Source organism: Athene noctua, chromosome 15 (assembly GCF_965140245.1).
Source record: "Athene noctua chromosome 15, bAthNoc1.hap1.1, whole genome shotgun sequence".
NCBI lineage: Eukaryota > Metazoa > Chordata > Aves > Strigiformes > Strigidae > Athene > Athene noctua.
In genome coordinates, this window is record NC_134051.1 from 16,296,272 (window position 1) to 16,584,629 (window position 288,358).

The 288,358-nt window shown below is 42.8% G+C and overlaps 6 protein-coding genes across 14 annotated transcripts; 3 read left to right on the top strand and 3 right to left on the bottom strand.

Annotated features, from left to right (window-relative positions):
- The first annotated feature begins 31,090 nt into the window (after positions 1–31,090).
- On the top strand, positions 31,091–64,339 carry CARHSP1 (calcium regulated heat stable protein 1). 4 transcript variants are annotated; one of them, XM_074919060.1, is made up of 4 exons: positions 31,091–31,194; positions 49,194–49,386; positions 52,350–52,472; positions 62,902–64,339. In XM_074919060.1, exons 2-4 carry the CDS (start codon positions 49,214–49,216, stop codon positions 63,062–63,064), a joined length of 459 nt encoding a protein of 152 aa, XP_074775161.1. In that variant the 5' UTR covers positions 31,091–31,194; positions 49,194–49,213; the 3' UTR covers positions 63,065–64,339. The 4 variants fall into 4 exon arrangements, with proteins under 4 accessions (XP_074775161.1, XP_074775162.1, XP_074775164.1 ...); XM_074919061.1 differs by lacking the exon at positions 31,091–31,194 and adding an exon at positions 39,367–39,652; XM_074919063.1 differs by lacking the exon at positions 31,091–31,194 and adding an exon at positions 42,276–42,460.
- Positions 64,340–65,729: 1,390 nt separating this feature from the next.
- Positions 65,730–74,489, bottom strand: PMM2 (phosphomannomutase 2). Its single transcript, XM_074919059.1, has 8 exons — positions 74,370–74,489; positions 73,880–73,991; positions 72,871–72,947; positions 71,834–71,925; positions 71,012–71,111; positions 69,949–70,024; positions 68,684–68,799; positions 65,730–66,837 (listed from the first exon to the last, which is right to left on the bottom strand). Exons 1-8 carry the CDS (start codon positions 74,436–74,438, stop codon positions 66,733–66,735), a joined length of 747 nt encoding a protein of 248 aa, XP_074775160.1. The 5' UTR covers positions 74,439–74,489; the 3' UTR covers positions 65,730–66,732.
- Positions 74,490–74,505: 16 nt separating this feature from the next.
- On the top strand, positions 74,506–78,073 carry TMEM186 (transmembrane protein 186). The gene is made up of 2 exons (XM_074919069.1): positions 74,506–74,584; positions 75,358–78,073. The coding sequence occupies exons 1-2, from the start codon at positions 74,576–74,578 to the stop codon at positions 76,093–76,095; spliced, it is 747 nt and encodes a 248-aa protein (XP_074775170.1). The 5' UTR covers positions 74,506–74,575; the 3' UTR covers positions 76,096–78,073.
- Positions 78,074–78,220: 147 nt separating this feature from the next.
- ABAT (4-aminobutyrate aminotransferase) lies at positions 78,221–137,249 on the bottom strand. 5 transcript variants are annotated; one of them, XM_074919064.1, is made up of 16 exons: positions 137,113–137,237; positions 113,032–113,160; positions 101,903–102,000; positions 101,099–101,128; positions 100,415–100,532; positions 94,414–94,463; positions 89,979–90,059; positions 89,374–89,466; positions 88,917–88,979; positions 87,156–87,219; positions 86,306–86,454; positions 84,679–84,816; positions 83,209–83,376; positions 82,343–82,489; positions 81,179–81,290; positions 78,221–79,954 (listed from the first exon to the last, which is right to left on the bottom strand). In XM_074919064.1, the coding sequence occupies exons 2-16, from the start codon at positions 113,099–113,101 to the stop codon at positions 79,833–79,835; spliced, it is 1,503 nt and encodes a 500-aa protein (XP_074775165.1). In that variant the 5' UTR covers positions 113,102–113,160; positions 137,113–137,237; the 3' UTR covers positions 78,221–79,832. The 5 variants fall into 5 exon arrangements, with proteins under 5 accessions (XP_074775165.1, XP_074775168.1, XP_074775167.1 ...); XM_074919067.1 differs by lacking the exon at positions 137,113–137,237 and adding an exon at positions 129,557–129,617; XM_074919066.1 differs by lacking the exon at positions 137,113–137,237 and adding an exon at positions 122,505–122,634.
- A 7,037-nt stretch (positions 137,250–144,286) lies between these two features.
- Positions 144,287–158,024, bottom strand: METTL22 (methyltransferase 22, Kin17 lysine). Its single transcript, XM_074919680.1, has 11 exons — positions 157,970–158,024; positions 156,165–156,514; positions 153,305–153,655; positions 152,858–152,898; positions 152,628–152,772; positions 152,074–152,145; positions 151,431–151,484; positions 150,145–150,225; positions 149,047–149,149; positions 148,075–148,243; positions 144,287–146,551 (listed from the first exon to the last, which is right to left on the bottom strand). Exons 2-11 carry the CDS (start codon positions 156,292–156,294, stop codon positions 146,516–146,518), a joined length of 1,182 nt encoding a protein of 393 aa, XP_074775781.1. The 5' UTR covers positions 156,295–156,514; positions 157,970–158,024; the 3' UTR covers positions 144,287–146,515.
- A 12,373-nt stretch (positions 158,025–170,397) lies between these two features.
- Positions 170,398–187,595, top strand: TMEM114 (transmembrane protein 114). Of its 2 annotated transcripts, XR_012634595.1 has the most exons (6): positions 170,398–170,618; positions 171,846–171,926; positions 181,127–181,264; positions 183,799–184,038; positions 186,529–186,577; positions 187,489–187,595. XR_012634595.1 is itself a non-coding variant. In XM_074919242.1 (4 exons), the coding sequence occupies exons 1-4, from the start codon at positions 170,435–170,437 to the stop codon at positions 184,029–184,031; spliced, it is 636 nt and encodes a 211-aa protein (XP_074775343.1). In that variant the 5' UTR covers positions 170,398–170,434; the 3' UTR covers positions 184,032–186,750. The 2 variants fall into 2 exon arrangements, 1 of the variants encoding a protein (XP_074775343.1); XM_074919242.1 differs by lacking the exon at positions 187,489–187,595 and having other exon boundaries at positions 183,799–186,750.
- Positions 187,596–288,358: the final 100,763 nt, after the last annotated feature.

The window sequence follows — 288,358 nt, forward strand, 5'->3', positions numbered from 1 at the left end:
AAGGCAAGCTGCTCAACAGGTCTGTTTTTAAGGTATATTAGAGGACAATATGTGTGGGGGAGACCAAAAGAGGAGGGATTAATAGTGCTGAGCTAAAGCATGAGTCCTTTTAGGGAGGAAGAAAAGGAGGAATTTTAAAATATTACTCGGGAAGAAGTGATGGAATTTTCACAAATCTGAATGAATGGGATATAGGAAATGGTAGCAGAATGAATAATAAAGGGACTAGGTAGGATGGTGTGGGAAAAAATGACAAATACAGCACTGGCCATGTTAAGGCCAAAGATGCTGGAGAAAATTTCTAATGTATGGATTGGAGAGGAGGGATGGAGAAAGGTGTATCTTGGTATCATTGTTGTAAAGAAGCTAAAACAGGTGATTGGGGGTGTCAGGCCATTATTAAAGCTTCACGAAGATCCCATTGAGAAGAAAAAAGATGAGAATCGAGATGAAGCTGAGAGCCAAAGGGGAGTAATGATCTACAGAGAAGAAAGACAGTGTGACAGTGGTTAACTGGGGGTTCAGGAGTGTGATGGCAGACAGTATTGCATTAGCCAGTGGTGATCAAGGACTGTTTCCTTGGGACAAGGATCAGCGGGCAAAATTATAGGGAGTCTCTTCAAGTTTTTGGCCTATTGCTGTCTTGGTACTTAAACACCATGTACTAAATACTGGGTGTTGTCAGTTTGGGTGACGTTTCTGATTAATTCATTTCACTCACCGTGAAACAGGAAAAAGAAGAAACAGCTTTTGCATTTCCTCCAGTGACTGTAGGCCCAGGCAAAAGGCCTGTCATGAGGCACAGAGTAGGAGGGAATAATAATGGTTAACACAGCGAGAGCGTTGCAAGTTAACAGCTGAATGCAGGCAAACACCGACTAATCCTTGCTCCACCCAGTGAGGTATTAGTGTAATATCACCAGTTAAACGTATTATAGGACAAGAGATGCAGAAGTGAATCAGCAGCAGAGCTGGGAGTAGTGTGGGAGTCTCACTGGACTGGGTTGTGTTTGATGTACTAGAGCCCTGAAGCACAGAGGCTGTGGGCCATAGGCTGTTGATAAAGTTGGTACCCGGGGTTTTCTCACTTTCAGTGTCTTGTTATGTGCTTCTGATAGTGCTGCCAGTAGCTCTGTGTGTTGTGATGGAGGACCTGCCCCAGAGCAGATGAGCTGGGAGAACTGGATAGGCAGCTGGGCCTCAGCTTCTGCAGGAGTTTCTTCAGCCTACCTGGGAGAAAGTACCAGGGGTTTAGATACCCTCTGGGCTGGAATGCTGCAAGTCCAGAGGTCCAGGAAAGGCATTTTCTAGGGTATTTTATGCAATTTAGTAGATCCTTTCATTTGGCCTATAAGTGATTACTCTTTGTTCTTGGTTGCAACCATGCCTGTGATGCTCGAGAGCTCTTAGGGCTGTGACCCCCGACCTTTAGTGTTATTGCTATAGATTAGAGCTAGAGACTGTCAGATGTGATTAGCTGCTGGATAGGAAGGTGCGGGAGAGAACCGACAGTGTTAGTAACCCTGTAGGAAAAAATCTTAAGGAGAAATATCAGGCAGCAGTTCCTGAAGCATAGGAAAATGTCCTTATAAACTCCCCTCCAGAAACCAGTAACATCTAGGAGGCCCCTGCTTTTAATAGCTAGGGATGTGAGGTAAGTTGTCTTCTCTGCAGTCACACTGAGCAAATGGAGTTCTCTGTGAGGGCAGAGCAGACCCTTGTGCACTCATGAAGTGAGAGCTTGGTTTAGCTGGATAGTCCCAGAAAGCAAGTCTGTGCCTTCTCCTCTGAAGTCTCAGTCTTTTCTATGTATCGGTATAATCAGTTTGCACTGGAAAATAAAGCTCACTGAGTCCTGGGGAAATTAGTATTAAAAAAAAAAAAAAAGCAAATCACACCCTGAGGCATATACGCAAAGAGCCAGTTCAGGGAAAGGAAGGTGGAAATGACAAAGCCTTTATGCCTTCATGTTCCAGGAAGGACATATCCTAGGGGAGAATGGGCAACTGCAGTTTCCATCATCTTCCTCTGGATTTGCTCCAGGCACTTGTGTTCTGGTGTGAAGAGCAGTTGTCATGCGGCCAAGCAAAGCTGCTGAACTGCAGAATTCCACGGCAGGGCCCCACTCTGCAGCTCGCACCCGCACCTCTGCACATTCCCTCCCAAATGTCCCTGCTAGCTAAATAATCCCACAGATGAGAAGAGCTCGACCCGTGCCTGCAGAGAGGCACGGGCACTGCCTTTTGTGCTTTGTAAAGGGGAAACCGAGACACATGGTGGACAGTGTTTTCAGGAGTCCTAACAGAGTTCTTATTTGGCCTTCCATGTATGGTTCAACTACTTGCAAAGAGAATGATGACTTTCCTCCTCTCTTTGTGGTATTTTTCAGAAAGGTTTTTCAGGTGCTGCATGTTTGCAGTGGTGGGCAGAGAGACAGCCCTGTCTATGTAAATAATTTTTCTCCTTTCAGAAATACTTTTTCCAGTTTGATTTGAAATTCGTTGGAAATATGCTTTTCCAACAAACACTTCTTCAAAGATGACATTGTAGTATTTGAAGTAGAAGCGTTCATGAGCCTAGAGAGTCCCGTGGGATTCATGTCAGTTTTGACCTAGGTATAGCTCAGCAGACCACAAACTGGCAGCTACTCGACAGTTATTTCAGAAATCTCATTACTTGAGTGCTGATGAATCTTTGTTTTAGTCTTATGAGCCTGTGCCAATGAAGTATTTACGATTTCATTTGAAAATTGAAGTTCACTGCAGTACTTCTCAATTCAGATTCAGAAATTATACTGTGAAAAGGAGAGGAGGCAGATGCAATTTGGCAGATGTATGTGTGTCGGAGTCCAGGTAACATTTCCCTTACCTTGGTATTCTGTTCTGTTGCAGTTCTTCCTCAGAAGTAGATTGACCTAGTTAAAAAAATGATGTGGTACATCTGTGAAAGCTGATCAGGATTTACAGATATTTTTTTTTTTAATTTAACTGAGGCTTGTTTTAGCAAGGTTAATTTTTGGTCTCGTACTGCAGACTCCAAATGAAGTTTCTAAAAAGTTTTCAGAAGTGCTTGGCACTGACCTATCTTCTATTCCAGTTGAAGCAGTGGAGCTGCTCCCAGGACCTGGATATGGATGTAACAGCACAAAATACCTAGCTCTCTGGGAGCAGAGGAGAAAATGGAGGGACAACTTTGATATGTGAGAGGGGAACTAAAGTTGCAAAGGGCTGTCTCTGTGCCCTGTCTGTACTACAGCTGGCAATAAGGGCTGGATCATGTCGTCTGGCAGGAGGTTATCATATTTAGCTATCGCATCATGTATCAGGATGGCATCCAGAATCTTAGGCAGGACAGGAGGCAGTGACTTTATAGGAAAAGTGTTTAATCTCCATTCCAGCTCCAGCTGATGCCAGTGTGGGATTTGCCATTGACTTCAGTAAGAGCGGGTTCAGAGACGGAAAAAGGGAAGATGGATTTTAGGAGGAAACATTAAGTGATTCAGGTGTTTGAAGAGGATAGGGTAATATCTTCAAAAGTTTTGTATTTTGGAAGATTAACATTGAAACTTTATAGTAACTGATCTTCAGATGTCATGGACATTTGGAGATAGAGCAGTTTTCACCAGTGATCTGTTGGCTTGTAGGATACTAGTCCAAAGGCTTTCGGTTTGCTGTAATGTGTTCTTGTTCTCCTGTCATCACTAGTTGAATGTTTTCTTGGGCATTTAGCCCTTCCAGCTGTGTTTATAAGACAAGTTCAATTTCTTCTGTTTTAAAGAGTGACCATAAAATGCCATTGCTGGCATGCAATTACATCTGTGGCTTGAACAATATGGAGTGCCTCTGTTTTACTTTATTGAAGCAATTAATGCTAGTTTTTTGGCTAACAATGAAACACTGAATTCCTCAGTGGAGAGATTTTTTTTCCCTTTAGCCCTGACTTGGTCATTATGACAACATTCACAATGTGCTGAGGCTTTTCAGATGTTCAGGAAGGAATAGCTCCAGCTCTAATACAGATAAACAAAGAGTTGGGGAGCAGGATTCAGGTATTTGTTTATTCTTATCCTTAAAACAGAGGATAAAGAAGGTGACTGCTGGCAGCAAATTAGAAGTTGGACATTAAAACTTATTCAGGACATCTGAAGTAGACAACCTTTTCAATGAGATGAAGGACGCTCTGCCAATTCCCTGTTCTTTACTCCTGAATTTAATTTTAAATCCTACAGTTATTCTGACTTTTAAGCCTGTATCAGGCTACCATCTTCCTTTCTCAAATGGAGAGGATGTAGCTATGGGGGATTCAACTGAACATGAACCATACTTCTTGCAAACTCTTCACCTGGTTCCCTTGGCTTGTCTGTTGACTGCACTGACTCACTAGCCCATATGTAAGGTCACTGCTTGAAGTGGTCAGTGGAAGAAGTTGGTGGTTCATCTGTTGAAGTCATCAGGATGTTTTTGTCATTGAGCCAGGAAGCTGGGCAGAACCCTGAAAGTCAGTGTGTGGATATTGCTTCTCCTCCTCTCATGTGGGAAGTTACTTATGTGTAATCCAGGTTCCCCTGGTTTACGTGGAAGTTGAGTAAAACAAGCATAACTATTGTTCACAAAATCAGGAGGGAGCATATACTAAAGAGTGGAATGTTGGTGAACTGAGCTCCACTGAGGAAGAAAGAGCTCTTTGCTTTTTCCATTCTGGAGAGAACCCCTTCTCCTTCATGGTTTTGTAAATGGTGACACAGACACATAGAGATTTGGAAGGTTCAGGGGGGTGTTTTTGTTTTGTTTTCAAGAGTACAACCCAGTGTTCATTTGCTGTGATGTGTGCCCAGAGGGCTGGCCACCTGGTTACTGGGCTTGCGCAGGCACCCGCAGTACTTGTGCATGCAGATGGAGCCTGGCCCTGCCTACATGGACTGCTGGACAAGCAGGGACTCCCTGGATCTTCCAGTCCTGTCCCAGGTCAGACATTTGTCGGGTTATTCCTTCATGAAGGCAGCTCCCGTCTATAATCTAGGACATTTACTGCTCCTGTTGCTCTCCCCTCTAAAGCAGTTCAAAATACCGTAAACTTTCACAAACCTTCGAGCCTAAAATTATTCGTGGTAGTTTATTCCGGTTTGTTACTGTACCAGCATCATGCTTTTATAGAAGAACCTTCTCCTCCCAAGCCAGCCCAAAGAACATTTCTGTCTCCGCAGCCTTTCCTTCACAGGGCTAAGCAATCTTGCTGAGTCCATTTCTGTACAGTGAATTCATCCTTCTTGGCCATGACTGACCAGTGAGCTCTGTCCTCAGCCCATATAATGGTATGAATGTCATATTTAATGGAAATGCTGTCTTTAGAATAATCCAGTAGCACTTTTTCCTTTTCCACAGCCGTATCGTGCTGATGGTTTGTATTTATGCTGTCGTTAACCAGCAGTAGGTCTTTCTCCTCCAATGTCATTTTGTACTAATGAACTCCCAGCTTGTAGCTGAAATTCCTGATATAATTTTCTAAATGGACTGCTTTGTAGCATTATGATACGTATGAATTCTGTCACAGCAGTTCTCTAGCCTTTCTCATTCTGTGTAATAGATTTTCTGCTTCCATAATTTGTTTCTTCATTCATATATTTTATTAGCCACTCCTATATTTCTGTCAAGGTTATTAATTAAAATACTGTATAAGCTCCATCACTGATTTCTGCCTTAACCTTTGACGCAAACCAGATCTATCTCCTGAATCTTGTTCCTTAATTTACTGTTTGCGGTAGAATTCCTTGCTTCCTTCAGATGACCAACTTTACTCACATTTAAAGGGCCCTTATTCTGAAGGATGAGCACAACTGGACCTTGGGATTGCATAAGAACTTGTCCCTCCCTAATTATAATTCAAAAAATAGAGCACTAACCACTAAAAGGAAGTATTGTCCAGTGGTTTGTGCATTAACCTGGACTAAGGGGGAAAAAAGTTGGGCTCAGTTCCTGTTCTGCAACAGTGAGGACGAGCAAATTAGTCTTGATTTTGCTCAGCTCCTTGTATACAGAGACACTGTATCAGGGAGACACTGCGACCTTTCTGCAGTGACATGGTCCACATTTGGTTATGCCTCATCTTAAAACTTGAGCAAACAACAGAAGACAGGAAATTATGAGTTTAGATTCAGCCTTTGCCTCTTTCGTGTTCCCGTCAGCTGTCAGAATTGAGGGCAGTCTTATGCAATTGCTTCCAGCACTTCATCATTACCTTAAAATTTGTTGTTTGCCATCTTTTCATTTAATTCTTTTATGGATTAACATTCCCTTACTGACAGCACTGAAACATGGGTAGCCAGCATTTCATTTATACCCATGTAAAAATAATGTCCATAACTTGTCCTTCAATTGAAAAACGATAGAACAGCTCAAGTAATGTGTCATGTAGCATCTGGACCTGGTTTAGCAACTCTTAACAAAGTTATTATGTTAGTCAAACATTCATTTGAAGGAAGCAGGTGTGTGTGCCCTGCTTTTATGCTTTCCTATGGTGCATTCGTTTGACTTTCCATTCTTATTAGTGTTCTCATCTTCACCCTATCAGAAAGCTCATTTTCCTATGTTCCATCTCTGATCTGTTCTAGGAGAAGGTTAAAATATCCTGAGAAGAGTCTTAGCCTCCAGATTTTAGGGACATCAGAGAGAGCTTGCAGATTTTGAAATCTTGACAATTTAATCATAGCAAGTTAACATTTACAACCAAGAGCCACAGCTGTCAAACTCCTTGAGCTGCCTGTTTTAGTCCTTTGCCACCTCCTTTTCCTTATTTCCTAAGGAGTAAACACAGTATTGATCCCGAGTAATTTGAAAGCTCTTACCTTTAGGTAGCTCTGGTAAATCGGGGGAGCAAAAGAGCTTCAAAAGTTGATCACTTCATCCATGTCTTTGCAATACAGCTGTGTCAAGGAAAGAAAGCAGCACCCATGCCAGTGACATGTCCTGCCGTCATGCCTCAGTAGCTTATCCAGTTGAAGACGCGAGCGAGTCAGGTTGGGAGAGTATATAATTACCCCAGTTCGCCAGCAGTCCCAGCCTACTGCTCACACCTGCTCTGCAGGAAAAGGAATGTTGTGTGACAGGCTTGCATCAGAGTTTTTTCACGGATAGTTTTCCAATATCCCAGAAATTTTACTTCATGAAAGCTACATGAAGACAATTAGAAGAAGCACGGAAACAGCGGGAGGACAACCTCACCCATGGTGCTTCTATACAAACCATCACAGAGAATGATGAAAAGTACAGTTGTATATGGGGTTCTGATATTTTGTTATCAAAGCTGATGATTCTTTGATTTTGTTATCAAAGTCAAAGTTAATGATTCCTGACCAATTAAGCTTTTGTGCTTAGACTAACAAATATATCTGTGCAAGGTGGTAACCATGGATGTTATAGCTAGGATATTCTTGGTAACTAGGTTTGTAGCTAAACTGGACTTCTTGTTAAATAGATGCTCTGTCTCTGTGGTGGGTTGAGCTTGGCCAGCTGCTGGATGCTCACCCAAACACTGTCAGTCTCCTCCTCAACAGTACAGGGGATGAAAATAAGATGGAAGTGTTCTTCAGTTGAGATAAAGACAAGGAAGTCACTTACCAATTACCATACTGGGCAAAATAGACTCGACTTGGGGAAAATTAATTTAATTTATTGCCCATTAAAATATATTTGGATTGTGAGAAACAAAAGCAAAAACTAAAACACCTTCCCCAGATGCACAGATTTGGCATCTCCAAGTGTAACAGTGGCCACATGAACTTCTTAGTAAGGACCATTCTTTCTTCATCCAAACCCACTGTGAAACTGTCCCGTGCAGGCTGTTCTCCACAACAGGAACCCATCTGCAGTGCTCCTGACAAGGAGAGAGCGTGATGCATCGGGTTTGCCTGGGGGCCTCACATCGCCAGTCCAAAACCTGGTCACTCAGCTCCTGGGCAAACAAAGGCTTACTCAAGAAAGGGCTGCAGCAGTGCAGGAAGCCCCTGACCTTGAGAGGTCAGGATTGCACAATAATTAGCAAAATAGTAAGGTACAGCTGAGAAACTGCCCGTGGATAAAGGAAGAAGAATGTGAACAGTTGAGCACTCCAAGTTTTTATGCTTCTTTTGTCACCATAACTTGCAAAACTCTTTGAAACGGAGATTTTTGTTGTTAATGGATGGTTTCATGTTAACGGTGAGAGCACATCACCTGCAAGCACATCGAATCATCTGGACTTGGAGGACCAGATACAGAGCACTTGCTCAGATTCACCTCACTGGCAAGAATGGAGACTCAGCACTTTGTGCACTGCACGTGTGCTGTGACTTACATTTGACCATCATCAAAGTAGTTGTGGACTCCCCTGACAAGAGATACATCTCTAGGCTAAACTAAAAATATGAAAAGATGGCTGACAGTAACTGTGGCTGATCCTATTTTTTCATTTCAAATCGATGCTCTTTCACAGGTTTTCTGTTATTGGGCAAGTTTTCCACTCCTCTGTGTTCTCTCTGTGTAAAGAGGATAATAGACTTATTGGATTATTATTACACAACTTAATTTTAATAGAGATGTTAAAACGCTGCTTTGCTGAAACCAAAATTCTTTGGGGAGATGTATTATTTTGACAACGTTTTCCCAGGAAAGGGTTTATTTTTGAGGGTTCACTGGTCATTTCTGATGAGGGGAAAAGAAGATCACTCCCATGTACATGGCTAAATATGGTAGGACACTGAGGATATTTGATGATGTTAAAAGTCAAGAGGTATAGCTATAGTGTTTAAAAACAGGTAGTAAGAGAGTGTTGAAGAGGCTGAAATATGGGATAAGTCAGAGGAATGGGACTATATTGGGGAGTGTGAGGAGGAAGGAGCTGCTATGGACTGACCACAGGCCCCCATTCCCCCTGCACCGCTCGGCATAGGTAGAGGAGTCAGGAGTGAAGCAGAGTCTGGGAGAGGGGAGGTGTTGTGTTAATGTTTGCCTTTTTGTTTCCCACTATCTGAAATTATTTATTTTAACTGGCAGTAAATTAATTTTCCCCATGTTGAGTCTGTTTTGCCAATGATGGTAATCAGTAAGTGATCCTCCTGTCTTTATCTTGACCCATGATCTTTCTCATTCCTGTTACTCCTCTCTTCTCTCCTTTTAGGGTAGTAGAACTTACCTGTCAGTATAGACAGAAGCTGGATCAAGTTTAGTCACTGCATGATCATACTGCAACATAGCATTCCTTGAAGAGGTGTTTTAAGGTCTGGTGAAAACACTGTGTGTTGAGGAAGGAAAAGAGAAGTGTCAAAACGGTAGCATCTGTAGAATAAAATGGAGTCAAGGATAGTCCCTTTATATTATTATTTATTATATATATGGTAGCTAAATATCTGTTAAATGATGCTTGTGAGAGTCCCCTGTGACCTGCACCTCAGCAATAAGTTTGTGAGCATGTATGTGCCTATTGGGAAAAAAAGCCACGGATACCAAAAAGTTCATATATTTCTCTCTGTTTTCAAGTTAAGTGTCCATAGCATGTGAGACTGGGAAGAGGAATGGCTACCAAGATGTGTGCCACAGGGGCCGTCTGTGCAGGATTGCCTCCCTCCCCTTCCTGCTCCTGCCCGGCAGCGTGGGGAACTGCATGGATACTTGGCACAGACTGGATTTTCTTGTCTTCATGGAATCATTTGATAAGGTAGGTTAAAGATAGATTTTAGGATGGCTGTGGTTGCCTATCAGATTAATATTTCTTTGTGGCAGGATATTGTAAGACGATGTATTTTTTTTCTGAAGGTATACTGGGTGTTCTGGAGGGCACAGTTTAGACTCAGCCACAGTTTCCCTCTTCCATGATGATATATAAAAGTAATTATGTATATTGTTTATGTTGTGAAGATGATAATCACTAGCCCTGAAATCTTTCACTCCTTGCTTTTCAGTGACTGTAACATTGCAATCAGAGACACTGCCATTAAGCAGGAAACAAATCCGTGGAAGAAAGGGCCCATTTCTTTGGGGAGGGGTGTCTTTTTTTTCTTTTTTCCCCCTGAAGAGTAGAGGAAAACCAATGATGAAACCATGAATGCATCCAAAAGTGTTCATGCACAAGAAATTCTTACTGTGGTGTAGGGCGGCTTAAGTGCTTAAATATTTACAACAGCTTTAATATGCTTAACATACAGCCAAGTTGACACTCATAAAAGAACCAGGAGTTGTTTAAGCTCCTAGGGCTGTTTACAGGTGTACAGGAGGCGGGCACTCACTTGAGAGGCAGCTCTGTTTCACCTGTTCCAAGTGGCACCGGGCATGCACATGTTCTCACATCTTCAGCCTTTATTATAGGTGAGATGAGAGGATGCAAAAATCTTCTTGTCTCCTGCCATACATGCTTTTCTCCCTCCTGTGGTCACCCACTAATCTCACCGTGATTCTTCAGCCTGCGGGGGAACTGAGAGATTTTATACTTGTGCTTACATGTGTATCACTGGCTTTCTTTTGCAATCTTAATTACACTATTTGCTCTAAGAGGAACAGTGTGATACTTTGCTAAGAGAAAGATTATATCCATCCCCTTGAATCATTATATCAGCCCTCTGAATATCATATATGCTATCAAAGAAAAACAAGGTGTAATAATCATAAATGAGTCCATCAAGACCTACTTGCTTTTACTATCATCACAAAAGATAGCCGCCTCTTGTGTGTAGGAGCTACACTGACAATTATTTTGGGGCTTCTTTCCTATTTTTGCTTACAATCTCTCATACATGGAACAACTGGATTAAAGATTTTTTTTTTTTCCTGTGTATAATTGATAGCCCTAGTTCCCATTGTGGATGCTGTAACCATGGTGTTAAGATCAGAAGGATCACTGTGATGATGAAGGCTGTAAAACCTCACCTGGGGATTCTTCCATAGCTGCTGGTGGAGCCCAAGCACTTCTGGATATTGAGCCCTACACAGGCCCGTAGGTAAGGCCGTATCACAGGGAAGCTGTCCCAGTGAAAGCTCTGGGAGCTTTGGAGCCTGGCCCAGGACCTGAGGATGCACCAGCAGGGCAGCGCAGATGACAGGGCAGCTCTTCTCCCTGTCCAGGCCTTGTTCACACCATGTATGAGGGTGGAATGGAAGACAGTGGAGTTTTCTGTATCTCCCCATTGACTTTAGGGGGGACTCAGCCAGCTGGCTCACGCTGTGCTTCTAACTTGTAGGTGGATGAAACTGTGAGATGTGTTCCTCCCTTTGCTGCCTTTTAAATAGCTCCTGTGTTCTTTGAAGCATGCTTGTCTCTTTCTTGCTGTTTCGTGTTCAAGGTCTAGCCCAGTTGACTGAAACTTTTGTTAAAGTATGACAAAAAAAAAAAGTTGAATGAAGATTTTATTACATATAACCTGTATTTTGATATAGCTTCTCTGCTACTGGAAAACAAACAATGAATAAAGGTCCTTTCCTTGGAGGAAAATCTGAACCATCCTTCCAGTTATAAAAAGCAGAGACCTTGTGCATACAATTCCACTCCTGTTTACACCAGCAGGTATTTGCAGTCAGTGGTACCTGGAGCTGGAATTGTTTTGTAATTCAAGAAACCTCAATGTCTGTGAATACGCTATTGTCTGCCATAAATATAGTGCAGGCAGAAAAACTTCCTCTCCCAGTTAAAACGCCAGTTTACAATAGCTGAGCGTACATCCCACTGACTGGGAACTTGCCTGTCCTGTTTGGTATCTGAACGCAACATATTTCTTAGAGCACTAATTACACAAGAAGGATAAGAGTGACTCAAATATGAAACATCATTCTTCTCAGATAAGATCGAAAGATGAGTTGTTTTAATATGCAAAGTAAATATTTGAGTGACACATGGCACATAGCTCAAACCAAAGCAGAAGCCACTTATTTGCAGTGGTTTCCAAATGAAATCTGATCTCCAACATGAAAAATTTTCCATAGGCTTTTTCTAGTAATTTGCCTGTTGAAAAAAGATGTAGAAAAAAGAACCAGGCACATGCCATGCAGGAATTGAAAAATCACTGTATGCTCTGCAACTAATCTGAAACCCCAACCTGCTATGGCTGGATTCTGTGCCTACCCACAGCGGGGAACATTACTTAGTTTTGTTAGGAGCACAAAAGTAATTATTTTAATTTTATTTTTTGTCCTTTTAATATAACAGTTCTAAAAACTCTGAGCCCAGTGTCAGAAAGATGGCTGTAGCATTCACATACTCTTACTCATTGATGATGTGAGGCAGAAAGAGCTTAACAGTTTAATTCAAAGTTAATCACTGAATCAAAGAAAAATTAGTGAATATTTGTTTTGGTTTGCAAGGGACACCTTTATGAAAAATGCTTTATGTTTTCCTTTTTTATATGTTGAAAAATATCGACAATCCTAACTTGGTATTTGAAAATCATACTTTTGAAACAGTACGTGGAAAAAGTCAGTGAGAACATATCAGAATTAATGGAGAATTTATATAAAGTATGTTGTTAATTTTTGCTCTTTTTGACCAGCTTGGTTGTTAACGGTTTTCAAGGTTTTCTGTCCTGTTAGCTCAGAAGTCAAGTCCTCATATTCACAACATGTGAATATTCTACTTTCATGCTAATACATCCTTACTACCAACAGTAATATTTGTGCTTCCAACCTGGCACCATGCAGTTTGGCTTGGACAAGGCCGGCAAGGCTCCAGGAAGCCAGCTGGGAGCTGGGAGATTACTGCTGGGCTCTTCGTGCCTTGGAGTAATGGACCACAGCATGAAACAATACAACAGAGAAATTCTGCTATAAGAATGAAATTGCATCTACTGGTTGTTATCACACCTTAACAACTACTAGAGCCAGAACCATGGAGGAGTAGACTCACAGACTGGAAAAAATACAGAATTAAAAAATTTCGTGCAGAGAGGACAAAGCCCATTCTGCTGGCATGAATGCGGTGCTGACACCGGTGATTATACAGTTGGGCTGTGTTTGACATGTCCAAGAGTTGTAAAATTTTCTGCTTGAATTAATGGGCTTTCTGACTTCTCTAGACAATGGCATTCAACAGGATTTCCATCTACGTGATGTGTATGACAAAACCACCTTATAGATCATCATACTGATCTCAGAAGGAAGAGGGCTGGACCATTAGCCCTCAGGGTCATTTTGAAAATGTTGTTATCCACAACCAAGTAATTAACTTCAGTGGTAAGGGCTGAGGTGCTGGAAAGAGCTGATTGCTAGAGCTGGCTTGCAAGCCTGAGCTGTTCCTGATGTAAGAAAGAGTATGTGGTCAGATGACTGAATTATTGTCTAATTACAAACTTTGGTGCAGTCAGAAGAATAAGTATCTCAGTATTCCAGTTGTCCCTAGAACTCCACTTTGGTTTAGTTATAAAAGTGGGCAACATGGAAAAGAGATTGAACATAGTTTAAATAGGCCAAAAATATCAGTTCCCTTGCAGAGAGTGTGACTTTGCACAGGCTTTGCAAGCAGTAGTTCTGAGCGCAGTCAAAATATTTTGGAGGTTGCTCCCCCCTCAGGGGGGGGACACAAAAAGGTCAATGTGCACCCATCTGGTACTACAAGGGAAAAGGAGATGAAAGGCACAAGTCCACAGCATCCCACTGCCTGCTCTCTGATGAAGAGGGGCTTCAGGCCCCTGCAGCCAGGAGTCTGAGGGTAAGGGAGGTGCTGCAGGGTCCAGTCTCTGCCTGGGGGAGGCTCCCGGAGGCTCTTGAGTCTCCTAATGAACTGGGACAATAATTAGCCTTAGTCCCAGTGCAGGGCGCTGCACTACCCTGGTGTCAGTTTTGAGCATGCATAATTTAGGACCACTTGTAGATTTTTTTTTTGTTGTTTTAGACCTGTGTTTAGTTTTAGGTAGTCCTGTGAGGAGCAGGGAATTGGATCAGATCCTTATGGGTCTCTTCCAACTTGAGATATTCTATGATTGTGTGATACTTATAGTTTCAGCTTCTTGGAAGCAAATAAAATGATCCGAATCTGATTTTTTTTTTTTCTTCCCCAAGAGAAGAATATAACTTTAAACATTTAATTCCTGTATCTTCTTTCAATTTCTTCACTTGAAAAAAATGGTATGTTAGAGCATCATATCTAGAAGAAAAACCATGGAGAGAACCCAGCACAGCTGCTATTAGTTGTGGTTGGTTTATGGCTGAACTACTGACATAATCAAAGATACAAATGCTGATCAGTTAACTTGGGGAAATTCTAAGCATTCTTGCAATTCCTATGCTGAGATTTTCTTGGAAGATGACTGTGATTGCTTGGTAAGTAGCGAATGACATTGTATAGGAGAACATATATTCCCTTTTTACAGTAGATGATCACATCTCTTTTACACCTTTCCCATGATTGAACTTCCAAAGCACTTAACAAAAATCTGCCGGAAAATAGGTTCCACTTAGGGAGAACAGCATTCCCTGTACCTCTGTGCTTGGCAGGAAGGATAAAACAGCTTTTCTGTGTGGCTGGTGTGTTGATAAAGATGGCCTTGGGCAAAGAGGAATTTATACAAGTTACCTGTGAAGTATGCAACTACAGTTGTACGGGAATGTGACAATAATATGTAGAAAGCAAAGTCATAAAGGTCAAAAACTAAAGTACAGAGTAATGATACCTTAATTAGTAGAATCAATACTGTATTAACATGGAAAATTCAGCCTGAAATTGTACAGATACCAAATCACTCGCAATAGAGGACATGGATTCAAAACCAACAAACCCCATACTGGCTTTCATCTGGGCTCAGCTCACCCTGCAGCTGGGTTACTGGATGCTGCCACCTGCAGTCTGCGTTGGTCCGGATCTCTCTGATTGTCGCTGACAAAACAAATACAAATCGGTCAGGTCTCTCTCTCACTTCTAAAAGCCTCATGTTTAAATGTATTCGGATTTGCTATCCTGAAATATCTGCTTCTAAGTGATTTTACACTATAATTAACAAAGTTACAGAATTACAAAACCAAACAAAACTTCAAAAAGCCCACAGAACCCCAGAGCCATCTACTTAGATCTTTTTACCACTCATTCCATTAAAAATATAAGAAGAAAGAGTATTGCTTATTAATGGTCACTCACAAATATTCTTTAATCCGGTATCTTGTTTCACTATGTGTTACATGAAGACTTTCCACTGCTGAGTTCAAAACAGGCCATTCAAATGTCTGTACTGGGACAGAATGAAGGGGGGGTTTTTTTCCCTCTGGCTGAAATTGGGGCCAGGGCCTACAGTCCTCCATAATCCTGTTCCTTATAATTTAGGTACCTTTAAAGTTATTTTTGGACTTGCTCCCACAGCCCTCTCACATCTCAATGAGCCTGTCCTTGAGCCTTGAGCAGTGGCTGAGGTATCGAGTCCTTACTAATTAAAATGATCCCATCTACTTTATATGCAGTGCTTTTCTTGATGGAAACAAAAGACATGCAAGGTCACTGTAGAGGAAGTTAGAGTCCTCTGCCTCAAATGATTTCCTGAAACCGTTGTCCAGCAATGTTCAAATGTTTATCAATCTGTATCTGGAACTATGCCAGGAGGAACTTAGAGAGTTAAAGGTGTGCAAAAGTAGTACAGGAGATCAGAGAGGGAATTATCCTGAAATCAGCTGTAAGTAGGATGGTTGTTAAGGTACTTACTGTACTGTAGAACTTGCTTAACGCTCTCCTGTCAGGCTGTGAAAACACATCCTTACCTTGGTGTATGTCCCTCCTGAATTTACAAGTCATTTGTACTCAGTGGAGTAATTTAAAGCAATTTTCTGCTATTTTGGGTTTCAATCCTATTTAACTGCTAAGATTCTACTCTTTTTAATGCAGTCCTTATTCTGCAGGCAAGGTGACATGAAAAAGAAGTCATGTACCCTGGAGAGGTTGCTAGTTGTGATCACTATGGTAAAGTGAAAACCATACTGATACACTTTCTTTTTTGGCATGTGAAGACAAGTATTCTGCCTGTGCAGAGTGTACCATCCTTGGTACCTAGCTGGCTGGGCTACCATGTCATTCACTTGGACAGTAAACTGATCTGGCTTATTGAGAGCACCATTAAAACATCCCTTTGTTTGGTGATAGTAAAAGAATTGAAAACTACCACCTAACGACCAGAAATGAAGTTAGTCCAGTAAGTGCAGGAACTGGGAATCATCCTGGTTGTCTCTGTGTGTGCATTTGCATAGAAAGAAAAAGAGAAGATGAAAAATAAGCCAAGGAAAATGTCATGGTGCTCTAAACTCCTTGGGTTTTTTTCCTGGTGTTTCATCAGATGGAGGTAACACCAACACAGCACAACAGGAACTAGTTGTTTAGCATGAGTGTTGTTAGGAGGCAGTATCAGAGAGATTAAGATGTCTTTTTACCAGTGTAGGGTATCTTGAACACAAGCTGAGTATTCCAGTCATGCACTTTAGCTTAGTTTTGAAGTCTCTGAAGCTCTGTAATGTCATTTTTATTTTGTAAGTGGTTTTGAGTTGTTAGGCTGAAAAAAAAAAAGAAGACACAGGGAACTGCTTCAGCATGAAATGCTGATATGAGTCAGCTGCAGCAAGTTGTGCTATGCTGGAGTTTGAAGCTGTTGTTCAGGAGTGATTTGAGTTGAAGCAGAATCCTGAGAAGAGCTCCCTGGCTTTGAGTCACAGCTAAGCAGCCCAGTCCCACTCCCAACACCTGTCTTCAGTCCTCTTCTGATCCCTCTTCAGCTAAAAACGAAATGCTTAGGTGATGGTCCCGGTATGCGCACACCTGCCTCCTACTTTAACTGGGAAGTAGGCACTAATTAATGATCATTCCAGAGAGTAGTATTTTCTATGCAGAAAATCAATCAAGAATGTCTCTGCTGCCTGCCTTACATCTGTGGGCAAATAAGGATTGTGAGCAGAGGGAAATGGCAAAATCTGTCCCTGGTAAAAGAGATTGATCATTTGTTTGCCTTTCATCAAAGACAACATGCTATGGACACGAGCAGTGCTTCCTTCAAGGGCTGAAATCATGAGCACTCAGTCACAGTGCTATTACTGTGACAGTGAGGCACCCAGCACACCTTCATTACCAGAGCAGTCAGCCTCATCCACTCCCAGATCTTTCCTAGGCATTGGCTTTGAGAGGATTTCACCACTGTGCATGAGGTGATCTATTTGCTTCTCATATTTCTGACAGACAAGATGCCCAGCGATTATGTACTGAAGGATCAAAAGACACACTGGTGCTCCTAACCAAATGTTTCACTTCTGGAGCATAAGGAATTCATACAAGTGACAGATCGGAGAGCAGGTTAATTTGAACACAGCATGCTTCTCTCAAGCAGCCCTGGTTGGAGTGGGAGTGTTTTTAAAAGAATAATAATTAAGCAAGTTAGATTATGTACCTGTGGAAATACATTGCATTGTTCTGTCTCTCATTAACTCTTGCAAATTAATTTTATTTCTCAAGAAATGGTCAAATGAGTGATTAATAGATCAGCCAGTGTCAATGTTGTGAAATACAGTTTTTTTCTGCAGAGCAAATAAAAGTATTTCTCTTGCTATGCCGCTCTCAGTGGCTTATAGTAAAACGGCTAATAATATTCTGTAGCAGTCAGACAGGCCAGTGCAATGAGAAGCTCAGAAATACTACTTTTTTTTTTTCTTTTTTTCTTTTTTTTTTTCTCCATCTGTCAGCTGTGACACTTTCCCATCTGCCCTTGCAACCTGTCTCTGGTTTGTTGTAACAGCATTAATCAGCAGAATCGACAAAAACCAAATTACATGACTGACAGCAGAGAAAGACCCAGATGTTACCTCATCAGGGCTTTCGCATGGGCCGATCAGCCACATTCAGTCTGATCTCGTCAGCTCGCTGCTCTGCTCTTAGTGATCTTGCATTGGGCCACGGCACGGGGCTTTGCCAGGGTGAAGCAGAGTGTGGAGGGCAGGAAGAGAGAAAGAGAGACTGAGAAAATGAAGAACAGCTTTACAGATCCAGAGAACCTACCATCAGATCTTCCTGTTTAGAGTTTAAGAAAGTACTTCTGGATATTTCAATAGTTCTGTGAGGGAGGAGACACCGGAGTGATCCAGAATTGGAGAGTTCAGAGCTGGATCCTCCCTCTGATTGTCTAATAAGGAAAGACTGTAATGAGATCTGATGGAAGGAGGTGTGTTCGTAGCTTATGTCGGTCTATGCAACACACTTTTTGCAGGGGAAGTAGTGAAACTAAACCAGCATGTACTCAAACACACAAGTGTGAAAAATTACGTCCTTCTCAGTTAATCTGGAAGGATGGTTCATCAGTACCCTGTCCTGCTGGCATCCTTGGAGAGCAAAACTCGCTTTTAAGATAAAGCCAGGAAGTGCTGACTTAGGTTTTTAACACATACTCCTAACAAAGTCACTCACTGTGACCGTAAAAACAAGGCTGATGCAGAAGGAAAATGCAAAGATGGGTTTCTACATTGCTGGGAACCCTGTACCACCATCTAGTCTCCCTTCTGAGCCAGCTAGTAGCAATGCAGCCTTTCCGGCTTAATTTTGGAACAGGATTTAAAATCTTTTGGACCATTCCTTGAGTAATGTCATTGTACTGTGTTTTAGAGACTGCAGCATCTACTCCTGTCCACCACTTAAATTCAAAAAGGGTTTTAAGTGTAGAGCTGTAACATTCTAATCACTGAGGGATGGCTTGTGTCTAGAACAGACTACACACAAAGACAACACTAAAAGCAAAAGGCAGTTTCTAATGATGATATACAATAGATAATGTGTTTAGCCTTAATTGTGTTTACTGTAAGTGGAGCCCCTAAGGGAAAACCAACAACGGAAGCAGTTTCTCAGTCCAAAATGGAGCCACAAGATAGGCATGTTGTTTAAACAAAAGTCACCGTCTGCTCGTGAGCTTTTAAATCTTTTAGAAGGTGGGAACATGGGGTGTGATAGTCGCAGAATAAATGTTTACCTGTTCGGGTGATGCTGACTACAAAAAGCCTGACAGTAGTACAGAGCATCAGCAGAAATGGAGACGTCCTGGCCTGGCGGCTTCCCAGTTCTTGTGACTGGAGATCACTGAGCTCTTGGCCATGGGACAGTGAATTTGCACTAACTGACAATATCTTACTTTTCTCTGTTACTTTAAGAAATAGTCCATAGTATCTCAATTATTCCATATTCCAATATCCCAAATGAAGAAATGGTCCAGTATCTCAGCAGGCCACAGACTGAAGAACACTGGTATAGTCTAGACTTACCCAGCAACGTGAGAAGCCCCAAAATAATACTAAGGCTGCTCTAGTGCAAGAGCGTTTTTCAGGCTCTGTGGAAATAGTAGCCACGTAGTTAATTAAAAAGAGAAAAGGAGAGAGAGGAAATATCAAAGCTGTGAAGCTGCCTTGTCAAAGGGACATTACCCCTGTGCTCTCTCTCACTCTCCTTTTCTCCACAGAAAACACACTGATTCTTTTACTCTCTGTGCCAAACAACTGGCTGCACCCAGATCTGCTCCCGCAGGAGCACAGTACTTAAAGAGCAGAGAAATGTGTGTAGTTTAAGAAGATGGAAAAAACACATCAGTCTGTGGCCTGGGATGCAAAGAGAAGGAGTCTTGAATGTTCCACATGGCTCTTGTTCACATAATGAGCTATGAGCTGCCCGATGCAAACCCTTCTGCTAGTTAAGCTGAAAGATCTTCCTTCTGAGTTCTCCCACGTGGTGATCTGAAAAGCTGGAATACACACTGAATATCTTTACCAAATTAAGGAAAATTAGGAGAGTGAATGCTGCAACCCATGACCAATGTTTCTGTCGATTCCTAGATTTAAAGAACAGGTAGTGATAGGGTATCTAAACACTGTCAAGTTTAAATTTCTTTATTTGTAAGTCAGTTTTTTGTCAGCACATTTTGCTTTGTTATGATCACATGAGTAAATAATTGTGAACTTGAAAATGTAATTAATATCTGTTGTTGTTGGATTTTTTTCTTTTTGTCATGAATAGATTGTGAATAACCTCAAACAACAGCGAAATCTGAGACTGGCCAATTTCTTCAAAAGAATAACTGAGTCTGTAAGTCATCAGTGAACAATTTGGTACCTGGCAACAGAGTAAGGCTGAAGGGCTGTTTTTTCAATAGCATGGACAAAGTGAAAAATTGAAAACAATTTTACTTTGAATCAGCTCAAAACAAAACATGAACTGAGTTGAAAAATATAGATTGCACCAAATGGAACATTCTATTTGGCACAAAGCATCTTTGTCATGATGCAGAATTTAAGATACTCTCAAGCTATTAACAATAATTAAACTAAGCTGTCTAAACCTATAACTGAGGTGGTATTGTGGTATTGCCAGAGGCTGTTGAATGACAGCATCGGTGCAATTGCAGCAGATTTAACATCGGAGTGGGAAATCACCTCATTGCTCACTGTAATGACTTCAGTGAGCACTTCCTTCTGTGTCAACCTTAAGAGTTTGTCTGTCATGCCCACTGAAACATTGATGTGGCTGGGCTAAATATTGCACCACATACAAAGATTTATAGGATTAATAAAAGCATCCTTCATACAGCAAATTCTAGTCTGTCAGTCTGGAATTTGGGGCTGCAGGTGGAGGATTAATGGAAAAACTACTGTCTTTAGCAGGAGAATATTTTAAAAAGAAGCAAAGAGGAGTACTGCATTACTGTTGTCACCTGGAATACACCTCTGATACGTAGCAGAACACTAGAGAAGAACAGGAGCCCTGCTCGTTCTTTGATGCTTTTTATGTGTGACGTTGGTTCTTCTGGTGAGAACACGCCTGTTTACTTCAGCTGAAACTGAAGTAAGACCTGGGATCATCTTAATCCATAATTGAACTGAATACAGTGTCATTCTGAAAAAATCATAGCTGGTAAGTGTTTCTGCTTCATGTGTATTTTGTCTGTTTTCTTGAGGTTTAAGGTTGTAAAACATCTCTCTTGAAGCTGTCTTCATCATTAATGCATATAAAACTGAGTATGTATGCCTATGGGGTTATTGTTCTTGAACGGTTTTGTACATGAGTGGCTATCTCTAGACTTACTCTGAAATATTTTCCAGAGTCAAAAGATATTTAGAGATTAACAGAACGGAATTAAACACCTGAAAACAGCTATATGGCTGTAAAATGAGATGGATGAGGTGGAAACTGACCTGATGAACTAGTGGGAAGTGTTCAGTTGATTTGCTTTAAAAAAATATAATTTAATTCAAACAACGTAGCTGGGAATTTCTTATACTTTCTCACTGATTTTTTTTCCCCCCCCTGAGGAAATATGAGTGGTGGAAGGAGAGTAAATATAGAAAATTCCCTGATCAGAGTACCCTTATCTAGGCCTTTTCCTTGTCAGCTGCCATGATGTTGGCATAAAAAAAAAAAAAAAAAAAATCCCTAAGAAAAGAACAAAGATGTGACATTTCTGCACCACAGCTTCCACCTACTTGAAGCTCATCATAAGCAGAAACCACAACCATTTTTAGGCTCCCAGCTTTGTGCAAAGATCTTTCTTATGTTCCTATTTTTTTTTTCCCATTTCATACACTAGTGTGATACAAACACAAAATCCTCCTATCCTGATATTTATCATACAAGCAGGAATTAATCTTTTTTTTTTTTTTTTAATGTTGCCTTGATGCCTCCAAATTTTCTGAAAACAACAGGAAATTTTTGGCCTGCGTGAAATTATTTGGTTTTTTTTCAAAAATACAGAGCCAGGGGTTAACTCTCCTCAAATAACTAATGCAATCGGGCACCTGGAATTGTCAGTTTAAAGAACAAAAAAACTACTACTGTGATGCCAGCACCTGCATGCCCAGTTCCCGCTGTCAAAGGACCCCAGACTGTCACTACAGAGAGAATTCTCATGAACTATTTCTCTGTGCTATGAAAAATAGCCCTTAGTTAAAAGGAAGGAAAGGCAGTAACTAAAAGAAGCAGATGTGATCGCTCTTGTTTGAATTCTCCTTTTGCTCCTGCCCTTTCCCCCACCATGGGGGTAGGAGGAGGGAGGAGCCAGTGAGATACAGAAGGCTCAAGCTGCCTGCGTAAGCGAAACCTGAACTTTTGAAGAAGCAATTTTCTTAAAACAGTTCTCTCCCAAAATAGACATAGGCAGGAAATAGCGAAGTGGATGGCAAAAGACTGGAGCAAGGTAGCTGAGTACTTCTTGTTTGCTGTATCTGTTCGAAACAAAAGGGTTGGAAAGTATTTCCTCTTGATGATGAGATCATGGTCATTGTTGGGAAATGTGGTGTGTTTAACATCATCACAAGGGCCTATCTGGCTAATCAGAGCCGAGAATAACTGTAATCAGTCCACTCTTCTGAAAAATACTCTAGTAGCTCATTGGTGCTGTAATAGCTTCTGCATAAACAAGGTCACACTAACACAGTGAAACTTAGTAAGTACTGACCTTAGCAGGCACCAGTTCAAGTAACTGATTAGTTTTCTGGACAAGCCACAGCACCCTCACAGTTGTTCTAGATCCTTCCCCCAGTGATGACTATGGGGCAGTCGCTACTCCCTTTATTCTTCAGATTTGTACAGGAGATGTTGATTTGTCCTTGGCCCCTCCACCCCAACATTTTTGAGCAGTATTTCCAGTATTTGATCTCAGGATGAAGATTCAAATTTAGATGGAAGTTTTTTATTCAGTTTTCTAATTGTCAAGTTCTCTGTCAGCATTTGGTCTTATCCAGTACCCAGACTCGCAGAAAGTTCACTGAATTCTTTGCATTGGGGATTGCTTACATTTTCCTGTACCTTATGTGAATGTTTCTGCTGAGATGAAATTCAAAAAGTGAGCACATCTGTACTCAGTGCAGTACTCCCATGCATTCAACTAACCTTGACTTACAAGCTTAGATGGTTTGTTATAATGGGACCCTCTTTATACAGTGATTGAAAAGATTTCCTCCACGGGGGATGCAGCAGCACTTTAAATGGTGAAGTATGCAGTTATACAGGAACATGACTGCTAATGTCCCCATGCACTTTCCATCCCAATAAACTAATACCTACTTTCTTATCAGGTATCTGATCTCTAAAAGCACTCTCTGAGGACTGTACATTCATATTTAAGCACGTTCACCTTTATCAACTCATCCTATTCATCTCCTTGCAAAAAGAGGACATCAGTTGTCACTGTCCTGGACTTAACCCAAAGGACTGTATAATAGTCTTTATTGTACAGCGCTCTGAAATAAAGCACAGCTACGTTTTTTCCTAGTCTTTATTCTGTTGTGCAGCAGAGAAATATGAAGTGCCATAAAAAGAACATGTGAACATTGTGGAAAGCATAAACAAGCTTCTTTCATAAGGACAAGTGCAGTTAAAAAAACCAACAGCACCACTATTTATTGGGTGGGTATAATAAGCCAGATCAATCCTGTTGCTCTGTAAAGAGAGGTTTTTATCCTTGTATACATCATTCCCCTCTTCCTGCAAAACAGAATTCTTTCAAACCAATTTTTGATGCCTTTTGAGTCATCACAGAACAAACCCCTTCTTTTGTTTAGACATGAATATTTGCATCATGATCTAAGTGTCAAATACAGAATATAAAACTCTGGGCCCAAAGGAAAGCTGTGCTAATGAGCTATCATGGTTAAACTCACATCCATGGGGCCCAGAAAAGAAATCCAAGGATAGAGAGCAGCATTATCTCTTAACATTGCCATCCTCACAATTTTTTTCTCTAGCTGTTGAATGCATTATTAGCCTCGATTGAATCTCATTGAGAGACAATAAAAATTTTATTATTGGCTTCAGTCAGAGCAAAATAATTTCCTAGGAACTATTCTCTGCAATAAAAGATGTCAACACTCCACCGAAGATATGGGAGAAGTAGGGGTTAGTCCGTTCCCTCTGTCTGAGCTGATTTGAGCCTACATCTGGCATGTGTATCACTTATGGATCTATGTGGTCTTCAGTCTTGGAGCTCTTTGTCGATGCAATCCCTTTTGCTAAGAATAATACAATTTTTATGAATCCAGTTGTGAAGGAATTACAGTATTGGTCAATGATAAGGGGAATTTTCTGGATGAGGGGAGTCCAGTCCTCAAGATGACTTGTACAGTCTATTTGGGCCAACAGAGACAAGTTGAGAGACTGGTCTTGTCTCCCTTGGGATTCACCTTGGAGGTTCTCACGTTCAGCTTGAGTGTCCTGTCCCTTCAGCTACTAAATAAGGGAGAAGCACCAACCCTCCTTTGGCTGTTGTTTTGCAGAAAGGAATGGGATAAATATTGGGCTCCTGAACGGAGGGAGGGTTAGGAACCCCAGTCAGGGAAGGAGAAGCATTTGGCTGAGAATACTCAAGTTCTTCAGGTGACTTCAGACACACTTTTCTGACTTTCTGTCACTGATAGTACATCAGCCCACACATACTCCATGTGGTTCTAAAACAAATGGTGTAGCCTACTGCCTGGCCAACCCCAAACCCCATGCATACTTCTACATGCATCCACTGCCTGGTTTCTATGTGCCGGGTCTGTAAGCAGACATCTCTGTAATGTTCTTCTGCACGTGTGGAACTTAGACCTGTTCACTGTCTTCCAAGAAAAAAATTTTGCCTATTTCAACTTTGTAAAAGTTTCCATTTCATTTAATTCTAAGTAAAAAATGCCACCAACATGAAAGATATAAAGAAAAGGCTTTATAAAAGCCAATTTCTTTCAAGGCAATCTACCCCCTTTTATGGCTTCATTGTGCCTCTGATGGAACAGGGCAGAGAATTCTGCCTCTCCTATTCATTTCCTTCCAAGTGTAGCTATTTAGTGTTTGGTGTGAGAAGCCTCTGCAGGTCTCCAGCACTGCCTGATTGCACTTTCTGAGACTCTTCAGACTTGTATCTAAAAAAAGTATTGATTAGGAGGATGAATGCCATGTCTAATCATTAAATATTTAAACCTGGCAGACTTTCAAGAGTGGCAGGCTTGCTAACCTGTAAAAACACCCTTGTTTCACCAGATCTAACTTGCCATTGTTAGTTTTCAGAAAACTTGAGATAATGTATGCATGAGATTTTATATCCATTGTTTTTTAAGAGAAAATGAGGACAGAGATGCAGACAAAGGAGTGTGCCTTTAGTTGTGTCTTGTAGATTGGAACAAGTAATCATACATTAAGAAATGTAGCTGGGAGAATGCATTTTTCTCTCCCTGGTGTGGGAGTGAAAATGCTAATGGGATCAATGCCCAAAATGAAACAAACACAAATATTCTAACCCATATATCACCCTGATCACAAACACAGGAAATAGTATCTCGTTACACAGACTGTGAATGCAGTTTCCACTGCAGATTTCTGTATACAGAAGTACAGAGAATTCTCTAGATGCTAGAACTTTGGAGTCTTGTACTGATCTCTCTCCATCATATTCTTTTCCATCTCTGTTTTCTTTCACTTAATAGTTCTAGCACCACGGGGATTTTTATCTAAACATTTTTTCACCAAAAAAAAAAAAATCCAGTTGTTGACAGTTTGTTCTTGTAGCGCAGGATGTTGCATTTACAAGCATTTTGGAAGAATCTAGATGTCCAGACAATTCATGCAGCTAGTAAGAGCCAGTCTTTTTCCAAAAGAGATAGTAATCTCAGCCCTAGGGATGTGAAGATATTTATACCAGTTTAATCACAGCTATCACACTGGTATAAAGATATTTATACTGGTTTAATCACAGCTATCACAGAGAATCAACTGATCATGAACAGAGCTCTTTGCAGGATTTAAAGTTTAAACGCAGACATGACCTCTGTGTGCAGTTTGAGATCTAAACAGAGTAAACGAACTGGGAAAAGAGGAGAATGGTCTGTATTCTGAAGATGGCCAGGTAGTGAGGGAATAAGAAACACATTACCATAAACTGCCCACAAAAATCACCAGCCTTTGTATTTCAGCTCCTAACAGCTACAGCTGTCATGCGTTCAGGTTGCTGCTGTCCACACACTCGATGTTTGTGGTTTTCTTCCAGGCAGTTGCCATCAGTTGAGGCAGGTCACGAAAACAACTTGTGTGGTAGAATTGTTTTGTAGGCTTTTTTTTCACAATAAATATTTTGCTCTGTGTTCATTTGGACAGAGCATAGCTTCCATTTTGTTGTTTTGTTTTTTGTTTTTTTTTCTATAATTATTTATCAGCGTGTCATAATTATGAATTATGTGATCATTATCATCATTATTCATCATTGTGAATGATGAATATTATCATCCAGTGTGTGGTAAAACAAATGTATTTAAATAACAGCAGATAACACAACATGATATATATGCTACATTTGTCAAGGACTGGCTTAGTAGTCTGACTGGTTAACTAGCAGCCATCTTTTGATCATATTTTTGTCAGAAATAGTAAAATATGAGTCAGTTTGATCTCTGTTCCCGTTTAAAATTGGAAATCTGTATAAATGCCATAGTTATATGTTTGTTGAGCAGCTGTTTTTACATTTTGTATTCCAAAAAGTAGTTTCCTAGTTCAACGCTATATGCTAGTGAGGTGTAGTGTGTTAGTGTCTCTGGTGGCATGCTGGAGTTTGTATCCTCACAAGGGTAACCACTGTTCAATGCTTAACGATTGCTTTGTGCCCTGCATCATTCTTGTGGATTAACTTCTCCGTAACACACCGTACCTTAGAAAGGAAACTTCAGCTGTGATGCTGCATCTTGTCTTCAAATGTTAATGCTCTTTGCATATCAGTTCCTGGCCTGACCCTCCAGCATGCATAATGCAGAACTTGGCACAAGCTCACATGTGGATCCCTGTAAAGGACAGAAATGAAGCTGGCTTCTTGACTTCTTATGGCAAACAGGCCTGAGGGTGACTGCAGCGCTGAGTCTGCTAGGGCATCAACTGAAAATATCGGTGAAACTTTCAGGGAGGACAGAGGCTGAGGCAGCTTGAGGATGTGAGTCTTCACGGAGCAGCTGGGCAAATAGAGTGGTCAGTGAGGCAACATGTGATAATGATTGAGAGTACATAATAGAATTTGGAGTAAGTGATAAAATGATAGGAGTAAGTGATAGAATTTGCTAACTGAAGAGGGAGCAGAAGAGAATATATTATTTCTCATAGGTAGTCAGTATTTACAAAATAAAAAGCAAATGGCAGAGTAAACAGTTCTTCTTTAAGGCCTTATTTTCCTACTAGAATGGGGTTTGGGTTATTTTAAGGATGCCTGTTGCATGTGAAGTAGAAACACACAGAAGACAAGACATGCTGGTCTTAAAGCACCACAATTTCAGTGGAGCTTACCTTGCTGAAAAGCTCAGCTTTTCTGTGTTTCCACTTCAGAACAATCCATACACGTTATTTTTCCTGAAGTAAAAAACTATGCTTTTGGCTGGGAAAACAAGTGATCTGAAAGAACAGGTTTGAGAGCTCAGGATTAGGTGACTGGCTCAGGACCAATGGACAGACAACCTGACTGACCCTAAAATATTTGGTAGCTGATTTCATGCATTAAAAGATTCCTCTGCTCATGATAAGGATAATCTTCCTTTAGAAGGAGTGGAACCTGAAGACATCATAGTCAAGAGAAAAAATTATCTTCGGTGACTAGATGGATTATACCTTCTGCCAAACTGTTCACGGGTGATTCCTGCACTGGTACGAAGTCCCTTGCTTCCTAATAAAGACAACTAAATGTCACCTAGATCATGGGAGGAGGAACCTGGGACTGTTTTAGTAGAAGGAAGAATGAACATAAGAAGATAAGCCTGCTAAAGGCCAGCTCATGACAGCTCTGAGTATATCACTAGCCAAGTGAAATAGCCAGCTGGCCAAATTAAGAGTTAAACAATACCTGTTTGGTAGGGGTTTGGTACACCTTCCAGGAGTACAAAATGGGAGGAGATTACAACCTGGAGCTGACTTACTCCTTGTCCACGACATAGTGTCCCAAGTTTGGCTGTGAGGCTCTGGAACTCATTTCTCACCCTACCGTTAAGAATGCTCTGTTTGATAACTGAGTCTGGGGGCTAAATCCTCCCCCTGAGGGGAAGATGGAAAGATATTTGATGAAGTTGTTGTTGAGAAGGTTGTGTTAGTGCTACTTTTATTACACTGTGTTACTGATGACTATATGGCGTTTTGAGACTTTGTTTTTATTATTTCAAATCTCTGTAAAGCATTTGCAAGGCTATTTGTATCTGTAATTAGCATTAACTGAATTCTAAACCCTAACCACAGAGGGAGATTTGTTTATTTATGACCACTTGTTTTTCCCCTGGTCTTGCTGCTATGATTTATCTGAGAATGGCAAAGATGTCCTCAATTCCTACTCCTTGCAAACTGAACAGAACTCATCTGAAGCATGATTCAAAATTACAGATGATTAAGATAGCGAGGGCACACAATAACTTGTCAGATACGTGGTGTGAAAAAATTGATCTTATAAAATAGAATGACTGTACCTTGTATAGTAAACAGCTTTAAGTGAAAGGCAGATCACAGGCTTTTGGTTTGGCACATTGGTGTTGCATTGCTTGATCTCCAGTCAGCATTGCAACTGGATATGAGAACATAAAGTGCAGTGGAGCACTCTGGACTGAAGCATACTTAATATGCCACATATTCCAGGAGTTAAGGATATTTTTCCTCCTATTATTCTCTGCTACAATCTGATTTCTCTAATCACTAAGTGCCTGTTTCTAATTTCCAGGCACAGTTCATTCATGTCCAGCCTACGCTCTTTGTGCTTGTGCCAACCATATCTTTTAGATTAAATAGTTCCAAAAGCCAGTCCAGAAGCCAAAATTGGTAATCAGTATTGCCTTTGTGATGTGTGGAGCTGTCCTAGACTAATTCGTGCCTTTCTAATAGACATGGGCAGTATTTGCCCTATGTCGAGTACCAGCACCCATCTAATTATTTAAGTGGTGTTGAAGCCACCTCATCCTTGCTGCTGCGCAGGATTGTGTATCACCCACCGTTACTAATGAATCACATTAGCTGATACATTTCCCCCCTACACGCTCATTTCCTTGACTCAAATTGTGTAAGTAATTGCACTTTCAATACTTTAAATGAATGAAAAGTTGTATGATGATGCTATGCTATCAAGAAATCCTTCTGTTTTTTCCCTGCCAGGACTGCTGAGGGGAGTGCTTACTCCCTGCAACAGCCCAGAGCTGTGTCTGAGTAAGCAGGGGACTAGCCAGCCCCACACTCTGGACCACCGCCCGCCCTTCTCCCACCTGTGAGGTGCCCCTTGCTGGCCCAACCCAACAGCAGTGGCCTTGAGGAGGGTTCCCAGGCTGGCCCGCATCCTGGGCAGGAGCCGATGCCACCCTGCTGCCGGCCGCCCCGCACCAGGGACAGAGAGGGCAAGGTAGGCACCCGTGCTGAAGATGATTAACTGGTCGTGAGTAATTGTACTGAGGGAAAGGAGGGGAGGTAGGCAACTTGGAATTTAGACAGAGGCTGGAACCTCTCTTGTCTCCAGCAGCTGGTGAAAAAAGCATCAGGCAAAATCACATTTCCTACCTGTGATACCAGGGGACACACATGCCCACTCCCAAGGACAGTTCCCCAAGCCCATGGTCTAGTGTTGAAAACCAGCCTCATGACTGTGGACATGCCTTGTCACGTATCTCCCATAGGCTGTGCATTTCTGTTTGGGAAGAGAGAGAGAGGGGAAGGGAAGAGGGATGATGACTCATGAGTGCTGAAGTTTTGAGGAAAGCACAGCTGTAATCCCAGACCATGTGAACAGGGAGATTGCTCTGAACACTGATTACTTGTGTAGTGCTTTCCCTTCATCCTCCTCCACCTCGAAAAAATCAGTCAGTTTGGCCACACAAAGTGAAAGAGAAAAGATTTCCAGGAATAAAATTGATGTTTGAAGCAGAAATCATCAATCCTATTGCTATGTACCTTACAAAGTGGTAGGATCTTGTGTGGAACAGAATGACCATGGAGTTGACGTAGAAAACTGCTTACTTCAAATTGTGTGACCTCTTCTAGATCCCCTCTGTCTCAGATCAAACACTCTGTTGTAGGGCTTCTGTTTCTTTTTCCTCATGAAAAAAAGCCCTGCTGAAATCTGTCTCTGGCAGTTTTACCAGAAGTTGCGCAATGCTGTTTCTTACATGATTATGGTTGGCTAGAAGAGTGTATACAGAAGTATACACTCTTTGTATGGATTTATATTTATATTATATATTTTACATTTATATTGAATACATGTATATTTGCCTTTGTAATGGTGTGAGGACATGCTTGTCTGGTACCTGTGGCTGGAAAAGAACCGGAAAGAGTTCAGTGCCTAAGCTGTTTTCAAAACTATGATCTAAAATACTGTGGTTTATTACCAGATAGGAAAATTGCGCCCAGATGAAAGCATTGCTAAAACTCCTCTGACTGGATACTGGATGGAGACAGCTCTCTCTGCCCTAACATCTCTCGGTGATTCGCACGTTCCCGGTAAGGTCCGTACCAATTCACTGGGAGTTTGTCCTCATCACTGTCCTGGACTGTCTCATCACTTGTCCTGCTGCAGCTTCCACTTCAGGCCCTGTTGTGGCAGCTCTGGCTCACCCAGGAGATGCCAAACACATGCCGGTGATGCTACTGTGGAGCACATGCCTGGGCTTTCTCATCACCTCGCACTGCAGCTCAGTTCCTCGTCCTTCCTCATTGCAAAATTCGGGAAAATTTACCAGGAGCTTTCTTCTGGAACTTCAACTGGTTTTACCGAACATTCTGGCCACACCACCCCTTCTTCAACACCGTTGTCACTTGGCCGGGTGGTTTGGGTTTTTGACAGAGGGGCTCTGGGCCGACCCTGGTGGTCTCTGCCGCCGTTACTAGGAGACGAGCCCGCCTGTGCGCCGCGCCCGTGCCCTCCGCCGGGGGAACTGCAATAAAATTCAACACACAAAAGCCAAGCTTTGCAGTTAGTCGCCACTAATCCCTCCCGCGGCTCCGCGCCCCCAGCCCCGCGCTGCCCGCCGCCGGGCACCGCTCCCGGACCGGGGCCGCCCGGGGAGGCGGCGGCTGGGGCGGAGCGGGGCTGCCGGGGCGGAGCGGGGCTACCGGGGCTGCCGGGGCGGAGCGGGGCTGCCGGGGCTGCCGGCCCGGCCCACCCGCCTTATATCGCTGGGCGCGCCGCGGCAGCGCCAGCGCCGCCCGCCAGCCCGGCCCGCCGCGGCCGCCGCGCTGTCCTGCCCGGCCCTGCCCGCTCTGCCCGGCCCTGCCCGGCCCTGCCCGCCCGAGGTGAGCGGGACCGGGCCCTGCGGTCCCTGGTTGCGGCTCTTCCCGGGGGGGCGGCGGTCGGGCGGGGCGGTGGGGCAGCGCGGCTCGGGCTGAGAGCCGGGCACCGAGCCGGGGGCGCCCGCTCTCGCCTCCTCCCTCTCGCTGGGTTTATCTCGGATACCAGGGCTAGTTTGGTTGCTTTTTTTTTAACACTTACCTGTGCTTTGGGCTTTGTTTTGTTGTTTTTTGTTGTTGTTGTTGGTTGGTTGGCTGGTTAGTTGTTTTGGGGTTTTTTTGGGTTTTTTTGTTTTGTTTTTTTTTTTTACTTAGGAAGTGGGTATGGGCCGTTTGCTAAGCTCAGAATTGCTTCTTTTATAAATCACGAGAAAGACAAAACATGTTAAACAAGAGCTTTCTCCCACTAGGAATAAAAAGGTCTAACAGCACTGGTTGCTTAGAGGGATCCTTCAAAACTTCGTAGAGAGTCTTGCTAGAGAGTCTGTTGTGGCGTGCACAGCTTGCTTTTATAGCTGGCACCTCTAATCATTAAAACTGGGGAAAATAACTTATTTTGTGTTCTTTCTGCCTGTTGGATGTGTGTGCATGTCACTTCTTGCTTTTGTAGAGAAGCCTCTGAGCTAAATTTTTGGCTGTGTGCCTCTGAATTTGGCTCTTTTTTTTTTTTTTGGGGGGGGGGGGAGATTTGAAGTTCTTTTCTGACTGTTTTGGCTAGAACTGAGAGCTACTTCTGAGAAATGTTCACAAAACCTTTTGTGGTGCCAGATTTGATTTCTTGGAGAGTCTGAGGAAATTTTAAGACTGCTCTGACATCACCCTCCAGATCATTACTTTTTGTGAGGTTGAGAAGGGGTTTTTTTGAACTGCTGTTCTTAACCTTTACCTTCTGATTATTGTTTTGCAGATGCATAATATGTTTGGGAAACATTTTGTTTCCTTCTGTTGATCATTAATAATAAAACGTAGTAAGTGCCGTGAATGTAGCTGAGAGGGCTTGCACTTTCACAAATGCAGCTTAGAATCTTGTTAAATCTGAAGAGCCTTAACTAACATGTAGTAAGGATTTTTTTGAAGTATGCATATATGAAGACTTTGTGTGTTTACAGAAGAAAATTGTGTGCGCCAGAGGAAATGCAGGGAAGATGTGACTGTTCTCTGGCAATGGGTGTATTTTCACATGCTATGTGGGGGTGTAAAAGAAGAGAAAACACATTTCTTGTGAGTGGCCCTTTGCAGGGGCAGAGCTGAGGCTGGAGCTCATCCCACAGGCCTGTGTGTGTTGTGACACCCACATGTGACGTGACCAACCTCGTGGTTGTGCTGCCTCGCTGTCCCCCATGTCCTGCACACCTGTGTCTGGCTGCAGCCACCCTCTCCGCTGCCCTGAGCTTCTGTCACCAGCATCATCCCCTCCTTTACACGCATGCATGTAAGCACAGAAATATTTGCATACAAGTGATTTGAAAGTAGCCAGATAAGGCCAGGTAGTGCTGACTTCTGTCTTCTCTTATGATTGTTATTTTTTGGGTAGAATGGTGTATTTTTGGTGAATTCAGTCTTTATATACACTTGAAGAGCTAAACACACCATGAGTATGAGTATCTACTGCTAGTACAGCCCCCTTACAGCAAACTGCCAGACCGTGCTGGTATTACACTATGTGAAATGTGGTTCTTTGGATGAAATATGGTCTGGGGGGTTATTTCTGGGTGATGGGACCAACAGGCAATGGCCAGGGTTGTTCTTGGTGCTAAGCCTGGCAGTGGCAGAAGTACAGAAATCCTTCCCCTGCTTCCATTTTGTGGGGTGCAGAAGCAGTATCTAGGGTGGCTTCAGGTTGAAAGCTGTTGCTGACTTCACCTTTTTATCTATTTTTGACTCCTGTTTCTATCAAGAACTGGTTTTGGATCACTGCCCATGGGGTAGAGTTGGCATGGATGGGAACTGCTTGAAACTTGGAAGAAGGCTGTGTAGGATCATCCTTAACAATATGTAATGAGATTGTAACTGTTCAAGTCTATGCTGATAAATATTCTAGATGTTGGTGGCGAGAGCTGATGGCTAATCTGCCCCTCATCTGAAAGGTTTCTAACAGAGACTAAGGAGAGAAATTGAGTTTGAAAAGTGCAAAACCCATCAACTTCCACCTTGGAGCAGGGGAGGGGAGCGTGTCCCTGGCAGTGGGGATGACATCCCTTCCCTGAGGTGGGGAGCTGCCTTCTCCTGGGGGCTGGCAGGCAGTGGGGCTGGGAACAGCACTTGCACAGCAATCCTTGAGGAGGAAAAGGAGTGAAATGGCATATTTGGGTTTTTTTCTGCACAACAGTTTTTAAAAAAACAAACCTCAAATCCTGCTTTTTGCAACAGGTTGATGTGGAGAACCAAATAAAAAGAAACAGCTGCAATGTTGTATAGAGAAATGAGTGATGCAGAGCGGTGATCTGGGTTTGCGTGATGTAGTTCAGATAAAATGAGAAGGAGAAAGCTTTCATCTGACTGACTGCTTTCTCTTTTCTCTCAGGGCAGGGTAAAGACGGTTGTTTTGATTCCTTCTGTCTCAGTCTGATACTGCCTTTTCCTCACGTCTGAGGCAGCCCCTGGACACATCACTAATCTTCATCTCCTCTGCCTCCCGCACCCATCTCCCACCGTGCCCGTCCCACGGTCTCAGGGGGCTGGGGGGGCTGCTCGCTCAGCGCCCGGGTGAGGCAGCCACTGCTCTCTGCCCTTTCAGTTCCGTAATTTTGTTCCTCTGAGCCAACCTCTGTTAGCTAGGTAGCAGTTTCAGGTTTTTTTCTTTGTGCCTGTTCTTTTTCGTGACATGGGTGTGGATGTAGCTTTGTGTGGTACAGCTGATGCTCTCGGGAAGAGCACGGGAAGGGGCAGGGAGTGGTGTCTGTGCAGCTCCCGCACACAGTGCTGCACGCAGGGCGTGGAACTCTCCCTGCTGCTGCATTGCTTCTTGCACAGTCTCCCCTTTCTGCAAATAAACAGCTGCCTCTTGGTTTTTGTAAACAGGCACGGCGGAGATCACTGTGGAGGAAGGCTTTGCTTTTTTTTTTTTCCCCTCAGCTTGGTTACTAAGAAAAAAACCCAAACCATTAAGCAACAGAAGATGCAGAGATGGGAAGCACTCTGTCATGAGGTGGCACCTCAGAGCACCATCCCCGCCTCGGTGGCAGCTGTGAGGCACGTCTGGGAGAGGAACCAAACCAACACTTTCTTTGTCTCTGCGTGGTGCAGAAAAGACACTGACTTAGCTTTCATTTCTGTCATTTTGGGGGCACGTGGAGTACACTAAAGTGGTGCTTCTGTTGTTTGCTCTCCCCCAGGGAAGCTGTAAAGTACCATGCGGGTCCTATCTTCTCAGGCTTGGCTGTAGGGCTTACGGGTAAATGGGGTGTGGGTTCTGCCCTCGGAGCCTGACCTCGTGCTAATGGACAGGGCTTCAGCTGCCTGCAAACCCCCCTCCCACTTCCCTTAAGTCAGGTTTCATTTGTGTGGTTCCTCTGATGCTACAGTCTTACTGATTTCAGAGGTTTACCGGTTCTTTGTTTGCCATTGGTTTGAGGCTGTTGCACAGCTGGTTTTTTCATTGGGTCGATTTAAAATATAGATAAATGAAGTAACCTAAGAAATCCTTTTTAGATAACGATTATCTTGGGGGTAATGACACTCACATTAAGAGGTTGCTGCATTATTAATGTAATTTGGAAACTGAATAGAAATCTAAAGGAAATGAACATTAAATTTTTGACCTGTTATCTGTGGTGTGTGTTAGGCTCTGCAGGTTAATCTAGCACTTGCCTTGAATTCTGCGTTTTTCCAGGGAGGAGCTGGAGATAGGGTGAAGGTCTCCACAGATGTTTAAATACCAGGGTGTTTCAAGGACAGCAAATGTGAATTTAGCCTTTGGGTTTTTGCTGAGCTGGTTGGGCAGTAATTCTGTTTAGTGCCTTGTGACCACACATTTCACCTAGCAACAGGGTCTGGGAAGTTAAAGTTGGGGTTGAGCTGCAGCTTCCCTTTGAAAGGTGATCAGATAGTGGGGGGATAAAGGCACAGAGAAAACAAACTAACCTGCAGTTAAATCCCTGGGTGGTTTTCCACTGCGAACAGCACTGCTGGGAAAGGCTCTGTTACAGTTTTCTGGAAAAAGCAAGTAAGCCTGTGTGCACCATGTTGCACGACCGTGTTCCTTACCCTGATGGCTCCGTGCCTGATCTGATCACAGACCGCTTTGTGCGGAACGAAGGAAAACAGAGAACCTTGACCTGGTAGTTTCTCTTGAATATTAAACCACGCTGGTCCTTTGCCATGCCTCATGAGCAGCATATGACTTTGGAAGTGGCAGAGCATTAAGAGCTAAGGCTGATCCCAAGAAGGAAAGCAAAGTACGTGTTGGTGCTACTTTGAGTGGGAGCTTGTGAGCTAATGCGCTGGGGCCTGCTGTGAAGGCAGGGTGGGCAGCCAAGCTGCATTGAGTGTTGATGGTGCTGCAGCCGTGAGACACCGCTGAGCTGCAGGAGCCTGTAGCAGTGGGTCTCTGTCTTGCTCAGCTGTGTGTAACGTGCTGCGTGTCACATCAGCAGTGGTGTATTTGTCCCGTGGTGGAGGACAGGCTGCCAGTTGGCGTGGAGACACAGCTGCCTGCTGCAATTGCAGTGTTTTGATGACTAACTGTAAGAAAAAAAATAAAATTCTGAGAATCAGAGTGTGAGCCTCTGCTTCCAAAAGGCTGTTTATGCAGTTGACTGTTGGGATAAGGTGTAAGGAGGTTTGTAGTCAACCCATCATCTGATGTTCCCCTTGCCTTCCCAGGGCTGGTTCTGGGCAGGGTGGGAAGGACGGTGTATTCTGTGGTGTATTCTGTGGTGGCAGCTCGAGAGATAGACACGAGGAGTCACACTGCTTTCCTTCAGGCACAACTCTGCATCTTAAAACTTTTCCAGGAGCAATGCTTTTCTCCAGCTTTCCCATTCTTTGCCGTTTGCTGTTTAAGAGACTGTCCAGACAAAGAGTTGTCTCTGTCCAGGAAATAAACATTTGATCTTGCCTGTCCAGTTGGGGAGGAATTTTCTTTTTATATTAGTACTCATTTAATGCTTGGTTTGTTTGCACTGTGCAGCCAGTCAGGTTGGCCAAGGCACTCTAGTGATTTGAACTATACTGTTTTATGAGCTCCTTCCTTCTCAGTGATTATTGTTTGGTGGCTTTCTCTCCATGATATGGTTTCAAGAAGGCTGGTCAAAGGCATTTGCTTGTTTTCAGTTATGTCAGTTACTTGATTAAATCATGGGCACTATTGCAACTTCTTGACAATTACTTAAAAGCGTAAATGAAACTGCCAACCTAAAAGAATTTACTGTTTACAAAACTTAAACCTTTTACTGCATTGTAAACAAATGATTCAGATCTTTTCACCCAGCTCAGCAAGGCAGTGCCTGTCTGTGCGGTGGCATGTCCAGACCAGGAGCTCTCCTGACAGCAGCCAGAAAGGCAGAATTTACTTGGCTGTGTAGATTGTGACTCTTATTTCCTCCGATATTTAGAGAAAATCTAGCAATGGGGGATTATGAAATGTGATGATGGCCTTTTCATAGTGCCTCTGTGTCGGAGACTGGTGGAAGGAGTTCATGTAGTGTGTTTTTCATTTTGCAGGTAGGGGAGAGAGTAAACAGAGTGAGTGTTTGTGCTCACTTTCTGCTTTATGGTGGTATGGAAAGTGCGTCTGAAAAGTGATCTTACACAAGTCTCAGTTTCTGAATAAACATGTGCTTTGTTTCCATGCAGGGAGGCTGCTTTTCCCTTTCCCAGGAACTCTGTCAGAGTCTTAAAAACTATTCTCACTGATGTTTAGAACACAGGTTCCAGAGGAGAAAATGTATTTTTATATGTATATATATCTGTGCAACTCCACTGCCTTCTGATGCATTACTTTTTAAAATTTTATTTTTACTTTTCCTTAGTACCAGGTTTAGGCAAGAAAGGTCTCTCTCCCTGAGAGGTACTGCAGTGTCTTTTACCCACAGTAGCAGCGACTTCAGGAAGGAAATTCACTGCTGGAACTGGGCCAGGCTGAATCTGGCAGAGCTGCTGCTCAGGCACTGCCGGCAGCATCCCAGGGTCACGATGTCAACATACTGCTGCCTGCACTGTCAGTTTTTCACACGCTGACCTTTCCCACCCTTCCATCCCTCAGGCTTTTCATGTAGACAAACCTCTCCTGAAAATCCTCCCAGAATGATAAAATAAGAAACAAAGGTAGTGTGGAGCTGTCTTGGTGTTTATCACAGCCCCATGGGGAGGAATGTGTTTTTGCTAGGCGGCTATAATTGGGGCCTGGGATCCTAACTGAATTTGGTTTTAAACATTTTAGTGTGGCTGGGTTGCAGTGCTGCCTCTTGTGTGGCACAGATCCTGAGGATGGCTCGCTCGCTCTCTCTGGAGCCCCGCGGATGTGGAGCCATGCAGCCTGGGATCTCCTGGCCACCAACACCAGGGTGAACCCACCAGACGTGCACGTACCTGGCTTCCCAGTGCCATGACATGACTTGTTCCAGACTTATGGCTTGCTCCTGAGGCAGGGAGACGTGCAAGCTTACCTGAGGCTTCTTAGGCGTGTGACACCAGGTTTCATACAAAACTTTGGTCTAGATAAAAGTAACAAAGGCACTGTTACACATTTCCCTGTCTTTTTCTTGCTGATCTCGAATCTCTCTTGGATGTGGGTCAGTCCCAGCTTTGTGTCACTCCTGCACAGGCCCTTTGTGTATTGTGTTAAATCCTCTTGGGAAGGACTGCACCCCAGTGCTTGGGGCTGCTGTAGGAAAGAGGACCCCAGTAGCCCTTTCCTCCTGGCTGCAAGTGTGACTCCTGCCTGCTTTTGGCAGGAGAAGCTCTGGGTCCCAGCTCGCAGGGCAGGGTGTTGGGCTGCGAATCTTGCATATGAAAACGCTTCCCTGGAGAACCCTGATGTATGTCCATCCTTGGAGTGTCCCATGGTGTGTGTGCAGGGCTTGTTCCCAGCTGGGCTCCTTGCCCTGCGCTCTGGGTGTGTGTGGCAGGCAGAAGCCCAGCTTGCTTTTGGGTTTCATCCATCCCTGCCAAGACTGCCAGCTGGCTGTTGGTGCCCCCCACTCCCCCTCCCTGCTTGCCAGCTCCCAGCCCTCAGTACATATGGTTTTCTAGGTTTGGCTGTTTTCTTAGCTCCTTCCACCAGGCTTGGTACAGGAGCCCTGGCACTAGCAGGGAGGTCTGGTTACCCCATTGTGCTGCTGGTGTGTGGCTACTTGCAGTGGGAGGCTGCTCTCAGCTCCCCATGAGCAAATCTGGAAAATGTTAACTCCTTAAGGTCATGTAGCCGTTAGGACGTGACCTAACAGGTAAATTGAATCAAAATAGTCTTTCATCAGGTACTCGCCACCATTGCTGTGTGCGGTGTTTGCTCTGCTTGTGTGTCCCATTCCCTCTGGGCTTGCAATTGAAGTAGATACAGCTCTTTGGGGTAGCGACTGCTGTAATAAAGTTCTTAGTACAAGTTTCTATTAAACAAGTGCTTCTATATTGATTTTTAGTTTATACCTGAAGAACATACATGCCTCAAGATTCATCTGCTGTTTTTCAACTGTGTTGATTTTTACTTTCCCTGAAAAGCTTGCGTTGCCTCTTCCTTTGCTTTGGCCCGTGTTTGCTTTTGAACATTAACACATAGACATAAATAACAGCAACAGCATCTGGGATTCTGGACAGCTCTGTCCTGTTCTGTACACTTCCAGCACATCACTGGAGCCATGGCTCTCGAAATCACAGCGTGGTAAATAGTTTTGTTGATGTGTAAGTGGGCACGAAATCCAGGCTCGCACATGTGCCCGTGCTGGCACTGCAGTTTTGCAGGCAGTAAAACACAATATGACTCCTTTTGCCATTTAACTGGCTCTGAACGCAGAGAGTGGATGTGCTGAGCAAGAAAGACTAGTTTGTGCACACATGGTAATCGGGGAAAAGCAATTAAACTCCCTGTAGGTCCATTTTCTCATTAGTCGGCTAAGAACAATGCATTGCCCACAGTAGACTTGCTGGACTATTGTGCTGTAAGCCATTTTTGGAGACTAAAAAGAACTTTTTTCCTAAAAGTCTAAAGCTTATTATCAGTGATGTTTTCCAGACTGTCACACAAGAGGACGTGATGGAGGATTTGTATAATGTGTAGTTTCCAAAGGGCTCAGAGTGTTCACTGGAGTGGCTGCTGTCCCTGGAGCAGTTCTGGAGGCTGTGAGCCGTGGGAGTGTGCTTTGGCTCTGTTACTACTATTCACGCAGTCACGAATTTGATTACACCATATAGGGACGACCTGTTTGTCAGTGCAGTAGACCACACAGATCCATCTAAAGCTGCAGCTCGCAGTGGGGATAGTTGTGCTGCCAGGACTGCGCTGAGGAGAGCTCTAACCAGACGTAAGGTAAAATGGCAGCATTTTCTGTTTTGCAAGTAGTTTGGTTGTGTGTGCTTGCTTATGTATTCTCTGTTTTGCAAGTAGTTCGGTTGTGCAAGGAAAAATCGATTTGTGCAATATGTGTATTTATGTGGTGCTTGTCCTATAGACTTTAGTTAAACAGATTAAGAGGATTTCAGTTTAAGAGTCAAGGACTAACCATTAATTTTATAGTGTTGATGAAGCACTTGCCTCCCAGTGGAGCGTGAGTATGACTTTTGCTTGTGAGCAGCATTCACAGATGCTGAGCGTGAAGAACCTTTGCCTCAATCTCCTTTTCACCAAAACCAGAATGGGATTTCTTGCCGAGAGGTTTTTTTGGTCTCAGGACAGGCACCCTGGCAGGGGGTGTGCTGCACTCTGCTCGCTGAGACATCAGCCCGGGGAAGGGCAGGTGCTGGGACGGGCTCAGCAGTAACAATCCAGACGCAGGCTGAGGAGGCACAGCACGCTTCCCACTGGCAGAGGAAGGTGAGGCAGCATTACCTCCCTCTCTTAAGCTGGTTTGCAAGAAGTCTTTTCAGGTCTGGTTCCTCTCCAGTGGTGTGATCCAGACTGGAGTGAGGCTGACCCTGGCTTTGAGCAGAGAACCAAGGCTGGCTATCGTCAGCCTGATGAACCTCTGCGGCTCAGTCAGGGTTTTGTATACAAAGTACAGACACAGCTGGTCCTCACTGTGCTGCTACAAAGGAGGTTGTTATCTTTGCTTTAGAGCTGAGGAAATGAGGACACTGAAGGGAAGGTCTCAGGGTCACAAGCACAAGCCTGTGTACAGCATGGTGAGATGTACTGTGAATTGGGTTGAGAAATATGGTGGAGAGAAGGAAACTAGAAATGCAGCTGTTAAATGGGCCAGTGATCTATAAGCACATATATATATATATATATATATGAACCTTCTCCATTAAAATTTAGGCCTGTCAACCCATCTCCTGTCTTTAAGAGTGTGTGTGTGTGTGTAAAACTATTCTCTTTTGTTTGATTTTAATGGAATGTGCATTTCTGTACCTCTTGAGTGCCCTGTCAGCACAGGCTGAATATGTTTCATCAAGCTGCCTTTGGAGTGATGAAGCCCGTTGTTAACCTTTTCATGCAGGTGGAATGTAGTTTTAAAACTTTGCTGTGGTAGAAAAACCTATTTGTGGGTGCAGCTCCTTGTGTAGGGAAGAAGTTGTGCCGCTGAAGCCTGAGAAGTCTGTGGGACAGGATAGAACAGGAGGAGGCTTTAATAGAAATCAAAAGCATTTCTTTGTTCCTCAACAGAAAGTGAGCATTTTCTTCACTCTTGTGTCAGATACAGAGGATTTTCTGTTGACTAAAGTATTTCAGTAAATTGTATATCTGTCGGTCGTTGATATTGATGCAGGTTCCTAATGACATCGCAATCACAAACCTTTTGTTTAATTGATTTCTGAGAGATCTAATTGAAATATACTTGGGTTATCAGACTAGGATGCTTAAAAATATGCATAGGTGTCAGAGAGCAAGACTGGGAGATGGCCTGTGCTTTGGGATAGCCAGAAAATAGAGCTGAGCCTGGCGAAAAGGAGTCTGGGGTCTGTGGGTGCCTCATGATGCTGGCATAAGGATTAAGTTATTTGTGAGTGGTTTCTGTAATGCTGGCAGATGAAACATCCTCAGAGGATTATTTTTTTCTTTGCCAATACTTGTATGCCTCATAAATTTCCATGGTTATAGATCTCTGTAATGTGAACTGTTTTTCTTTATTGAAAATGTTGATTAGGGAGAAAACACAGGGAACTAATTGTTCTGAGTAACACTTGAGCCACATAAATATTTCAGGGGATTTCAGTAGCCTTAAAAGGCTCAAAGTTGCACATGAACAAACTTACCCATAATTGTGGCTGAAGTTTTGTGATGTGAGAGGAGACTGAAAAAGGGAGAACTTCTTAAAAGTGCCTAGGGATTTACATATGTATAACTGCTCTTTATAATAGTATGACCCTGTATAAGCCCATTTGCCTTGTAGATGAGCCCTAAGATGCTTAGACACAAGACACATGAAATATTTCTCATGTTTTGGTATAAATATTTTCTGCCAAAATGAAATAAATCCTGGAATAAATTCACATGGGATGTGCCAGCATGGAAATAATGGCAGAGGGAGAGCTTCAGGCTTGCAAAAGCACTGAAGGAAGAGCTGAGTTGCAGAGCTTGAGAGCAAGTGCTGGAAGGGACAGTTTGTTCCCTGTTCAGTACTTGATCTGGGAAATACGTAAGTTTACTGTGATTGAGTGTGTTTAGCAAGAATAGGATGTGATGTATTAAATGTTGCCTCTGCTATCCAAGAAGAGAGTTCCCAGCCTTGGCTAATGGAGGCGTGATGAAGGAACAGGGAGTGATCAGAAACAACAGGGTTTGTGGGCTGGTAGCTCGTGCAGAAAGCAGTTTGGAGACTGAAAGCAAGGCAAGATGCTGGGCGTCACACCCCAGGCCTGTGCTGGCTCAGCGCAGTGACCTTGCTGGTCCTGGAGTGATGATTCATGATCTGCCTGGAGCCGTGCCTGGGGCTGGCTCAGCTCTGGGCCATTGCTGCCCAGCGGCCCGGGGATGGCTGTAACAGCCCGTCCCCACCGTGTCTGGTTGGTGAGAGGCTGCCGTGTCCTGCCCGGGTACAGGCAGTGCAGGGGCTGGTGTGAGCTCTGTCCCCCAGACTTACATCAGGCACGGTGCTCTGTAACCTGTGGATTTGCACGCGCAAGGAATTGAAGCTGCATGGACAATCTTTAGACTTAGTGTGGGCTTACATTTCAGGTAAGGTTACATCTCTATTATAGAGTGTGTCTTGGTGTTGGAGGGGCCGTGGTTGCCCCCGGGGAGTGGGGCACAGGCCAGGCCAACGCTGCAGAGCACAGCTCCATCCCTTCCAGCCTTTAGCCTTGGCAGTGCTGTGGGCCCGCTCCTCACAGCACCACGGACCTTTCCCCCACTGCTAAGGCAGGGTTTCCCAGGGCCACTGCAACAGCACTTCGCCCTCACTGTTTCCATGCCCTTCTCATGCTGTTCTCAGGGCCCTGTGCCTGCAGCCGTGATAGTGTGGGCATGGTGGGTGCTCGTGAGAATCCCCCCTCGTCCTGCTGCCCCTGTCATGTGGATGTTTTGGGTTGTACCAGGGAGAACCAAAGCAGAGTGAACAGCACTGTGGGTGATGGTCATTTAAATAATTGATGTCATTAGCCAATAATACATCTGCACTTAAGTCACTGGGTAACAGTTGGACCTGATTAGATGTGCTAATTATCACCATCATCTTCAACCATCATCTTCATCTTTGCTTGGGAAGAGCTCCCAGAGGATACTTGCCTGGGACCTGTCATTGCTTGTCCAGGCTCACTGTGAGCTGGGGAGAGTTTTCCATCTCTTTTATTCTGTTCTTTAAACAAAAAGAGTTAGATAAGCGAGATACTGTAAGCAGGTGGAAGTCTTGGACTTTTGCTGCGAGAGGGTGTGAGGGGAGGTGTGCTGGTCTCGGGATAGCTCTGTGCTGTTCCCAGCTCAGCAGCTGCTGCCCACCAGCATCCCAAGGAATTTACCTTACCTCTGGCTGCTCTTGGGTTCTGCTCCCACTGAAATACTTTTTGACGAGATGGAGGATGAAATACAGTTGTCCTCATATTATTGTGCTCACTCTTTCTTCAGGCAAATCCTAGTGAGTGCTATCACTTGTGCAGCCAACACACTACAGCTGGTTACAGCCACCTGTGGGTGCGTACAAGCGAAGGACCCTGGTTAACTGTCCTGGGCAATTGGGAGCTAGAAGTTTATGCAGCATCAATCACGGCAAATACTGAATCTAATGAGACAGGATCTTGATATCCTGTGGTTCATTGAAAATACAAAGGAATCACCTTAAGTATAACCATAAACCAGTTGAAATGTACCTAATCTGACTGTCCACTCTGTTCTTCCTTAACCTAAATGCATTTTTTTTAGTGCATCTGGCAGCTTACATGAACAGTGGAAAATACAGGACTGTAAGAAATCCTCACCTTTATCAATATACTGTATAGGCTGCTGATGACCGAGTTCCCACCCCTCTCTGTGGTCTCTGCTGTGCAGGGCTGTTTGTGCTGCTCGAGCAGCTTTGCTTTCAGACACAGCAGGCTGCTCACTGGAGGAGCAGAGGAGCAGCCACAGCGTTTGGGGAAAACGTCTTCACTGCTCAGACTGTGTGGAAAGAGCTGTTGCTGTTTAAACTCAAGCCTATTTTAATCCAAATTAATTTGTATGCACAGACAAGCAATAGGAATTTTCCTTGGTGTATTTTCCTTCCCTTATAATTAGGCTTTTAGTGGGCATGGGAATGGTTGGGCAATGTCCCGGTCTCCATTAGATGCCAAATGGCTACAGTGTGTGGGCACTCCTCTGCAGCCTCCAGGAGCATAATGTTTATACCGTAATCCTTGTTTTGACACGTCACATGCATGTTGCAACTCCTCTGAGTTTCAGTGTTAATTGAAATACCAGTATTAATTGTGGAAAGTTAGTCATGCAAACTAAGCTGGAAGGGGAAGCTTTTTGAATCAGCTGTGTGGTGGTTGTGTGCGTTTTGCAAGTGTTTGACGCAGGAGGAGTGCTGGGATGCTCTCTGGCACTGAGATCTTTGTGTACACAGGGGTCTGAGTGCCAAAAAGTGCTTTGGAAAGAAACTGCAGGTGCGGCAGTGCTGTGGCCTGGTGCTCAGGTGTTTCAGAGAGCTGCCAGGGAGCTGCTCTAGAAGAACTGGGGGGCACCCTGGGGCGCCAGGCACCCCAGTTCCTCTCCTTCAGGGCAAAGTAAGTGTGGAGCAGAGGGTCCTGTCTTTGCTTTCTCAGTAGATGAGAGAAGAGGACATACTGTTGGGAGAGGGCACTTCGGAGCAGTATCAGTGTCTAGTGCTCAGCGTGTGCCATTGAGCTGTGGTTTTTCTCTCGCTGAGAAGAGCTTGTAGCTGTCAGCAGAAGAGCAGGCAAAGCTCAGGGGTTTATCTGCATGGCTTCCTTAGGGAAGGAAAGAAATGCTGCTGTGTAGAATAAATTTGGAAACCAGGAGATTTAAAAGTGCATCACTTAAAAAGAGTTTTTGATGTTGTTTCTAAATTCAAGGGAAGCCCAGAAAATAAACATTTTTCAGATGTCCACATTCCTCTTAGAGGTTGAATTGGAAGAGCTAACTTCCAGAAAAACCCAGCTGAAAGCAGCTGCTCTCGGAGTACAGAAACCTCTCTCTCCCTTTGAGGAAAGGTCTGGATTTCCAGGCATGTGTGGCCAGTGCTGTCCTGTTCACAGACCATCGTGGTACCTTCTGAAAGCAGCTCCTCCAGACAGCGTCATTTCCAGGCTAAGGAGGCTAGAAAGCTTTTTCTCTGTGCTGGAGCACTGGAGCATGCAGAGCATTTCCTGGGAATGAGCTCTGTGCCTGCTGGAGATGTTGCACTGTCTGTTGTGTGAAAAAGAAACTGTTCATAGACGGAGAGATTTCGTGGAATCTGTCACCCTGCCCTGTCCATTTGGACTTTTTTTCCAGGCATTTTCTTTATTTAAAAGTGAGGCTAGATTTTTGTGGTAGTGTTGTGCTGGTCAGAATGGATAACTTCCACAAAACTGCTATTTTTTAGGGTACTTTTAGAGGTATGGGGTAGACTTAAAGAAGAACAGAAAAAGAGTGTATAGATGTATAGAGAAATGATGGTACCACTTACATAACCCCAACCTTAATTACTTCAGTAGATTTTTTTTTTTTGCATAGTATTTTATGGAGAATTTCAGAAATTTCTTCTGCATATATCGCACTCTGTGCTTTGTAGGTCACCTGTTACAGATGACATTTTGGGATCTCTTTGTGTACACATTAGCCAATTGTTCTGAAAAAAGTATGGTAAAAGAAGGTTTGGGGTTTTTTTTGATTTGAAATGTTGAATTAGTCTGTTGTTTCCACGATGCTTCTGTGATTATTTTATTTATATTTCAGTTTGGTGCATACCTACAGTTGAAAAACAACAACAAAAAAAATCAAGTTGGTTAAAGATAGATGATGCATGTTAAAATATGGGCAGATTTAAGGGTAATGTAATAGTATGTGGTTGGAGTTTCCTAAAAAACCTGAAAATATCACCACCTTGCATCTTGTTACATTCAGTCTGTAAATACCAGACATCAAATATTTTGCTGGCTCAAGCAGAAGAGGGACTGTTTTGTCCCTCATCTCTGTTGTAGCTGGTATCTCATGCTGCTGGGGTTTTGTAGCTCTGATTTGCTGCTGTGAAGTCCTGGCTGCCTTCACACGAGGCACAGCAAGAGGAATGCTGGTGGGGAGCTCGGGGTGGGATGCTCTGTTCGTGCTGTCTGGGGTTCGTGTGATGCCTTCCTTGCTGTGGGGAGGTGGAGAGTGGTGGCTGGACTGGAGACACGGGAAAACTAATGGAAACAGGCTGGGAGGTAGTGGGCTCGTGTAAGAAAGTAGGTTTGTCCAGCTAATCACGAAGAGTATTTGTGGCTGCTGAGGAAGGGCTGGTAGGCAGCTGTCTGAGTCCCAAGGGTGATTTTTGATTTGCAGAAGGTCAGTTCAGAACGCAGGATAACGTCTGAAAAGCATCTTTGGAGACTGCTGGTAACTGCGTTTGGAAAGCAAAACCAGTGTGAAGGGGAAGGCTGGGAGGGCTGGGGGTGTGGGGTTTCGGTCTGAGTGTTTGCTGTAGGCTGCCTGCAGAAGCACTGCCCAGGCTCCGGCTGTGCGTACAGGCGGGGACAGCGGTTCTGCTCCTGCAGGCGCGCTGCCAGTGGAAATGAGTTAATCCCTGTACGAACAACGTCAAGACAGTGACCACACCAGAACAAACTGAAATTGCGCAACTCCGCCTTTGCCTTCAGAAAGGTTCAGATGAAGGGATCTGCGCTGAGAAAGCTGAGCGGAGGTTAGGCAGGAGCTGCTCTCATCCCGCTGTGTGCAGTGCCCACGGTAAAACTTGGTAATTCAGTGGCCAATCCTTTTCATTGCCTCTGATTTTTATGATTGTTGGAGAAGCCCAAGAGGCAAACGGATGTGCCGGTGCACTTGCCCATGCCGTGGTACAACATCCATGCCCATATGGGCTGTTGCTGAGCTGGAGCGTAGCCTCTCACTGCTCCTTTACATCCCCTTCTCTCCTGAGCTGTGCTCCTTTGCTGCGGCGGGTGTGAAGTCGAGCGTAGCTGCTCCTGGCTGCCTCCAGCTGTGTGCGTTCGTGTGTGAGCTCTCGCCGAGCTCTGATCACGATTTAGGACTTGTGTAATAGAAATTATGAGAGTCAAGGCCATTCATCCACTTTGCCCGTGGGCAGAGAACAAAAAGGGTATTTGTACAGTGAAATGGCACTGAATGTTCTACATCACTGTTTTATTTTATGTTTACGGAGCAGAGGGCACAAAAATAGCATAAATGGGAACAATAACGTACGTTAGCACACTTCTAGCTCCATTTAGCCTTCCTTATTTGTAGCTATTTTTGTGGTTCATCTGTGGTTTAAAGAAAGGAGAGAAAATTCTCCTGCCTCTCCACCCTTGTTCGAGGAAGGGGATGGGCAGTACTCTGTGGTTGGCTCCACTGCATTGCTGTGGATGGGTGAATAGCTCTGCGTTTTGCTTGTCACCTGACAAGCTGGTTTGTGTTTAGATTACACGAGAAAGCGTGTGATTCTGAAAGCTGCATTTTCACTTGTGCAAAGGCCAGACCATGTGTGCTGAGTTACTGGGAAAAGATTTTGTTCGCTCTTATTTTTCCTGTATTAGAGTCCTGCTATGTCAAACATGCGTCCCTTGAAAGCGAGGCACCCAAAGGAGAGGTCTTTCAAAATCCGAGGAGACTTCCTCAGTACCAGCTGAGTCTCTTTGGAGGAAGTTTGGAAAATCCTGTCCCTTTGGTGTAACCATCTCAGTCTCAGCTGAGCTGTGCCATGGTGCTGATCTGGGCATTAGCTCATGCATGGCAAACACCACCCGTGTTTGAAACACCAGCCGTAAAGCTGTGGTTTTGTTTTCAGTGGAGTTGTTGCTCTTCAGAACACTGTGGAAAGCTCAAGCTGGTACGTGAGGGAACATAACTATCCACTTCTACCTTCTCAGCACCCTGAGCAATTAAACACAAAAGCTTTTGTTCCCTGGTGACTTCATTCTTAAGAGGCCTTTTTTAATTTTAGTCCTTAGTTTCGGGAAGAAATAATGGGAATTTGTCATTGACAAGAAGGCTGCATCTCTCAAATGTCATGTGAAGGATCCACTCCATAATTCATGGGCTGGGGAGTGTGGGTGTCAAAAGGAGGGTGCATAATGGATATGAGAGATTTCAGTTCAATTAAACTATTGATCTTAAAGGCAGCTTTTCTTGCCTTCTTGCTATTTTCTTGACCCAGATCACCTCACTTTTTGCTAACTCCAGATACCCAGATAACTGGGTATTTGTATGAGGTAAGAGTGTGGTGGGTTATTGGTTGATTTTTGTACAGCTTGTTCCCTTTCCGATGTGGATGGGGACTTTCACAGTAGTACCACAGCAGTGCTGATTGATTTATCTTCTTTTTGTCACTGTTGCACCTGTAGGCCATGCATCCGTGTGTGTAGAAGTGCTGCTGGTTTTAATCAGTCCTTCTCTATCTGTGGATTCTGTGAGTTTTGCTTGTTGTGTGCTGAGAAAGGGACCTTCTGTTTCCTCTGCCGTAGGGGGTGAATAACAGCAAATCTGACTTGGGCTGCAAGGGGTCTGAACACAAATGTGGACTATTTTGCTTCCCAGTTGCTGGAAGATTGTAGCAGACTCAGATCTACCAAAGGGGACTGCTGGGTCTGCCAGATGTCTACAGGCTGGAGGGGTCACCTCCTTGCAGTCAGCCACGGCCTCCCAGCTTTGTCCGTGTTTCTGTACGTGGCAGAGTAAATTAACTGTCTGACTCTGAAGTGAGTTAAGGAGGACTTATATGGTTTTCTTCTTGCAGTCAAGCAGAAGGTGCTACAAACACTGACAGAGCTGTGCTAGTAGCTGAGCAGCAGCAACGAAGTTAGCATTGGTGACTGCGCCACGAAACTAACCTCCAGCAGTGGAGGTGCAGCCTTTATTTCAGCATTTCTTCTTTTAGTGTTTCTTTCCTGTAACGTGTGTTTGTGTGCAGATGCAGGAGGCTCCTCTGTGCTGTCAGTGGTCAAACCCCATCTGCCTGGGAGCTGCATGGGGCAGCTGGTATTGGGGCTGAGCTCTGCTTCAGGAGCCATTGCCTGTGAGTGAGGCAGGAGTAAGCAAGTAAGTGTTAGTTGTGGGGTAATCTGTTTTCAGTGGAGCTTCTAGAACAGTTTACAAAATCTGTGAGATTTAAAAATAAACTTAAAAATTAACTCGGTGACACAGAAATTTTGGTGCAACTGTGTCCGCGTGTACGTCTGCAGGAAGTGAGTTGTATTCTTACAAAATCATCAGCTGAAGAATTTGTGCCTTCTACGACAGTTCCCATTTTGGGCTAAATCAGATGTCTTCCTCTCTCTAGGCTTTTCTTAGGCATCAGGAATGTCTTCTGAGCCCACTTCATCCGCCTCGCAGCAGACCCCCACCTCTCCATCCTCACCCAGTTCTCTCCATTTGCCTGAAAACCGCAGGGCGAGGGATCGCTCCCCCTCGCCCATGAGAGGGTACCTCATCCCCAGCCCGCTGCCCACCCGACGGACCAGGACATTCTCCGCGTGAGTACTAGGAAACCTCCATTTCATAGTCACAACCAAATGTTTGCCTTTGGGCAGAATGATCAGCCCCTGCTGAGGTGAAGGGAGTTGGGGCAGGGAGGTGGTTGTATCTGAAAGTTGCTTTGGTATTTTACTGTTATCTCTTCTCCAATAAATTCTGATGACACTAGACTTTTAGTCCAGATTGCCTGTAGGTTTTCAATGCTCTGTTTGCATAAAGGCTGTTCAAAGTCCTTTCCATTCTTTAAGTCCAGAGTTTTACACGGAAGGGAAAACACACTGAGGTTTTTCAAAACGGAGTTTCTTGTCTGAAGCTTTGCTTCACTTCAGACGCTGGGTTGTGGCTTTCAGGACCGGTTCCTGTTGGTGTTTCTTCATCAGCTCCACCTCCTCTTTTGGCATGACTTCTCACTGCCCCTGAAGCACTGGACCAGACCTCACTGGAGTTTTTAGTTCTTTCAGTCCTGACACCTATGCTACCATCAGCTAGGTTACAGTTTAGGGATGGTCCATGACCCTGTCACTTCTCAGAGGACTTGTTTCCTTTTCCTATTCAAGCTTTCTTATCTCCATCTTAAGATTGCTCAAATATACCTGTAAAAGAGTATGTTGATTTTCAAGGTACAAACCCTAATCTATGATTCTCCAAGGTTGTATGAGTTTTTCCATAAAACTGCTGTTTGTATTTGAGGTAGTGATCCTACAGCAGAGCTGTCTTTCCCTGAGCTTTGCTGTGGTGCTGTGCAGGCTCCTGGAAGCCCCCCACTCCCCAAAGGGGACTCCTCCGCAGCCAAGGATGGTGTTGCAAGGTTTGGCCATTGCAAGAAATTCCCAGTGCCTGCGATGGGCCTCCCAGTGAGGTGCTGACCTGCAGAAGGCAATGCAGGCTTCTTTGTTAATCTCAGTGGCCTTTGAATAAGGGTCTGACGTGTAACTTGTTACTGTGGTCAATCCATTGCATTTCTGCCACAATCTTGCAATTATTTCTGTGTAATTGAGGTCTGGCAGTGCTGAGTGAAACATTGTGGAAATAAAATCTCAAGCCTGCAGCTAGCCTATTTTGTGCCACTTAATCTAGTTGGCATGCTTTTTCCTTTTTGCTTCTTACAGTGTTACCCAGAGCTCTTTTCTTCAAGAGTTACCCATGCAGATTTAAATAGCATCAATCTCAGTGATGCTTCATATTATTACTTCTGTATTCGAAACGAGGCAAAAAAGAACAGCAGCAGAAGAAAAATTTATACGTTGTCAGTTCCAAAAGCCTTCAAATGCCCTAAAGTTTGTAATGGAAGTAGATTGCTAAAAGGATCATAATTGACTTGATAATTGGGATTGCCCTTGAAAAGCTATTCCAAGATAGCTTGCCTCAGTGCTGTGCTAATAACAAACTCTTTGTAATTCTTCTCAACTGTTAATCCTAGACTGGGTCTTACAAAACCAAAGGATTTATTATTTGTCTTCCAGAGGTCTTTAATTGTTAATTAGTGTAGGGATCTTGCTGTATTTGCTGTATTTGTTTGCCCTGAAAATCAAAATTGCTCTTTTTTTTTTTTTTTTTTCCTCCTGTGTCCTCTTTAATCACGAGGAGCTCTAGGTGAGCTCTGGCCCCTCAGTTGTGTACAAAAGATGGATGTGACAGGCAGGGGCTTGTTCAGTGGGATTATTTAACTTTAATTTGTTGCAAGTATGGGGCCTTATCCCCTACAGTGCTTTATCTCTTTGAAAGACACAATTGAACTTTAATGGTTTATTTAGGGCAGTGAGAGCTTTTCTGTGTAACAAGCACTTGTGGGGTCAGGTGTGTCAACAGCTTTTCAGAGCTGGAAATGAAATTATTTAATGGAGATTTCTTCCTTCTTTAGCACTTTCAACTGTACTTCTTTTAGTGTTAGTTTGACTGAAGGAACAGAGCTAAGGATCAGAGCTATTACCACATATTTTAATTATTTTTATTTAGACTTCAGTAAACTTTTAAACATTTGGGAAAGCAGTGTCCAAGTTGCCATGATGCATGTAACCAAATGGCAACACAATCACTGAGTTTGAAGAATTGCACCAAAAATCCTCTTCTAACGTGGAAGCAACCTACTGGGTAGTCATCAGCATGAGAAGGTCCTGATCTAGGAACTCCTCTGCGTAAACCCCATAAGGTGTCTAAAGCAGTTGGCTTCATTAATGAAAGTATTTGAGTGAGTTTGGATCCCTGGAGATTCAACTCAGCATATTTGATGGGGAGAATAATTTAATCACACAGTTTTCAGGGAGGGTCATAGTTCATGCAGGTTGTTTTTCTTGATGGCAGTAAGTAAGTCATCCCAAATGTTTGTCTTCACATCCGTCTCATTTTAAAACACAGCAGAGGAGGAGACTGATGTTGAGGGTTGGTGTTGTGCATACCAGTTAGGCTTCATACCCAGCTGCAGTCATTTGGAGGTGAAATACTGACTTCATGGATCCTAGTCTGGCAGGCTAATGCTAGACATGCATGCAGAAGAGGTGTGTGTATATGTATGAACCTGCATGTGTATGCATTTATTCATCTGTTCATGCACTGCATTCTCTCGATACCTCATGCACACACTGTTAAATTTGTGCAAGCACGTACACCACCTAGCTGTACGCTGCTACTCCTGAACTCATGAAAAGTGTAAGATGCTTACATTTAATATAGTGTCTAAAAGAAAATTTGGCAGGGTGATACAGCATTTGGATTAAAGATGGCAACTGATGGTTTATAATGCCAGCAAACATCTTCATCATCTCTATCTCCCTTAAAAAGCCTACAGGCAAAACATGTGCAAATGAAACTGGGTATTAAGCAGTTACTACAGAGGAGTATAGTCACTAGGAGTGAGTATTTGGACGGTTGTGCCCATTTGCTGGGTGTGCTCTGGCTGACACAACTGGAAGCAGTCGCATCTGTGCTCAGCAATGAACCCCTCGTCTTGTGCTTTCTTTTGCAGAACCGTGAGAGCATCGGAGGGTCCCATCTACAAAGGTGTCTGTAAATGCTTCTGTCGCTCCAAAGGCCATGGCTTCATTACCCCTGCGGACGGAGGGCCTGACATCTTCGTACACATCTCTGAGTAAGTTGTCTGGGTGGCCAAGGAAGGCTGGAGGTTTGGTTTGCCTTAATTCCTGAATGCTTCTGACATTTCAGATGCAAGAATGATTTATAATCTGTCACCCTTATCTCAGCAGAGAGTTATGCAGATGTTACTGGCAGCGATAGATGCTGTTCTTTTCCTGTAATACTATAAATCTGTTGAGTTAAAAACTAGACAGTCCTGTCAAATCTGAGTATAAACTGTGCAGTTTCACCCACATCCAGAAACTTGCATTTACCTGAAACAAATCATCTATGCAGTATCTAGTTTTAATTTAAAGATTTGTAACACTGAAAATTTGCTACTTTTACTTTGCATTGCTTGTATCAAAGGTTAATTACTTTTACTGTTAGGAAAACTTGTACTTTGTTACTTCCTTGAATTCCTCTAGCTTCAGTTTTGAGCAATTTATAGCTAAAGCTTTCTCTGTTACAGGGTTCATTAGTACCTCCACTTTTTTGCCTTGAACACACTGAGAAGCATCGCCTCTGAATCTACCCTTTGATAAACTAAACAGATTGACCTCTTCAGGTCCCTCACTGAGAATTTTTTCTCTAGTCTAAAAGAGTCTTTCTCATCTCTTTTCTAAGTGTGCTGTAGAACTTAAATATAATTTTAAAACAATAAACCGCACATATACTTTCAGTATATAGAGATAAAATCTCCTCTGGATTCCCACTCTATTTATCTTTCTGTACATCCCATAATTGCATTAGCCCTCTCGTCCCTAGTCCTTTGAGTTGTTTATCTGCTCTGACCTCGGCACCCTTTGCAGGGTCAGAGATGCAGTGCAGTCCCAGATGCAGTCTGGCATCCCCGACAGCAGCGCTTGCATTCCTACATGTATGACTTCATATTTGGATGCGCTGCAGCACGTCTTCCCTGGATAGGCCCTGCCTGCCAGGGGAGCCAGATCACGCTCCGTGACTGCACTGTCTTTGTCATTTATTGCTTGGCTAATCTGCAAGGTTTAAGCGACAATTTTGTGCTTTTTTCTAGATTGAGATGTCGACCAGCATTGAGGCTGAAACTGGTCTCTGAGGGCATGTATTAAGATTGCTCGATGTTTATTCTCCAATAACCTCTTTTAGATCTGTCACCAGATTTTAGTCTATAGTGTTGAAGCTGTATAATCCTTATTTGTTGTTTGGAGTGGTTATCCAGTGATAAGTCAACAAAAGTCTTACCCAAGTTACTCACATTGCCCCAGTTGTGTGTGTAGCATGTGTCCTTGGAGGAGTACCTTGGCTTTCTGTCCAGTTTTATGAAATGTTACTGTGTGATGGACATTGGCAAGCCAAAGCTTTTTAGGTCTCATGGGTGCAAATGGGCTGAGAGCTCTGACTTATGTGTTCAACCCGAGGGAATGTTATTTAATATCTTCTTTTTTCTTCATCTAATACAAATGCACAATTTCTTCTTAACTCCTGCATAAATTAAAAATAATGTTTCTTATATCACAATTTAAAAATTCTACTGTGAACATCTAGTCTGACCTGACCTGTACGGTTACTGATTAGCAAGGGTTTAGTTAAAACAGCCCTCTCACAGAAACATGAATTCTCTAATGAATTCTTTTTAAAGAACTGTCTATTTTCTGTCTTGTTTTTTTCCTCTACATTTTCTCTTCCAATTAGTTTGGTAAAATTTTCTTCAGTTATGTGAAATTAACCCTTTTAAAACCCTAGAGATAACTTTTTGATTGGGGCTGCCCTTTGTTTGTCTGTACAAAAAGTGAACTAATCTTTCAGGTGTTCCCCAACTCCTGTGGCCCAACGCATCTTTCTGGGCCCAAACCACAGTACTCAATACTGGATGAACTAACTTCTCCAACCCCCTCCAATCAGCTAGAATTCTTAGAAACTCCAGTGGTGGTTTTATGTTTGGCTGTTTAAGACTCCCACTTGTCTCCTATACTGAAATCCTTTATCACAGTATGAAGAACACTTTTTTTGTCTGCTGTGATTTTGGCTGTGGTGCCAGAGGCAATCTCTTCCTGTCATTAACACACCTGGCTTTTTCTGATACTTAACTGACATCTCCCTTACTTTTAGCATGGCCCTTTGCTCCTTCTTCCATCTCTGCAGCAGGTAAATGAACTTGGAGCCAGAGAAGCTTCAAGAAGCTTCTCACAAGAGGCCACCACTCTAACTCCCTCCCCTGCTACCCAAAACCCCCACAGCACAAACGCATCTGCAGCTGAAACCCCGTACCACATCTGCAATGCCACCAGTGCTCAAGGTGGGTGAGTTAGAGGCAGCTCACGGGCCTGAGCTGCCGATCCTGCCTGCCAAGACGGGGCCTGGGGCAGCCCGGGGGCTCTCACACCCCGGCCACCCCGCGGAGGCACCCGCCACAGGCTCACCGCTGCTCTCCGCGTTGGGTGCACAGCGAGTCCTGCTTCCTTGTGTGGACTGGAAACACTTCTCAAGTTGGTATAAACAATAGTACTAGGAAAACGTTATGGCTCGTTGAATGTGGTGTGATTTTGTTTTTCTCAGTTTAATACTTCGCCCTTCTCCAGAACAGAAAACAAAATGTGCTTGCTAGTAGCGAGTGTAAAACCCTAGTTGGCAAGCATGGGGATGGGGGAGTTGCTGAGATGGTAATTCCACATAATGTCTATGGAAAGCTGGAAGCAAATGCAAATTTATTTGCCTGGAGTGATTTTTTTTTTTTTTTTTAAAAGCCCTTGATTACCTTTTTAATAGTGATGTGTACTGTTAATGCTTTCATTTCCACCAGCCTGTATCGTGATCCACTGTCACCAAATTGATGGTGTTAGTGTAGCATCAGTTCTGAGGACTGTGTCCTTGTCGTTATCTTACCTCCTCCGGTGTTTCACAGCGGGAGTAAGTCAACCCTCACAAATACGAGCTGGTTTGGTTGTTACTGAAATGAACAGCTCTGGTGGCTTCAGTTTTGCTCTTGCCACACTTCCTGTAGACGTGACACGTTCCCAGAGAGTGGATGGGGAATCCCTGCCCTTCTGGGTGCTGAGCCCCCTGCCTTGTGCTGCTGTCTGTACAGCCACGTTCATATCAGCCTTCCAGGGGGGTCCTGAGGCCACGGACCAAGGAGGGGGGGTGTGCCTGTAGCAGCAGATTAATGATGTGCTTTAGAGCCCTGCCTAAGAATCCCACTCTTCTGCTTTCCCCAGTGTGTCTGGGACTAGGAAACTGGGATTTTTGCATCTGGTTGGGATTTGGCCTGAAGCCTGTGTAGCTGCAAGGGCAAGGCAAGGAGGCAGTTCACCAGAGAGCAGTGACGAATGACTGACCGCACTTTTTTTTTTTTTTCTCTTTAAAAAGATTTTACTTTGCAAAAGCAGCTGATTTAATGGAACAGAAAAAACATGTGCAGTGCTTGTGGGTTTTCTGCAGTTTGGTAGTACTCTGCTCTGAAGGGGAAAACGCTGCATTGCAGAGGCCTTGAGGCTGTTGTTCAGGCTGGATTCCTGACCCCGTGCTTAAAGATGGCTTTGGAGAATTGCTGCTATACTGCCTGCGGGAGGTTGGCACACAGCACCCTTGGGTCCCTGGAGTTTGCTTTGCTTTGCTCGTGCGTTGTGTTGTGATCTCGGGAGGTTATAGTGCCTGTAACTCGGGAGTACTGAACAGAAGTGGGCTCCCGGGGGGGGATATGGTCCCATTCTGCTGTTGCATCTCAGTTTCTGGCTATGCTGGAGGTGCACCATCAGCTGCATCCCCCTGCAGGGAGGAACCCAGCTGTGCCCCTGCTGCTGTCCTGCTGCACTGAGGAGCTGGCTTTGAGCTTTTCGTGTCTGTTGAGAGATCATCTTGTCACACTTCTTTCTTTCCTCTGATTTTTCTGCCACGTTACTATGTTTAATGCAAAGCATTAATGCCACATCTCTTCTTCTGGTTCTTATGTGATGCTGTTCTTCTGGTGGACTGTAAAAATATGGGTTGGAAATGAACTGTTAATTATAAACAGAGAGCTGAATCTGAGGTGAGAGAATGAACCTTGTGGCCTTTCAGCCTTTTCTGTGAACTAGCAGCAAAACAGAGGCTGCAACTGACTGCTGCTGGGAGCCAAATCTGAGCTTTCTGATTTCCTTCAAAATGCTTAAATCTCTTGATGACATACCTGCTTTGGGCTGCACACTTCCTTCCTGACGTGCTCTTTCTGATGCCTTTCCGCATCTGTTGAAGCGTCTGAAATAAGTAGATTATCTGGGGTGAGGGGGAGGAGAGGCAGCAGAATAACAGATCTTACTTGAGAGGGGTTTGGAAATGAATAGGACATGGATAGCCTTTCCTAAGGGTTCCTCAACCCCCCAAGTTGGCTCAGAAAACTCACGTTGCACTGGTGCATGTGGGAGACCCCGCTTGCTGTGGTTGTGACTGTAGCAAAACCTTCCCAGAATCTCCACCTAAATGATATAAACAGATCAAAACCAAGACCTACACTCTACCTGCAAGCCAGACAGTGGGCATTGGAGAAGACTGTGGCCACCTGAGGATGGATGTTCTTTGTGGTTAGTGAACACAGAACATAACTGGCCTGGGCTTTGGTTTCCAGATGCAAACAGTAGGTATTATCATGACAGGATTCAAGTTAGATGCTTGCAGGAACAAGCATTTTCTGTACCTCTGACTGAGTCCACACAGGCATCGTTGGCAAGTTCTGCCTCTTGTGATGGCCAGTTTCTTCCTCATGGTGTGTGTGGTGTGCTGCCTGGTGTTGAACTAGCTGTTGAAAGTGGATATAGAGCCATAACTATCCCTGGACGTGGACTAAAGACCCAAGACTAGAGATCTCAGTAGAGAACTGGGCAAGAGGATGATGCATCCCCTGTACTGGGAGGGAAGCGGAGCGTCTGCCCTAGACAAGGCAGCTTCTGGGAAGATCTCTCTGCAGTGGCACAGAGACTGGGGCAGTCCCGTAGCAGAGAGCCTGGATATTAACAGCTGGCATTCTTCCATGTTCAGACCTCTTTCACACTTTTCTGTCCCAGTTATGAGTGTGACTAGTGGGTGAAAGGCAGCCCTGCTTCTGCTTTCCCTTACCAGCTGGCTTGGTAAGGTCATTGCTGGCTTTGCTGATGAACGCTGGAGCTGTCAGATTACCTTGGGATTGCATGGGAGGGCATTCAGGATTAATAACTCGCAATAGTTCATTCTGTCCTGTCCTGCCGTTTAATAAAAATACAGGTTTCCTGGGAGGTGTGTTGAGGTGTTAAATGAGCTTTAAGCAGCCCACAAGATAATACGGCCCGTTGATCCGTGGGAAGCAGCTACGTGGTGTGATCGTGGCAGGCTTGTTGACCAGCAAGGCTGTGAATTCTCTGAAAACTCTTGTTCAGAAATGTTTCCATGTGACTTAGTTTTTGTCTCAAGAGATTTAACTAGAGCCCTAGAATATGAATAGCAGCTGTGAGAAGGAAGAACTAGAACATTCCTTATTTAGGTAATTTCCTAATAACCTCCCAGTGCCCTAAAAATAGTGCAGGATAAATGCTCCACTGTACCCAACTGGCGCTGAGCTGGGAAATGGGAGTTGCTGGATAATCTAAAACTCACTCTGTTGTGTCTCGCTCCCAACACTAACATCAGGAAAGCATTTATTTTTAGCTGAATTTGTTGAAGTGTCTTAAAGTTCCTGGATACATAGATACCCGTTATTTTGAATAGAATGTGCATACAAGTCTCTTAAATAGCAGTGAAAATCTTTGCTTTTCTCCAGATCAACGTTTAATATATAGTTAGGGTAAAAGTAAAAAAATTACAGATCTAAAAATATTTAATCAATGTATAACATTATAAATAAATAAATAAATCCTTATTTAACTTCCTCTACCAAATTATCAAGGTAATTTGTATTGTTTTGTATATGGAGTGGCTGTTGTAGGCTGAATCTGTTCCAAGATCTCTGTTTACTGTCTCAGATCTTTTCCAGTTCATTTCCCTCCCAGCGCTTAAGGCAATTGCTTCCTGATGGAGGATCTTCCCACAGCTTTGTACAGGGCTCTGCCTCCAGTGCCACACCATCTCATCATCTTTCAAGTACCATTATATTGTGCTTTCTTGACACCACCAGAAGTACTGCACGGTCTGGATGTTGTTTGTTCCTGCTTCCAAGCATCGTGTAGTGATAACAGGGCAGGAGGAAGGCTGCGTCTATGCCAGAAGTAGCATTTGGTGGGCAAACACTGTGCTGGGAACACTGTTGGCAAACAGGTTTTGCTCAGGCTGCAAACTAAGACCTTTGTCCCCTTGCTTTTCATGTGTGCTGGGGGCAATGAGTTAATAGTCTCCTATCCAGTAAGCACCGAGAATAACTGGTCATCAGAAAGCTGCAGGGAAGAAAAGAATATCTGATCTGTGGGAGAAAAGTTTGAAGGACAAAAGCAGAAAATGAAATTCAAGCTGTTTGTGGCCACAACCTTTTTTACACAGCAATGCAAAGGACAGGCCTGGTCTTGATGGGTAAGGTCACCTCAACAAGCAGGGAAAGAAGTAGGACGTACTAGGGGATGAGAAGAAGCCATTATTGGGGTTGAATGAGGTTTTATCACAAGCTTCAGTCTCTCGTAGTTAGATTGGTTAAGGAAAGAAACCAAGAAAGGATCTGATGCTGTCAGTGTAATGCTCAGCCCTGTAAGAAGTGCTTTCTGGTGGAGAAAAGTGTAATTTTATGGGTAATGTTTAGGGCCTAGCAGATTTTTAGGGCTAATGTCATCTGGTTAGTAGAAAGGACAGGAGTAATTAACCTCATGATTCAAGTGTAAGAAATTTGGGTCAGCAAATGTTTTGGGTTTGTTTTTTTCCCCCCTCCGTGCAGACCCTAGAGAGTACCCTGAAGAGTCCTCTAACAAGTGCTGAGGGATGCAGTGCCTTTCAGTGGTAGCTGAGACTCCTCCAGCGTGAGCTAGTCCCTTGGCTTCTCCTCTCTCTGACTGCAGCCCGTCATACGTTAGGCACTCCATTTCTCTGTGTGTATTGATGCAGTTGTTCTTCATTTCTTGGAAAAAAACAGGACCACTTTGGTTATCAGTACATCTACAACCCCTTCCTTACCAGAACCCATCCTGGTATATATTCATATTTCAATTTTAAATCAAACTCACCCCAACAAAACACTCATCTTTTTTTTTTTTTTTTTTTTAGCACTTAAGGTGTACTTCTCACTTGAATGTGAAGGTTCAAGTGATATCTAATTTATCTCTGTTTTTCAGGGCATTAAAACCCTGCCTTTGTGTATTGGCACGTCTTTGGTGCTTCAGGAGTCAGTGTGAATCCACTTTCCTTCTACACTGACCATACCCACTGATACCTTTTGCAGATTTCAAATGTTTATTTCGCTAACTGCATCTCATCCTGCTCTACAAGAGAGTTTAAAGAACATGTAAGGTTCCTGTTTGTTAGAAAAAAACCTCTCAGCCAAACACGAGATCCCTTCCTGGGCAGGGCATCCGTTTCATTTGATGCCGGCGAAGTGGTGACTCTGAGCTTACCCCTCGCTGTGCGTGTTCATCCTCCGTGCAGGGATCAAAGGCAATACCCGGGGCTGTGAAGTGGGCGGCTGTAATGTCAAGAGGAGCTGCTGCCTCAGTTCCAGCCCCACGTAACTGCTCTGCTCCCTGAAACACTGTCTGCAGCTGGTCCCAGTGCTTGAGGCCACACGAAGAAACATGTTTCATTACGGCTTGTTTCGGTGGCTCAGCTGTACTTGAGTCAGTGTAGACTTTCCGCTTCAGCTCGTATTGTCTGCCTTCATTACATCTGAGCTGGGAAATGTTTCTGCTCGCTGTGTTTTGCTAGTCCTGTGTTCCTTCCACAGGATAAAATGCCTGTGCTGTATTGCCTTCCACTGAAAGAGGCTGTCTTGCTCAGGTGGCCTGACATCCTGCGGGGCTTGTGAGTTAGTGCCCACGGCAATGTGGTTTTAGCTCAATAGCAACATTTTTTTTGGCAACAAGGGATCATTCAAGTTGGAAAAATGTCTTTTTTTATGTTCATGGCATTCCTATTTTCACTCGTGGTTTGACCCTTTCCTGTGTCCCTTCTTGGGCCTTCATGTTCACTTGTCAGGCTCTGTGACAGTACAAGTAGCATCTTCTCATCCTTGCTTGAAATCTTCTGCTTCAAAGTTAAGATAAACTGCAGAGAATTTGGTGGCAATACTGTAAGTATTAAATTTGTTAAAAATGGGGGAAGCGGAATATAAATGAAGGCAATGACTGAAGAGGGACAGCCACAGCAAGAGTACAGATGTGGGCGCTCGAACATAGTCTGTCCAGTGTGATGCAGGGCTGGGCTGACAGGTTGGCCTGGAGACGTTGAAAGTAAATAAGGGTCAGTGGGATCAGCCTGTGTGGGGAGGAAAGGGCTGTCAGATCTGATAAAGGAGGCTTTACCTTGACTTCTCTGTAAATATTTTTTCTGCCTTCTACTTACTGCTGTTTTCCCAGGCACTGCTCTGAAGAGTTCAGCTTGGGACATGCCCTCTTGGGTCTGATTCCTGCAGTCACAGGCAGCTCTGCAGTAGGGGTTTAGCCCAGGGAAATAAAGCCTGAAGGACATGTTTCAAGCCCCAGGCCTTGGGAATGCCTTTAACTCTGCTTAGCAGGTTCTAGATCCATATTTAGATACAGGAGCATTTTCAATATCATGTTGATACAATCAGTTAGCAAACAATGACTTTTCTTCTGAATTTCCCATGGGAGAAGTTATAATTTATGGGTCAGTTTTAGCTTCCCTTGTGTGCTTACCCTGTCTCACCCCTGAGCACAGGCTGCTTCTGCTCAGCCACAGCCCGGGGCAGCAGCTCCCTGAGCAGCAGTCTCCATGCACAAGTCCGAGGGGAGCAGAAGCTGGGGCAGCCCAGCTGGGGGAGAGGCAGTGCAGGAGATGAACCTGAAGAAGTTCTGCATAACTGTGGGAGAAAAGCAAAACATGGTGTGAAGTTACAGCTGGCAGTAAGGGCCAGTATATTTACCTGCTGTCAGTCCTACCAGTCTGTCCTGCAGTAGAGAAGCTGTAGCAATAACAGATCAAAACATAAGAGTGGATATGAAGGGCACTGCTAAGATCTTGCAATCAACAGGAACATGTGTATGGTAAAATTCCTGGGTCGTGTATGTTCCCAGTACGCTCTGAACAAAGGCAAATAACAAACCCAACAGTGTGAGCCAGATTTCTGACCTAGAAAGCTTCTCCCCCTGCCACCTGAACCCAAGTCTTAACGCCCGGTGTAGCCTGAGTACACAAGTCATGCCAATTAGGCATCCGGTAGAATTTATAATTAGCATTTATCAGTTCACAAATACAAAGGCTGATGAAAAACACTGAAAAAAAGCCCTCCTCAAACAACAAGAAATCTAGATAGAGCCTAGGTTGTCAGAGCAGGGGACCCTGAGCGTGGGATTTTGTAGGTATATTTAAAGAAAGGTGCAGTAGCATCCTTTGAACTGCCAGAGAATCTTGGTAATGCAGGTTGGAAGGCATCTCCGCCTGTCTTCATTGCTGCCTGCTGGGATTTTTATTAAAAAGCTTTGATCTCGAACAGAGTGGTAGAGGTGAGGAAGGCTGTTACCCTTTGCAGTTCTGTTTCATCAGTACATCATTCTGCACAGAAGGTGACAGCCCTTTTGCCGTTTCCCAGGGTTTCCAGAGAAGGACTCGCATCCCACGTCATCACGCTGATAGAGGCTAGGCAGGAGTGAGTGTCTCTTGGAAATATTCCTGACTGCAGGATGAGTTTCTGCAGTGTAACGCATCAGGGTCACAGAACTCCGTGGGGTTTTTTTTCACAGCAAGTCATTTTGAAATACTTGACACTGTCTTACTGGGGCTCTTTTTTTTTTCATGCCACAGACAAACTGTGTTATGGTGGAGTAACACAAAGGTAAAATCAATGACTGGCATGATATAACCTTTCTTTAAAAAAAAACAAGAAAAAAACCCCACTCAGATTTCAAAAGCTTAAGTGAGAGGAGATTTAAAAACCCCGCAAACTTCCTATAGTTTAAAAACCCAGATCCCCAAACGAAGTGCTGAACAGTGTCAGCCCTGCCCTCTAGTGCTGCCAGTGAGGAAGAGGCTGTGGCACGGTTCACAGAAATGTCCAAGGCTGGGCTCACCTGATTATTTTTTAAGGCATGTTAGAGTGAGTTTTCTGTATTTGGTTTGGGGCTTTGGGTGTTTTGTTTTTTTTTTTTTTTTGTTGGTTGGTATTTTAGCGTGGTGGTGGTGTTTATAGTGTTTTCATAAGATTTTTCTGCAAGACAACCAAAATCAGCCTCGTGCTTTGGTGGGCTCCATAAACAAACTGGGAGTATCTTAAGCACCTAAGATAATCATTACAATAAGAATTTTTAAAAGCTGCAAAAGTGTAAGAGTGTTTACGTGACTTAGGAGTAACTGAAGCTTCCCATCCACAGTATCGAAGGCGAATACGTTCCTGTGGCAGGCGACGAGGTCACCTACAAGATGTGCACCATCCCTCCGAAGAACGAGAAGCTGCAGGCGGTGGAGGTGGTGATCACCCATCTGGCTCCTGGAACCAAGCACGAGACCTGGTCCGGGCACGTCGTCAGCTCCTGAGGCCTCGCGGAGGGAGCGCGGCTGCTGCCGGCTGGTCGCTGCTTAACACCTGGCTGCGGGGGACCTGTCCTAAGAATATTCTACGTATTGTGCAGGAGGAAATACTGCATTGTCAATAAAGCAGAAGCAGGCCAAAATTACCGTTTTTACAGCTGGCCTGGGGAAAAAAAAAAAAAAGGCAATTCAAATGCTAATGAAAAAAAAAACCTAGCGTAATGTGTTTACAAAAAATGTATTTTAAAGAGACCTAGTTTGTGTGCTTGGTGGAGGAGGGGAGGTTTGGTTTTTCTTTTATCTTGTGAACTGATTCCAGGGGAATTGGGGAAAGGTGTGCAGGAGAGCGCTTCTAGCACAGGTGGCCATGGCAGAGGCACAACTCCAAGGCCCTGGCGGTGTGTGAACACTTGAGCTGCTCTTCTGGAGGGGTTGGAGTACACTTTCTGCCGATAACAGTGCCTGAATGCCTTGGCTTGAGAGAGAGAAAGAATGTTCGTTGCTGCCGTTGGTTTTCCTCGCAGAAGGAAGCTCAAAAACAGAGCAGGGTGTAAAATCTCCATCTGGTGGTTACGCTCTGATGGCCACAGCTGGGTGCCCTTCAGGTAGACCCTTTGCAAACAGCATGTCTGCCTAGGTGTGGGATATTGTGGTTTTAAAGCCTGGATTGTTTGTGAATTTACTTAGGTGCCTTGAGGGTTGATTAGCAACAGATTTTATAGGCCAGTATTAAAATTAAAAAAAAAAAAAAAGGCAAAAAGCAAACCAAAATTTAAAAAATGTGCTTCAAGGTAAGTGGTAGAAAGCTGTAGAGTAGTGGATACTTCATAGTCTCTGACTGTGTCTGAATTTAGACAAAGCTGAAGATGATCTTCTTGACTGCATATAGCTGAATGTCTGCCATGGTATTCCGCTGGGCAGGCAGAGTAACTGTGCTGCTGAAAAAGCAAGTTGTATGCTGTTCTGATGACTGTATAAAATACCGTGTGTTACTTAGTAGGCTCAGCTGTCTTGGTGAAGTAGCTTCTCCAGCTGTTTCCCTGGAAAACTTGCTTGGTAGGATGTGATATGGTCACCCTTGCTCTGACTCTTCTCTGCCTGCAAGATTTCGTGTAGTTGTAGTGCAACTAACTTAGTTCTGTTCCTATTTGCCTTCCACATCTTTTTTTTTTTTTTTTTTTTTTTCAAATGAAGCATTTTTCTCTATGTTCCTAACTGGATTTTTATTGACTTTGCAAATAAAAAAAAAAAAAAAACCCAATAAAAAAAGATGGCATGATACTTTTCTGTTAGTTGTGTGAAACGGTGTAACTTCAGTTGCCTGTTTGCAGAGGTCCCTGCCACGAAATGTGCTTAATGCTCTTCTTTCATGGCAGATGATCTGTTCCAGGCTCTAACCTGTTGTAAGGAGGCTGGTAACTGCTGCGATGGCTTGTTTTACCTTAGCTGTACCTGTGTTACACCCTAGTGTACTATAACGACCAGCCTGTCGTGGGGTTTTGTTTGTTTTTTATTAACCGTAAGACTTAGTAGTGGTGGATTTAACACTATCCAGCTTGTTGAAATATCACACACCGCTTCCTTTAAAATAAATGCGACCGTTATAATGCTTTAACACACGTCTTCAGTCTGCTCTCTGCACGGTTGGCACTGAAGATGGTTAGCACTGAAGACGGGAGAATGCAGGTTCCTGCATATGCACATGTGTATGATGATACTGAGTGTTTTAAAAAGCATTGTAGTATCAACTGACTGGTATTTCCACAACTATTATGGAGTAATTCAGCAAGTTTTCTAGCTGCTTAATAGGTTAGTGTGTAATATATACTACTACTTCTGTACATTTACTTTCATTATATAATATTTCTATATATTTTATATATAGTATTTAATATTGGCTATTATTTGTATTAGCATGTAGCAGGGGGGGACAGAGAGGTGTAGCACAGCTTGGTCATTTCAGCTGAAACTCTGGGGAGTTTCAGAAAGGGCTCCCCGGAGAGATCAGCCTGGTCAAAACCTGCAGCAGAGCTTTAGCTGGGCCTCAGGGGAGGGGCTGCCCCAGGCAGGAAGGGCTGTGCCTGCCCCTGGTTTAAACTCTGCTAGAGATGGTAAGAGGGGAGCCAGGGACTAGGCACGGTGGGTTGCTTTGTTTTGTTGTCTCTTTTTTTCTCACCTCAGAGACTCAAAGTTTGTTTCTCCTCTGCTGGCATGAGATGCAGGAGATAACCCTTAGCTCTTGGCAGCGGCTGCGCAGGGCTGACCAGCAGTGGCTGCAGGTATGCGCACGCAGGGGATTGTGTTTGAGGCTGAAAACAACCTGGGTTGGGTCTGGCACAGCATGTTCTGCACAGGGAGCTTTCTGCTGATAACAGGCAACAGCCACGCAGGACAGGAACCAACCGCTGGGTACCTCCGGGGCCAGCAGCCAGAGCCCCAGCTCTGACAGCCTGGCACCGCCGGCCCCCTTCCCCTGTGGAGGCAGGCACGGCAGGACTGCTGGAAAACCAGAGTTCTGATGCATCACAGCTCCCCCTCCTTCAGCAGCCCTTCTGGGGATTTCCGTTTGTACACAAAAAGGGATTCTCCCCTTTTTACCGTCTAAGTTCCACATAAACTTGGAAAGATTCGAGTCAGTCACTTCCTTGTACAGACAGGCAGCACAAACAGCTCTGCTTCACGTATTTTTATTTGCCAAAATGACAAATTGAAGTAATTTTTCCATGACGAGATTTGTTTCCTTTACTGTATTAAACTGTTCATACACAAGATTACTTTCCTAATGCCAGATGAAAAAAGTAATATCAAGTTACACTGATTGTCATGCTTCAACTTGAATTTTAATAGAAACATAGTTTAGGTCATTCTTCTTAGTACTTCGAATCTCATCTACCCTTCATGTCTTACCAGGAAAATCAGAAATGTAATTAGTGACAAATACATTTTGCTACTGTGCTCAAGTTGTTTTAATTTTTATAAATTTATTTTTTAGAATTAAAAAGTCTGCAAAAAGTGCAGGCACTATGAACTGTACTGTGTACTGGCACCTCATCTCTACCGAGGAGGTAACTTTGGCACCAGCTGCTCCAGCCTCGCCCGTGGTGGGAGACTCTGAGCATGCACTGCAATAGGGGTGAGGTCAGGGACTTGTGGCTCAGATCCATCTTCCCACCCCCAGAAGGAAATAAAACCTGCCTCTTTTACTCATCTTCCAGTTTTAAACAAGTAAATCCCAACTGTCTTATAATTAACTGATGTCTTCATAGCACAAGGTACTATTTTGAAAACAGCTCTTAAAACATTCATCTTTTGAATAGCAGCTTCAAAATAAAAAACTAGGGATAGAGCCTTGCAGGCTAATTTTGAGACCGTAAGTCATGTAATTAATTAGCTAAAGAATGTTACTGATGACTTAAAAACTAATCCAAAAAACACAACCAAAAAGAAAACAAAAGTACTTGTGTGAATGGAAACAGTGAAGGACAGTGCTCAGTGAGTTCTGCTGTATTCCATGGTCAGCAAGGTTCTCTTCAATTAAAACATTTCCCTTCAGTGAAGACTGACCTGCAAAGCACTTGCTATTCATGAGCAATTACAAAAACCGATACAGAACGAAGATGTTTTGAGTTATAAAGCTGTCTTAACCGTTTGTAAGTGTGAATTCTAAAAGTCTTTTATTTAAAAAATAGCTCTTCACAGATTCTTCTTGTATCCTGTGGGGATGTGACGCTGTGGCCTTCTGTTCTGGAGTCTGTGAAAATTTCATAGTCGTTCCCTCCCTGGAAACAGAAAAGGAAAAAAACAGAAGAGAATTTTATTTTAACTTAATGTATAGTCACAGTCTTGGAGAGGGACACACAAAGGAAATTACAGAAAGAAGGGATTTTTTCACAAGGGCATGTAGTGGTAGGATGAGGGGTAATGGATTTAAACTGAAAGAAGGGAGATTTAGATTAGATAGAAGGCAGAAATTCTCCCCTGTGAGGGGGGTGAGGCCCTGGCACAGGTTGCCCAGAGCAGCTGTGGCTGCCCCCTCCCTGGAAGGGTTCCAGGCCAGGTTGGACGGGGCTTTGGGCAACCTGGGCTAGTGGAAGGTGGCCCTGCCCGTGGCAGGGGGGTGGAACTGCATCATCTCTAAGGTCCTTCCAACCCAAACCAGTCTGTGGTAACACAGTCATGTCTCAGATGTCTTCCAAAAAGCTAAAAAAACCCAGGAACCGCCGTTTTGAGATTTTGCGTAATGTTTTGTTTATATTCTAGCACACCTGTGCTGAAACTTCTGCTCAACACCACAACCGTGTGCATGAGACCTCCCTGACCCCCACGTTAGCAGTGGTACGGAAGGAGCAGAGCTCTCAGTGTAAGTTTAGCCACATTCCTAGTTTTGTATAGCAACCCAGTACTGACTTTTAAAAATTGTTTACTTGTTAATATTAGGGAGTAAAGCTTGTCACAGAACACTACACCAGCACGCGGTATGTGTAACTCACTTGCATCATCCTCTTCCTTCCAACTTGGTTTTCTTTCCTTTTAGTTAAATCATTAAGACTGTTGCTCCTTCACTACTGCAGTAGTGTTTTGGCCTTGCTAGCTACTGGTCTGGTGTGACAATTGTAACTGGTTTCTGATCACAGGAGGGCAATGAAAGATCCCTTCACAGCTGGCTCAGGGAACAAAGGCACGTGAGCAGAGATCCCCAAAAGCTTTGTGCATACAGGAAGCAGTTACCTACTTTTTGTAGGCTGCTTGCCACGCTGCCTTCCAGTGAGTCAGCAGCAACTCCTGCTACTTCAAAACCCTGAGAATGCCACACTGCTAATTACAGGGTTTAAAATTAACTGTCCATAAACTCTATGCCAGAGGGACTGGTGATTACAACAGGTGATTATTTCTGCAGCTGTTGTCAAGGGGGAAAAAAACTTTAATTTAAAGCCTGTCTTTTTCTTATAAAACTTGGCCTTTTAAAATTTACTAAGCTGTAGTTTCTTGTAACTTACAGTTATAAAACTATAAGTTCTTATAAAACTAAGCCTATTCATGTAAAACTTAGCCTGATACCATCCCTTGGCCATGTTCAGACAGCTTTGATTTCCCTCATGTCCGTGTGCTTGCTGTTGCCCTCACTAGCTCTGGTCAGGTCTCTGCTCAGTGTGTTCAAAAGCCTCTGAATCACCCACCCTGCAGAGCTGTTTAGCTGTGACAAGGGACGGGGATTATGTATAATTCCAGCTCCTCCACGTGGAGACAGAGTGGTTAGCGAAGGAACAGTATTAAATCTAATGGAAAACAAATACGTTTAATAAACACCAGCCACCGAGAAGCATCAATCTACAGTAACCAAACAGGATAATCAGTTTTACGTAGTCATGTCACCTAGGTTTTTAATGTAATTACAGAAGTTCAGGTTAAAAACATACTCTATCAAGTCTGTCAGGAACGCTGTGTTCACTTCAGGCAGCAGAATAAAAATCTGTGCTCACAGGTATGTCCCAGCTGACCAGTAACACACAGACACGCAGCTATAGCCTGGCTTCAATTCTCATCAGGCAGAAGGTGACTGGTTAGAACCTAGAGTGCTTGTGGTTTAAAACACTCTGAAATGCATATACAAAACAATGTACTCACTGGCATAGTCTTATCTCCAAAGAAATAAATAGTCTTGTATCCATCGTTGGCAATGACTCCTAAGCAGTACCTCTTATCCCAGCCATCTGGGAACACATCGAAGCTTATCTGGCCTCCTAGGACAGACATGAGCCAAGCAAACTTTGTTTTAGTACAAGAACACATTTCTGAGGGGAGAATAAGTGAGAAAACCTAAACTGGGTAAGATTTTTTGGTAGAGGGAGCTTTGCAGGAGTAACAAATGTTACGAGACCCTGGAGTTAAGCCTTGCAAGTACAGAAAATGTTTTATGGGGTATCAGTTATTACAGTTGTGATTTACAGATTATTATTTACCTATTAAAGAAATGTGAAGGTCTTAGCATGCTCCCAAACACTCACTGCTCTCAAACAGAACCTATTTTTAAAAATTACACTTAATCTTTTTACTTCTAGAAAGAAACTACATGAATGAATACAGGCATCGGTGTATGTACAGCCACAAAGTCTTATGCAAAGGCTTTCTAAAGTTTTCAGGACAGAAAAAGGCGGAAACCAGCCTTTTTAACACAGCCTAACAGCAGTTGTCCTGTTCCAGTTCTGATCCTTGGGCTTCACTGACACATGAAAGCGTGATTCCCAGTTGAAGCGGGTGTCAAAAAGGTATTTACAAGAAGCTTTAGGAGAGCAATAGTGCAGTTCATTCCTGCTTTGTGCCTCAATACCACAGCACTAATGGCAACCACACTTGTTTATAATTCTGAAAAATAATAAAAGGCAAGAATGTGGTAATATATTGAGAGGGGAAAAAAAAAATGCATGGAAAATTAATTCGCCCTTATTATCCCTTTTCTCTTTAAGCTTGCACTTGCTTTTGGATTTTCTTTCCTTCCTCCCACACAATGCAGCTAGAGAGCTGAAGAACCAAGGGAACAGAACTGATGTAGTATTCCTGATCAAAATTGATTCGCAGGAACAACTCTTGACTAATCAGAAGCACGTAATATGTTTCAAAATGAGCAGAATCAGTCACACAACTGACATTAAAGGACAATTGAACTGATGACAAGCAATGAAGTTCTCTTTGTTGATGGATTTCAATTAAAATGTACCAAATGAAAGCCTAAGAGGGAAGAAGAGGCTTAGTCCTACATGCAATGTCTGCAACCACCCCCAGAGATAACTGTCACACAAATGAGATAGGACATGTCACAGCCATAAGAGGATATGACTTAAGTAAAATTTACATTAAATGATGTTTAAAATTAAATTCTTTTAACGTGATACCTATAGAAAATGTGAGTCCTTTTCCTGCAAATTCTCTTCGTAAATCAGCTACAAATTTCTCTCTTATATGTTCCTTCTGTTAAAAAAAACCCCAACAACAAAAGAAAACACCAGTTACATGCTGTGTTAATTCATCAATAAAAAGATAACCTAAAAAAAATATCTAAGTACCAGGACTAGGGTGACACAGATATATTTTATTATTACTGAAAGCATGCTGAAAATATTTCCACTTTAATGTGTTACCAACTTGTAAAAATGAAAGCATGACTTCACATACATGCTGTGATATCTGCTTTTCTACCTGAAAATCTTAGAATACTAAGGAAGTATGTTTCACCTCCTGGTAAAATTCAGTTTGACAAATTGGGAGACTGAGGCACAGAAGAATCTCAAAACTGATACTCATCTTCTGATGCCATATACTCCAGAAAGGGTATTTTCAGAATACCTTGGACCTAGATATCTTTCAGCATCCATTAACCAAGTCACAGAAAAAGGCTGCTTTTGAGGAATTGAGATTTCAGTTTTTGTATGAGGTCAGAAACACTTGTTATGGTGGAGCAGGGAACAGAACTCTGATACCATGGCTCAGATTCTGACAGTCTTGCACATTTAGCTGTGTACAAATTAAAATAAATGGTGAATAGTTTGACCTCAGTTTTAAAATTCGGCTTTAAAAGAGCTGACAAGAATATTTTTTTGTTGATTTGAACGGATAGAGGCTGGTATACTGAAAGGCACCCGAGTACAGTTTTATCTACGACAGGGTTTTTCAGGAACCCCGTGTATAGAGGGTAGGGTGGTCAGTACTCTGGATACAGGGTTAAAAGAAACCTGAGCCAACCCCACCCCTTCTGCAAGTAATCATCATTAACTGCTGCAACAAAAAAAAACCCTATTATATATTTCCTGAAGTCTGAAGGAAGAAGTTAGTTAAACCACATGGAAATGATTAAAATGAAAAAAACTGCATAATGTATAGAAGCTTTTTAAAATCCATAACCTGGCCATAACTGCCTCTTCCAGAAGAGTTGGATAGTTTTCAAGAGTTGTAACTCACTTTATCAAGTTCATAGAACTCAACTCGTTCTTCCTGGCTGCAGCTTCTTCCAATGGGAGACACATTTAACATCCCGTTTCGGAACTCAATAAAAGTGCCCCTGAAAAAAGAATCGATTAATGAAACAGAAAACAATGAAAAACTGCTCAAAATACTGACTATCACAATGAACTTTCATTTAATTCTGAGGACAATGGGCATCAGCTGTCTCCTTCAGCCTCTCACTGTATGCAAAAAACCCCAAACAGCGGTAGGGACCTCTGGCATCAAGGAGTCTTTTGGACTTTTATTTGAATCTGGCAACCTCAGCGTCATCCTTACTGCCTTTTAAAAGTATGATTTGGTTTTAAAAGTGCGACTGGCGCACCCTGTCAACCCGATTCTCAGGCCCTGAGAAGCCAGGCTGTCAGCTTTGGGGTGAAGCAGCGAAATGGAGAGCGTCCCTGGGGGTGTTTCTGGGCGGGCTGGCAGAGCCTCCCCGTTAACTGCACTAATGCTTTGAGCAGCTGCACCCTCTCGTGTCTCACAGGGCTGACCTGACTGCACGCTCCTCGTCTCTGGAAACGTTATGCTGCTGAATTCCAAACACGCCAAGGAAATACTCCCACTTCAAAACTGAACTTCCTTCCCTCTTAAGTAAAAATGCTGAATCAGTATTTCAAATCCTGTGCTTCAGCTGGGAGCTTGTCTTTGTGTGCCTGGACCGAGCTGTTCCACATATACAGTGTTCCTAAACCACAAATTACTGGGTTTCTGCTGAGCCGACGCTCAACACTACAACACGGAGGATATGGTGACACCGAGATGTGTGTATGCACAGACCTTTTCTTGGGCAGTTTAATCTTCGCAATGTAACTCAGGCAGTAGTTGATTACATCTTGAAGTATGTCCTCGCCCAGGTAACCCTGAATGTTCTAACAAAACAAACAGCATTTAACCAAAGGTCCAGAATTTGAGATTCTAAAAACAAGTCACATGGAAAACACCGACAGTGGATGATCAGGCATGGTTAGGACCGCAAAGGAACGTGCCTTCAGGAAGGAAATCGCAGCTGATGCACACACAGTACTAACTAAAGGTTCTCATTCTTCATTTTGTTTACTTTGTGTTTTTTAAACCGTAACTCCAAACTCTCATTTAGTAAGCTCCCTACTAGTACTCGCTTTAGAAGAAAACAGCATGGCCCAAAGACAGCAGACCTAGACAAAAAATTGCAGTTAATGTCTACTGTAGCCAAGTGTGAAGAAATGGAGACCATTACTGCAGTAAGCTGGAAACCACTGCTCAAGTCAGCAATTCCAGCCAGGTTCTCTTATATTTTTAATCATCCCCATTACTTATGTTGAACCAATGAAGATGATTAGAGTATCCAGAATCAGAAGTATATTAATTTAGAGTATTTACCTTCTAGCTTATACAACACATCACAGTGTGCACTCTGAATTAATACTAAAAAGCAGCTGCAAGAGATCTACAAGAAACTTCTGAACGCTAAGGCCCAAGAGACAGCAGCTATGAAATGCCTTATTCCACAGGGCCTCCAGGAGCAGAGGGCTTGGCCACATTTCCTAGGGCTAAGCTGAGGGAAAGGCCGTTCCAGGATTTTCACTGTTCTTTTTTGGTCAGACACTCCAATAGCTTTTGGTTTGGAGAATACCCCGAAGAATAAAGGCCAAGGTGCAGGTTGTCATTACATGAATCATCCCCTAATGAATGATCTGCTACAGAAGTAACCCATGAAAACAGGAGCAGTTTTGCCCTTAGTTTGAAGGGTGATCACAGAGGACTGCAGCGTAGTGACAAAGCAAAATCTTGTTTAGAAAACTTCTCTTTCACAGTACTGGAATTTTCACACTTACCTGCTTGCTCAAGAATTTCCCATCTTTGTAAGCTACAAGACCGTTTTCTGCAAAAACGTAGTCAAATTTTTCAACCACTGCAACCAAACAAAAAGACAGTAACTTGTACTTCTTCTGTATGTTTAATGCAGAATGAGGTTAAGAGACAACAAACATTACATCATAAAGCATCAAAGATTCAGCAGCATAACACTGAGCACAAGATCAAAGCCACTCTCCTTTCTCTCCAAGATTAACACACACCTCAAACCACATGAAGTCTTTCCATTAAGTTATCTGTCTTTTTGCTCAAAGGCTCCTCCTCTCCTGCAAGTACGTCTCTACATTAAATGTAAGGAAGTGACTGGACACCTCAAACAGACAAAAACCTGGCACGGAGCCTGGTTAGAGAGCAAATCAAATACCACCGCTGTAGGTTGGTTTTCTCGATGTTCCTAATCTACAGCAGATGTACGAGAGTTGTGAGAATCTTAGTACAATGCAAGACGATATGGCTTACTGGAGACCACCTGTAAGCCAAGCAAATTGTGAGTTGTTTGGGCATAACAGAAGGCTATCAATGGCACCAATTAAATAAAGACCATTAAAGACAGTTTTTTATGCAGAAAAGGAAATGCCTCTCAAAGGACTAAAGCAAGAGTCCATCTCTCCGCATTGTAACCCCAGTTAATAAAATCAGATCCTTCAGGGATGCGCTTGAGACAGCTGAGCAACCTGCACACCTGTGGTACATACAGAATTCCATTTTAAAAAAACTATGTTAAAACAAAGCCAGGATTTCACTTTAATAACGTTAATAAGACACTGAGATATCTGCAAAACGCAGACACAGGTTGCCGTTTCTAAACGCTTGTAAAAAGCTTTGCATAGATTGAGCGCAACGACAAAACCAAGGAAAAAGTTAAAAGCAAGGAAGGAGGAGAACAAACAGGGCTTAACCTGGGTTTAACCGTCACAACTTCCTGGTAAGCAATTCAGCGCAAGGGATTGCATCAGCTGCTGTCCTTACCGTCATCGCCAAGCTGCTCCTTAATCTTCTCGAAATCTGAACCACCCACGACTCCAACTTTCACCTTCTGACGCAACATCTGCAGAAACGCGGCCATCTCTGCCGTGATTTTCTGGATTCCAAAATAAAAGAATTAGCCTTGCCAACATTCTAACCAGGAGACCAGCCGCCCTATTTCGCAGCCGCTATTAATGACCAGCGGTACTGTGCAGCTCTTCAGGAGACAGGGGGGATTTTTGGGGCCGAGTTTGCACATCAAGCATCGCGGAAACGGCAGCGGAATCCGCGTTACGCTCCCTGCGGGCTGACAGCCCTTAACCGCGGGCCGGGGCCGGTCCGTGCCGAGGCCCGGGCCGCCCGCACCGGCATCCCCAGGGCTGGGCGGGCGCCCGCCGAGAGCCGCCCCTCAGCACCCCACGGCCCCGCCACGGGGCACGGCGCCCACGGCGGGCGAAACCGGCCCCGACCCCGGCCGCGCCCCCGGACCGGCCTGTCGCGGCGCGGTGACGGTCCCGTCCACGTCGAAGAGGCAGAGCGCGGGGCGCGGCGGCGGCGCCATGGCGCCCGCCCGGGGCAGCGGAACCGGGGCCGCGCGCTCCCGCCGCGGGGGACGCCGGGAAGCGGGAGGTGCCGCCCCCCCCCCCGCCGGGCCGCGCGGGGGCGCTCGCGGGAGGCGGCGGGGCCGTGGCGGCGGCGATGGCGGCGGTGAGCGGCGCGGGGGGGCCCTGCCTCGGGGGTCTGCCCCTCCTTCCCTCCCTTCCCCTTCCCTTCCCCTTCGGGCACGTCTGGGCCGCGAGCGGCTGCGGCCGCCTCGGTGTGGAGCGGCGGGCCCCGCGCCTAACGGCCGAGAGGAGGCCCCGGGGAGGGCGGGCGGCGGGGCCGGGAGCTGCTGCCGCCGCGCCGGGCGCTGGCGGGCTGCCGGGTGCGGGGCCGTCCCGGGTGCGGGGCCGCCAGCGCCGCCGCCCGCGGCAGGACTCGGCCTCGCAGCGCCCGGCGTGTGCTGTGCGGCGGCAGCGCGCGGCTCCGCGGCCTCCTGCGCGTTCCGAGCGCCCAGGCCCTCCCCCTCCTCCCCTTCATCGGGCTTAGCCCCTTTCTTTGTTTCTCTGAAATCGTTATCGCAGTGGTTATTTAACGCTTCACTGCCTGGCAGCCCCGGGTTCCCCCCCCCAACCCGTAGCGCTGGTGCTTTCGCCTCGCTGTTGCCCCGGGCGGGGCGGGGGATGCCGTAGGGCCGCGCTCAGAGCCCGGCGGTGCTGTCACCGGCGGTGTTACCGGTTGTGTTTTCCCTCTTCCTCTGCAGGGAGGGACGCGAGCACAGATAACACTTTCCTAACGTAACACTAGTTTTAAGTGTAAGGTTACAGTGAGCTGGGGCCTAACGCTTCCAGTCTTTAGGTGCCAAAGGAACAGACCGAGTTTAATGTGATTCGGTTACAAAGAACACTCAAGTGATGACCTGTGGGAATATTTCCTTATAGGCTTGGCTCTGCAGGATCAGCACTAAAGTCTGCTTGGCACCACCTTTTGGGAGAGGTCTGCAAAAGGAGCTCTGGACAAGGCCATGGATAAAGGAAGACGCTCGCCCACCCTGTTCTTTTGGTACACGGGAGGGTCTGCAGTCGCAAACCCAGCGAGTTAATGGTGTTCATCATCACCTTGGGAGACAGCGAGAGCCACCTGTGCGTCTGTGCCATCCAGCCCCTGCTGCTGTGCTCCCACAGAAGGCCGCGGATGAGAAAACAGAAGAGTTCAAGCTGGTCTACAGGTTTCCGGGGATTAGGTACTGCCGGGTCCTGTCCAGGCTGAAGCTGTTACAGACTGCCACCACCATGGCCATCCTGCCGCCCATCTCCTACCTCTATCTGCAACAACAGGTTTCTCTGAGTATCTTCTTATACACAACTGGCATTGCTGTCTTTGCTGGTGCAATGCTGTATGGTATGAGCTACTTTTTCAGACGAATTATTGGATTAATCTACTTAAATAAAACTGGCCGTACTGTCAAAGTGGCCCACTTGACATTTTGGGGAAGACGGAATGACATTTACTGCCCCACTGAGTCAGTGATGACTTTGGATGAAGTTGGAGATAGCAAGAGGGAGATACTTCTTCAGTTCAAACGCCATGATAGTACAGATATTTTGTATTTTACGATTAAGTTTGGCCAGATTGTAGACAAACAGAAGTTTAGTCAAATATTTGGAGAACTTGAGTGATACAACAGCCAATTTCAAGTGATTTCCCATGTTGCATGTTCATTGTGCTTACTTTGTGATGTTTAATTAATCTACCAAACTGACATGCTTCTGTCGTTTTTCTATGCAAAGCCTGCTGGTAAGTGCATTTAGTGTAAAGAACAATTCACCAGGCTAAATGTCTCTGTATCTTGTTCAAGGTGTGAGCAGTGGCTGTTCTGTGGTGTGTAGAGTGATGTGCATGGTGCAGAGTCACCAGCAGCTCTGAGTCTGAACTGTCCCACTGGGAAGGTGCAGCAGGAGGCAGAGTTACCAATGCTGACCCCGACTGTTTCAGCTGGCCTCTGAGATTGTTTTGAAACAAGAAAAACTCTTGGAGTGAAATGCAGTAACTCTACCAGAGCATGCTCACTTTAAATTAATTGTTTCCTTTAGTGAATTTTAGGTTGACTGGGAAGCCTTCTGAAATTACAACTTGTCTTATACCTACATATGATAAATAATGCTGGATGTGCGAGACATGCATTGATGAAATCAGGATAATTGGCAAGAAGGTAGAAGAGGTGTAAGGTGCGTGGGGTCTCTTGGCAAGGTCTTCCAGGATGTGAACATAAGTGAGAAAAGCAAGGGTACATGTTGACAGTTCAGCTGTAAGGGTAAGTTAGAGACTGGGACAGCATTTCAGGAGCCTCTCATAGAAATTGCTTTCCCATTGGAATCAAGGAAAACCACACTTAAACTATGGTGATGTGAGTTACAGGGACAGTCTGTCATCCTTGGTCAGTTTGGATCCTAATGACCATCTGAAAATTTGGAACTACTTGTCCTTCTGGGCATATATTCATGTTTGTTTTGTATGTGCAAATGATGTTTAATCAATGCTGTAACACTTGAGTTGCAAAAGCTTCAGTAAATGTTACCAAAATTACCTCAGACTATGTGAATTAAACCATCTTCTGTGAAGATTACCATACAGCCTGGGAAACAAGTCATCAAGTCCCGTGATGCGTTTACTGATTTGGGCATATTTTAACCTCAAAAGCTCTGTTGTCAAATACACTTTCCATCCCTACTCCTCCAATCTGGGTTTACCTAAAATGAAAAAAGGTAAGACATCTGAAAGCTGTGTTGAATAAAGGCTCAGAATACGTGTACTTTGTATTCTGTTGAACTTGGCAGGGTTGGCCGCCTCAGCATCCATGTCTGTGAAGGCCAGTGGTCTCACTCTGTGGCGTTAGCATGACTCATTCTTTTCTAAAACCAAAACTTCAGTAGAAAGGAAGAGCAGGATTTAAACCCAGGAAAGAAACCTGATCACTTGTAACATGTGAAACTTTTTTTGAATTGTCAGAAGCAAGTTAACTCTTAACACCAATAGAGAAGTTTGCAGAGCAGCAGATGCAGGTAAGTAAAGTCACTGTTTAAGTGCACAGGCTAACCCTGATTTACTATTTATTTGTTTTGAACTTCTCCTAATGGGGGCTCCATTATTTTAAATTTTGGCCAGTAGTGTATGGTAGAGTAATATCTAAAGGAAGAGAGAAATGGTCCATGGCTTAAACCCTGTGGCAGCAAAATACAGTGGACCGTATGAAACACTGTGGTTTTTGAGGCTTATTTTCATAAGAATGTATTTAATATGCGCTAATGATTCAGTTTAGTCATGTACCAAGTGTAAAGTAAAAAGCCCTGGAGAAGTTCAATTATAAATATTTTATTTAATAATATTGATTACACATGAGATGTCATTCGTTATGAATCTGTGTACAGTTACTAGTTACACCATGACGTGTAGTTAAGTATTTGTTTAAACATTTATTTGGCACTGTCCACAGTATGCTGTAAACAACATTAACTTTATATGCTTCAGCTGCAGTGCTTTCTATGTATTCTCTAACATGATTTCATCAACATGTACACAATTATACAGTTACTGAGTGTCAGTAAAAATTATAAAAACACCTAGAGTATTCATAATAAAAGTGAAGATGTGGTAAGACTTCAACTTACTGGACCTTTGCTTCTGTAAAAGTACAAGACTTGCTAGAGACATTTACTAAAACTACTGCACTGATATGTTGAACAGAGTAATTCTCAAAATGCTGTCGGATACAGTTCTTGGTTTGACTCTCCTCTTGCTGATAATACGCTTACGAGGACAGTGATGACAGTGAGGTTTTGTTGAACACCAGTTTACTAGTCCTTCCCCCCAATTTCTACCACCTCTGTTCAAAAACCTGCTCAGGTTCTGACCAGCTGGCACCAGAATTCTGGTTTCTGTAGAGAGGTTTACAGAGGTATTTTTAAGCTAGCAGAAGTGAGGGTACTTGAGTTTCCCAATACCAGCACTCAAGTTGGGAAAAAAACATGATTAACACTTCTCAAAGCAGGTAAAGAAACCTTTCACATTTTGGTAGCTGTGCTCTGTCTCTTACTATGTACTTAAAAATTGTGGCCAGATCCTAACAGGGTGACTGTAAAGTCCACTGTGGTCCCCAGTTTTTGGTGCACGACATAAAGTTAAACTTAGTAAGCAAAATTCAGATGCTTGCTAGCCAAGGAAAAAAAAAAAAACAAAAAACAGAAAAAGGCACCAGACCTAGTTCAAGTCAGCCTTGAGCAAACAGCAAAGAGCACATCGTAAAGAGATGTCCCAAACAAATCTCGGAAGAGAAACAAATTAATGAACTGTTGACACTTTTTGATCCTGTGGCTTTCTAGAAGATCTCTGAAATATCTGTGATTTAGAATAAACTATTAGAACAAAAATAGAATGCCTCTGCATTATAAATGTGCCATTTGAACTAGGCCTTCCCTGTAGTGGCTCTGATGTCAGGTAATGGCTAAGGCCAAGCAGTTCTGCTGTAGTTTTACAAAATACCTCAGTATCCATGTAGAACTCGTAGCAGATAAAGTCATGGCTATTGTGTGTTATGGGCAGATGGGAAAACATCAACTCATCCTGGATGGCTGACAGGTGGAAATAACGTGCTTCACGTGATTCTCTAAGCTCTGTCAAGTTACATACTTCAGGGCATAGTTTTCTCTGTACAAGTCTGATTGTAAGAGAAGTCAAAAGTTTTAAAATCCAGGATGAGGAAAAAAGTACTTCAGTTCCACTTAGAGCGCTGCACCTGTGGCTGGGTGCACTGGTGCCTCTGAAGCAGGGTGGGAGGCTGGGCACAGAGAGCTGATGGCATCCTGATCCAGTTGGTGGGTCTGTATTCAAGGGAATACAGCTGGAAGTTATCCGGTAAAATACCACACGTGGCAGTGGTGGAAAGCAGAGCTTTCCTGGAAACACCAGTTTTATTCCAGCTACCATTAGAGATTGGCACGTTCTGTATGGCAGGGGTGTGGCTTTAAGTGTTAGGCTGTACTTGCTGCTTCTGGACACCAGAGTAAATCCGCTGGGATTACCTGTGAAAACAGACTGTACCAGCTCATATTTAGACAATCAGATAGTCAGGGCCATGAATGTAGAGAGGACTCTGCAATTAACATGGCCCAAGGCAGAAGCTGGAGGGCCAGAGGTCCTAGCAATGCAGAGTGTGGGACAGCTGTGGGTGCCTGGTGGTGACCAGTACCACCGCTCTGCCTGGGCCGAGTTTGCATGGAGCAGCTTGCCTTGGGCAGGATTACAGACAGAACACAAACCTTAGTCTATGACTTTTACAGTTATCTTTTAAGTAGAGAAGACATGAATTAATGCAAACTAATTTCATAATCAGCTGTTCACAGTGCGAGGGAACTGCTTTTTACTTGAAGTTTGCTAAGATGTCACTGAAAATGTTCAGAAAGAGGTGTGCGTGATGATCCTTGAAGATCAGCGTTGGACGAAAACGAATCGATCTGTCGCCGCAGCCTCCCAGCACAACACCTAAAACCAGAACAGAATTCGTGCTCCAGTCACTGCCATCTCTGACAAACACCCAGTAAGGCGGGTCTCCACCGGAGGGTGACCTCACTGCGGAGGGGCAGCAGAAGCTCCCCAAAGCAGTGCCATCCACAGCGGTGCCAAGGGGCCTCGAGCTTCACAGCAGCTCAGAGGAACTGCCGGTGCCTGCAGCTGTCCTCTGACACCCGGGGAACGCTGGCACTAACCCCCAGCGGTGCAAAGACTCCACCCAGAGCTCCAACAGCATCCGAGGCTTCAAAGCTGCAGCACTCTACTGGTTAAGTACCTCAGGGCCAGAACAAGACACAGTCGTTTCTTTGCAATTTTGTTTGTAAACCACTTCGGTTTGAATTACAAAAAATATCTCGGTGCTGGCGGACTTCTTCCTGCAGTACTTTAAATGAGTGGTATTTTTTTAATGCCCTAATCAATTATTTCTTTGAAATGTCTGTGGGCAACAAAGATCTGTACTATTAAGCTGAGCTTACTTTGCCACTAAGCATAGCCTCAGTTGGCCATGAAACAGCTTGCCTTCTCTCCCTGCTGGCTTAGTTTCCAAGAACAAAAAATATCAATGTCTTTTACACTCAAAAATTTTGGTTTCACTATGGTTTAGATGCATCATGCCTGCTTCTTTCAAGAGATACGAGTAACAGCAAAAACTGACAGCAGCAAACCCAGGGCCCACACTGTTAAATTCCCCTCCCGATACCTGAACTTGTCACAGCAAGAGTTCTGCAGTACAAGAGGGATGATGTAGATCTGTGCCAATTTTAGGCAACTCATTATAGTTCACTATTAGTTATTCCATAAAACTCATAGTTTTTCTCCCTGTGTTTTCCTGACTGACAGTTACATTAACTTTCCTCAAATTTTCCTGATCTGTTCCCAAAGTAAACCATCCCTAGGTGCTCCTGAAGGTCAGCGCAGGGCAGCATGAAAGTGATGTCACAAAAACTCATGCCCTACGTAAATCTCTCCCAGTAATGTTACACCCACTGAGAAAGGTCGATGAACACAACAGAATGGCCTGCTGTCCCTGAAAACACAAGTATTTCCAGAGAAGTCTAAATCCAGCTTTCATAATTTTGTTTCTGTCCTCTGGTACCGTAGTACACATACACCATGCGAAAAATGAAAAGTTAAAGCATCCCATGTGCTACTGTTTGTCATTTGAAGCTAATCCACACACGCAGACTTTCTTACCTTTGTTTCTGGCTATTGTAATTAACTTGTTTCTAGTGGCATCATTTGGAGTGTCAAATGAACAGAATGTTCCTCTTCCTCTCACTCTGCTGATAAGATGGGGGTAACGAGCCTGCAAAGAGAGGAGGAAGTGTGCAGGGGGGCTGCTGCACCACAGGGCCCCTGGATTTCCCACATAACCTGGTGTCCTGCTCAGCCCTTTCTGACCAAGGACTGCAGAGCCCAACAGCAGGCTGGGTCTCTCCCTCACAAAGCAGATAAACATCTGAGCAGGAAGTGAGAATGGATTTGCACCCCTGAGCTGGGTCAGGCAGAGTCCTGGCACTTCCTGAAGCGAGCGGTAAGGACCTTACATCTACAATTCACTCCAGGAAAACCTGAGCCTAAACAGTCTGGAATAGAGCTAGATACCAGCTCATTCTTATGCTGTACTGAGACCCTTGCTAGTAGTACCTGCTTCACTTACCACCAAATAGAATCCTCATCGTATGTAAGAGTAACCTTTGGATGGTACTAGTTGTATTCTGGCCCTCCACAAAGTATGAATAATACAATTTTTTTGTGTTCTCCTGCCTGCTATGCCTTGAAATTGTGGAGAGAGCAGAGATGGTGTGTGGGTTTATCCCGCACAAAATGCCTTTTGGGAGGTGAGCATCTGCAAGCCTACCCTTAACCGCCTGTCTGATTTTCCTTCTCATGTGCAGCTCCATAGTTGAAGCTGTGAGGAATTTCCCTTAGTCAAGGGAAAGCTACAGTTTTCTTGTTTCAACAGCCCAGTGGAACTGGAACAAAATATGAAGGCACTTTCCTTTAAAAAGAACTTTTGGGCAAATGAAATGCAAATGCTAGCTACTTGTGATAACAGAGACTTCTAGCAAAATTTAACTAGCTGCAGTTCATACCTTCAAATATTTTGGGGGTCACCTTTACACTGCATTAAAGTATATTAAACCAGCATTCTTAAGCCAGTAAAAGAAAGTGTATTTCAGTTCCAGTGGGACAAAGTTATGCAGGCTTGAATAGAGGTACCTAAACCAGCAAGTTATGATTATGGTCTAGTCCCCAGCTGGAGTTCCTCAGTCCACGTATTTCAACTGGATGAGGCCAGACCCTACCTGAAGAGCAAATTTCCCCTTCTTATCTGCAATCCTTCCAGATGTTTACCTGTAAATCCAGCAGCCCAGTCAGTAGTGCTTTCCCAGCGTGGGTTGCATTGTTTAGAAGGTCTTCTCTTTTAATAACCTTAATGACTTCAGCAAGCATAAGGTTCTTGGATGGATCTCCAAGCCAGGTATTAAAAATCCGATAGGGCTTGGGAAAGCATGGGAAGAGAGTTGTGGAACATGTTAGCAGACAAACCACCATAATAAAGAAAAGCAAGCCATCAAACCAGTAATGCAAACTGGCGTAGGAAAAAGCGTGCCCTGATCTCACCAACCCCCTTTTTTTTTGTTGTAAGAGCAAAATAGAGCTGCCCTGCTGAGCAGAAACAAAGGGCAACTACTTTATGCTACAAATTTAGTGCTTCTGTCTTGCTGCTCTGACATGTTATTGAAACACGGCAACAGATGACATGGAAACCAGCATCATCTATGCAGGTTTTACATTCAAGCTTTATGTTCTCTCCTCCCCCCCCCCTTTTTTTTTTTCCATTTATTACATCTAAAATGTCATTAATGTGAAGAAGAAATCTTGCTGGCAGAATCCGTAATTCTGACATACAAGCTCTGAAGACACCAAGCTGTCCTACAGAAAAAGGTGTCAGTCAGTGGTAGGATTTTGTACCGAGGGTTAGTTCATTAGGTGAAACCCAGTTCTCCACTCTCTCCCACCAGCTTTATGACCTTTGTGACTGACAGCAACTGGGATAACAGTGAAGAAGTGACAACTCTTGTGTAAGCTCGAATCGAGTATCTATGAACCAGCGGCTCCATCTGGCTGAACCTGCATTACCAAAGGAAAGCTCTTCCATGGGCATGACAGTTCCTCATGGGTCTAACACAGAGTTCAAGTTTCACTGAAAATCTTACAGCATTTGGCCTGAACTCCTCCTTGTGGAAAAATCCTCCTGTCATCATCTTCTTACTGAATGTTACCACATCAGCTGGGTCATCCAGGCCCCAGTGTTCATGTGCCCAGAATTTTCCTGTGCAGCCACCTCCTGTCTGCACCTCGTCCACCAAGAACGCGCAGCCATGCTGCAGAGACAGACGTAAAGAGTGGGGAATGTGAGCCCTCATTTCCAACACAAACACACCTCCCCGAGTGAACAGATAAATACAAGCCAATCACATGCACCTTCCCTCCTTCCTCTCCCTTCACTGCTCCAAATCTCCCCTCCTCAACCTCCGTACCAATGCCACTGACTGCATGTTAGACTTCACAGTGAAAAAATCAGCTATTTTTTCAGAAATGTATTTTCTACCTAAATTCACAAACGTGGTTTTTTATATAGTCTTCAGCATTTTTACAGGATACCTAAAAACATCTGGGAGGAGTCTAGGTGGCATTTTCAAAGCCCCTGAGGAAAGCAGAACATCATTTGTAGGAGTTTTGTTAGTTTTAAATAAGCAGTGTCTGTCTTCAATCCGAGTCAGGCATTTGTGGCATGATCTGTTCAGTCTAGGGGCCTAAAATGATCCTGGAAGAGCCACCTTTTTAGATGAGTCTGCTGAAAGAGTTACTCATTTTAGCTAGCAACATTTTTTTTTTTAATGTGAAGGACTATTTTGTTGAAACTTTTGGACAGGGAGAACAAGCTATACCATGATACTGTAATTAAAAACAATTGGTAAGTACTTTTGGCAGCAAAAGGCAAACCTTTTCATTTCACTTTTACTGTATCACCCCTGCACGAGCAGCTGTTAACAACGGGAAAAGCTGCTTTTTCTCATGGCAGAACAGAGTTTTCCAAATCTCACCTGTGTGCTTCTCTGCAAGCACACAAATGTTTTGAGGGTGAAAAAAGCATGGAGCAGGTCTTATTGAGGGTCATCACTTCTAAATGGGTAACTTCACATCCCAAGTATCAAGATATCTGTCCTTTTCATTGTTTCACTGGAACATCAGCACTACAGTTGGACTCAATTTGTGTTTCAGCTTTTTTTTTTACAATTAAAAACAAGTATTTCAGCAAAAAAATCACCCTTTCCCAAACCTGCCTCTTCTGAAATTGTTTGAACTGCCTCAACAAATTGGTATTATCATTTAAAGAACACTACTGCAAAATCCATCGTTAATGAATCAGAGTAATTTCTCTCTCAGGCATCAGAAGAAGATTTATTGGACTGAGGAGACAATGAGGTGTGCATCGAATGGAAAGTGCTGTGCTGACAAGGGGTTGCTTGTATCTGAATACATGTACATGACTACCCCAGCTGCTACTAAGGAGGACTGTGAAGCTCTCAAAGTGCCTGGGGCAGGGAGGAAGATCTCTGGAGACACCAGGAAGTATTTGCATGTTTAGCTACCACTGAGCGAACAGTGAAATATTTTATTACCTTTCTGGCAATGTCCCGTAGCTTTCTGAAGAAGTCATCTGAAGCATGGTTGTCCCCACCCTCTGACTGTATTGGTTCTATAATGATTCCAGCCACAATCTTCTTCTTTTTCCTGTACTTTACAATCAGATCTTCCACCTATAAATCAAACATTTAAGGTACATTCTCCCTTCAGGACATTCACACATTTCCTCTGCAAAAGATTAAATCTCAGCTACAAAACTTAAACTTTTCACAGACATTCCTGGCTACAAAGGTGTCAGGAAGCACAAGGAATTAAGAAGTAGTTTCTCCAGCATTTAACACTGCCCTCTTGTTCCTGAATAATGCTTAAGTCATACCCTAAACACATTATCACTACTTGCACGTTCACCTACAACGGTGTGAAAGCTCTAGCAAATTTCAGCTGAAAGTATAATGGAAACCACTGTAGCTTGCTACGCCTTTGCTGTCATTCCACCTAAGCAGTACAGAAGAAAACAGATTTTGTGTCAGAAAACAAAAAACTCAGCTAATGTATTAAGGTAATGCCGTAAATTTGCTTTTTCTAGTCACCCACTTCAGATACTTTAAAATTAATCATGTGAAATAGTGCAGAAATCCTGTTGCTGCTAAGGGGCTCACAAGAGAAGTTTTAACTAACCTTGTAGTGCCAGTTGCGGTGGTTAGTAGTGTCGTTTGTACCTGAAATACCCCTGAGAGCTTTCAGGGCCCACAACCCGTGCAGGCTGTATAAAGCACTGGTTTCCAAAGGGTGTCAGTAAGTCAGTCCACAGACTTTGACAGAACCTTCGGCTTTTTATTTGATTTTTTTAAATAACAGCTTCAAGTCTGTGGATTGATTTTTCTGCATCACAATTCCCTCACCCCAGGCTATTGCGGAGCAAACCCAGGGAAGCGATCTGCTATGCTTTTTGTTTTCTCTGAGGTGAGGCAGGTTTGAGTAGGAAGTCTCCTGGGTCCAGCTCTGCTCAGCACACCACGGCCCCCTCCTCTGCAGTTGGTTATGATGCTCTGAACCCCGCACTGCTTTGGCTCCAGTCACAGCACACACCAGGCCTTGCTCCGCACCGCCTCAGGAGTCAGCCCTTGCGAGTGACAGATCCTGGAGTCTCATGGTTTGGGTACCTGGAGACAGTTTTCCTCCCTTAAACTCTGTTCTGCCCCTTTCCTTTCTCCTGGGCCAGGGAAGGCACAGAGTCCCTGCCCACCCACTCCCCGCAGCCAGAGGCAGGATCAGAGCTTTATGGCAGAAGGCTACCACAGAAAAACTGCAAAACCTGAAACAGAGTTACAGGTTCTCTCTGCAGAGGATTATACACACTGTGCTCTCTTAGTCCATGTCCCTTTGCAAGATCTGGCAGACAAGTTCACTGTGATGTAACAAACTTCTCTTGAACGTGAAATTTCACTTTGGTACGATTCACGTAGACCTGTAATTCCCAGTAAACTGGCTATTCTGAAAAACAGGGACAAACTTCTGACTGTAAACAACAGTGAATGCTGTTTTAATCACATGCTATTCCAATCCCTGAAAACACTGTTTTAGTGAAAAGCAGCTAATCCTACAAACACTATTCATTATTTCAAACCAAAGCCAACAGAAAGCTGCCAGCAAATTTTTTACCTCCTCTAAACAGCGGGCTTCTTCCTGTTGATTCTCTTTCACAAAGTCTTCCAGAGGATACTTTAGCCTTGGAAATGGAGCAATAGGCCAGTCCAGTGATGGAATGTCCAATTTGTGAACTGCTTTAGAGTGAGTTGTAGCTAAGCAACCTAAACCCAGAAAAGCAAAAATTGAAATAATACTTGTCTAGTAACAATAGAGGAAAAAAGCTATGAAGTGGTGAAAAATTGCCTGACACCAGGACTGTAGAATTCTCTTAACTGCTCTGTGTTCTTACTTTATTTTCTGAAATACTGGGTAATTGGATTTCATCAGGCTTAAGTGGATTGCTCTAGCTTTTAAGCATCAGTTTCCACATGCACTGTTCCAAGAGAACAGGGGAACCTCTTGTCTATTGAAAGAGGTTGCTCAGACAAAGATGGGTTTCACCTTTCCAAAGGCAGCTGCTCACAAAGCTCAGCACTCTTGGGTAACATGTTTAGAAGAGGATTGAGCCGACATGAAATGGTAAAAATGAGTTACATCTTGTTGGTATATTGTGGTGATTTTACCCCAGGAGTTAGATTTTTACTAGCGTAAACAGGAAACCTTGGATTCAGAATGAAAGTTAGAAACCTTCTGAGAATAAATTTTTTTAAAATGTAGAATTAATTCCCACTGTCACTCAAATACTGTTTCAGTACTGGTGGGGCTTCCAAGGCAAACCTTCAATAAACCTACAGCCGCTCCACTGGTACCACTGGTCTAAGGAAAAAAACCCACTTTTCAGAAATTCCAGTGAGAAGACAGTTACTGCTGCAGCCGAGAGGAGGGAGAGGAAGGGATGTGTTGCTGGCAGTGCTTTTCTTACCCAGGGTCCTTCCGTGGAAGCCGCCCATGAAGGAGAGCATGGCGTAGTCGGGGCAGCCGGGGGGCTGGAAGCAGAGCAGAGAGCGGGCGGTCAGCGGGTGCCAGGGCCCTGCCACCACCCCGCCACCAGCCCACCAGCGGGGGGGCTGGGCCAAGCTCCTGCCTCCCACAGCATGCCGGTCGCCTTCTTCCCCAACCATCAGGCACCACAAGTTGTTACACTTACCCGTTTGAACAAAGACATTTGCCATCCCCTAAGAACTGCCCGACGTCCTAAAATACATCATTAATGCTAACGAATACTTGGCAATTTATACTGTATCATAATATCACTTCACACAGGAGCTCGCACAAAGGCTGATCGCCGAGTACGATCAGTCCCTTTTTGTACAAATTCAGAGCACGTGTGTAGGGGGTGGCCGTGCCCAGGTGTGGCACCAGGGGCTGGGGGGGGTGAGGTGCAGCACTGGGGGCTCTGAGGAGAGGCCAGGGCTGCCCGTGACAGACACCCCGTGTGTTTCTGATGGGTCACTGTACCAAGGATGAGCAGGAACCATGACAAAAGTCATGCAAACTGTAAACTATCTGGAATTTAATAAAAGGATATACTTGGGGTAAGACCCCACCCTGTCTAAAAATACAAATAATCTTTCTTTATGTCTCTCTCTTATCCTGCAAGTGAGAGAGGACTGTCACCACTTACTCCATTTACACCTTTAGTCTTGTACCCCACACTCAGCTACAGGGTCAAGGCTCCAATATTTGTGACTGAATTCTGGAGGATTGCCCCCAAAAAGGTGGATGGAGTTGCCCTCTCAAATCTGTCCCCTCCCCCAACTGTAAAGAGAACTCAGACAATTAGCTCAAAGAGGAATCCTACTGTTAATTGCTGAACTCGGACAAAAAAATGATCATTAGTTTTACAAGTCTTTGGTCATCATATAAATTTCCTGCTCCTTCAGCTCACGATGTGCCATCCTCTTATTTGTACTGTCACAGCCATCTGTCTGACTGTGCTGTAAGCATCACTACAGAACTTAAAAAATAATTTTGAAGACAAACAAAACAAAACAACCCTGTAAGAACCCTCCTCATTTTTAAAGCCAAATGAGTTCCCTAATCCCATGTGAATGAATTGAATGTTCATCACTACAGAAGTACTAAAGATCAGGCTGGGACCAGCGGGTTATTAATTTCTAACATGTTTATCTCAAAGAAGAGATAAAATACTCTGTTCTCTGCGATTGTTGCATGTTAAGATTTGTGTCTGGCAAGAGGAAAACCACCTCAATTGAAGGTGAATAGGATTTCAGAGGTTTATCAGCTGCATCTCAATTTCCTCATCCTGCCTGTTGTTAACATTTAGTTGGACAAATTTTACCCAACCCCTTGATCAGTTCTAAGCCATAAAATCACAACTTCTAAAAAAAAAAATAATTTAGAAGGTCTGTTGTTATTTGTAAACTTTTCCATGTATTAATGATCTCCATGGACCCATCCATCATGTGGACCCCTCTCTAGCAAATGATTTGTCAAGAAAAAAATGGAGATCTTCCCAAGATTCACGATCTGGGAAGGATGCAAAAGAATACAAGCAGCAGGTCTTGATGTATGCTGGGAGCAGTTTGTATTTCACCGTTTCCTAAATTTACAAAACCAAGATTCCACTGCAAGGACAGTAAAGCCAATTTTTCCTCCCAATGTTCCCCTACAAACCCAAGCCTATGGTACATCTGTAGGTGTGGTAAAGAACAAATGTTACCTGGTTAATCATGCAAGATTCCAGTTCCTCTTTTGTGACATTATTATGGCCCCTCTCCTTGTTCTGGGAAAAAAAAACCAAAACAAAACAAACACAACCCAACAGATCATTTTCCTGTAGTTGTAACCAATGCATTTATGGCTGAACCACAAATTAGTAATGCTGGTATTCCAAATTAGAGCCTGACCGTGGCTCTTACATGCTGACTGCAATCTCAATTGTATTTACTTCCTTTTCTTTATAATTTCTAGTGTTGTGTCAATGTAAAATGAAAGCTTAGACGAAGACTTTTTAATAAATATTTTATACTAGGTTGAATATAAATAACATCATACAAGACTTCCTCCAATCCTTATTTTGTTTTACAGTAACACTTCTGATGATGAACAAATACTCATTTCTACATCTAAACCTTAAAAAAAAAATTACATTTAAAAAATTTTAGTATTTTACTCACTCTGTACCACATAAATATTGCTTTAAAGGCATTTTCATTAGAGCAGGATCCGCAAGACATAGTGATCACTTGTGACAGGCCCTTTGGAGCCACCTGTCAATGAAGACAGAAAATTACTCCAAAATATTATGCAGAAGCATAATGCAAAGTGATAATAATACTGATCGGTCCTCAACATCATCAGCTTCAGTATAAGGGAGACTGGCCGTGCCTAGGATGAAGAAAGCCAATTTCAATTGCAGATGAGAGGGCTCAACTCAGTTTCAGCCCAAGGATCTTCAAATTTACATCAAAACAAACAGAAGCCACTCATTCCAGTATCTCTTATGAAAGCACAGTGAACAGAAGTCAGTGAAAATGGGTTTTCTCATCAGTTCCTGAATCCAGAATGAAAGAGGCAGTATCTGTGCAGAGCAGGCATGTCACCCTCGCACATTCAGCTGTCAAGTTGGGGAAAAAGGTTCAATCTCATTACTTGAAGCAGGGAAGCAGGAGGACAAACACCTAATCTGTAATGTTCCCTATTAAAATCCCTAACATCCTTTGATGTCCCCATGTCCCTGAACACAGAACATGGTAACTTGTCACTCCTGTCTCAAACTTACTGATAACAGAGATTCCTTCAGTCTTTCTGCAAAGTTCTCTGGAGGTAAAATCCCTAGGGCAGGTCTGTTGATAAAAGTGCTCTACAAAGACAAAGGAAGAAAAAATTGTTAGGTTTTACCATCACATGAAAAATATCATTTTGATATCAAGGCAGTTACATTTTATTCTAATTACAAATACCAGCCAGAAATTTGTAATCATGGCACAAGGTGCTTTAAAACCAGGGAATAATATTCATGTCTTAGAATATGTTTTTCTGTCTAATCCTTAATACTTTATTCTTGCAGAACACCTTAGAAAAAGTGCATGCTAGCTGGCACTGACACTTCAATATTGCCATTTTAGTTGCTCAGTCTCAATTTTCCTTATACACAGGAAATACACTTTAAAATCTTAATTACTTACCTTCAGTTTGAGTAGCTAAATCTAAATTCAATTAAGATAGCAGCACTTTCTTCCTTACTGAGCTTCAAGACAGACTATTTCAGAACGCTGTGGTTGTAAACATCCTCCAGATACTATTACAGTGGGGTTTGGGGGAACAAGGCAAAAGTAAACTTAAAGGATAAGGGCTACATCTGAGAAAGATAATAGACACGCAAGGATTGGCAACAGAATGCTACAATAAAATAGATTTCTGACAAAACCCTCGTGCACACAGGCATGCTGACTCCCTTCTAGACTCCCCTGGCACGTACAGTAATGGGCAGTGCAGTAAGGAAATTGGTGAGAAGCTAGAACCTGCATGTTACTACCTCCCTACTCAGCAACATGCATTTAATCGAGCTCAAGAACACTGACTATGATATATCCAGAGATGCTGGTGAAATTCCTTGTCAACCACGAACTGTTTTCATGAAGCTTGCTGATTTGCAGGTAACTATTTCCTGCCTTAGGGCCCTCAGTTTGTGCTGTCACCCTTACTAGTGACTCCTGAATTATACATTCTTCAGTGTGCATTACAACAGCAGATTCCTAGCTTCCCAGTTTTCTCCTTTCCATTTCCTGACAGAGGTCTGACATGAAGCAGGAGCCACTCATGCTGAAACAGTCTTCATGGATGCAATGCGACCTCCTGACTTGGATTCCACAGCCTTCTGGGAAGCTACCTGGCTGAATCATGTCTTCTTTCCAGATTCCTTTCTCCAACCACTCCCCTTCCCTGGCTGTCAGCAGAGCTGAGCCTGTGCTACTGCAAGAGCCTTGGTAATCCCAGAAGGGACAACAGGAATGCAGCCTTCCCATACCCGTGCGGAGGTTGCTGAGAAGATGGAGCCATGCCCCAGGCTCTTCAGTGGGAAGATGAGAAGCAATGGGCATAAAGCAAAATGCAAGAGGTACTGATTGGGGTATAAGGAAAAGCTTTTTCCCCAAGGGAACAGCAAAGCAGTGGAACAGGTTGCCCAAAGAGGTTGTGCAGCCTCCCTCCCTGGAGGTTTTCAATACCCCAGGGAAAGCCCTGAGCAAGCCGGTCTGATCTCACAGCCCACCCTCTGCGAGCAGGAGGCTTGGGCAAGAGACCTCCTGAGCTCCCTTCCAACTTCAGCTGTCCCATCGGTCCTGTGAACTGGCCACACCAGGATTCCCACCTTTAAGAAAGGTGATTTTGGTGTCAGTGAACAGCAGCTGGTGGGAAAGTTGAGTCTGCTGCCCACCCAGGTGTTTCTGAAGAGCAGCTCTGGAAAAAAACCCCCTCAGTCTCCCCAGTCCACTAATGGACATGAATTTGTCATGTTTATGCAATTAATTTAAATTAAGCGTTGGATTAAAATTGATTCATCATTGCTCTTAGTCTTTGTAGGTAATCTTATTGGATTCACAGTGTGCTACTTCTAATCTTAAATTAAATTTGCTCAGAAAATGACAAGCTCAATAAATTTAACAACTGCGAGGCAGCATTATTTGCCTTTGTTTGTTTGTTTGTTGTTTTTATTGTTGTTGTAACAAAACATCACTGAAATCAAAGGCTGAGCTTTGATGACTTAAGTCTTTATGGGTTTCCAGAGGGGACAGACTGCCTCCCCCAAAACATTCGTATTTTCAGTGCAACTCAAGCTTTCGCGTTTATCAGCATCCTCCCATCTTTTTCCTCAATACAAGTACTCATCGATTCAGATGTGCGCACCACAGCAAGAGGTGTGAGTGGTCACACTGTACCTGTAAAAAGACTTGATCAGAATTCTTAGGGAAAACCAAATATCACACAGGATATAACAGAGTGTAAGATGTTGTAACTTGTACAAGTGTGTTATTTCCAAAACAATGTTTGCTTCAACAGAAACAAGCTTAAAAAAACCCACTAAGTAAGGATGCTACTGACAGATTAACACAGTTTTTGTTTAGTATATATGAGAAATCTTACTTATATCAGTTTAGAAGTAAATTTTCAGATGAAGTTAAAGATACAAGACCATAAATTTGTTGTGAATTTGATTATGCACTGTCACAGTCAATTGACATTTGCCATTAAGCAGAGAAGTGTATTTTACTTTTGTTGTTAATGAGATACTCAGTACTGAGAAAAACAGAACATTGACATCAAGCTGCTATGGTCTCAAATGAACAGATGCATATTCTGTTCTTTATAGCTGGCTATAAAGAGGGTACATGGAGCATTACAAACAAACCAAACAAAAGAATCCCTACAAGAAAACACTGATCTCATCGTTAACATTAAACAAGGGCCTTACTTCAGTGTGTATTACTCAAAAAAAGTACTTTCACAATAAAGCTGGCACTTTATCTGCAGTCATACCCCAGCACACACTCCTGCCTGCTGCGAGGTTTGCACAAGTTCTGGCTCTTCACAGCTCTCTGCCCTTTGCACAGCAAAGCTGACATCGTACCTACACCGTGCCCAGGCCAAAGCCTGACAGAAATCCCAAGTGCACGGTCAGGTGCAGACTAAGGGTTAGTGCCACCCTCTCCACAGAATGAGGGCAGGTTTCAGAAATCAGAACAGGGTACCAGAAACATCTGCGATGCTCCTATCTGGGACAGATGGGGCCTGGTTGCACCATTCATTTTGGACTCTGGAGGCAGGTCCTTTTACTGCAGGCTTCTAGCTGCCAGCCTGTTAACTTCCCTTTTCCAGTAGACAAATTAGCAACTGCCACCAAAAAAAAAAAAAAAAGTTTTTTTGTTTTGGTTTTTTTTGTTGGTTTGGGGGGAGTGTTTGTTTTTTAAATCTGACTTTGCCTACTGCTGCATTATAATGAAGGTATTGTTACCTCCTCAGAAATAATTTTTATGAGTTCATGTAAGTATTTAGAAATATCAGTGCTTCTGTAATATCTGGATCTGCCTTGGATAACTCCAGCATTTCTAGCCCTGGTGGGTTTTTTTTTTAAAAAACTTTAAGTATTTTAGCCCTGGGGAAGGCAGAATTTCTCATCCTGAAGAAATGAAGACTCCATAACGCAAATCAGCTCATGGAACGCAAAACTTCTTTGACATGCTGGCTCAGGATTTACACTGCTGGAACGAGCCAGCAGGCTCGTTTGGAAGGGAAACGCAGGTGTGAGAGGGAACTGGCCCACACCTGAGCGATGCCCTTACAGGCAGCATGGACACCCATTACTAGTTTGCAGAAGCAGTGGCTCAAGTCACTGAAGACAGTACAACCAACAGGGGATCTACTGAGGTGCAGTCAAAAGCCAGCGAGCACAGTTTATTCATGTACTATACGCATAAACTATTGTGCCAAAAGAAAAGGTAACAGTTTTAGAAATTGCACAAAATCATTACGGAATCCAAACCAACTGCCCAAGCAGTGAAAAAAATGAAGCTTTGAAATAGAATGCAACTTCATTTCAACAATTTCCATCATTTGGTCCAGTTTATTTCCAGTCACTATCAGTATACTGCTGGGGAAAAGAGGAAGATACTTAATTTACTCTGTTTTGAAATAATCCTGTTGCTCTAGTCTAATGATTTTAATTTTTCAAGGACATTGTCAGCGGTTTAGTCAACTTCAAACTTAAGAGATGGGAACCAGCCACTACCTACCCCCTGCCAAAAATCCCAAACAAACGCACCCACAGCATTCCAGATTTAGAGCACCATTTTCATATTCAAAAGATTATATTCTCTCTCAAGGACTGTGCTTGCTTTCAGGCTAAAAAATCTTCACTCAAGAACACTGCTACAATGGTTAATTGGAAACACTGTGCTTGAACTATGATTTAAAACAGGATGCAAACATACCAAGTGTTTGCATCACCTGAATGTTTACTTCTTGTAAAGCTTCACAGAGGTTTTGGTGTTGTTTTAAATACTACCAAGCTCTTTTCATCTAGTGAGAAATAAAGAAAGCAGATCTTATCATACTTTAAATTGAGTCATTAAGCATCCATTATCAGTTCGAGAAAAAATAAGACAGACTGCCACAAGGAGGGGGAGGACTTCAAGTACTTAATGTTTTAATTCACTTACCAAGTTTTGTGGCTGCTGTAGAAGCTTTATCAGAGAAGGATGGCTGTAACCTAATTAAAAAGAACAAAAGAGAACAGTTACTTCTGTCTGGTTTCAATAAACTACCAGAAAATAACTTAATGCTTGACTGTTTCTGTGTAACTTGTGTATGTTTTAACTAGTAATAACAGAACTTATTGCAAAGTAGGAAGAACTTCTCTTTTACAAAACATTATCTGGAACTTTGGTAGAAATTTTGTGTCAGGCAACAGCAAAACTTATTTTAGTAGTATATTTTAAAGCTCACTTTAGTAGTGAACAGCAAAACATTTTAGTAGTACTTAGTAGTGAAGTAGAAAGTTAAAAACTGAACACAAAAATTAATGAACATGGCATGGAACTTTTGCCTGGTAGGGCCTGATTAAAGCACCGTAGTTTCTACCAGGTACTGCAGGATTGACATTATTAAATGCTTGCTCACTCTCCTTTCTGGGTTTCCCACGTGTATTTGGTTTCTCTAGAGCACCACACGTGAACCTCTCTTCTTCCTCAGTTAAGAGCAGAAACCACGTTCTGCCAATGCAGCCCACGAGCTGTTGTTTCTGTAATCACCATTTAGCTGCGGTGTAGAAGCATCTCCAGTTTTTCCTGCCTGAAGCAGGCTGCTTCCCGTTCTTGCTCACCATAACCCTGATCTGCTCGACTTAGGTGGCTCTTGCTGAGCACTGACCGCCCCGCACACCTTTCAGAAACGGCTTCTGACACCCTGAACACAGAGGGAAGCTCTGTCCATTCACAGTAGCTAGTGCTACACTTCTAGTCTCACAGCAATTTTTACCCTCCTTGAATATCAGACTGGTTATTCCTAGCACAGTAACGGAGCTTTCCTCCCCATCCCCCTGCGCTTTTTAACCTACTGGATTTTTCCTCACTGTAAAATCAACTTAGAAACATATTCCCCCCTTTATGCTTTTCTTCCATGAAGTCCCCCAGTCTTTGGCCGCTGACCATATAAACAGACAAGCAAAAATCCACATATTTATCCATTTCCCAAAGAAAGCTCATTTAGCAATTGTAATTTCAGTGCATTATAACGTACTAACAAAAAACACCAGCAAGGGCTTTTTGTCCCTCAGCAGACACAGCCGGATGGTGACCTTACCAGCACAGCAGCGCTGCTCTCCGAGATGGTTTTTCATTGCTGATGCGTGCAATGAGCACATGTTATGGCAGACCCAGCAGGGATAAGCCCTGGGATTCCAGCAGAATTTTGCCAATGGCTTGACAGCGCTCCTTGACATCTGTCGCAGTTGGATGGTGTTCATCAGCACCATCCCCTGCAACGCTGTTTGAACGCTCTCTCTGTGCAAGATGCTGCCAAACTCGGGTTTGAGATGTGCATGTACTGGCCTCCACATTATCTAGGCTTTCACATACACATTATTTGTGCACATGAAGACGCATATTCCACCCCTGCATACTGCAGATATTCACGTATGATCATTAACAATCCTACCAGAAGGAAGAGACTGTTGACAGACAGCCATACACTTAAAAGTCATGGACTAAAAAGCACCCAAATCTCTAACCTAGCACAAGGTTATTCCAAAACACGAGTGGAAATCTTTCTCATTTGTAGATTTACATACCTCAGCTGTGCATCCCATAAAAAAAAAATCTGTTTGATAAATTCATGTTTCATATTAAAGGAGTTTCTGCACTTTTTCTCTCATGACCAGCTTTTTTTTCCTTCCTGCTTTCCTTACTTTGACAAAATTTATTTGGAAAAAAATGCAACAATTTGTCCTTTTTACTGAGAAACATCAAGATACCAAGGATGCTTTGGGTTTAACACAATAAAAGTGCTTAATTTATACCCATCGTCATTCTATGGGATAGCTTACTTGCTTACAGGTAAACCAATGTATCTGATGTAAAAAAACCAAAACAAAACCAAACCAAACTTCATCAAAGGAGCCCAGAAAATTTCATTTCAAGCCTTATTTCTAATGTATGAAATGCCAAAGCCAGAGATTAACATCATCTTTTATATTCCCTTGTAGAAGCAGTTGGAAACCTCATCTTCCCTGCTGCTCAAGAAGGCAGACCACTCTGATTTTATTACAAAAGCTTATCATGCTTCTGAACTCTGCAGTCTAGTTGAATGACAATAGCCTTGATTATTCTGTCTGAGTAATGGAGCATTAGGCTACTGTGTTAAGAAATCAATTATAAATTCTGTTTTGAGTATTTTAGTTCAAAACAAGGAAATATCCAGATTGTTTTAACTGCATGTCATGCTGCAAAGAATCTGCTAAAATTATTATGGAGATAATACGAGTGGTTATTTGGGACACAGACAACTAAACCTGCATTGCATCTGCTGTCATGGCAAGAATTCTTGTTAGGCTAGAGGGAATGACACAGTTGAAAGCTGTGTCACTGAGAGCTGTAGCTGTGGCTACTGCTGAGAGCACCTTTGAGAGTGTATCTAATGTTTTAGAAATCTCTGAACTAAACCTTAAAGTTTGTTATAAACAGCTCTCATTGCTTAGGAAGCTTAACTATTAACTCTGGTATTGCTTGTAAAAACATTTTGTTGGTGGTGGTGTTAAAATGTTAAAATGTGTTGGTGGTGGTGTTAAAATGCATGAAGAATCATGGAATGGTTTGGGTTGGAAGGGACCTTAAAGACCATCCAGTTCCACCCCCCTGCCATGGGCAGGGACACCTTCCACTAGCCCTAGAGACTATCCTCTTCCATCCCCCTCTCTCCCTGTCTATGTGTTTGAACATGCACGTTTGTCTTCACGAGTGCGCGTGTCTAAATGCTTCACTGGATATCCCAACCACACTGCCTGTGTATGCTTTGTGTTTATACATATATACACACTTCAGTTTAGAATACCTTGTAGTAGGTTAGCATGAATCTTGTCATTCTCAAATCTGCAATTAAGTCACTATTTTAATCTCAACATATCCTGCCAAATCACCAAATTGATCAATCATTAAGTGCAGCTAAAATTCAACTGTTTGGATCTACTTCACACCATAAATAAATCTTAAATTGCTACTAAATCACTTTCATCCGTGACAGCACCCCTTCCCTCCAGCATGAGGGATACAGAGCATGCACAGACCTTTGCATCTTCTCTTATGTAACACAAATTCAAGGCTTCTATTACCCGTAACTTACCCTTTCCCACCCACCCACGATGTTTCTCCCATTCTCTTCAGGCTGAGTGGCCTCACGTTCCTCCCAACACTCCCTAATCTGCTGGTGCATCCTCAAACAGGCCCCAGTAGAAGAAGAGAATCCTTGAAGCCTGACCATTTCTGAGAGAGCAGGTCAGCATGTAGGAAGATGTTGAACTGGTATCAGTTATGGTACTGATAATAATGTAATGTGGGTTCATAGTCATAAAAACTAACACCAGGAAGAACTAAATGGTTAAATATCTGTTATATAACGATGGTAGACAAAGTCAAAAAGCTCTAGCCTTGAAATGGCAAACAGAATGACTTGTTTCATTGCCACAACACAAGGGTTTGTAGCTTTATGAATCTAGTCTCAAATACATTCCTAAAAGAGCTGGCTCTTAAGAGAAGGGCACCTGCTTCATCACTCTTGCTGTGTGTCTAGATCAATATGACGGGAAAGTACATGTCCTCCAGGCTCATGAACGTGCCTGTTTGCACAAGGAAAAAAAATGGAGGTTGCTAAATAATGAGATGGAGAAAGCCCAAAGAATCCATTTGAACTGAACAGCGGGCTGCTGCCAGTAATATCAAACTACACCTCTCCGCATTTCCCCAAAGAAAAACAGACCTTCCCAGCACTGAAAAACAGATTGTTTCATTTGCTATTCCAGGATGTTTGCCAGTAAACATGTCAATAGAATCCCCTCCTGCATTTGGCTCTGTGGGGTTTCTAACTCTATTAGATACGATACAGGTTTAAAGGAGTATGTTGTGCTACAACTTTCCAAAAACCATGTGGTAAAAAACTGTTTTAATTTTTATTTTTCAGTAATAAACAGCTCAGAACATCTTTGCTTGGAGGTTTTTTATACTTTAATTCTTATCTCTCCACACAGGCACTTATTACCTCTCAACCTCTGCTGATAAATATGTTCTAGTGTAGCAGATCATTATTAAATCTTGGGGAGTCCTGACAGATTCATGAAAGGTTTTATTGGATTTACTCACAGACAGATAAGCACAGATGACTAGCAAGCACCTTATGATCTTGTTTTGTTGTTCCAGTCTAGAAGCTAACTCTGTCACCAAGAGGGACATTATTAGCAACCTCTGCAGCTTCAGAGAGTCAGTCCTGTTATTCAGTACAACTTAAAAAAATATATTCATGCTGTGCGTTCAGTTAGATTTAGGTCAGCCTATAAGTATTAAATTTCCATTTTCTTTTTGTTGCTCCACATCATAGACCAATTATCTGAGAAGGTGTATGAAGCACTGTAGTTCCTTTGCGACTGAGGGACACGTCCTCTAGGACAAAAAGATGCAGCTTATCTTCGAGAAGACATTGCCACACGTGAAGGAGGAACTGGATTGCTTAGCTGAGGATCAGTTATGGGTACTGGAGTCTTACATCTATGTCACCAGTTTCAATCAACCAGAAAAAATAAACTGCAGAAGCCACTGCCCATTTCTGCCCCTTAAGAAAATATTTCTCCCTTCAATATTTTATACACAAAAACTGTATTAAAAGAGGTATGCTTGCACCCTCAAGCACTAGAAGGTCAGAAAGCTTCAGTGCACTGTCTGTACAACCTTAATTCCATTCCTTCGGAGTATGCACCGACTTTCCTTCAACTACATGACCATGAACTATGAATCGTTTCTCCAAATCAGCAGTTCTTGTGTGAAGAATGTGAGGTCTTGAACACTAAATGCAATTCTTTTCCTAGAAACCTAAAAGCCAATCCCATTTAAGTTAGATAAGCATTGTGGTCCTTTGTCACACCCCTATTTGCACGTTAGCAATGACAAAGTTATTTCAGTGCAGCCTCTAAAGGATAAAAATATCTAGAACTTGTGTTGATGAAAATAAGCTACAAACACTGAAGAGTTCTGGAACCATTACACATTTATTGAGGAGCTACACGAGAGCAAAAATATTAACTATCTGCAAAGAAGATTGGGAAAAATGAAAACCCATTCAAGTCACAAGGGCTTATATGCCAAAAATTTGGTAACAACCTGAACACCACTAAATTCAGTTTCCCAATAAAGGAGGCCTGCAGGGATGATCTTGAGTCATCATGGTTTCTATACATAGCACAACATCTACCTTTTAAATCACCCCAGCACTTCTCCTCTTTTTGCTTCTGTGAAAATGTATTTTTAAGCAACCAAGAGGAACCATGGACAAGGAGCAAACAAACTGAACACCTACTGAAACCTATATGCCTTGCAGTTGGGGCCTGCATCTCTGCCCCCATGACATGTTTCACAAAAAAATCAAGTGACTTTCCCAAGTTTGTGGTTTGGTTCCTCAGCCCAACCAACCTGCCAACTTCACTTTCACTCAGCACCACAGTTCAGTGTTTGGTCTGCAGTCCACACGGTCAACGCCTTTTTTCAGTTCTTTTGAGACAGAAACGTTAACCAAAGCATGTAATTTAATGTTAAAATGTTTAAATTATGTTTGTTAAGGTTTAAAACAGTAACATCATGTTAAAGAATCGCAAAATACACAAATCCAAGTAAAGACAACTTAAATTGTGGAACCTGCATATTCAAATTAACACTAGACCTTCATCCAGGTACCACTATGTACTTCAAGAGAGCTTTAAGTGTTGAATTTGTAGTTTCTTCAGCTATTCAAACACACCACTACTTAATAAACAGCAGTGAGGTGCACCCTGATTGCAACAAGGCATACATTACATCAGCTTTGGGGTTTTTTTTAGTTAATTAACGAATTTCTTTGGTAGTGGCTGAGATAAGAAAACGACAGCTTGAGGACAAAAGAAAAAGCTTTGGTACAACTGTCTCCTACCTATTGGGATGGATGAAATCTGGGAGTAGAGATCCAGCATGCGATTGCCATCTACATCTACTAGGTAGTTCCCTCGGCTCTCTTCATAATTGCAAAAAAAGTGTACAGCTTCTGCATTCTTAAAGGAAAAAACATACAATAAACACTTTAAAAAGCAGCAATGTGTATGAAAGTGCAACTAATGGTTATACAGCAAAATCTGATAAATATTATAAGATAAAAAGACATTATGTTCATTGCATGGAGATTAACTCTAGAGCTATTTCTATTAAGAGGGGCTGTTAAAAGGGCAAGCACGCACTTTTTCTACAGAAATGAAGCACAGGCTGAGGAATTGATCACCTTGGGAAGGCAATATGCACTGAGGTTGACATACTTTTAAGCTCAAGCTCAACTTTACCTATGTTTTCACTGGCCACTTTGTAACACCTCAGAAGGGACACAGAATGTTTGAAAGAAAACCACTGTTCCTAACAAAATAATTCTGCAGTATTCAAATTATACTAAAAGCCATTTTATCCATATGCACCTACATACCATATATAATTTAGTCAGCGTGAAAACCCAGAGTCCGTATTTCACCTTTTTTTTGGTATGGAATTAAACTTACAAACCAGGATTTTAAAGCAAGTTCTGAAATTACAGTATTGGCACCCCCCAAATTCAGAAAACTTGACAAATTACCTGAATGCCATTCAGCTGCTTCATTAATTCCTGTAGAAAAACAAACATCAAAGAGTCTCAGGTATGTAGTTACCAAATACTGAAGAAGAATGTGTTTCTTTTTTGTGATCACATAAATCATATGCAAAACTTGCAGTCCTATGCGCTTAGCAGGAAACTCTATTTGCCATATGAACTTTCACAGCTTGCAAACGTTACAGTGAAAACTATTAACTGTGTCATGCAGAGATATATGGGCTGCAAATACAGTTTAATTATAAATTTCCAAAAAGGGAAAGCTGCCTCTTCTATATTGATCAACTACACAGAGAAAAGAGAAATCTGAAAATAAGGGAAGCCAGAGACAGACAGAAGGCATACCAGCACATTGGTTCTGGAAAGACAGCTTTTTTTCTTTTTTTTTTTTTTAAAAAAGACCCAAACACCCCCCCCCCCCAAATACTGACTCTGTCAAACTAAAACAACGTCCAGCGAATTGACACTCTCGCTTCATTTCAAAACCAAAGCATTATTTCACATCACACAAGTAACCAAGCCTGATGAGATGTTTCATCAAACTGATGCTCTTTTGCTTTCAGTGGCTTCATGTGGGAAGTTGGCAGTTGAGATTCAGATCTCTCAGAGAGTGGTATTTTGTTCATGAGCTTTTCATTCTCAGCATCTTGATAAAAGTGGGCATAGACTGTTGTGAAATTATGTTTATTCATATCAGATTTAAGGTATAGAGTGAAATTTGTTTTCTAGCAAGTTACACAGCTAAACAAAAAAATCCAAACCACAAACTACTATACTTTGGGAACTTACTCTAGATCGTGGTCCAGGAACTTCTGTCTTCATTAGAGGTCCATCATAATCAAAATCCACATCAATTTTAGCTGCAGCTTGACTGATACATCTGTGTCCTGTAAGAAATAATGGAAACCTGAGTACAGACCATATTTTCTGTGCTCTCCTCTTAGAATAAATATCCATCCCTTACCTGACTGAGAACATTTGACAGATGAGACCAATTACATTGCACTGTCTGAAGTGAACTAAATATCTCATCTTTGACAAGTGTTAAAATAAAACTAATACCAGGTGAGGTGGCTTTCAAAAAAATAAAATCAAGGCAACCCTAGAGAAAGAGAGGCAAATCCAACTGTAAAGGACAGAAGGACTAAGAGCACAGCTGTTTCCATCTCTGTTGTTGAGTCTGTTCATTACACCTTGAGCAAGCCTTTGCTGTAAATTCCCCACTCCTATGCAGAAATGGTTTCATTCACTATCAACAATACCTAAAAAGCCTGATGGAGTCCACAGGTAAAAAAAAAACAACCTGATGTTCTGCAATAGCTCAAAGAACACCCTTTGGGAAAGATTTGTCTCGGAAAGAGTGTGTTTAAAATGAATTCAAAATCCCAAATAAATCCAGCATCTTGCAGTGCAGCTCTGAAATCTGGGTCAAAAATAGTGACATTTTTTCCTCTGATCCTGCCTCTGACCTTACTGTTCTTTATCCTTGTGTCTAATTGGGGAATAATAAACTTGACATCTTAATGAAACCAAAAGGCAAAAATCTCCTGTGCTTCATTAACAGGCTCTGATTCCATTTCTGAAGAAACCATTTCAAAATACAAGGCTTAGGCATACTTTATAGGACAGAGACAGTTCTGGTAAGCATATATTCCACGTATGTATATATTCCATTAGGGGATTACAGGATAATATGGGAATTGTACATTTGCAACAATTGCAAGTTAAGTACAGCCTCAAGAGCTCTACCAAGGTGACCAGCAAGAGACTATGAGCTTGCTCTGTACACTGTGGTTAAGTGTTGAACTAAACTAACATTCTCAATAATTAACGTTTTTGTCATGGAGCACCTTCAAGCCTCTACCCAGCACGATATCAACAACAAATTAATCTTAATACACTTAACTTAGGGATATCACACTTGGACCAGGTCACCACCCAAAGATGAGGGCATAACTTATTTAGTCTGTGATATGCATTTTTAGGTTGGTCCTATTTGGATAGCCCAAAATGAAGATCCTCCTCATCAGTGGGAAGTCAAGCTGCAGTTCCGAGCGCCTCGCTCACCACTGGCAGCCAGGCAAGACCAGCTCTTGCCCGGGGGGACGAGGAGAAGTGCAGCAGCAGTTTGAAGTTACCCTTCTCCAGCACCGTGAAAGGGAGATGCACTTTCTGTGCATCTTGCACCCAAAAGCACTTCCACTGGGAATCCCAGCCAGCACCAGCCCCTCTGCACATCCATCCAGAGCCACCTCTCACTGCCAGAGTTTTGTTTCAGAAAGGCACTAAAACCCATTTTTTGTTTGGAAACAACAGCTGTCAAATAAAACAAATATTTAGCAAGAAAAATAGAAGGTATGCTATGATACTGCTTGGCAGTGTTCCAAATATAACCATTTGGCCAAAACTTCCAACAGTGATTAGAGACGTTTACCTCAGTTTGTGTCAGCCCAAATTGAGATGTCTCAAACAAGCCTGATTTTGAGAAGCTTCATCTGAAATATCACAACCCTCTCTAACTGAGCACTTAATTTCACTGCTCATTTTGGAAGAACTTATTCTGCAAAGATGATTATTCTCCACAGCTTTAATTCCAGTCCTTATATCTGAGATGCGTCAGTGCCTCTCTGCAAAGCTATTAATAGGTTTCATTACAGCAACACCACTTCATTTTTGTGTCATTCCGTTTAGCATTCATGTAAATTGGAGACTGCATGACAACTGCTCCACTGGAAAAAAAAAAAAAAAAAACCAAACCAAAACTACTGCGTATAAAAGATCAAAAGCTACCCAATTCATAGCCAATAAAGCTGCAGATTTAGTAGACGCACTATGAAGTCTAAAAGGGGAAAAGAGACCAAACTAACCCTTTTGTGCACCCTGCTCCTTCCCTGATGGAGATCACAGCAAACCAGCATCAAACATTTCTCCTTTTTCTGTGTTCTCTTCTCTCCCTCCCCGCCAGGGTCTGGATTACTTAATACAATAAAGGGGAAAGCACCAAGGAAGGCACAGAATAGATGCAGGCCATTTTGGTAGTCAGCAGTAACAGGAAAGATAGGGAAGCCCAGCAGCATACTTGGAATCATATGACCAAGCTGTGAATTTAAGACAGGTGGACTATAACCTGCATGCATTCTGCTTCTCCTCCTCTCCCTCCCCAGCCCTGCCTGGTGCTCTGCTGCCAGAGACCCCGTGCTGCTGCATCCCCCCCGACCATCTCCCAGGGTCCTCCCATCCGGAGCAGCACCTTACGCAGGCATGCTGCCTTCCTTGGTATTTTTAACCGAGTTCTCATTAAAAATAATGCACTTGTTTAGACAGTGATTAAAGATTTCCTCTTCTGTTACTAACCAAACCACTCCTAAAACATGATGGAAGATGCCTGAGTGCCACGCTCTGAAACAGAGACCGACAGTCAAAGATTTCCTGGCCATCACCCATGAGGTGCGGATGACATTTGCCCTCTTACACTTCCCTAAAGGACAATCTGTGTAATATTTTAACAGACGAAGATTCTAAATTAAACACAAATTTAACTCTTTCTCTAAGAAAGTTTTGTTGTGGATATTGGAAAGGGCACACAGTCTGCCCTACAAAACCTCACATATTTACAGAGCTGTACAACAAGGAATTCATTTGGAGAATATTTTACTGTTGTCCTGACTTGTTCGATGCCACAAGCCAAGAGGAGGTTGCTTCTATCAGCCACAACGCGTACAAAAAAAGACCCAAACCAGTCAGCCTGCTTCGCAGATCTTCATCTTTTCGCTACTGTTTATGGCACAGCCTCTTTTGCATCAGTTTGTTGAACTAGATATTTGCTAAGGGCACATACGAGCAATTAAAACCAGACAGAGTACTTTGCTGTGCAGTGCTGCACCAATTCACGCTGGCAGAGCTAGTGTCTATCACCAGACAGACTTTCACATACAGTAAAGATTGGTCAAGTGAAACTAGCACTACAGGTCTTCCCGAAGAGCTGATTTAAAGATCATTTTTATCAAATTGGTAATGTTCATCAATTTGTGAGACATTGGGTTTTTTTAAACAGCTGCAGGAACAGCTTATCCAAACCACAATCATCTTCAGTAAGTCTGCCATCTAAAAATGAGCAACACAAGCGACAGGTTTCCTTCCATTTGCCTGTTATCTCCTAAAGCATGCTACATGTCATCAGGCTCTACAAGCAAGTGATTTCTAGGCTGATTCACTGATACAAATTTAATTTTATTTTATTTTTACTTGTTTTCAGGAGCCCACAGAGTATCTCGTTTTATTACGCCAATATAATGGCAGCTATATTGATTTATTGATCCTTACACTTGCCAAAGAGTCGTTCTACCTCCTAGCTCAGACAAATGCTATGGTTTGAATTTGAAGGAACAGCTTGCCATAAATAAAATAAAAATGCTCTGTGTTACCAGATCAAAGTGTCTTTTTTTTTCTTCCCCATGGGTAGAGGATGAAGAACACAGGCTAGAACAAAACCCTCAAAAACCCAAAACCTCAACATACTAACAAAGCCTTTGATAGCAATAGCTAAAACCAAAGTGAACTTAATCCTCAAACTTTTTATTTTTTAATGAAGATCTTCTCCCTTTGAGAGTATAACATAAATGACTGGCACAAACTCACACAATTTCTAGCAAGGTCAACAGATTTATTCCAAATAGCCCACTACTCATCTGATATGCATGCCTGTTCACAGGGTTGGTTAAAAATAAACAAAGCAACCCAAATTTTAAGAACACAAAAACATGGTTCCCCTGCTTTCCCTCTTTTAATTCTTTTACTTCTTCCCCTACTCTTATTCAAGTAAATTGGGATGGATCAGCAATGTTAATCATAGTCTAAATGGCCAGATCCTTTGAAGAGCTCAGTCTCTGTGTGACTTGTATTGGCCCACACAGGCTGTGCAAGTCACTGGCACACACACATAAAGAGCTCTCCTCATCTAAGAGCAGCTTAACAGCAAGAAAACAAACTGTCTTATTGCCACACAGCTGAAGAATTTTGAAGCTTAATGCTACCTCAGTGCTCAGGGACCTATCCAAATGCTCATGAAAATGAAACAAAAGGAAGCACAACAGCTTATACCAGCTAGACTCCTGCTCAGCTTAATGCTGCGGAGTTTAACAAACAGAGAGGTATTGCCACAGCACTGCTCCCCTTCAGACAGCCCATTTCAGTACGGACTCACAGGCTGCCCTTAGTGTACAGGCAGAACCTGGAGCTCAGACTGCTCTCAAAAGGCACCAACGTCAGAGCCGGGGTGAAAGATGGTCTGGCCACCCCTTGCATGAAGACTCACCAGATTTTTGGCATCCCTTGCTCTGGATATGCTGCAACACTTTGTCCTCTGGGTCCATGAATAACCACAAGGCATGGGTGCTGCCTCTGCCTTCCAGGCACCCAAGGCCCTGCACCCAGAGCTCAGCTCTGGGAGGCGGCTCACTCTGTTGCAAAGGTTTTTCCAAGCACTTGGACACTGTTTTGCCTCGAGGAGACTTTCAGCCCAGAGGCCATGTCTCTCTTGCTTCCCTCCACCCCAAATATCAGTATCCAATTCTTCTAATGATGCAAGTATGCAAGTAAATCAGATCACTCACTGTAGTGTGTTATCCCTAGTAAACTGCAGTCTGCTCAGCTCAGCTGGCATTTTGGTCTTGAAGTTACTCAATGTACTTTACAACTTGTCCAAATTATTGCTATTTGACTTTTTAGTATCAGCTTACCGTGCAATAGAAACCCTGAAGTCACCCTGTAACTCAGGTTACTCCAGTTTAATACTTATGAGTTTAGACCTTTGCATGTCAGGTCTTGGTTTTGAACACTGCACTTTGCCTCTCCAAAAGACAGTAGAGATGGGACAGATAAAAACTGAGATTCTTATTATGTCCAAGCAAGGTATTTTCAAGAACTAAGAATCCCTGGTGGCTGGTCCTTCAGTGAACTAACAGCACTACCTTTGTAATAAAAGATCTGGATTACAGAAAATGGCACAAAGGTCAAGTGAGACCCATATGTCCCCAAATGGGGGAGCTAAAACTCCAACAAATCTCCATAGTGTGTATGTTTATTATGACTCCATCACTGATGGACTGACAGAACATGCACACAATAACCTGTCACTGTTGATACTGATGCACCCATACTGCTCCAACTCCTTCATGCAGACAGCCTGATGGCTGTGTGCCTTTTTTATTTTAAAATTCCTTCAAATGAGAAGATGGAAGCTCAACAAAAATATATTATTGGCCTAAACATCCTCACAGATATTTAAAACAATGTCATTTTAGGTTAATATTCTTAAATTTTTACTGCACTAGAACTTACAGGTAAATCAGTACCTAGACGTTTAACTCAAGTTATGCTCATGAGGCAATGGACCAAGACAATCCACTGACTTTCTGTTGAGGCCTTTGATCAAACTGCAATAGAAAAAGGGTTTCTTATGTTATATTCTCTTAACTTAAGAACAGGACCAAATTACAAGACCTCAGCTCTCATCTTAAACGTGCGTAGAGGTAATGGGCTACAGCAGAATGTCCATCTCGAGCATCAGGAAAGCTCTTAAGTTACATTTAGCCAATATGACCGAGAACAGCACCCTCTTTTCCCTGGTGAACAAAGCTGCCTCTTCTCATCATGGCAAAAGTCAAAAACCAAACATATGTACTAATAACAAAACTAATTATCAGAGAGCGCATCGGCTGAATGATCTGCAGAGAATTTCCTACCCATCCCCTTTACCGAGGGTGGGTACAGTAAGTTAAATTCTACTTTTCTTGCTTCTTGCAGACTTCTCAAACCTTTATGCAACACACATCGTCTTTCTAAACACTTGAGTAACATCAGCAAATCATCACATCCTTCCTTTTTACCTAGCAGGATGTCATAATTTGCCAGCAGACAGAAAAGCTCATTTTCCAACTACTCTTTTCTATGCTGCCCTCATCACTCACCGGGTGTCTCACTCAGCAATTTTTAACAAAGTACCACATTGCTATAGCAACATAATTAATATAAGAACACCCTTCTAACATTTTGTGATGTTGGTAGTCACAAAGAGCACTACTGTTAGCAGGTCTCTGTGCTAAGTAGTGATCTCTGCTAAGAAGAGCTTGGTTCAGCACAGGGCTACAAAGAAAGCGCTTAAAACGCTGGTATGTTTGACCACGAATAACACTCTCAAACACAGCTCCTGAGCGTACAATTGCCTATTACCTGGGAGAAACTCCAGTGGAGGCACTGAAATTACATCAGTGTAACTAAGAGAAGGAACTACTCTAAGGAAAAAAAATGGAAAGAAGAAAGGTGAAAATAAATGCTGGCACACCAGATCTCTCAAATGCAAGATTTTTGCTGTGAAGATTGTAAAGCGAAAGCTCTCCAGTCCCCAGGGAGGCACATTACACGTGCCATGGCACTGCTGCCCTGTGCAAGTGTAGAAAGGCAATCTCCCTTGCATGCCTTTAACTTCCACTCCACGGTGTCTATCAAACCACCTTCCAGACAGAATTTTTAAAGCGTGGAGGCCCTGACAGCCAAAAGTAGGAGGACTGTGGCTTCCCCCAAGTCCTCTTTTAGGTGTTGCAAGTAGAATCTGTTACTAACAGATCTTGAAATGGAATGGCAAAAGGCCAGGCTAGCTAGAGATGTTTGGAAAACGAACATCGCTATTGAATAATACTGTGAAAACTGAGATTGCTATTTACAGAGTGCTTACGCTGTAAGATTAGCTCTTCTACATGAGATTGTATGTGTTTCAGTACTCCCACATACACACTGGAGATTTTATTGGAACAGGATTCTCCAAACACTAAGAAAAACTCCGATACCAAACAGGCTGTACAGAAGTGGAAGTTCCTGTAAGAAAGGGTAAGAAGAACTCCCCCTCCCCATCACATCATAATCCCAAATCAGCTCCTTCCAACAACAGGTTTTTATATGAACATTTTTATGTATCTCAGCGTTTAGTGGGAACGTTTGACCAGAGAGAAGAATAAAGGCTCCATAGTCCGATGAGAGAGGTTACGCTCCAGAGTCATCAATGGCCAGTTTCTGGGGCATCAGGTGAAGCTGACCTCATGTCCATGTTCTCTACAGTCCAGAGAAGGGAACTGATCCTTGCTTGTCCCACACATCACTCAAAAATATCCTGATTTCTTTCTGATTTCCTAGGGAAGCTCCTAACGTACAAACTGAATAAAAAAAGTCTTAGAAAGGATTTATATTGGAGACAGAAGTAGGAGCAAATCTTTCTCATGGCTTTCCAACCTCTTTCTAGTAACTGTGATAGGGACAAGCCAGTAATTAACATGAACATCTCTCAGACTTTACTGAGCATACCTGTGAGATAAAACATTACTATCCTCTGTAGAGATAGGAAACAGACTGACACATAGGTGAGGTACAGCCTCAACCTGAGTTAGCCCATTGAGGGCACTGCAATAAAAGTGCAGAGAAGCTGGAGGAGAAAAACTGGACCTAGGAGGAGAGACTGAAACAGTATTTAGATCAGTTGAGAAAAAAGTATGAGGTCTTGGGGTAGGTAATATGTTTCAAATACATAACAGGTTACTGTAAATAAAAAATAAACAGTCCAGCTCCCAAGTCCTTTGAGGGCACGACAAATTATAAGGACTTCATTTTCTTCCTGTTTTGAAACTTAGGTTAAATATTTGAAAAAAGTTTTAAAGGTAAGGTCAGTTCAGCAGTGCAGCAGATTGCCTGGGGAGGCTGCAGAAGCCACACTGCTGGGGGCCTTGAAGAACGGGTCATCATTCTAGAAAGGCATGGGTGTGCACTAATGCAAATTGATGCTACCTTAAGGCAGAAGACTGACCTTTTGGCATGCTTTCCAGTTCAAGATTCCAAGACTAATTCAGCCCCTTAGGGTAATCAGTATGAAACTGAACCTAGATCTCTGAAGTCCCAGCCTGTCCTCATAATTAGGGTACTACCCTACCAGCTAACAACCAACTGAATCTTCATCTGCCTCCAAAGCACGGAAAGGGAACAGCTTTCCTACTACAATGGCACAGCTGATAAAACCAGAGCTGGCACAAAGCGGAGTCAGTATTTACATTCAGACCATCATCTGTGATCACCTTGCAACACAATGGGCTGACAGTACCAACAGAACTCAGTTCAGGTGAGACGTAACACCGAGGTACGTTGTCATTTCTCCAACATCAGCTGCCTCTCCCCAACCACCCTGGCTGTTACTATACTGACAGCACTACGCAGGACGCCTTGTGAAAAAAGAGTAGGCTAGTTAATGAGTCTATTGTCATTCTTCTGTCACCCATCAAATTCTACTGAACTTTATCTTCAAGGCCAAATTATCAAGTAGATCAAATACATAAGGAAAATAAAACCATATCTGATTAAATCTTATTTTTAAGGAAGGAGTAAGGACTCCAAATACTTACAGGCTTCACATTTTTGGGAAATATTTCAGATGCATATTACTTTCATATATTTTGCTTAGCTTTTGCATTTTGATCAACTGAAATGATTTTCATTTTTCCTTTCTAGTTAGCTTGCCACAGGCTGGCTAACTGTGCTAGTAATGAGAACACTACAAGCAATAGTTAAATAGAAAAAGATTCTTCAACTAGATGCTTACCTCTTGTCCCATGTTCCTTAAAAGATGAGGGCTTGAAATACATCTTAATTAGAATTAAACACTATCCCCCATGTACAACTAGAGAAAAGGTTCCTAGAAATATTTTGATTAATATAAAGCTTAGTTACCTTTGTTCCATGTGTTTTACAACGGTGAACGTGGATGTAATTCTTTGCTGCAGTGAATGCAAACCTGAAAACAACACCCTTCCTTTCCACATGCCCCTTTTTTGTCAGTAACCAGTTTATTTCATGCTCAAGGCCAGCACAGTGCTAACTCCCACATTTGCTTTAAAAATCAGAAATAATCAAGGATGAAAACAATCAAACAATCTCCTTCTGTAAATAAATTTATCATAGATTCAAGCTGAGTAGGATTACTGCCCTTAATGCACACACACAACTGAAACATGACAGCCCACAGACATTGAGACTTCTACCAAGAGGCAATCAATTCTCTCTCCCTCTCCACCTCCATCCCCCCTTTGCAAACCCTGTCATTTCAGAAAAAAAATAAAATAATTAGCAGACCAAATGGCACCACAGGATTTTTGTGGGAGTAATGTACAAGTCTCTTTTTCAGTCTGCAAAGCTCTGAACTTGAGTACTCAAAAATGCCTTAGAGGAGAGCACTCTGGAGCAAAGAGCCCCTGGATGTTGTCCTCAGCATTTCCCTAAAAGCCAGCAGAGACCAGCAGCACTGCAACCTTAGCTGGGGCTCACCAGAAGAAGGGCCTGAAGCCTGGATTGTTGCTACACACATGAGAGCCTTCTGCCTGTCAACCAAGAATGTTGCAGGCTAAAAAACTGTCAGGATACAGTCCCTTCTGGTGAGGGGTTCTCCTCTTGCTCCATCTTTTCTAATTTCTGGACACACACACAGAGCATTCAGTCCCAAAGGCCACAGGACTGTTATACAGCCTGCAGCCAAGCTCCTCTAGTCTTTGCTTCAATATTTCAGCATGCTTTCCCGCTTCTGAAAGCAAGGATGGAATAATGGAGCCCAGAGTTGCTTTGCTTTTTTATTGAGTATCTACACCCACCATTGCAATGGTGAGAAAACAAGAGTGAGTTAGTACATCTGCCCTCCAGTGACCGCAAGTATCTTGCACAACTGCAATGTCTTTGTGGTTGGGAAGCAGCACAGAAGAGTGCAAGACACACACACGCGGGGCAGGGGGCATTAAGTGATATTGAGGTGACAGATTAGCTCAAAGGACTGACAGCTAATGAAGGCCTGGTTGCTGCAAGCACTTTCCATTGCCCAGTATCGACCAAATGATCACTGCTCTTGCACAGTGCAGATAATCAGTGCGTCACTCCCACTGTACTGTACTGTAACACTGACCTAATACTCTTCCAATAGTTACGAGACTTTTGTGTTCTTTAGCCAAAGGTCAGTTGCTCCCTAAACTGTATTATTTAAATGGAAATCAACCATGTTTAAGTTTCTGAGAAAATGGAAGGGTTTTGTGTTTGCCTGGCAGTGGCAGAAGGAGCACAATGGCACTGCAGAAGAAGGGCTGGAGGGGAGAAGAAAAATTAGTATTTACTCAGTCACAGAAAAAGTCATTCAGCTATACTGCGTTCAGTATAACAGCACACAAAATGGATGCCACATCTTAGATTCTACACTGCTTTGTCCAACAAAACCAACAGAAATTTAGTTCTTATATCTATTTCACAGAGACTGCAGGTTCAATATACACATACACATGCTAAATTACAAGCTGGGGCAAAGCAAGAACTTGCCATTACACACTTAGGAGAAAGTAGTTTGATGCTGTGCGATAGGTTTTTATTTCACACTAGAGCTAACTCCAGGCAGAAACACACATCCCCAGTGAGGGTCACCTCTTCATGTCAGTCACACAAAACCTCTTCCCAAGGGAAGATGGGCAGAGTCATGGTACATAGCACAAAGACAAAAAATGGCTGATTTTGATGGATGGTTGTTTCATCTCTGCACCACATAGCATCAGAAAATAAAAGTTCCAAGGGCTGAAGACCTTTGTTTCAGTTAGTATGTTTACAGCACAAATTATTAACCGAGTTCTTGTTTGCAGAATAAAAAAAAAACCACCAGCCCACAGTACCTTTGTGGGCCACTTCTAGACTACAACTGCATCATTACCTAAGATGCAGAACATCACACTGTCCAAGTTTTGAAAGATTCAACACCAGTGGACAAACCCCAGCAGTGTTCAAAATGGCACTTTGCTCACTAGCGTAAAGTGAACACTTACCAAACACAAACCAAGAAAATACAAAAAACCACCTACCAAATACAAGCAGTCTGGAGTTTTGCTGCAGGCAACAGGTCAGCTGTCGACTAAGCAACATTGACGCCATTTTATCTTTTCTTTACTCAAAAAGACTCAATCTTGAGAGATTTCTTTCCGACTGATGTTCTGAAAAGAAGAAAAGCAAACACTTATTTGTGTCCCTATGGACGCAGCCACTATTACTGTGCCATTCATTTCAATTTCCCCTTTCGCTAATTCCAATCCAAAGAAACTGAAAGCAGGCTTTGATGGATTAATGCTGACATTCAGAGCAGTCTCAGGATTGAGAACCAAGTCTGATGCTAGGTCTTGTTAAGGCAAATGACTTCTAGGCTAAATCTGTATCTCCCAGCTTTAGCAGGGCCAGGGGGTAAAGATCATTACTTATTTTCCCTTGCTCTTCTTCTCTACTTTCTCTGTGTATGTAGTCCAGTCAGTCTCTCAAAGCCATTATGCTATTTCAATTCATCCTAAGTTTATGAGAAAAATCTCATCTAATACAAAAAGACAGTAGGACAGGCATTAGGAAATAAAAGAAAATCAATCCCCTGAAAAAACAGTTCTACCAATTAATTACATCTCTATGAAGACAAACGATGAGAGCTGGGATTGTTCAGCCTGGAGAAGGCTCAGCTTGCATCCCATCAATGTGTAATAAATACTTGAAAGGAGGGAGTAAAGAAGGAGCCAGGGTCTTCTCACTGGTGTCCTGTGACTAGATAACAGGCAATGGGCACACACCAAAATACAGTAAGCTCCATCTAAATACAGAAAAACCCTGGACAGGTTGCCCAGAGAGGGTGTGGAGTTGCCATGCTTGGAGATATTCAAAGCCCAATTGGACATGGTCCTGCTTTAGGTGACGTTGCTTGAGCAGAGGGTTGGACCAGATGACTTCCAGAGGTCCCTTCCAACCTCAACCCCTCTGTGATTCCACCTCAGCTAGTTACATGTAAATGACCTTGTAAAGTCAAGTAGCATGAACTCCTTTTTCACCCGGTATCACCTGTGCAGAAAGCCTGGCTGGAAGTCATAGATAAAACAGGTCATTGAATTGTTATCCAGGACACAGGTTAAATTCAGACTTTACATTTAGCAGTGTGGTACCCTGTGATCTATGTCGGACACTAGAGGCCCTTCTTTGCCTGCACAGAGACTCAGCTGGGTTTTTCACCTCACTGTATGTCCCTCCACCCCAGTAGGTGCAGACCATCTAGTAGCAACAGACTGAGGCTTGCAGTCCAAATGAAATGTCACTATTACCATAAAGCTCCTGGAAAGAACTAATTAAATACACTGCAAGAATGGAGCTGATTTTCCAGCAGAAAGAGATCACAGCTTACTGCTTACAGCATTTCTATGCCATCAATAAAATACACAAACACATGCTGCTGATTAGAGGCAGGGAAGCAGCTGATCTATTGCTACCATGACAGAAAATATCTCTTACCTAACATTAATATATCAGAAATTTAATTTCAGTATTGTCTTTAGCCAAGATACCATTTCCTTCATGCTTGAGCTTTTTCAAAATTGAAAAAAATTCAAAAAGAAAACAAAAACTTCCTTGCCTACAGATATCTATTAATTCATAGACCTATTAATACTCAGGTACAAAGAAAATTCCCTGTGCCTTCGTAGACAATTGACACAGTATTTGCTTTCACTTAGCTTGCTCCAAGTTCAATTTAAAATTGAAGATATTTTGAAATCTGCCAAGGTGAGCAAACACTTGCACAACGTTAGCGTGCACGCTGGAAAAAGCTACATTAGCTTTGTGAGGTTTTGGGGTCAGAAGTGTAGAAGGAACTAGTTATTTTTTTTCAGAAAAGAGTAATTTATAAGACAAGATTAATTTAATTAATACATTATTTTTTCACTCTCTAGCTTCTTTCTTTAGTTGTGCTAACTCTTGCATAATCAATGTGTAAAGAAATATCCCAATACCCTAAATTTCTTACCTCATGAACATCCTCTAGCAAAAAACAAACGTGGGTAAGTCAGTGAGACTACCACTGTGGAAAAAAGCTGTTAAAGGATGAACTGGCCAAGCACCTCTCACAATGAATAACCCCCTTGGTTGATGCTCTCTGCTCACAGCTATTTATCCGGTCTGTACTTCTTCAATCCACAACCTCCTCCTTCAGTCTGCTCTGCAAAGTCTCTCGGAGCCTGTTAAAAGCTAACAGGAACACGGTTTTGCAGGAACTAACAAACAGAGCAGTGCAAACTTACCTATGACAGAAGGCTAAAACAACCCAGCGAGGTTCACTTTGTCGTTCTAATCCCCTTCAGGCATCTCCCGTGGGTGTTTTGCTACCAAGTGACTAATCTACCTTCCTCGCCATGATGAGATGCCTCGTCACATAAAATCAAACGTACCTTTAAGTCACACTACATGGTTGTACCCACCAGCGTCCAGGTTTCCCTTCAGTGATACCTACTTTTTCTTCCCTAGGTGAACCACCCCTAAGTCTTTGCTCCCAGAATGTTATTTTATCTTTTACTTATACTGTTTATCTTAAATCCTTTAATGGTTAAATTACAATATTCATAAAAGGCTTAAAAAATATATTTGGAAATGGTATTGGCTTTCTGAAATACTCGTAGAAAAAAATTATTGCAAGAGGTTTAAAAGTAAAGTAGCTTAGCCCTAATTTTCCTTTGACAGTTATATAAAATGTTTTACCATTTTCTGGTCCAGAGTGAAAATCTATCATGTCGTATCATATGTGAGTATAACTAAAACCAACTTTTCCATTTCCATTATGCACACGAATTCTCACAGGAGATCAGCTGATGTGATTGGTGTATTTGTCTAAGCACATATTATTTGGTTATCATCATAACCAATTGAATTTTGCCTCCATAATCCATCTCTTGATCAATTCCCACTGGTCTGGCTTGTTCCAGCACCGCAAGCAGCTGCAGCACAATTTTCGAGACAGCAGAAATCAGCTTTCATACACATGTCAAAACTGCAGCAAAGCCACGCTCCATCACCACTGCTGCTTCGGAGCAACGGCGCACGCTTTGAGTCTTTAAAATCTAGACAAAACACAGCCACCACTTTCAGATATCAGACTGTAAAGGGGACGTGAAGGACAGTGTTTGTGTTTGATGTGTGATTAAACGCTACCCACCTTAGACCTCAGAGAAGTGAGACTCTTTCAGAAAAAGAGATTCATAAAAGTCTTACCTAAATATTTTCTGTCTAATCGCAACTGTCCGAGCTGGAGAAGGCCATTGTTACAGATGACTACAAAAGAGCTGTTCTGTAGTAAACGTTCACTACATTAATTTCGCAGATATATCTGCAAATATATTTGCATATAATTTTGCATTATGTAAACACACGCAGCGGCAAATACAGTTTAAGCCATCGTCACATTCTTTTAGTAAGAAAAATTATTTTCAAAGAGGAAGCTTGGTACAGTTTATTGACCACATGAAACATCAGGATATGTGGATTTTTTTAAATGCACACTGTGAAAACTGGATGCACTGTTTTAAACAGCAGCTCTTAAAATTCTGTACTGAGTGATTATTTCTGACAGGCAAAATTAGTTACTAGGAACGACAACAGTCATTCAGCAGCAGTAGCAGCAGCCTACTGTGAACACACAAAGATGCATTGTTCCTGCGAGCTAACAAGATTATGTTTTTTACAGAGAATCCCTGGGAAAAAAAAAATAATAAAAAATTAGAGAGGGACTCCAACATTCAGAGGGGCTTGATCCATATACAAGAGTGAAAATATACAGACTAGGAGTTCATGTAACATTCTTGCTTGCTAGCAGAGGAGCAAATGCAGCATGATGTCTGTGCCTGCAAAAACCTGCCTCTGCAAGCATCCCTGGGATAGATGCAAAGGTAAGAAGTGAAACAGAGACACTGCAAGACACGGATGAGAAGTCAGCACTGCAGATTTGCATCTCTTTCTTGCAACTCATGCCAAAGACACGAGAAGCCTGTTTTAAATTCATGGGGGCACATTCATCTGTCTGTCAGCTGCTCCAAATCCATTTAACCAGGAACAATTAAGTGGTTTAGAAACAGCAGCACAATCTGCACAGGGCAATTACTCCACAAGTCTTCATAACATGTATTCGGGGAGCTGGAAGGTAAAGACAAACACACTCCTTTTTTGCTGTTTTCCTTGGCTTGACTTTTCTGTGGTGCACAGCAGCAAGGGTATTGTCATACTACATGTTCATTGTTGTGAAATTTGAAGCATCCCAAACTATTTTTTAGTCTTGCTTGCTTGGATCCATCTCGATGTGAAAACAGCACAAGGCTTATTCGTTTGGCGAGCTGTCGGGGGTCTGCTGGCGGGCACAGGGGTCCTGAAGCTCTGCCACCCCGCAGAGGTGGTGGCCACTGCCTCACTCTGTTGGGAGCCCACAGACAGCACCAGCATCAGGCCTGCAAGCAAAACCACCCTCTCCACACCCCAGCCTGCCCTGGCATCCTGGAGGTGAGCTGGTAGAGATGGTTTGCAAGGAGGGTGTTTCTCAAAGAGGTGAGAAGGCTCTGCAGTTCACAGCTCAGCACGCTTCGAGACTGCATTTTCTGCATTTGTTTTTTAACAGCGAAAGAAACTGCAAACTGAGAGACCAAGTCAGCTATGGTTCCCGTGACCAGAACAAAAGAACAATGTTGAAAAGCCTGGCACTACTTGGGTAGCCCTGCTGGAAGTGGGAAAACACTGCAAAGCTGGTTTTCTTTTGTAATTAAAAGTTGATTTCCTTGGCTTCATAGGATTGTGAGCCCAACTACTGTGAGAAAGACCCACTAGGTGATAAAGAATTAGTGGTCCATTTTTTTGTGTTGTTTATCTTCCACGAGCTCTTGTTGCTCCTTTTCTAGCCTCCACAGTGCTCCCATACCCACACATCAGGGCTGGAATGTATCAGAGGCAAGCTGGAAAAAGTCTGGGTAACGGGACCAGGACATGGGCACTAAGAAGAGGGAGTCACAGACGCTAGCACATAAGTAGGGACTGCCACATCAGAGATGAGATAAGCAGTTCTGAAAGAGAGGAAAGATAAAGAGGGTGCCAAAACCAGAGCTGGATGGGACTGCAGCTTCTGAGCTGAGCTGGGACAAGCCTTCCAGCCTCACTCATGCTGCCCAAGCCCTATCATCTCTTACTCTGCAAGAGCCTGACAGGTTAGAAAGAAAAATCTTAACCAGGCCCACATTCTGTACCCCATAAACTCCTGAAAATCCCTTGTTACTAAATTTTTATTATTTTCATCAACTTCTGGCAGGTAAATGTCCTGGGTCTAGGGCCCACAAAACAGAAAGTTGAAGGATCCTGCCTTAAAAGAATAAAAATCCAAGGCCATTTGTTAAAGGGGGTAAGTCTCCTGGTTTGCAGTGTTCGTGAACAAGTATGACTTAGGTGATGCAGCTCAAGTATTTTACTTCTAAAAACAGACCAAGGAGATCCCAGAGTCTGGAATTTCCCTACAATTTCACAAAGAAATATAGGCATGGGTGAGGTGGAAGACAAGTCAAGTCTGTCATCCATCAAACATAATCATGCCCTCCCTTAGTCTGCATTTGAGGAAGAACGGGGCAACCTAACGTCATCGTGGTATCTACATAAAAAGATTCCATGTATATATCACTTGCTGTTCGAAAATACACTGCAATCATTACGTACTGCCCCACCTTCCTCTGGGGAGATGGGGAATGTCCACAGCCAATAGATCAAAGCAGGAAAAAACTGAATGACTTAACCAGTTGTTATTGACAGAGCACAGGGTGACATTAGAAATCCTGACTTACTGCTTTAGTCACTTAAATGTAGCAAGCAACAAAGTAAATAAAGAAGCCTGCCAGCATGTTGATGTATTTAACTGCAATCCACTTGGTCCCAGAAGCAGTTAAGAGTTCAATATAGACTATGTAGTTCTGAAAGTCTGAGTGCACACAGTGAAATACAACAGGTCCTTTTACTTCAACATGTTTTGTTTTAAAGGTATAGTTCTGACTAAAATTTGAATTAGCTTACAACAGCATTTGCAAGATAAGTTTGTTAGAGTAACACCAAGAATTTCTAGTGATAGACTAAGACTAACTCAAACCATCATGGGAACAGGAAGGTCCTGTTAAGGGGTGGTTGGCGAGAAAATAAACATCTAGTGTTCATGGCTGGCATTAGATTTTCCATCCAGCGTCTATACAAACTCAGCATAAAACAAAGCAGAAACTCTTGATTTCAAGAAGAACAGTACCTAGCACCACCCTCATGAGATGGCACAGAAAAGAGAAACAAGCTGCTCCTCATCCAACTTGGTCAACCAAAGGCCACGGCCTCATACTTCAAAAGCAAAGGTGGTGACAAGCACCCCGCATCATCAGGGTCACATACCAGGATCCCTACAGTGACTGAGACACTCTGCAGATCTGCTGGGTCTGTAGGACAACCCACACATCAGAAAGGGACCCCCAAGCACTTGGAAGCTCAACACTTATCTGGCGCAATTTCACAGGCAGCAGCCAAAAAAGTCAGTGCAAAGAGTGACTCTCACCAACAAATGGTGAGTTTGTCCTTGGAAAGCACAGCTCACCGAGGCATTTCCTACCAAGCCACACTAACAACAAAGCGAGCGACAGCTATCTGCAAGTAGAAACGTGTATCTACCACCAAAATGCATTTTTCCAGAAAATATTTCATGAGCTGACAGTTGCTTTTGCTGTTTATGCCTCTAACAACCTTAACGGCTTCGTGTACAGGATGTAATTGAAAACTCCATGATTGTACTTAAGTTGTCAAGGACACAGTTGTCATAGTTACAAGTAAAGCTCAAGTGTCTGTTATTCACGGTGCTTATTTATTTGGTGACACCAACAGGATCAAACACTCCCACTACTGTTCAGAAGAACAGAAATGGGGAGACTAGTTTTGTCCTTCAAGTCTTGACAAAACAGTAAATATTACACAAGACAGTGTAAGTCTTCCCTAATAAACTGGCTTTTTGCACAGCTATCTCGTGTCCACATCCAGCTGGCATTCAAGTCAGTCTGTTCTGAAAACTGCAGCAAAAGCCCAAAGCAAGGTGCAACACATGAGACAAAAACCTCACGCCTATAGCTTGGAAGTACTGTACCGTCAGCATCCATCATGACAGGGCAATACCAACCTGCCTAATGAGACCAACGATCAAGTCAGAACAGAATCCTGCAGTCCTTCCATCAAGTTTTGACACTTCTGATTGTAGATGAGTGTTCTAACACTCATGTCCAGGTTCTCCTCCTTAGATGTCCTCTTGGTGATTGGTTATGAATACGTACTTAAATAAAATAAAATAAATAAAATCTTTCTGCCCTTGTCTCTGCCTTCCCTCTCTCCAACAAATATCGGACTAAGAAAAGATTCCTGGTCCATAATCCAGTGAATAAGAACAGGTGGGAATGTGGCAGTTATGTCACACTAGGATTCAGGTGACCCACTAAACTTCTGAGCAGCTCATTTTTGATCCAAGAACTACTAGAACAGCTAAGCTGGGATGACATGTGCCTACACCTGGCCTGTGAAAAAACCCACATTGTCTCAGAAAAAGAAAAAAATGGGGTCGAAAAAGCATCTGTTAGAAATTGGGCAAGTTCCAGATACACAGCTAAAAATACCTACATCAACAGCATAACTGTACATAAATGTTGGTAAAAGACAAGCACAGCTAAACTAATGTTAACTGAAAAATTTTAATTTTTTTTAGTTTGTTATTCCTTAATAGTTCCCACTGAAAAAACCTACACTTTGATATTTCAGTGAACTTTACTAGTGAGCTATGCATAAGCTCTCTTCAAGCCTGCATATTCTGAATCCATTATTTTAAACGCAGATGGCAAGAACATAGCCAAACCATGCCTGTTAATTTCCACACATTTCCCACCCTAAAACAGTCCAGCTCTCAATGGGTTAAACAGCTTAAATTATGACACAGCTGTGCTTTCCAGATTAGTTGCTCCACAAGCATTCTGCAGCATCGGAAAAATTAAAGTACTGCAAAATACCCTCAAGTGGAGTTTCATCCAAGGAAATTCAGTTATACTGCTGGTAAGATTTTATTCCTTGGCATCCTAACATTGCCTCCTCAGAGGTCATGAAAATAGATAAATAGCATCAAATAAAATGCACTGTAAAAGCACAATTTATTCTTCTGCTTCCTAAAGTCATAAAACAGCTCACTTGGAGGCAGCCTGCACCAAACCAAGGGAAGCATCTTAAACAGGAGCGAGTGCTCTGGTTTCTCAAGGTGACCCCCATTTCAGCTGAGGACACAGAAAAGCAGACGCATGGGGGAAGATTTCTTTTACAAGGGGTCCAGCAAACAAACCAGGGAACGGCTCACCGTGGCTGTCCACGACACGGACATTTTAACATCACACATACATGGACACACATTCCCCTCCAGCAGAAGGCACGGGAGCGCAGCCCTCGCAGGCTCGGCCGCAGGCTGCGCCAACCCCACCGCACGCAGGCACAAGGCAAAGGCACTTACATGACTTGGATGAAAACTCCCCACAGCCAGCTTGCTGGTCGAAAACGTTGCGCTCTCCTTCACTTTAGAGCCGGCTGCTGTCGGCTGCATTCACGAGAAATGCCATTGCCGTCAGCTCCCTCCCGCAGCCGCTCGCGACTGCCGGCAGCAAGGACAGGCATCACCCAGAGGAAACCCCGAGCTGCGATCCGGCAGCTCAGCTGGGGGGATTGCCCCAGTTAAGGAAGGTTGATGAAACCAGCTCCTGCTGTACTCTGTGCTCAGCCAAACCCAGTGGAGAGCAATGCCCAAGTCACCTCAAACCAAGATGATGTGGCTCTGCCCATCACTACTCTAGCACCTCCAGCATGTGGGTGTAGCCCATCAGCTCGGACCCCTGGGAGTCTGAGTTCACCTGAATGCCTTCTCAGCAGTTTCTGAAAACAAACTCCTGAGACGCAGAGCCAGACTGTATTAATGTCTGAAACGGCCCCTTAGTTTTCAAGAACTGTGGAAGCTGAAGAAAAGGTTTTATCCTTCATTTTACTCTGGTTTGTAAACACCCCGAGGGTGACACGCAGGCACACAACTACCATAAAATAACCTCGGTTCGGTTGGGTTCCTTCAGGTGGTGCACAGGCGGTACAACAGCCAGCACACATCCTAACGCCACCTCCCGCCGCCGCACACTCGAGACGGGGACACGCGCCGAGAATCACGGCACCGACCGCTCGGGCCGTGGCCCCAGGGAAGGCGAGCACAGGGCGCCATCGTGGAGGCAGGGATGCCATCGCCAGGTTGCCATGGTGCCGGGTGGCAAGAGGGAAGATGCGCCAGGGCGCAGGAAAAGGCTGAGCTGCTTCTGATTTAAATCCCTGTGACAGTGTTTCGGCCACTGCACAGTTGCTGTGGCAACCGACAAGTGAAAAATCACAGAGGAAATCTGTAATTATTACAAGCGAGATGGTGACTTACCCACTTCAGTAATCAGGACATTAAAGCGACTCGAGCAGAGGAAGGGGTGCTCCGTGCCCCCCACCCGGCAGGGCTGCACTGCAGCGGGGAGCCAGGGGCCGGAGCCCAGCTGTGGGATGTGCTTGACGCCCCAGCTCCCGTAGGCTCCAGCTGTGGGATGCGACGTTTCAGCAGGATGCTCTCCTAAGGGCAGGGCTTGAAGCCTGACCGAGGGGCTGCCACCGAAGCGCCTGCACCCGTATGCTGCCAGGAGGGAGACGAGGGAGCAGCCTGGTCCTTGGGGAACCAGAGCCAGCCCGAGACTTGTGCTGCCTTGGATCAGCACAAGCACAGTGAGGAGTAAGGAAGGGTCTAGGACAGAGGGAAGGACAGATATCGGAAGCAAGCGACAAAGATAGAGGATGCAATGCTTATAGGAAGCAGCTGAGGTCCCTGTAAATATAGTGACTCTAGCCTGCACTGCTGTTACAGCACCATGCTTTCCTCTTCCACCTTCTCTGAGTGCAATAACAGCAGCAATATTTATTCGGTACGGGAGGATGTTGTGATGCTTACCATGCTAATACAGGAACGAGGAGGGACGGAAAGTTGTTCAGGTAGACCAAACACACTCTGCAGTCTCTCTCCATCGTAACATTATCCTGATGCAGATAATTTACACACCAACAGATGCAATGCCAGCATCCACACAACCAATTTCTATCCGTTGCAGGAGTATGCAATTTAAAATCACCATGTTGTTCTCCAGAGCTCTTCTATACAAAATGGCTAATTGATCACCATCCGAACTGCTAATGCAAACATGGTTAACACCAACATGGAAGAGTACCAGACGTGGCTGACCCTGTTTTGGTTCCCTTCTCCTTTGCTGTTAGACTGTGGCCTGTGATCCCGCGTGAGTACCAGCAACTGTCAAGAAAGGAACCTGGACCCCAGTTGCTTAGAGGACAGATAGCATACGTCCTGGTTTCCGATGGAATAAAGTTAATTTTCTTCCTAGTAGCTGGTATAGTGCAGTGTTTTGGATTTAGGATGAGAATAATGTTGGTAACACACTGATGTTTTTAGTTGTTGCTAAGCAGTGTTTATACTAAATCAAGGACTTTTCAGCTTCTCATGCTGCCCTGCCTGCGGCTGCTGGGGGTGCACAAGAAGCTGTGAGGGGACAGGGCCAGGAGAGCTGACCCAAACGAGCCACAGGGGTATTCCATACCATAGGATGTCATGCCCAGTGTATAAACTGGGGGAAGTTGGCCAGGGGTCACTGAAGCTCGGGAATTGGCTGGGCACTGGTCAGCAGGTGTTGAGCAATTGTATTGTGCATCACTTGTTTTATATATTCTGTTATTACTATCTTCCCTTCCTTTTCTGTTCTATTAAACTTTGTCTCAACCCACAAGTTTTACTATCTTTTTTTTTTTTTTTCTCCCAATTCTCTCCCCCATCCCACTGCAGGGGTGGAGTGAGTGAGTTGCTGTGTAGTGCTTAGTTGACTGGGGTTGAACAACTACATCATACTACTCCCAAGTAACAAGTTGTTGATTTGATCCAAATTAAAGACTGAAGCTGATCCCTCATCTTCGTAATTTAAAATCTGTTATTAATTACACACACAAACTGTAAAAGACATATTTAAACTGGCCTGTACTAGTTGCCAGACAGTAAAACAAACTGCTGATTCTAAATTGAACTTGTTAACTAGCTAATCTAATGCAGAGAGGGCAATAATCCTATTCAGACAGATGGTTAGCACAGGGACACATCACAAAGTAGAGGGGGAAGGACTAAGAAAAGTTGTAGGTATTTACACCCACCACATATAAAACATTGGATTCCAAGGCAATGCTTTCTACCAGTGATTTATTACGACACTTATTCAGTGAATAATCAGGATTACAGCTCCTAAGGGTGCACTTCAGGGAGATCAGGGTATGGTAAAGAATTCTTGTGCCTTTACTGAGTGCTACCTTACGTGATGTGAGGCTAAACTCATTAAGCAAAATTATCCTGGACGGAAAGTACTTCTGACTGTGAAGTGCTACTGTGGTGCCAACAATTTATAAGACAGCATCATCTAGAGACTCCAGTCAGCCCCGTCTCCCATCATGCTAAGCTGTGTTGTGTCCAACTGCATGGAAACTCATCCTCCAGAGAGAGAGTAATTCAGTAGTAGACTTATTTGCAGCGGATTTTTTTGTTTTAACCCTTGCATCAAATGGCTCAACACTGAACTGTAACTTTCTAGGCTGCTTTCAGCCCCTTAACTCACAGCTCAGCCCCTCCATATCCATAATTACCCTGCCTGGCAGGCTGGGTGCACAAAGAGGATGACAATGAGTCGTGTAAGTCCTGTTGCAGGGCAAAGTCCCAGTCATTCTTATGTCAGTGATTTGAAGCAATTGTAACTGCTAAACACTTATTTAAGATGTATTAAAAATGTGCTATTCACCAAACTGTGGATTGTAACAAGAAAGCCATAGACTTCCACTTGATTTAATCAAGAGAACACCGGTGACAAGATCTAGTTGAACAGTCTGTCATTGGAAGGGACCGCCAACCACCCACTGTAAGTATTCAATCTGCACTGATAGGCAGGTTTCCAAGGAAGACTTGTTATGCAATTTTTCACTGTTAAGAGAATAAACTGCTTTAGCAGAATCAAAAGCATGCCTTTCCACTGTTAGATGACTTTCATGTATCAATACTACGTACATCCTTCTGAATATATTATGATGATACAAGGCAAAATGGGTATCAGATTCTCGCCAGGCTGGTTCACAAGACCAAGTAAATAGCACAAGGCTAGTATAAAGGATATTTTGTCTTTATGGAAAATACTGTAAGGTTTAACTACGTTATTAACTGCTGGATTTCACTGCAAATGATGGTGAGTTCCTCCAGAAGCAACTCTATAGCCCTCCTTAATCTCTGCCTCACTCTAGAAAGCTTCTCCTACAATTTGTTAGGAAAAACAAGGCATTTCAAACAACACAGAACTACAGTACTTGAGAAAAACCCCAATATCCAGAAATAGCATCTCTAGGGTAGAGACAAATGTCAAAATCCTAAACATCACACACGCTTGCAAGAAACAAGAACAAAACACGTTAATATGACAAAGCAGAGGGCAAGGCACACCGGGATACTCAGCACCAAGTCGTAAGTCCTCCTTCAAAAAGAGTTGCCACAAGACTAGAAAGCAGACTCTTAGGACCTCAAACTTGAATGAAGGGGAAAAGCAACACCTCTCTTCAGGGTTTACCATGTTTGGAGAAGGAATAAAGCACTAACTGCAGTGTTAAATCAACTTTTGGGTACTGTGAACAGCAGCAGTGATTACTAGGTTCATTTTAAAATACATTAAAAAAAAATTGGAAGAAAACATGAAGACTTCATGAAAACATGAAGACTATAGAGATGTTGATCGCAAGTTAATTATAAAAATCTGAGCAAACAATTTGCAGACAGAAAGATAAAAATCTTATTTGGAGAAAGAGGATTATCACGAAGGGCAAAACAGAAATTATAGACTGGGATTGCTTAGGCTTTGTGGGAAACCCACCACACTGCAGCTTTTCAACCCGTGGCTAGACAGAAGTCTGCCTCCTACCCTAGCACATTCCATAACATTACACTAAGTGTACAGAGGTAGTTTTTCTTCTTTGAAAAAAAAGTAAAGAAACTCATGGAGTGGAATTCACCTCAATCAATAACACTAATATCCAGGGATCGCTTTTGGTGAGCAGATGCTCAGCTTAGAAGTCAGAGGTTGCATGTGTGCAAGGGCACACCTGAACTGCGCCTGCTTTACTCACTGATCAGTAACTGGTGTAACTTACACTGACATGGGGAGCGGGGGATCACCCCCTCCCTCACACCCCACTCCCCCCCAATTCTCCAATTCTTCAGATGACAACTACTTTAATTCCCATTAAATGTGATAACTTCTTATTTGGAAGGAGAAGGCAAGGGATATAGAAATGAAGCACAATTACTATGAATTTCTGCTACTCAAAAGTCCTGTTACTGCCTGCTTATTCAAGCAACAGGTTAAAAAGAACAGCAGTGGGAAGTTTTCAAAACAGTTTAGGTAACACAGATATGTATGCAGCGTTCATCAATAAGACTCTGTGGCTAAATTCCCCAGTATGTTTTGAAAATTATCAGATGGACAAAGAAACTAGTGCCCATCTGATTCAGCAGGATACATATTTCTGAAGTGATCCCTTGTACTTCACTGGGGCCCTTCACACAACTAGTTGTGAATAAGCCAAAGCACTGTTGAATTAAAAACAAGGTAGAAAAACTGCTAACTAGAAGACTCACTGAAGGTTATCAAAATCTGAAAGCTACCCACTAGGGAAAAAAGCCACACAGCTACTGCACAGACTGTGCTTATTCACTTCTTATATATTGCCTGTTTGACAAAAATAAAGAAGCTGCTGCACTACATCATTTCATACAAGTACTAAATACCCGGACAGAAATCTGAGGAGGTAAATTAGACTTTAGTAAGTGTGCTAATGGCTAAACTCACTGGTAAAGTCTCGCTGAGGTCCATCTGTACTGCACCCATACACTCATGATAACACTGACACCTGCATAAGAGACCGAGTGCTGTTTTTTCAGTCTGCTACATGCAAGCTGCAAATCACACGCACGTGAAGATTCTGTACGTCACAGGTAATTAAAAAGTGTTGGATAGTTTTGGAAAGGCTGCTAGTATTGGGCAAATCTTTCTAAAAGTTTCTATTATGAGTTGAGCAAGTCCAGCTTAGTTGCTGGGGTCAGAGAAGAGGGACCTGGTGTCAAGAAGCTGTGGAAGGAATCCTTGTGTAACTGCGATGCTCAGGGAGGCTGCACCAATCGGGAGTGGGGACACAAACCCCTGAGGTTATGTCAGCTCCTTCTGGAATCACAGAAGATACCCACTGTTTCCAGTTCATAAAGGAGAAGGCCCACAGGACTGGAGTTAGAAACGAGCTAAAAGCAGGAACGGAAAACAACTGATTTTTATGGCTTTGGGAGAGAACCTTTTCAGCAACCAAGAGAGCCACTGGGCGTTCTGCAGCTCTGCAAATATCTCTTGAGGAACATCCATGGGTGCTGCAAGAAGATACCTTGCAAATATAGGCTGTAATGATGAATAAAGTAACAAATGAGCTGGCAATACCACTAGCCTTAGTGTGGTGGGACAGGTAGGAGATGTCTATCAAACACCACAAAAATGCTGCAACAAGAGCAGAGAAAGGCATCTCAACGTGAGCTGTCTGGTGGCACGGGGCAGCAGCTACCCTCCCTTTTTGCACTGTCAGACAAGCCTGCCTCTCTTATGTGACAATATTGCCACAAAGGCACTAATAAACACCAGGAATGACTAACATATCAAAAACAGATTAAGGCAAGTCTGGTGTAATTTTAAACAGCTTCCCGAGTTACATCAAGATGAATAGAGTCAGTATGGAATAAGGAGCTAGCAGTCATGTTAAACACCTTGCTTATTTATTTAACAAAAATATTTATCTTTCTAAGGATATCTCATGAAAGTAAGCCATGCTAGCACAATGGGACAGCAAAGCACTTCCCCTCAGAGCACTGTCCTCCGTTCTTCTTCTGTGGTACTTAACCTCTCCCTCTCAAGGGGCCCCAAGAGAGCACTGTCGTAGCATCTCAGAAAAAGGAAAAAAAAAAGGAAAATAATTCTTCTCCTTCATAAAACTCAGGGTTTCACTGAATGAATGGAACTTCAGGATTTATCAGCAACCAGATAATTCTTCACAGAACTAACCAAATCATGTGCTTTGTTAGCCTTTAGAAGCACTGTATCACTATTATCGCAAGCTGCCCCTTTTCCCTCTTCGCTGTTAACTAGTGAGAGTAGCTGAAAGGGATAATCAGAGAGTGAAGTTTCACAACAGATGAGAGGAATGCGGCTGCCCGCCTGCAAAGCTTGCCTACCAGCCCGAGCAGAGGATCAGTTATGCAAGACTGCATATGGATTTTGACCAGATGTTACAAAACAGTCCCTTTCTCCTCCCTTTTCCATTCAGAGCAGTAACGCTGGACCTGTGAGCTATCTCCCATCGCTTATCAGATCACTCTGGAACATGATTTTTTCTGCATATTTTCTGAAAAAAGTACAAGTATTGCATCAGAAATTATGTATGGTACCACACAACCAACGTTGGGTTTGGAAGGGCAGTAGTATCTTCTCAGTCTCTTTTCTGAAGAGCTCCACTTTCACCTAACTCACCTGTCACCTGCATGGCTCGCTCTCCCATTCACACCCAGAGATTCCCAGCTTGGAGAAGAGACATCACCAAACTCTTCAGTGAAGTTGTAAGGTCAGCTCAGTGAAAACAAGGTACACCAGTGAAAGGAAACAACTGAGCAGTGTGAAGAATACGAGGTCCAACCAGAGTAGCCACCACACTTGACTCACTGTTGAAACATCACTACCCATGAACCCATGTTCATCATCAGTCCTACCATCTTGACCAAACAAAGTCCCACTACACCAAAATCTACAGAGAAGCAAAAGAACAAACTCTGAACTCATTCACAATCATGTAACAGTCCAATCTTACAGCAATCTTACAGGCTGCCTCAGAAGAAGGATTTTCCAACCACCTTCTTGGCCAAGGAAAAATAAAGATTACTGGTGAGAATTTAGGGAAGTAGTCACTGGCTACTAAAAGTACTTCTAAAACAACTGACATTTTAGATTTCATAATTGGAAATAAAAAAGCACGAGATTTGTTAACTATAGTTACTGCAACACCCAGATGGTTGCTGAGATCACAAAACTTCTTCCCAGTCAAAGACCCCATCACATCATGAACCCAGCTCCTAGCACCGCTTGTCATTATTTCCATTTGCCTCTACTCCCTCTGTTAATAACAGGAGCTAGCCCTTTTTATGTTTTTCTACAGCTGCTTTTTTACCACAGCCAAGGCAGAAGCATCACGTTACAGTAGCTACGCCAGCCCCTTACAATACCTGCTGCTCAAACCAAGGAACCAACTGAAGATTTCCACCCGTAACTCCATTACCTGGTAAAACTGCACCGCAAACACGGAGCGTGGAGTTCATCGGAGCCAAGCTCATCCTCTGCTTTCCTATCCACCACCACATTCTGATTGTGTAATCCTACTTCCCTCTCCAAGAAGCTGCATTGCAGCAACAGCTGTGGAGCAAAAAACAAGGTGTGCTTTATACTGGAGCCAGGACGAGAGAATGTTGAGGCGGAGGCAGTATGGTCTGAAAAGGTCAAACGCCCCCCTCACGCCTGCTGTCCGGGGACCGGCGCTGCCAGCACCACGCTCTGCAGCTTCTCCTGAAGTGATGGGATCAGTGAGGATTCAGAAGTCATGGCCTCTGGCCTGTCTGCAGCACGGTGTGGCAGGATTACACTTTGGTCCGTTGCCAGGAAGCATCTTATGCCTGAAATCCTGTCATGCCAGAGCAGTTTGTTTTGGTTTCTAAACAGCTTTTTAACCTGCCGTATTCTCGAATTCCCACTGAGGCAATCATTTATATCATCAGATTTACACAGTGAGCTGTTAAAAACGCTTCGATACAAACCTACTCCCTCCATCCCACTGCCAGTGTCCTAATTTTTTTTTTTTTTGGTGTACATGGTAACACTAGTATCAAGCAAGCACCTGGCAAAAAATGTGTCATTCATACCAGCTGCAGAAAGAGAAGTAATGGAGAAGAACAAGATGGCTGGTTCCCATTATTTGTCATCTAACATGAAGAATACCTGACAGATTTGCAGGAAACATAAAACAAACAAAAAATGACTGCTAATAAGTTACACCAAGCTTAATTAAAATACTTAATTTTTATGTTATTTACATTACTTATTCACATTTCTGTATTATTGCCAGACCAATTTAAAACATACGAGTTGATTTCAGTTGTGTTTACTGTCAAGGGATGCTGCCAAGAACCTCAGCACACTCTATCCTTTGCTAAAAGAGGAAGCCAAAATTGGCATGCTGTTGTGATGTTCAAAGTCTTTAATCAAGATTGAGCCTGATGCAATACAAATACAAATGAGGGGTATTATTCTTTCCTTTCTCTGCAGACTACTATTTTTTTTTCCTGTTTTCCTCAGTGGCTTCTGCAAGTCTATATTCAGAAAGTCTTCATTCAGAAAGGAGAAGAGCTGGAACAGCAAGAGGTGGCATCTCTTGTGAAAAAATCTGTAGGACTGTTCATTTTCTGAGTAAGAAGGAGGAAGAGGAAGTGGTGATTTAATACTAAGATTACAGGCAAGACACTTCAAATCACCAAGCACTAGGGTACAGACTTCCTTCAAGAGCTCGCAGCCTCGTGCTTTGCCTGGTATGAGGCTTACAGGTGGAAGCTGGATACTTTAAAATTGAGATAAACATCAAAAATAGGACATCATGAAAACAACATCACTAATTTATGGCTTCTCCCAACACCCACTGTTTTGTTCTGTGAGAAAGCCAAGGTTACAAGGGGAGGAAAAAACCAAAAGCCCACACACCCCCCTCCACCCCAACAGACAACTAGAAAGAAAACCTTGAGCTGGAAATCCACACTTTGGTAATACTCCGCCACAGCTGTACCTGTATCACACTGCTTTCTAGTCACCTAACCGACCCACGAGTAATCTGTGTGCTCAGGCTGAGATGCCCACTAACGCTGCTGGCAGGACCGCGTCTCTCTCCTCCCTTTTTCTTTCAGTCTTCCAGCTTCCCTTTCCACACGAGCAGGTCCTCCATCCAACAGCATGTTCTGCTATCCCTCCTACAGAGCCACAACCATCTTCTAGTCAAAAGCATTTGTTTTTAGAGCTGACAGGTAGGACCAGGAGCAGATCCAAGACACAGAGCAACGCAAGGGCTGGAAAGTATGTAGGTAGATGGGAGGAAATAGAGTACGTCATGCTGACACCTGACAGGCTAAAAGGCTTCAGGAAAGAAAATACGGTGCTTGTGACATGCAGATGGCAGAAGAGGGGAAAGGAAACACAAGACAGGCTGATCCTGATGCCAGGATCCATGCTCACAAACATGGCTGATACAGCTGTGAAAGGGGCACTGTCAGCAGGGAATGGAGAACCGACTTTGGCACGGGAACCTGAATCCAAATCTCTCAGCTGGCTCAGCAAAAAGTGTCATGAGGGAGTCAGCACAAACTATGAATGCGCTATAAACCAAAGGAAGCATATGCAGATTTCTTCCACAACAGCAGTCTCCTTCTCTAGCTAAGGCAGAGCCTTCTGCTCGGGGAGACCTCATCTCAGCCACGCAGCTCTCCCTTGGGCAGAGGCTCCCCGCAGCCGCCCGCACCCACCGAGCTGGGCTGGGCAAGGGCACGCTGCCATATCCCAAACAGGACAAGGCTGAATTGGATTCTACTAGTGTATTTTATTTAGCAGGTGCCAGGTAAGAATTGCTCAGAGAGTGATTATTTGGTCTCTTTGCTGTTATCCAGCCAATCCGCTGCCCCAGATCTAGCCGGGAACGTATTCCAAAAAAAAAAAAAAAAAAAAAAAAAAAAAGGTACCTGAACTACACCAGGTTTCAAACTCCAGGCATTTTGAACACTGCTAAAAATACCCTACATAAAATAGGATTAAATATGGATACAAAAGTTGCAAAGCAATGTATTTTCACTCGTTAAATTAAAACTGAACTTTGATTGGGGATGGCAAGGAAAATTCCATCTGGAATAAGGAATATTTTTAGGTGCTCGAGACAAGGAAAGCTGGAGACAGGTTTAGAAGTTGTTTTACTCTCAGAATTATAGCTGTACAGCAAAACTAGTAGTTTGGCACTTCATCTTGTCACCCTGAGTGTATCTGAGACATACCGACATCACATGAAATCTTTAGCAATCTGCACTACTCTAACCTGCCCCCAGAAACACCATCAGAATTAGATTTTAATTTTTAAACTGAGTTTCACAAGAGTTACAAGAAGATAAACACTTCTTAGAGAGCTCTGCTCTCTGCCAACGCCAAGCTGGATTTCAGTGAAATAGTAAAATCTAAATGGGAAACTCACCAAGTCTGAAGCTTTATTGCCTTATACCTTGCCACAGGAGTTATATACTACACTACCTCTCAGCTAGAGGCAAAACCAAGAGTTTGATATAGTACAATATTAGCACTCATCTACACAAAGGATTTTCTCCTGCATTAAAACTGAGATTCACTAAAATAACTGCAGTAGACAACATAAAGGAGAATCACTTAAATTTGAATAACTAAGGTCCCATTCCTGTCCCTCTTCAAGCTGGCAGTGTTCACTTACTAGAGGCAGTACTTTTAGTTGAGTGGTTTTAGTGCCTTCTCACCTCAACCAGCACAGTGCAGCTTTTTAATTTTTTAAAAAGTTCATCACTAGGGCAGACCTGTGTCCTTGACACTGTAGGTGTCAAGCTTTCAGAAGTACACCTTCAGAAACTACTGCAATATACCTTCACAAAGGCAGCTACTGAGATCACCTGCCAGCTGGTGCAGTAAAATAATTAAATGACTACCCAGCCCAAGCTAGAACTTGTATTCATTTCCTCAACAGAATTTTCAACTGTAGAAGCTGCCACGCACAAAACGCAGAAATACTCCAAATCCACAAAGCAGGATGGAAAAACATAAACTTTGTGCTGCAAAAAGTGGGATTCATTTTCAAAAGAAAATTATACTCTCTGAAACTGTTCTCTCTGCTCCAAACAGACATACCTCCCCTGGACAGCAAGAGAGAGAACTTTCTTCCACATAACCAAGAACTGCAGCACATAATCACGGTTCCTACCTGATTCTTCTGCTGAATTTCTAGTATCTGGCCAAGAAATGGGAAATGAATAATAAAATATTTTCCAAAAGGAAAGACAAACAATCTAATACGAGGATACAGTACAGAACCCTACGCCCACAGATCAGAAAAGTCTGAAAGACACAGAAACAGTTTAGGACAATATTCTCTGTTTTATACACTTTGAGTGCTTTGGAAAACCCCCAGAATACTGTTATTTTTGCACAAACACCATATGGCTAAGAAAATACCACTTTCTCTCTTTTCCTGGCCCGTAGCCGTCATTTTCAGGAAACAGGACTGTGATCTGATAAAAGAGATCACAAAACTCAGAAATAAAGAGGGGACGGAGATATATGACTTTCAAGCCACAGAGCAGTGGTAAAATTATCTGCTTTAAGGTAGTAGCAGCTCCAACCCCTAAGGCAACCTCTTCTGTTCATAAAGGAGTTTGAAAGCGGATCAGTCTGGAACAAGAATAGGGTGTTTTCAGCCTCCTGAAAGGTAAATCTGTTACGTAAGTTTTAGAGCATATCCATCCTTCCATAGGTGATAGGCCACATTGACAATTACCACTGTAGTGTATTCGTGGTCTTTAAGCTGCAGTGCTCCTGATATGTGATTTTTGCATTACTTACATACAGTTTCACAGCTTCCTACATATCAGTGCTAGCTCTTCTCCTTCCAGTGGAATCCTGCTCTTTTTCCTTACTTTTTCAAATGGGGTAAGACATCTCACTATTTGATTCAGACTTATCATTATGCCTGAGAAACACTTAGGATCTTATGAAGTAAGAGTGGGTACTACTGGAAAAGCCTGCTTGAACAAAAATGGTGCGCACAGACTGACAATTTGCAACATACAAGAAACAGTCTTTGAAAAATTAAAGAGGATAAATGTCTCACACGAAATCTGACAGTTACCTCGTCAAGACTTACTCCTTCCTTCTCCCTGATCCCTCTCACAAAAGCAAGGACAAGAGCAAAGGCCATTCATCCAAGTTCAGTCACCATTTGATTAAAAGTTTCCAGTATACAGCCAATACAGTGAAATTTTAAGGTACAACAGGGTTGTATCTTAACAATATGGACACAACAATGAATGCTATCCTGTTCGTGCAGTACATACACATACTGTCCCTAAACAGCCCTTTTTTCTGAGACATTTCCACAACCCATTTCCATTTGGATAAGAAAGGAAGGGGATCTTAATTTGTACTTGAAACTGCTAAAATTTTTTAAGTGTTTCTGGAATGGACTCTCAAACCTAGAAGTCATAAAACAGAGCTGGGAAGCCAAGAACCAGATCCAATTTGTCTTTGGCCAGCTGTGACATCTTCCTAATTCTGTGAACCCTGACATTATAATCACTGAAAGTATGAAGTAGAAGTAGTAGAGGTATATGTCATGAGGTAACTCGAGCTGCTTTAATTCAGGCCCAGTGATCAGAGTACAAATCAGAGAACACTCTGTTCAGTTACACCTCCGAGGGCAGGAGTCATCCCTATGAGCACACCCAGCAGGGCTGAGACCAGTGCAGTTGGACCTAAACACAGAGCAGCTATTGCTAGATGCTGACAAATACAGCTGCAGGGGATACCAGCCAGTGTACAAACTGTTCTGAAGCTTCACTGTTAAGCACCACGCAAACCACACAGGGCAAGGGGAACCACCTGGAGACCTCTAAGCTGTTGGCAGGTGCAGCAAGAACTGGGTTGCATGTCTATACACACGGCCTGTGAGCATCTTAATTCCTTTCTGCTTCTGAAAGAATTCAGATGAGGACATTTTCCTTCCCCGATGACAGCACAGCGGCCAGCAGGACACCTATTGATGTGCTTGGTGTTTATCTGCATGCTGTGCTTGCCTACTGCCCCCTGGGCATAAATACCCAGTTCTATCCACTTATTTCAGTTTATTTTGTATGTGAATGCACAAGACACCTCACCATACGGTATGCCTCAGAAGACTAAATGTCTGGGCTTTGGAGAAAGCAGTTCTATTGCATTTTCCCCCCCCCCGTGCATTTTACAAGCAGTCAGCTTGTCTAGTAGCATCATGCACTTACAGACTCAGTTCTCCATTATCTGGGGCTGTCTGCATCACAGTCTTTTGCACTCCAGATTGTTCAAGAGGTACAGCACAGTGTAACAGCAGAGCACTGGCTGACTGCAGACATGGAAAACCTGAACACTGATCCGGAGTCCAAAACACTACCCAGCAGGTTATTTGCAATAACAGCTTGCTTTCTCCGTATCTCTCTCTGTTTCACTACCTGTACAGTCAGCCCAGCAATGTTTATCTCATTGGTGAAGTGCTTTAAACACTAAGGGTGAGAAACGCTGTGACATCCAGATATTCTTTGCATATGCTGTGCTTTAGTACTATGAGCTATGATCCACTGTTTGAACCACCAACCTCCAAGCTTGCATATATAAGTCTCCAGTCAGAGAAGACAAGCTGACCCCAAACACAATTTGCCCAACTCAAGTACGCAGAAAGACCAATGACAGTAAAAAAAACCCAATGCAACAAGAGCTGCAAAAAACATCCTCGATTCGATTCATAATACAATAATTGACTATAATAGGATTAAATAGGTAATTTCCTTACTGTAGAGCTTCCAGAAGGTAACTCTACTAGTACCCTCCTTTTATACCCATTGCCTTTCATCCTTTACTGAATTGCTTGCCTCAAATGATAGGAGCAAAGACTCTTAAGAGTCTACGCCCATGAGCCATGCCTTTGAACCGCAGGGCAAAATCCAATTTTTGTAAACCTGAACATTCATTACTGATTACAAAATTACTTGGAAATGTCCCACGACGGTTCAGTTCCTTTGCATATCATTCCCTTCACTGTATTTTATAAGCAAAGGAGAATCACTGAGGCAAAAGCCAATCTCGGCAAAGGCAAAGCTCTGGCTAAACAGCCACACTCTACTCCAGAGCACTAATGAAGGGAAGTGAAGCCAGGGAGGTCTCAAGGCAAAGCCTGTGGTAGTGGCTTGGGTTTTGCATCACCAGCATTCGCTGGAGAACGGGAAACTGGAAAGAACCGGTGAATCTCAGCTGGAAGCGCAGCAGCAGGCCTCCATAAACACCGCCACCGGAGGTTCCCTTCCACTCAGCTAGCTGCAACATCCTGAGGAGGGGAGAGCTGTACGCAAAGCCAAGCGTGTCTTCCGCACACATCTTCTCCCGGGGCTTGTGCCCTCGCGTTCCCTCCTTTGCCCCTTCCCTTTCGGCGGGTCTGTGCCAGGGCCCGCCCGCTTCTCTGTGGGACAGGAGCCCGGAGGGCCGCCCGCGGGTGACGGCAAAAGCCCTCCCGCTGAGGCCGGTCCCCCGACCCGCTCCCGCGGGGTCCGGAACCAGGCTCAGGTCTGACACCAGAGGCCGCCCCGCGGATGTCAGCACCCCGAGAGCGGGCGGGAACAGCGGCGGCCCCCCGGCCCCCCCCGCGGCTCAGCCCACGCGTGCGCGCCAGCCCCGCCGGAGCCGAGGGGAGAGGGGCCGCGGCCGGACCCCGCAGGAGGCCTCAGCGACACCCCCTGACGGCAGGGGAGCCCCGGGGCGGCCACGGCGGCGGAGGGACCCCTGGCGCAGCCCCTCGCCGCGGGACGCGCGTCAGCAGGGGACGGTGAGGGAGCCCCGCGGGCTGGGGCGACCCGGCACCCCGCGGGCTCCTGGCCCGGCGAGGCCCGCGGCGAGTCCCCGCCAGGGGAGCGCGGGTGGGGGAGAAGGCTCACGCAGGGGCCGCCCCCCCCGCCCCCAGCGGCCCGGCCGCTGACCCCGCGCGGTTCCGCCGCTCACCGGGAGGTGCGGGGCTGCGTCTCCTCCGGCCGCCGGGCCGGGCCGAGCCGGGCCGTGCTGAGCCGGGCCGTGCTGAGCCGGGCCGTGCTGAGCCGGGCCGCCGCAGGCCCCCGCGCGCGCTGCCCGCTGCCTGCGCGGCCCCGCCACCGCCCCCCGCCCCGCCCCGCGCGCCGCAGCCAATCCGCGCCGCCGCCCGCAGCCCCGCGCCCGGCGCGGCCAATGGGAGCGCGCGGCTCGGGCTCTCCCCGGCGGGGCGGGGCAGCGGGCGGGGCAGTGGGCGGGGCTCGCAGCCCCGGTCCGTGCCCCGCGGAGTCGGCCGGACCGAGGCGGGGGGAAGGGGAGAGCCGGTATCGCCTCGCCGCCGGGAGGGAGGGAGGGAGGGAGGGAGGGGCGGCCCGCTCCTGCGGGTGGCTTCTGGCCGAAATCCCGGTGGTGCCGGAACGCGGGGCTGCCGACGGACCCGACCGCAGCGGCCGTAGAGCAGCGATCGCCCGCGCTGGCTGCCTGTCACCTCCGGCCGGCGACACAAGGGACACCGGAGTCCTGCTGCTGGCACTCGCAGCTGATTTCAGCCGGAAAAGAAGGAGCTGCCGGCCCTTCCCGGGGCTGCTCTGCTCCATTCCGCTCTGCAGGCCCTGATGCCCCTCAGAGAAGGGCCGGGGAGCCTGATCGCCGATTGTGGCGGGACTCGGTCCGCACTACTACAGCTGCACAAACACCGCCTCTCCTTTCACTATTTCCTAATATTTACCTGCAGCCACTTGGGACATACTTAATTTAGCAAACACTGCAACAGGGAAAGCCATTTGGGCTTTTAACTGATTAGAAATTCAAACCAAACCTAGTATTGATGTCAAACTCCAAATTTTAAATCCAATACTTCACTAATATTTAAGCCTGACCTAGAACAAACACCTTTTTCTTGCAGACAGGAGTGGATCGAAGCTGCCAGATGCGACACATGTGGCAGTGACATGCAGATGGCACAGGAATCCTCCTACCCAACCCCACTCGTGTCCCTGCCCCAGTAAGTCAGTAGCAGAGCTGATGCATCCGTAAGTTTATAGCCAGGATTCAATCCTCTCTGAAGACATCAGCAATCAATCAACTCTCTCTGTAGTGTGGGAGTGGGACTGCTCACCAATATTATAGCTTCTCTATACGGAGTAACAACCCCTTCTGTCGCTGCTTAGTTCATCTACAGCAAGGGGGTATTTGCAGACACAAAACTACCCTTGAAACTCCTATGAAATAATAAATATTATGTATCTCGTCTGCAACAAAAGCTATTGCAAGCACACTCAGTCCTACCTGGACTCTCACCTCACAGAATTCTAGGTCTCATTCACAGTCTTGGTTTTCTTCAAGAAAAAAAAAAAAAAAAAAAGCAAGCAGGCAGCCAACAGAAACTTCTGAAACATATACCTCCCTCTCCCGTGACCAACATGCAGGCATCTGCATCTGTTCCCTTTTCAGAGGGCTTCACAAGAGAACTCTTGCACTAGGATTTGTAACGGGATGCACAACTAAGTCACGAGAGAGAGGAGCTGTCAGACCCTGCTCAGGCCTCACCTGCCTCCAGTGAAGGCTCCGGGGAGCATCCTGCAGCCCGTATCATGGCAGAGCTGCTGGAGGTCCCTAGGCAGAAGAGCAAGCAGGACACAAGCAGGGCAGGAGCCCTGCAGGCTCTGAGCTGCCAAAGCCGCTCTTTTTGCTGCAGACACCGCTGATTTGCAGATAGTGCTGCAGGACCCTTCTGTCCCTGCACACATCACTTGAGGCTGGGCCATCTATGCTTCTTCATTTCCACTTATCCTGGGTAGAACTCTTTACTTCTGTACACTGTCACAGTTTATTACAATAAGACAGATTTAATGCTCCATAATTGCAAGAAAGGCAGCCGTTTAGCCATTAAGAAAATCTTTGTATCAGAAAGGATAACGAAGCACTAGAACAGATTACTAGGAGAAATACAGACCTCCAACACAAGAGCCTTTAGTAAGAAGCAAGACAAACACTTATCAAGATTCTCGGATGAGTATGATTCTGCTTTGAAAAGAAAATTTAGCAGATAATTTCTCACTGTCCCTTCTGATCCATCAACAATGCGAAACTGCTACTGGTATCCCATCAAACAGGGATCGAGTTAAGTTATTACAGAGCAGTAAAATTTAATTTTCTCATTACTTTTCTGTCCAACTCACTGTTGACTTCCTTGCCTAACCCATTATATGTATTCTTCTTCATCTCTGAAGCAAGAGTTAATATTACTTTTTAATTATGATTAATTAACATCTTACTTGTCACTATCAAATATACCCAGTATTCAAAGGGAAAAACAGCATTACTTCAAGAATGGAGAGATGGTCCAACTTGACAAGTTCCCAGGGGATTACCTGGTACAGTCACTTGTGCTAGCACCAAACCGCATTCAGAGACTGCTAAGGCATTTTTTGATCATCTATTCCCACAATGAACAGCCTTCTCCTTCCTTTTCCAATTAACTTTTCTTTACAGTTGATGCTAGTGCATTATTTTCATTGCCTGATCGGCTCAATCCTAAAAGTATAAAGAAAACAAGATTCATGATCTTTCAGAATAATTATTCATTATAAGAAACTGGAGAGGACAAATTCCATCAAATAAAGTTTTTATAGAGTATAATTTGCTATCGCTACCCGTATTACAAAAGAAAATCCCTCATACAAAGTAAGCAGGAGCTTAGAGAGCACGCTCACCTTGCTGAAGCAAGCTAGGGATGTTCCTTGGCATCTCCCCCAGCACCACTGGGACTGGTTGAGGCATGCAATCTGTAAACGCACACACACATACACAGATATTATGTTACTTCATTTGGGTGTTGGTATCCTCAAAAGAAACTCCGTATGCCATCTGCTGGAAGAAACCTTCTCAGGCAACGGGTGGTACCAACACATCTGAGTGCACTCTGTTGGCAGCCTGAAGAGGTGGCATTTCTCAAGATGTACCTTTACCCTGTTCATGCACCAACTTTCAGCACAGATGCACAGGACACGCAGAAAGTCAGGGTCAGGAGAAGTGAAACAAAAGCAGGATGAACAATGTCAGAAAATAAAAGCCTTTGGACCTGTGTCACATGAGAAAGCACGTGACAGTCTAGCAGCAAGAAGTAGCTAATTTTTAAATCCTGCTGCCTGACTTGAACCTCCGACGACTTTTTGTCTCCTTCCATTGCTTTCTTTTAGCTACACACATCACACTGCACTTACCTGGTCAGTCTGGTGTAACTTTCTAGGAAATGGCACATTAATCAGTAATTCATACTTTGTCCTATGAAAAACACTGCATAATCTTCTTTAGAGGGTAGAGGAAAGCAAGGGGCAGGATTCGTAACTGGATGCTGGAAAATCTGAAAAGAAACAGGTTCCTTCCAGCAGCTGTGGCAGATCCCATTCAAGACTAGAACCTGACTGGTTTTGGTTAATGATAATTAGTTTCTCTCTGACAATGTCTTCAAATAAATGAAAACAAGTTTCAGAATGAAGGATGAAGAATTATTACTTACTCTCTAACGCCATTCCTTCCCATTTTTTATTTCTTCTTCTGTCTCTAACCTTTGGGATTAATCTACAGGAGAGCACTTTTCTGCCAACTGTATTTTTCAGGTTATGAACACCATAATCACACTCAGGAGGTGAACTGCATTTTGAAGACATGTTGCTAAGCATTAAGTGAATAATTCTCAATTTACTTTCAGACTGAAAAACCTCTACAAGTTTGAGGCAGGCAGCTATCCTTGACATTTCACAATAAGCAGATACACGGGAACTCAGCAGCCACTTTTCAGAAGCAATCTTTAGTTTTCTGTACCCAACACTTAGCACCAACAACTGCCCTTAAAATCAACGGCAGCATTTGGCCTTAACCCTTCTGGCAACCTGACTACAAGTAATCGTGGTCTCAGGCACAAGACTGAGATAAATCAGCTTGCTAAAATGCCATGCACTGCCATGTGTGTTAAAAGTACAGTTTCATATAACCCCAAAGTGGACCCAACTATCCATTGCCATCAGAATAGCTGCTTTGCTCTCTCTTTACACCCCCAGCAACAAAACTCTACTGATGGCCTTGTACTGGATCACAGGTGTCACTTGGATTAGATCTCATTGGCCCAATGGAGAAATACACTTGCAATTAGATTGCCTTGGAATTAAAAAAAAATCCGACTCAGATTGCAAAATTGCTATAACAACATTAAGGAAGGAGAAAATATGCAACTAGAATATAAAATAAGCACAGAAGGTTGAAAGCACGACTGCTTCTACAGCAGCTGCCTGTTCTTTTATTAAAATAAAGCATAATGCAAAATGATACCCTTCACCTGTGGCCCACATAGAGAAAAACATACTATATATGCTTCACTGATCAAAGTTCAGATGGACAGACTGTGATTCAGCTACAGCACAGTAGCCCATGAACTTGACTCAGGCATTTAGGGCTCTTCAAAGATGGGCAGCCAAAGCCCAGCCCACATAAAAGACTTGCTTTGAAAACACATTGCTCAATGCAAGAAATAGAGCAACTGTGCAGATGTCAGAAAACTGAGGACCTGCTTCCTCATTCTGCTGCAAGAATCGACCCTTTTATTTCTCCAGAAGCATTATAACTTGTGCCTTCATCTTTTGACAGGCCAGTACCTCTACATAAAAGGGCATTGAAGAAAAAAAATAAAATTATAAATACATCATGACCAAGCTTACTTGTATGCATCACCTTGACATTGGGGCTCCTGAATTTCCCCTATTGCTTTCCAGGAGTTACTTTCTGAGAACTAGCCCCTACCCCCCATTACTTTCTTGGAGTTTCCTGTACTGCTTCCAGACAATTCCCACACCGCTGTGTAGGACTGCACCTCCCTGCGATTCCTGGCATTCCAGAAAAACTCCAATGCTACTTTCTAGGATTGCCCTCAGTTCTGTAGGAATGCCCCTGCCCCTCCAAATCCTTCTGGATTTCCAGGAAGTCCTTGTGCTGCTTTCTAGGACCACTGCGGATAGCTCCCCTCACCCCTACCCTTTTCAGGGAATCTCATTTTCTATCCAGGATTTCTCCCTATTTTTCAATTAATATGATTTTCTTGTATAGCACTAGGAAAAGTACAGTGATCTTGTTATTTTTTTCCCTTATACTATTTAAGGCCTCTAGCAAGACATGGATCTGTGCTTCAGAAACAGTGTAGTGAACGTTCATAACATCATATAATACTTCAAGGTCACTGGTAAAGTGCATTTAAGTCTTCCCAAAATTGACTCTAATCACTTTTACTGTTGTGAAATAATCAATTTCATCATTTACTTTAAACATACCGTGCTACCCCACTAGAGATAGGCAAGTATTATATTGGTTCCTTAAGGAAAGTTGCTGGAGTCCATTAGTTTATTGATCTTGACATGCAAGACAACAGAAATCTCAAATTTATTTCTTCAAGTTTCAAGATGTCTGCCAGAATGAAAAAAAACCCCAAACAACGAACCCACCTCCAGAAATTCAACTGCCAGGGACAAAGCCCTTAATTGTCTGGTGAAAATGAGGAAGGACTGAAGCTAGTGGTGTATGTAGAAGTTCATGAGGCCAAGTCAATGACTAGACAAACTCGTGGGATTTATCTGCTATATGTCTTTGAGATCCAATTTAAGCCCGGATTCTTCTAACGAAGGAGAAGTCCCTACTACACACACACAGTTACATCCACTTCTTCCTAGAATGTTTCCTGATAATCCAGAACTGCCTTCTAAAGCTACTGTTAAAATCGATTAGGTAATTAAACATAACTTTTGGTAAAGATTATTTCCATGGTAACTTCATCTCTAATACACACATCTGCAAGCCTAGGTGAGAAATGCAGAACTACATAGTCAATCTAAACTGTTACTCCAAAATACAGTATTGTTAAAACAGAAAGGAACAGCCTGTTTAACAAACTGTAAAATGTTTTGACTCAAAGTGTTGTACAGCAGATGGAGCTACCAGTATGGTCTATGAATAGCCACCTACACATGAGAACATACAGAGATAATAAATATACATTATGTATCCCATCAAGAGATTAGCTTAACTTTTCTTTCTACTGCAAAATAACACGTAGAAGTTCACAATAAAGCAGCTTTCCAAGTTTCACATCAACAAAGATTGAAAAGAAATAAATGTAGTCAGCTTGCAATGCTCATTCAAATGTCACACAAGTTCAAGGTCTACTTTTGACCAATATCTACAATTATGTCATCCACATTCCTCTTAAGAGAAGATAAAAGCAGGACAGGGATGCCTGCCATGTTCATCTGAAGTGTGGGGACTGAGAAAGGACACCTGTTACTTCACCATACACCAGTGACAAAAGTAAAAATCAGTTGGTTTTAAGTAAGATTCCTCCTGGAAGATCACGTGTTCATCCATTACTGCACTTCAAGAAAATTGTGACACTCCTTTATCAGAAACAAGTGCACTGCAAGCATTCCACAGGTTCCCCTCTGCGTTCCTCCCTCCCCAAGACCATCCATCTGGCTGACCAACCAGACTATGCCAACCAGAAGTGTTCCCAAGCGCAGAATGACTTCATTTAGCAGAGGAGAAAGTCAGTTTTCCCAATGAAATCTTTCCAACCTCAGCTCCACAGCAGAGTAGAAACATTAATAAATTTAAATTAAGCACCTACCTTCTCTTCCTTCCACTTCACAAGAATAAAGGACTTGCAGAAATGGTCAATATTGACTAGAAACATTTACTAATTCCCTTTTTTTTCCCTACGAGCTATGAGGTGATCAAAAAGAAGTATGTGAATAGGCCAGCAGAGTTCTTAGGGTTTCTGCAATGAAATACGCAAACTCTTTGCCAGTAGCTCACAAGTCCAAGACCATCCAACCTGATGGTGAATCTCTTGACTTTTCCTTTAAGTCGGTATGAATTGAAAGCCTCACACAATTTAGACTGGACTCTTGTATACATACTAATATCTTCTCCCCCTCACAATCATATTTTCTCTCTTCCATTTGGCTAAAAATCATGGCAAATTGTGTCTATGTACAGCAAAAAAACCCAGGTATAAGACAGAATTGTCAAAGGAAAAAAAAAAACTAACAACATTACCTGTTACAGTTTTTCAAAATTTAGGTACATCACCACAGGAGCATACTATCTTTCAAATCATGCTTTATTAGGAAAAAATCCTTCTTGATGGCATAAATACAGATAACGTGCTCAAGACATTATCATTTTAGGCACTAACTTGATTTCGAATCATAATCTGTATGCTCAAAAGAAACAATTTTAATCTTCTTAATAAACAGTGAACTGCTAAAGGTGTTAATTTGCATGATGAGTTCTGAAAACAGCTACCATGTATGACATATTTAAAGTATGATTGAAGTCAAAATGGAGAAGGTGGCATCCATACTTAATATCCCTAACTAGTAGTGGACAATTATCCGGCAAGACAGACTATATTATCTCATTAACACCACAAAGCTAAGGCATTGTGAGACTCTTTGTGTTCTTGGAATTGTTGCCTATTTTTGACTATTCATATCATCAGTGAAAAAGGTCATATCCAAATTTGCAATTTGGCTTTTAGATCTCAGTCACTGAACCCTCAAAGCTGTTGTCTCTCTTCAACAGAAAGATTAATTTTTGTTTCTTTAGGAGGAAATTCCACTTCAGCTTGCTTCTCAAGCAGCCATGGTATTTTTGTTTACTCAACCAAAGATTCAAGTATAAAAACCTTTTCCAGACGTTAATTTAAGCCAGCTATGGTAAAATAGCTTTTAATTCCACGTTTAAAGATCTACAATATCCCTCGACCCAGATGAGTTTCCGTTGATAATTCCAAAGACTTTCAGAAGTCCTGTGTAGATGTAAAAATCTACATGCTATTACACATCAATTTAAATTAATTTCTTGCTACAAGCTTCAAAAAATTATTACTTAAATAAGCAGCTACATTCAAAACCAATTGTTTGCAGTTACTCTATTCAGTTAATAACATTACAAAAGAAACAAACAAAAGAACACTAGTTTGGGAATCTTTGGACTAAAATACAATTTCATAGAATCATAGAATACCAGGTTGGAAGGGACCTCAAGGATCATCTGGTCCAACAGTTTTAAATCTTTGAAATTCAAATGAGGGTTCAAAGAGAGACGTTCTGTATTAAGCTAGGCAGATATATGCTAACATAATGTAATTTTTACTTTGACTATACTCACAGGAAAAGGCCATCATCATCTCATAACCTTTCATCTCATTAAAAATGAATTAAAGAACATGAAAACAAGTTTTCATACACGTAAGCAGGTTATAAAATAACTGACCTAAACCAACTGAACTTTCAAAAAGTCAACCAGATGCTTCTAATATAACATATACACAGTCCCACGAGTCACAGGCCAGAACAGCTTCACCACTGATACTCTCATAATGCTGAAGAATCCAGCAGGCAGAAGATTCTCCATGACAGTGTACATATGGCAAGTGACAAACATAATGCACACATAAAATTTATAAAAAGTACAGATTTTTGGTTTCATGAATAACACAGGAGAGATTTGACCAATATGTTGTACTTTAATCCAAAAGCCCATTTATATGGGCAAGATATTCTTGGTCACCTCCTTCTCCCCAGCCTCACACATATACATTGAGGGTAGAATTCCAAACATTTCAAGAGTGGTCGCGTATCACTTCACATGGTACCTTCCCACCCTCAGAGGCAGAATAGCTTAAAATTCCAGCAGGACAATATAGCTCCAAGACGTCTGTAGCGTATTTTTAGAGGGTCAAACAAAATGCATCTTGTCTCCTTTCAGTTCAGAGAGCAGCCCTAAACTAGAACGATTTAGATAGGACAAACTGAAAATAAAGGACTACGTTTCATGAACAGATTGCTTAAAGAAAAGTCCTTGAAAGACAAACAGCTCTTGCCCAGAACACTGTTTTACAAATGTCCATAAATACAAATAATGTGGAACTGGGATGAGACTAAGAACAGTGTCCATGTTCAGAAAACTAAAAAGGAAAAATGCATGACATCTGCAAATCAGCCACATGGAAAAGGTTAAAAACCTCTTTGTCAGACTCTAAAACCTAAGTCATCAATCCCAAAGAGCAAGTCTCTGTGTCACTGCTGTTTGGCATCCAGCACATACTCTAAAGAACAACATCAAGCAGTTTTGCAAAAGAAACATCAAAAAAGCCATGGCCTAAGTGCCAAAACCAAAACTTACTGAAGAAAAGCAAATCTGCATAGCAATACTTTCTGAGAACACAGTTCCCCCAGGAAAATGCTTTTCTTGGGATGAAAATCCTTTTTTAATAAAACACCCAAAAAGCCTTTATCTGTAGATAAAGATCTTCTATTTCCTCATGTCCCTGTCATGTTAGCTGTTCAGCAATGATCTTCCACAATTCCTGTAGGAGTGGAAAAAATACATACAGGTATTTTCTCGGATCAGTAAGTTGCAATTATAAAAAAGTTCAACATGCCCACTTGAAGACAAATTTTAAGACACACTCTCTACCTCCATCTATAGAATCTCTACATAATCTAGAGCAACCACCAAATTATCCTTGAGACAAGAGCAACAGAATCAATTTTTTTATTCTTGTAGCATGATTTTTAAAAAATATTATCATTCAAATAATGGTTTAAAATAATTTAATTGGTCTGCATGACCTTCTGCAGTATTTTGACTGATAATCTTGCTCTTTTTCTTAGCCTGTGTTGACAAATGCTTTCAATAATGCCAGTAAAAATGCAACTGAAAAAATACTCAATTTACTGAGGAATCAAGGTCTCACAAATGCATGTCTTAGACACCCCCCCCCCCCTTCTCAATCTGTTGGGACAAGGAAGATGAGAAACAACAACTTGATTTCTGTAGAATAAATTAGCATACGCTTTGTCTGCTGTAGAAGACTCACATACTCTTCACCATGACATCTTGAATTGTGGCAATACACCTCATGATAAATAAAAAATTCAGGCATTTTAAAAATGCATATATTTCAAAGATCAGTAGCCTTCCACAAAAAGGCTAGGGAATGAGTTTATACATTTAGGTATAATCCAGATCACGTTTATATACTTGTAAAACTTTAAAAACAAGTTTTACATGCATGTTTTATGCCTGAAGGTATCAGCATTAATTAAAATAAATCATCTTCATGAAATAACTTGTAGCCCCCATAATCCTGCTATGCATACACACTGAAGAAGACACAGCAATAGTATGTTGACTACAGGAACATCATTTTTTGGTAACAGATTTGCAAGGCAATACAAGATTTGCAAGTTCTCTAAAAAGATCTGTTGGATTGTATTGTTCTAGAAGCTAGCAAGCTATTAGCTACCCTGAATAATATTCGTAAGAGCAGACAATTAAAAAAAAAATAAAATAGAGAAAGAGAACCATAAGTGCTTGGGAGGTAATTTGATAACTACCAACATTGTATCCGATATGTTTCTGAATAACAGAAGTTTACAGCTAATCAACTTCTTCATAGATATTAGAACATTATTCCCTGAACCTTGAACTGGACCCCTTGAAAGGGAAAGGGAAAGGAATTACTGAAACTATGAAATTAATGCTCTTCTACAAGCAAATAAATGAAGAGAGATCCTGGTCCCATTTTCTAGTCAATCACAAAAATTGTGTTTTACAAAGTAATGGAGATTGTTTCTTAACCTTTGAGGAAATGAGCGCAATATAAGCCACTGTAGTGCTACTGATAGAAAAGGGTGTTATCTCAATCTAGTATAGATTACGTAAGCATAAAGAAGAATCATTTTAAAACAACAAAAAGCTAAATGGAAATGAATGAAAAGGTAATGTCTATTCTCCTGTTCTTACTTCACGTTAAGTAAACAGCTGAAAACTAATTTTAGATGATTAGCCCAACACATTACATTTATTTTAATGAATGCCACTTACCAACTGCTCAATTCGTTCATAAACGAGAAACTGGCAGAAATCAAGCTTAATGGGCTCCACAGTATATTTCATTTTTCTATCTTGGAGGTTCTCCAAATCATTTAGAGTATTTCTAAAATGACTGTAGGCTTCACATGTAACATCCATATGTCTTAAAGTGAAGTTGAGCCTGGCAAGAGAATATTTCATTTAAAATGTCTCTACTGGCATCTTAAATAGCTATGGAACTTTCCTCAGCTAATGGAAAATGTGGCTCTTCTCAGTATAATTAACTAACTTCAGCAGCCAAAAAAAAAAGTAACACCCCTCCTATTATTCCTGAAAGCGGACAAGACTTACGATAGCATCAATACCCAGTAACTCTTGCATGAATCTTTCCATTGATTTTAATGCATTTTGCTGCAGAATCATTAGTTTGGCTTGGCTTGGCCTCCTGGACAGCATTTGGCAACAAATCACATGAATAGCTATTGCTTATGTATCTCCAGAGATTTAAGCAAAGCCTATTTATATATCAGTTTATGAATGGACTGCAACACATGACTACTTAAAAACATTCAATGATTCCTTGAAAGAAAACACAAGAGAAATTATTATTCAAGTGGGAAACATATACCCTAATTCTAAGCCCCTTCATTACATTTATGACCTCAAAAATATATAGCAAATGTTGTCAAGCATTACAGAATACATCAGCCTAGCCACCTATTTACACAGAGGTTATCTGATGCAAGACAAAGGTAGGACAAGGACAACAAAAGCCAAACTCCTGTGGAAGTCAAATTGTGAACTGATAAGAAATTAAGCACATGTGAAAACAAATGCTTGCCCTGAGCAAATCCTGCAGCCTGGGATCAACTAATACAATGAAAATCAGAAGCCAACCTTCAATCAGATCGGATGTTTCTTCCAAATAAAGAAAGCAAGTGAAGTTTTTAGTGCTTTTTATTTGAAGTTCTCGGTAATACTTACCTCTTTTCTAGTGCCAGGTAAATTGTGCAAGATTTTCTCAAGTTTTGTGTGATTCTGTACAGTGTTCTGAACAAGGCATCTGTCAGGTCATCATCGTAGAACACTACAAAAAAAGATTAAGAGCATAAAATATGTATATTTAAGTGTGTTATTTACGTAAGTCTCACATATGAAATAACCGGCCTTAGTTTGATTATTTGTATGAAACAAGTTCCTATTGTAACTAAATCCCAAAGTATATTTTTAATAGCAACAACCAACCCTGTAATAGTATCCTCTGCTGCTACTTATGTCAGGCTTTCTTTACGGTTTGTCTCATATCAATGGGAATCACTTCTGTCAAACAACTTACAGAACTTTGACAAGATTTCTGTCAGCCTGGAAGTAACTTACTGCAAAGCTAAAAAAAGACAGGATATTACAACGTATAGGGCCTCATTTCTTACAAAAATACAAAAAAGGCAGTAACTAATACATCATTATAACCATATCTCCTTGGAAACTGCTTGCAACACTTTTCAATATCATAACTAAACCCAATGCTCCTTTATTTGTATATCAAAACAACGATGGTTTTCCTATACAGCCAACCTACCTAGCCTGTCATTTTTCAGTCTTTCACATAAGCAAGAGCAGAAAAAAAGAAAATCCAAAGGCACAGACTCTATGGGCAAGTGTAGCATCTGAAACTGTTTTCCACATTATAGAATATGTGTCTAATCACCTATTTGACATTATCTGCATAGAGGGTATCTGCTGCAAGACAAAGGTAGGACAACAAAACTCTTCTGAAAGTCAAATTCATCAATTACTCAAAGAATATAAGCACAAGTAATTTATTTAGTCACAAATAATTACCACACCAAAGGAAAGAAAAAGCTGGTAGTTCTCAACATCTGTTCCCCTATTGCTAATTCAGCATGTAAATACAATTGTTTTTAAAAAAAAAAAAAAATGACAGGCAGGAATACTTAAGGCAGAACTTTGACAAATTAGGTAAAGATCTGACCGATCAGATTTTAAAAGCAAACTAGGCACGTTTAAGTTATTACTCATAATGCTCAAATGTTTAAAAGCTTACTGTTTCCATTTTCCTACCATCAGCTGCCATTATCACAGTACAGTGGTCATGCAAATCAGCAATCTCTTCTTCCGACCAGCTATAAGGAGCTTCAGGATCTGTAACAAAGAATACGGCTTTGGTGTACATGATTAAATGTCTCCAATGATTGACAGCTCGTAAAAAGAAGCTTCTTAACTCCTGTGATCATCTGCTACTCAATAAACGGAGCACCCCACCGAAGGCAAATCAAAACCTCCCTCTATTCATCCCCTGAAGTTCCCTACAGTTCTTTGCTTTCTCTGTGTTATGCTCAATCCTCCCAAGGCTGACTGGCAAAAGTAAGTTTTCTTTGACTTTAGAATTTACAACCAATTACTCCCCTGTAGTGAGATCACAGATTTAACTAGGTTAAAATAAATACTCCTTTAAATAAAAAACTAAATGCATCTCTGTATAAGTTTTGATTAAGCTTCCTACTTCATTGCACTTTTTTAAATTTAGACTTTGTTAAAATATAGAAACTTTCTCTGAAAGTCTAAAAACCAGAAAGCCTCTTCAACTGGCAGTATCAAATACTTTCATTAACCAGAATTTTTGAAGATCCAAGAGAGGCTTTTGAATGTGTAAAGGATGTTTCCACTTGCTTAAATAGTTGTTCTATTTTTAAGAAGCATCAGATCCAACTGGTGATATAAAAATCTATAAAGTGGGCTTCATATAACCTAGTGCTACAGTTTTGTGTTGACCTTGTGATCACTAGAAAGAAAGTTTTAGGGATCTGCTGGCACTTTAAATGTTACTCAAGTTAGTTGCCTTTATTTTGCTAAAAGGAGCAGAACACATTTCCTTGGCAAATATTTAAAATATAAACCATCCACCACTACATTTGGAACAAGTATTTATACATCTTCAAATCATCACCTCCCCTGCCTACCACCTTTTATAATTTTGTATTCATGCAGTCATAAGCTTCACAATAGCATTGCGTCAGACAAATCCACAGCGCTGTGCCTGGATTCCATTATCACCACGTAACAGACACATCTTGTTTGCACCTCTGGACCTTGATCTAAATAAACGACAGACACCACTTGTCTATTCTCAACCTACCACTAAACCCTTCCTTACTCATTCACATGACAGTGATGCACCCTAAGAAAACTGTGAATTTTCAGCTATTTTTCCAGAGGCATAGGTGCTGGAGGACTTACTTTATAAACAACAGAATAAGCTTTTCTTGATGGCTCTGAAGGGACAAAAAAGCAAAACAACAACCCTATCTCAACAACCCTATCTGTAAGGACCCATTATAACCACCTACCAGTGCAGAATTCATCTTTCAGCCAGTCCAGTTCTTTTACTTTAACTTCCCCTCCTGTAGGTGAAGAAAGATCACACATCACAAATGGCCTTTCAGACAGTGTCTAAGCAAAACTAGAGTAACAATCTGTACTGAAACAAGGGCTGAACATCTATTATGAGGACATACAAAACAAGTAAAGTTGAACATCAACTCGTGTGCTGCACAAAACCAACTACTCACAAGAGAATAGGATGAACTTAAGGGTCAGAAAGACAATCTGTGTTCTCTTTTACATGTCTCATCTGCGAAATACTTCTCCTTTCCAGAGTTCGACCTCTGCCATTTACACTGTTTACGTGACCCTTGGCACCCGGATATCTGTGATCCTCCCAAGTTACCGCAGTGAAACTCACACAGTAACCGTGTAGGAACTACAGCTGGTCTTAATTGATGGTCAGAGAAAGAGTCTCAGAAGGAAGCTGTCCCATTATGGATCACATATATAGATATCTTGCATCTTTCTTTTTAGAAGAGTCACTTTTAATCGAGACAAAGATTTAATTTTACTTGTGAATATGGGAGGTAGTCAATGACCGTGCTGTTTAATCCCAAAGTAGTTCATAAATAGGCAACTGTACAAACACTGACGTATAGCACTTACTTCCCAGCTTCAGCAGGTGTTTGTTTAACGCAACATTTTGCTCACACATGGCCAGAAGATCTTCACCCACATCTGGAAAAAACATACAACGATGCTTAAAATAAGAATATTTTGCATGGGCCATGCAGGTCCCTGACTTCTCCGAGTAATATTCTAAGTTTCTGTCAAGATGACGAGATTAAGGAAAATCCAGAACAACTCTATCCACTGATGACTTCTTCCCTTGTATTCTTCCTGCTTTTGTCTTTCAGTCCTAAGCTTCAAGCCACCCCTGAAGAAAGAAGTCAGATCCCCATACTACCTATATTAATCTAGGCACACTATCTCGAATTCACAGCAAACCATCTTGCTTTTAAAATGTTGCACTTAAAAGTAGCGTTGCTTTTTCAATCTGGTGAGAAAGTTCTTGTTATTTTTCAGTAAACAACATGATTTTATACACATTAATAAAAATTTATTAACTCAAACTGAACAGATGAGGATGAAAATGCCCTGATGAAAGCACTGCTTCTTGAAGTTTCATGAAAATATTTAATTGAAAATAACTGATTTACCCGTGCAATAAACTCTCTTGGCAACTGTTCCCATGATAATGCTTGTAATTCCAGTGCCACCTCCAAGCTCTAGCACCAAACAACATCTGAATGTGTCCCGTTTAAACAGGATGTAATCAGCAAGAAGAAAGGCTGCACGCCAGACCTGTGGATAGGAGAAGCAATTAAAACGGAGTAAATTCTGAAGCCCAATCCATGAACAGCAAGATACTACAAGGCAGAATACGTACTTGTTTACCAACATCTTCTAAGGGGGTTGCCATAGTATGTTCTGTGAAAACGAAAGCAGAGCAGAAATAATTATGTCAAAATGTTCTTCAAATCAAGTTCCATAGTGGCAAATTTGAAAATCAAGCCATGTTTCTTTTTCAGATATAGAATTGAACACTCTTAATTCTATATAATAATGCTAGATAATGCCAAAAACCCCACTCTAAGGAACAGCGAGTTTCCCATTGTATACTACTGCCCAAATCACTTCTGGAGAAAACCGGTAAATGTTAAAAATATTTATAATATCACAGTATTATGTTTGTTTTACTGTCTCCTGTCAGTTAACAGCTTCCATTTCTAAAGAAAACCTGGTTTTCTTTTGTTTTGCACAAACATATTTATTCGATTTCTTTTACACAAATATATTTATTCCATTTCTCTTTGACTGTAAGCCTACTATTTACCTATTTTAACAACATCACTGCAAGTGCATTCTTGCTCTTCATCTTCAAAAGCATCTTCTTTCCCTTTCATCAGAATTACAGGATACACTCTATCCCTCAAAAGACCCTCTGCTTCTAAATCAGAGGCACTTCGAGGTCTTCTGACCACTTCCAAGTCTCCGTCGTCATCCAGCAGAGCTTGTAATCCTTCACTATTTAATTCTCTTTCTTTTTTTTGATTATTCCTGTCCTCGTCACACTGTTCATCTCCACACGCGTACTGATGTTTTCTTTCTGTTATAGCTTCTCTCACATGTTTCTCAGACGCCAAATCTTCTGTGTTCCAAAGGAGTTTGAAATACGACAGGAATACTGTAAGAACATAGAGGGAGGGAAAAAGTTAAGCACCAGGTAAGAACAGAATCTAGTCATAACTTCCACATGCATGAAATTGCAGTAAGCATCTCATATTAAAAATCTAGAGGACAAAAAATTATGTACAGATAACTTGAAATATAGTTCAATTTGCTACAGAAATATTTCTGTCGTTAAGTTCTGTCAGTAGAAATAAATGAAGCACTTTCAGAGTCTACTGGCTGAGTCAACATCTATGCAGTCAAAATGCACACTTGCATCTGATTTAGTAACACTTATTTCAACAACTGGCAGAAGGGATGGTTTCTTACATCCTCCAAAAGATCTTCTGTTGAGATAAGCTCTAACCAAGTTGCAAGAAGAATTAATACAAGTTAGAATTTGTTTCTTTCAGTTAAGATTTAATTCCTGTAAGAAACATGTTCTAGTAAAGAGCAAGTAGAATATTTTAGTAATTTTTTTTACTGTTTTAACAGTCTCCAGGAATTCAAGCAGCTTCAAGTCTTGAAAATACCTTAGTATGAATACGAGAAAGCAGAAATGAGCTCACAGGAGACAGCTTGCCGAAGCTGGGCATGTAGACATGTCTTTTTTTTTTATAAAAAAGTCTTCAAAGTGAATCTTTGAAGAGATTTAATTAATAAGGTCACTGTTCTCAATAAACCAATTAATTACAAACCTTTTGCAACTATCATCCAGTGATGTCAGCATCTATTAAAAATGTTAAGTTATCCAAACGTGGACCATCTGTATCGTCTGAATACAACACATGAGGAAAAACAAACATTTGTCCATCTACAGCTGATCTCAGGTCTACAGCAGTGCTTACACACTGTGCTTGGCTGAACAGGCTACTCAGGGAACACGGAATCATGGAATTCAATTCACCTATTCTGGTATGAAATCAGTGTTTGTAGACATCTTGGGCTGGGTACTATTATTCCAAAATCACACACAATGCACTTCAGAAAAAGACAGCCAAGTGAAAAGGTCAATACCAGCAGGATTCGAAGAAGAATGTCTTAGAATTATGTTCATTCACACCAAAAGGGAAGAGATAAAGTGCTTGCCACCATTGCTTTCAAAATTTCACAATTTATGGAGTTCTATTCCAGTTTCTTTAGAAAGTAAGATTTTCAAAGTTGGTCTTCTGTAAACTGAGAGTTTTCCTCTAGAGAAACCATTTTCAGCTAGATCTAAAAAAAATCTTCATTGCCTATCCTAGCATGAGAAATTTTTAAAGTCATCTACTGTTTGCATGACAACCAGATTAAGCTGATTTGAATAATTAAATTAGAGGATGCCATGAATGAATGAAATGCTTTTGTTCTCCAAGTCCATCCCGACCCTCTGCGCGTTCTATGGCATTTCAAAATCTGCAAAGTAAAACTGACCTAAACCAGCAGACACTAAATCCCCATGACATTCCCTAAAAACCAGCAAAACGACACTGGTAGATTGTCCCTGTATTTGGTACAGTAAAAGCTGTCATACTACAATCCAATTCTTGTTTTAATAATGGAACTTCCCAGACCAAGTACATTCAGAGTAGCAGCATACGCTGTCATTTCATCCTGTTGAAAGGTTTTTTGCATCAAGCAAAATCCCAGCAATCATATGTCAAACAGCATGAAGACACAACGCAGCATTAATTACCCGGTTTTGACCCGATCAGAGCCAAAATTATTATCCATTCCTTTGTCAAGCCTACTTTTACTATGTTATACCTCGTCATATGCTAGAACAGCTGTAAAAGTTCTTTTTATGTCACAGCCAGGTTTGAAAACAACTAACACGTCTGTCCCAGTAGGAGCAGTACTTTTCGACAGAATGTTTTGCTAGCAGCTTCAAGGGCAGTCTCCTTGACAACTTTACAGAAACCTATAAGCTGGCAATTCACTTCCACTACAGCCTTGACTCTTCAAATTATGTCAGTCAAAACCACTGCTATTCTGAGTTTTCTTGTTGACATTTTTTTAAAACCAAAAAAACACCCAAAACAAAACCAAAGCAAGCTGTTAGGGTCCTCTGGAATAGATGGTAAATCATCACATGAATATTTTATAAAAATTCATAAATTAATTACTGATATTTTTGTTTTAAACTTAAGTTACACTATTTAAAATCCCTAGCCTCTCACTTTTGTTTGTATGCAAGAAACATCCCAACTTTTTAAACATGATTCCTAAAGTGCTATATCGAGCTATATATAGCTAAATGAACAAATAAATAGAATTAAACTTGCAAGCAACTTAATTTGGTGACTTCTTCTCAGAAAGTAATTAGGCTGTCTACAAATTCTACATTAATAGTTTTCATTTCTGTAGTCAACTTCCTGAGGAGAATCCAGCCAGCCCTCTTCCTAAAGACTGAGTAGGAAGTGATTGTGCTTCTAACTGGAATAAAATATCTAATGATTAATATCAACCATTGAAAGGAGGATTCAGAGATTACAAAGATAGGAATACACTTAAAATACAGCTCCATCAGTCTAAACATACATTACCTGGCTGTCCAACTGCATTCAGTCGTACCATGAGGTGTCTTTTGTTCGGACAGTATAAGTGAACATCAGAAAGTACAGTGTCACTTTTAAATGTGGGTTTATCCATCTCCTCCTCTGTTACATCTACCATGATGTGTTGGTGAGAGGAACATCTGTAGTAGCCAAGCAGTCCCCCATGAAGTGCTGTCACAAGTGATCTGATACTCTTCTATTAACAGGCATCAAGTAACAGTCTTGCTTAGCAAGATAACCTCATGACATAGTTTCTGAGAAGACCTCAGGCAAGATGTGACCATACAAGCTCCACCACGCTCCAATAAGACAGCAAGTTGCACATCAGGATATTTAACCTAAAACCAAACACAGACAGCTTTTAGTGACATCCTGACACTGAACAGTGCTCCAGCAGTATTTTAGAAGATAAAAATCAGATTATGCTGAAAGTTGCAATGCTCCACTGCTCTTTTACAATGCTTCAAAGAGTCATCAAATACCTAACTGCTAGTAGCTCACGGGCAGACATCCCATATTTTAGGAAGAGCTACTAATTAGCTTGTGCTAAAAACACCCCCCCCCCCAAAAAAAAAAACCAACAAAACAAACCAAACAACCCAGATGTTACCACAAATGCACAGATCTACAATGCTGAGTCAAGGTCTACAAATGAATATAAGGCCTTGTGTCTACAATTTCACCATTTTAAGGGATTTAATTCTTCATAAGAATCTTTTAATTTTCTTAGAAATGGACACAATTACCGAATGTGTTACCATACATTAGTTGCCGAATTTTGTAAAAGGAGTATCTGCCCTTCCTGGCGAAAATTAAGCTCCTTTTATCTGCCTCATTGGGCAGTTAATGTCTCCTATCTTTGGTGCTCTTTATTCTTCCCCAGAAAAAAACCATATAAACACCAGAAATCATCCTCATTACTTAACATTCAAGGCTGATTGTCTCTCTGTCCCAAGGTACAAATTAATTGTGAACAGAAAAATAAAGAGAACGCTTATTTCCCTACGCTCTACAAAACTTGACATTTTGTGAAGGCTGTGTGCAATACTGATGAACCACGGATCTGAAAACAATATTTATGTCTTTAAAAACTGAGATGACCAGCTTAGATCACACACACACACAAATCATCAACGACTGATTCAGTTGACAAAGACACGCAGGTCTCAACCAGCGACGAACACCCCTCCTACTCCTTGTGTGAAAAGCGTTAATGCCATCTCCCATGTTGGCATCAACATCTTGGAAGATATAGCGAAGTTTTTTATTATCTGCTTGTGCTCGAACAAGATCATAAATATATAATGCTTCAAGCTACGCTGGCAGCCTTGGTAACTTTAGTTAGGGAGTTCTATTAACTCCCGCAAAACCCACTCCAGCCTCCAGCCCTGCCCCTCGCCAGCACGAATCCCCCGCAAGCCGCATCCACGCGTGGCTACAAGCCGCAGCTCCTGCGCGCCCCGCGGGGCAGCCGGGCCAGCGCGGGGGCTGCAGCCCAGCGCCGGGCCGCGGTCGGGGCAGCCCCGCGGCCGCGAGTTTCGGGCTGTTGGGCGCAGAGCCCCCAGCCCCGGCCGCCGCCGCCGCCCGGGAGCCGCCGCCCCGGCTCGGCAGGGCCGGCGCCGCCACCGCGTTGTCAGAGGAACCGCCCCGTCCTCCTCCCCGCTCCTGCCCAGGGCCGGCCGCAGCCCCCCAGCCCCTCCCGGCGGGCGGCTCCGCAGCGAAGGGGTGGCTGCGGGGGGGGCACGACGGCGCCGAGGCGAGCGCGTCCCCCCGGCCGCCCCCTCGGCCCGCACCTGCCGCCGCAGGGCGCCTCCCGCCGCCATTTCGGAGGCGACGGCTCCTTCCGGCGCGCGGTGACGCCGCGCCCGCGCCCGGCAGCCCCCGCGCTGCGCGGCCCGGCGGGGCGGCGGGGCCCCGGGGCCCGGGCGGGGTGCCTGCCCGTGCCGCCTGCCGTGCCGCCTGCCCGTGCCGCCTGCCGTGCCGCCTGCCCGTGCCGCCTCGGGGCCGAGCCGCCCCTGCCGCAGCCACCGAGCGCGAAGGGCAGCCGGGTGCCCTGGCCCCCCCCCGCGCGTGGGGCTGTGTCACGGCCCGCTCGGACGAGCGGCTTAGACTCGTAAATCCCCAACGGAGTGGAGAACGGTGAGACGAGTGTCGAAGTCCAGACGTTTATTACCTTCCCACAATGTACCAATTGGATACACGCTAATTGGCAAAGGATATAAGGAGTTGTGGCAGGCAATCCAGTGTGCCTTGCACTGCTTCATGGTAGTGAAGGAAAAGGGAAGGGGGGAGATGGGGAGAATCGAGGAATAGAGATCACCGGTTTGGGTTCCTGCATCGATACCACCAGCAAGGGTTCCAGGAGGCATCTGCCCACTCTCCAGACCCCCACCCCACCCTCCTTGCCCCCCTCGATTTATACCCACTTCTTTGGGTCCATCCCCTAGGTCCACCCACATACCCGTGTGTCCCACGGATGGGGAGGGGTAAGGGCTTTCTGGGGTGATGTAATGAGCAAAATCTTCACAGAATCAGCTAGGTTGGGAAGGACCTTGAAGATCATCCAGTCCAACCGTTAACCCAGCACTGACAGTTCCCAACTCCACCAGATTCCCCCAGCACTAAGTCGATCCTACTCTTAAACCCCTCCAGGGATGGGGACTCCGCCACCTCCCTGGGCAGCCCATTCCAACGCCTAAAATTCTCGTTAGTCTTTGTTAGCATATTCAGGGGTGTTAACTTCAATATGCATTTTGTGGGTAATGAAGCAAAGGTCATTCACCAGACAGATGGCCCTTGAAATTTGGCCATTGCCCCGGAGCAGAACTGTCCTGTCTCCACAGGGCTCCCCTCTCCAGCTGCACCCTGTGTTACTGGGGCAGCTTACAGCTTCGACCTCCACACTATCCATCCCACCTACTAGAATTTCATTACTTGCAAGTGTTTGAGATATTCCCTAGCTCAGAGGGCTTCCACTCCCCCTGCTATCCTTTTTCTCAAGCGGTTTTTCTCAGACTTTGTTTCTCACAGGCCTGTCTGTTTCAGGACCTGTTTTTACAAGTCATCTCTCACAAGATGCTCCATTGAGGACCTACCCAGCACTAAACCCTGGTGAAAGTCTCTCTGGGGAGTCAATAAAAGGAAACAGCAGCGGCTAAGTTTAGTCTTGCTGCTCAGGCATCCACCACAGTTGCCGAGAGTTGGAACCCATGTACCTTGCCCCATTCTTTTGTTGTTTCACCCTGTCTCAGTTCATGTGTAATTGCATGCAAAACCTCCAAACGGCTTAATAAAAAAAAAAAAACAACAAAAAACCTGCATGGAGACACGTGGGCATTTCTTCCTTAACCTACGTAATGTCAGAACTCAACTACCACCATAAGGTTAGATGAAGCAACAGCAGTATCTGATCGCTTATTTGGGGGTTACAGGGTTTAGCTGCTAATTCTGTAGAGTTTTTAACTAGGTATCATGAACCAGGTGACATAAACAGCAGACTGTGTTAGGTGTTGAGCAGTAACACCATACCAGAGTGCTTGGGGAAACTTTAATAATACAAGTTTATCTAACTCGCTGAGCTAGGCAACAGCTGCCTGGCAGATTTCAGTACCTACATTCTGGATTTCAGTGCCATACGTAGTCCTTGCAGGGCTGAGCTCTGCAGCTGAGCGCTGCCGCGGTGCCAGCTGTCTGGAGGCCAGGGATGGTGTGGGGGCACCGTGCACCACAGCGGCTGGACGCGCCGTGCCTGGCCCTAGCTCTCTGTGAAATCATAGACAGATGTCCTCCAAACTCCCGTCTCCATGCTAGTTAAATTCCTCTGCGAGTCTGCAAGGACTACTGAAGTTGTTTGTGTCTTCCAGCAGGAGGATCCAGTTCAAAAGCGGGCATTTACATATTAATTGTTATATGATACTAATGTCAATTGCTACAGGTGATCCTTGTATTTTTCTTGAGTGGATGCTTGTGCGGAGGAGGAATTACAGAATTAATGCTGGAAAAAACCTTGGAATGTAATGCATGGTCTGTATTTCTAGATGTCCGTTTCTTGTCATCTGCATCCTTCTGTAAAGGCTAAGAATTATTAAGAGAATGAAGTAATCTCTCCCTAATTTTACAGTCTGGAGTGTTGAGTGGTAATGAAATGGAAAACACAGCGAGCCATTCAGATCTCTCATTGGAATTTCTCTGGAGAATGCTATTGGATGAACAACTGATAAAAATCCTTTGCAGATTTGTTTTCCTTTTATCTGGCTCCTGTGAAAGAGCAGAATATTATTTTACTTCCTTTGGTGATACGCTGGCACATAAATTATTACTGTAGTCTCTCTCTGCTGGCGTATTTCCCACTGCTATAAAGTGCTAACAATATGCAGACAAAGCAGATTATATTTGTCACAAAGTCTTACCAGTTTGCACCAAGAGACACTTAGGGGTATGCAGACTGAGTATTACTAGAGGAAGTAGCTAAAACGCTAGGTGTTTAACTACACGGGATCTTTTAAACACAAAGGTACATTATATGAGAAATGGAGCTACTACAATTTATTTTTTTAAAAATGCAGATACCAAAGCAGAAATATCTTGCGGCTGCAGAAGGTCTTAAAGGAGCCAGTGTGGCTGCAGACATTATAATGTGGGTGATAACCTAATGATAGTTGTTTAGGGATAATCTAGCACTGGAGATGCAGTTTCTGTACCACATACAAGAGGGATTTGGCAGCAAATTCCTGAGTCCTACCTCTTTTTTAAAGACTTCAGGATGCACCTCAGTTACATTTCCTAACTTCCTCACAGCCATGTAAGCTAGGAATTTGCTTAAAGAAAGCAAGGCAATAGTACCCCTTAGCCACATCACACCAAGAATTAGGGGACCCACCTGATTTTTGCCAATCGTTTCATGGCCCAAAGGATATTGCTAGGACGAGGCCTTACAGAGTGCTTTCTAAAATGCCAGCACTGCTGCAGGAGGCTCAGAGAAGAAGAAAACGATATAGACAAGCCTGAAAAATTTGTATCACAGGGAAAATCTAATTCCTTAGGAATAGATAAGAGGACAGAGCTAATTCTAAGCAGACAGGAATGACCAGATGAATTAATACACCACCACATATTTGTTCTTGTACTGTGCAGTAGTATATCCCTGATAGCTCACAGTATCTTACCAGTACATACTGTACTGTCTCTTTGCTTGCCTCCTTTTCTTTCATTATATGTCTACCAGACAGAAGCACATTCTGTGCTTTCATTAGGTCAGTAAAAACAAAAAATAAAACAAAAAACAAACTGAAGGCTGTCAGGAAGAAAAAAATGTATAGCCTTCATCATTTCAATCCCGCTGTAGCAGGGCTGTTGAAAGGAGATACGCTGAACTAGTTTTCACTTCATCTCGTTTACTGGTATGCTGCTATGCAAAGTACTTGAGACAAGTTCCTTAAGCCGTCAGAGCAGCACGGAGAAATGTCAGGCAACACAGCAAATAAAAGGACTGTTGGTGTAGATGAGAAATCAGTGAAGAATTTTGCTCTGTGCTCCAAGCACGTATGGCACCTCAGTGTTGGTTATCAGGTTGAAAATTTCTAAATAACTGCTTCAAGTTGAAGAATGCATGAGAGGAATAACTAAAAAATAATTTGAAAGGGCAACTGCAGCTGTCAGCTTTTTCGTCACATTTCCTGAATATCCATTTCTCTTTCCCAGGGTAAGCTAAGAATCATACTGCCTCACCAGCAAGAAAACTGAATTACAAGCACTAACATTAGCAGCACAGAGCTAAAATCCACAGTGATTTCATTTTCATTAACTGTTTAGTGCTTGTTTATCAGATGCATTCACACTCTTTGACTATAGCATTTTTCTCCATGGGTGTATGCAGAACTATAATTTGCATGCCTTTGACATCACCCCATCATGACTTCTCATGTCCAACACAAGCTGATTTGTACAGAAATTTTTCTGAGAGTCATGTATGTAATGTCTCAGGTGATTCTTAGAACAATGTCAACCCAGTGACTATGGCTGCAAACACCAAAAATATCTCTCTTTAGTCAGGAGAGAAGGAACAAAATTAAGGTAAATGTAAAGCCCTCCCTCACTCCCAAGCACATCAAATCCACAAAATACAAAAGCCACTCTGATTCTTCAGCGGCAATCAGGGGTCATCAGCTGTCTTTAAATCAGTATCTCTACACTAGATTACAGTGAAGAACTGCAGAAAAGTATTTTATATTTATGTGCTCCATACCAGATGCTCTCTAAAATTTTAGCAAAGACTTTAACACTGATCGGTGCTCCAGAAAGTAGGAGAAAGTTCCATCCATCCATTCTGCTCTGCACTACTTCCCATTACTTTTTCAAGCATGTCAGCCTAACAAGGCAGTGAATCAGCTTCAGGCATTTCCTTAGACAGCCTTAGACCTGTAGTGTATGAAAAAGAGAAAGGTAAAGACTTAAATTTACCTCACATACCAGACAGCTTTACAGAGGTTTAACTGCTTGTTTTAAATGATGAATTGGACCAGTTTAATCCATTGACTGAGTCCCAAGAAGTCTATGCTAGAGATAAAGTGAGCCTATTAAAGACAGAATAATAATTAGATAATACTGCAGTTTATTCCAGGCCGTTCACATCATCATCATCATCATCATCATCATCATCATCATCATCATCATCATCATCACTGGTCATTTAATCTCAGTTTAGATTCTCATTAGACCTGCTACTCTCTGCTATCCTGTACTTCTCACCTACCCCTCATTGTGTCTCCTCTGTATTTGCCTGCATATACTATGGCAGACATCCTCTTTTGAGCTAGCTGGGCTAGCCAAAAAATACTACTGTTCCTGTTGCTTAATACAATCCACCATCTTGTCTACTAGTATTAAGACTGTGAGAGTGTCTCATAATCTCCTTGAAGCAAACTCATACAGATGAGGTCACCTTTATCATCTGCTTCAAGTGGGCAGTATTTCACTTACTCTGTAACAAATCATAACTGTGCCATGGAAATGAGACACTTTTATTAAACTAAGCACTTTAGCATCACCATTGACCTTGAGACTATGAAAAGGTTTTGTATCCCATCCTCCTCATTCATTCCTTCCCTGATCTGTTTTAGAGGCAGGCTGTTAATATAACCTTTGTTCACAGTTTGAGGATTCAGGTGAGGCTAATTCTCTAAGACTCCTATAATTCTCATCCATATACTGAGCACTTGGGGCCTTATTATCTTAAAAAAAAAAGCCTGGATAATTCATGTCTGGGTAACACCCAAGAAAGAAGGTTTCAGTGTTGCTACATGTCTGTCTGTTTTTCCTCACTGGATATGCACCACTAGATCTTGTGGAAGAAGCAGGAGACTGCAGCCTTTCAGAGACCAAATGGAAATAAATGCTCAGCTGGGAATCACAGAGGCTGGACAAACTGAGACTGAAAGACACACGTAGGGAACTTCCTGCCTGGGTACGGATGGAGAACAGAGCCTGACTGGGTGGCAGAGCTGATGGGGGGACAGACTCAGGGACCTAGAAAAGGCTCTGCAAAGTTTTACAATGCAGGAGGCCACTGCAAGACTGTGTGGCAAGGCAAAAGGCCCACCCTATGAAAGCCTCAGTGGGCAAGATGGAAAATAAAAGTCCCATTATTTAAACATGATTTATTTGTTTTAAAAGCTGCTTTGCTCCTTTTTTTTTTTTTTTTTTACTTGATAGGTCTTAGAGACCAAAGTTAATGCGTTCTGCAAGTTCCCCCTGAGTGTCTCATTTCTCTCAAGCTCTTTTTTTCCACATAGCTCTTCAGCAGTCAGAAATACTCCTGTTCTGAGTGGATTAGTTCCTCCCCGCCTTTCCTGCACTGCCTTTGTGTTGTGCCCTCTTTTCACTAGTCTTCCTAAACAGTATTTGTCCCTGTCAGGCCTGTCACTTCCAGTGTTTGAGCTTATCAGCATCTGTTCTACCTGCTCAATACACTCTTATTAGCTATATGTCTTCTGCTTGACATGCTACATAAATACTTGCTTGACTTAGATTAAGTAACACAAACTTCCTTTTTCACTTTGTGTTTCCTACAGCAATTTCCAGTAAATCAAATTATGCTTCTCAGAGTTTTATGCAGTTCTTTGTATGTAGCCACGTCAGAATTCAAACCAGTGCTCCATAAATCAATTTCCTGAGTGCACAACTCAAGAGAAGAGAAATGAGACTAGCTGTTGTTTTTTGCTTTCAATACTCATTTCTTTTTTGTCTGGCATCTTTCTTGTGTATCTGAGGGATATGAGGCTAAGGCAACTTTTGGGGGTATGTTTAAATACAATATTGGAGCTGGGATGCCCCACAGTGAAACAGGGTGCCACTACTGCTGGGGATTGCCATGTGGATGGCTTGGAGGCCTTATTATAACTGAGAAAGTGGCACGTAAGAACAGCCTTGATCCCTGGTGTTTTATAGTGATGGAGATCAAGCCCAGAAGAAAATGTTAGGAAATGTTATATTCAATACAGCAACGAGATCATTTTCAGATGTCATTAGGCAGGATTAAAAGCAGAGTGCCAGAACCAGGAGCTCTTTTTTCACATCCTTGAGTTAACACTTCGTATGTTCACAGCACTGGATAATGGTCTTCCATACTTCACCGCTACTGGCTCCCTATTCAAAGAAAAGCTAGATTTTAAATTTTTTTTTTTTTTTTTTTTGGCTCTAAACAAGAACTTTCAAGAGGATAAGATGTGACTAACCCCTTTATTGAGTGTTTTGTCCTGCCTTTCAAGAAGAAAAGTATTTGGAAAAATCTTAACTACAAAGCTTATCTGAGCCAGCATCTTGAGATCCTTCTTCAGTCCAGTTTTTATTCATGGTATCACCAAGTATAAGCATGGATAATCAGAGCTTTCCCACTCTATATTCTCATACAGTGAAAACAGGAAAATGTGAGACTTACAGTGCATTCCGGTCCAAAGGAGGAAGCCTAGGTATCATGTGACAAAATACAGAAACACTGAAATACATGAAGAAAGAATGCCAAGGGAGCTTATTCAGCATGTTTTGAACCTTCCTTATATGCTTTGCTTATAGCTTGTGTGAAAGCTAAACCCTCTGAAGATAACAAATTACTAAGTTTTGGTACTCATAGTCAAAGCAACTTCCTGAGATCCTATGTGTCACACCATAAATTGGTAATGTTCTTAGCTGACCCAGGATGGAGTTCACACGACTTAGTGGCATATTTTTCCTTCTTTGCACCAAAACACAAGCAAGCCTATATTGTATGCAGCAGCAGTAACTTATTACACACCATAGTTTTGCCAGATAATCCTAAAGCCCAGAATGGCTTTGCCAGGATTTTGTCTTATCCAATGTATGTGTCATAGTAACATCGATAGTTTTTTTTCTTTAGGAAACCACTCTGATATAAACTAACATGGCATAACATTAAAAAAGAAGGTTTTCAGCTGCATTGTAAGTCAGCATTTGATCAGTGACTGCAGATGGCCTAGAGTAGTCGTCTTTGCTGTTCTTGTGACTCCAGTAGGAAGGTTTGATATAACTGAGTAGGAAAGTCAGTTTCTGACAGTGTGATATTAGATTTTGCCTAAAGATGGGTATTTTTCAATAGAACTGCAACTTCTTTTAGTGGCATGACCAGAATAGATGATTACAGGAGCTACAGCTCCAGCAGACACAAGACAAATTCTAGTTCATAAAATATTTCATTTGAACACTTGCACAAATAATTCACCAGTGCTCCGACACCTATCAAATGCTAGCACTTGCTAATGGGACAAGCAGCCACTGCACAAAACGTTTAACTTTCCAGCACTTTCCCTCTCTGTACATGGTTAAGTGTTAGAACCTGAACTTTGTAAAGAAAAGCACATACTTGATTTGTGCCATTCAAAAATATTGCTTCTAGTACTCCAGAAAGTCATCTCCTTTTATGTATCAGAAAACCAAATAATTTTATTTCTTAATTTCTCCACAGCATGTTCGAGCAATCTTTATATAAAAGCAATGACTTTATTAAAATAAGTCTTCTTAGATATCCTTGGCAGTGTATTTCCTAAGTGGTTTGGAGAAAAGCTCATCCTGTATCACACTGGAACGAAGCCTGAGACTAAAACATTTACACTTAACATCATGAAAAAGATCACAGGGCATCCAAATGAAAACTGAACATTAACCATGGATTGTTTACAATCCATGCAAGCATGGCAGTAGAGAGATTAGTATTCTACCTACATTTAGAAATGGATGGTGGTGTGTATATGTAGACGGCAGATGCTTCCCTGGTGGATGGTAAGCAGAAATATAAATGGTACTACAGAATTTTTTGTTGTTGTAATTTGCTAGAATAAAATTGCTAGAATTTGTTGCAGTAAAGTCACAGATTATAATCTAGCTGGCTGGTTGAAAAGGAGATATCTCTGCTACTACAACCTCAACAAGTAGTTTTCCATCAAAACAATTTACAACAGGACCTGAAAAAAACCTGGAGCTGGCTGTGATAATCTGTGCTGGGTACTTCAGGCATGTCCCTTCTGTAATTCCCCTTTAATTCAATATGACATATCTACACTCCATGGGTTTCTTTGGCAGATCAGGTAATACTGAGTAAGAGTCAGGACACTGTGATATTATGCCCCGTAATCTCTTGTCAGAGATAAATTGTGACTGGTCCTTTAAATTCACTGCAGGTTGTGGCTGTTCAAAAAATGGACACGTATAACTGCGTAATGGCAGAGATTAAATCTGAGAAGTAATGGTCAAACCTCTGATCAACCAGCCAAAAGCTAGTAATTTCAGAGGGCAGCGAATCTGAAAACTGTAATATTGTACATTGCCTTTCAGCTTTTCTCTTCTAAGCCACAGGGGAGGTAATTGTAATAGTTTGTTTAAAAGAACAATAAATTTCAGAATCCAGTTAGCTTTACTGGAATGCTGAATGGTAAACTGGTTCTCTAATTCTTCAGTCAAAAAAAACCCCAACAAAAAAACGAGGGGAAAAAATGTGTTATGTCCCAGGAAAAGATTGTGAATGACATCAGGTGTGTTGATAGCACTTGTTTCTGTGGCAGCAACTAATTCCAGTCATTGGTGCACATTTATGCTGACAGGCTTTTACTTTCTGGCAGTCATAGGGGTGAACATTGTGGAAATCTCTCCCTTCCTCAGGTTACATATAATTTACTTTTAGTAACTCAACCACCTCTTTCACAAATGCAAACAGAACAGGGGAAATGAAATAAAATAAACATTGGGGAAAACTGAAGAATTCGTCTTGTAAAAAGAGTCGTCTTTAAAAAGAAAGGTTTTGATGAATGTCTTAAAAAGTAGAGGTGCTTACTGAATTTACATGGATAGTTTATGCAGTTTAAAAAGGGTCTATGGGTCTATGAGAGGAATTGCTCTTTTCAATCCAGACAGAAGTTAAATCCAGAGAGAAGGTGGATGTTTTGCTGATAGCAAGCGCGTTTGGAATAGGATTAATGACATGCTGTTTCCTACTCCGAGTGTTGATATTCAGTAAACCATTTAGAATGATTGACCACAAAGTGCCAAGTCACTTTCTCTGGCTTTCAGTCACTCCTTTCCAGTATTAACACAAGTAGTATAGTACTTCCACAGCAACTTTACTTCAAGGATCTCATTTGGACTTAGCTCTCATATCATTAAACGTAACTGGGCTGGGGCCTTTGGGCACCAGTACAGTGCAGGTTCAGAGCAGCTCAGAAGGAACGGTGTTATAGATGCATTTTACCCAGGCAGAGTCCCACGAAGCCATGCTGGTGATTTCCAGAGCACAACGCCCTCTGAATCCTTCAGCACACAAGTAATCTTGCAAGCAGAAATGATAGAGTGAAAGTTACTTACACAAGCTCTGCTGTGCTCAAGCTGGAAGACTGCTAATTTTGTTGCATCACACTCTGCGGACTAATAATTGTCTGCAACTTTGGGAGCATTTTCTGAATTATCTCTGATATTCTGAGCGGCAGACTGATGTTAGCAGATCTAACTGACGCCTGCGCAAAGTGAATTACTCCTTCTCCACAAAGATAAATCTAGATTAAAATTTTGAATCTTTTATGCTGTAAATCCTAGTTTAACTTTCACAGTCTCGTGGTCTTTTTAGAGACCTCGGTTAATTGGAAATTAAATCTCTGGAGAAGCTAATCTGTACTACGGGCTTTTTCGTTTCATTACAAACCTTTGCTAATGAATACATGAAGATGTTTTGATTAACTCTGCTTTTTTAGTTTTCTGACTTTGTAGGAATTAACTTTTCCTTAGCATGAGAATGAATGCCTGAATAGATTATGCTGATGTGGAAATCAAACCACCATGTAGAGCTGACTTATCCTTCACGTAAATTTTGCTATCATCAGAGTCTGGTCACAAAAGGATCAGAGGTTAGCAAGCTCTAACTTTTTTTACTGTGAAGTTAGTCTAGACAGATTCTGCAAGGACCTCCACATATCTTGATGGCTAGAAATAAGCATGTGTTCAGAACTTTGTAGGCCCCAAGATGATGACAAGAACTCTCTGGGACACAGATCATCACTGGTAAGATTTTTGTCCAATACCTGATTAACAGCTTGGACCAAACTGCATCAAATGTTCCTACAACGTTACACACTTTGTTTTCTCTTGATTTTAACCGGGAGTTGACAATGGCTGATTATTCCAGTGGCATGATGGTTTTGATGTATGAATGCCTCTGGTTTAGATTTATGAGAAGAGAGCTGAGCAATACACAGTGTTTGTGGGGCTAAGTAAAACTCCCAAGTGACTGCAAATATAGGTGGAAAAACCAGTCAAGCTTGGGGTCCCAGTTCAGACTCATGCCCCAAAGCTCATTAGTTTTTTCTTACTGCATCAGTTAGTGTAACAAAACATTTCATCTTGCTTCATAAACCTTGTAGGGCTTCTATCACCCAACCATCACAATTGCAATGAGGTAACACCTGCTTAGTTTGTAAAACTACACAGGCACTTTCATATATTAAAAGTAGAACCTGGAGATTTAAGAGATGGCAAAAGCTCATAATAACTCTCTAGCAGCTTAGCAATGTATTTCTGAATGGAAGGACTATTACAGTCCCAGCAATATACACCTTTTGGTACTGTTGCAGAGCAAAATGTGTCTGTAGTGCTGATGATTACTGTGTTTAAACCACTCAGAACATTTTCCTTTTAACTGATCCTACTGTCGAAACCCTACTGGTTCATGACAGCTTGTTGCCATGGATGGGTAATGATGTCACACATTCTGTCCTGTGTCCATGCCAGAAAATTAATGAGAATGATGTTTTTAATGACTGGGAGTTACTTAGCAATTCCCTGGAAGGCCTTAAGTGACTTAGAAGTAAGAAAAGATGCCCTGTTGACCCTACCTGCACTGTATCTTTATGCCAGTGAAGTGATGCAGTAAAACTCCACAGCAAACGCTCTGCAGATTTAAAACCAAGGTTGTGTTACTCCACTTTACCTTGTCATCCTACAGGTTTCAGGACGCTGGGTGAAGCGTGGGTCGGGGGCTCACACATCAATACATGTGCCCTTGGAAACTATGTCACTGTCCTCAAGTTTTCGGAGGAGGGTGCACTGCTTGTGTCCTTGCCTCCATCAGTGATACCCTGGCAGGAAAATGATCCTGAGCAGGGTACAGACATGACTGCATCGGGCAGCAGTTGCCACGCTGCTGCCTTCTCTCACACCACCGTTCAAATTAGGATAAATCTCACCTCTGGAGGTCGGCACCTGGAAAGCGAAGAGCAAGAGGAAATCTCTCGTAAATACAGGCAACAGAAAGGCTGTAGGAACACCCGCACTGTCACTGCTCGCCAGATCTCGGCTTCCGCTCGCCCCCTCCCAAGGGCGGCGGTGGTTGGAATAAGGGAGCGTTTGTCCGTCTGGGGGAGCCCAGCCGGGAGTTTCACGGGTGCCCGCGCTACCGGGTGTCCCCTCCCCGTACGCCCTGACAGGGGCCCCCTTCCAGGACGGCAGCTTCGCCTTCGAGCGCTGCCCTACCCGCCACTGGCGGCCCACAGCCCGCCGGGGAGGCAGAGAGGGGCGGCCGGGGCTGCCGGGCCGGGCGGGCGAAGCGGGCGGTGCCGCGGTGTGGCGGCGGGCGAGGAGCGGGGGGAGGCCGAGAGCGGAGCGGCGGGCGGGGCGGGGCTCGAGGCGGGCAACCTGCGGCGGGCGCCGCTGGCCCGGCCCGGCCCGGCGAGGCGCGGCGCGGCGGCGGCCTGAGGCGGGGCGGCGGGATGAGGGTTAATCTCGGCGCCCTCGCCCTCGTCCTGGCCCTGGTGGGAGTTTCGAGCTTCGTCTTCCTCGTGGTGGGCATCACCACGGACTTCTGGTACATCATCGATGCCTCCAAGCTGGAGACGTCCCGCAACGGCACGGACGCGCTGAGCTCGCACTCGGGGCTGTGGCGGACCTGCCGCGGTGAGTGTCCCGCCGGGCAGCGCCGCTCCCGCCCGCCCCACGCGTGTCCGCTCCGCGCCGGGGCCAAGCGCCGGGGGGGGGGGGGGGGCGGCGGGCGCGGCGGCTCCTTTCCCCGGCTCGGGGCCTCGGGAACGGCGGCGCTGGGCCCCGCCGGAGCGGGCCGGGCAGCGGCGGGGCTCGCCGGGGGGGCGCGGGGACGGCGAACCGTCCGCTCCCGGAGCCGCGTTTTGCATTCGCTTTGAACGCAAAATAATTTAATAAACGTTAACTATTTGGAAGGAAAGACATGTCTTTTCATTTGACTCAGGGGGAATTAAGGGGCGAAAGTTCTGGGCTAAAGCCGTCAAAATGATAAATAATATCATAAAGAATATAACTATAACATTAAACGAGATATAGTTTAGATACATACGTAATATCACTACAAATGATGTGAATAGAAAAAGTATTGGCTTGCAATGTATATCTTCTATAAAAAATACAAATAAAATCGACTCAATCCCGTACTAACTACTACATACTAACATACTACATACTAACTACAGGTAAGTGACTAAAGACTCACCAGGTTCACCCAGTAGTTGTGCTGCGTTTGGTCTTGCTTGGTATTTCACAGTTCTGGATTTTAATGAAAGATCCATAACCCCTCTGTGGATATAATAGGGGTTTCCCCATTTAGTTTAATTTGTGTGCCAGGTATATTACTTTTGGTTTTGATTCCACCGTTAAAAATAAGGAGTCAGGATTGTTCATCATAGGCAAGAAAGGATGTTACTTGCAGTGGAGCAGGGGAGAAGGAGCAGGTTAGAGGAATTCTCCCCTTTGCTGTACCCTGAGCCTCACTGAAAGAAGCAGCTGTTTCCCCTCTTGACTTCAGTGGACAGGCCCATGGGAGCAGATCTTGGCCACTGAAAATGGTCTGAAGTGCTGAAAATCCCCCCCTTCCCTTCCCTTCCCTTCCCTTCCCTTCCCTTCCCTTCCCTTCCCTTCCCTTCCCTTCCCTTCCCTTCCCTTCCCTTCCCTTCCCTTCCCTTCCCTTCCCTTCCCTTCCCTTCCCTTCCCTTCCCTTCCCTTCCCTTCCCTTCCCTTCCCAGGAATGACTGTTTTAAAAGCAGATAATGTTATATGAATTATATGCACACAAACACACACACAAAAAAAGAGGATATATTATAATAAGATACTATAGCGTAACTTTTTCTCCTTGTTTTTTCCTTTCTCTGTTAGCGAGGAGCGAGTGTTACCCTTTGATAAACCCCTTCTGGCACGAGAATGCAAACATCACCGATTCACACAGACAGCTTTTGTGTGAGTAACTTTTCTGTTATTTCTGTACTTCCGTCCACCCTTCCCACCCTCCTTGGCCACTTCCAAGGTCCCATTTCTGATTCAGAAGGGGAGCTCTGAGATAGTGTTTTGACTCTGCTTCTGTGCAATATTTGTCACTGCATGTGGTCTTTAATTGGGATTACTGTTGAAATAACCGTCTGTTTGATGTCAAGTTCAGCTAGTTTCTTCCATAGGAGCAAGATGTTTCTGCCTGGAACGGCTGAGGAAGGTACACAGTTGTTAAAAGGTAAAAATGTTCAAAATCCCCTCAAAAGAGTTTGATCACTGAAAATGCTAAGCACACATTTAAACTAATCTTAAACTAAGACACCTACTTGTCTACCTTTTCAGTGGGATTTCTTGCACTGAAAAAAACCTTAAGTATGTGGGAATTTAGGAAAATAATGACTAAAACCAGTGTTCAAAGTCTTTGAAGAATGTAATGTTCAAAAAGATTAAGTTTCTAGCTGTGTTGGTTGATGTTTCCTTCTTTTTCTTTAGATTCATTTGTCAATGTCAGAATGTTTTCAGCAGGTCCAAACCAAACATTTTCAAATACTTTTAGGCTTCCCCTTGAAGGTGATTTATCTTCTTTGCATCATATTCTGCACAATGCTTCATTCATAAATGCTTGTATATGAGCTTGCTTTTAAAAAATTTTTTATCTGCCTACCTCTCTTGACTGTCTGCTTTACCCTTGCAAGCAGAATATATGCGTTTTTTCTGTGTCTTAAAATGGTACTCTTTCCCTCAAAACTGGCCATTTCCCTGAGCAGTCCTTCAGAGAGGCTTGGAGTGTCTTTAGTCTCTTGGAGCAGCATCTCATGATACAGCTGAAAGTGCAGCAAATACGGTGAAGTAAGCCTGCGAGGGGCTAGTGGTAATGTAGCTGTGTCGCAACAGTAACTGGAAAGTTAAAGTAGGAATAAGATCCCAGGGCTATAAACCAGCAGTATAAACATCTTGGCAGGTTCAAGACTAACAGTACAGATTGTCTCCGTGCTTTCAGATTGAAAGATGCCATTTCATTAATCTTCCTTGCTTCAGACAAAGGACCTTAGCTGCTTGATGTTGCTGAAAACTGTGAAAATGTTCAGTGAAAATGATTGTCTGCTGGATCACTTTGCCTTCGAGGGTTCAAAGTTAATTGAACCTAACGAGACTGATCCCACTTTGAAGTGTGGGCACCTCAACCATTTATGTTGGGGGTAATCTAAAATTTCAGAATAAAATTATTAGCATTTCGAAAGTTGTGTTCATATTTGCAAAAGATACCTCCGTAATTTTTCTCAGGTGAGGAGATTTCAGTTTACAGCTCTTCAATAAAGCTGAATTCTGCAAAAACAAAAGCAGAGATTATACAGAGCTCTTGATTATAGAAATGATGTTGGCTTGGAAACAAAGGACAGCTCTTTGGGAGACACGAAGTGTAAGAAAACAGTGCATATGAGTAAAATATGAGTAAAAATTGGGTTCATAACTATGTTTACAGACTCTTCAGAGCCTCAGAGAAATTTTTTCTCTCTCACTCATATCAGGTACTATTTTTAGGTTCCTTCAGGTCTGCAAGACACTTGCAGATTTTATTATAAGCCAGCATAGTCTGCCTAAAAATGATGAGGTAAGAAATCAAAGACACTTCCATTGAAAGAACCTACTAGGTTTGATTAGAATGTCTTACAGAGTGAAGTTTTTGATATTTTATATGTTCAGCTTCAATGCAGTTTCTGTGTGGTGAGGCGACAGACCTACAGCAACAGAAGCTGAACATAGGAACTGCCATGTCGGTACGTCTTAGTTCTAGGAAATACAGATATTTCTAAGTGACATCTAGGTTTGTTAAATATTGGTATATTACCTTCTACTTCAGCCTTGCACTTCTGTCTTAAATATTTTCTGACTGTCGTCACTGAATCATATTTAGACAGATCAGGGCAAACCTTCATCTTCATCTACAACACATTTTAACCAGAATTTTAGAGGAAAATTCTGGGATTGTAGATTCCAGTGTGGTTACAGTAATTTGTTCATGTGTTGCTATATGGGGCAAACAACTGTGCTAATTGCACAGCTTTAATCAGTTACTTCAAAAAATTATTCTTTTCTCTGCGTGTGCCTGTGCAGGTGTCTGCGTGAGGCACATTCATATGGAATTAATCTCATTCTGTCTAGCTGTACACCTGTATTTCTCACTGTCTGATGGGCAGACTGAATTTCAGAAGCTCTGGCAACATCAAACATATTTCTTGCCAATTTTTCCTAAAAAGATTTCGAAGGGCTGTGTCCTAATCTAGGCACTTAAGTAACAGATTGGGAATCCCGTCCCCCATTCTTCAGAGGTCCCATACTCGTCCTGGCATGTCTAGCTAGACACAAGTGCCCAAAAGATGTGAGAAAGTCTATACCTGAGTGCAGAGAGCTGGGTCTTAGTGGAAACAGAAGCCTTCAGTAGAGAATGAAAAGGCTTCACGTTCCCTCCCTCTGCATTTCCAGTCTCTCTCCTCTTCATCCCCAGCAGGTTCCTTTTAGGCTTATTGTGTCCTTCAAATAAAGCTCCTGGCAAATTAAAAGCGTTGGGTGTACAAATTAAAGTTCTGTGCTACCAGCAATATTACTCAGGCAATCAACCTAGGTCTTGTTAAGCCTGAGAGTATGATGTATTTCACATCACGGGAGTACTCTAGAGCAATTTCTCTAATGGATTAGACACAAGGATGCCTTCTCCTGTACATTAAGCTTCCATTTCTTTTCTTACCACTCCCTCCAGCTGAACATATGGCATATACCCTCTCTCTCCCTCAAACCCACAACATATGACATATTTTCCTACCACATATCACATTATGGCATGGTTATATATTTGTTTAAAACGTCAGCCACTGCCTAAAGAAATATAGACTACCTACCACTAGCTTTTCTGAAATTTCTGCATTTTAAAAAAAAAAGCTTTTTACTAGAGATGTACATTTTCCTCTGTCCCATACAGGATTAAAAAGAAAGTGTCACTTTTCACAATTTAGACAGTTATTGATGACCACTAGGATTAAAGCTAGTCCTCTGAAAGTCGGCTTTAAAGCTGAAATCTGTCAGCAAAGACACCCCAGAAATCTCGTCTTGCCATGCATTCTCCTGTGCCAGCTATAGGAGACAAGCAGAAGGCACAACTTTTTTTTTTTCCATGATGAGCTGAATCCATCTCTCAGTAAAATGGTAAAAGAAGGATGTCCCTTTGACTTCAAAGGAAGCTGCATCAGGAGTTCTGAGCAGCTTTGCCATTTTGCAGCAGCAGAAACATTCAAAATCACATCAAAATACCGAGGGTCACATACAGAGAGGGAAGTTGATGCATAGAAGGAATGGCTGTATTTAGTTGACTGAAAATTTTTCCCGAAGAGTTGCAGCTCTGTAAAATAATTTCTTTCTGAAAAACCCTCCAAAAACCATTGTTACACTGGGGAAATGTTACTTTTTGGCATTCTTGTAATAGAAATATTTTTCAGTTACCAAAGTCTGTATTGTTAATAATTAGTAAATACCAGTATAGATTTAGGTAAAGAAGCACCAGGTGTGATCGTTTCAAAATTAACAATTTTGTAAATATTTCTTAGCAAAATCAGTTTGTACTCTGGACTCGGTTTAAGTACCTCTTGCAGGACAGATGAGCTGTCAAAAGAAGGCAGTAATGTGTTTGCTGGAGACTAATGTGTCCTGTCAAAACTCTTCTGCCAGCTTGACTTTTTGGAAACTCAAGTAACCTGTTCCTATGTGTCTTAAGTTACAGCCTGATGATGACCTCTGCTTGGTAACATAAAAATTACTTCCATCTGCATTCTTCTGAACTCAGTGCTGTATGATTTGCTGATCCTAGAAAGCTGTGCCTAAGGTTTTTTTCAAAGCATGGTGAAATTTGTTAAAATGTGGAGAACTTTGGTCTGACTTCTCCCCCTCTTCTTACAGTTTAAAACCAAATTGCCACAAAGCACTTTTTTTTTTTTTTTTTTTTTTTCCTTCCCCTTTTGGCACATCAAAGCAACATCTATAACATGTTACGTGGACAAAATGTAAGATGCCATTTTGGTCCAAAGATGAAAACATGCAAAATTACAAACCAGATAATTTCTCTGGAATCTTAGTTTTGCACCCCAGGCTGGTACAGGATTCCATCTACACTGCAGAGCTGGGGTTAGTGTTATGAAAAACAATGTGAGAGGAACTACTGTTATTTTTTAATGGCTGCTTGGTGTGCCCCTGACACAAACCAACTGCATAAGGTACCTACAAGGTATGATTAAGCCTCTGACAATCCTGATTGTTTTGTTAGTGACATGAACAGCATGGCCAGTGGTTGACTTCCTGTTGCAAGTAACTTTTTAGTGCTCTCCTCTATTCCTGAGCCATCCAGAAGATGTGGTTTTCACTTATATATGGCTGGAAGAAAATGTCTTTATTGTTATAAAACCAGGACTGGAGTGTGCAGCTGCCCATGCACAACTGCTTAAATTATTCTCCCCAGAGTATTTTTATATTTTCTTTTTAGATATCAGTGTGACTGGAACCATGAGGCTGCAGGCATGTTAGTGCTTCCTGCAGGGAAACAATCTTTGCAATAGGGGCAGTTACTGATACCTCAGTTATAACATAACAGATGCTTTGGTTTCTTGCTCACAAAAATTAGTTTAATAGTACTGTTAAACTAGACTGGATTTCTTTACAGCATGTGGACCCTGTAACAGGCACTAAGCAGCAGCTCTCACACTTCACCCCACTCTTAATGCACCTGCTTAATTTTTACTGAGTTACATGATTATAATGTTATAATCCCAGAATGCCTTATTCTTTGGCTGCCGTTACATTTTTTTTTTTTTTTTCCTGAGGGTTTTACAGTTCTTCACAGTTTTTCCTTTTAGATTTAAGTTATCAGAAGGAAACAGCTGGTGCAGGAATACCTGGCCAGAGGCCAAATGAAATAAGACCCAAATGATGTACGTAGAAATTCTAACTTAATTGATACAGTAGGTGTACACCTAAACAGACCTGCTGTGTTTCTGAGCAACAGCACAGTGCAGAGGTTCCAGTGGACATTTGCTTCAGTACTTACAGAGGATATTACAATAAATGCATACAGAAATTCGAGATAACTTTAGCATCATTGCAGCTGAGACCTAGTGAGTGACAACTTCTGATGAACGTTCTCATTTTCAAATTCATTGGTATCGTAGCGCTGGGATGTGATCCACAGTGCATTGCTTACGTTTATCATTCCATCCATTCCTAGGATTGAAGGTTTTCATCAGTGCCGACCTGTACCACGTCTAGCATCATTTTATTTCTACTCTCTGCAGTTTGTCTCCCAGTTTAGCTCAGAGACTTGTTGCATGAGAAGAGCACAAAGCCAAAACATGTAACACAAAGTCCAGAGCTCAGCTGTTTATCCTGGGATAATCTAATCCTGTGAGCTCTCCTCCACCATCATCTTTTTTCTACTGAGCAGGAGGGAAGCCAGGCCTTCATGTCCCTGGGGTTCAAGCCCAGAAGTCTCACGTTTAGCCAACGACAGCAGTTCTTTTCTGTTGTTTCCCTTCCTTGCAAGCAGGTCAGTCTTTCTGAGTACAGTTTGTTCCTGGCTTTGCCAAGTAGCCTTCCAGAGCGGCCCCACTGGTTTTAGTGACTGCCAGCATTCTGATTCAGCTAGAGGCTTTTCTCTTTCTAACTGGCTATTTAGTTACTGCTGGGGAAGATAAACAGATCCTTAATTAAGCTCTTGTGAGCTGCTGCCATTTGGAGTATTTCTGATGAGGTGACTATTACAGATTTCTAGAGACTTATTTGCTATTATAAGCTGTTCAAATGAATCCAAAGTTTGTTTGAAACAATTAAGCTCCAGCATGTTAACAGGAAATGATTGACAAGGCTGTTAGACCTGCAGTTGGGTACTTTTGAAACCATTCATTTTTTTCTAGTTCATTTCATGGATTTGTGTTACAAACAACTCATCAACAACTGTGTTGGGTGGTAGTGTAGAAGTGTCTGCCAGATTCACAGATCTGGACACACAGTGCAGGTGTCATTCTTACAAATATTTGGTCAGTCCTCTAGTAAACCAGCATTGTCTAGCTGGTGTAAAACTTCATTAACTCAGATCAAGCAATTAAAGTATGTTTTTCTACAAAAAAAGGGGTGGTTTTTTTTAAATGTTCGTCAGCTTGTTTCAGTATTTTCAAGATTAAACTGTTGGGTCTTTCATATTGGATTGACAGGGAACTTGGGTGTTGAGAATTAGGTGTGGGAAACTCAATTCTGTTTTACAGGAAGGTGCACATACCTCTTGAACAAAATGCTTAGGTTCTTGGTTTTTTTTTAATACTAGATTAATTTCATCAAAATGAAGAGTTATATTATAATACATAATTTATAGATAGGTAATCTACAACCTATAAAACATTACAATGACTGTAATAATAATGTTTTAAGTTCTTTCACAGATGACTACTGAAGACAAAACCACAGAAAGATATTTTAAGTCATGTCCTTCTATAAACTAATTCTGTCCCTCTAATCAAGGAGTATAATGGCATAATCTCATAGGCCAGACAGCACAAATTCAGATTCCTGGGTGGTTTCCATGGCAGCATTTTAGAATAAGTTTCCCAGGCAGTTGCAGATTTCATAGAAGGACAAATGGGTATTAGGTATTGGACTAGAATACTGGAGGTGATAAAAGTAATGTTTAACCAAATACAGTCCATTAAATATTTGATTTTTGAAAAGCTGCGGGTGATTGATGAGAAGTGTGATCCCAGCTGTGTGTAGGAAGAGTAAGGCTCTGTCACAGTGGAATTTGTGGGGTTTGGCTGAGATGTCCCTAAAACCTGTATTTTCACTGAAGATGGCACGAAAATCAGAGTTATTCTGATATTGCATGCAACTGGCACAGTTCATTAATATAATCTATGACACTCCCCAGGAGAATACTCTGGTATGGATTTGTTTTCCTTGAGCTTGGAAAGGTTACATTCAGAGCCTTATCTTCTTCACCTGCACTTGTCCTGGGTAAGGTTACAGTCCTAGCTGCAGTAGCTGAAATCACACCATGAAAAGGAAAGTCACAGAAATAGCAGCTGTCAGTGCTGCAGTCCTGAGGTATAGTTTGTTAGCAGCAACTTGGACTGGTGAATGACACCTGGAAAATCGCAAAGCACAGGCTCAATGATGAACATGTTTATGATTCTTCCCTCCCAGCAAAGCTGGGTCCGAGGGCAGAGTTGCACCATTCTTACATTCTTACTTTTAAAATGTTAATGGCATCAGATTTTATCCCCCCGCCAAGGCCTTTTCACCTCTTACATGCAAGACCAGATCTAAGAGGACACATGGATATCAAAATGGTGGAGAATACAAATCAGGCCTAATACCCTCAGGAAGCACAAATGGGGCAGAAGACTAGCCTGTTCCTGCTGCCTCTGTAGAATATAGGAGCTAAATTGTGTGCCAAATATCTATTCTGTCACATCATGTTGCATCACATCCCTGACAACCACTTCTAACTATATAAAACTCCTCAACTGAGTTGCATGGCTATTTCTCCTCTTGGTATTCAACTAAGATTTGCAAACAGTTTTGACATACTGGTTTATATGCAGTAAGCTGAAGACTGATTTGACTGTTAGCATCTGAGAACTGCTATATGTCTGGGTTTCTTAGCCAGCAACGGCAGCCGTGGCCAGTTTTGCTGAAGGAAAGCCTAGGGAGTATCCTCAGGTTTAGAAGCAAGGAGAGAAAGTGCTCCCTTCAATGCAGAATGCTGAATTCCTGCTGATCCTGATGTGGGCATGTGTGGGACTAAATATGAGAATATAATACCAGTGTAAAGAAACAGAAATGGAAGAACAATTGAGCCACCTCCCAAAAGTTTGTCATTTGCCTTGTGAGCATGTTCTGTACTACACAAAACAAATAATTATGTCTTGAAACCACGTTCCACTCAAGTAAAGAAATTAACAGTGTCTTCCTGGATCCCATGCAGACTCTTCCTAACTCCAAGGTTCTAGAGCTGAACAGAGATACGTCCATGATTGTGTCGTATCTTTACAATGATACTGAAAAGGATAAACTGGATCCTCAGCCAGTAGCAGGTGGAATACCTCCAATTCAGTGGGCAGTTACAGTGACTTAAAAAAATGATCATCTGACCACACGCAAACCGATCTCTTAACTGACTCCTTTTTCTTGGGCACCAACTAACGGTGCATTGTTGTTCCTCAGTGAAATTAAATGAGACACTGAAGCCTAGAGCCCTTCAGAAAATGGATATTAAGTTTTCCTTTCTCAGTAACTCTGCACTTCACTCTGGTATGAAATAAATTGATAGTGGAAGCTGGAATTACTTTTTTTTTGGTTATTCTAGTAAAGGTCGGGTTGAAGGTTGTGGGTAGATTGCGTGAGAGGGAACAATGACACAAAGATGGTTTATGATGGAAAAAACAGTGTGGTATGAAAAAATACATAGCAACCCTCTGTTTACACAGCCATTAAAATGTTATAGGGATCAAGAAAGACCAATGTAAAACATTTAGCATGGAAGGAAGCAACCAGTTGATGTACTTTGTGAAGCTGCTGTAGAAAACGGTGACAGACAGAATCAGAGCTGGATGGGAAAATTTACCTCTAGCTGATGGTTGGCTGCAGCAAAGGAAAAGGTCAGCAATTTGCTAGATCAGTTCAGCAGAGGACATGTGACAGAAAACATTTAACCAAAGCATCTGCTGGATCTCACCACCCAAATAGAACAATGCTTCTCTCTGTGGTCTGTATGATTCCGATAACTAGGGCTAGTTTTTACTGAGGTTGTCAGTGACTACCTGATTTGCCGTGCATCACCTGGTATCCAGCTAGGCTTAATATCTGAGAGCAGTTTAATTGCTCAAGGATATCCAGGTAGACATATCCTTTATATTTGTGGTAACTGAAACACAAGCTGTGATCCTGTCAAGGGCTTTCTCTGTACGTTACCTTTTTCTCCATACCATATATTTGTCCTGCCTGAAAATCCAACTCCTTGTTTGTGCAGCACAGAATAAGGTTTTGATCCTGATCAGGGGCTCTGTACACTATAATTGTTAGTACATCCAATGACACCATAATGAAATTATAAAATATTAACATTCTTAATTTTTCTTCAGACATGCATGGAACATTTGTCATCCTGATGCCTCTCAGCCTGATATTGATGATTTTTGGAGGAATGACTGGATTCATCAGTGTTCTTGCCAGGGCCTACCTACTGCTTCTAATGACAGGACTGCTTTTTCTTTTTGGAGGTACTCTATCAAACTCCCATCTTAACTGTTTTAAATAATAAGAGATTATATCTGGGAAACATCACACTGTCTTCCAGGGAAAAAAAGCTAAGCAAGAGTTTGCTTTCAGAATAATGCTGATGTTCATTCACTTGGTGTCTGCTCATCCTGACAGAATTCTGGAATAGAAAATTGCCACTTAGAGTCAGGAAAGACAGATAATCACACACAACCATACATCCTTGGGGAGTGAGTCACACTTTGAACACAGTGTGTTTGCTCTGCCATTAACACAAAAGATTTAATACCTTCTCAGCACAGTGCCCAAATTCTTTACAGACTGGGTAATGAAATAATGGAGAAGTGACTCTGGAATTAGTAAAGCATAGGGTTCAATAGCCTTGCAGAGATTTTAAAAATACTAATAAAACTGACATTTTTTCAAAGGCATTTGCATTGAGTTCCTGAAAAGGGTTTTGCTAAGCGTCCCTGGGTTAGCTTCATTGTTAGTTTTGAACTAGAGTGGTGTCCCCAAACTGTGGGTCCCAAAAGGTAACCCCAAGGAGTTATTTTAGTTGGAGTGTAACATTTGAATTTGAAGCTAGTAAAACTCTTTTACATTTTGTTTTCTATTGGTTTTGCTGTAACCAATATTTCTGTGTTTTAGAAAGTAATTAAAAAGAAAAACATTCTGTCAAAGTAGGAAAACTGGGTTTAAATACATTTTAATTTTCTTCTCCAAATAGATTTTCAGTACTGTTTCACAATGTAACTTGAAATAAATTCTCCCCAACAGAGAAGGGGATGCTCAGTTTTGGCCCTCATCACCTGGCCATACAGTCCTGTTTCTAAGAAGAGAATGGTAAGAGATTGCTGGAAGCAAGTGGTGCTGTCTCAAAGTCTTGAATGACCTTTTTAGTCTGAAATGCTCTTACAAAGACCAACCATCCCCTATTATGCTTTTCTTCTGGGAAAAAAAAAAAAAACAAAAAAACCCAAAAAACTATTTCCTTGGAACATCAGAAAGCTGTATTCACTAAAAAGGCTCAGGCTATTTGAAAACTACTCCATATAGTAAGTGAAAGATGAAAAGCTGTGAAGTGCAAAGCATGATTATCCTGCTGAGGAGTGGAGTACTGTGCCTTTCTAAGACACTTGGGGTTGCAAAGAGGGAAAGGAAACACAAAGACAATATTAGGAGAGGCGTGCTTGAATATGTTCTGAAGATGCAACTAGTGCTGTTTCCCAGGACAGCATGAACAGACTGCAGGGTGGCCTCTGGTGTGAGACCAGACCCTCCTCCTCCTCCTCAGGCAAGTTTGTTCAGCTGTTTCAGCTATGTAACAGCCATGCACGGTTTTATAGGATATTACAGTTTGTGAAGTTTGGTATTGATTAGATAGTTCTATCTCAACAGAAAGAAATACTCTATGATGGAATTCCAGAAGCCTGAGTTTTTTTGAAAATACCGGAGCTGATATGTTCCACATCCCAGGACATCCTACATGCTTCCCCATTCTTTTGAAATGCAGCCACATTTAAGGGGAATAATAGGACTCGGCATACCTTGTTGAAAATGTCATCAAAATAGTCATTTCCATTTCTGCTGGCAAAAGGTACAAAGTAAATATTTTCCCCACCCTTGCAGAGGACTAGAATAAGGTACAGGCGTCATAGCATTGTTAAAATCAGGAATATGAGTACAAATTTTGACTGTTGGATAACTCAATACTCTTCTGTCTTGGTGTGCCTCTACTCAAACTTGTCTTTCTAGAAAAAATAAAGCCTCATCTAGACTTACACTGTGATTTGACAGAAAGCCAGACCAAAATTTTTCTCCCTCAGAATTAGATAAGACATTATCTCCTCCTACAAGTATTCCAGTATCTACTTTCCCTGGGCTGCAGGGCCTTTCTGTCGCATCTTTCCTGCCACTGATCCAGTAAAGTTATGACTTTAGCATACGTCCTTTGAGTGACATAGATGCCAGGCCCAGGATGTAGCATGTACTTGTGCTAGATGTGCCATTCTCTAAGTTTGCTAGCTTCTCTACAGTCCTTTCATTCTGAAAACATCTGGCTTCTTGTTTGAGTGCCTTTATTAATTTATTTTTAGTCTGCTCCAAGGATGTCTTTGGCCTCATTATTTGGAAGTGATAAATACTCATGGCTCCACCAGACTTGGTGAGAGGTGACAGTAAAGACTAACCCATATATGTTATAATACAGCATTAAAAACAGATGTGCATGCCTTAGATATCTGTAAAAGATATGGCTAGATATTTATTGTAGGAGGCTTGCTCCTATACATTTTGATTCAGTATTTAACAGTGAGAACACATTAAACTCAATGGACAGAAATAACCTTCCCTTTACTTCCCTCTCAGCCTTCCCCAAAAAACAGTCTCAACTAGATTTCAAAGGTAAAGAGGCTAACCAGTAATCTGGCCTGGGTAGATAGGAAGGAGTGGCAAAGAAGCCCTAAGAGATATCCAATTAATTATTTTTAATTTCTGCGGTGAATGCTAACTAGCTGAATATGTTTTTCTTTCTCAGCTCTTGTTACACTTACTGGGATCAGTGTCTATATTGCATATTCAGCTGCTGCCTTCGAAGAAGCTCTCTGCCTCCTGAGGAGGAAGGATCTTCTGGTAGAAGTTGACATCAGGTTTGGCTGGTCGCTGGCACTAGTTTGGGTCTCCTTTGTCACAGAAGTGCTCACCGGGGCTTTGTTTCTCCTGGCAGCAAGAGCTGTGGGTGCGAAGCGGCGACGTGAGCAGGCGTTATGATCAACAGGTATCACTGCAACAACAGAATCCCGCCGAGCCCAGAAATGGGGATTGCTTGGTCCATCTGGTCAGTAGGGGTAATAAAAGTGGCAAGGCTCTGACTGAGTATCTTCTCAGCTGCCGTAAACTTTTTCCCTCATAGTCAGCTATAAAACACAAAGATTCTGATAAATCGGTAAAACATTTCAAGTGTCGTCAATAAGGAATCCCTTCTGACTTTAGAAGAAAGTACACTGTAGTGTTAGTGTTTCCCAAATAATTTCAGCTGGCATCTCATAAGACATCTCCATTCATTGTTTAGAACAAGGCAGTTTTCTTGCTTTCTTTTCTCCTTTCTGCTGTTCCAGCAAAGTGCCTTGGAGTACCTCGCAGGCCAGTATGCACAGTCCGCTTAGCTTTTGGTTTCTCCTCTGAGACTCCTGATAAGGATGCCTGGGATTCCAGTCATGCTGGCAGCCTCTACCAGCGGCGCTGCTCCGAGGTGGCTGCTTTGTGGTAGGCAGTGTGACCTTCCTGCTGCCTTGGAGCACCGTAGGAATGGATGATGTCTATACACCTGAATCCAGGGAGAGACTGTGAGGTGTAGATATCCTCAGTTAATAGTGCATACTTATGGTTTTGTTGCACAGGGTGAAGTAGAAAATAAAGATCCAGAATAGGAAGAACTTCAGAGTGTTTGGAGAACTTCCGTGATAATTCCAACACTAGGGCAGAGCTAGGATATCTGAGTGAGGTGAATTAATCTTTACCGTGGCGTACACTTTCGGTGTAGGATCTTTCTTTCCCTCATGTCTCCCCAAAGAGTCCCATCCTCTCTCCTGTACCACAATCACACTATTTCTTTGTGACAACACAGAAAAATGGGATGATTTGAGAAACCAGAGAAGCCCAGAAGCCTAATCCATGTCAGCTATATATAATGTCTAAGGAGAGACATGGCATCGTGTTTTCTTTCCTAATTTTCTAAAAATGTGCTTTGGTACTGTGTTAAAATGAAAAGATATAGGGCATAGATACTGTGAATGACTTGATTTTAGTTCTCTGGCAGACAGTAGTGACTATGATGGTGAAGTGTGGTGCAGTGGTGAGTGTAGTGCAAGAGAAAGATACAGCTGCTTTTCCAGATGTTTTAACTAGCCACTGTAGCCAGCCCCACTCTATCAGATGCTCAGGCTACATACTTACCTCTTTCAGGTTGTTAATAGCTGCTTTTTCAGTTCTGTAATGCAGAAGATTTATCTGATGCATTTCAATTCTGTAGTGCAGAAGATGTATCTGATGCCTTTCACAGTTTTTGCATAGCAATTTTGATGGTGCTTCCTTTTCATGAAATTTGTGCAAATGCTTTGTGATAGAATATGTTTAACTTGTGCTGAAAACTGCTGAGTAAAACTGAACAGACAGAATACCTGAATTTCATCTTAGGTGCCAAGAAATCTAATTTTTCTTTATTAGTTTTTCCTCTGGGTTTAACAGAAAATTTACTTCAGTGCCCACTGAAGTTAATGAAGAAATTTTCCCCTGACTGCTGTGGCTTTGAATAAAGACGTGAATGTGTTAACAGCTCTACTACATTTCTGTTAGATCTTGTATTTCTGGAGGACTTCAGCATATTACAGTTGAAGACTCTGACTCAGGAGCTGTGTCAGCAAGGCACACTGAGTTGTTGGGCAAGTCCCTTGTACTTTCTCCAGCAGTGCAAAGGGCATCATTTACCTACCTCTGTTAAATATCAGAACAATTTTATCATTGTGTCTTGTGTTAAAGATTGCACATTTACTCTTACTGAGCTCGGCTCTAATCTTAGTCCCACACTACCAATTACTTTACAAAAAATAGTGTCAGGGAGCTTCCGAGAGCTTACAGTCTTTGGAGATAGAGGGAAACATTATTACTACCATGCTGTGAATGGAGAACTGAGGCAGAAATCTGCCCAAGGTCACATGAAACCAGAGTTTCTGAATCCCCGTCTAAGACCTTAGTTGGCAGACCTTGCTTGTTATCAGAATGAAATAAGGCTAGAAATCCTGAATAGACTGAGCACTAGAATTTCTGTGAATAGCCAGTACAATCTGCTGATTCTCATCTGCTCCCACATTGGTTTTCACGTATTTTTTCATGTTGGGACTATGTAATTGAATTATTTTCCAAGTTGAAGCATACCAAATCAGCTCTATAACAAGAGTAAGAAATAAATCCTTTGTAGCCAAAATTCCATGTGCTTAAGTGAATTATGTAAAATGTAATATTTCTATGGTTTGGTGCTGGTGCTGGTGAAGCTATTTATAAAACAATTTGTGTGATGTTACTCAGACATTACTGTAAGCTGTAACAGTAAAATATAATCTGAGTTATTTTTTGAATATTTATCACAGATGTTATTTTACAGTGGTTCTGAATGTTGTAAAATTAAATAAAATGACATCTCAGAGCTGGGGATTATTTATCAAGATAGGGAAGAACTAAGATACATATTTTTATTTAACTTTTTCTGCAGATCTGTTCTACAGTTATATGATGCTTTTGAAGTGCCTGTGTCACATGTGGTAGGTATTTATAAGATACTTCTGCAGCTGCAATATAAAATACTCAAGTGATCAAACCTAATTAGAAAGCCAATGAATCTGTTACTGAATTAGAGCAGTTTTCATTTCAATAGCTTTCCTGAATTTCTCATTCTGTCTTTCTGCAATATCTGGCACAATGGTAATAAAGAGTATCTTCTGCTCCTGAATGTTTGTATAACCCCTGAATTTCTCTGAAATTCCCTCTGAATACAAAGAAAACAAGATGGTTTGCAATTGTCAAATAAGCCTTGAATGTTTTGAAGGATTATGCTAGAAAGAGAAAACATCCTAGAAAGGACTTTATGTAATTTGATACAAGTGACCTTATCAGGTTCTTCCTCTCACTGAAACTAATGTTTATTTAATAGCCAGTTCTTTGCTGTATTTTCCCCAAAACGTGTTACTGAGAGGAGGACGCTGACTGTTACCATTACTTTCTGGTGAATTGCAAACTCATAGGTAATTGGCCTCGTTTAAAGTGAAGAAAAACAGATGTACTGAGCAGAGCAGTACTGTGCTGAGCAGGCAGTGCGCAGAGCTACTGCCAGTACGAATCACTAATGTAAAGGCATCCTCAAGGGATGGCAAAGAGATGTAGGGGAGAGCAAAGGAATCCTCGGGGGTGAAGAACCTGCAGATAGACAAGATGTTTAGGGGAGATGTACAAGGATTCAGTCTGGGTCTGTGCTGTTCCTGAGCTGGCTCCTGCAGGGCAGCTTGGATGTGTCTGTATACCCGCCTCTGATGTCCGAGGGGACATTGTTGGTTCAGACACAGCTGCAGTTAAAGCAGCTCCATACGTCTGTTGCTCAGTGATCCAAAGCTAGGAGACCTGACTGACTCTATGCAGACACACGTGATTCATAATGTCCTTCTTCCAAATTTAAAAGGATGGCAGGTTGGAGACCAAACAGGACATGCTCTGTCCATTCCTGGTCGGTGAGCAGTAGGGGAGACCCAGAACCTGCCCAGAAGTTCTCCACTGAGGTGAGCACAGCAAGACACGGAGCGCCTGCCCACTGAAGCCCTTACGGAAAACTGGAACTGGCCTAGGAGACGGATCCAAAAGACTTAGATTTTCCCAAGCTTGATTGACACCTTGGGATCTCAGGTAATCTCGGCCTCTGATTTATCACTGGCCTGGCATTGTTTTGCAACTTAAATCCAATGGTTTCAACTATTTGAGAAACAAAATCTGAAGAAATCTGAGCGTACTTCATGAATACAACTATCCTTTTCTCTGGTTCATTCTGTAAATTCCTTGCAGTGAAGCAGTTCATAGTTAACCAAGATATATCAGTAAAAAACACATGTCCCTTGGCCTCCTGACTGACATTTTCATATTTAACAGACTAAATTGACCCAGCTCGGGACTGAAAAGGTTAGAATAAATGCTCTGGCTTTGTACTAGAGAATCAGACTGTCCCCAGAACTGGTATAACCATGCTCAAGAGAGACTCCCCCTCAGTACTCCCAGTTTGTTTGCTGAGTGGGCACAGGTGTTGGCCCAGCAATTGCAAGCTGACAGGAATTTAGTCGGATGTTCTGAGGCCAGACAAAACTACCCTGAAGACCAGGTTCATCCCTCAGAGTTTTAGCCATCCCTGGTTTAGGTTACAGGTCTTTAAGTACTGGATTGCATTCTAGTTAGGTTACAAAAAAGTTATATCTTTTTATTTTTACTAAAACATTATAGTGCTATTTTACTGCAATAGCTTTCTCCTGTGTTCTACACATCAGCTTTAACCCTAACTAGGCCCTTAAACTTTTCCCTCCCTTTTTGCCAGTCCTTTCAGCTGTCACATCACTGTCACATTCGATCTTTGGATGCGTATTAGCAGTGGCTGTATGTACTGCTGGGTCACATCCCACTTGGGCGTTTGTATGGCCAGTAATCATTATTTGGATGCTCTGACTTGAGAGACCTTTTCTGTTTTATACCGGTTTGCACAGAAACAGCGGTCTCTACTGACATCTCATGGCTACACTAAGCAGTAGACTGTATTTTGAGAGAAACCATTCATTTCCATACATACTGCTTTTTGTATGGTTTGAAGAGCAGAGGAGGCATTCATGCTCACCAGACCCTAGCTCCTGTATTTTATAGCCCAGAGAATCTCATCTAGAAACTGCTGAATTGCAGTCAGTAACATCTCCCAGCCATTGGCCATCTTAAATGTTAAAATATCAGGTGATGAACAATGTACTGTTAACCTTCCTTGTTTTTTTTTTAAAAAAATTAATCACAAAACAGTCTTAAAGGTTTTTACCACTTCTGTTCTAAGGAGATAGATGCTATAGCCATTTCACTGATGTTATGTTTCAATTAGATCAACCAGTATTGATTTTGTTTACATTTGTGGCATAAATGTCGATACTATCAAGCTGAAACTAATCAAATTGAATATCTGAGGATGCAAATAATAAGAAAAAACCTAAATATCTTTATATCATGGCGTATTTCCTGAATATGACAGACTGTCTAAGAATTGGAACAGTTGAGAGTGACAGACTTCAGGATTGGTCCAGAAAATATAAGAGGGGTTCTGAAGGAAACAGCATGCTGCATTTTTCTATGGCTCTTAATTTCTTTACCCTCTCTCAATAAAAACATTTTTTCCGAGAAAATCAGGAAGCTCTGCTCTCAGTATGAGCTGAGCAACTTCAGTGAGATGCACCAAGACATTGCTGATTTTTGAAACTATGCAACTGTCAGTAGAAGAGACCAACTCTAACCGCTCACATTTATTAGATTCAGTCTTCCTTTCCTGGGAACTGTGGCAGCATTGTCCACTCCAGATCTATGAAGATACCTCTGCATAGACTACTCGGACACACCTGTAAATCTTACAAGCCAAACTACTAGGGTAGAGCATCTCCTGTAAAAAAATTGTTCTTAGCTGTGGTGCAGGATTGAGTTGCTAGACTTGTATGTTGGATGAACACTATCTGGGCATAGTTCCTTCATCCCTGAACTGTAGTCCCCAAACAGATGAAGAGCAGTTGGTTAACAATCTACAAGTATGTGAAGTCAGGTATTAGGGGGAAAGGAAGAGGGATGCAATGCCATACCCCACCGTAAGTAAAGTGGCACTGGCAGATTGAAATCTCTTGTTACGCCTGACCTAGTTTCTCAGCTTATTACCTAAGAAAACCCATCTTTGTGATCTTACAGGAAGATTTTGGGTTCCATCACCACTGAGGACAAGGCACTAAAGTTAATACTTGTAAAATTGTCGGGAAGGAAGGGATATGAGACTGTAAGTAGGCAAGTTATCATCAGTTAATGAGTTAGTGCTTATCAGCCAAGCTGTTGCAACTGTTTATATTCTCAAGTCATCTCCCACCATTCTTGAGAATTAAAATGCAGAACACCACCTCTACAGCCTGGTCCCATTCGCATGATGGTTTAAGCTATTGGGTTTAATATTTCATTTGGAGCAGACAAGGGCGATGAGCAGTCAAGTATTAAAAAGTAGCATCTTAGTCCTTGTGATAGTCTGCTTCTACTACTCATTTCAAAGCTAGCTGAAAGTTCCTTGGTTGGGATTGGAGGGACGACAGGCAGTTCCCTGAAGAGCTTTTAGCTCGTTATTTTACTGTTTTCATTTTTGCCAAGGACAAGGCAAACACTTATCATGGAAGGCTGGGATTCTCTCAGTGTAATGCTCCCTAGGTGTTGGAAGGAATTTGTCTGCCAGTAGCTAAACAGCATTTGCTAATCGCTTATGCTTCTGGACAACACATCTGGCTGCTGAAGGAACTAACATATTTCTCCATCCAACCTGGCCTTCTCAAATATTTATAAGCTAATGTTGTATGTAGTGCCTGCAGCATACAGAGAGGCTGAACTGAATTGCACTATGGAGGAGTCTCTATTTCCACAGCCTTTTCGAGCTGGCTGCATCAGCACTGTGAAAACCCTTTGGCATCATAAACCTTTTATTGCCACAGCTCCCACTTGAGTAGTATTATACAGTAAAGCATTTAATTATGTAAAAAAAAACGCATAAAAAGAATTTTATAACTGTCAGGCAAAATCCATAGAAGGAACAGAGTTTGTAGGAGTTGCAATAACAAGTCTTTTGAGCTATCTGCCTTTCAGCTTATAAACAGTACATTAGAGGCATGGCAACAGGTGTAGTCAGCAGACTTGGAAGCTGTAGCTCCTTCCTGCCCGTGACAAACTTCACATTTGACAGGACCTTGATTTGGTCCAGGGCACTTCTGATGAAATGGAGAAGTTCTGCATAAGTAACTGTGAAGACCAGGCCTGTTTCATTCAGTGATGAGACAGATAAGAGACCTGTTTAATACAGTGTACAGCATGGAAGTAGTAATATTTCTTTCTCAAAACTCAGGAATAATGCAATATTTAATGAAAACAAAAGAAGAAGGAAATGGCTACAGGGTTCTTTCTCAGCCAACAGAAATCAAGACATTCACAAATCTATCTTTTAGACTCAGATCTTCAGGATCACCTCATGCTCAGATATTAATTTATGCAAACACCCGAGTGACAGGACTTACTACTTTCATTTTACTGAACAGGTGACAATTAAAAACCTCCCATCTTTACTTGAATCATTCGGTCCCCCTGGTCATGTGCATCAACAAGACACACTGGTGTCGTTCCTGAGGTACTCAGCACACAGTAGCAACGAGGGCGTCACTGAAATAACAGGCAAACAAGTAGAAGAAACATCACCGGTGACCGTGTCTTAAAGAGAGCTGTGCTGACTTCTGTGGCTTGCCACAGTGAACCTGTAAGTGTAAGTTGGTGTTAATAATCCAGCTGAATAGCAACATCTTTGCTGAATGGGCTGGTTAACAAAAAAGGCACAGTACAGTGTCTTTATTGTCCTACTTCAGTGAATACTTGCTTGTCACATTAGCATCCAGAGACACATGACTGTAACTGTGCAGGGAGCTCTGCTGGGTTGGCTTCCTCTTGAGAGGAGGATTTCTTATTCCCCCTTGGGGATCTCTGCCTTGCTCTTTGGGTAGCCAGGAGGCTATTATATCAGCAAGATACATGAGAAAAAAGTGCACTTCCTGTACAGATATCCAATATAAAGACAGTGCTCCTGCTCCCAAGCCCCTCCTGAGCACAGACCTGCCCTTCAGAGTCTGTCTTGGGCTCGCTTTCCTGCTCTCCTTTTCACCAGAAAGTCCTTGTACTCCACCTTGGCAGTAATAGCAGTGCATCAGGACCCTCTGTCACCATAACAACTGGGATAGCTGATTTATAATTCAAACTGCCCTCTAACTTCAAGGGCCTCTTCCTACACACCGTCTAGAGCTCATCAATCCTTCCCCGAGCAATTCTACATTCTTTATTGGAGCTGTAACTCCCACACCCACTCTTTCTAAAGCTGCTTCTCTGCCATTTTATTTCCAAAAGCCTGATGAACCATATACTCACCAATTTGGGAAGAGGATTGAATTTGATACAGGTAAGCCCTAGTCTTTTCAAAGATGAGCTAACCCTGTGATTAACCCCATTGTCTTGGGTTTGCCTGTGGGAACAGTTGCCCCAAGGAGTTCAGAAAATAATCCCACAGAGAGCAAACCACTCACACAGCAAATCCCCTTGTAACTCCTAATTCCTTTGGAGTTTAGATATGACAAGCATTAAAACACTAAAGGCTCTTAAAAAGCAGCATGTTCTTCCAAGATGACAAATGCATCCTCAAAATCTGACTTAGCCACTAACTTTGTGACGTTGGACTAACTGATACCTGTCTCTGTACTGCACCATCTTCAGTGGCAGTGTTCCTACCCAATTGCCTCAAGTTTACCTTTTAGATGTAAAATGACTATAAACCTCCCCAAGCTCGCTTAGAGATTGAATCATTTTCATCAGTTTTTCTTTCATTATATGCAGAGATTTCAGCCTGCACCGCCGGTTGCAACCCATACAAGCACTGCAAGTCAATACAAATATTTTCTACTAATTTGGTTAAAATGTTATTAGCCTCTAAGTAGCGCTGTGACATGAGAAATAAGGATGCAGTATAAATTAGTGCTTGAAATGGCTTTCGCAGTACACATAATCTAAGTTGGCATTTCACCAAGCTCATTTATAAACTGTTATCATGACATGGGCACCCAGCTAAGAGGTAGTTGTTTGTATGAATGTAATTTTACTGTACAGAAGCAGTCCTTGTGATAACAGCATTCCTGGGTCTGTATTGCTGTGCTTTGCCTGAGCAGCCACTGCACGTCACTATTGTTCCACACAGAAGAGTCAAAGAGACTGTTTATGTGAGCAGGTAGCAAGATTGGGAGAGTCTCTGCCTTTTCAATCAAAGGAAGAAAATGTGCTACAAACCAAGGGCTGGAGCTTACTGAAGTCAAGGGGGATTTTTTCCCCAGGACTGAAGGGAGGTCACACCTGTTACTCTTTTGTTTTTTCATTTGCCCGTGCAAAAAGGCTTTATCCATCTTTTCTCTTTAAAGGTATGAAGAGAGAATGGTCATTAGACAGACACAAAGATCCTGAGGGAATTGCCTCCTTTTCACAGGCCCTGTGTGAACTGTGACAAGTCACTAAACTCCGTGATGCTCAAGTTCTGCAGCAATGACACCATACCCTGACTCATGGCACTACTGTGAGACTGAAACTAAAGATATGAGATGCTCAGATATAACTGCAAGAGCAACATTATGTATACCTTCTTAGATTTGGAGCATTTCTTCCTTTCAAGCGAAGGGGGAATTTTGGAGTGTTATATTGTGATTTTAAGAATAAAGAGCTTGAGAATTTGCATGATTTCTAAGCTTGAAAGGCAGTACAACCAGTTTTTCTAGAAGCAGGACACTCCTAAAAAAGCTTTGTCAACAACTATGTCACATAAGCTGACTAAGCTTCTCCTTCCAGTACTTGCCACTAAAAATACAGAAATATTCCCAGTTTCTCACATGACTTTTTTTTCCAGGTTTTCAGCAACTGCCACATTGTCTGAGTGCAATGGGAAGGCTTAATTCGTTTTTCAATAAAGTTTCATACAGAACAATTCAAGAGGAAGCAAACTGCCAGCATGGACAATTCCAGTAGAGGGTAGGAAGGAAGAGACTGAAGGATAAAATAAAAAATAAAAGAAAAACCTGAGAAGATGTTGAGGGGAATTAACAACAGAAGAGATATATAAGCTTAGCAGAAAAAGCTTTAGCACGTAGGGACCTTGTGGGATCTTCTGGAGCACTCAGTGCACTAAAAGCAATAGTTCCCCATCCATGGGCTTCCAGATCCTACTGTTGCAGCCCAGCTTGGCTGCCACTGGCATATTAATTGCTCACATGGATCATAAGGAGGAAGCGACGTGTCAGCTGCAGGTGGCACTGAGGTGCCACACAGACGTACTCAAGCTGGGTTTACTCATCTGACTCCAGTTTCAGCCACAAAGCTGAAGGACAGATTTCGGTATGGAGTAGCTGTGTTCCTGCCAGGCTTGTGTGGCACATGATGACTCCCATGCCACTGTGTTCTTCCTGATATTACTACCCTGATTTGTGATGATTACGGTTATTTCACAGATGCTTTTCCACATCTCCAGTCTGTGGAAGAGAATCAGCCTGAGAAAAACATTGTTCTTCCCTAGTACCCTGCTAAACGTAGCAGGTATCAGATCCCAACTTTGTACGGTTGAGCCCTGGCATTTCCCACGCTGGGAATGCTCACACAGGCACAGAAATACCTGCATCTCTCTGGCTGTATGAAGAAGCTAAGCCTCTGTACACTCGATCCGAGTGCTGCTGTAGATTCTGTGTCACAGAAAGGAAGAAAATTCCAAAAAGAAATTATCCTGCAACCTCCAGTTGTGATCTTAATCCTTTGAGAGGCCTAAAATCAGGCCAGAATTCTTCATGCAGCACGAGAACAAGGAGGTTTGTTTCTGAGGTTATGAAACCAATGTTTATTTCATAAGACCAGATCCACAAACATGAGAGGAGAAGAGATCATACTGCCAGAGGGAAGGAAACCCTTTCCTGAAGCAAATGACTGGGCTGTAACACTGCATCCTACTGAGACAGGGATGATTTATAAAAGAGAAAACATACATGACTCGACGACCAAAACAGTTGCCTCAAGATTGCCAAGCTGAGTGAAGAAGTGAAGGGACACAGAAGTGAATCAAAGTGTAGAATCGAAGGCGGAGGACTGAAAATGTCCACCCATCTTCAGACTTTGTGAGAAAATAGCATTACCTTTGCCTGCAATTTTGTTTTCCATTTTGTGTGTTACTCCTGAGCTGCTGAGGGATGTGTAATTTCAGATGTCTTGGTCTCTACCTCACGGTAGCATGCATTGGTCAAGATGATCCCTGCTGCTGTACTGCCCTAAGTATACTTGACCTGCAGCTGTTTTCTCTCCTACAAATAACAGATGAAAGAAATCTGACAGAAACGATGGGCCACATTCTCCTCTTAAGCAGAAGCCTTGGCAGAGCAAGTGGGGCCTTGGGGAGTCACAGCTGCTGTGTAATAATGCCCTGGTGCCCACTGGTTTTTGAGACTAATTGACTGCAAGTTCATTCCCCAGGCAGGGCTAGGGAAGAGATGTGCTTTGCCTTGCCCATTGGCTGAGCTGAGAATTATCCGTTAAACCAGTAATCACCTGATTTTTATTGGACAAAAATTTTAGCAGAGTCTTTGCTGGTGCAGTCTTTAACAAGGCAGCTCCGAACGGATTCAAGTTCTTGGTGTGACTAAAATACTGCAGAATGGTTGGAGCCAGAGGAGCCAAGTCTGGCTCTGACCTGACACCATAAATTGGTTTCGTCTGTATAATTGCAAGATTTGCTTGTAGTTTGTTTGCTGCATGAGCCCAAATGGAAGTTTGAGGATCTATTTGCAGACCCAGTTATCTAAAGCTTTTCAGCATACATACTTGTAGGTCCAGCTTTGTATTATTTAGAGTTTTTGCTTGTTGTTTTAGGTTTAATGTGTTTGCTCTCTTGATGGCTCCGTCAATATACATTCTGCAATGAAAAAGTTAAATGTCAATATATAAAAAAAGATGGGGCCAAAAATACCCCTCCAGAGTTTGGAGATGGAAGGCAAATTGCAGGTTTGTCAATAGTGTGTTTGGGAGCATTTTAAATAGTGAATCACTTGATGCTAGCTATTGTAAATATTGGTTTAAAGGTGCTATAAAATTGATGGTGTACAGTTAAACCTGCCTCCAAATCCTGATCTATTTATGCTGCTTCACTGTCAGATCCAAAGACCGCTGAAGGTAATAGGAGTCTTTACCAAGTCGTTAACAAGCACAGTGTAGTTTCAGCAAATGCACATAATCTTGCAGTAGGAGCACAGTACATTTTCTTACAGTTTTTGTTAAATTAGGCATACTATACTCCAGAACATGCCTTTCATTTTTTTTTAATGTGACAGTAGAGAAAAATGGCATAGAGTGACATTCAAAGAAGAATATCACTCTCTACTGTAGCTGCACAGCTTTCTGTGACTTAAGGTTAGACAATGAAAATAGTATTCAACTCCCACCACAAATCATAGTGTGGGACATGGTGATTGAGGTCCGAATCCTGAGCAGACCTGGACTGAAAATGATTTTGAGTAGCAATTGGGTGAGGTTTGCTGGTTTTGCAGAGTCCTTCGTTGAATGCTGGATCTGATCAAACATTTGAGCTGTGGTGCCAAAACAGTGAACCTGAAAAATGATGAATGTAACTTCTACCCAGTCCAACCCCCACTCTGTGAAATTTGAAGGAATTTATCACATTGGCCCTAGTCTCTACAAAATCACAGAATCATAGAATGGTTTGGTTTGGAAAGGACCTTAAAGCCCATCCAGTCACACCCCCTGCCCCGGGCAGGGCCACCTTCCACTAGCCCAGGTTGCCCAAAGCCCCGTCCAACCTGGCCTGGAACCCTTCCAGGGAGGGGGCAGCCACAGCTGCTCTGGGCAGCCTGTGCCAGGGCCTCACCCCCCTCACAGGGAAGAACTTCTTCCTTACATCTAATCTAAATCTGCTCTTCTTCAGTTTAAAACCTTTACCCCTCATCCTATCCCTACAGTCTCTGATCAAGAGTCCCTCCCACCTTTCCTGCAGCCCCTTTAAATACTGAGAGGCCGCTCTAAGGTCTCCCTGGAGCCTTCTCTTCTCCAGCTGAACCCCCCAACTCTCTCAGCCTGTCCTCACAGGGAATCTGCTCCAGCCCCTGATCATCCCTGTGGCCTCCTCTGGCCCTGCTTGAGCAGGTCCGTGTCCTTCTTATGTTGGTGCCCCCAGGACCTTGCCCTTGGCCTTGTTGAACTCCCTGAGGTTTGCACAGGCCACCTCTGCAGCCTGTCCAGTCCCTCTGGGTGGCACATCCCTTCCCTCCAGCGTGTCCCCGCACCACACAGCTCGGTGTCGTTGGTGAACTTGCTGAGGGTGCCTCCATCCCACTGTCCACGGCACCGACAAAGATGTTAAACAGCGCCGGTGCCAACCCCGCCCCTGGGGAACGGCACTCCTCACTGCTCTGCACTTGGACGTGGAGCCACTGACCGCAGCTCTCTGAGTGCGACCACCCAGCCCTTTCCTTACCCATGAGTGGTCCATCCATCACATACATGTCTCTGCAATTTAGAGATGAGGATGTCATGCAGGACAGTGTCAAAAGCTTTGCACAAGTCCAAGTAGATGATGTGAGTTGCTCTTCCCTTACCCATACTTGCTGTAACACTGTTGTAAAAGGCCACCAAATTTGTCAGGCACAATTCACCCTTAGTGAAGCCATGTTGGCTGTGCCCAGCCACCTCCTTATTTTCTGTGTGTCCTAGCAGTTTCCAGGAGGATCCACTCCATGATCTTACAGAGCACAGAGGCAAGACTGCCTTATTCTTATTTCATCTCAAAGGCATGTAACTGTCCCAACATCTGTACATTATATTAAGTCCTAATTTAGAAGCAATGAATTATTATTGAGGGCTAGATTTCACAAAATGCTTAACATCAACAGCACAGACAGATCTTCCAAGGATTTAATACACTGAATGTATATGGAAGAGTCTGGCCAGCACTGTCCTAACACTGGCTTCTGGTTTTTATTTTTATTTTCATGTAGATACCCAAATGAAAGAAAAGGTGTTATGTGTGGTGAGCACCTTAAAATCTGGCTGAAAAAGTTCTGGAGAATAAATGGGAATTCAAGCTCCACAAAGGTAAATCAGTTTTGCTGTTGACCTGAGTGGAAGTGGCATACGTAGATCTGGAGAGCTTTGAATGGAAATCCATTTCTCACTCTTGCAAAGACAAGTACTTAATTCAGCCCAAACTTTATGCCACCATGATCCTTGCCCGGAGTATTAGTATACCTGAACTGCACATGGAGAAAGGAATTAATGAGGAAGAAAATCCAACAGGAGAGTTATTCGTGCTCATTTGCTTTTGGTGTAGCTGTCTATTGTAGTACATCTGCATTTTTGCCCTTGTCTCCCCACTTTTTCCCCATCCGTTCCCAGGGAATAAACTGAAAACAATTCTGCTGTGGGCAAGTCTGGAACCTGTCTGGTTCTTCACCTGTGGTTTCCATCACAAAGAAAACTGTGATTAAGGGTGACAGGGCCCTTAGGAGACTGGAAGGTGAGATGGCAGCTGGAGAAGAAAATGACAGGCCTCTAGAATTATCTGTTGCCATAGAACAGGTGTCAGCAATCGCAGATAAGGCAATGCCTGAAAGTTTCAGTGCTCCAGGCAGCACTGAGAGGGGAAGATGTGTTTGCAAAAGGGCATGTTCACTCAGTTATAGAGTGCATGTGTTGTGCTAAATGTCCTTAAATCCCTCTGGTAATGCAGCCGTCTGTAACAATAAATAGCAAATAACTATTGTCTCCTCTGGGACTACAGCTATCATGCTTCCAAATAGGAGTCATCCTGCTCTGTGTTGAGGTGTAAGAGACCATACATTTACTATGAGTTCTGTGGAAATACACTGAAACACACATAATTTAACCTGAAATTTTAGGCTGCTTCTGTTAACAGAGTTTTGCGTTAAAGCAAAACTTTTAACACTTTTAATATCCCGAGCAGCCCACTCCTCCTAATTATTCTAGCTTAACAGCACCCGGTAGGTAAGAAATATTTGTGTGTTAGTACTGAGAAATGGTATTGTCTGTCTTTCCATTCCACTTCCTGCCCCCCTGTTTCATTCTTATTTAAAATCTCCTCCTGAAAAGATAGAATTGAAAATCTCTCATTGTGCGGTTTTTGTGATTGGTAGGAGTATAAGAAAGCCGATAGATCAGCTGAGAAGCGAAGAATCTAGCAGATTATGTACATACATAATCCTTTAAAAAGTGAGTAGCAGCTCGCCCTCTTTGTTTTAAAATGTTCATGTATATTTCTGCAAAAGAGGATAACAGAACATCTAATAATAGCAAAGGGGTTTATAAACCAAAGCCAAGGCAGTCAGTGTCTTGAAAGTATTTTACAAACATGAGCATAACTGTACTTCATGACTCCTCTGCAAGGCACCTATCGTTATTTCTGTTGGTCAGATGGGGGACATGGCACCCAGAGAGACCAAGAAACTCAAATAAGCAGCACATGTTAAAAGGCTGGTGGTGATTAAAACAACGACAAAAAAATTACTAGCAGATGATATTGTTCCTTTAGCTCACTGTCTGAAATAATTGAAATACTAACACCCCCCAAAAAATTCCAGAACCATATCTCACACCAAAATACACAGAACAAGAACACCCAAAGAAAGATACAAGTCGTTCAGAGGCTGTAAGGAACACTGAGGTTTTCTGAGCTGATCACAAATCTCAGACCAGGCTCAATTGTAATATAACATCTGGAAACCCTCCAAAAGCTAACATTCTTCCCCACTGCAATACCCATGCCCAGTTATTTGGCAGTTTCTTTCACATGTAAACCGATATTTCTCTCCTGGATCTGGGAACAGAATTTAGCAATGCTACCTGCTTGCTGTTTTCCAAATAGGTAACTTAAACCCTCAAAAGGTTGCAGTTATTTAAAATTTGCATGGGAACATACAGATTTCCATGGTTTTGAAGCAGTCTTTTAGAAAGGGAGAACCTGTTAAATTAATTACTAGCAAAGAATGAATTGCTGATCACTGAGCAGCAGTATATTATGAAAGGTCCTTGAGAAGCCTGTCACACAGTTAAAAGCTGAATTTTGCAATCAGTTTGGTGAAAGACAAAACTGGTCTTCCTAGAAGTCGCTAAAATCTTCTGAAGCCTGAAGAGACTTCAGATTAAGCTAATTATCTTCATTCTTCTTAAAAAAAAAAAAAAGGGTTTGCTCTTAGTCTTGAGCTCTAGAATCACATCCTAGATATCAGTCCTAGATAACAGTCACAAACGGGGGGGGAGTGGGACTTAGAATTGCTGTGCACTTCATTGATTTAATACATACAACACTTCAAAATCTAAAATTAGGATTTAGGAACTCATCAACAGAAAGGTCAAGGCCTACCCAGTATCTTCCCTTTATGAGAGAACTGAAAAATGGTTTCCTCCTGGCTAGAAGTCTAACATGTCCACTGTCATGTTTCTCTCAGCCAGCCACATAACCCATAACTTCTTCCTTTCCATAGAACCTTAAAAAGAATATCTTTTCCACTAACTGCCTCCAGGACTAGATGTCCCAAATGATACCTTCACCTTTTATGAAAGCTCTTTTTTCTGTAGTGAAATGCTGGGGTTTCAACCCCAAGCCCCAAATTAAGGCTGACATCTGGGTGATTCCCCCAGCCCTTCCCAAAGGGGGGTGAGTTTCCCTTTCAGCTTCCCTCCAGGGTGGGGCGGCCTGGCAGACAGAGCCATTGGGTAAACCAGCCCCAGGGGTCCTGCAGTAAGGAAACAGAGGTCAGGTGTCCCACGTAGGGATAAAAGCTGGGACCACTTGCAGGAGGAGTGGAGTGTCTGTGTGTGAGGTGGATGCACTGTGCAGAGTTCTCTGTTGGGGAAGGACCTCCTGCCTCCCTGGGACTGGGCTCCATCAGGTCTGGCCTTTGTAAATGTGGGCTCTGTTGGGATTCATTATGGGGCTTCCTTGGTCTTATGTATTGGGCTGGTTGACCTGGTTGTCTCCCGTCCCCTCTATAGGAGACTATTTCACTGTTTATTCCACCCATTGCTGGTCGGGGGGTGTCACTATTGGGATCCTTGGGGTTGATGTTGATTATGTAGCTGATTGACTCGTTTGTACCCCCAGCGCTCACCCATGTACTGACCCTTTTGTGTCGCATACAATCTGGTTATTGGTTCAGCTTTATGCTAGGCCTAATAATTGGCAAAACATGTAGTTGTATAGAAGCACAGAGCATTTGTTTCTTCATCATACAGCTTATGATCAGCCAGCCTATCTACCTTGTGCCAAAAGCCACAAGTCACAGAATGGTTCCGTTCCAGAGTGCTGCCAAGAGCTCCTTTTCTATCTGTCCCCTTTCTGTAGTTGTCAGGGCATTTGGAGCCAATGCTTTTGGCTCCTGATCTGCACCATTGTGACTCCTAGCCTTCCATTATATCACTCTGCATCTCTAACTGCTCTGCAGTTAACCAGCAGTAAGCTGCAGCATTGCCGCTTCACTGCAGACTCAGTTCTCTGTAACCTGATGAGAGCGACTTACTGCCTGCTCGTTGTTTCATGTGGGGTCTGCTTCTAACTTCAGCTTGACCTTCAACTCTTCACATTCTTCCAAGAAATCTTGCTCTACTATTGGAAAACATCTAGTTTGTACGATGCTTCGTGTTCAGCCTGATTTTCTCCTTGCCCCCGAAGAAATGTTGGTGTTGCACTAGTATCAGCCAAGCTTACCTGTTCGTGCCGTGTAGCAGTGAATGATGCTTCTGTTTCTCAAGTACTTCAAAGTGCCAACAATAACATCTCTTCATTTTCATAGCTACTGACTAGTTAGTAGCCTCTGTTTATTCACTGGGCTCAGCACTGCTCTGTACCTTTCCAACATCTGGTTACATTTCTCCAGCCTGACACTGCTGTTTATCCCTGTTGCTTGAATTTTATAGAGCTGGAATTGAACTGGCTGTTGCCTTATCCACACAGCTGAAAATATGGCAGTGGAATGACTGACAGCCTTCTTCAGTAGTGCATGTAATCAGTACTTCAGTAGTTCTTCACAGGTCCCTATATCTAGGTCCACAGAAAAGGCTTTTGAGGAGGACTGTGCTTTCGTGTAAGATTCATGGAGTAGCAGGAGGCAGAGAGGGGCCACAGACTACACCCAGAGAATTTTTTTTTCTGACTGCACAGGCTGTCAACACTCTGATTCTTCTTGGGCTTCTGAAAACATCTCATTTACAAGGGGCGTGCTGAGAGGCTTCGCAGGGGTATTAGCACAGTCAGTTCCATTACAAGAACATGACATCTGTCTTTCCCTCCCATGTCCTCCTTGTCTTTCTGCTGATCACTCTTAAACTCAGCAGAATCACTTTTCTATTTTCAGCTTTTTCCATTATTTTTGCACATACCTTCCATCTCCTGTCCTGTTCACATTCTGGTTGCTTTCCCTTGCACTTTCAGTGGCATCTTTTTCCACTCCCTTCTGCTGTTACATCTCAGTGTTTATCTAATTGTTTTTTTTTTTTTCTTATAAAATTTTAATTCTCCTTGTGCTTTGCATTTCTCTTCTTCACTTCTATTATAACTTATAGGTTTTGAACTCCATAGGTCTTAAAAAAATCTTACAAAAGGGATTACATTATATCCATATGATGATTAAACTCAGATGAAAACTGAATGTTGTAATGTTTGAATGTAAATGGATTGACAGTGGTATTAAAGAGATCAGTTATATCTCAAAGTACATTAATCAGTGCTACAGTTTGGAAAGAGATTCAAAAAGATTCAGAGGTGCATGTGTATATGGATACATACATGTATGCACAGACACACTCAGAAATAAGACATGCAGTAGACAGAACTGAGTCAACTGCTAAACTGATGGGTTTAAGACACTTTCCCAAAAGGTTTACAGTATATTGAAGTATCCATACAGCCAATTATGCTGTCTGGAAGCTGCACTTCTATGTGGGCCTTTTGTAAGCAAGAGGTCTGTTACGTGCAAGAGAGGAGACAGAGCTTTGGTGATTTTTTTTTTTTTCTAGTTCTGCTTTGCTTTTCGGTTACTTGTTACTTGGTTTAAAAATAGGCCAATTTACAGTGTTCCTGAGTATCACATCCCATTTTAGAATTGAAACAGGCTTGGTATTCCAGTTAGCTGCAATTACTGGTAAAGGCAAGGCATGTTGCCTCAGAAAATGACCCTCCATCAGAGGTATGTAATTCTTCACAGATGCCAAAACAAGCGCTCAAACACTAAAATCAGTGAAATAAACACAAATATAAGTATTGTTTAACCTCTTATTTTAATGGGCAAGAACTGTTTCTGTCCTTTAAAACACAGGGACAACCATTTTCCTTTGGTTGTTCACTGAGCAGCTGGTTTATTACAAGCTGCAGGGAGGATATGTTACCACATACACAGGAGCTGGTGAGATGTTTGAAGTATTGACATATTCAAGAGTTCAGGGTATGTAGTTTAATAACAACTGAGTTTCTTACTCACTTTGATTTATGTTTTTCACATTGCTCTCAAAATCCCCCCCTTTTTTTTTTTGGATCCACCATTTTTAAGATCAAAACCAAACAGAAACATCCAATCCAGTTTCATAAGGCTTCCAAAACACGGAGACCAACAACACCGGGGTGAGATGTGGCCTGAGTGGAGTTCATTAACCATGTATCTACATAAGGAAAAGTAAACCTCACTGCTCCTTGCTTACTGTGGGCAGATGCTGGTTTCCAGATTCAGTAGCAGGGACATAATAGGTCTAGATCCTCCCATATTTTGCCTCAAAGTGCTTTTTCCAAATATTTCACGTTGATTTCCCCTTATGCATAAGCAGTTATGCAGTTGACTTGCCTAATGTCTATATTAATTTTGGAATGTTGTTAATTAGCAGATAGCTAATTAACATAGTATAAGGTTATCTTGTTAAATGTTAATTGGATATGTAAACATTCTTTACAAGTTAATATTCAGAGGAAAAATACGTAATATGCATTTGTTGCCTGTGTCATTCTGAATTAATTACATGACAGCCAGATTTATCCCTTCCCAACTTGAGAACCTTCAATAAGTACTCTTTTAAGAATCAATTGATACTTAATTAATATGTACTGGCTGTCCTATTTAATTTAAATTAGTTCTTTCAACAAGTTACAGCATTGCTGAAAGACACAGCATTCCCCCTGTGACACAGAGCATTTTCTGCTGAGAGCACACGAGGGTGCTGTGAGAAAAGGCTTGGTGCTGCTGGCCCGTATTTCATGACTGCACACACAACCTCCTCCTTCTTATTAAAAGCAAAAACTACCCACACGGAAATCTTTATGAAAGTTGCATGTACCGTACTGTATCTCATTCCACGGGGCTTCATATTGCTCAGGGCTCTGTGATAGCTCCCTACCTGGATGGTGTTTATTACATTAGATGATGAGGTCAGTAACCTTCTCCCCCGATCAGGTAGGGAGCGAGGTCCACATTCCTTCACTCCCCTTTTATGTTATCTTCATAACATCCACTGATGAGATACACGTAGATTTAGCTCATTGTTTCAGTGCATTGATATTCCTAGCTACAGGAGAACAGCATGATTGAGTCCCCGAGGGGCTGAATTCTGGGATGGATGCATGGCAACAATGTTCACGTATAATTTATTATGTGTATGAAATCCTTAACATCAGCAAAATGGTTGCAGAGTTTGCCTTTCCTTTCATCACAAAATAAGGCTGTTAATGAATAAGAAACGGCTCTGCCTGTTGCAGTTTAACACATTCTGTGCCCAAGGAGTGGCAACAGGGATCTGAACAGCTTTTCTGTCTGCCCAGACACAGATTCCCTCTTCTGTACCTTTGCTGCAAATGACTGTGGTTCTAATTTTTGGATGATTATATCTTCAGTGATCCTCAAGCACTTTATAAATAACAATTAATTATCACCACGCTCAGGTGATGTAAGTATTACAGGCAGGTTAACTGAAAGACAGAGGTGAAGCCTCTTGCCCGAAGCCACAAGGTGATATAATAGCAGCTCCCAAGAGCTCTGACTGTTTCTCCCTCTAAACACAAGATCACGCTTCCTTTCTCAGGTAGCTGCACTAACTGACCTCTTCCTGGACAGGTGATCTGTCATCATATGAAAAATAAAACCCCTTGAATTCAGACTGGACCCTGTAAGTGAGCGCCTGGTCTGACTCCCTGAGGTCAATTAAAAAAAAAAAAAAATCCCTTTTACCCTTGTGTGGTAGCAGAATGACAAATGGTGAAGATTAAAGGGTCTGATTTTCATAGGTGCTTAGAGCCTGGGCCTGCTAGTAGCTTCAGAAGGAGTTTTAAATGCTCAACCTTTCTAAAACCACATCTGAAGGCTTGCCCAAGGTCACACAGGCAGCCTTTTGCAGTGCTATGGCAGCAGTAAATTTGTCCAATTGTCTTGTCTCTGAGTTTGCTGGTGTTACTAAATTTTCCTCTAAGGAGGTTTGCCCCATTTGTTGCAGCTGAAAAAGCTGTTCTTTCAGCTTGAAGCAGCTGAAAGAATCTGAATACATTGTATTGTAATCATTAAATACCAGTTTTCTACTGGATATAAGCAGAACACCTATTTTTAGTTAAAAAGCTGCTGTTAGGTTACACAATATCTTTTATGGCTGAAGTAATGCAGCAAGCTGGCACAAACCAAATGGTACTTGACTGTTTGCAAATTGAGCATCAACACAAACAGCAGGTGGTCACTCAGCTCTAGACTTTCATGCCGATTGTTACAATAATCGCTCTAGCAATAATACTAAATAAATAACATCCAGCAATCTATGTGTGTTTTTTCATGGGGGGTTTGAATACTGAAGATCCACTTTTACAATTTACACTCAGGCAATTATTACCTGCAGCTTTATTTTTACCATTACTTTCTCCATTTTCCTATTGTCGAAAGTTAGGATTAGTATCCCTGTAGTCAAGACCTTCAGATCAGATAGATATCTTCCTGAAGCTCCAGGGTGCCTTTTATTGTACATGACTGCTGCACCAAGTTTTGTCTAGAGAGAATTTTTTAGTCTTGTAAACCCTAAAAGTAGGAACACATGACCCACTTTAAATCATAACTACAAATTTCTAAAATAGGCTTGTATGACAGCGGTATTCTTATTGCACTTCTCCTAGCTTCTCTAAACATTAACTGATCTAATTAGCTTCCCTGTGTCCATCTCTCTGGGCAGGGGGAAGAACTGAATAGGCATTCACTTCAGAGTATTTCATGATACTGTGTCTGTGTAGATACATGTGAAGAATTCAGATTATCATGTATCAGCCAGGAATTTTAAACTGGAAACCAGAAGTTAGGCTAAGAAAATCTCTTGGTGTCCAGAAATTCTGAAAACTTGCAGATATCCATCACTACTGGCATACCTTTTTATTTTATTTATGTATTCATTAATCATTATTGTTGTTGTATTATATATAGCCAAACTTCTCTTTCCTTGTCCCCGCTAAAGAGTGCTAGTGACCACGAGGACTACTTGTGGAAGATGCTAATTGATCCAGAGATGGTCCAGCCTGTCCCTGAATCAGGCTGCGTGCAGTTTTTGTAGCTCTCAGTATTAGGCACTTAAAATGTCTGCTGTTATATTTACTGTGAGGGGAGTTTGCCTCTACAGTCCTTTGTGCTAAGAGGACACTGGGAACATACCGGTTACAGACCAACAGCCACTGGTCCCTATGTGACAGTTCCCATGTGCTTGTCAGACTCCCAGCCTTGCTGGTGCTGATGTGCCCTAGCACAGTCCGGTACAGGAGGATCTAACGAATGTAATAGCATTAACTGCTTGGTTAAATCCACCCATGTGGTGAGGATGACACTGGTGCAGAATGAAAGGTCTGAGATAAACGGCAACTCGTATGCAGAAGGAATAAAAAAAGCTGGCAAGGGGAAATTCTGAAAGAATCTTGCGGGTCTGGAGGAAGAAGTGAAAGCGAACGTTATGAAAATGAAACCAACAGAGGCTTTATCTCAAGAAAATTTAGTTTTATGTATACAGTAATATTTATCTTGTGCATAAAAGCCCTCCCAGGGGTGCTGCGAGGCAAACCCTAGAGTAATGCAACACCTAATTATCACTATTAGAAAACAATGAAAGGCAATGTTAATGCTGAACATATAAAGCAGATACAAAGTTTAAGTTTTAATCATTTTCTGTGCATTCCCATGAAATTTCAGATCCCCAGAAGCGAGCAATATACAAATGCAGCTTTACAAGTATAACACAGCAGTTTGATTCTGCTGGCAAAAGGCTAGTCTTCATCCCAATAATCTGGTTGCCTCAAACTGTAATTTGAGGAGACCCATGACTGTCTACGAATCCCTGCCAAATATTTTTGGTGGAGCAAAAGCGAAAAGGCTATATTGAAACATTCCAGTGTTTTTTGAACTGTTTGAAACTAGAGTTCCCTGATCAACTGAAAAACAGAAGCAACACAAACCAGGTTAATGCGGGATTTCTAGTCTGAGGTCCTGAAGCATGAGCAGTCTGAGATGAAGTTGCAGAGACCGTGGACAGGACACGTCCTCATGCAACACAGCTCCTGCTGTTGCACATACCTGGTTGGCATAAGGAGCACTCAGCACTCGACCCTATAAAGCAGGGAAAGCATGAAGAAGATTTAGCGACCGCTCTTGCAGGTAGATGTCACGTTCTGCCAGATTATCAGCAGGCCAGCCTGAAAAAGAAGCAGGCATTGTACTTTTATAGGTGTAACATACAGAGAGATTGCCAAAACTGCTCTTAAAGAACTGCAATTCCCAGAACTGACAACCCCAAAGATCATACAAATACTTAAAGTGAAGCATTAAACAGGGTCTTGTCGGCTGAGTGGCATGTCTGTTAAACCTTCTAAAGCAACACAATCAACTACTGTCAGAAAATTCAGATTCATATTTGTGTCAACATTTGTGCTCTCCAGTGTCAGCTGAGATATCCTCTTCTGTGCTTGTCTCCTGAAATGATTAGTAGACCTTGGGAGAGTGAAAGCTATTTTTTTGAGCAGCTGGTTCTCATATTGTAAAATGAATCCACTCTACATTCCTCTGAAATCTGGTGACAGGTGGGATTTTAATCAGAAATGGCTGGCATTTCATGGAGAAGGGGGGAAAGCGGGGACTCTACCCCAAGGGCTACATTTTCAAAGGCACTTCAATCTCTGTGGCAGAGACGGGTCCACAGTGCCCACATAAACTCCTTGTTCTAATCCAGCGGTTTGTTCCGGGAGGTGGGCGTTGTGTTGCTTGCCCAGCCGTGGTGGACACCGTCACATTTGGTCCTTGTCTCCAGAGGAGGATGACGTGGAGCGGGGTTAGGCTGGGCTCTGGCTGTGTGTGCGGAGCTGTGGGAGCAGCTCTGGCGAGGCTGACTTTGCAGACCCATCTCCTACTCAACATGATCTTCACAGCACGATGCCAGCTTGAGGAGGCTCCCGGGACTAAAGCAGGCAGAGTGAGCTAGAAAACTAGAAATCGTGAGCTGGGTGCAGGCAGGACCTAACTCAGGAGCAGGGCGGTTGTGTGGCCGTGTGTGTGCCAGGCAAGCCTGGGCTGCCCGGCTGGTGCGAAGGAGGGCAGAGCCGTGCTGCTTCGCTGGCTGTGACAACACAGAAGCAGCTCTTTAAGTGGAATCAAAAGCCCTTCCTGCCCTTAATGTGCGTGAGAACAAAACGAGTTTCTTCAGCAAGATCCTCTCATTTTGTGAAACTTCAAAGAAAGCTCAAACTCCCTGTTTCTTCACGAATAACCCAGTTTGCGTATTATAATATTAATAAATGCATTAGAACTATTTTTAAGTAAGCAAAGACTTGGATGATAGTCATCCAAATTAATGAAGGGTATGAACTTAAAATTGATTATATAAACTACACTAAATCCCTGTGCAGATTTAATGATTTAAATTCAAATTTAATTTAGATTTAGCTCAAACACTAACTTGAATTAAAGCCACTTTAATTCTGAATGAGGGTACCCAGAATGGGCTTTAGTATAGGTTAACAAATCTGCTCTGTACAAAGAGTTTCTTAAACTGCGTTATTTTTTCTTAATTCCATTAAGCCAGTAGATTGAATACACTGGGCTCTGAAAGAGAGCCGGTGCTTGGAAGTAGAGTGTGACTCACCAAAACGCATAAGCAGCCCCCAGCCATAAGTCTAGGAGAAAACTCACATTTTTTAAGGCTAATTAAATCCCTCAATGAGAGCTTAGCCTTGCACCTTTCAAAGGAAGAGGAATTCCCTTCTCTGGTGTGCAGGACAGCAAGCTGGGATCTTGAATCTCCCCCTTCTACCAGCATGCTCCCCCCTAAGGACAGAACTGAAAAGGGAGGAGAGTTCCCAGGGTACTGACTCCCTTTATGGGGGTGCATAAAAAACAAAGGAAAACTGGACAGTTGTAAAGGAGACAGAAGCCCCAGGTTTTCGTCTGTTGCAAGACATTGGTTTCTATTAATTAAATCCCTGTATTTATCACACATATTTATCGCACACGCTGGTAGTTCGCCGATGGGGAAGGCCATCGGTGTATTTCCAGCGAGTTCCTCGCTGGGTGCACACTGGATGTTGTTCCAGGTTATTTCTTGTTGGACATGTAGCACCCTGCAGGGTGCCAGGCCTGGGCGGCGGGTGCTGCTGTGAGGGGGGGTTCTGGTTCCAGCCACCCCAGCACAGGGCGCCCCTGAGCGAGGCTGGAGGCACCTCTAGGAAAACACATTTAAGAAATGGGGGCAAACCCCTGCCCAGGCAGTGAGGAGTGAGGAACAAAGTGTGAGAGGCAGGCTGTGAGCACCCGGGTGGGAGCAGGAGCAGGGGCAGGAGGTGCTGCAGGTGCTGGGGCAGCCATTCCCCAGCAGCCCTGGGGAGACCGTGGTGGGGCAGGGGCAGAGTGTGAGGGGGAAGGAGCAGCAAGAGGAGCTGTACGGGCTGAGCACAGCCCCCAGTGCCATCCCCCTGTGATGCCTCAGTCAGAGGGACAGGAGGTAGAAGAGTCCAGGATGGAGTGAGGTTGGTGAAGGAGGGGGTTATGGGATGTGTGTGTATTTTAGTTTTTGTTTCTCACAATCCTACTCTATTTTTAATTGGCGATATAGTAGATTAATTTTCCCCAAGTGAAGTCTGTTTTGCCTGTGATGGCAACTGGTAAGTGATCTCCTGTCTTTATCTTGACCCATGAGCTTTTCCATCTTATTTTTTCCCCCTGGGCTGCTGAGAAGGGGGAGTGTGAGAGTGGCTGAGTGGGCACCTGGCCGAGGTCAGCCCACAGCTGGGCCTTACGGCTGGATCAGCGCAAGTTTGAAGAAATGCTGTGACAGCTGCTGGGGTTTAATCACATGCACACTTCTGTCTTGTAACAAAGACATTGGACAGCAGTCTGACAGACATCCAGAACATCGTCCTGAGGCAGCAGGGGGGCTGTGCCATCTGGCTGTGTCCTGTGTTTCTGCTAGGGACCGCTCAGCCCAGGTGGGTGCCACGAGTGAAACGTGTACCCTCAGCTAAGTCTAATCGAAATGGGTAGGGCAACTAGAGATAGATAAGGATTGAGCTAAGCTGCAAGTTCACTCATTCTAGGCAACTGTGGGTGTGACAGTTTCCCCTCTTAAGTTTCTGGGGCCAGAACACAGGCTGTCTCGGGTGCCGTTGGAAATTGCCTACCCTGAGCAGGCTGGGTTTCTCTTTAAGAAAGCACACGGCGTACTCCAGCTTAATGGTACATGTTAAGCAAGAACATCTGCTTATGAGGAGATAGATATGCTGAAACATTTACTGATGTTTTGCTTCCTCCCCTTGTGTCACCTGAAATCTATCATCTCACTATGGTATCCCAGCACAGTCCTGCTTGCAAATCCAGGGAAGCAGGGCAGTGGTGCACAGCTTTTAGGAAATGATTAGTGATCTGTCAGGCTAATGTCTAAACATGGGCACTGACTCAGATGTGTTACCTATAAATCTGTTCATCAGCAGCTGAGGAACATATGTGCGTCCTCTTCCTTAAACATAAAAACATTAATTACATTATACTGTACCACAGTAATGGGCAACGTAGTGACAGAGGCTTGCCAAAACTTTAATTTTAACCATAAATCTGGAAGGTCTGAAATGGCCATTCGAGCTGCTTTAAAAGATGAAGATAAAGCTGAAGTCAGGTGTGTAGGAGCAGGAGTTGATGGGGGTGGGGAAGAAGGCATGGAGAATTAGCATAGACTGGCTGAAACACTTGAGACTAAGATAATAACTAAAATCTCCCTGGACAGGGGACAGGAGAGAACAAATTGGAATTCAGTAGCAGCTCCTCTTCTGACTTTCTGCACTAGCTGTGGGATAAAAAGGTTTCTCCTCTGCTACGATTTGGTCTTGGCTTTCTGCTATTTGGTTTTGCTGTCCTTCCTTTTCTCTCCCCCAGTGCGATCATCTAATCACAGACAGAATACTGAACAAGCAGCCCTTGGTGTCCTTCCTCTGGCTGGATTTTCATTTTCAATAGAGCTGCTCAGGAGAAAAGATGAGGCACAGCATGTAGCTTGCACTGCCCTTTGTACCTGGGTAAGAGCAATAGGAAGGAGCAGGCAGGTTATTTATCAACAGAAACAGGAGGAATATGGAAGTCTGTGTGTACCTTTAAATATGAAAGGCACCAGGAATAGGTTCTCCTATTGCATTAGGTGCTGTACCACTGACTGTTCAAAGGGTTTATCAGATGAAGCCGTCCTGCTCATTTGAGCAAGAGATTAAAAGGCAGCAGCTGCCAGCTCCCCACGCCACTGCTTGTCCCACGCGTGCTCCTCCCAGCTCTGACCCAATCTTGCCTGCCTGCTGCTGCGAACCAGCTGATGCCCCTGAAATCAGTGCAAAGATGGGCCCTTTGGCAGCCAGAAACCTCTGCTGCGTTTGCCCCAGTCTGCCACAGGCCAAAGGGCCATAACTTCTCTTTCTGGAATTAAGGAGGTTCCTTTTTTGGGATTTGCCTGCAGTGTTGCGGAGCCGTCTGGCCATGCTCAGGTTACAAATCTAAAATGTTGCAGCAACCTGCCTCACATAGAGGGTTGGTTTTGGTACTAGGTTTGTCTTTAAAGGTTTGTCTCTCCTGTCACTCGTGTCCACTCTTTAGGGAGAAGGAGGGAATTATACTGGAGATGGGACTCTACTGAAGGGAAAGCTACCCCTTGTCATTTGTTTGTTCTCTAATTCTTCCCTCTCTCATAACAAATTCAAGTCCATGGGAGTGATAAAGATGATGCTACTTGTTGGCACAAGCAAGCAAGCACAATAAAAGCAGGACAAACTGTTCAGAGTAATACTTCTTGTGGGATCAAATCCAGAAGGAAATTTTCCCTTTGGAAAGGCAGGAGTTTTTCAGAAGCTATGTAACCACTATTACTCTACAGTCCTGTTCTACTTTATTATATTTTTGCTGGTCGGTTTTCTTGGGTAAAAAGCCCTGAACCGGTTTACCTTTTCAGTAGTTTGTGAAAGTTTTGCTCTACTTCAAATAGAGCATCATAATGTTTTTAAAACAACACATATCTATGGATGGCTTATATTCTACTCACAGGCTGTTTCCCTGTTCTTGCTCCAGTGTCTCTTACATGTATGTGTGTTCCTCTGATCTTCTGCAAGTAGAAACTCAACCCTTTCAATGCCTCTTCTCCCTTCTGATGTAAGAAAGCTTTCAGAAACTCAGCATTTGAACAACAAATACACTGGCCCTGACTGAGCCAATCCCTCTAGGTCCAGCTTCAACTGGCAAGGTTTTCACAGGTATTAAAGGGGCAAAAATCTGGAGTAGCACGTACAAATAATCCAGGCTTGGACTGCAGACGTCCCAGATAAAGATACGTAGTTGCTTAGAAATTCTGTAAGGTCCATGACTTGTTTTCCCAAAGGAGGAACCATGACATGGAAAATGCTTTCTATTTGCCTCTTGGCTAAAAGAATTTAACTGCCTGCCAGATGTATTAGCCTAGAGAAGAGTGTGTAGCAGCAGAAGATAGCAACCCATTTGACCCAAAGTATGGGCTGGGGCGCAGGGCTGAGTTTGCAGCTGCTGTGCAGGGAGTTTCTCCCCTGTCAGATCAGCACAGGATGTATCTATCATAGAGCAGAACATTGAATATTCACTGTGCACTGGACAGCAATATTTCATTTCACGCATCATTAAGAACCTGCATTGATTCCAACTTGTCATATAACCTCATCCTGCACTCACTTTAAAGCAAAAGGGGGGAAATAAAAAGTCTCTCTTTCCCAAGTCATCTAGATAACTTTAAAACTTGGGTACTTGAAGAAATAGTCTTTCTTAGTGTCATCTCTTGGGGACCAAGATGCCAAATGCAGTACCCTAAGACTTGGAAAACAGCAAGGACTCCAGTGGGGGTCTGGGTTTCAGTGTAACGTAGGTTTGTTTAGCACACATCCACTTCGCAGTCATGTATTTGTAGGAGGTCTTACCTCCCTGTCAGCGTTGGAATCAGTTTGATTTGGAGTAAAGCTCAGTTCAAATATAATAAAAAGAGAGGAAAAATATCAGAAGAGAATCAGTGGGCAGGGTAGCTAACAGTCTCTGCAGGCAGCTGAGCTGGCTGTGAAGCATGTGCTCCTGGGCAGCTTGCTTTGGTGCTCTCAGGTACAGCCGTGTAACAGCGCTGTGGGCCAGCACTGTTAGTAAGAGAACCGTGTCAGCTTAAAAAAACTTACACCTTTGTACATATTTCGGTTTGAAGGCATTTAGTGGATTTAGCTCAATCTGCTGTCGGTGTCTAGAGCTGTATCTGAATTTGCAGTCTGGATCTAGATTAAGAACAAGAAATTTCAGTGATACCCAGGCTGAGTTGTCCAATGCTAACACTTCCATGCTGGAGTGGGCAGAGTGCCCTTCTGCTAGAAGTGTAGAGACCTTAGGGGATGCTCCCTCTCTGTCCAGGCTGTAGCAGGAGGGTTGGGCCGTGCATGATGGCCTTCCCTAGGGTCTCGTCTGGACTGTGATGGGGTTGTTGGCCCCATTATGAACTCAGTTTGAGGTGAAAAGGTGCCAAGCAGAATGATTTGGGAAGACTCAAACAGCTCTTACTGTCTCTTTTCAATGGCCGTTGCCCATTTCTAACCGTTGTCTTTGGCATTAACATTTCTAACTGGATTTTCCAAGAATCACATGCACCTGTCACTCTCAAAGGGAGCCTACAAATGTTTATCAGTTAAAGGAAGGAGCCCTGAAGTCTGAGAGAGCTGTATGAAGTCAGGGTATTTAAGAGGAATGTTATTGTTTGTTTACGCTAACCGTCCCTCCTCCTCAGCTTCAGAAGAGGAAAGGGGCAAAAAATGAAAGTTTAACTGGCATCATTACCAGCTGCTCTTACTGGCATCCATCTTCCCAGCAAGAAACACTCTCTGAAGGCTTATTAGCTGTCTTCAACAGGTGAGACTGCCTCTTTGCCACTAATCTGTACATCAACCTGTCCCAGGATGTGGGGCAATGCACTACCAAAAAAAAAAAAAAAAAAATCATGTTAATATATTATTTACTGTTAGAGTGAGACACAATGTCCTTTATAAGGACATGTGGCAAAGACTGTCAGGGGTGCTTATTCTCCATGAATAGGCTGGGTTTATTGTAGGTGACATAATCCAGAGTAGAATAAGAACCTTGCATTCATTTCTGACCATAATTTCACAACAAAACTTGCCTTTTCTCCTTGTATTTTAGTCTCTCATTGCCACTGTTTGACTTCCCCCCCCCCCGTATCTTCAGATCCCACAGCATCTGGTGGCAAATCAAACATCATAAAATGTTTCTGAGCTTAATAATATTTTCCAAGTCATTTATTTACCAAATGCTCTTGGTGGAAGTGTTTTGTTCTGTATGTTAACAGGTGGTGCATGCTCAATCTGAATGTGTGGGTAATCAAATCATAGCAATAGGCGAGTGAGTCTCTCAGGGTGTTGTGTTGGAGTTGGACAAGTCCTCATACATTCAGAGGTTCCATGTTTTGACTGTCTGAGCTTCTTGGTCACTCTTTCTCCCAAACATGGGTGTGAATTTTGCTATCACATTACTTTAACTGTTATGGTTTGCTTTTCTGTACCTGTTCTATTTATATTGCAAGGCAGTGATGGCTTCTAGCAGGGAGAAAAGTAAATGGGCTTATCCAGTACAAAACTTCCGTTAAAAATTCAGCTAGAAAGTTGCTACCTCATCTTTCTTCAGACCCAAGCCAGACCTTAGCACTCTGCGCTCTCTCCTTGGCAGGCTGAGCTTATCTTTAGAGCTTGCCAGATGTGTCTCACTCTTCAGGGGGTTTACTTCATATTCTTCCATTTTCAGTGACTACAGAACTCAAAGGCAACAGAAATAGCAGTAGAAAGGTATAATCGATTTTCTATACATTGCCTTTGGATGAGTTCACAGCCCAGTTTAAGATTAGTCACCTAAATTCTATAGGAGAAAGAAAATGAACAGAGAAACACTGTAAGTAAAGTAACTCCCCCCTTCTTTTTCACTTCATTAGAAAACTGCATCTTTCTTTCAAAGAATGATAATTTTAACCTGATTTCATATTCTTAGAGTACCTACAGAAATGTGGAGTTACTCATCATAACCTCTGTGACACCAAAACACAAGGGGCCTTTGCAATATGATACTGTTTATAAAAAAAAAACCCAAACAAACCCAAACCAAACAAAACACTAGAAAAGTTGTATGTGTCTGTTATTCAACAAAATAGAAATTCATTATAATGGTATCAGAGGGGATTGTCCAAAATCGTGACCCTTCTAACTTCAGAGCATTGGGTAGATTCAAACTGTAAACTTAGACATGGAAGTTGTTGGGGTTTTTTTTTTCAATCCACCAAACAACAGGAGCAGATGCAGATTATTTTTTGGATAAGACATCCCTCTTTTGGAGTGATTTCACATGCTAACTTTGCTTGGGAACTGCTCCTGTTGGTGACCATGTGTTCAGCACATCTGCTTTGGCTTGTTGTTTTCTCTGAGAATGACAATATTGTGGCAAGACGTCAGAGTGAATTGAGGTGAAGAAAAAGGAAAAGGAAAATTAACATGAAAGAGCTGCATTGCGAGTCCAAATGAACCCTGAGAGACTTTCCATCCCTTGATCCTTCATGTGTGTGTTAGGATATGTGTAGAGGGATTTGAAGAGGTGGGAGGAACTGACAGGCTTGAAGTAATACCTGGGCTTGTCTTGTCACAGTCAAAAACTGAGCTTGAGCAGACATGCTGGGAGGACATTTCTGACTTCTAGCCCATGGGAGAGGATGCCTTCAAAAAGTTGGGAAAATCCTGCCAATGACTCATCAAGGCTAGTTTCACTGTTCACTGCATAATGCACTCATTCATCAAACTGAAAGGTTTTCAATCAATATTGTCAAACTAAAAAGTTATATATTAAATACACATGCACACACAAGTTCACTCACTTATGCATAAAATGTGATGGCCATCATCAAATTTCAGAGCTGGGTGCCAAACTGAATTTACTAAAAATCCCTCTCTCTACCCGTCCCTTATTTGCACAGAGATTCCCACATAAAACTCAATATTTTTTCATCTGCTTTGAGACAACCATCAATTAATGAAAACATTTGAAAAATAAAACAAAAAAATCAGGAAGTCTTTCTGTCTGTCTTTCTGTCTGTCTTTCTGTCTGTCTTTCTGTCTGTCTTTCTGTCTGTCTTTCTGTCTGTCTTTCTGTCTGTCTGTCTCTCTGTCTGTCTCTCTGTCTCCTATGGCTCCTTCACCAAAATGACACTTCTGAAGATGTCAGAGGCAGCATTTGACCCCACCATAGAGCAAGTCTGAAATCTGAAGTCAAGCCAGCAGAAGCTCAGTTCAGGTGACGATGTGGTGCTTTGAGTAAGATAGAGACATGTGCACTACATCCAAGGCTAACTCTAACCCAGAAATCCTTTCATTGGGCAATCAGCAGTAGGTAAGTCATGCCTGGCATATAATGTTATATGATCCTTATTTATGGAAATGTGGGTGCAAGTACAGTCCGAGTGATGTGGCTGGGGGATGCGGGCACTCTGGGCTCTGCTCCTCATTCAGTCTCTGTCCTGATGTCTGCAAAGGGAAGTGATGAGAATAAACATTAATTCTCTTAACACTCCCCTCCTTTGGACTGCAGACAAAGCTGGTTGGAAAGAGAGAAAAAGAGGTAAAATAGGGATGTTCTGTGGCCATTAGCCAATTCAAGAAAATTTAAAGAGTGCATGGAAATAATCTGATTTTGTAAAATTTTGGCCAGAGTTATAGATCTCTGCCTTGATCCCTGACACCTCAGCAACTCTGCTTCATGGCAACTTGCCTGGTAAGTGAGAACCTGGAGAATTTGTTTTCACCATTTCTGGCTTCTCAGCCACCTAGATGTCTGGGCCCTGGGGGCACTAATAGTCCTTGTTGGCCCAGAGTATCCTCATCTGTGGCCTTTGCCCATGGTTTATCGCTCTCCCTGGTCTGGGACTTTTCACGGACCCCGTTACCAGCCCTCAGCTCTGCCCGCTGTGCACAGGCACCGCTGCTGCAGTTCCTCTGCCTTGCCTTCTGGTTGCCCTTCCCTCCTGGAGCAGCCCTGCTCTTGCAGGTCCCTGACACCAGCGTTTGGGGTCTGATACAGCCAGTTAGGCTGTCATTCAGGGTTTCATGCAAGAAGTTTGAAGCTTGGAGCGTTAATTGTGAATTGAATCAAATTTTGGTATATTGCTGCTATTTATGAACTGGAATTGCTGCCCTTCTGTGAACTAATTATACATCAGGCAAACACGGTCCTAGATAGCAACAAGTCTCCCCTTGTAATTATCAAGTGTCTACAAAAACTGTTAAGAGCCGGTTGGGTTAACAGTGTAATTCTGTTGAGTTCTGCCCACACGCCAACTCCAAGAGCATTCAGTGGGCAGGAGGCTCCTTGCTGACTTCTCACAGTGTCAGTTGGTAGCTTCTGCCACACGAGCAGGTCCCGTACAGTCATGTCCACGTGGCATCACTCTCTAGAGGAACACAACAGAAGAGCAGGCTAGTGGCTGGCTTCTAAGACCAACCACTGATGCAGACAAAGACTGGGTAAAAAATTTGCCTGTCAGGTTGAAATCTCACTCATATGAAGCTTTTTATAGGGGGATTTCAAAGAATCTTAGAAGATAGATATATAAAAACGTAAAAAGATGTGAGAGTTGAAGGGATTTTTTTTTTAATACGCACAAACTGGAGCAGCAAATTATGTAGTAAAGATTTGATTTGACATGGGATATGCACTGCAGTGATCAGTCGAGAAAAGTACTTATATAGAGACTTTGAATTTAAGGATGTGAATAAGCTCACTAGAGTTAATATTAAGCAAGTAAGTAAGAATTTTACTGGTTAGGGGATGGATGCACTGAGCATCCTTCAGGAAAAATACCCTCCATTTGCTTATGAGCTTGGACGAATGAGGCAGGCTAAGCTCAGCTGCCTTGTGCTTTTTGTGGAGGAAACTATTCTGATGTACATGTCTGCAATTTTCTGAATTGCCAGTCGAGACACCTCAATGAATAAAAACAATACCTGTCATCACCGAAGGAGTGGCACAGTATTACAAGTCATGTAAAATTGGAATTGGGCAGGCTTTAAACCACGACACCAAGCTATTCTGTTGCGGCCACCATAGAATGAAAACTGTTTTAACAGGATAATTATTTTCATTGCTCTTATTAAATGTAGGGGGAAAAAAAGAGGTCCTCTTTCCTTCAACACTGGGTTAACCCTCTGTTTTATTAATTTAGGTGTCTTTGTAGGGACAGTTTCTCTCTCTCCCCTACAGTGGTTCTACCTCTTCAGAACTTGTTCCTCATTGCCATTTGTTTGGCTTTCCTGGCGTTCCTGATCTCTCTGTTCTGCTCAGGAGCTCCTGGCCCTTTCACTGTTGTGTCTTCTAGTAACACTTGTGAGGCTCCTGTTGAACCTGTGCCTCCCTCCCTGCTAGGTGAGGCTGTGCACTTGCTGCCAGGGGAAGCAACTTTCACTCCAGATATGCTGGGGTCCCTCCAGCCCTGTGGCAGTGGTGTGTGTGGGTCTGAGATGTCATCTCAGCATGATTCTAGCTCGGTAACTGATGTATTAACCAGCAACATCAGGGAATAGTGTGATCTGCTCGCTTCCCCTTGCTGGTAGTTGTTGGTCTCTATGCCACAGCTCCTCTCTGGGTTGAGTGAGTGAATCTGGTGGCTGGATTCTCAGCTGAGGTGGTGGTACTAGGATGAGCTCAAGCTCTCCTTCCAAGCCTGGAAAGAAGGCCACTATCTTTACCTCTCTGAAGTTAAACACAGGTCTCCCAACACTTTGTGAAGAGCCACGCACTGCTGAGTCAGACTCTCAAACAGCATCAGCAGTATTTCCCTCCATCCTTCAACACATGCAGTATAAACACAGGGAGTCCGCACTATGCCTTAGAAAGAACTATCTTTCAGTCTTCCTTTAACAGTAATTGAGTACCAAACACTGAGACAGCTTTTTTTCAGATTACTGTCTAGGCAATTTGGTAGCCCTTTAGCAAAAATAGAGTGCATTACCATCCACAGGCTTTGGAGGTCTTACTTTCTGGAGTATTTAGTTACTAAAATAACTAATCCTTCCCTGCTCATTCTACTTTGAGAGGCAGAGTCAGCAATTTTCCTGCTAAATGGATTGAGTACTTTATAATATCAAAGCATTTGTGCCAGGGTTGACCTTATTGTGACTTGAGTTCCCTCCTTGGAGAAGGTTGAAAGCTCTATCGGCAGGCACAGATGGGAGAGTTTATTGCAGGTATGGGAACCCACATGATGAACTGCAGTGCTAGGTGAGGTATTTTATTTAGCATTTAGCTTTGCCTCACATGTCTGCGGCCTATTAATTCATTCCCAGGAGACCTATTGTAATTTTCCAGACACCTGAAAATTTTCAAGCAGATTGTCACTTTAAACAAAACCACAAAACTTGGAGATGTCTCTGCTGATTCTTACTGGTGTCTGAAAGCAGTAGTTTCTACACTGAAGTTGCTCATTCTTAAGATAAGAGAGGGACAGGCTCCAATATCTGATGAGTAGCAATATTTTTCTATATTTAAAAACGGAAGTGTGGAAGAGGGAGCTCTGTTTTGTTGGTGGAGAAGGAAAGGTTGGGAGTGAGCACTTGGCTTTAATCCTGGAAAGGGCTGGAATAGTCAGCTTCAAACTGGATGTGTCTAGATATGAGAAACTTTTACATAAGTCTTTCTTTGAGCCTCACTCGGGCAGATAACGAAATTATCTGGAAGACGAATAGGAAAATACGCTCAGGAAAATGCCAATGCCAAAACCATTGCTAAATGATGGTTTAAGTAGGGAGCTTGTCAGCAGATGGCTAACACCTGAAGAATTTTAAAGCTTTGTTGTTATACTATGGTTATAAGCCCCACCTTGCCCAGTTCTATATAATAAAGTTTTAAACGGAACTATCAGTGTATCCAGCTCCTTTGCAATCTAATATATTTCCACCACTCACCCAGGTTTCTACACTGTTTAAGGACAACTAGAGAGGTAACAGCATCAAGGTGAGCATCTGTAACTTTCATTACCTGCAAGTATAGGTGACAGATGAACACACACTAATTTTTCCAGTTAGCCCAGCTCTAGCTGTTCCTGTGGAGACATTCCGGATGGTGATTGCTCGCTGTGGGGAGAGCTGTTGGGCAGCCAGAGGGGGTGCTTGACTAGCGGGTTGCCTTGTCCCCCTGCGCAGCATCAGGTCAGATGTGGGAGGACTGAACAAGAGCACAGGAAGGCTGACAGCTCTACCTCAGCCACGTTCAGACTCTGTGCCATTAAGCCTGCTCAGGAGGGTGATCCTTTGTCCCTTTTGTCAAAAACAAAAAAAAAAAAAGAGCATACGCAGTGCTGTTTTTCTTTCATTAAACAGTTAAGAAAACAAAAACACATTTAAAAGCTCAATGCCTGAATCTTTTCCTGGATGCCAAGGTGGTGAAATATTAAGAACTTTGCTAACTCAGTCAGGTCACTCCATGAGCATCAGAAAATCAGGCAGTGGACTGTGTTACCCATCTGTCAAGAAAGTTACCAAACAGCTTTCAATTAATTATTTTTAGGAGGAATGCAAATTGTTGCCGCTTAGGACAGCTCCACTGCAGGCCCGAGTCTGTGCTCCATAAAGCAATGTTGTTCCAGTGGAATTGGTGCAACTTTGTTGGCTTGTGATAGCTGAGAATATGGCCTATGCTAATTTTTACTTAAACCTTGTACAATAAAATGTTTTGGCGCATGATGAATGTTAGGTTTCTTGGTACTTCCAGGTAATAATGAGATTCTGATTGCTTGGGTTAACTCTTCAGTGTTTGAGTCATCATCAGCAAACTTGAACAGTTCCAATTAAACGAGCTGTGTATTTAATACCTTTTCCGCTGAGCTGGGGAAAATGGTTTACAGTAGTTATAGGAATACAAAAGACTGACATAATAGGATTAATGTATAAAATCAAACCCTGTACCCATAAATATGTGAGAAGACATTGAGTTGAGAGGAAATACTGATTGTACAGAGCACTGCACATGCATGGCAAGCTCGTGTAACACGACCCTGTTTATGATAGGAGCTTCCCAAGACATGATGGTTTCAAGGTTCTCTTCCCTTGCACTGTCATTCTCAAACCTCTCCCTTTCTCATAGGCAGGCCAACCAATTACTGGGGTAGCTCAGAAGTTTCTGTCACAACTCGAGCAGTTTCTCAAAACAAGTATCGGCTTAAAAAAGCATAGACGGAGGAAACCGAAAAAAGCTACAGGGATATAGCTAGAGGGGGAAAAGGGAGGGAACGTCAGTTGTCTACTTCCAAAGCAATTGTGGATATGGATTGCATGGAAGCCTTCTCATCAGCAGGGAGCCTGACAGGTCTATCAGGGGAGAGTTCATCTACTTCTATAATAGTAGTTATTTGAACAACTAGAGATCGATATAGTTTCTAGGGGAGATGCTGCTATTTATTGGGAAATAAGAGAGAAACATTGGTAAAAGTTTCCTTTTTGTTTCTGCAGTAACCACCATCAGGAGGACTGTGTACATGTTTACTCTAGCTGGGGTTCATGCTTAGTGGTTCAAAATCGTGTGGCTACAGAGCAAAAGCAGCCTATGCATGTCATGTATGGAGAGCCACTTGCTTTGCCTCGAACTTTTCAAAGCTCAGAGTGGTCAGACACTGGGCATTAAAGTGATGAGTTAGCACCTGAAGGAGATCACTTGTGAAATAAAAATTGGCTTCGAATTTGCATCTGCCTCTGGCTAGTGACAGAATGTTTGGACAGGGGCCCACCCGTACCTGCCTGTAAGTGATTCTTGCAGCCTCTTCTGCTTCCCAGCTTTCTGAGAATAGCTTTGTGTGCAGAAGGCAGCGTGTTACAAGGCCAGGAAACACACAGTGCTCAAGGTCAGCAGCTCATTTCTGCGTAGAAAGTAGAAATATCCTGATAGGTGGTGGGCAAAAGGTTTAGATTTAGCTCTGAATTTCCTTGAGAAAGCGAATCTTTCATTGTATCGTTCATCATCCGTCTCATTCATTGTATGTAAAACAGACATTGCATATCTGTTGCCCCACATGAAGGGGAGGGGGTGCCATGTGCTGGTGCCCTCCACCACCTCAGACCCCTTACAGGAAAGTCATTTCTACAAGTACCCATCACAAAAAAAGCAACACGCTTTAGGGTGTGGGCACTTAAGGACTGGGATCTGGTTAAGTAATGATTAGGGAGACAGTAAACACTACAGCGTGGTGCATTGTCACAGCCAGGCAGGAACACTTCTATCTGTTAGCAAACATACCTGCAATATCTTTACCTTAAATGAGCTATAAAGTTGTCTGCCTCTCCTTCTCTGTTTACTTTGTGTTACCGTTTTCTGCACATGCTGCAGTATTTTGCTCCTTAAGAGGTGTGTGTGATAAGCTCATGAATAACAAATGAGGATTTATGTTTGTGGATTGTGAAATAATATTAACGTGACTATTACTTTTAATCTTTGCTTTTGAAGGTTCTATTGAGCTGCAGGTAATCCCAGAGGGATATTATTAGGGTCTGAGTATTGAAAATGTCTCCTTCTTTTGTCTTCCTTACTATTAAGTGTGGAATTGAATGTAGAAAAGTGAAGAAAGTAGGGCAAACACAAGCTCTCTGATTTAATGTCTTATTTTATAGTCTAAGAGCCCCCCCATCTGTATAATATAATGGGGGAGGTGGGGGGAGGACAGAAGAAAGATGAGAAATTCTGAAAATCTGAACACAAGCTACCTTTTTTTGAGAAAAATGACGAAAGTCTTTTCATGCTAAAGCTTGATCTCCAGTAATGAAGACTGAAATTAGCTGTTTCCAGGAAGAGTTCGTTCATTTACAAACCTAAATCTTCCTTACTGTTTGGAAATGAACACATACATTTTCTTTTCTTTGCAGTTTCTGAGTACCAGAACTGGAAAGTGGACTGAATTTTGCAGCCCAACATTTGAAATAATAGTAGAAAAAAGTAAAGTGCTTGCGATTCTATTGGAACAAAATTGAATAGACTGTCTCTTCAAATTTAGCCTTCTTTATATTTCTGTGATAAGATGCTGTTTCTTTAAGAGGATGGATCTCTGAAAACATTCTCCAGGACTGTAAATATGAGAGGAAAAATAGGGTGTCTGGGATGGTTTCATGCAAATATACACCCCCGTACATATTTGTAAGTAAACAGAAAATCTTGCTAGCTCTATAAATCTACTGTTCACTTCACGACATCAAACAAATATTGTTTGTTTATCTTTGCATATCAGTAATACTGCTATTAACTTCCATTTGTACATTATTGTTGTGTCTCTGTTGATAAAGCTGGCTGGACAAAAGAGGAAATTTGGGGGCGGAAGGAGAAATACTTGCTATTATTTTAATTCTCATTTCTCAGTCAGATACACTTCTATTGAATATCTTTCCAGGATATACATCCAAAAAAAACCTCCAGTCAGCCTGCAGGCGTGGTTCAAACTTCCTAGCCATAGGAACTGTACCTGGGGTTTTGTACTGGGCCCCAGGCAGCCTTCTGCAGGCAGCAGCAGGGCTGAGCACACGCTTGTGCATCTGCCCCGGGGAGCAAGGAAAGGACAGGGAGTGGAATGGCTCCCGTGCGTGGCCTGACACGGGGATGGGGAGAGCAAACGGGAGGATGAAAGCGGAGTGACAAGTATGGGTGGACTTCAGGTATTCAAAAGGAGCTACCCCAGACCCGGCTCTTCCAGAGCAACTGCCTGTGTCATGGCAGCAGCCTGTGGGTGAGAGGAAGGGGCTCAACTGTCAGGACAAGCTTTTCTTGTGACTGGAAGGTTCCTATCTTTGGGGAAAAGTTGCTGCAGGGAAGCCTTCTGCAGGCTTGATCTAACATAGACCACCAAACCACACCGAATTGCATCAGCTGCTCTTAATCCCCCTGATGACAAATGCAGAGAGGTGACACCATGCACAAGATCAACTACCAGCTCTTTGTCTCGCACAGTATCCTAATGCAAAATCCACCAAACACCGCTGAGAAGGTGAGCACAGGCTCCTGTGTCCCCCTCCTGAGGGATCTTCTAGCAAAAATGTTGTAGATGGCTCAGCTGAAGGCAATGCGGGTTTGCAAAAAAAAAAAAAACAGAATGAAAAGCCTGCAACATTGAGAAGCTTTGAAGTGTGTAGAAATTTAAATGCGGTCCCTGCTGTAGGGCAGATCAGAACTGAAGGGAGCTGCGGTGCCAGGCTGGTTGGGAAGGAGCAGTGTCCATTTTCAGGAGCAAAGTGATGCAGGTCTGCAGCTCTTGTGTTCTCACAACTCTGAGGCCAGTAAAAATGACAGGTGGATGAGGGGTGACGATTAGGTCCCTTTGTCCTTTTTAACTTTACTCTGGGAAACAGTTTAAATTGCAGTGGGAATTCTTATTGTTAAAGCTAAGACAGTCCTGTCCTTGAAAGCTGGTAGAGCTAATTATGAGAGGCTTATAGGGATGGTGAATAGATCATCTTTGCTTCTTGAGTTAATCTTGATATATAATGCATGGCAAATATTGTCTTGTTTCTTTTAAAAACCATCAGTGAAAGGAAATTCCAGAGATGGGAAATGCAATCTTTCAAAGGATTAAGAGAGAACTAACTAACATGAACCAGATCATTAGCTTTGTATTTTCTGTTCCACCTTCTGATGCCCATATTTCACTCATGAGGATGAGTTGGAACGACTCCAAAAACTAAGTGGAAATTAATTTCTCAAAGGCTGATCTGGAAGTTAAGATGCATTTCAAAATCACTTGCTTTACAGATCCCATCCATTTGCCCTGAAGAAAGAAAAAATAATGCTTTATGTAGCAACACGAAGTACAAGTTAAAATGAATATGGGTGAGCCACTACGGGAGGCTCAGGGGGGAAACCATCCAGCAATCCAGCACTGCCGTGAAATGCTACATCAGCCACTGTGAGGGTGCATTTAACATGTTTAAAACAGATCTGTAAAACAGAGGATTTTTTTTTTAAGGAAGCTGGGAGGACAATCTAAGGAGGATTGTACACGCTGTGATTTCACAGAAGACTGAAATTAGGTTTATGAAGAGACCCCCCCTATATTATGAAAACCTACATTACAGAAAATTCAGGAAAAAAGTTAAAGGTTTGATTTTGCACTCCAACATTATGTTCTCTAATATAGGCTATTTAAGAACCTATTTTCAAAATGAAAGTAACATTGATAAAATGATAAAGCTCTTCCTCTAAAGCATTATTTTTAGGATACATAAATTTTCGTCTTTATGAAATATCAAACTTATGGAAGATTTAATTACTGAAAGAATTTTTTTTTTTTTTTTTTTGGTGACAAAAAACTGCTTTGCAGAAGGTTCTGCTGCAGAGCTGTTTTGCAACTAGCTTTAACATAAGCAATTTCAGTTGCAAACAAAAAAACCAGAGAGGATATTAATCGGATGTTCTTCATTGTTTGAAAGATTCTCCTCTGAACACATCCGAGCTTCAGATAAACACAGGACAGTTAAGGAAAAATAGGGATCTTGTGAGATCTGATTCTAGGCTCAGCCTCAAATTATGTCCCTAATTTTAAGGCTGAGAAGTAAAGGGTAAAATACTGGTGCTTTGAGTTATGAATGCACTTAAGGTCTTTGCTGAACTATGATATGAGACTAATGATGATAAATATTGTGAAAGTGATTAAAGCATGATTGCACAGAAAGGCATTTGTATTACTAATATGAGGTAATTAAGGTCCTTGCATTCTTCCTAGCTATGCTTACATATAGGTAAGAGGAATCCCAGTGAAACTGATACCTTCGTTTTCAGAAGCGCTGAAAAACCCTCTTCTGCCACTCTTTTCTGTGTGCCATGATTATATTTAGCATCTCCAGACATCTTGCTTAAAGTCACGGGACAGCTGAGCAGTGCCGTAAGTCATCTGGTTTCATCTCTAACCTGCAGATCATTTTGGAAGGGATTTCTCCTGTCAGAGGATGGGAAAGAAAGGATCAAGTACTGCAGATATGGTGCAAATCATTTAATCCTGACACTTTGTACCATGATTCCCATTGCAAGTGAAAGCATGCCTTGGGGTAAATAAAATGCTGACTCTGCAAAAGGAAGTGTCAAAATCAGTGTGGATTTTAATAGCACGGGTTGTTAGCACTGACATTTCAGCGTGATGGACTTGTGAGGTGAGTTAGCACGTGCCGATCTAACTGAGAAAAATGCCCTCCTAAGCAAGAGCTAAAGGCTGAATGGGAGTGACTTGTTCCTTCCTGCTTTGGGGAAGCACCGAAGAGCAAGGCTGCAAGTTGGCTGAACGCTATGGAGAAATTCCTTGCCTCTACATGCAGAACTGAGGTTTCCAAAGCTGCTGTGTAAACTTCTTTTCTAAGGCTTAAATTAATGCAGTACCCATGAAAAAAGCTTCCCTTTGTTCCAGTCTTAAAATGTGCCTTTTCATCCAGTTGAACCTATTTGCGCTGACTTAAAGCAGTAATTGCTAATGATTCTTTTGGTTCAATGTTATTTTAGACAAATTATGGCAATTATCTAGATCACAAATATATGTAACAGTCTTTGATACTTTCTGTAATTGCTCTTGAAGTTCAAATGCCTGATGTTTAATATGGCCTGTTCCATTAAGGATTGTTCCAAGTAAAGTCAATGGAAAAGTCCCAGTGACTTCAGTGATGGAGGTTCGCACCCTTAGATATGGTTCATCTTACTTCAGAGGCAGGTTTTGTTTTCTTTTAATTCACTAGATGGTAGCAGTGTACAAATTGTGTTGTGTTAGTATTTTTTTTTTTTTTTTAATTCTAATCAGACTAATTCAGAACCTTCTTTCATTTCCCAACCCATCCTTTCTTAGTCTTGTACTAGGGTCTTGAGGGGAAAGAAGACAAAAAGTTTTAAACATCCTTCTGAAGGGATGCCAAAATTTGTGCTGTCCTCCAGATGTTTTCTTGCGATGGCAGAAGCCACACTGCTTTGTGAGAGTACAGCTACTGATAGTCAGAGAATGACATCAACATCTAAGGCTGAGCTTAAACACTTCCATACAGCCAGTATATACAAAAAGAAGAAAGAGACATTAAATCTCCATTACTTCTGTATCCTTTCCACCAGTTTTTACTGAGTTCTCTGCAGCGTATCAGGCAGCACGATTAAATGAATGTCTATTATGACAAATGAATGTCCATTATGACAGTAGTCGGTCCTGGGAAAGTCACTGAGTTCCAAACTACTAATCTAGGGTAGGGTTGTTGCTGGGTGTGGTCCGTTTTTGTCAACAGTGGATGTGCAGATAAACAAGAAACAGTCATTTGAAATGGATGTTGCTGTTTTGTACACTTTTGTCCTACCTAATACAGTGCACTTGCTGGGGTCAGCCTCCTGCTCTACATGCTGCTACATGAGCATTAACCATTTCTTGGGAAGGAGGAAGGGAAAATGTAAAATAAAATGTTGGCAGTCTTTCTCCAGCAACAAGAAATTGTTTTTCCGATGTGTTGGTAGAACCTTTGACGTTTCACTTTGATCACTAGCATGCTCTGTGCTTTCAGTGACGGTGGCCAGTGCTGAGGGGTGCTCTTAGGGAGCTGGTCACAGCCAAATGTGCCACCAAAAGGGCTGTTTCCTGCCAAGGGGCTTCTCAGCATCCCTGCAGAGAGTCTGTATCCCTCTGGTTTCACATCTACTCCTCCCCACCTTCTCTCTCACAGTTCGCTCTACTATCCAGGATCTTCTGGTGCATGGGGTTTATTACTGTTAACATGGTGCTAGGTTTAGCCAAAAATTAATTCCAGAGAAGGTGTTGTGCTCTTACGGCTTACCTCTCGTTTGGTGTTACATCTTACCAACCACATAGGTGGCTCCTCTCCAAGCTTGACTGTTTCTTCATGTCCGTGTCTTGAACAATCACGGTCAAGCAAGCTGACTGCCTTGGTTAGTGCAGCAACTTGAAACTAGCTCAGTATTTTAAAAAAAAATATACAGCACTCATAGCTTTAAATTTCATTCCTAATAGTTCTACTACAATATATCAGAGATGAACAATGGAAATTTGAAGTAGTCTATCAGTGAGATTTTTTTAGCCTAAAAATACATGATGCTAAAAAAGTTGAAGATATTTATGTACTGATAGATAATGGCCAGAAGTAGCAGAGGTATGATTAATGCAACCCTCCAGTGAGTAGCTAGAACTAACTGTAGTTATCCAATATCCCCATCTGATCCTAGTGGGATGCAGATAGGAGCCTTATCACTAACTAGAACAGAGTCCTCCTGACTGAATCAGACAGGCTCATACTGAGATCACTTTGCAGAAGTTGCTCTATATAAAGCTTGCAGAAAACATTGTTTTCTGGTGGTACAATGAAATAAATCCAGGGGACATTTGCAGGAGAGTTTTCAGGATTCCTTCAGGCAATAACTGTGGAAGAGAGACTGTAATATAAGTACACCCTTGCTTTGTGCAAAGCACAGTGAGATAGGCGGAATTAAACATTGATGGGAGAAAGCACCCTCGGTTTTCACGAAGATGTTTAAATATCTGATATAGTTTTGCCAATTGGAGTGGTTGAGTGGCAGGAATATATTGGGTTTTACACTTTATTTCTGGCAACAATTGAGATTCTGAATTTTAAAATGCACATGCAGATGCAAAAAAAAAAAAAAATCATTGTAAATGGGTGTCATACCTTAATGCCTTGTTCATTTTATAAGTCTTTGTATAATAATAAATGAAATAATTTCCTAGCCAGGGGCACAAAAATCATCCTAAAATATATGATAGAAATGATGATAAAACAAGACGGTCAACATCAAATTTCCATTTTCTTTTGGTTCTTGTTATTTCATAATCACTAGCAAAACCTTCAAAATGAGGGTCCCAGTCTAAAATTTCGGCAAGGAAATGCTTCACGCCTGGAAAAATAACAGGCTATGCTGAAAATAGCAAACAAAATCCACCAGTTCGTGTTGCAAGTATGCGAATGGGAGGAAAGCAGGGTATATGCTGATTCCGTGTCATACTAATTCTACAACTATCACTTAGGAATTAATAAAACATATAACATGACTCTCTTGCAGCTCCATTCCTGCTGGCTGCTGCTGGGGTGATACATTGAAATAATATGCCAGTGATGATATTCCAGTAATAAATGATGGTAATATACCATCAGATCGTCATCACTCCAGTGATGTAGTGTTGCCATACATCATCAGGCAATGGAGTTTAAGCATTAGTGGAAGAGGCAAACTTCAAGATACGTATACTGAACACGGCGTACGACATCATGTACCGTAGGCACGGGGCGGGGTGGTGTTCAACAGTAACGGTATATGAGATGTATACTGCATATATGGGCTTTTCCTACTCATTTGAACACTTAAAATCTAAAGGGACTGTGAGTGGAATAGAATCATAGAAACATTTAGGTTGGAAAAGGCCCCTAAAACCATTGAGTGATGGAGCTGCTTGGGAATCAGCGCTCCAGATTCTCCCCTCCCTGCATTGCAATGTGAGCGTGTTGGGTGATTGCCTCTTGTAGTGTTTATACACCAGAGTGATATGTAGAATTTTGGCTTGATAGGTCAGGATCAGCAGGATTTCGATTTAATTTGTGGCTGCTTCTCAGCTTGTTCCTGAGACAGTGATTACTGCCGGAGGGGGCCCCGACAATTTTGTGAGTACCAACCAACTCTTCTGCAATAATGGGGTAATATTACACCTGATATGTATGCAAATGGACCAAATAATTGGAGGGAAAAATTGAAGTTAGTTCTTATTCTTCATTCCTATTCCTTATTTCTTTCATTTGGCAGCTGTCGGCATGGGCAGCTTACACACATGTAAGGCCTCACAGCGGTGACAGTCGCTGAAGTCTTCTCAGATGACGTAATTCACAGATTAATCTCCAGTGAAGTTTCCCGAAGAACTGATGCATCCTAGCTCCCAACCAGTGATGTGAGTTTGGGGAGTCAAGCTGAGTCACCTGCCTACAAGTAGGTTTCAAAAGAAGGGAAGATTTTAGTTTGGAAGACCTTAGGGTCAAGGGAAGAGACTCCTTTTTAGTTAGTAAAGTGCAGTTTCAGAGGTTCAGTTTTGATGACAACAGACCAGAGAATTAAGCTATGCACTTTAAAGATTTTTCTTAGTCTTTCTGATACTGAATTTCTCCAGAGGAATTCAGCACCAGCCAGCTCTGTGATCAATAAATATGCCATTGATGGAAAATGAGGGAAGGACTTAAAGAATCATTAAAGGTCAGTTGATTTGTCCCTAAAGCTCATATGCTCAGCATCTGTTTACTATTTAAGAGTCACAGACTGAGGCAGTGGAATTCACCTGGGGAAGAGGTTTGATTTTGTATGGCTGGCTGAAATGTGTATCTCCTAACACTAAAGAATATTAATTTCTAGGAATTGGTGTGAGTAGCTTCTGCATGAGCAAACAAATTAGTCACTTCTGTTTCCACTGTTCTTTGATGTAAAACAAGTAAGATAATTCTATTTAAGTTCAAATTAAAAAAAAAAAAAAAAACAACCAAACAACAAGGCAAGTAAAGCATCACTCAGAAAGCTTGGAGCACTGCAGCTTCATCACCCAAAATGCTGCCACTGTAAATTTGGTTCAGCTACAAAGATTGCATCTTTTAGTACATTATAAATAAACTTTTTAGGATACTATTGCAAGAGTCATTGCCACATGCTGGAAAAAAAGCAATTAGAAGGAAAGAAAGGTAGGAGAGGTGAGGATCTCCAAGTGTAATATACGTGTTGTAACCCAACAGAGCATCCAGAGCCGCAGGGGCAAACTGCGTTTCCTGCTGGGCTTGAAACATTTTGTCTGCTTTATTAACTTCCAGTAGTGATAGTGGAACTATAGCCTCAGATGGAAAAAATACCCACCTTTAATATAAAGATTCCCAGAAAACTATCACAACCTTCATTATATTGTTCCTCTGCTTAGGAAGCTTCACTGTTAGCGACTTGAAATATATGTCTGGTATATACACAATTTGACTTGGTTAAAGTTGAAGCAATTTGGCTTCTGCTTTAGGTTTCCTTGTTCAGCAGAGGTTGCTGCTTTCCGGTGGCTTTTACCTTTCCAGTCACTTACTCTATAGCCAAGTTATTGTGTATCTTTCTATTCTCTTTGCCCTTTTGGTACGCCTATTGATTTATTTTCTTTTAAACTTTCTCATTTCATAGTTTTATTTCGTCAGATGTACAGTATGTTTTACTGAAGCCTAAATATATTTATTAAATGCTCTTCCCATTTCAACCAGGTTAATAATTTCTCTAAGAAGATTAAAGTTACTTCAAGAAGATATATTTTCCATACTTTGTTGATCAGCCATTAACAGTAGCACTCACCTTTCAGGCTCTGTTAATTGAATTAAATATGAGCTTTTCCTTTGTTTTCCCATACTGATGTCAGCCTGACAACCTCTGTTATCTCAGCCATCTTGCCCATACTTTTTAATGAACTAACAAGGAGCAAACATTCTTAAAGTTTTCTGGAATTCTCCCCTGTCCACATGTTACCAAAAAAAATCAGCATTAGCTGCCAAAACGCTCCTCAGCCAGCTGCTTTAAAATTCCTTGATGCAAATTACCCAGAACTTCTGATTTAAGTATGTCTAACTACAGTAGCTGTTGATTAATACCCTCTTTAGTTACAGTAGGAATAGACAGTATATTACCATCATCATATAACAAATACATCATCCTTTCTCCCCAGTACAGAACAGACATCTTTATTGAATTCTCTTGCATTGTTACTAAATAAAAAAAAGAAGTTAACTATTGTTTCTGTTTGGGAACAGACCTATTGGTCTGTTTCAAGGGTTTTGTTTCCATTCCAGAAATGTCTTGCTAAAACTGTTCCCTTATTAATGTTCTCAACTACACATTTTTGTTTTTCTTGTCAATTATCTATCCTCTTTTACTATGAAATTCGTCTTTTTCCTCCTTATCAGTAAGTCTTACTTTTATGGCTGCATTCCCTTGCTTCCTGCTGCAGAGGTTTCTGATTTATTATGCTGAGCTTATTCTGTTGGGTTTTATTTACACAGATACAACCTTCTTTCTCCTGTTAAAATAAGATATTCTTAATCAGCTCTTACAAAGCTCTCGTATTTTATGCCTTATTTCCTTCTTCTAGTTGATTTTGCTCATGATTTTGGCTTTATAAAGCCTGCTTTATTAAGGTACCATGTATACTGTACTGGTTCAAACTTCATTTTGGTTGCATATAGAAACATTAGTTGGATTATTACCACTTGTATGTCAATAATGAAGTCAGGACTGGTCCTTGGTGCAGTTATTTTCCCTTTATTCAAGAGCACATCAGAGATAACCAAAAATCACACATAGAACTGATTCCTTCACTCCTGACACTGAACTCTTCCATTCTGGTAAAGATTCCACATCTATCCTACAGGAAAGACCTGGCTGCTGAATTTAACCAGGACATATGCCAGCCTCACCAGAGGAGTTTTACAGCTCCCTGTGGGATATGGCAACTCGCTCCATCTGGGCCTGGGCACAAATTCCCCCTCCCTCCTCTTTCCCCCATGGCAGGGTTCCCTGGCAGCCCCTGAAATGAGGACAGGCAGCTGCGAGGTGTCCTCTGCCAAGGCGAGGAGCATTAACCCTCTTCTTATCACCCGTCTGATGGGGTCTGCAGGACTTACGAAGGAATCGTTCAGACTCCATGGGCTCTGCCCCAAAGTTGCCTGGCATCAAGGGGGAGCTTTCCCCAGTGAATTCTGCGCTGGGCTGGCTTCAAGCCTGTGCTAATGCTGGAGATAAAGTCTCTGAGCTTGGCTGCTTAATAGGCTGCATTTTGCAAGTTTCTTTGCAGCACTCCTAGTCACTCAGCTGCTGGCTGAGAGAAGTAACTGCTTTAAGTGCCTGTGTCCATGTGGAGCAGGTTCAGGCTGCTCGCTGTTTCAGTCTGAGGGAGTGAACGAGTGATACTCCCCTCCGCTCCCTCTCCTTGAAGCCCAATGTTATGCTCTCAAAACAACACCCCTATTTAGTTTGGTTCCTCGGACTAAAATGCCCGTTTTCCTCACTTGCACTTGTGTTTGGATCTTTACTCATAGCTGCTGTAATTGAAAATGGTTAACGTGCAACGGCTTCCCTAGGTGGTTAACACATGCAATTAGGGCTGAGTTCAATATCTGTTATGTTGCTTTGCAGAGGACCAAAACTGGCTTACATCTTAACTTCAAACCTGATTAGAGAAAAAAAAAAAAAATCCTTCAGAAGTTCCTTCCCATTTTATCTCCTCCATCTCTGAAAGGATTTGGACTTATGGGTGTGCATCTTCAGCAGCTGAACGGCAAAGCAACCAAGCAAAATAACCACCAAAGGCAAAGTGCCCTTGCGAAGAGGCTGTCCGGGCCGTGCAGGCTGCCACGACGTGGCATTGCTGTGGCCGGGTCGTTGGCTCTGGCTCTGTAAAGCTGCCCGTGGTCACCGTGTGCCCAGCTGGGTGCTGAGCTCCGGGGTGGGCACTGGCACCGGGGCCTTCGCCCGCGAGCCCCGCGCAGCTGGAGCTCCTCACCCCACCTCAAGTCTGAAGTCGGGCTCTGCATCCAAATGTGACTGACGGCGTGGTATGTCAAATACGTTAACAGCGCTTCTTTATAGCTGCTCTTCCCCCTCTTCATCCAAAAAAAGAAACAAAGAATTCTTTCTATTTTGGAGCTTAGGCTGTAGGCTTAAATACTATATATACACCAACTTTCAACACGCACTATCGTATTTTATAAAACCATGGCAAAGGAAATATATTGAATGCTTGCCAGAGTCCTCCTCCTCAGCCCTGCTCCTGACACTAGGCACCTATTGTAGAGCTGGCAATATTCTCTCCCCATATCTCGGTTTTGACAGTAGCTCGCTTTTGTGATTCCAAGTGAGCTGTAAAAAAAAAAAAAAAAGTAAGTTAGAGCAAATTAATAAGTCTCCTCTGCTGAATCTGTTATTTCTATTAAAATTTTAAAAGAGTTTGAAGTGACAGTAAATGTGGTCTTATTTTAGAATGGTTTCCATAACACTACACAACAGTTGCCAATGGCGCTTATGCCTTCTCGTACATATACACACAGCTATTTAGCTGACAACAGTGTTTAAGCCATTAAACAAGATAATATTGCAACTGTTATGCAATGGTGAAGCTTGCTCTTGAAAGAAGTATTTGGTGTTTTAAGCTGAAAGTCGACATTTGTTCCATATTCATTTATATTTTCTTTATTAGAAATGTATAATTTAATGTAATATTCAAGGCCCTTAGGGTATACACTCTGTTACCTATAAAACATTCATGCACATTGAACACTTTTTTGGTGCCAGTTCTTGGCTTTGTACATCTGCTATACAATACTGAGTTTTCTAACAACATGCCTTAATTGAGTTTAGGTGTTCGAGTCATTTATTTAAATTTAGTAGTGTGAATAATTTATTTCAATTTACATTTTAATTATTTTACCACTTTTTTGGGAGTAACCTCATTTTCTAGCCTCTAAAAAAATAATCGGCATATGTTTACTGCAGCAACATTCACACTTACTAAATTCTCTGAGAAGTTTAGTTCCAAACTGAGAAATACTAATGAATTATTCATGTCAGGCATTAGCTGGAATTAAATTAGGATGTCCAGATCTAGAAGAAACCTGACCTTCTAGTACCCAACAGACCCTAAAACTCCCTAAGGATTGTTCATCTGCCATGGCAAGTTGGACTAAGCTCCATTTTAGTTTGGCAAAATTTGAATATTTCTGCAGTCAATGTGGGTTTATATGTTTTTATTTATTGTTATATCTTATTATTTATTCTCTGTAATTGAACAGTTTATTGGGACATCATGCATGGCATGGTGTTCCTTGTCTTCTTTGCCCAGGAACATTTTTAATCCAAAGAAAACGGGGTTTTTTTGTTTGTTTGTTTTGTTTGTTTGTTTGTTTTTAATAGTACTAGTTGACTTTGCAAAAATGGATAAACAATGTGATTTTTTTTTTTTTTTTCCGCTCCATGTAACTAATAGAAAGTGAAAGTCTGAGATAGGCAAGTTAGGAAGCAGATACATACCCATACATGCAAGCATCTAGTCTGCGGCACCCTCAGAAGTTCGCCAGTGTGCCCAAAGCTCAGCTCAATTTACAGAAGCTGCCGTGTGGTGTATTGGTTGTGTGTTTGCTGGGAGACTGCAAGGAAATTCAGGCTCAAAGGACTTATATCCTCAGAAATAAATGGGGACTTTGGTGAGAAACCAGTGGCAATTTAGAAAGCATGATGTATTTATTCACTGACAACAAAAGGGAATTGTTCATTGTCTGAAAAATCTGCTTTCTTTAAAGGTGGGTCTGAAAAATGGAGTCACCCAAAAATAGACCAAACTAAAAAAGTGCCAAACTGATTAAAAAGCTGAGTTTGCAGGGCAAAGCTTTATTGTTGCCAGCTCCAGGCCAAGGATCGCCAAGGGCACGCGGGCTGCCTGACCTGCTGCCCTCTCCGAGTCCCACGGGGCTGAGGTGAGCACAAATGTCCTACCCCTGAGCCGGTCTAATTTCCTTGTAGCATGTGGAAAACTTGGAAAGCAGCTAATTTTGTTTGCAGAATTATGTAAGACTTTTTAAAGGCTTCTGCTCTATCTGGAGTATGAGCCCTGAGCAGTGATTACCAGGAGCCGTAGGCTGGTGTGGTTTTACCGGGTTCTCTTGCTGTTTCCTGGGTATTAGCTGCAGACCTTTTTCTTGCAACCACATGTGTCAATAGTTTAACTCAGTTCACCGGAGCTATTTGGATACATCACTATTGGCATGGAGAAGTCTTCAGGACTCATCAGTTTAACCCACCAAGTGCTGCAGCTGTTTTAACTGCTGCTGCCCCGCTGCTCAGAGATGAATCAAGGTGGCTCATCCCGGGCATGGCTTGGTAATTTGTTCACCAAACAGCATCTCTAACAGTTGTCTCCAATTCTTTCATGGGTTTCTAGTGCATTCAGCCTCAGGATCTAACAGTCCTAATGCTAAGACATACCGTATGATCTGATTTTAGAGGATTTAAGAAAATATCTAACGTCTGCCCCCAGCTCGCACAGAACGTGTTTCGACGTGTTAACGGGAGAAACACCGTCCCAATTTCATAGACACTTGTTAGTGACTGAGATGGCTAAAATAGTTTTATAACCATGAAAAGATGCCTTCGACAAAGGGCAATGAAAACCACTCAGCCTTAAATACGCGAGGATTTTTCTTTAGTGGCAAAGTCAATTTGTGACATTTGGCCATCAGTCCTGCATGCAGGCATGCATATACACATGCACCTGTGTTTCTTGAATTGTCTGGCTTTTTTTTAATGACCTTTTCCAAATATAGTGTAAATATAAGCAAAAATGTATGCATTGGTTTCAGCCGGAATGCCTTTGTACATTGGATTTCTATGTATACATATATATATATTATTCAGCACTGTCTTTTTTTACTCATGCCTATCTTTTCACACACACAAGTGTGCCCTGAGATGTTATGATCTCCCTTGCCTGTCGATCTATAGCTACATAAATGTTTCTCTAGGTAAATAAATTTCACCACATTTTACTTTAAAATGTAATTTTTTTTCAAATTCACTTTTACTGCTAAATATAGTACATAATGGCCTGTCCATAAATGAACACCTTGAAAATGGAAAATGGTAAGCTGGAAATATTTTTAATAATAAATGTGTTGTAGCCTTTAGCTACAACAAACTACATGCATATCTTTGTTTTGAATATCAATTGAGATGCTATTCAAAATAAGCCTTTTTTTTTTTTTTTTTTTTTTCCTAGCTGTAGAAAAAAATCCCAGCTGAGCAAGAATAAGGGTGCAGAGGAGTCTTCAGAGCAGTGATCCCGTGGTTGTGATTCATGTGCAGCGACAGTCGGCTTAGCTGAAAACTATGAACCGCAGCTTTGCAGAGCCAAAAGCACAATTTGCAGCTTCCACCGAAGAGATGGAGGCGCTGCTGAGAGCTGCACTGCCTGGCACCGCCCACTGACCAGGCGGCTGCCCCCCAGGTGACACTAAATTTTTTTTGAAGTTGTCGAGTTCTCTGCTTGGGAAAGGTTTGATATTAGTTGTTGTGGGGGTGCAGTGAATGCTCAGGCTGCATCGCAGTCTGCAAATTCCAGCTGAAGGAGCTGATTAGTTCAGCAGATGGTTAAATACCTTGTTGAACCAGAGCCATATCCGAGCCCTACACATGGGGAAATAACTTGGGGAATGATTATGACAAACACAAGGCTGTGGACTTCTGAGAAGTGAGGGGTCCCAGAGCCGTGTGCGGGCGGTGATGGGGACGGTGCCAGACGGGACACGGGGCTGCTGCGGGACGGGGAGCCCGTGGCGGGGGACTGCAGGGAGGCCCGGGGTCACGGAGAGGAGACCCCACGGGGGCTGCAGCCTGTGAAGGGTGGAAGGTCCATCTGTGCTGCTTTGGCACCAGCAAGCAGCAGAGCAGGACTATCCGGAGAGGCATCGCACCATGAAGTGAGCTATAGGCACCATGAGCTGCTGCAAATTCATGGTATTGTAAAATCTACTCCACAGTCATCTTTCAATAGTTATTCCTCAAGCTACATGCTAACAAAGGCAGCATTTCACTCAGACCCTTACAAACCCCTGTCCTAAACCACTCTCTTGTCGTAATGCTGGTTATGCAGTGCTACCAAGAAGCTACTGGTGAGCTCTGGTGAACATGCAATAAACACAGCTTTCCATATTACAAACCCTCAGGTGTCCCAGAAATCAAAGAATTAAAATAATTTTTGGACAACATGACCTCTGTTTTGAAGGTCGCCAGCAAAAGACCTTCCTGAAAGCTAGACAGAACCTTTTTGCAGATGATAAGGAGTAATTTCTATAAGTAAAAAAAGATAAAGTATCTGCCTTTGGGCAAAGAGCTTAATAAAAATATATAAGCAAAAGGTAGAAAACCAGCATCAGTTGGAAAAAAAAAAACAAAAAACACCCCCAAACCAAACCAAACCAAACCCCTTGTTTCACACTATATTTATAATTTTTTTTTTTTTTTATAGTGGTCCAAATTTTTAGGTATTTTGTGGGCAACTCTGAGACTAGTTCTTTGTCCCGTTGCACTTACTATGCAATACTGTACATGTGCAGCGAATGAGCAGGTGGTAAGACTGGGAGGGACGGACATAACTGTGAAAACAGTTGTGGCCTTGTTTGATTGTGAATGGCTTTGCAGGTGCAGATTTATTTGAAAAAGGGACTAATATGCGAAGGATGTCTCCTTATTTGATGGCTCAGAACCTAGTCCCTCTCCTCACCTTTATGCTAGCAGCACAGTGGATAAGCTGGAGAAGGATCATGCCATACTTTTCCTCTAAGCCTCCACTGTTGGAAACAGGATATTAACTGCTTGGCAATAAAGCAGGTTCTGCTTGTTGTTCAGTAACCTTGTAGCCTTCAGCTCTGCTCTAAAATCTTATAGGAGCCGAGTACCCAAGCAGGAATCAATGATTTGTATCAGAGAGGAAGGAGGATATTAAAGACACACTGGAGGAAACAAAAAAAAAAAAAGCGAAGCTAACCTTGGAGCAGCCAAATGGGTAGAGACCCATCGGTTCAACTTCTAACCCTCATTACTTGTCCCTTCCCACTGCTGAGTTTAATCTTCTTTACATGATTCTTGCCAGCCTCAGGCCCCTCCCCTGGCACTGCAAGCTGGCTGTTCCACCTGGTTAGTGGGTTTTGTGCCAGCCTCTCCTGGGCCGGCAGCTGAGGCCGTTGGGGTGACAGTGCTGCTTTGCTGTCTGGGCTCCAGCAGGGCCCGGTGGATGGAAACTATCAATCACGTGGAAAAGGTTCCTCAGCACTGCCAGAGCTGAGGAAAGCATATGTTTCTTCCCACCTTTGTTATTAGTCCACCCCCCTACTCCAGGGTGGCATGCTCATTAGCAGCCACCTCTTTCTTTGCAACGCCCAGGAGGAGCTTTGCTGCTGCTCCTGATGGGAGAGAGGGCGGCAGCGGGCGGGGGGCAGTGAGTGAGGCTGGACGTGGAGCTGCTGCCCCCGGTGTCTGCAGGGCTCCTGGGTGGTGCTGGGTGCCAGGGACGGTGTCTGCAGGGCTCCTGGGTGGTGCTGGAGGTGTGGGGCAGGGAGCAGAGCAGCACCTGGGCACTGCTCGGTACCGTGGTTTGCATATCCCCCTCCGGCTCATCTGTCAGCTATCAACTACTTCTAACAGTCCTCCTCTGTCTCCACTATTCCTTCCTCATCTTTCTCTAAAAAATTTCTAGACTTTTAAACTTGCAATACCCAGAGAGCTGTCCCTGCGGAATGAGCTCTGCCCCTTGGCCTCTGCTTTTCATGTCATGGCCAAACCTCTTGTCACGGTTTAAGCCCAGAGGGCAACTGAGCACCAGGCAGCTGCTCGCTCACTCCTCCCCACGGTGGGATGGGGAGGAGAAAATAGAACAACAGGCTGGGGGGGTCAAGACAAACACAGGGAGGGCTTACTCACCAGTTACGGTCACAGGCAAAAGACAAACATTTCAGGGGAAGAGAAAACCATCAATTTACTATAAACACCACCGCCACAATTTAACAATCAGAGTGGAATAATGAGAAATAAACTCAAAGCTTAAAATAACTTCCCCCCATTCCTCTCTTTTCTTCCTGGGCTTAACTTTACTCCTGATTTTCTTTCTCTCCTCCCCACCCAGGCAGCATGGGGGGACAGGGGATGGGGGCTTCGCTCAGCTCATCCATCACCTGTGGTTTGTGACGCTCCTTCCTCCTCAGGGCGGGCACAACTCCTCACACTCTTCCCCTGCTCCAGCGTGGGGTCCCTCTCAGGGGAGACAGTTCTCCATGAACTTCTCCGACACGAGTCCTTCCCACAGGCCGCAGCCCGTCCCGCTTTTCCTCTGAAGCACACAATTCATCGGTAAGCCTTCAGAGTCTCATTGTTCACAAATTCTGGGTCAGAGAAGAACTACCCTGTCTTTTTTATGAATGCAGTGGATCATGTGGGTAGAACAGGTTGGTCTAGAGGATATTACAGCCCTGATGTCTTGCTGGAAAGACAGATGAAACGAAGGTCAGCCTGCAATTCCAAACTGGAAGAAGGAGAAGGTCCAGGACCTCATACTGGTCTCTGAGAGCTCACAGGGGACAGCTGTGACAACACTGAGCCACGATGATTTGGGGACCATCACGATGCAGGAGCCTAAAGGACTGAATGTGTTCCCAGCTCCTGCTGTGCAAATCTGGCGCAGCCTGTCAAAGCTGACCTGTTCTGCTGTGGTGAAGAACAAATGGGGGCACATTAGTCCCCCACGTGTAGTCACCATCCAGCTCCTGCCGAGTCCACTGGGTTACGCCTTCCTGTCCGCCCGCACACGCCGAGCTGCTCCCCAGCCCCCCTGCAGCTGAAGGGCCACCAGAGGCCCCTTGCGTGATGGTGCCTTATTCCGCTGTTTGAAACAGAGAGCCTCTTTCACCTTGCCTCTTAATTTTGATCTGGAGTGACTACTCGTTCTCATGTCTCGCTGTAAAATCAATCTGGAATGCTAGATTCATTCCAATTAAATACGAAGTGTTCAGATTAGTCCAAGTGTAATACAAGAATCATTAACTAATTCTGAGCATTCACGTTCTCTTGGCCCTAGCAGAAGGCTGCGAGAGAGGCTCAGTGCTTTTAAATCACTCCACTGTGCTCTCTTATTAAATGCCAGACTTTTCAGCCCCATATCGCATTATTACCATTGTTGTCCTTTAGGGGTTGATGTTAATGACGACTGAAAAAGCTTAATGAGCATGTGCCTTGAATAAGTTCTTTATACACCTTATAAAATAATTACTCACATTTTATTGAAAACTCCACAGGGCCAAGCTCGCAGAAGCAGTCAGGGGTGCCAATTTAATATGATACGGTACACTGCCTTACTCAAATAAGGCCTGATCCTACAGAAGTTCACCTTCATTCCACAAAGGACAGCAGAATCACACCTGCGGCTGCTGAGCACGGGGCTCAGGATACCTGCCGTTCTCCATCCCCAGACACCGAGGAAAGGCAATTGAATTTAAGGATCACAAAACACCTTCTTAGACTGGAAGTGGTGTTGTATGGCAAGAGAAATAGGATTTGGGTTCTAACAGCACAAAGACACCTGATGATCTCTGATGAAAAGCGACTTGTCAATAGCGTGTTAAACATTCTTTAAATAGCACTACTAAGCTCCTTTTCCCTGTCTTGTTCCCATCCGGCACAGATCAAAATTGTTGACCTATTAAAAGAAGGAAAGATATTCACAAGGGAATGACTTGCGGTGTCTTCTGGGATGCAGTGTGGCCTCTGCCTTTAACAACGCACAGCCACAGCAGCGCTCCTAAGGGCTATAGAAAGTTCTTAAATAGGAATGAATGACAAACAAAGATCCTATTGAGTCTGTGATGGGGTAAGTCTCTCATCATGTAAGTGTTTTGTCTTTGTCAGGGGAAAATTGCTACATGATTCGCAGTAGGTGAATTGCTTGTAATACGTTTGGTTGGAAAAGTAAAATTTGGAAATTTATTTTTCGTCTTTAAACAAAAAGCTTCCGCATCTATCATTGAGGAAATATTCTTTGAGTCTGAACAGAATAAAAGAAGGAAGTCCAAATGAAGTACTCACTCAACATGCTTTGACTTATGAAATATCATTTTCTGGATGAAATTAAAACCCTTATGAAAACTTTTTCAACCAGTGCCAGGTTTTAAGTATTTGTATTGCACAAATGCTTCAGGATCTCACCATTTCAAAAACAGACCCTTCAACAAAATGTGCCTTTTTTACTAATGAGCCTGTGAAAACTCCTTTCAAAATATTTACTAAATGTGTGCAAGAGAGAATCAGACCCCACAATGACCAGTGTCTCAGTGAAGCTCCTTCCTAGCTGTGTCTCTCAAGGCAGGGAGGCTGCAGATACCAGTGAGATTTGAACTACAGCAGACTGGACCAAAAAACAAGGGAAGTCTTCAGCATCCAGATCCCAAACTCCTTTGTGGGCTAAATTCTGAATTTTGTGTTAACTCAGTCAATGCAGAAAATCACGGCATGCTTAGGGAAGGTGAAAGTCTGGCGTATTTTTTCTCTGCCTTACCGTTTCTGAGTCCTTACAGTAGACTACTGTCATGTTTTCCAAATTTTCCTTTGCAACTGTGGAGGTTAAAAGTGTGTTTTAAAATGTCATATGCATGAATAATTATCAATTTCCTGCTATTCCCGCAACATTTCCAGGCTCCTATCCATGGCTGCTCGTTTCTACCCAGCCGACCACAGCTTCCGAGCCCTCAGCTAGGGAACATCCCCCCCAATATAATCACTTTAGCTCTGGGCACAGGATCAGGCTGGGATGAGGGGCAGGGAACAGGAGGAACCTCCCAGAAGGGATCAGCATCAAGGAGAACAGAAAGGTTTTCAGCCCGTGCAGGATGCACTTTAGGGCGTTTCACCCACCCCTCTTCCTCAGCATCTTATGGGCCCATCACGATTCACTGCAAGCTTCTCCCCAGCAGTGGTGCTGCAGGTGTCGGGAGGAATCCATCCCTGATGGGAAAGAAATGTCCAGCAAGGACCCTTGCTTAGTTACATGTCTTGCTCAAAGCAACTACTACAAGAGAAAGTGGCAAGAAGAAGGTGAAAAAAAAAGGAAGGTAAAAGAAAGAAGGCTGTTTGAGTGAAGCAAGGCACAAACACTTCCCACGTTTCACCCCTACAGTTTACAACAGGGAGTCAAAACAAACCAAGGGAGGGCACCGAGGATGTCCCTGATCTGCTCAGTGTCTGTACACAGGGACGCCTGTCACGGGCAGCCACGTGGGACCACCAAGGCCGAGCCTTGTGCGTGCTCAGTTAAACACTGAACTCTGAAGCCAGCGTCTCCAAACACGGTCCTCGCCTGTATTCCGTGCCAGGGGTTACACTCGGGTGTCTGTCTGCAGTTTCTAACCAGAGGAGCTCTATGAAATCATGTCATTAGGCAGGTGTGGGGTAAAGGTACAGTGTAATCCAGTGCAACACAATCATCATCACAATTTGATTCCCCTGCCCATCACCTTCCACATTTATCTTCAGAGACCTCTTGATGAAACAGCTGCTTAGATTTAATTAAACAGCAGCATTATATAAACAAGTTCTTTTGTTTTGTGCGCTGAACAGGGTATTCATCTTGAAAAGCTTTTCTGCCAGAGCTGGCCTTGCTGCCCCTTGACTTGTCTTTACTCCAATTACCACTCCAGTTTAGCTGATTAATTTGTAGCCACTGGCAAACATGCACAGTTGGCAGGACATCATTCCATTTCAGTGACAAGCACTATAAAAAGATCATTATTTTCATTAGCATAAATAACTGCATGTTGATAGAACTCTGGTTTCTGAAAATAGGTTAAAGTCTTAACTGTCTTAATTCATTACCCAGATATAATTGGAAGTAAAATTATCACATAAGTGAACAATAAGCTATCAGTGTATAATGCTTAAAGACTGCACTCAGTCCAGTAACAGTCTGGAATGATTTTCTTTCTTAAAATGAGACATTTTAATGTAAATGTCTGCATAGACACACGCTAACTTTTTACAGAACCACACATATTTGATGGTATATAAGAAGAGTCAGTAGAAAAAAAGAACCACGTGTCAAATAAAGTTGTTTTCTACTGCATAGCTTCTGTTTTGACAGGGCATACGGATATTATTTTTCCAGTCCCCAGACCACGTTGGATGCTTTGAAAGCTTCTCTGGCTGCAGCCATCTAGTCAATCATCTTCCTAATAGTTTTTCCCTTACTGGGTTTTTAGGAGTTAATATTGCATAACACGTTCCTTTGAGATTAAAGGCTTAGTTTTTCTCTTTCATGCTCTTTTTCTCTACCATGCTGACTCCACATTCTTGGTGGCAGTTTTATGCTGGCTTGGAAATGCAGCACCTGAGTCACACTGGTTATAGCACTGTCTGTGCTTGCAAAGCAATTGTCCCCAGTGGGACCCTGCTCTGTGATGATACCTCGTACATGCCAAGACAACAACAATAATAAAAGAAACCAGCGGTAATAAAAACTGTGTTTGAAAGGTAGATGTTTCAAGAGCTTTAGACTCATTTGTAGCTTAGCAGCTCTTCAGATGAAAAAGTATATCAATACACAGGGTGTGACCATCTAGATGGTTTTAAACCACTAAAGAGAAAGTTTGAAATGAGATTTCTGCTTCCAGCACTTACGGAGTATTTGATTTTATTTCACTCAGAAAACTTTACCAAGTTTATACATGTATACCTTCTGTGTGTATATATGCCTTCTGATGCTGTTTCTGTAGGAATGGGCTAGGGTAAACTCCAGCAAGTGTTGGACCAGCAGGAATTTTCGTCACTATAGTCCCCATGTTCAGGATTCAGAGAAGAGCAGCCCTTGGAAGATACTGCTGTTGATTTTTTTTTACTTAATTCACTAGTCATAGGAAGTATTAGCGGTAAAATAATTTTTCCTTTGTGTTATATAGCAAAACAAAACAACGGGTACTGCAAGATGGAAGAAGGAGAGAGGCTGCCTTTACTTTGCTGCCATCAAGAAGCCTTGCCACTGCTTTGAAGAGTTGCCTGGAACGTTTTAGTGCCCAGCTTGTATCTCTGTACATGTCAGAAGATGACTTTGAAAATGAGCTGGTGTTTGAAACAGAGAAGAGCTAAGGGTAATAAATATGAGAGCAAGTGATTTCCTCAGTACTGAATATTATCCAGGAAAAAAATGTAGAGGAGTGAAAGGTGAAAACAAGATTTAGAGTCCCACAAACCTGTGACATTTGTCGGATCCCCTGGTACTGGATGCAGGTCCCTGCAGCTGGCCCCAGCCTCCCAGGCAGAGCCCTGCCACTGCCTGGGCTGGGCAGGCACCTGTAGAGAGAGTGAAGAACCCGTTACCTTGCCAGAGGGTAACCAAACTGAAAACCTCTTGCAAAATGCTGTGCAACTTTTGCTGAAATTTCACACTCCGAGTGGGATGCAGGGGAGAGGGAGGTGGAAGGTCTGACAGCACTGGTGAACATCCAGATCCATGGGAATGGAATGATATGAGTAGATGTTAAATTGTTTTGTTTTTTTTTTTTCCTTTTGAAATGACTCTTGTGAAATGCTTATTTTGCAACAAGTATCTCATAAAACTCAAAGAAAAGGCATTGAAACATGCTTTTATTTTGTCAAAAAGCCAAACAACTCACACATCAGTGGAATTTTTTCAGTTCTTGTTTGTACTTAGGACAAACGCTGTGAGCTAAAGCGCATCAGGCCACAGCATCGCTCTGCATGCCATGAGTCCTGCAGCACCAGCACACTCCCTGGGACCAGCTGGGGCTAGCAAAATCCATGGTCAGACAGGGCTGGGGCTGGTGAGGGACGGCCCCAGGACCAGCTCTGCCCTGGGCTGCGATGGAGCGGGCACCGCCAGGGTGGGCAAGGCCTGTCACTCAGCTCAGGTGAGCGACAGGTGGGACACAGGCATCGGGGCCAGGACGCCTCGTCATGGCAGTGAGCAGGCTACTGGAGAGGCAGCACAAGGCTCTCTTCAGACACGAGCAGGGGAACCTCCTGCATCCTGTGGAAAACGCCTTGCAGCAACAGTGATTTGCTGGGCCGTGGTGTTTGCTGATGACAGCAGGAGCCAGAGCAGCAGCAAACTGTGGTTACCTGTCTGGGGGGGAAAAAGAGGTTAAGGATTGTTTGAGGTAGACAACAACCTGCAGAGAGGAGCAAACAGGGTTAAGGGTTTTTTTTGGTTTGGTTGGTTGGCATTTTTAAGTTACTGCAAAACATCCTTGGAGGGTCATAGTAAATAAATAACATTTTGGACCTAACTGCTTGGGGTGTTGCTGAATTGGATGCATTGCATGACCAGGATAAAAGGCCCTAACAAGTCAACAAAAGTCAGGCATTAAGGTGGAATAAGAGCTTGCCTATTTCATGTGTGGAGAAAACTGGATATTTATAACGCAGTGCAACTGCCGGTGAATTGTGGCGCTTTAGAAAATGCTATTGTTGTTCTGAAAAACCACGACAGGAAGGAGATACAGTCTCAAGGAATGATTTTTACTTGCTGTAGCAGAGTTCACCTGGGCTGGTGCTGTATGGACGCAGGAGAGGAGCTTTGTGCAAGGACTGCAGGTTAAAGCAAGCAAGCTGCCTGCCTGCCAGATTAGCACTAAACGTGCCCTACCATCATTTAGGGACGTGCTGCTTTCACAGTGGCGGCAAACTTGGAAAAAACAGCTCGCCTGAACTTAATGAAACATAAAGACTCTATTTTAGACTGGTAGGCACCTTTGAATTTTGGTAAACATGAGAATTCATTTACCTGAACTATCACCCAGAAATGGTTTTATGGCACCTCGGAGAAGAAATATTAAAAGAGACGAGAAGAGTTTTTTATAAAAGATGAAAAACATCATCTTGAAGTGAATTCAATACCATTTACCTGGAATAGAGGCTGTAATGTCTTGTTAAACTCACTGACAGGCCAACGTGTCCTCGAAAGCACCTGCCTCAATCAGCTGGCATAGTCAGTAGCTGTTTTGTTTGCTATAAGTCCGTGGCAAATTACAGTTGGGACTTTGTGCTGGACGCTCAAACACCCAGCAAACATGCTGCTGGTGCCCATGCTGGATTTTTTTTTCCTTTGAATGACTCTTTCTGTTATACCACCATTATCATAGGAATCGTCCCAGAAAGCACAACAAACGCAGGTTTTAACCTCTCGAGTCAGCTCTGAGGACTCATTCCGGTGTCCTGTTCCTTTGCTGGGCAGAAAATGCTTGTGTTTGCACCTTCTTCAGCTGTCGCTATGCTGGCTGCCAACACAGCTAAACTCATGATGGATCAGACTCGCTGCTGCAAGATGGCTTGCTTGGAGCAAAAGACTCAAAATGCTTTGAGAGGCATCCATGCTGTTCTCTAAGTATCACTCTACTGGCTGCCCTCCAGTAGCCTTATCTGGCTAACACAATAGTGCAGAAACAAAGTTGTAGAGACAAAAAAAGCGCGATGTGTATGGACGTGTATTGTAAAAACACTGACCAAGGGAGAACACATTTTTAATGGAATGCAGGTGACCTGGAATATTGTTCGTTCCTGTGTCCATTTCCCTATACATAATACAGCAGATTTAAACACTTTTTAGTCCTTTGAGCATGGATTTCTGGGCTGAAAGATCACAATGAAGTTTTATAGCCCTTTCTTATGAAGTGTGGCATTTCTGACATTATTTGATGTGCAAGAGCAACTGCATTAGTCAAAGGCTACGCTTGAATAGTTATCACTTTAAGCCCATGCCCTGGGAGTATTGTATTCAGTTCCCTCATTATTTCCAGCCCTGCAGGTTATACCAAGAGTTGCTATTAGTACATTACAATCATAAAATGAAGGTAGTCACTTTCTATAAGGGTCAAGTTTACTCCTAGAAGCAGGCAAACTTAATTTCACTGCTTGGGTGGACTGGCAGTGCCCTGTTCCAAGCTTTTTGGCCACCCAGCTGTTTTGTGGGCAGCCTTGCTCTGCCTTCTTGGGTCCAAGACTCACTTGGACAATACCAAAAAACATTTAACAAAAATCTAAGACTACAGCATTTATATGTCACAGCCAATCAGCCTGTTCACCTTACACAAGCTCCTGTGTCTTTTACCGAACATACAGACCGCAGTGTCTGAGGAGTGCTTGGGTCAGAGTCATGAGCATTGCACATTGCTATCAGAGAGGAACGTTTTGGATATATTTAGCACTTGATAATACCGAGGAACAGCAGTTTTCAAGTGGGTAGCATCTTGTGTTTGGTGAAGTCAATGTGCCTTCCAAGTGGTCTAAACCTTTGCAGCATCTTGTTGGATATCACGGACAGATAAGAAAGTGAGACAGTGACACCCAGCCCTGTGCTTCACTACTGACACCGGTGCTGGTTTGCTGAGGAATCACGGGGATCGAGGCCACCAAATCTGGAGGAAGATGTTCAGAAAGAAAGAGACATAATCATGCCACCCAGGCCCACCTCTTAACTGCCATTCCTTCTCCTCCAGCTCCTGATCCAGATTGCAGGGACTCGCACTGCCTCTGGGCTTTTCTCCAGCTGTTGGTAGGCAGCAGTGGTGTAGGTGCTGGTGACTGTGCCTAAGGGAGTGAAACTGCTCCTAATCCAGCTGGTATAAGCGTGTAACTTCCCACAGCCTGGCAAAACACTGCTGTTTGACTGAATACACCCCCTGATGGCAAAAAGATAGGCAGGTTCCTTGGGCACATCTGAGTGCAGATCTACTGCTGAAAATGTCCTAATAGATTTTAGGCACGGAAGAAACAGATGAAATTGAAAAAAACCCCCTGTTTTCCAGGAGAAAAAAATTTCCTTGACCCCAATTCTCTATGTGCAACAACAAGCAAGACACAGATCCGAGGGACCTTTGAAATCAAACAGAGAAGAACAGGGAGCGCCATCCTCATTTGAGCCACATGCTTACTTGGTTGGGCTTTGCTGTGGTGCTGTAGCACACAGGTCAGACTTCCACACCATGCCTTTATTTTTTTGCAAGAGCAGGGAGATCGCTTTTGATAAGCAGTGTTTAACAGGGGTGCCTCATATCTGCTCAACATTAATCAGTGAAATGAAAGCCATTAACTTAATGATAAAATGATAGGATAAAATCTTAATGCATCTCGTTGATGGTGCTTTGCCTCAGAGGCACAGGGAAGTGCCTTACTTGGCTGTGTTTGTTGTCTGCATTGAGCAGTGCTTTGAAGCCTGGTCTTTAAACGTGGCACCTTTCCCTATAAATAACCCCTATGCTTACCGTAATTACAGTCCTAAACAAAACCAGTAAAAGAGTAACATCACACCTGCACCCCCAAATAATCTTTTATGATCCTCAGTGGAAACACAGTTTCAGCAATATGTAAGAAAGAGTTTAATCAAATATTTTCTTGGGTGTTTTCTGAGAAAAAACAAAAAACAGTCTTTAAGAAATCTCAGATCTGTGGCATGAACTCCTAAGCAACAACAAACTTTTTATGACCCTGCCTTCAGCCCCACCCACCCCCCCCCCCCGAATTTACGGTAGTATATTTTAAAAAAAACCAACAAAATCCAAATTCCAAAATATTCCCCTGCACAATTTTTTTTCTGAGAAAAAGTTAAAAAAAACATGGGATAGGTGTTAACCACACCACTTAAAGTATTTAAATGCTGTGGTGTTAGGCAGGGTATAAGAATATAAATGGAATATCAGGATGACATATTTAACATGATATACGTGTTTATTTATAGATGTCTTTCTAAAATGTATATACAGGCTGCAAATATGTCTAGTACACACAAAGATAGTCAATGGAGATAAGCTGAGGGATTTTTCTTTGTTATGTTTTGGGTTTGGTAAAGCTTCTTATTCAGAGTATAGCCAGAGTGATTTCAGAAGGTTAAGGAAAGGCTACTAATTCTGGCCACTCTCTAAACAGCTGTTCTAATGGCCAACTAGGTCGCCAGGATATTTACCGCCATGGTTTATAGTCTATCATCTGCCGATGTGCTTGTAACTATCTGTCAGTAAGGCATATTGTTTATGCTGAGTATATTTATACCTTCTAGGAATCAGGTATTAACCCCAGCATCGCACGTGTGGATGTAACCTTCTTATAAAGCACAACTCTCTCACTCCAGGCTGTAAAGCCCCGGGTTCAGGAAAGCTGTTCTTCAAAGACCAAGGATCCCCAAACTGGAGCATAGACTAAGATTGGCGCTAACGGCACCAGGAGCAGGGAACGAACGGAGCATTCGCACTTTAAATATGACTTCAGTTGAACTAATTGACTCATGGTGCTAGGAGAGCTAAAACAGCACGAAGCTCTGCCCCTGCTAACGCGTGCGTAGGAGAGGAGAAGCCCAGAACAGCAACACTGCATAACGACCCAGGAGCAGTAAAATGATGTATGAGCACTCTTCTCGTTTTCACAAGGCAGCAGTGGAACACTAACTTGTTTCCATGGCAACCCTGAAAAAGAATTACAGCTTTAAAATTGACTGAATGGTAGCCCCATGAAAAAGTAAAGGGCAGACCATATCTTTCTAAAATATAATTTAGTACTAAGTCACCTGAACAGTATTAGCTAAAAGGATTTCAGCACTAGACTTGGGAAGTGACCCATTTGGGATATGGAGTGTTAGGTTTTTCTAATGGTGTGCTTTAGATCTGAAGGGCCTGGCAGACACACCATAGCGTACAGCATAAAAGAAGAGGAAAAAAAACCTTTCTGCCTGAAATCTCTTATCAGAAAAACAAGAAATTATTGAGGTGAAGGGGAGGGGAATAGCCTGATAGATAACTGGCACTTTTGTAAAGAAACAGTAACACACATGTTGAGTGCCTAGTACAAAAATACATGGGGAAGGGAAGAGAAATGTGGTGGAAATTAAACAATCCTTGGGGTGAGTAAGGGGAAGCTTCTATATTTAGACTGGAAACACATCCTAGGAGGCTAGCATCTGCCTGTAGCGTGAGGCATTATCCTGCCCTCAGAAGGCGTCTCAAATCTAATCCTGAAGTCCCTGAATATTTCAGAAAGTTTTTGGGCAGGAAATCTCCCATTAACTTCAGCATGAGTTGAGTAAAGTGCTCAGGATTTGGTCCTATACTTGAAATCTGAGGGCTGGAGTGAGGGGAATAGAGCACTAATTTGTACATGCAAGATGACATTTTTTACATGACAAAAGTTAAAAGGAAAAAAAAATCAAATTTATTATGGGAGACAAATTTGGGAAAGCAGAAATCTGTATATAGGCAAAGAGTTTCCTTTGCAAACAAGAAAAAAATGCATTACCTGAAAAGTCCCATGTACACTAGTTATGGATTTAGCACTAACCCAACATTTGGGGAGTGCAGTTAGATCAGTTTAGAGAGGCAGATCTGTAGCTGTTACAGACTGACAACTGTAGAGTTCAGGATTTAATCAGGAATTAATTAATTCCACTGCATATTACAGAAATCAGTATTTTACCAAGAAATATGGCCAATCCACTACTGGGAACAGTGTAATACCATGGAACTAGACTTTCACGCAGGAGTAGGGCCCCATTCAGCTCCTCCCACAGCCAGATGTTACCGCGTGAGTTGTGCTGAAATCCTGGTGCCCCTGCTCTCTTTCCATGGTTTACAACAAGCAGCTGCCTGTAAAACCACATGGAAAAGTCTTGTTCAAAAAGCAGGTACAATCATTGACCTTGGTTTCTAGAAATGGCCACAAGAAGGAATTATTTCTGTGTTTGGGTAAACAAGGGCTTCAGTCTGCAGACTTTTTTTTTTTTTTTTTCCCCAGCAGAAACCTACACAGATCCCATTTTCACAAAACCACTGCTCGTGAGTCTTAGCAAAACAGGTGTCCTGATTCTCAAGAATGATCAACACCGTTAATCCCTTAGGCTTGGATTTTCAATAGAATCTCAAAAGAAAACCTCAGTGAAAGAAAAATGCACTCTCGGGTACCTTGGCCATCTCTGTCTGTGGGCCCCAACGCTGGCGCCCAGCAGCGGAGAAGCCCGAGGCTGCAGCTGGGTCCCCTGTGAATCAGCTCCCTTTGCCCTCTTCTGGGAACACTGACGTAAAACATCACATTAAGGTATAGGTTGAAACAAATCACAAGTGTGCTTAATAACGTATAAAATAGCTTAGTAAAATTGTCATGAAAATTTAAAAGCTTGGGCAAAAAACCCTACACCTCTGCCATTTATACTGATGACAATGATAATGAAAAAAATAATGATGTTTTAACTCACCCATCAAAAAAATTTATTCACCCTGAGAGAGTAGAACTGTGCAAAGCTGGTGGAAAGATATACTTACCTTGAATTTATAAACTGCTCTTCAGATAAAGAAATACAGGATGAAGAGTTACCTCATTTACATTCATTCAGTCACCCTTAGCCATTTTTTTAGCCAAGTGGATGCAAATTCTTTGAAGTCATTAGAGCTTATAAGAGAGAAGCCCTAAACCTGAGCCTGGTTTCACTGTCCATATATACACATCCATGTATCCGAGGCAATGATGACGCCTCGTGCACACCAACTGCCAGAGGGGACCTACAGCAGCCTTCAGGTCACTGACTCCAGCCCATCCAATGCTCCAAGCGTGAGGTAACGAGTCAGGACCAGGAAAAAAAAAATATTTCCTTGTGATAGTGGTATGGCCTGCCTTGCGTAAGACCGCTTAACAGTCTGCTTAATAAAAGGTGAAGAAATTTTCCTTACTTCAGTAGCTATATGGCAGATGAAAAAAAAAAAAAATAAAAAATTACATTAACATTATTAAACTGAAAAGGCAATTCCAATGCACCTGTTTCTCGCTGGTTGATGTCCAGAGAAATTCCATATCCTGAGCTAGAGCTTTGCCATCAATTAAGGCTAAAAAAAACCAAAAAAAAAGATTGTTTACTCTTGAAATCACATGCTGAAAGACCCTAAAGGAACAAAAGGCAGCAGGGGAATTGAACAATAAGGGTTATGGCAAGGAGGTCATACAATTTCACAAGGTAGATGTTTCTATTTAGGAACTGTTCCGTATCACAGGAGAGGTCCAAGCTGGTCATCTTGGCTGGACATGGCAAAGCAGAAGTGGTACTTACGCAGGACATAAAGAAGAAAGCATGGCTTCTTAAAGATTAAAGAAGGCATTTCTCTTTTCTAGGGTAAAGCAGAAGGCATTTGCAATCAGAACACACAAGTGGGCGTTCAGCCTTGGATTTACTGAAGCCAGTGGTACAACAAGAGAAAAATGAGAGAGGAGACCCCAAGCTGTGGATGTCTTTGCTTTGTGGACAGTCACAGCGTAGGGAAATAGAGGTATGAGTAAGGACTTCTGGGAAGCTTGTCTGTGCTCCAAGATGTATTCCTCTGAGTGTTTAAGCTTGCTCTTCCCTAGCCATAGATAAATGAAGAAGAAGTTCTTCCACGACCTTGTCTGGCATTAGCCATCCCCCTGACCTCCCCAGGGTATCATCAGGTATGCTTCAATGTAAATAGATACACATATTTAGCATTTAGCCACATCAGGTCTAAATTCCAGCTTTTTATTCCTGTGGAAAATGGTCTGGTGATCTTATGCAATTTACCATTGCAAAGAATGAGAATCCCATCAGCGAGATGCTCCTTGCGGCGCCCAGCAGCAGACCTTGTAAATGACTATGATTGAATCTATTCTAAATTAATTTAGAAGCATGTGGGATTTTAAGACAGAAGAACTGATCACAGTGCAGTTAATTGGGCCTGCCCTCTTAGCCCCATGCCCTGTCAGCCCAGCTAAGCAGCTGTCCCAGCAAAGGGAGAGGGGAAGTTGAGGAGGTGAGCGAAAAGCTCTGACAAGAATTTAAATGAAATAAAATAGACAAATTCTCCACTTTATTGACTTTGTTGGGGTTAGGTCTGCAGAGAGCTTGAACCAAATGCCATAATAAATACAAATACAAGCACAACCCCGATCCCCACGGCATTTCTGCTGTGCCCATCTCTCTGAGTGCTCCTGCTCCCCGCTCCCCGCGCAGCTGCGAGCGGGTGCTCAGCTCTCCGCACTGCCTTGGGCCTTGCAAAACGTGTCTGCTGCTGCCTCAGCCCACGCTTCTGTCAACAACAGGGTTTTGGATCCATTTACCCTGCTAGAAATGAGGACTGAATGGGGCCAACACACCGTGTGAGGCCCCGTCCCCGCCGTGCTCCGCTGCAGATGGGCTCGGTACATCCCGGCCGTTCCCACCGTGTGAGCCGAGGGCTGCCCTGCTCACACGGTGCAGACCTGGCAACGAGGTCCCTAATTACAAATAATTACCACAAATCCCAAGTGCGTGCTGCGGTGTGACAGACACAGTAGCGCCGATTCCTGCGCAGCAGGAAAGAATCAGGCATTTTGGGACTTTTACTGTCAAGACGATAGGTGCAAACAGTCCCCCTGCTCCGGGCAGCCCCGGAGGAGCCGCGGTGCTTTATGTGCACTGCACTCCTGGATAACGCTCCCAGTAACGACTTGCCCAGCGGAGCCTTTAAAACAGATTATGGATGACAAAGCAGGAATCCAAGGTAAATTTTCAGAGCTGATGAGTGAAAAAGAGCTCACATCTTTATATACCGGCTGAGCACAGTTAGGAGAGAGTCACTGGGGTGCAATAAGCATGATTCCACATTATGTCACTTTTAAGAGTAAAACTTCATAATCCTTGGCAACTTCTGCATCTTAAAAAGCAGAGTTTGAAAAGTTACCGCAGGCTGAAACACCTCATATATCCAGGAGAACATTATTGCTCAACTCACTCATCCCTCGGGTGAGACACAGTTGTCCAAACGCTCACGTGCCATGCGAGGAAGGTTGGGGGGCCGAGGGGAGGACAAGATGGGGCTGGCTCAGAGGGGGTCAGCCGACCAGCACCCCCCCTCTGGCCGCCCCAAATTGGGGGGCACTATAAATGAAGTCCCCACATGAGCCATGCTTGCATGGGTCTTTACTATTGTCTCCTCTGGCGTGATATTTATAGGAATTAAAATCAATTAAATATTCTTGAATTCTTAATTTTAGGCAGCAGCTCATCCTGCACTAATTAGTGCAAATGGGAGGGTGGGTAGAGGCAGGGGAGAGCAGAGTTTAAACACTACAGTGACAGATGCATTTTATAGGATTTAATGATTCATTCTGAGGCATAATAATCTTTTCAAATAATTATTAGTAGCTACTATTCAAGGACTGTCTGTTTTCATGGTTGTACTCATCACAGGTCAGATCCAAAACCTATTGAAGATATTGCAAAGACTTATCTGCCTTTGATGTGGGACATAGCTGACATGTTAAGAAATAAATCTATTAATAATTAAATGCCCTGTTATATGGATCTGGATATGTGAATACAGGTGTAGGAAATGTTCTGTAAGGTGGATGTGATATTGGTTCAAACCTACCTGTCTTCTGTGATTGCTGATGAGCCACTGGTTAAGTTTCTGCTTAAAATAAAGCAAGATCTCCAAAGAGCAATTCGTGCTCTTGGTTATCTGGTCCACCCTGAGAGATGTTCTAACAGCCGGTGTGGCAGAGGGTGCTGAACATCCATCTCTTGCACACTAGGACATTGCTATACTTCATAGTGACTTTTCAGACATGAACTCAGCTAAAACCCTTGAATGATTTTTGAAGATTTTAACCATATTAGAGCAACCTATTAAATTTCTTACCCATGCTTCACATAGACACTAGCAAAACACTCTAAGGCACAAAGTCCAGAATCCTTAGAATACAGCTGCTCTGTAAAATCTATTGATCAAACAGCAATTTCGGAGCAGAAATCCAGATCTTCTTCAGTTCAGACCTGTTATCATCTTACTTTCTCTGCCTTGCCAGTAGTCTGTTGGCATTTTGCATGCAATAGTAAAAAGACCACAATCAAGCCTGTTTATGCCGATTACAGCACAGGGGATGTCTTACACTTTGGGTAGCTCAAACACTCCTAGAGCTGTATAGCAGAGTCCTTCAAAAAAAAGATAATTTAGCCAGCATTTCAGTATAAGTGACAGAAAGTTCATCTCTTTCATTCCATTCTTTATTAATGAGCATTCTTAGATGGGATCAGACCCCAAATCCACTTAGTCCAGCTTGCTGCCTCCAAGAATAGCAAGCAAGAGGTGAAGAGAAGAGAAAATGAGAGCCGGAGGTCATGAGTATAATGTGTCATCACATAAGTCTCCTCGTAATTTCCAATAAAAAGACAGAGACTAAAGCCAGCTCTAAGGTAAGCTGCTGTTCCACGGCTGCAAGCAAAGTGAGCATCCTCCCAGGGTGGAAATTCCACATCCAGAGCCTGCCTTCTTTTCTGTGTGGCACCTGGGCCCAAACCAACCTTCGGCAAATGCAACGTAACGTACGTAAGCTGGTCTTTCCTCCAGTTTCATCTGCAATGATAATTAATGAATCTGACAAGCACCAGACACTCTCTCTTTGCATCGTCTTTGAATGATTTGCCACACAGAGGGTACATCACTGCCTGAACACCTCGCCTACCACCGTGGTGAATACTTATACAGATTTGTCACCATGAGCTAGCATGATTTTGCAGTAATCATTAATCTGCTATCTAGTGTTTAATTGCTCTTATCTGCTGCTGCAGAGAAAAGGAGCAGTTCATTAGGCAGAAGCAGTTCACTGGCAACATCTCTGGCCTGGAGCCGGAGGGTGTCGGACCCCACTCCCTCCCTTCTATGACTGTAGGGCTCCATGGTCTGTGGATCCTTGTGCTGGAAATGTGCTGGAGTCTGGGGGTGTCAGCGTGGTGTCCCCCCGGCTGGGCAGCGGGCTGTGGGGCAGGGCTGCCCCGTGCCGCAGCGGTGCGGTCGTGGCCGGCAGCGGGGTGCGGGATGAAGATACGTGCAGCGCTGACCACACGCCTCCCCAGCACTCCGGCCGAGCATTTGGCCACCAGGCAGCATAAAGGCTCAGGCAAGCCCTGCCTTTGCCCAAGCCTGCCCAGCCTTGTCCCACCCTCCCCTTTTGTCCCCCCGTCCCTTGGCCCTCTCTGCTCGGGGCTGCCCGGCTCCCCCGCAGCCTCTCGATGCATCGCCCTGACACGCGCCTTCCCCGAGGACTTGGCTCATGGCAAAAACCAAAACATGAGGGGCTAGTTAATGTGATTGGCTGCCAGCTCCTGTTCTTCATGCTAAGAATGTGAAGTATGTGCCTGCCAAAAATAACAATACCATATACACAGATACAACTTAGCCATCAGATAGGAAAAACCCAGCAGCTTTCCGGTGAGAGATGCGAATACAGCTCTTCTGGAACAGAAGGAGCAGAAAAACGTAATATCTACATAACTGAGTTTTCTCTGCTGTGTGCTCCAAATGACACCTTTTGCTCAGAGGCCCTTAGGCACAAAGAATCTGGGTAGCTAGGATGTGTAAAATAATATGTTTAGTTTTGGGGTAATAATATGTCTTTCAAATGAGAATGGCCTATTTGCTGCAAGCTTCAAAGAAGCAGTCAGTGCACTTTTTAAAGCCCAAATAGGCATTTTATGATGCAAAGGATAAATCTGTCAGTAAAGATACTCGTAAGTCAAGTAAATACAGCTGTTCTCTTACACGAACAGCTAGATATTACTATTGTGGGGAAAATTCTGCCCTCTCTTAAAAGGGAGCAAAGAAAAAAGGCAAAAACCAGAAAGGCACAAAGGTGGGGAGGTTTTTTTCTACACCTTGCTGCAGTGAGTGGAACCAGCTATACATTGACTGGGGATGGGCTCTGGCACCAGCACTTTAGCACCAGCGGGGTGGGTGGTGGGAGAGGAGGATGTGCAAGCTGCTACCCCCCCTGAAAACACGGCCCGTTTGCTCCATCTGAGCATCAGCTGGTCTTTCAGATCAGCTCCTTTGCAAGTTGCTAATTCCTCACATCTGTGGGAAACGTGGGTGTGATATCAGAGTCACGTGTACACATTCATGTGACACATAATAGAAAGGAATAATGTTGGGGGGGAAAGGGACAATTTAACACTGGCTTAGTTAAACAACAGTTGGACAGTAGCCATGAAGACACAACTAGTTGGTCCCAACCATGATAATTTCTAAAGCTGAGAAGAAAAGAGAGGAAAGGGGCCAATACTCAGGTCCTGGAGCTGGGAATAAGCAGCCAGCCAGGGTTGATGCTGACAGCAGCACAGAAGCCTACCCTGGAGCAGGCGTGTGGCAGAGGAGCAGGCACTCCCATGGCAGCAGCATTTCGGACATAGGTGTGCACCTGCCTGCACACACGGGGCTGTGCACCACGGGCAGGCACAGGGTGAGGGGAGCTAGTGAAGGCTGGTGTGTACATACCTGTATGACACTGCAAATATATGTGCTTGCAGGCCATGCTGGTGTAAATGCAGACATAAATAGGTAGGGCTGCATGAGCCCTTGGCTTTCCAGCAAGGAAAGAGAGGTCCATATATTCCCTTATTTTATATGCTTTGTAGTTTGGACAATAAGAAATAAATACTTCTCTTTTCTGAAGATATTATTTTAGAATTCCAGGTCACGAATGGGACTCTTGCATTATTATGGGTGAAATTCATCTTAGAGGAACTGAACCCTGTTGCTTCAAGTGGAGGGGGGGTACAAAAAGCTATAGAAAACCTTCCTGTTCAATACTAGACTGCAAGATCAGCTATAAAACTGCAGGATCAAAGGTCTGTCTAGCTCAGCAGCCTGCTGTTGGCACTGGCCGACAAGCAATGCTGAAGGCAGGCTGCAAGGGCAGGCAGGGCCTGAGCAGTCTCCCTCGTGTGTTATCCCCCTTCTAGACAGTGCTCCTAACTTCCACCTCCCAGTGTTTCAGCATTTTCTGAGCCAGCAATTGCCTTCAGACCACAGTAATAATATTAATATGCAGTCATATCTGTACCCTTTATGCATGTGTTTAAATTCCGCTGGAACTCACAAACAGCACCCTCAGGAAAGGAGTTCCGCAGTTTGGGGGAGTACGAGAGATGTTCAGAAGAAACCTGAGATGCAGTTTGTCCTCTAACCTGTACCGACAACCTTGCAAGCACGTGCTTTGCATTCACAAACGTAGATCGTTAGAGTCCAACACAAGCCGTTAGCCCTTTAGCTGGGCCTGGAGTCCAGCTGGACTCTCCCTGGAGGCAGTGTAAGAAAGACCAGGGTGCTGCCAGGCGCCCACCCAGCTGCTTTCTCACTCCCCTCCTCAACGGGATCAAGGAAAGAAATAAGATGGAAAACCTTGTGGGTTGAGATGAAGAAGAGAGATCATTTACCAAGTACCGTCAAGGGCAAAACACGCTTGACTTGGGAAAAATGGATATAATTTATTGCCAATCAAAATAGAGTTGGATAGTGAGAAACAAAGACATAAACCCTTCTTCCCAGTCTCAGCCTCAGTCCTTCATTCCCGTCTCCTTTCGCTCCTCTGACTGAGGCAGCGCAGGGGGACAGGGCACGGGGGGCTGTGCTCAGCCCGTACAGCTCCTCTTGCTGCTCCTTCCCCCTCACACTCTGCCCCTGCCCCACCACGGTCTCCCCAGGGCTGCTGGGGAATGGCTGCCCCAGCACCTGCAGCACCTCCTGCCCCTGCTCCTGCTCCCACCCGGGTGCTCACAGCCTGCCTCTCACACTTTGTTCCTCACTCCTCACTGCCTGGGCAGGGGTTTGCCCCCATTTCTTAAATGTGTTTTCCCAGAGGTGCCTCCAGCCTCGCTCAGGGGCTCAGCAGTGCCCGTGCTGGGGTGGCTGGAATCGGCTGGAACCATCTGGAACCATCTGGAAGCATCTGGAACCTGCTGTGCCCGGCCTGGGGCAGCCCCGGCCCCTCCTCCCCTCTGGACAGGGACCCCCATAGAGGGACTTTGTGTGCTGTGCACCCTGCCAGCGCAGGACAGACAAAAGGCTCAGTCACTTCCCAAATGCCGTGTCTGTGTCGGAGTACAGTCCCACACAAGTATTTAATTTGATACATAAGTGAAGGCCCTCTGTCCAGAGCGGACACCATTTCCTTGCCTCCTCTTGCTGAGGTCGGAGATCCGTAACTTCCCAGAAGGTGTGCCTCAGTGAAACCCGGGCAATGCTGAAATCCTGCAATAAGCAGTTGAAGAAGCAGAGTGGGGATCGATTTTCCTATGTCGTGCTTAATCTTTTAACTTGTACCACGTTTTAATGACCTCCCACCCTCCTCTCACTGCACCCCCCCGCCCCCCAAAGCTGACTTCTCTGCTGCTCCCAGCGTAAACACCAGCACTTCAATCGTTGCCGGGAGGCTTTCACAGAAAAGGCTACTTTCTCTGGCACAGCACATAAGGGATTTACGTTGGATTGCGAAGGAATGATAAAGCGTATCATTATAATTACAGAAACAGGCTTATCCTGTAGATTTTCCCTTCATAAAGTAAGAAGCCGAGGGAGCGGTGCTCTCGCGAGGACGGAAGCGGCGGGGGCTCCTCCGCCATCGGCCGTGCTGCTCCGCGGCGAGGCAGCGCCAGGCCAAGCTTGGGCTTTCGGGGCACTGAGCCACCCCTGCCCTGGCCATCAGCTCCGGCCACCCTCCTGCCTGCCCCTGCCCGCGGGACGAGGGGGCAAGCGGGGCTGGATGCGGTGCTTCGCTTGGAGAGGAGGTTCTCGGGAGCGAGGTTTTAGCAGAGGTTTCTTCAGCATTAGTCTGCCTGTAATTGAATGTGTTTCAGCGCTGCGGGGTTTGCTCCTCCAGAACAACTCTGGAATAATTAAATAATGAGAGGAGACAAAAAAAAAAAAGCTCTGGAGTTAAGTGAGCTTTGGCTGTGTGCTGTCCCTGGGCTTTTTTGCAGCCCCAGTGCTTCATAAGCAGGTTCAGCAGCTGCCCAGCCTGCGGTAGCAGGCAGGTGAGGACACTTTAAATCCTCACTTGTGACTGGTGCTCCCAGACGCTCTGATGTGCTGATGCTTCAAAAGCAAAAGATGAGATAATGACAACTCCCTTCCATCAGGAAGCAATTCAGTTCGTGTGGTTTTGAATTGTGTCTGCAACAAAGAAATCACATCACAAAGCGGCTTTAAGCACAAAGAGCAGTGGAGGAGCTGGAAAAATAAGTAAACTCTAACTGATCTACTGCAAGTTTTTCAGGCATGCTCTTTTAGAGAGATGCCCAGATAATAAATTATCATCATTTTGAAATTGAGGCATCTTGTAAATATTTGCAGGTTATAGTTCTTGATGGCAAACAAATAGGAGTTAAAATTGCCAACTCCTTCTTCTTCATTTGCTCAGCAGTCTTTCAACTGAACAAATTCCTACTGGGTTGTATTTCCTGTCTGTAGCTTCCACCCCAAGATAATAATTTCTGAAGAGCTTCAGAAAAATCAGGGTAGCGGTTTTTGAGTTATGTGAGGGAAGGGAAAAAAATATGCTTTTCCCATATGTTGTGATTGAAATGTTGCATTTGCATAAGTCAAAACCAGCTGCAGCTATAAAATTTTTAACTTAGTGTGATTTATTGCCCTTATTGAGGAAGGAAAAACAAAAGATGTCTCAAGACGATCCGTTCAGTGTATTTTGGGTTAGGATATGAAATGAATGGTTAGACCTGGCATATGTGCAACTGCAGTATTTTCTAGTGGGGTTTTCCGAAACCTCTTGAACAAGGACATTTTAGCTTGCATGGCATGACCAGATCCAGGAGTCCTAGCTGAGGATGACAGCGTTAAAGTATACTCAGCATTAGTTTGCTCTTAGAAATAATAATATTGCTTACAATTGTTCATTCTTTGGTAGTGTTAAAATGCTCCGTGGTCACCTAGCTGTGAGCTGTGAGGATATCTTCACTTGAACAGCATCAGTAACAGCCTAGCTGGCTTCAGTGGGACCTCTGACAGAGTAAGATGCTACGGCACCTGACTCAAACTCATCGGTGTGACCCATCGAATGCCCTGCCCCAGAGATCTTAAGCTGTTAAAAGCAGATACGTGGAGGAATGTGGCAAATAAGACAGGGAACAGAGACAGATACAGAGAACACAGGGCACTTGAATGAAACCATTTTCTGTACAAACACAGGAATTGTTTAATAATGACTAACTAATTATCAAAATGAATCTCAATAAACAGGCTTAAGACCATTCTGGCTTTTCACAGAGAGGAGCATATTTTACTCTCAGGTTTTTAGTTTGGGCCTTGATTTTTAGTTCCCTCTCCCCTTCTTGTCTTCCATTTTTCATCTGAGATGCAATAAGATAAACTCCCTTGGAACTGGTGTTCCTTTCCCCTCTCCATGTACTGTCAGAGGAGACACCCTGCAAGTAAGAGATCACATCTTGCTCCCCTCTCCCTGGCATTGCGGGGAGATAGGAAATGGAGCTATACTTTACTGCACAGCAGCTGAAATTTGGTCCTGGTGAAGTAAGAGACAAAAATTTCCATGCGTTTTGATGGAGTGAGCAAATCACACAGAAATGGCTGAGTCACTTGCCTCTGTAGAGTGCTTTGAGTTCCTTAGGGAGACTGGTTTATTAGTGCAACATATGCATTTGTTTACCTGTGCACCGAAAAGCTTGTCTAATTTTTTTCAGTTATACCAGTTGGTCTAATGAAAGATATCATCGCTACTTACAAACCCTGTCCTACCTATGTCCTTAAGATCATTGAAGCTGCAGCAAGATACCGGTTTGTTATCAGTAGGAGTCAAAGGTTGACACTGGCATAATACCGAAAGTAGGGGTTAAAGGATGAGATGGTCGTTGTCAGCAGGAAGATTACAGAATCACAATTGCATCTTGCTTGAGAAATTTCAAAATGGGAAGAAGCCCATCACACAGCTGTTAAAGAAAATATTAGGTTAACGCTGAATTGAATGAAACCACGCTGAGCTACAGCCACTGAAATGGGGTGCACTTGTCCTTGCCGTGCGTCAGGCTTTGACAGCCCTTGTCACCTCCTTGCCTCCAAGATCTCTTCTGCAAATAAAATCTTGCTGAGGTTTGAGAAGCAGTTGGGGTCTGCATGAGGCAATGTGGCCGCCCTCACTGCGGTGGTCAGGGGACGCAGGGCACACAGGATTGGTCCTGGGACTGCAGCTAGTGCAACTCTATCTGTTTGGCTTTCTGTTCCCCACCCCATGCTCTGCAGGTTTTGCTTTTGCTGGCAAAAGTTGTTTTCTCAGTGTCAAAAAATGAGCCAAAGTCTACAGTGTAAAATGATTTTTTTCACCTCTCTCACCTTTCTGTGGCAATTGGCAGGATTTGCAGGTTTCACATTACGTGTCAAGCTGCTTCCAGAGGCTCCAAACTCCCAGACTCTTAAAAATCAATGAGCTAGACACAGTGAAAGCTCAGGAATTTCTTGCTTCATCACGTACCATACAGCATATACTGGTGTTTTAAAAGAAACAAAACATGTATACAAAAACCTACCCAGAATTACAGCTTCTCTACGTTTTGGAGGGCTGAGATTTTGGGGAACATGACAACATGTCTGCCTGCATTAAGGCCAGATCTCATCAACATTAGGTTAGCAGAGCTATTTGTGGGGAAGAGGTAGCAAACATGCCCCTAATCTTACAGTTTTCCTCAAAATTTAGGATCTGTGGCTTGGGTGGAAATGAAATAATCTGACAGGATTAAGTGTGATACCAGCATTAAGGTTGCTTTGGTCAGCATAAACGACTCACTCGTCCTGGAGAAGAGTCTTGGGGAGGATCATGGTAGCAATGGTGACAGCGGGAATGCGCTTGAAGGGCAGCAAAAAAATTAAAACCAAAGGTAATACGGTAAACTCTGGAGTCGAGCTGAGTCTGCTCAGCTCCAAGTAATCTAAGGTTGATTCCAAACCTGAACTTCAGAGTGGAAAAAAGCCAACGGGCTTATTGCTGTGCTCACCCAGCAGCACTGCGCCTTGTGGAGACCCGGGTCTTGAGGGAGCTGTGGTGCAGGAGGGTGCAGGCAGGTGCTCTCCTGCCTGGAGGCCACCCCGCTCTGTACCCTACCAAGGATGGAACTGGGGGTTTCCTATCTACCTCTCTCTTCTAATACACTGGGGAGGGACAGGAAAATAAACATGCAAGTGACTTGAAAAAACCCCAACTACCAGACATGAAAATGTTTATGCGTTCGCCTAGAAAAGAAACCCAGAACAATCTATTCATACATTTCAACAAAATCTGTTTTCCTCTGTTGGGGGACTAATGAATCACCATTTATTTACATACAGAAAGTAGCACCTTATAGTAAATAGATGGAAATGGAGACTGATTTGAAAGTGTCATTTTGTGAAGGGCACCAGTAACATTTGTGACACATTCTAGTTTTTGACCATCTGGCAATGTTGAGGGCTAAGCTAATGTATAAACCTTGAGAGACCCCATTTGTAGCAGGAACTGCTTTAGACTTCAAATTTTAATGGAGTGAGATCTCAGATCAATGCCACCCTAATAATGCAGAATGGATGTGGGCCAAGACACTGTGCTGTTTATACTGGCTTTCTCTGAAAGGCCAGAATTACAAATACAGAGACTGAATCTTTCTCATCTAAATTGAAAAAGATCTGTTAATAATTATTGTGAGCCAAGAGAAAAATCTAGACCTCTAGAGGCAAAGAAACAGGCAAATACAACATATACAGGTCATGAGCTTAAGCTCTGCAATTGCTGTCCAAAGGGGTTCTTTTTCAAACCTGTCAGGAATTTCTTTCTAACAATTCAGCTATTCAGAAAGTGTCTGCTCAGATATTGCAAAAGTCAGAGTCGTACACAAAGAAAGGACACAGGGAAGACGACATGAAATTTAGCAGTGAACCCTCATCTGAGTCCAATGATTAGCGTGTAAGGAATCATTCGTGGAGTGCCAAAGTGGTGTTGGGATGATGAGACCGGAGCCGAATTGCTAATGCTGGGGCAAGTCTATGCCCTTGCCTGCCTCAGTTTCTCCTTTGCAAAGCAGGAGTAATGGCAGCGACCTTGTGAAGTCTTTTCCTTGACTCCAGCACACACCACAGATGGAAACTGCTTGCGAAGGGAAAGTGCCGCTATTTCGGGAGGAGAGAGGTGAGGCACTGAGCAGCTGAGCGACTTATCTGCAGGCACACAGCGAGTCAGCGGCAGCTCCAGGAATAGCACATGGGTCTCTGGGCTCAATGGGAACAGATAATGCTTAATAAAGAATTTAAAGCAGCAATTAAGGGCGCACTTCTACCAACTTTACATTAAAGGAGGAATCCCCTGACCTCCTTGGGAAGTAAATACAGCTCAGAGTGAATTAGAGGTGCAGACCTGGGACCTAGAGAACTGCTTTGGATGAACAGTGTCACTTGAAGTGTTTTAGCAAGCGAAAACCAAAGTCAATGCTGAGGATTAAGATTTGAAAGCAAGTGCTGACATACCGAGGTCCTTGGAAATTTTGTCAGTGAGGAAATCTACTGCATAATTAAATTTGCAGTTTCCTTAGTGGGACCATCATTTCCTTCCATGAACAAAAAGATAAATTTCTTAGATATTCTGTCATGGAGTCTTCTAATATAACAAGGCTTGACAGACTGAATAAGTAAGTCCACAGCTTTTAAGAATAATCTTTTTGATAGCAGCGATTCCCTGAGATGATAACCTTCCTAAAGACAACTAAGGAGTCTACCAATGAGCTGAGAAGCGTGGTTTCGCCAGCCACAGAGGAATTGCAGTCATGACCTTGTGCAGACTCTCTGACAGGATTTTGGCAACGACTGCAGGAATTGGAGGCTCAGGAGGAAACACAAACTTCCTGGTTGAAACGCCGGTTGATAAGTAATTCAGCGGGAGTCCCTGGGCCACGCTGGAGGGGGTGTGGATGCCAGCAGTACATTCAGATGAGATGAGAGTAGTCTTATCATCAGAAAGGTGTCCCACACCTGAGGCAGCCTGGGAAGAGGTCTTTCAGAAAGACCCCCTTCTGAAATATGGCTTGCTTGTGACAAAATATCTGTAAATCATTTTGTTCTTTCTGTGATGCGAGTTAGCCTACAACTTTTCAAAAATTAACCTATTTGCAGGTTAGAAGATATCAAAGACTGCTCTTGGTTCCTCTGGTATCCTCCGTCTGTAGCTGCCATTTATACGGGGCTGTTGCCCTCCAGGCACCAGAGCAATGGTTGTTGTCTTCAGGTTTGGGAAAACCTCACTGGAGGGTTTTCTAATTCTAGTTTGTTGAGACTGGATGAGCAGCCTTAAGTCTTTGAGTGAGAAGGTTTAGCAGTCTATGTTTTCCTTTTACAGGAATTAATTATAACCAAATTCAAACCTGCATGCTGTCAACACATCAACAGTTACACGAATCATCTTTAGCAAGGAGTGTGTAGTTATGGGGTTACAAAAATACAGGGCATGGGGTTCCCACACTGGCCTTTTATTTCAACAGTAATTCACAGCTACAGAGAGAAACCAGACTGCTCTGCATCTCCTCTGCCTCTCCTCTCCCTGTCTCACTTTAAGGTCACACCAAGAGGCAAGGCAAATGGATGAGTATATCCACGTTCCTCCACATTTAGGCAGGAAGCGTTTTTCTGCAAGTGCAAACTAGAAGCATCTATAAAGAAACAAGCTATGAGCAAGCCCATTTGTGCCAGGTTTTAAACAAGATTAAGTCCAGATTCACACGTCCTTTAGTTATGCTTAGAGGAACGTCCTACTCTCAATTGACCCTGGTGTCAAGAAAGGCAGCTACTGCACTCTGGGGCATTTAAAGGTGTCTTTGGCAGAAAATTGACTCTCAGAGCACTGGAGGAATATCGAGATTTGTCAAGTTTGAACGTCTTCTCTGCTGTAGCTGGAAATCGGACTTCTGCCTGCATTTCACTGCTACTAGATGAGAAGGGTGCTCTGCTCCCTGTAGACAATCTTTTGCCGTGCAGCCAGGCTCTGGTGGTTAAATACCCCACTACTGATGTTTGCACTTATGGTTCAGTGTGCAAGGAGCCATGCAGGAATGAGCCATTTATTTTCCTACTGCATTTCTCTTGGTCTGCCTATCCTAAAGTAAAGAAGGCAGAGTTTCCTGAATCATAGTTTCTATTCGCTTCAGTGCAAAACCAATCCTAAATTGGTCTGCACTGAACTCTGATTATGTGACAGTTGGCTACAGGCCGACCTGTGCAACCCGGCATCAGAAATGCTCAGTACTGCAGCTGAGAACAGACTTTCAGAAGAGCTGATAGCCAGCTTTTCAGCAGGCATTTTAGCATCTGGATCCAGCTGACATTAAAAGGAGTCCAACCCCAGATACATTTTAAAAGCTGGGTCTAAAGTTGTATGGAGTTGCCTGCATAAAGCAGACAGATCTTGAGAAAATGGGAATTGTCTTCGGGAATGAGGCTAGTTTGAATAACTGTCCAGTTTTTTAAATGTCTGAATGGGTGCTGCATGTATGACAAACACTTTCAAAGCCAGTTTCCTCCTTTTGACATCTGTTTGGTAGCTTATATGAAATAAACCATATTTTTTTTTTTTTTCTAATTGAGTTCATGTAATAAATTTTAGTTAGAATGGAATTCTTTTAGGAAAATGAATGAAGTTACCTTCGTGAACTAAATGGCTGAATCCCAGGAGAAAATACTTTCTACATCCGAATAGTGTTTTCTGACAGTCTGCAGTGGTGCATTCTCTTGGCAGGGGTCCCTCCACAAATCACATACTACAGAGTGTAAAAAAATGAATGTTTAGTATGTTACCATGAGAGTGCTTGGCAAATCTACGTGTGAGAGAGCTACTTCATGTGCCTTGGCAGCTACCTAGTGAAAAAGAATGAAAGATAAGTTCACAACAAGGGCCCTCAGGAACTTCAGAGGGACAAATGGTCCTCTGATGGCTGTGAAGCCACTTGAGGATAAGGAAGAAAATCATCAACAGATTTCCGTAAGCCAGAAATACATTCCAAGAAAATCTGAAACATTTCTGTAACCTCATCCTGCCAGAGTGTGAAGGATTCAGATTTAAGCCTGTATCCAGCAAAACACATAAGAGCGAATATGAACTGAAAGCATACTGCAACTTCAGGGCTGTGGAAAGGGGCACACAGCATAAAAAAAAGGAAACCACATGATCCCTTCTGCCTTCTTCCCATAGCTGGAGAGCAGGAAGCACGGTCATCAATGAGAAAGCAAAAAATTTCTAACAGCTACTAGCAAACATGTAGTCACTCAACACCTATTTAGACCTTTGGGCTTTATAGCAGTAAAACATGGTACAAGCCAAAATATTGCTGAATTTTGAAGAAAATTGTCAGGTTTGGGGTTTTTTTTTGGTGGACAAAGTATTCACAGTTACATCACTGGCTTACAGACCAGCATGCCTTGAAGCATCAAGCTATTGTGATATTAATCCTACCTTCCAAGTGACTGTGAGAAACTCTTCCCCGGAGTCGCTGCCTTCCGGTGTCTTGGCCAGAAGCAGAAGGCAGTATCAGAAGGACCATGCAAATAATCCAAAGGACTGCTTTTGCACTCGTAGGAGGAACAAAATTCCGGTACGTGACCTTCACATGCGATGTTCCGCACAGCTAGAGAGTTGCAGTAACACAGTTTCCCTAACTTCATTTTGAGTCGGTACCGTCACTCCCATTAAGGATCTTCACTGTAGTTAGGGATGAATAATCTGCTGTTATTGTACCACAAAAGTAAGTGTGTGCCATGGTACACCAGATGTTAATGGCATTGTTGTATGGGAATATATGGGAGCATAACAGCACCTCCCTGGCTCCACCAGCAGTTGGCAGTCCATATGGTGGTGGCACACACCCCATACTGATGGATGCTCAGCAGATGCTCTTCAAGAGCTAAATAATGCAAACAGAGGCTGGTGTGATCAATATACAGCCCTCATAGTTCAGGGACTGTCACAGCCAACAAAAGCAGTAACTGGGGGGGGGGGGGGGGGGGAGGAGAGCATGCAGTTTTTTTAAGAAAAGAACAGTCTTTTAAAAAAATCTAGTAAATCTTTTGGCATGTAAAAAAAAAATAGCTATAGGTGCTGCTGAAGAGTTTTACTTTGTTACCAAGCTTCTGCACCTTCATTACAAATATATATATATATATTTTGGAGAAACTTGTTATTTAAATTAAACAATTTCTTAGCCTTCAGGAATCTGTGTTTGTCTACCTCTATCTGGGATTGTCCTCAAGACATCCACGCATGCGTGTGCGTGCTCGTGAGTATGCTTATGCATTCAAAATGTCCTTATTCTCTCCTCAGAAAATATTGGGTCACTCAAGACCAGGAATCTCCACTGGAGTATATATAATTTCTCAGTTCCTCTGTACTGCTTAGATGGTTACATGAAACTATCAGAATCTGGATCTTCCTAGGATAGTGCTAGACTTATTTTTATTGTCATGGTTAAAGAAAAATAACCTCTCTGCTCATATCAATATTTCAGAGCATCTTCAGTGGTTGAAATTAGGTCAGGCGCAGCAAAACTGCTGGTAGTTGCGGTGAAATAAAGATCAATAAGGTTACCTGATACAGAGACAGCACAGCCAGCAGCAATCATAATATCAGCCCAATATGCATCAAAATCCGCTTATATGTGGGAGTCGCGAGAAATGGAAACAAATACTAAAACCCACACAGAAGACATAATTTATGATTCATGGGATGAGACAGGAATGCAATTTTCAGAACACCACTGAAAACAAAACAATCTGAAGGAAAATGCATTAGGTATCACTCCATTTGAAGGAAAAAGGCATAAGAGCTGCCAACATTGCCCTGTACCTCCTCCATTTTGATAGAGCAAGCAGCCGCAGGGAAACAAAAGTTAAACTTAATATCCAAGGTCATTAGTGCTCTTAATAACAGATTATCCCCAAAAACACGTTAAAGAAGAAAACTATTTTAAATATAAAATTGGAATAAGACAAAATTAGCCCATAAACTTGAAATAATAAAAAAAACCCACTTCTATGCATTGCTAATACTTGTTAAAAAGAGCAAAAACTGTGAGGAGTTTAATGCTTAATGTGAATTAACTCAGCCATGTGTATTACATAACCAAAGCCACAGAAATGGCCATCTAAATTGATTCTGAAACTGGTAAGCCTGCAGCAGATTTGCAAATGATAATGCATATATTAACAGATACTTTCACTAATTTCACTAATGACCAATTTTAATGAGAAATTTGGATTTGCAGATGAACGGAAACATTCCCATTCCATCATTTGTACACACGCAAAGAACTCCGCATCCCAGGACAGAGCCTGAGCCAGCCACAACACAGACTTCTCCCTCCAAACCCACGTCCAGTCCGGCACAAAGGCTCGCTCACTGCCCTCATGGAGCTGGTCCTCCTCAAGCACCTTCACAGATCTGTGTCTTGCAGGGTGCTGCTTGGTTCCAGGAGATGGATCCCTTTCAGCTTTAAGGACTAGACAGCTAATGACATAGGCTAGTGGAGCTGCTGGGGAAGGAGTCACGTATTAAACTAGATGACAAACCGAACGCAGACTGTTCCGAGCCTTGCAAAAAGCAGGCCCTGGGCTGCATGTCCAAACTGAGGAGCTTGTGTGGTCACAGATGTGCCCTGCTCCTTGCATGATGCTGTTACACTGCAGGCAGCTGGACTCCGCGGTGCACGAAGAACCGCCAAGTAGCATGGTGTGGCTCGGTCTGATGTATTAAGCAGGCAAAGTGAGGGATTGGCTGTGTCAGGAAAAAGCCCCTCAGTTACTGCCTCACCCCCTGACTCCATCAGCTGAGATCTCCCACCTTCACCGTCCAGCGAGTAAGGACGTGGAAACCCCTGATGAACCCCCTGTTCCAGGGTCCAGAGGAAAGCCATCAGAAATAACTCCGGGGACTGCTGAAAAGAGCAGCCTAGTGCGCTGGGAGAGAGTGATCCTGCAGACAATCTCTTGATTCCTACAAGGCACTGTTAAAAAACCCCAAACGCCAAAGAAACTTCCAGTGTGTAAGACTGGCTTCACCACACGGCCATAGAGATGCCCCGTCAGATGTCCTTCACTACCATTAGAGTCTTGTCTTCCGACACCTCAGAGATTCAGTGGGCACCCTATATCTGAATGGAGAAATTATTTCAGCTGCAGCATTAACTCTAGGGCTTTAAAGTTGTTGTTTGTTGGTTGGGTTTTTTTTTGTTTTGTTTTGTTTTGTTTTTTTTCTAAATTTGATTTATCTTGCAACTAAAACAGCTTAACAGTGAACACATACAGAGATTCATTATCTCTGCCTCTGGCTTCAAAAGGTTCTGGGAGTTTCCTGGACCCGTTCAAAACCTCTTCCACTTTCAAGTGCCGTCAAACATTATACATGAACTGTAATGTAAATATCCAGACACAGTCTCGGTGCCTGATCTTTGTGGCCACCAAACTGTTACTTCCTTTCTCTCCACATTCTCTCTTTCTATTTTTATGTGTTGGTTTTTGGTGTTTGGTTGGTTGGTTGTGTTTTTTTTTTTTTCTTTTTTAATATCTCTGATTTCATGTTTCCTTCTAACTAGGGTTTTTTTATGTTCAGCATAATTTTGTTCATGTTTGACCTTGTGCCTTCCTGGGCATTCAATAAACCATTCTTGAAAATTTCCAGGTTTTATTACATTAGTGTGACTTGTCATGAATGCTGACAACTGCTGCAAGCTTTTTTTTTTTTTTTTTTAAAAAAAAGCAGACAGATAGAGCCATAGAGCCATAGAATAATTCAGGTTGGAAGGGACCACAAGAGGTCATCTAATCCAACCTTCCACTCAAAGCAGGGTCAACAAGGAGTCAGCATACTCATGCCTAAGAGGTGCCTTACTCTGTGTGCGCTGAGGAAGCGTTCAGATTATGAATACCTAGGCAGCAGCTGCATCATCGAGTAACTCCTTTTGTCCCTCATGACAAAGCTGAATATTTCTCTCTCTAGTGGAAATCTTTCTCCTAACAATGGTCTCCCTCTCTTTCCCCCCTGCACCCCTCCTTGAACTTTAGAAACTAAACATGCAGCTAGGCTTAAACTGACCCGTGATGAGTTTTTCTCCCCATTCTTTGTAGATATATACTCAAGGAGCATCAAGCTGCGTGCCCTCCTTTAGTTTACTGGATGAAAATGTAACCTAATCCAGAGTGTTAGACATGAGGTGGAAGAAATGTGTTCATTGTGTTTCTGATACAAAATAACCTGTCATTGCCTTTTCCCCACGTTGTACCCATGCAAACCCTATTTTAACATTTTTTCCTGTTTAGGCATTAGACGCTTTTCACATCTAAGTTCACGTACAATTCCTCAAACTATTTAGATGCTAACATTACCCCACAGATACCCAAAGCTATGTCCTTTACATTTCCATCTGTGCTTGAATTTGTCATAGCCCCAATGTTTAATTTGTAACACTCCGGTGGAGCTAGTTGCTAGTTTTTCCACATAAATACAGATTATGGTGCAAGCTTTCAGCAAGAAATCACGTGGGAAAGACATACTTCAGAGAAGCAGTGGGGTCTCCCCTCTTCATTCTTCCCACATCCCTCCCAAAGATCATTCCTGTAACTATGAAGCGTAATCCTATAAATCAGCAGAGAATTTGGTCTTGACAGCTGTGCCATCTTGTTTTATGTATTACCTTGAAATGCTTTCAGCTAATTTTAGTTTTATGAAAAAATCAAAAGAAGTTTTTACAGGCCTCATATATTGACCTAGTCACTTACATATATCTTTTCTTTTCGGTAGATTGTGATCTCGCTTTCCTCCTTCCCTGTGAAATAAATCAGTAACTAAATTTCCTTTAAGAGGTGAGGTGGTAAACTTTCTTTGTTCCATACATCTAGTATGATACCAGCTTCACACAGGCAGGACACTAGCACAAACACACACACGTATACACATACGTAGAGGGGTATTTTGAAGACACATATAGCCCAAACACTACAGAGTAGTTTATGTGTACAAGTGAAGGACTGAAGTTTTCTTCTAACATGATCTTCGTGGGCCCTGGGTGCTCTTGAGTCCCAGGGAAACCATCCTGCTGCTCTCTGAAGCTGCTGCCCCCACCCTGGGAAAGAGTCTTGTTCATAGTCATTGGACAAGAACTTAAATTGAATCTGTCAGGGACAGCACTGTGCTAAGTTGATTGCTGATGCTGATATTAAACTCTATACTCACAACCTTGCAAAAGTTTCCATCCCAGGCACAGCAGCACAGTGTACCAAGACTGCAAGGACTTGGGTTCTTTCTAATTATCTGCATGGACTAAACATATTCCTAGATCCTTCTAGGATGCTTTCCTCTCTTAAACTGGTAGCAGAGGGGGCAGAGAAGGAGAAATGTGTACCAAGGAAGGGGGATCTCGCATAGATGATTTTTTTTTTTCAGAAAAAATAAGAAGCAGAAGTTTGCAACAAGCTTCATGATGATGCGTTTCTTAGAACCTGAAGATACCGGTCTCGTTGGTATAGTCACACCAAACAGAAGTGGAATTGAGGCTAACATGCCCTTAAATTGGTAGTTTATCCTTTTAAAGATAAGGACATTAAAGACATCTTAAGTTAAAAACATATAAAGCTATGTTGGTCACGAGCAACTGGAGAACATGATCCTTGTCTAGATTTGTGGAAAGACAAATGGCATTAGGAAAATTTTCTACCAGGGTAATCACTAAAAACACAGTACAACAAAGAATTGTGATTAGCTCTTTTCACATTCTTTTTGTCTGAATCTTTTAGTGATGGACAACATGTAGGAGAGCATTTGAACTCGCTTAGTTTTGAGGATGCTCTGATTTTAAGCCAAAAAACCCCAGCCCATGCAGAGTGGGTTAATGTTAGCTGTGGCCTTCTGAGAATAGAATCACAGACTGGTTTGGGTTGGAAGGGACCTGAAAGATCATTCAGTCCCAACCCCCTGCCATGGACAGGGCCACCTTCCACTAGCCCAGGTTGCCCAAAGCCCCGTCCAGCCTGGCCTGGAACCCTTCCAGGGAGGGGGCAGCCACAGCTGCTCTGGGAAACCCGTTCTGCAGATCACAAAACCCAGAATGTAAAAAGGTGAAGCATTCAAAGAAAAAGCTCTTTGGAATAAAACATTCAAATTGCTTTATTAGAGACATGACACGAAGAGAGACACTAATTTGAGAGAATGGCTTAGTAAGACAAGGTTTTGGAAATCTGAATCAAAAGATTAAAGAGGACACCAAAAAATATATTACCCACTTGAACCGAGACATTCCCAACCTTGTGATCAATAGCTTGAAAATTCTACAAAGACAACTGGCAAGAGATCAGCAGTAGACTCTTCCCTTAAGCACCAGTACCTTTCAAGATACCAAAGCAAGGAATTTCTAGAAAGATGAAAGATATATCTAATAAACAACTGGCAAAGTAAATATTGAAAATTGGAAAGGATAACAAGCATGCTCTAGATGCAAGTTTACACCTGAGAAAGTTCAAGTTGTGCTGGTTCCTGCTGCTGCATAGTAGAATAGAGGAGATTAGGGTAAGGGTAATTCTTTATGGGACTAGTACCCCAGTCAAAGGTATGTAATATAAAAGAGTATTTTGGGTAAAAGACAGCACAGAGTCTGCACTCCAATACAGTTAGAATCGTAACCTGGGAATGATGGAAGTGTACAGAAAAATAACCATAACAAACACAATGAATGAGATCAGAAGAAATGCTCTTTGCTGGAAGATCTGACAGTATCGGATGGATGCCAAAACCTCTTCTAAAATAATCTATAACAGGAAACCAAGCAGGGTGCAGGTAGCCCTGGAGAGGCCCTAGCAGACTTCTGTTCAATGAATTCTGTAACCCAGATATTCCTTTGTAGTTCTCAAAAACCTTTAAGGCTCCTGGTCAGTAAAAAAGTTTGGAAAAGATTCAAACTTCAGCTCTGCAGTGTCAGCATATATTCCTATCTGTGCTAACTAAAGCACAGTGTTAGCAAAAAAAGCAATTCTGTAAAACAATGCCACGAAATTCCACTTTCATTCTCTCTGTATGATTGCCAGATCAAGCACTTAATCCTTCCCTGAAACCTTCCTCTTATAAGTGTCTCTTACTGGTGCCAATGGGGATTACCCAGTTGCCTGGGAGCTCTTTGTATGCAACACTGGAGACCCAAAGCTTGATTCACGTGAAAGGAACTGAAACTTTCAAGTGAGAAATACTCCTAAAAAGGGTGAAGAGGGGACAAGGACCGAAGGATTAGCTACAAGGAGTCCTCAGTTCTGGGAAGACCTTAAAACCCAGACTTGCCTTTACAGCTGTCTGACTCTATGGGATATAACATTTGCACCAACGTCTGACTTGGCTCATCTCATTTAAACATCTGAAAAGCAGAACTGGAAATCTTGCTGCTTGCTTTCTGTGTGGAGGGTGATAGTGTCTGTATGAAAAATTAAACTTGGTTTAAAAAACAAACAATATAAACCTACAAAATGCCACCAGTAATGAAAGTACAACAGCACTTTGTCATTCCTGCTGCAAATCCTTTGATTTGGGGTTTTCCTGTCCATTCATCTCGCCAAACTCTGTCCTTGGCTACATAAATAATTTGCGCTAGCTTCCCTGGAAGTTGTCTGTGTACGTCCTAGCCACTGCTTCGCGGCTGAATATTACATCAGAGCTAAAAAAATGACATCCCATGATGGCGGCTAAAGAACCCAAAGTGCCTTGTTTCACCCCAGTACCCCCCCCCCCCAAATGACAGCAAGACCATGTTGCTGAGACCATGGGGACATAGACACGTAAGTAATATCTCCTCTTGGCATTAAGTGAGGAGTAACTGTCAGGCCACAGATGCTGCAAGTCCACATAGTAGTGCATCTTCACGTGTGTTCACACCTGCATAGCCAGAATCGTTAAAAAAAAAAAAAAAAAGAGCGAGGTAGCAGTGATGCATCGTTTGCATTATGAAATCATGAGCCCTGACCACCTACAAAATGTGCTATTTTGGCTTACAACCAGGCTGAATTATGGGTAAAATTAACGCACCTAAAAAGAAATAGTCAATATTTAAACACAGGCAGGAAAGAAAAACTATTTGAGAGAAGAAAAGCTACAGAGGGATGCATAATGTGATGGCAATAAAACTGTTACCGTGTTTGGAGACCTGAAGCATGACCCCCTGCCTTTTCCCACACATCCTTTTATTGAAATAACTGTGCATTTCAAGCCTTTCCAACAGATACAGGAATAATCTTCAGGATGTTTTTATGGTCTTTTCTAATCTTAATCTATTTTTCACTTTAGAGATGGCAAATAGTGTTTACCAACGTATAGTTATCTCACAACTGCAGTACCTCATGAGCAAATCAATATAACGTTTAAGTGCATTTTCTTGCTTGTATTACAACTAGTTAACGGAAAACTTTTTGGAAGAGGTAAAAGCATATCCGGAAATACACACAAAGTAGAGGTATTCAGCAGGACTGGAAGAAGAGATCAGACATGCAAGAATAGGGCAGGTATCTGAAGTATGAGCTTTGTATTGGATCAATGATTTCCAAATCTCTGTGACTATCTCAAATGGCCGAGGAATACATCCACATAATAGACAAAGGTTTCTCAACGTTCAAAGTCTGACTGCATTTGTGTCTTATTTAGAATTTATATAACCCACCACAATCCCTGTTATATGGCAAGACTTCACAATTAGTAGCTTGCAAATGGAGATGAGTCCTTGGTCCATCAGTGTGCACGTGTAGTGGTGTTGTGGGGAGAGTATTATAGTTTTTACTTAAGTTCCTCACTTAATGAAAATCAAAACTGTTATGAAATAGCAAGTTGTAGCAAAGCAGAAGGAGATGGCTCTAATTTCTGGGCTCCCACTGCACATAGCAAGTACAGGAGGTTAGCATGGGTTGGAGAGCCAGGAATGCAGCAAACAGAATTTCCACTGTCTTCACAGGAAGCACTGGTCAAGTGGGGTTTAGAGTTAATTTGGTTTCCACCTATTAAAATTATATGTTCCAAACATAAGAGTCGTAAAATGCCTATAAAAAGTGAGAGCACTTACACACTGAATAACTTTGGAAATGGGGTTGGCTCACAGCTGAGACAGGCACAAGGGCAGCACAGGCAGTTTTTCCTGACCGGTGGCACGAGGGCTGTTGAGTGTGCAGGCTCCCCACATCTCACCCTCACTCTACTCTTTCACGTTAGCTGAGCAAAGCGACACACAAAACAGGACCCAAAAAGAGGTGCTTGCCCTCCTCCCCCAAGTATTCCCTGGTGATCAGAACAGCCCGGCTGCGGATTCGCACGCAGGGTAGAAGACGTGCTGTCAGTGCTGCAAAGGCACTCTAACTGCCACACTCTTAAAAAGCAGGCTGCTACAACACGCCAAGGACTGTGTCTTCAGATGATGTAAATCTGCTTAGCTTCACTGAGCTGTGGTAATTTACACCAGCTGAGGGATGGACCAGAGGCATTTATTAAGGCTGCAGTGTATTTAAGAACAAGCACAGATCAATACTCCAACAAATATTCATTTCACATCACTACTTTTCAGAAGTGAGGTCAAATGGATCCTTATATATATATATATATATATTTTTTTTTTTTCTAGAATTTCAGGCAGAGACCAGTGAAAGTCAGTAATTAAATCCCCTTTGAAGGATAGGCAAGAGCTGGTGCTGCACAGAAGCAGTAGTTCAGGCTCACAGGTGGCATTAAGGGCTATGAGAGAGCATGACTTACCCCTTGAACTGTCTTCTGGGAAGCCTGGCACCTCAGCAGTGAAAGGCCACTTGGAATGAACGTAACAAATGAACAGTTCACTATGTTGGTCCCCAAATAAACCAAACTGAACTCTGGAAATTTAGAAATCAGTACCTTTCTCTTGTTATTTTTCATTTTAATGTACATGACTTCAGTAAGCTTTGTATTGGTATTGCTCTCTGCCTGGTTATAAGTAAGAAATATAAGCAGCATCACAGGGAAGAAAATATTCTCGTGAGATTTCCATCCTCATTATGCAAACCCAAGACAACGTTAAGATCTTAATGAAATTTCCAAGTGTACTGACATTTTCAAATACAGCACAACAAACCTGACTTTAGGAAGGGATGCGGTGCTTACTGGGAAGAGGGCACACACAGCCTACAATGAAGCAATCATCCCAGACCTTGGGACCACTTGTATCAACAATCTGCCTCACCAGAATGATACAAAGAAGTGTATAATCAAAATGCCTCCCTTAGTGAAAGAAAAAGAGAAGAAAGAGCACCGTACGTTGGATGTTAAAAATCAGGTGTGTCAGTGATGGTAATTTTCTGAAGCTATAGTGAACATGTGAGTGATGATTTTAGGTCAGGCTGTATTCCAAAATATGAAAAATTATTCGTCTCACAGGTTGATTTTAAATTAATATCACCACCAGACCACTCTGTTTTGCTGTATATTGGTTTGTTCTCTCCATCTTTTTCAGAGTAGAGCCCTGGCAGCTCTCCTTACGGCTTACAGCAGTGAAAAAAAACCCATAGGGCTTTAAATTTTTAAGTCGGTGTTTTGAAAATACTGCTGTATGTATTAGGCTTCTCCTGTTTTAGAGGCCCTTTCCTGGAGAGTCTTCCAACAGGAATATCATTTACATCAGCAAGGCTTTTTGGCAGTTTTTCTTTTTTTCCTTTTTATAACCATGTTGCAGTGAGACATCAGTTTAGGCAGCCAGCTCTGCAATAAAACTGACAACAGGTTTATTCTCCTGCTCCTCATGGGACCGATAGGAATTTTAGAAAAGAAAGCAGGAGGGAAGGAACAGCAACAACATGTGTGTATGATCTGCTTTGTCCCAGCATACCGATTCTGCTGTTTTCAGAGTGATTCTCATTTGAAAATCCAATGTTTTTCTTATTATTTCATTAGATATTTTATTCATTTGGATTACTCTGCAGGGGCAGTATATCTAGAGCAGAGGTATTTGGAGGTCCTATCAGCTTCAAAACTTCTAGAATTTTACCTTTGGGGTCAAACTGTCCATTGCCTCGTTCTTGTCACGACTATGGAAACCACTGTGAGACACCAGTGCCCTGGAGCATTTCTGCCAGAGGGAATCCCCACAAAAGCACTGAAAAATTTTAAAAAAGGCAAACCAAACCCAGTCTTTTCAGTTCACTGTGGAAAGGACTTTTATCTCAGAAGGAAATTGTTGAAACCTGGCCTGGCTGCTGTGCCTGAAGTCACACGAATTCAACTTCTCCTGTCCCAGGAAGGAGCAGTGGCACCAGGAGCAAGGATTTTTTTTTTTTTTTTTTTTTTTCACTAGGTGCACAAAGGATCGTTTTTTGACCATAAAAGGATGGTCTTCCCTTCCTCACTATCTGATAAATGACTGAAACTCCTTAGCATGCAATGATGGTCTGGGTTTCCATTTACCCCTATTACATTCTCTAACAGATACTTGTGAAAAAAAAACAGTGAGCACAATACCCAAAAGTCTAGAAGATGAATCAACAGTCTAGGAAGGTCTCATGGCCATGCGTGGGCATTTGCTTCCACACTGTCTGGAGCCAGGGCGTTCTATCTCACTGATTAGCTAGCTGTGGTGCAGACCAGAATGCTTGGAATAGATGTGTTGGTAGATTAGAAATTCCGTCTTGATCTAGTGGATTTAGCCACAACAGTCTTGGATGTAATTAAATCTTAAAAAAAAAAAAAAAAAGATTAGTCTGTCTTTACTACCTAACATTTATCATCTCTAAACACTCATAGGCTGAGTGTGTGTGTTGGGGAGTAGGTGCATGTATATTTATTTAGAGAAAAATGATATTTTATTAGCAGGAACAATTTTCAGGTTTGGCTAGTCTTGAAAAAGTTTATAATATCTTCCGTGATTCAATTTATTCCAGTTGCAAACAGACGTTATGCCCAGATGGTGGCGCCTACAAATCACAGATCACTTCTACATAATTATTAGGTAATTCATTCCTAGCGAGTTATATATACATTGTGGGCTTTGTGGTTTATTGCAGAGGAAAATAGAAGTCTCATTGTATTGCAACCCCTCAACCACCAAACCCCCCAGCATTGCAACCCCTACCTTCCTTTCCACAGAATCCGTTGACTGTATCATGGTGCTATGTTAAATTAGCTTTTACAGCTATCTTCCATTTGGGGAGAAATAGTACCAGAATAAGATTAAAAAAAAAAAAAAAAAAAAGAAAATACAAAGGGTTTAGACTAAAGATTCTTCATCCTATGGGAAATGCATAATTCAAGGTGTTTGTAAATGTGTTTGTGATATGCTGAAAAGCCGAAGTGGAACAAAATAAATAAACCCAATAAACCAGACCTGAGAATCCCAATCTTTGATGGAAATCAGACAGGCGAGTTTAGATGTATTTTTGAGGGGATTGTAGGATGAGGGTCAGCGGACTGAAAGGCTGCCCTGGTCAGGGATAGTCTCACACCAAAATGAAGCTCCGAGTGTTTTGTGACAGGCTGAGTGACTAACTCTTTTATGGTATAGTTTATATTCCTTTGTGTGGGGAAAAAAAAAAAAAAAAGGAAGCAAAGCTATTGAGAAAATAACAGTGTGGAGGGAGACAAGATTAATTAATTCTAAGTGAATCACAAACGTTTCAGGGATTCAGGGTTTGCACAGAGAGTAAAAATAAAAAGCTTCAGACCTAGTGTCTGAAAATCAGCTCAGCAAAGCACTTGAGTTTGGATTCTTATCTGGGACTGGCATTTTCAGAACTAGGGTTCTCTAATAGATGGGGATATCACAACTGCCAGCATGCAACAAATTGGTGAGAAAGTCTTGTTTCCAAATATGAAAATGTTTAATTTGAATTTTGTGATCATTGCTAATAGAGGTTCAGGTTTAACACACCATTTCCTCTAAATCTATGTGTTCAGATACCTAAATGTTAATTCTGACCTTTGTCTACTAAGTACATCTAATGTTCCTCACATATTTCAGTCACCTATAACAAATTACCCATTCCTTCCAATTCTCTGTGTTCATTGCCCTTGTAAAGGTACCCAGAAGAGGGGGGGAAAAAAAAAGCTGAGGAGCAGAGATATGCAAAACTGATTTCAGATTTGGGAGCAATCCCACATTGTTTAGATTGTTCCTTGCAGGGAAAAAAAAAAAAACAAAAAACCAAACCAAACAACAGAAAAATAATAAAATACCCCAAAACCAAACTTAATGATTTTTTTTTTTTTTTTTTTTCAGGGAGGATTTTCCTAGCAGCATTCATGTTTGCCATTTGCTGGACCACAGAATTATCACTTCTTCTAGGACTTGTTCATAGGGAAAAGGGCTTGGCAGGGTTGAGAAATCACTAAATCCGCTGAAGCTCAAACATCCCAAGCCTTCAACTACAAATTTAACAAAAAGTAACGAGTAAAACTCCTGGCAATAACTGAACCTCAAGACTCCTTTCACAGTTGTGCATGGCCAAGAAAGTAAAGCACACTGCTGCTGCCCACGTCCCCTCCTCCTGCCCACCTTCTCGCAGCCCGCTCTCCGCGGGGTGTTTGGACTGCTGGGCTGTCTCACTTGTGAGGCTGCTCCTTGTCTTTGGGACGGTGGTGTGGGGCCTCTCTGGGCAGCTCCAGCTAAGCACGATCACTGCTGCAACAGCCCAAGCCCTCCCAGCTCCCTGCACAACAGCTCAGCATCCCCATCTGCCCCGCTGTACCGGGCCATGCTGTGCGGGAAAGGCCATCGCGCTGCTACAGCTGCGCCTGGTATTTGTATTACAATATTGCAAACACTTAGCTATGAGTTATAGCTCCTCAGAGACCGGCTGACTGCAGGTAACATGCATAAAGTGAAGTAAATTCACACGTTCTTGTCGTCAGATGATTTCCAGTCTGAATTCTAAAGAATCTAATTTCTTTCTCAGCACAGCCGGTATCTGGTGGCTGTTAGAGCTTCACTCAGGCTGGGCAGCAGAGCAAGTATTTCCCAGCTTTGCTAATTGGGTTGCAAATAGCATTCATGCTAAAATATCGTTTTGGTTTCAAGATTTGGAACAATTTTCTTTGTATGCTTAAAATCAAGAGTCTCAGAATATATTCAAGACAATAGCTGATTTTAAGCAGTCATAAACAACAAGAGAGACAGTGCAGAAAGATTCATTAGGAATGACAAAACCAGGAGTATTTCCAGCTATCTTGTGTGACATTTGATTAAGTATTACCATCAACTTTGGTTAAAGAAACCCCTTGCTTAAAGATTAACATATTTTTATCCTAACAGTGACAAATGTTGTACATACACCCTCGTCTGTCTTGCAGAAAAGTCAATACATGTGCAGTGTGGGCTCTGAGTGTCAGTCATTTCGGATGGGGTTCGCATTTGTTAGCTCACCACCTACAAACTGAGCACCTGAACTATCAAGCGGGCTCTCCTAACTCCTGTTTTTCCAGAGCCATTTCAAGTGCCACGAGCATCACTGCTGAGGATTTAAAGATAAAAACAAAAAGCCACAAGGAACGTACAGTTTAAAGCCACAACCCTGTAAATGCCTTGGCGTGAATTTCTTGTACTAACACAGATGATAGATCTATTAAACAAGTTATTTTCTCCTCTTAAACATTAAGACTAGTTCAGTTTCAAAATGGCATCTTCGACTCCTTTAAGCATCTCTCTCTTTCCATCTAAGCTTTGGGGAGGCACGCATTTTGAAGAAAAAAAAAATAGGCTATTTCAGCAACTAGAAAAATTACTATTTGGTTTAAAATTAATTCTGAAAGACAAATTTAACCAAAGTGACTTAAGAGGTGGAATTAGAGGTCTGTTTGAAAGACTATGATAAACGTCTGAGACCTGTGCCAAAGATTCCTTTTCATCAGCTCAGTGTGGATCCAAATTCCCTGGGCACTCCAGAAGAAAGATGATCTCTTCGATCAGCAGAAGAAATGGAGAAGTCTTGCTTGTTATTTGTTAGTGTCTCTTGGATGACATTTTACCCCCCACCCCACCCCAAATAAATTATACTAAGGTTTTTAACGGTCATAAAACTCGTTAGGCTGAGGAGGATATAGAGGGATCATTAAGTCCATGCCGAAGCAGAGTTCAGAAGTTATTAGGACTATTACTAGGAATGCTCAAATACTAGTCTCTGGTATGTAACTATTATAATGTAAACATGCAGGGATTTAATTTTTTTTTTTTTTCTTTTAGGACTTCTGTGATAGACTGAGTTGAAATCTGTCAATAGTTTCAGAAATTTCTAGCGGAAGAAAACCACACACACACAAAGTCATCTGTAGAAGTTAAGTAAACATTTCTATAGAAAACCAGACTAACATTTCCAGAACTTGTCAGAAGCGGCAAGACATTTTTTTAGAGTCCTGCTAAAAAGTTCTTAAAGGATTTCCAAAGACTCGGTTCCCAATACTTAGTTAGGCTTCTTTAGTCCTGTCACCAAAATCACTAGTCACTGAGAGTATGGATGATACCTGGAGAGCTGAGCATTCCCTTTAGGTAACGCATTCATACTGCTGCTGCCAGCAGTGCTGATGGCAATGCACAAGCAAAGCAAGACTAGGAAACTCGGGTCTAAATATAAATAGCTGCATTAATAGAGTGGGATACCTTTATTCTACTCTGCCTAGATAGAAAATCAGCAATATTGGACTCTACAAGCCAGTCGGATACTGCAAGAAATTTCCTCTACTGCCTTACAGCCAGCAAATACCTGACGGCTGTTAGTGGGCACAAAGCCGTGACATAGCTTAACATCTCTTGGGTGGAATGTTACTGAAATTAAAATAGGTGATATGAGTGAGATATTTAATTTTTCAAAAGCCCTGATATTCCCCCAAATAATGAAACACTTCAGGATATGCTAAGGTAAATACAGAATCAAACAGAGACATCAGGGTTAGCAAAACAAAAATGTCTCTCTAACTCCCCAAACGTGCTGCAACAGAGTGTATGTTTATTTATACCCTGTTAGAGGCTCAAGCAAGAGATTCAGATTTTCTGGAATTTATGATTTATTTGTGAACTGAAGGCTAATATATTCTTAAGAATAAGGAAAAAAAAAAGTCCCCAAACCCCTCAAGGTTTTATTTGATCTACCGTAATCCTGTTCTTACCAATCACTGTGTTCAAACAAACTTCCACAAGCATCCCACAAACAAACAAACAAGCAACACTTCCCCCCACCTGAACCATCAACATTTTCCTGCTTTTCTAAAGCTGACAATAAACCAGATTCAACTGCAATGCATAGTAAGAGAGAGTAGGTAGAGGACCAGGCATTTCCTACGGTAGCCTCAGTGAATGGGAGCAGCCAGCCCTGCAGCAATCCTCCAAAAACCTCCGAAGCAGAAGCACAGCAATTCTGTTATTAGAAGGTTTCTCAGCGGTAAGAGCTAAGAGGGACCATAGATGTATTTTTGCCCCAGATGATTCCTTGGAGGAAATCTAGGAATCCAGGAACTAAGAACAAAAGGCTAAGGTAGAAAGAAAAAAAAAAACCAACAGTGACTATCAGGAAAAACTTGCATAAGAAGCAGATCATTTTTGGTGTGAAAATTCTCACTGTTAGAGACACATAAAGCTGGAACTGAACGAGACAATGCCCTTGAAATTATAACTGTAGGAAAGGCTCATGCTTGTTTTTATTCAGCTGTGTTAGTGCCACTGAGGTAGGTTGCCATGCAGGCAAGGATGATTTAGTCTGCAGGGACAACTGAGATGATGATCCTTACATTTGCGTGGTAAAAATGCTAAAGCTTCAAGATTTCTCTCGTTTAGAAAACTCTTATTATTATTGGTAATGCCGTGTGAGCTAGAAAGAGCACAGCTTGACATTGAGATCCCAAGCTGAGCTTGTGGATGGGTGGGAAGATCCCCCACATAAACCAACAAAAAACTCCCCACTAAAAAACTTCTGCAAGACATTAAACACGGAGGTGAACAATGGCATTTATTCAAAATCCCCTTTCCAAGGTGATCTGAGCTTCAGCAGTCCAACACCAGCATGAGCTCAGCAATGCTCACGAATAACTTCAACTACTTGCACAGCCGGAGTGATCGGCCTCGAGACTTGGGCTGACGGACTTGGAGGGCACCCAGTCCTGCCTGCCACTGCTGCTTGGTGGGTGGAGGGGTCCTTCCATGTGCTGAGCAGCAGTGGCAGGCAGGATGAGGTGCTATCCCACACGTCCAGCAGCCCTGCAGGCACCAGGAACACCCACAGACCCGCTGGAGGGGGCCAGTCCCGGCCATCGGCACCCGCTGGCAGGAGAAGCCCCATTTCAGAGTGAAATGGATGGGGAAATACGAGGAAAATTAAAGTTTGCAGCAATGGACTGGCTCTTTATGGGAGAGATGTTTCTTTTCCGGTAATAAGAGTTGCTCCTAAAGAATTCCACTCTTTTATTTTTTTTTTTTCGGTGCAGCTGCGGCTTCTTAATGGGGCGACAGACTATGCTGTCTGTATTAGTCAGCAATAGATGTAAGAGAGTAGCTTTGCCTAGTGATGCCAAGCCTCGGTGTAATTTCTGCAGATATCCTCATCTGAAAACACCTCGGGTGACAGTTTGGCAGGCACACTGGCATTTCCAGCTGAGTCCCTGCTCCTCCTCACTGAACTTCAGCACTGCCTAAAGTCACTCAATGAGACAGAAACCCCGGTGCAATAGGAAGGGTACAAACTGAGCGAGGGCTGGTCTTTGTCTCCACATCTAGATAAAGCAAATAAACTAGATGTGGAAGAGGAAAAGGAGATATGGAGAGCATGGCCAGAGGCCACATCACCCATCTGTGGCAGGACACAACTTTTTGACCCGCTCTTCCCAGGACTGAGGGGATGCTAGAGCCTGAGCTGCTTTTCCAGCTCTGCACGTGTCCTCCCTGCGGCCCTGGGGTGGTACCGGCACCCCTGATGCCCTCTCTGTTGGGCTGAGCCCTTGCCTCTATCTGCCCTGTGCTTCAGGTACCTCCCCTCAGCACTGCAGCTGGTAAACTCACACATTTCTGTGAGTGTTGCTTTCTCGGCCTCATCAGTGCACAGACTCCAGCATGGATTTTCCTTCAGAGACCTGACAGGCCAAGTCAGGCCTCTCTCTAATCTCACTATTCCCCTTGAAAAGCAAATGCATTTCTTTTGAGACCACAGAGAACACTCATTCCAGCTTCTTCACTTTCACTTGCTGCAGATTCTTTGAAAGACTAACTCCTGTTAATTAGAAGAAGATAAACAAACTCAGACCTTGAAAATGCAGGTCTTGCACTGGCCGGTTCCAAGGGGGAAGAGGCTTTGGAAGTTGGTTTACCAGACACGTTTCCAAACCGCCACTGGAATTAAAACAGACCCCATTTATTTTAACATGCCTTCTGAGAGCTATGTTTCCAGTGAAAAGAAAGTAACATGTTGATAAGAGCATGCTCTGCCACGGGAAAGAATGGAGAATCACCCACGCGTTGCCTTGAAAACAAACAACCCCTAAACAATTGATCAGTCACTGCTAGTATAAAGGCAGTCTATTATGGATAAAAATACAGGTGGAAAAAAAAATCATCAAGGGATGTGCAAATACCTTTATTTAAATTCAAGTAAAGTAAAGCAAGCTTTGCTCTTATAAACAGGAGCAGTGGATTATGGATGCATTTCTCTCAAGTCCTGGCAGAGAGGGAACGCATTTCCAGGCTAGGGAAACCAGAAAACAAGTGATTTCCCTGCCAAGACTGGGATTTCTGAGATGGCTTAACCTGACTGCCAGGAAAGGTGGAAGTGCACCAGAGACTACTGTATAAATTGTTGCTTTGGCTCCCTGCATGTAATCTGAACACAGCCACACAGCTGAGCTCTTTATCCGAGCGCTCCGGCAGCGCTGCAACGCCTCTGCTGAAACCTCAGCACCCACGGGGAGGCCGTGCAGCACAGTGCCAATGGCACAACGAGCCACGGGCAGCCCTGGAAACTCTCACTGGATATGTGAAATGTTTAGTTAATTAAAAAAAAAAAAAAAAGAAACAGGATTGACAGTCTACGGAAAAGACACCAGGAAGGATGAAAGACCATCTACGTTACGTGGGGGGTGTTTGTGTGCACATGTGAAAGACAGAGAGTGAGAGCAAGACCGCATCAGCTCCTTCCATCAGATTCTACTAATTCCTTTCCCACCCTTTGCCATAACTGCCCACGTGGATGATATCCTCCTCAAAGTAAAGGTTGACACTTGTGCATGACATACCGTGCCTGACTCAGTATTGTCCTAATGTCAAGCAGACCTTGACTTTAATGAAGAAAGATACCAGCCAGCCGTTTAAAACCAGACGTAAGGAAAATGCAAGCTGCGAGTAGGCACGAAGTCTTTTGTTTTTGTAATTTAAACTTCCTTTTCCTGCTATGGGCATACAATACAATGTCCAATTTTAGTTCAGCCTGTCCACTGCTCACCTTCATTTTTGCATCTTTGCTCTGGGAATCTTCACATCTTTCTCGGTGGAAACTATAAACTTCAAATGGCAAAACCAGAGCATGGCTGTAGAACTCTGCCACTTTCTGACATTTCTGCCTAGGAGAGAATATACTACAAATATCCCAAATAGAAAGGAGTAATGACAAGAATTCACTCATTTCCTTGTAATAGGAGAGAAACAGAGAACTTGAATTTTGAAAATTCAGGTAAACCACAATAACTGAAAGCACTAAAAATGATTCCACGCTAAACTGAGGAAAATGAAAGAAAAATTTTAGCATTTTGACTCTTCTTATCAATCATGACCATATGTGCTGGGTTGACCTTGGCCAGTTGTCAGACACCCACCCAGCTGCTCCCCCCTCTTCAAGAGGAGATTTTGTAGTCTGTCTACAGAACAAACTGTTTAGCTAGCCTGTAATGCCTCGTGGTACTCAAATTTCATACTGTGTGAAAGACTTATGCAGTGGGGTTACCATAAAACATCATCTAGACATACATGGTCAAAAATCCTTCCCGGTGCATAGTCTGGGTGGTGTAAACCTGAGATCTGCTAGGGTGATTCCTCTGTCATCAGTATGGTGGTCTTCCATTGGAGACTGAGCTTGAAGCATTTATTTCTTACAAGATCGAATGTTTAATCCGTTTCTCAAGATGTTGCTAGTTTCAGAATATATCAGATCTCTATAGACAGAAATTATTTAAGTTACACAGGAGGGAGAACATCTTCAGTGTTGACAGTAAGGAAGAGCTGCTTTCTTTTGCTCAGAAAGCCATTGACAGAATGGAGTGGGTTCTCTTGTATCCCTAAATTATTTGGAGTTGATTTTTTTTTTTTTTTTTTTTTTTTTTTAAGAACAGTAAATCAATATAAAACAAGCCTATGCCTATAAATGGAACAAAAAGATATTTATCATCTTGTATTCAAACATGAAAAGAAACCACACAGTCTGCTAATTTTTTATCCTTACTATTTTCAATCCTAGATATTTTTTTTCTCAGCAACATCAACATCATTGAACAATATACGGCGTTAGCTGGTGAATGTTTATACTCCAGTGTGGGCAGATGATATATCTCAACTTTCCTTGCCTGAACTCTATTCCGTCTCCACCTCTGTAATATCAGAAGCATGAAAGTCAAAAAAGTTATCGCATTAGAAGTTAATATCAAGAAAAAGCAAGTTATTCACTTTAACGGAGAGAGCAGGGTCCCTGATGAGAA

What these genes read in the sequence shown, in the direction of transcription:
- CARHSP1 (XM_074919060.1), top strand. Translation starts at nt 49,214, where the DNA reads ATGTCTTCTGAGCCCACTTCATCCGCCTCGCAGCAGACCCCCACCTCT. An exon ending in CGGACCAGGACATTCTCCGC is followed by an intron (nt 49,387 to 52,349) that starts GTGAGTACTAGG and finishes TTTCTTTTGCAG; the next exon opens with AACCGTGAGAGCATCGGAGG. An exon ending in ATCTTCGTACACATCTCTGA is followed by an intron (nt 52,473 to 62,901) that starts GTAAGTTGTCTG and finishes TCCCATCCACAG; the next exon opens with TATCGAAGGCGAATACGTTC.
- PMM2 (XM_074919059.1), bottom strand. Translation starts at nt 74,438, where the DNA reads ATGGCGCCGCCGCCGCGCCCCGCGCTCTGCCTCTTCGACGTGGACGGG. An exon ending in AGTTCTATGAACTTGATAAA is followed by an intron (nt 70,025 to 71,011) that starts GTGAGTTACAAC and finishes TTTTTTTAACAG; the next exon opens with AAGGAACATATAAGAGAGAA. An exon ending in TTGGAGATAAGACTATGCCA is followed by an intron (nt 66,838 to 68,683) that starts GTGAGTACATTG and finishes TTCTGTTTCCAG; the next exon opens with GGAGGGAACGACTATGAAAT.
- ABAT (XM_074919064.1), bottom strand. Translation starts at nt 113,101, where the DNA reads ATGGCGTCAATGTTGCTTAGTCGACAGCTGACCTGTTGCCTGCAGCAA. An exon ending in TACAGCAGCCACAAAACTTG is followed by an intron (nt 90,060 to 94,413) that starts GTAAGTGAATTA and finishes TTGTCTTTGTAG; the next exon opens with AGCACTTTTATCAACAGACC. An exon ending in CTGGGCTGCTGGATTTACAG is followed by an intron (nt 81,291 to 82,342) that starts GTAAACATCTGG and finishes CTCTCTTTGCAG; the next exon opens with GCTCGTTACCCCCATCTTAT.
- METTL22 (XM_074919680.1), bottom strand. Translation starts at nt 156,294, where the DNA reads ATGGTAGATGTAACAGAGGAGGAGATGGATAAACCCACATTTAAAAGT. An exon ending in TAGAAGATGTTGGTAAACAA is followed by an intron (nt 152,773 to 152,857) that starts GTACGTATTCTG and finishes TCCTATCCACAG; the next exon opens with GTCTGGCGTGCAGCCTTTCT. An exon ending in CAAGAGAGTTTATTGCACGG is followed by an intron (nt 152,146 to 152,627) that starts GTAAATCAGTTA and finishes TGTTTTTTCCAG; the next exon opens with ATGTGGGTGAAGATCTTCTG.
- TMEM114 (XM_074919242.1), top strand. Translation starts at nt 170,435, where the DNA reads ATGAGGGTTAATCTCGGCGCCCTCGCCCTCGTCCTGGCCCTGGTGGGA. An exon ending in GCTGTGGCGGACCTGCCGCG is followed by an intron (nt 170,619 to 171,845) that starts GTGAGTGTCCCG and finishes TTTCTCTGTTAG; the next exon opens with CGAGGAGCGAGTGTTACCCT. An exon ending in TTCACACAGACAGCTTTTGT is followed by an intron (nt 171,927 to 181,126) that starts GTGAGTAACTTT and finishes ATTTTTCTTCAG; the next exon opens with ACATGCATGGAACATTTGTC.